This window comes from Diospyros lotus, chromosome 6 (assembly GCF_014633365.1).
Source record: "Diospyros lotus cultivar Yz01 chromosome 6, ASM1463336v1, whole genome shotgun sequence".
Taxonomy (NCBI): domain Eukaryota; kingdom Viridiplantae; phylum Streptophyta; class Magnoliopsida; order Ericales; family Ebenaceae; genus Diospyros; species Diospyros lotus.
In genome coordinates this window covers 21805677-22094034 of record NC_068343.1, presented here as the reverse complement: position 1 = coordinate 22094034, position 288358 = coordinate 21805677, and the positions used below count along the sequence as shown (strand labels likewise).

The window sequence follows — 288358 nt, the reverse complement described above, 5'->3', positions numbered from 1 at the left end:
TAATTCTTAAGAGGCGTACTAAAAGAAGTTTTTGTAAGTCGATTAGTGTGATTATAGTTAAAGTTTGATGGATGTTCAATCCCTTGATTTTTAATCTTGTTTTGAGTGATTTCTCATATTAAATTGTGGTGTTTGGTGTGATGTTGTATTTGGTTGGCAATAATTAAGACCACTTGGTGGAGGTCGCCAACATAGTTAGAAAAGATTTGACAACTCCTAGAGGCTTAGGCTTATGGGAGTCGTTGATTGCCAACACAATTATAAAAGATATTTCAACAACTTCTAGAGACTTGTGGGAGTTAAGCCTATCACCAATACAATTACAAAACATTCAAGAGCTTTCAAACAAATTAAAAATAATATATAATTACCAAATAATATGTTGATTTTTAATTTTTTTTAAAATAAAAACTATTAGTTACTCGAACACAATAATGAATTTATTGATTGAAAATATCGTCGTCGTCAAGCCGCTTATACGCTACAAAAAAAAAAATGATTAGATGATGTTGGACAGTTCCTGCACAAACACTCTAATGTTTAAGTTATACACTAAATTTTATTAAAAATTTGAATATAATATTAAAATTAGTACCAAATCAGCTACGTGTCATTTTTAAAATAAGGGTTCACCTATTTATAAAGAAACATTGAGTTTTATGATAAATATCTTTAATATTATCAAATTTATTAAAATTAATATTCTTATGAATAATATCTACCATTTTCACGGAACTTTCAAAGAGATTTTTTTGACATGGTCTTTGGGAGATTATAATGTCTCCCGAAGACATCTCTAGTTATCATTTTTAAGTCAGAATGATATTTTGGACTTTTGATATTTTTTGTCTTTGGTGGAGTTTTATTTATGATACATCGAAACAAAAAACTAAACATAAAATAAAAAAAATAAACAAATTAAAACTAAAACTAAAAGGGGAAAAAGCTGTAGTTAAATATGATAATTCAGTTGGACATATTTTTTATGATTTTATAAATAAACAGAATAAAAAAGAAATTAATAACTAAGTTGAACACCAATAGCTGTGTCCCAGCGATAGTCACAGTCACAGTCATAGTCATACGGATGGCTACAATTATGAAAATAGCAATGGTTAATAAATAGATTTTATATATTTAATTATTTACTAAAAATAAATTGTAAGTATTTTATTTTAAATTAAATTAAAAATAAAAAATTTATATCTAAAGATTATAAACATAAAATATATTTTAAAATTTTATTAAATAAATAAATAAATAGGCACCGACCAAAAAAAGAAAGGTGGGGAGGGTGAAGGAGGTGGTAACGTAAGCATGGCGTGGGGATCATGAACTGTATAATAATAAGAAATTAGGAGATATAATCATAAGTACTAATAATAATAATCTACTAGACTATTATTATTATTAGTACTTATGATTGTATTAAGTAAATAAATAAATAAATTGAGGGATTTATTTATTTATTTATATTAGGTTGTGGATGTGGGTTGGGTGTGGGTGGGGGAAGCGTCATCATTTCCTTTTGTCCCTGCGTACGTGGCTTTGTCATACGGTCATACTCTTCATCATTCGTGTTTCCTAATTCCACCTGCAGGCCCCCTTCCCTCCCCTTCGTTTTCATTCCATCACTTTCCCTCCCTTTCCTTCATTTTCTTCCCTCCCAAACGCCCCTCCTCCATTCATTCACAGGGCACGCCCCATAGCTGCCCTGTGAGGGGGAGAGGGGTGTGGAATTAGTTGATTTGAGAGTGGAGACTTGATTGACATTCAGCCACCATATCATCATCATCATCGCCTTCGCCTGCTTCATTCTGATTCTGATTCTGAGTCGTCTGAATCTGATTCAGCGTCTCAGTCTCTCAGGCCGGTCAGAGGTCAGATCCACCTGCTCCTTCATCTCCATGGAATATAATACGGATTAATACATGCACGCCCATGCCCATGCACTGCCACCCTGCAACCATGGCGTGGCAGCTATCATGAGATTTAGAATTTAATTAGGGGGGAGATGATCTATACACAAAAATATAATTAAAAAAATGGTGTAATTTTTTTTTAACGCACCGGCAAATATCCTATTATCCGGTTTCACGATATTAATAAAAAATATAAATTAGAAGACTCAACAGTCAATTCGATCCCTAATCTCGTTACAAACGTTAAGATGATAAGCAATTTTCAACTTTCAAAATTACTCTAACTATTGAACTTCTTTTCTGTCCAGGGCTCAAATACTGAACCAGGGGACTTAAAGAGCATCACCTCGAAGTATATTTAGTATATTTTCTTTGCCAATAGAGCTATGCCTCGAGACTAAAAATGATGTATTTTGAATAAGTGTAATGTGAAAAATAAGAAAGTATAGTATAAGAAATATGGTACCAAAAAAATATTGATATATATAAACGAGTGACATTCTCCCTTGATACACCTCACAAATAAATTTGAATGAGAACATACTCTATGCACACTCAAAATTGAATATTCGGTACAGTATATGCAAAATTTGTCTTTTAGCAATAATTCTACCTCTCAAATTGTCACATTAATTTAAACTCCGATATTTCATATAAAACTCTAAATACTTTACCACTGCACTATACCTATTATTGGGGGTAATTATGACCTCTTTTTCTTTTGCACTTACCAACACCAACAAAGTGATATTTTTATTACTTGAAAGTTTTTTCAAGGGCTAGGCCCAAGAAGCTCAGCCCAAGAAGTCATGTGTGGCCCACTTCAAGCAAGGTCAATGGGTTGCTTCACAAATTCATAATAATATTAATTTAAATCTGTTAATTCCCAACCAAAAATAAATAATGATAAATATATTTAATTAATAACTATATCTTTTCTAACTTGATGTTGGTTATTTGTAAGTTCTAATTTAATGATTTTGTTTGATTGTATCATAATGGATTATTTATAATTTTAAATTTAATTATATTCATAAAAAGTAATTACAATGCTCATTGATTGAAAAAGCTTTATTCACGTACATCTGGCTTAATTAAGAAATATAAGTTCATGGGATCAGTCGTCTTTGTCATTATCATCTTTCACCCAAAGTCTTAATCCACTAAGTAGAATGTTTAAATGATTAAATTAAACTTTCTTTTATTATTTTACAATATCTTTATCTATTATAATTTTTGTTAAGTAAAATGTTTTCCCACATAATTTTTGTAAAAAAAAAAATATTACCTATTTAAAAGATTGCCAATTCTCGAGATAACAACAATATAGTAAGAAGTTAAAATAAATATTAAAGGTCTCGAATTTAAGTATCCTACATTATATATATAAGACTTTTGAGTAATAGATTACCATATTTGAGTAAAGTTTAAGTATAAGAGAATTGATGATAATAGTACTATTGGTCTATTAGGTGCTATTCAAAATAGCTTCGATGCTCTCATGTGCAATTTATAACAATAATAAAATATCAAATTGAGTCACAAAATATATTATAATACAAGAGATTCATTCTAAATCACGAATAGTTCAAGTTATGGAAGTCTTCTTGTGACATCTAAATCTTAGTTAAAGAGAGAAAGCAAAAAGAAGTATGGGATGGACAAGACGAACAAGGGTGTTATAGAAGGCGAACAAGAGTGTTAAAAGTTCCAATGCCATGCTTGAGGATCATTCTTGATGTTGTTAGCCTCCCGCATAATTTTATTTGATCACATTATGAGTAAGTTTTTTATTTAGTTTGGTTTTGTGTTTTTCAAATATTTATATATATATATATTTTATAATTGTTCGGGTTATGTCCTAATTAATGTAAACCATAGATGTTTTTTAATTTTTTTTATTAATATACATTTACTTAAAATAATATAGGAAACTTGGTCCCTCAACACTAATTTAATTATTTTACCAACTAAATAAATTATAAATTCAAATTATAGAAATAAAACAATATTTTTCTTTTGTATATATATATATATATATATCCTCTTTTTTTCTTGTTAGGGCAATTGCCCTAGAAAGAAAACAAGAAAGGCCCTCCACCTGAGTCAAACAAATGATTGGAAAGAGCAAAAAAAATCAAACCTCTATGTCAGTCTGGTATAGAGTTAGGGCAAAATGAGGATATTTGGCATAGAAGTCATAGACATAATTGCCCATGTTTGCCACTAGAAGAAAATACACATTTCTAAGATGGTTATTATTGTTAGGCTATCATCAATCTTGACATTTGAAGTTATATCCAGAAGCATATAATTTTGTGGCAAAGTCCCCACCCATCAGAAAATTAATATCAATAATATATCCATTATACTCATGGTCTTTTTATCAATCAATATATTTAAGTTTATTTTAAATTTTTAAATAATTTAATTGGTTGGTTAAATATTTTAAAATATAATGTATTTATTATCAATCAGTTAGATTATTTTTTAAATGTTAAAAATAATGTATAATAAATACACTTTATAAAAATAAAATAAAATAAAATTCTTACTTTAATAATTAATCTTAAGACAATGATTAGCATTGTCCAAATTTTAATAATATGAATTTGGTCTGTGAAGGCAAAAAGTACAACTTATAAACTCTTGTATTAGAAACTCAAATGAGTTGGGCTATTAGTGAACCAAGCACAATTTGTTATTGTATTGAGTTGGGTTCAACTTAACTTGTTATTTATTTTTTCGCTTCGAACCTAGCCCAACTTTACTTGTCGAAGGGCTTGTTTAGGCTTGACCCTATGGACTTGTAGAGTCGACTTGTGGGTTCAACAGTCGATATGGATCAAATTTTAATTTTAAAATTTTGATATTTAATTTAATAATTTTAATACTTTAAAAATTACATACTAATTAAATAAATATATCTTAAAAAATTATTTTAAGACTAACAATGAACCTAGATCGGATTGACCCGTTTGACATCACTACTATTCCTACAAGGCTTATGAATAATTATTGGGCCATTCAACAACCCATATGGTAACTTTCAATTATTGTTTAAATTCTGGCATTTGAGTATGATTTTTCTGTAAGGCGAAAAAGGAAAAGCTCAAGTAATTAGAGGTATAGTAAGTTGTCTTTTAATTTGGTCACATTACCACACTACTCATCTAAGATATTTATTGCTAATTTTAAATAATAAATATATCTATAAATAAGTTTGATAAATAATCTTCATAAATTGACATAACATACACAAATTTATAATGGTTTTATTGAAACTCCCAGTGATTCTATCTAAAATTAGTAATAATTTGTCAGGGCCCGCCTCCGGATATACCCGCTAGCATAGGACATCCGAAAGAAGGTCCTTCCAAAATAGAATACAGAAATTAACATAACCCAAAAATTTAGCCGTCGCGCAAAGATAATGATAGCAATGCATCACACAAGATAAGAGATTTCTGTGGACATGTCAACCAAAAACATTACTTAACAACTTCCCCAAACAAGCTCGTTATGGTTAATATAGATTTAGAAAAGTCTTAATTAACTCAAATTATATCCAAAATATATTATATTATATATCAAATCAAAGCCCTCAAAGTCTAGTTTATGACGTTTCAAACAGATCATAATTCCGAGTTCTACATCAAAAGTTATGACCAAAATAGAGAAACACAAGCAATGTAGTCAAGTCGCGGCCGAGTCGACTCGGGGGAAATCCGAGTCAACTTGAGCCGAGTTGACTCGCCCAAAACCGAGTTGACTCTAGTTAAAATAGGAAAAAAAAACCCAAAGAAATCAGCTTCAGCTGAGTCGACTTAACCCACAAACAAGTCGACTCAGAGTAACCCGAAATGTACAAAATGAATACAAAACACCCAAAACCACCCATGGCTAATCCCCTAACCTCCAAGTTGTCATTCCATGAATGAAAGATAGGAAAGAACAAGCCCCATTGAGACCAAAAGTAAGACTCCATGACCTCTTGAAAGAAACCACATTTTAGAAAGAAAATGGGAACAACCCACTCGTCTTAAGCTTTAAAACACTATTTGAAGATATAAATATATCAACTTGGCTAAACATAAAGATATAATCTTACATTAAAAGATAGGAGCAATGAAAATGGATGCTTGCCTTTTTGATGAAGAAAACCAAGAGAAGAAAAAGCACTCAAAGAGCTTCAAATCTCTCCACTTTGAAAGCTTGCTTCTACCACAACTATTGGAAGATGAAGGGAAGAAGAAGATGGAGAAGATGATGGAAGAAACTGTCGAGAGAAAGAGAGAGCGAAGAAGAAGAAAAATTGAAGAAGAAACAAAAGAGTATAGACAACCCTCTCACTAGCCACCAAATCCACCAACCTTGCCTCCATCTTCCACATTTTGCCCCTTACACTTACACACACAACACTATTTTATTAAGCCCATTTTAGACTTTTGGCTTTATTTGCATTTTCCTTATTCCTTTTTCTTTAATCACCAATTTTACACTCACAATATAATACACACACACATATATATATAATTTATGCCAAGGCCCACTTTAAATTAAGGCCCAAGCCCACTTGAAAGCCCATCCCATGCTAGGCCCATGAAATTATTCAACACATCACTTCCTTTGGGCTACAAACCCTTGGTCCAAGCCCACTTCATAATACAATTTTATGCCTTAAATATCACACACATAATAATTTATTTTTAAGCAAAAATTTTAATCAAAATCTTTATTTTATTTTTTTCTTTAACTGCATCTAACAATTAAGGCCCACGTGAAATGCTCTACACAAAAAAATGTATATTTATCATCTAAGGCCCATTAAACACATCGTTACATAATTTATAGTAGCAAGTAGATTTATTGTTAATTTGAAAACGGGCCCTTAGTTTTTGAATTTTTAACTTTCACATTCTAAATTTTTATCATATAGGTAGAATTTACATTTTAAGAAATATTTTTATTTAAATAAATATAGTCTTAAAAATTTATTTTCGAACTATTTTAAAAATGAATTGGCTTAACAGGCTTTTATTGAGCTCGAGCCATTAAGGCCGATGCCAATCCTTGCTTGCCTTGCCCCATGAACAAGCAGTCTTTTTAAGGCTAGCAATGAACCTAGATCAGATTGACCCGTTTGATATCATTGCTTTTCCTACAAGGCTTTCAAAGACCATTTGCTTGCACAATTCTTATTCATTTTCCTTTTGCTAATGCCAGTTTTGTTTTTGTTTTATTTTGTTACCAATCATAATGTGTGGTGGTTGTAGTAGTGTATCATCTTCCCATCCATGCAATAGTAAAAAATGTTAAGGTAGTTAAGTGTATTGATATTTTATATAACACGAATAATATTGTATATATTATACTGAAATACATTCCGCTTTCACATGTTATTTTGTTATAATAATTTTTAGATTTTAAAAAGAAATCTGAGTTGTAACTTTCACGAGACTTGCAACTCAAAATATTTAGGATTATATAACTATCGCAAGTTCTAACGTGAAAATGGTTACCATAAGGGAAATGAGGCATCCACAAATAAGTTTTATAAACGATCTTCATAAATTGGCATATCATACATAAATTTATAATGATTTTTATTGAGACTCACAATGATTCTATCTAAAAGTAACAATAATTTATAATAGTAAGTAGATTTATTGTTAATTTTAACTATTATAAATTTGAATAGAATTAATATAAATTTATGCGCGTCATATCAATTTATAAAAGTTATTTATCAAACGTATTTATAGGGTAGTATTTCCCTTACTATAATTAGAATAAACAAGCCTTAATTGAGAAACGCATCAAAGAGAATCATGCATGAGTGATTCACTTGCTATATATAATAAGCATGAATGTATTTGTTTGATACTTTTGCTTGATACTTATGTTTTTAAAAAATTAAATTAAAATTCACCCTATGTAATTTGATGATTATTAAAGATAAAATTTAAGGTTATCTTTAGTTATATAGAATGATTTTAAATAAAAAAAGAAATGAAATAGCGACTCCATTTCATCATCACATTTGGTTAGAGCGGAAATGCAATGATGGTTCCATTCTATTGTTATGTTAGATATACCTTAATTTTCATATAACGAAATGGTAAAAGTAATTAATTGATAATAATCCCTTTTGTATTATAAAAATTAATTTTTTTATAAAAATAATATTTAATAATTTCAAAAATATATAATTATGGAATAAAAATTAATTTTATTTTTTATCAAAAATATTAAATAAAAATTGAATAAAAATAAAATTTTATTTAATGGCAAATACATAAATAATAGTCTAGTAACATTTAAAATATAGCAAACATTAATTCAAAATATAGATATATTAATTGAATACAACTTTATGAAATTATTTTTTTTTTTCATAGTTAAAAAATAAATATAGTTTAATATAATTATATGCAACAAATAAGAATTGGTCGGATGTTAAATCTACATTGATAAATTTCGACTAAGAATATATGACCTAAAGTAGCGTTTCTTACGAGAGTGAGTCATTTTTTCTAGGAATATATAAATCCCACCGATTTCCCATATTTGATATGTCACATTCTTATAAAAGTGATTTTACCACATAAAACACTATTCTATATTTTACAAAACTTGAAACCTACCAAGATAAGTGGTAAACTTACCTTCCCAAGTAATAAGAAAATGAACTTAAATTTAACAAAAATACCCTTTTAGATTTACTACAAAAAGAAAAACCCCAATATTATGCTACTTCATTAAAAAATTAAATATGTTACTTTATTTTAGTTTATACTAGATAATATATATTAGAAGTTATCTTATTATAAGATATATAATATTTATAAGTTTATATATTTTCTTATAGCCATATTATATTTATAATAATAGATATATATTTCATGATATATTCTCATAATATATTGTATATTATATATTACAAAAATAAAATATATAATGTATATTATATGTGATCATATTTGGAATTACAAATCCTTAATAAATATCTCTTAAGAATATAAAATTTCATTTTAAGTCATGGGTGTATTTCTAGAATTTTGAAGTATTTTCCACAAAAAGTATCGCAAGCACCAAATACAATAATATTACTTTTTAAGGATATTAATTCATACTATTTCGTACATACTAAACACGAGAATCTTAATAGTTGTTCTCTTCATATTTCAATTTTTAATTTGAGTTTTGAATTCATTTTTATTTTTATGTTTTGAATGTCTGTTTTGAGATTGCTAAAAACGTATTTTTTTTTTTCCATAGCATTTTTGTGTTTTAGAAATTTTGAACGTGTTTGTGATGAAAACAACTAAAATAATTTTTTGTTATTTTGAGTTTATTTACAAAAATTTTCCTGAATTTTAAAAATATGTTTTTAAAAGTATAAAAATAAACACGTTTTCACTATTTTAGAAAATTAAAAACTGAAAATGGTGTAAAAACAACAAAAAGAAGAGTTTTAGGTTACGTTCTCTTTGTTGTTTTCAGGTCATTTTTAATTTTCAATTTTCTAAACCAATGAAAATGCATTACTTTATCATTTTCAAAAACGTATTTTCAAAAATAAAAAAAAAAAAACATTTGTAAAGGAAATGCAAAACAATGTTGATTTGGTTGTTTTCATTCAAAATAAATTTAAAACATAGAAAACACAATTCATTTTTCATGTTTTGACTCTAAAAAAGAAAAATAAAAAAAGAAAAAAAAATTATTCTTCAATTTTTAAAATAAAATGATATATTTATTTAAAATTTAAAAAATATAGTATATCTATATTATAATTAAAAATATAAGATAATATATAGTATATTATTAAGTATATTACACATATTATGTATAATAATATTTAATATAAATTATCACTTAGAAAATGGTCTCAGTAATTTATTAATCAAATTTATTATTTTATTTTAATAGTAAAATTTTATTAAAAAGAATTAATTTTATCATTTAATAATCAAATTCATTGAATAAAATATCATAAAATAAATACGTTTTCTAATTTCCTGTTTTAAAAATAGTTTTTTAAAATGATAAAAAAACACGTTTTTAATTTTTTGAAAACAGATTATCAAAATAAAAAACTAAAAATGAATTTAAAACTTAAAATTAAAAATTGAAAACGCAAAGAGAACGTAATTTTAATTTTCTATAAATGTGATTCCTTGTAATAACACATTCATAAGAACCACATTTCTAAAAAAATAAGAGTTAAAGAAGACACAAAAAATGACTTAAAGAGAGTGGAATGCTTTATTAGTTATTTATAAAATTTGCTCAATTATTAGTTATTTAGGGACACTAATGTAAACCAAGCAGTTCAATGATATTCCAAGGCTACTAATTTAGATGGAATATTATTAGTTGACAAAAGGAAAATTTATATGTAGCTCTTGCAGAGTACACGTACACGTGTCAGTTTTTTAATTTTTTTGGTTCAAATTGTTTTTTGTTATTAAATGTAAATATTAATTAAAATAGCTAAGATAAATTAATAATTTATTATTTTAATTGGAAAAAAATAATTTTTGACTTCTCAAGAAGTAGAAATCCTTAATGGGTCCAACACTACATGCCAATTATATTCAATTTTATATAAACTTAAGATAAATAAATTTAATTTTATACAATAATATTAAAATAAATTTAATTTCAATGAAATTAATAAAATAAACTTAAGATCAAATATTAAAATTATGAATCAAAAATTTTAAAAATACTAATGTAATAAAAAAAATGATAGATAGTATTCAAATAATAGATATGGACTTCTTCTAAATATCTAAAATTATTATTATATTTTTAATATCATAAATAAAATAAAAAATATTTTTAAAAATGAATTTGTCATTTCAAGTAGTTGAATCTGGTCTAACTATAGTTCTAGCAAAAACTGGTCAATTTATTTTTATTTGAACTATACCTATTTTTTAGTCGATTCTCTATTTAACTGGTTTAACCATATGAAGCATAACACTGCTAATTAGTAAAAAAAATAGAAGACTTCTTTACAATATTACAACTACATTGGCGAAGCCTATTAATACAACCTAGCTAATTAGTGAGGCAATTGAAAGAGTTTAGAATCTGGAAGAATTCCAGCCATAGGTAACTATTGAAGAAGACAAAAGGTTTTCTTCTTTATGTAAATTTTCTGCAAAAGGTGTGTAGTTTAATAGTTTTGCATGACTTGTGAGGTAGCCTTGTTTTCTCTTCCTACTCTACATGAATCAAGGTGGTGACATTGGGCACATATTTGTGTACTTTCAATAGGACCATGGAGGAGTCTAAAACATTACCTTCCCTTAAGAGGGAGGATTGGCCAATCCTACATCTCCATCCTCACAATCACTCTTCTCCTAGACCAATTTAATATAAGCCCCCATTGAGACCAACAATCCAGACAACTTTCTAATGTTAACCCTTAATCCCTTACTGCAAAAGATTCAACATTGCTTCCCTCTTGTGCTTGGCATATATGCTCAAACTTGGTTTGAGCATGAGGCATAAGATGAGATAATTGATAGGTTTCCCCATGGTCCAGAGGATGAGATGAAACCTCAAGGGAATCGTCATCTTTCCTCCGAAAGAAGAAAAAGTCCCTTGCAGGTGTTCCCCAGGAGCCCTAGTGCCTACATTACTCCTCCCAATGTCAGCATGTTAATGGAAGGCCAAGAATAGCCACTATGACTGGCTCATGCATGTAGAGGTTCGACTTTAGGAAGGCTGTGTCCTCTCTCTTTAAGGCTAGCTTGAAGGTTTCATTATAGTAGTGAGAAATCCCCAACTTTTAATAGGAGATAGTAACCTTGATACAATTCTTATCTTTTATAAGGAGTTAGCAACCTAACACAATTCTTAACTTTTATGAACAAACTAGCAACCTAATACAACCCCTTAATAATAATTTAAGCTTTTGGCTGAGCAAGAATTTCTCACAATAAAAGTGAGATTCCCTTCACTCTAATGATGAGTAATTACGAACTTAATTAAATGATTTACTAAGCTTTTAGATCAGTTAATGCAAGAAAAGAAGTAAATACTGAGATCCAACACTGTCTTGGCTTCAACACTTCAACGAACAAACTCCTTCTTTGCTTGCTATTTGATCTTGAATGTTGTAAGTTTGCAAGTCTTCAATGCTCCTCATTTTTGTGTATTTAAAGACCCACCAGAGAGTTTCCAACAGCCAGAAGCATTAGAGTTTAGCAATTCAAATTTTGAATTCAAATTATGTCTTTTTCAACCAGAGAGAGTACTTTAGACTTACAGGAAAAACAACCTCTCTCTCTCTCTCTCTCACACACACACACACACACACACACACAAACACACATATTTACCAATTTTTATAAGGTTAGTGTTTAAATCTTTAGAAATTAATACCTTATAACAAAAGAGAAACAATCAGATCTGAAGGTTCTCTAGAAAATGTAGTCTGATAGTTAATGGATAATTTAGTGAAAGGTTTTGGTGATATAGAGAGACATCAATTTTCCTTGCTTAACCATTTTAGGAAATTTTATTTTGACTTCAAATGTTAAAATCAATTAATAGAGGAAACTTGCCCAAAATGTATATAAGTCATGTAATGATAAATATATAGAATGGATATGTATTTTTGACAAATATGGAAGTAACAAACGTAGGTTAAGTAACTCTTTCAATAAACAGTCATAGATTTTAGTAGACTTCATTCAACCAAAGTGATGGCTTTGGTCCACTAACTTGATTTGAAAATAGACATGATACATTTTAAAAGACTTCGATTAACCTAAAGATGAACTTTAGTAAACCAAACTCTGGTGTGAAAATGAGGGGAACGATCTACGTAGGTTTACCATAAAATGAACTTTGGTGGACCAAACATTGTAGTGCAAAATCACTCGAGCATTCTGTCTATCTTTAGTCAACCATGTCTTAACCATTGGTCGACTAGACCTTCCTTAAAACTTGTTTTCCATATCTCTTAAAGTTTCAAGATTTGAAAAAAGGGTTAGTTTTGAAAATGCTCATCTTGGTTAAGGTTCTACAATAATATGTTTGATCAAGAATTATTAATTTCATGAACTTTTGAATGTACCCAAAACCAAAAATTCGATTACTATTTTAATGAGAAATTTTTTGTTTTTATTGTCATCAAAACAATGATTGTACCCTTGAAGTTAGCAGTCATTATCCTCCGCTAAAGAAAGAAAATGTGAGGTAGAAAAGGAAAAAAAATAACCTAAGGGAGAAACTAAATTAGATAATTTAGGACACCTTGTAAAGTTATTTGATTAATTATGGCTCAACGTTTCCATTATGTGCCAGCTCTATTGATTGAACTGTAAAGCGGTAATGGGTGCACGTTTTTTATGGCAAAATGTTGTATAAATTAGAGGTTTGGTCCTTAAACTCTAACATCATTTTCTCTTCATCATACATGTCACGCCCCAAATTTGGAGGCCGTGATCTAAAAATTTAAATAAAGACATTTTCAAATTCTCCTTAAACCTTATATATATATATATATACATACCGCAATAACAAGTTACATATCAAACACATTTTTTACATTCACTAGGGCTTAGTTGTCCAAAATACATAGTAGGTGCACTTTAGGTTTACAAACACCTCAAAAGCAAAACCTCCAAAGATCTTTCCGGTCGAGATTGCCTCTATACACATTATTATCCCAAAAGATCTACACCACTGGAAATAGCCTCAACTTTCCCTTTTTCCCTAACCTGGAATGATGTTAAAGTAAAGTGAGCCACAAGGCTCAGCAAGTATATACATGAAAAGGAATAACTGGGCTAACAACATAACATATGACTCCCCATAACCATTTCCAAACATGCCTTGTGCATCATATCAAACCATGCCATGTACAATAACATGCATCATCATCTCAAAATGCATAATCATAAATGCAACCGTGCACAAATGCACACATATGGTCCTTGGGGCCTACATAAGAAAATATACATAATAGCGCCCAAAACCCTGTATACAAACCTGTTGCACCCATGCACTGGCTAGCATAATACCAACCTGAACCAATCTCCCATGTCACTATCATAAGTCGAAGTTTGGTATCGTAAAGTGAGCACAATTAGAATGTGGTGGGATTCGAACCCCTGTCTTACAATTTTACGCCACACCCTTATTTCACCATAACCTTTGTCATGCAATGCAATATATAGGTAATGCAATGGCTTTTGCAACATAAACGTGATGACGAAGCCCCCATAAGCTAAGCATTAGGCCACGTTACGCTCACGTAGTAATCCACACATGCGAATGCTCTACATGCATATACTAGCCTATCATACACAAGTCAACACTCATAGGCCAACTGTGTCATGTTAATGCTCACCCTCCCAACACATACAAAGCATGACCCCCTAATGAATGTAACCCATGGCCCAACATCATCATGCAATACAATATAACAACAAATCGAAGTACAACACCACCCAAGGACAATCATCTGGATCCTACCTCATTAAAGTTCAACATCATTCCACAAAGAAATGTAGGGAGAAACAAACCCCACTTGGCTATAGAATACAAAATGCGACATGACACTTCCCAAAGATGGTCATTTATTTCACAGGAACTTCTGTTAATGATCTAGAAGCAATTATATAATATTAAAGAAGCAATCGAAACAAGGAGATGAAAGCAGAACAAAGAATGGAATTGATTGATAATCGAAGTTTAAGTAAAGGTAATCCAAACTGATATAGCTCAATTCGAATCCAAATAATTCAAGTAATATTTCAAAACAAATCTTTTCAATTTGAGTTTATAGAGAAAAAGACGGATTTCAATTTGGATATCATCACAGAAAGTTATGTTCCAAAAACCAAAGCATAGTCAGATTAGAAAGAAGTAGAAATCTCATATTCAAGCATGCATTTCAAGAAAAACTTACAAATTCAAAAATTGGTAAAAAGGGCTCAAATCATATATCAAATCAAATCCTATCAAGTCTAGATTACAACGCAAAAAGCAGATCGGATATAACCATAAAAAGTTATAGCCGAAAGAGTACAAATTGTGCAATTTGACCGAAGGCTGATACGACTAAGCGACTTAGGTCTACCGAAGTTCAACTTCGATCGACCAAAGTTGGACAAAATGCAAAATTTTGATCTTTAGTCGACTGAAATCTAACTTAGGTCGACCAAAATTTGTCAAAAGTTGACTATTGAGTTCGATCGACCGAAATTTAACTTAGGTTGACCGAAGATGGGTAGAAAACTAACCTACGATCTTAGGTCTACCGAAGCGACAACTTCAGTCGACCGAAGTTACAATGAAGCTGGAAAAAAAAAACACACCCAAACTCCCAATATAGCTTTCCTAAAGTTTCCTAACCACAATGTGTCATTCCTTGAACGAAAATGGGATGAAATAAACCCCATGGAGACTTGTAATGAGGCTCAATGACATCTTAAGAAAAATCCATAAAAATCCAAGAAGTTGGGTAAATAACCCATTAACAACAAAAGTGCTCTTCAAGAACACAAAGAAACAACCTATGATCATTGATGCAACAAAAGAGCCTTCAAACCACGTTTGGGGGTAGATAGATAATCTAGACTTGCTTAAAAAAAGAAGAATAGAAGAAACTTGCCCAATCCAAATAAAAGTGCAAGAAAGAACTTGCCCTGAAGTTGCTTGCCAATGAGAAGAAAGAGGAGAAGAAGGAACCAACTGCAAGAGACCCACTCCTTTGGGCTTCCAGACCACCAAGAAGAGAAGAAGAATGAAATAAAAGAAAGAGAAAACAGAGAAGAAAAAACAAAAGAGCAGAGAGAGAGCTGGGAAGAAGATGAAAAGAAGAAGGAAGAATGAGACAAGAAATAAGAGGGGCATGGTGTAACACTCAGTGTTTCTGGTATTAGAAGAATGGGAAAGGAAGTGAGTAACTTCAAAAATGTCCTTCAGAATGTATTGGATCCTTGAGAATGAAGATGCACTATGAGAGGGGGATTTTGGCAATTTGGATAGTGAAGTCCAATAAAGGGTAATTTGATAAATTTAAAATAATTTCTAGTTGGAATTAAGCATAGAAGTGAATTAATTTTCCTATTTTGGATTTATGTGGAGATAAATGGGATTAATAATTTGCAAAGGGCATTTTAGTAATTTGGAGTGAAATTTCATAAAGGAATTTAATTATGAAAAATAGGAAAAATGGTGAATATTCAATTATGTGATGAAATAATTGATTTCTCCCCTAATTGGTGAATTAATGTAGTAATGCCACATGGATAGTTGAGATGGAAGTTTAGAAGCCAAGTATGGAGTCTTAGAGTGACACATGGCAATATGTGGTTCAAGTAAAATGGAGAGATTTAAATAAATGCAAAAGAAATGATATTTAGTCTTTTAAGCATTTAATGAGGGACATGATTATGATGAATTAAAGAAATCCAAAAGAAAATGGGAAATTAGTCAACCATTAATGTTTTGAAAATGTGGGATTTATGTAAAGGGAAAAGAAATAAATTATGTCTCTCATGATGGATATGAAAATAGTCTCATTTAAATAAATGAGAAAGAAATGAGAAATTCAAGAAATCCAATGGATGAGATTGATTCTTGAAAAGAAAAGTGATCTAAGGGCCACCAATCTTGGGAGTTGGCATGGATTGCCAAATGGGTGGAGATAATTACAAAGAGATATGAGATGGATGGTGGAGATTTATTCTCCAAAATAAATCCATGGTGGAGATTTAATATTGGCTAGAGCACATGGATTGTGCTTCCTTTGGATGGCTAAGATCTTATTTTATAAAGTGAGATAAAATCCAATGGTGGATATTTAAGAAGACTAAAGCCATGGGTTGTGTTTCCTTCAATGGCCAAGATGTATTCTTTAAAAGAAAAGTGAATGGCCAAGATTTGTTTTTATTAAAGCACATGGATTATGTTTTTGGTGAAAGGCTAGGATTTATTCTCTTAAATCCATAAAAATCCAAGGGTTAGGATCTATTCTTGAAGTGGGGAAATTTAGTATAAAATGCAAAGTTGGGAAGTCAAGTCTCCCTTTGGCCATTTGAAGAAAGAAAGGAAGAAGAAGGAAAGAATGGAGAAGAAAAGAAAAGAGGCAAGCTTTCCTTTTGATTTATGCTATGTAATGGGAAGAAGAAAGGAAAGAAGAGTCTTCCTACTCCTTTATTTCTAGTTTTCAAGAGAGTAAATAATGATCAAAAGATTTATTTTTTTTAAGGGATGGGAAGCATGAAAAGTCTTGAAAGCAAAGTTGGTAAATCTCTTAAAAGAAAAGAGGTAAGGAATAACCCCATGGGATGGTGGCTTTGCAAAGTTGTAAGTATGGTTCATGAGCAAATATGTGTGCATGGCATGTTATTTGTGTTCAAGGACCTATGGCTATGAGGTTGTGTGGGGTAGGATAGGTTTAAGCCTCAAACCAAGGTGGTTGTGAGGATGTGAAAGCCCTAACTTTATTGTATTGCAGACATTGACATCACAATTTATATTCATGTTCATACTTATTGTCATTGCATCCTTATTGAGCTTAATAGCTCATGAGATTTTTATTCTCACATATAGGTTGTAAAGGCATGAGAAAAATCAAGGCAAAGATGGAATGACATGTGGTGTCATGGGAATGAAGATCTAAGACCATTGTATGGCTTATGGAAGCCTATGTTTGTTATTTGTTATTCATGTTGTAATAAGCACCATGAGTGGTGTAAGGACTATTATCATTATTATATATTTTGTGTAAGCTTTGGTGGGAGAAAATGGGTATTTGTGATGTATGGATGATGTGTGTAAAATCTAGAAAATTTGGGCTAGAAAGGCCAAGAAATTTTTTTGAGTCATGTAAGCGAGTTGCGGGCAGCAAGCGTGCAGCAGGCAAGGCGCAGGCACGGGTGAGGGCGACTGTGCACGGCAGGCGCTTGGCCAGAGCACCGCGTGCTAGTAGGCCCCGTCGGCCAAATTTTTTTTAAAAAAATGAAAAAATAGGTATTTGGGGGCAATTCTTAATTGATTTTGGGCCCTAGAGAAAATTTCAAAATAAAGGATTTTTTCGGGCATTTTTGGAGATAAATGCCAATTTTTTTTAAAATGAAAATTATGAGTTTTCCTCGAATATTGGTTAAACCAATGGAATGTTTGGAATTTTAAATTATATGAAACCCGATGGAATTTTTGGAAAGGAAAAGAATTAAAATATTAATCATGATGATTGGGCAATCTTAATAGAAATTAATTAGCTAAGTGTGGTATGGTTAAGGCCATAATCTGCTAGTTGATCTTGGGGTTTGGGGAAAGGAAGGACGAAACCAAATTCCCACTTAGGGCGTTTCGTGTTGAAATATAGTCTACCCTTCACAAATGGCCGAGCATGTGAGCAGTTTGGATGGTTATTCACAGTGGCACCCGTAAGTGAGAGCGGGGCGTCACACATGGCATGCACGTCTGCCCCCTACCCAACTGCTCCAATCACTCTCTTTTTGCCTTACTTTCCACAATTGCCCTCAGTTGCACACACACACATATAACTAAAATATCTTACCCCTTTAGGTAATTTCCCATTTCTCTTATTCTTTCCCATTTTCTTTATTCTCCCTATTTAGGGAATTCCCATTTTTATCCTTACCTTTTTCCTACACCCTATATACAAAGTAAGCCCTCTTTGGACTTTTCCCATTTCCTTTTCTTTTTCCTTTACCTTAATCAACCCCCATGATACATACATATATATATATATATAATCCAATTAACCATTTAATTAATCAAGTATTATGCACCCATATATGCATATATATTATATTCTCATTTATGTGGGCTCATCAAATTTAATTTTCCTTACATTTATTTCTTATAAAAATATTTTCCCTTAATTCGCCTCCTCTTTTACAACACAAAAATTATTTTCAACAAATAATTAATAAAGACAAAAATTTCTAATTCTCAAAATAAAATATGAATAACTCCTAGACCCACTAACAGGTCGTTACAATACACATTCATCTAATGGCTAGGATAATCCACGATCCATTTTTCGCATTAATCTAAATGTTATTAGATGTTTAAAGCATGTTAGATTGGTTTATTTGTTTAATAGTTGGTATTAGAGTCATTATTTGTCTCTGCCTTGACGTTTTTAAAATTTTGGAAACAATTATGCTGAACTTCTGATTTGATCTGCAGTTTTTTGGAGTACTTTGATTATTTGAATTTAGAAATCTTTAGGAAATTATTTTCTGAATATTTTGTAATTTAAATCATCAAATTTAATGGTTGAAAACATGAGATTTAATCGGGTCTATTTAACGGGTTAAAACCGAGTCAAAACGACTCAGCTGGAGGTTGAAGACAACACTATTCTTGGTATTTCAATTTGGTTGGGCTGTTTTTTCATGGGCTGGTGCTGTAATTTGGCTTGGACTAATTTTTCACATGCCATTTGGAAGATAGGCTATATTGTATTTTAATTTATTATTGGGCATGTTTTAATCTATTAGTGGGCTTGGGCCTTACATGTTTTAATTTACTATTGGGCTTGCAAGTTTTAATCTACTATTAGACATGTTTAAATTTAGGCCTGCAAAATTAAGAATAGCTAATGGCCCATTTCTGTTAAAAAAAAAATTGTGATTATTTGCTCCAACTTATTGGCATGAATTAATTTATTCTGTCCATATTAATTTATGTAATATGTTAAATGAGTTCATTTGCATAAAATTAATAATATGTGCATAACATTATTATTTAATTATGCAATATTGTATTTATGTTTATTGCATGATATATGAGAATATTTTTGGTACATAATATAATATATATTGAGCATAGTTAAATTATATAATATGGATTATTGGCATAAAACTTAATTTTATGCATAATACTTAAATGTCTAGTGATCTATATAATTTTAATTAATTAAGAATTAGCCACAACATCCTTAATTAAGTGAAATTATATACTATGTTTAGGATCACATAAAGAATTATAGACACTAATTGTAATTAATTATATTTAATATAATAAATTTTATCCCACATAAACTTTTATTATATTTATATAATTAATTAGGATAAAATATCAAATTATTCTCATAATATTCTCACAGGAATTATGAGTTAGCATATAATTTGATAGTTTTATCATAAAGTTTATTTTTGATAGAATTATTCTTATAATGTATCCATAAATCATGAATTGAGTACATAATTTGATAATTCTATCATAAAGAACACATGAATCTGCTTCAATTAAAAATTTGGCTTACAAACAATTTTTATGTCATTAGATTCATTCATGTATGTTTTACATTGGTAAAACATGCAATTTATTTAATTAGACCTCAAGATTTTGACACAAGCATTTATAATATTTATGTAGCTTCACAACCTGTTAATTTTTCTAATATTCGTTGCGATATTCCTAAATTAATGGGTGATAACTTTAAGATATAGGAGGAGAGAATTCTTTTCTATTTAAGGTGGATGGACATTCACTATGCTATTAGGAAAGATGAGCCACCAGCAATCACTGATACTAGCACTACAATGGACATCACATTTTATGAACACTGGGAGCGATCTAATCGTCTTAATGTGATATTTATTAAGACTAAAATTTCTGCTGGTATACGTGGTTTTGTTGATCAGCATGAAAAGGCCAGAGACTAATTGAAAGCGATTGATGATCAATTCGTCACTTCAGATAAGGCATTGGCAAACACCCTAATTATGAAGTTCTCATCCTTGAGGCTCATCAATGTGAAAGGTGTGCATGAGCACATCATGCGTATGAGAGATATTGTGGCTTAACTTAAACAAATCGAGGTTACAATATCCGATTTATTTTTGGTGCACTATATCCTGAACACTTTCCCACCACAGTACAGGCCATTCAAAATCTCATACAACACATAAATGGATAAATGGTTAATCGATGAATTAATGACCATGTGTGTTCAAGAGGAATGTAGCCTCGTGATGGAGCATGGTGAAAGTGTAATGCTGACTACAACTCAGGGAAAAGGAAAATCTCAGGCCAATCAGAAAGGAAAGGGTAAAATACAACCCAAATTGATATTAAGAAGGAGTCCAAGTGTTTCTTCTGTGAGAAGAAATGACACATGAAGAAGGACCATGGTAATTTCAAGAAATGGTTTGAAGATAAAGGTAATCCAACCTCATTTGTTTGTTATAAACCTAATATGGTTAATGTTAATATTAACATCTAGTAGATTGATTATGGCTCTATAATCTATATTACAAACTCTTTGCAGAGTATGCAAAACCTAAAGAAGTCAGTGGAAAGTGAGCAAAGCATCTTATTCGAAAACAAGATGGGCTTACATGTGGAGGCTATAGGGATGTGTGTTTTGACTTTAAGTAATGATTTTGTTTTAAAATTAGATAAAACCTTATATGTTACAAGTTTTTCAGGAAACTTGATTTCAATTTCCAGATTTGTACCTTTGGGATATTTCTTAAAAGTTTTAAACACATCATTTAGTTTGTTTTATAACTCTGATTGTGTTGGGAATGATATTTTATCTAATGGTCTTTATCATATTAATTTACAAGACAATACCACTTATATTTCAATGCATGTTCATACTGGTACTAAAAGGTATATTATTAACAAGGACTCCACTATATTATGGCACCAGAGATTAAGACATCTCCATAGAGAGAATTAAAAGATTAGTGAATAATGAGATAATTAGTATTCTGGATTTTACTAATTTTGAAACATGTGTGGACTGCATGAAGGAAAATAGACTAACAAGTCCAAAAAATGTGCTAATAAGAGTTCAGACATATTAGAAATCATACATACTGATATATGTAGTCCAACCATGGACTTACATGGTCAGAATATTTCTTCACCTTTATTAATGAATACTCACGATATATGTATCTCTATTTGCTTTATAACAAACGCGAAGCATTAGATGCCTTTAAGATCTTTAAGGCTAAAGTAGAGAGATAATGTGGAAAACAAATAAAAATCGTGAGATCGGACAGAGGTGTAGAATATTACGGTAGATACATTGATGATGGACAAGTATTCGGTCCGCTTGTTAAGTTTCTTAAAAAACATGGAATAGTTGCTCAATACACCATGTCTAGTTCACCAAACCAGAATGGTGTGACAAAAAGAAGAAATCGAACATTATTGGACATGGTGTGGAGTATGCTTAGCAACTCCAATCTTCCTAAATCCTTGTGGATTGAAATACTAAAAATGACTGTGTATATATTAAATCGGGTTCCAACTAAATCTATTCCAAAGACACCATTTGAATTATGGAAGGGTTGGAAATCGAGTTTGCGACATATGAGCGTTTGGGGATGCCCATCTGAAGTGAGAATTTATAATCCACAAGAGAAGAAGTTGACTCGAGGACCATTAGTGTGTTTTTCATTGGATATGTCGAAAGGTCTAAAGGATACATATTTTATTGTCCATCTCACAACACTATAATTGTGGAATCAAGAAATGCTAAGTTTCTTGAAAATGACTTGATCAATGAGAGCGATTATATCAAGAACAAAATTCCTAAACATGATCATTCAAAATTTCAACCTTCTAACTCAAATGATAGATTGGTTATAGTTCACAGCACCTCTCAAGTTCCAACCGGTGTTGAACAACGAATCAATGAAGGTCCACAAGTTGCTGGCAACATTCCAATGGATCAAGTAGTTCAGGAATTAGTAGCACCTCTTGATCAGCCGATTAAATCACAAACTTCTCATGAAGATGTTGATACAACATGAAAGAGATCCACTAGAAATAAGATGTTAGCAATCCCTAGTGATTATATAGTGTACCTACAAGAATCTGACTACAACATTGAAGCTGGAAATGATCATGAGTTCTATAAAGAGTAACGAAGTCTGGGATCTTGTTGAGTTACCTCATGATGCAAAAGCCATTAGCTATAAAAGGCAACATTGAGAGATACAAGGAAAAATTCGTTACTAAGGGATTCACTTAGAATGAAGGAATTGATTACAGGGAGACATTTTCTCTGGTATCTAAGAAAGATTCCCTGTGCATTATTTTGGCATTAATAGCTCATTTTGACCTTGAGTTGCAACAAATGGATGTGAAAATGGTTTTTCTCAATGGAAATCTAGGGGAAAAGGTTGATATGAAACAACCTAAAGGATTCCCCTCTACTGATGGTGAGCATTTGGTTTGCAACCTCAAAAAATCCATATACAACCTAAAACAAATGTCTCATCAATGGTATTTTAAATTTCATGAAGTAATTTCTTCATTCGGATTTGTTGAGAATCCCATGGATCAATGTATATACCAAAACATCAATGGGAATAAGATTTGTTTTCTTGTTTTATACATGGATGGCATTTTACTTGCAACCAATAATAAGGGTTTACTACATGAGGTAAAGCAATTCCTCTCTAAAAATTTTGATATGAAGGATATGACTGAGGCATCTTATGTCAATGGCATTAAAATCCATAGAGAGATTTCGAGGCATCTTGAGTCTAAGTGTTATGCCATGGAAATGTAAGGATAAAAAATCAAAAAAGGGTGGAAAAAAGTGAAGAGGTTAGCGGCAAAAATTGTTGCCAGCTGGCAGCCTTGCGGCTGTCTCGCAACCGCGAGAAATAGGCTTGCCGCTGCTTGCCGCGAGCTGCCTCGCGGCTGCATGCTTCTAGAAGCAGCCTCGCAACTGCTAGTTGCTTGCCGCGAGCTTCCTCGTGAATGCATGCTGCGAGGCTCGCGGCTGCATGACGCGAGTTGCCTCGCAGCAATGTTTTCCGCTAGGCAATAGGAGGCACAGTTACCTCGCGACAGGGTTTGTAGCAAGGCTACCTCACGACAGTCTTTGCCGCGAGGCCCAGCTGCCTCACGGTAGTCTTTGCCGCCAGGCCTAGCTGCCCCGCGGCAGCTTTGTAACAACGTCCCCCTATTTTTTTTGGCTTTGATCCATTCAGTAGCCGCCACGTGTCAACAGCCACCCTTGAGAATCGTGCCCTATAAATACCCAGCTATAGGGCATTAATGAGGACACCCAACTTTGGTAAAATCTAGACACTGTGAATGCACTTTTACTATTTTCGTGAATGGTCATTGGGACCCGAGACTGACTTTGGCATCGGAGGGTGTTCGTGGGGGAAGATTCCCGTGAGCCTTCTGACCCATTTTTTGAGCATCAATAGGGTCAAATCCTTGCGGCGAAGCAAAAAGCCTTGCAGCGAGACCTAGCGGCGAAGGCAAAGAGCTAGCGGCAAGAGCTTATGGCAAGAGCTAGTGGCGAGAGCTAGCGACGAGAGCTTGTGGCAAGAGCTTGTAACAAGAGTTAGTGGCGAGAGCTAGTGGCAAGGGCTAGTGGCAAAACCCTATGCCAAGAGCTAGTGGCAAATCCTTGCGGCGAGCATCCTACCGGCAAACTCCCTTGAGGCGACATCTTTTACGGCAACCTAACCTCACCTGAGGAAACGCTCGAGTGGACCCCACATCATAAATTTTAATTGTTATATTTTGGCAACAACAATTTGGCGCTGTTTGTGGGAAATGCAACAAAAAGCCAATTTTAGCATAAGATGCCGAGAGGGACAAGATCAACCGGTTGGGCGAGCCCGCCTAACCCCACCCGAAGAAGCGCTCGTACCAAGGTAGGAGCCATGAAAGGCCCCTACCTAGTGCACTTTACAGTACCAGAATTTTTGGTAGATCACCCTAGCAACGAAGTGCGTTCTGAGAACTTTCCTGTGCTCGAATGTAACCATACCACCAAAAGTAGGTAATGATGGTGCTAAAGATAACTCCCTCAAAAAGGTTCCCTCTATCGAAGGAACTCCAGAGGCAACCAGTGCAACCATGGTTTGAACTGCCATAACTTTCCGTATACTCAGGAAGGAAGGACCTCGAGAAACACTTACAACATTTTATCGCAGTAGCCGTGTTACATGGATGGAATGAGGTCACTAGGTGCAGGACTTTCCCAGTCTCCCTATTAGGACAAGCTCAACAGTAGTTCACTGAATTACCGACATGACATATACGATCATTCGAACAGTTTGAGAAAGAATTTCTAGGTGCATTCTTCGTCTATCTCCCAAAGAAGAAGAGCGCAATATATCTAATGAGTTTACAGTAGAAGTTGGGTAAATACCTAAAGCAATACATCGAGCAGTTTAGAGCTGCGACCCAGGAAGTATGGGATCTCCCAGTCGAATTGGCAGCGTCAGCCCTACTAAATGGAACTACCTACGCCCCGCTTAGAAGATCCTTAGCCTTCTCCAAACCAAATTCGATGACTGAGTTGTTCGACCGAGCAGAATAGTTTATCATCCAATTAGAAATTTTGGATGCGGGGAAGGTAATAGAAGAGGAAGGGAAACCCAGCCTGAAGTGTGAAGGGCCTTACAAAATTCAGAAGATGTTAGGCCCCCAACATGTGCACACTACTGACACCATAAGGCGTGGCGATGGGAAAGCTTGGAGTACCATGCACCTCGAGAGATACTTCCCAGCTTTAACCCCCAGGGGAAGAGATGAAGCGCGAGACGTAGAGTCAGTCCTGTCAATAGAAGCGTTACTTGACTCGGCTGGAGGCCGAAACTGTCTTTAATTTTTCATTGGAATAACAGCCCCTGATAAATATAAGAATATACACCTTGTATTCCCATGGAGTAGGCAAGACTATAAGCCGAACCACGTAAAATCTCCATGAGCCCGGATTATTTGTATGTGTCATGTAGGTATGGCAGCCCAAGCACAACTTGCTTCCAATGGTCAAGTCGCCTAGCGGCAATCTGGTGCCGATGACCACGGGTTAGCCTGGGATTACTAGAACATCTGATATCTATGCTCGCAGACTCACCCGAATCCCTATCTTGAGTTCGGCGCTGTGCCTTTTTGGCTAGACCCAACTCCTTGGTTGATCTGGCGCCTAAGTCTCCTGGCAAACTCGGATGTGTGGTAGGAATCCCGTGCCGGATCACTGGCCAAGCCTAGATTTTCTAAGGTAGACTTGCCCCAGGAGGACGGAAAAGAAGTGAAGTGACCATTTGATAGCTCTAGCATAAGACCGCTCCCGAAAGCTAAGTCGCTTAGTAGCAATCTGGTGCCGATGACCATGAGCTGGCCCGGAATCACCAGAGCATCTGATGCTTATGCCCACAGACTCACCCAGATCCTTCGTTTGAGTTCGGTGCTGCACCTTTTTGGCTAAACCCAACTCCTTGGTTGATCTGACGCCTAGGTCTCCTGGCAAACTCGGATGCTTGGTAGGAATCCCGCGCCGGACCACCGGCCAAACCCAGATCCCCTAAGGTAGACTGGCCCAAGAAATGCATGAAAAGACAACAACCCTATGACAACTCTACCATGACCCCATTTATCGGAGGTGAGTCATCCAGTTGCAATCTGGTGCCCATGACCGCGAGTTGGCCCGGGATCACCAGAACATCCGATGACTATGCCCGCAGACTCACCCAAATCCCTCGCTTGAGTTGGGTGCTATGCCTTTTTTGCTAGACCCAACTCTTTAGTAGATCTGACGTCTAGGTCTCCCAGCAAACTTGGATGTCTGGCTGGAATCTCGTGCTGAAACCATTAGCCAAGCCCAAATTCCCTGAAGTAGGCTAACCCCGAAAGACGGACATGGAGAACACAATAGCCAAAGTTCTATGATCCATCATAGGATCACCGGATGCTCCGGAGACTGTGCCCGTAGGCTCGTCGGGATCCCTTGACTGAGTCCGATGCTATGCTCCCAAGCTAGACTCGACTCCTTAGCTGATCCGGCGCCTAGACCTCCTGGAAAGCTCGAACACCCAGCAAGAATTCCGCAGTGGAGTCTATCTATCAAGGGCATGGTTGCCCAAAGATAATTTGGTACTCCAACCCCTAGTCGAAGTAAGATCTTTTGGGCATTCTAGAACACTTGGTTGAGTCAAGGTGCTAGACCCGACTCCTTGGCTAATATTTTTACTCTTCAAATCTCGTCTAAAGACAAAATAAAAGAGTAGGGGGCAATTGTTGTGCCATGGAAAAGTAAGGATAAAAAATCAAAAAATGGTGGAAAAAAGTGAAGAGGCTAGTGGCAAAAATTACCGCCAGTTGGTAGCCTTACGACTGTCTCGCAGCCACGAGAAGCAGGCTCACGGCTGCTTGCCGCGAGTTGCCTCGCGAACGCATGCCGCGAGGCTCAAGGCTGCATGCCACGAGGCACAACTACCTCAAGGCTGTTTGACGCTAGTCACAACTGCCTCGCTACAGTTTTTGCCACGAGGCCCAGTTGCCTCATGGCGGCTTCCTAACAACCTCCCCCATTTTTTTTGGCTTTGATCCATTCAGTAGCCGCCACGTGTCAACATCCACCCTTGAGAATCGTGCCCTATAAATACCCAGCTATAGGGCATTAATGAGGACTCCCAACTTCGGTAAAATCTAGACACTGTGAATGCACTTTTACTATTTTCATGAATAGTCATTGGGACCTGCGACTGACTTTGGCATCAGAGGGTCTTCGCGGGGAAAGATTCTTGCGAGTCTTCTAACCTATTTTTGGGCATCAACAGAGTCAAATCATTGCAGCAAACTTAGCGGCGAAGCAAAAAGCCTTGTGGCAAGACCTCGTGACAAAGGAAAAAGCTTGGGGCGAGACCTAGCGACGAAGGCAAAGAGCTAGCGGTGAGAGCTTGTGATAAGAGCTAGTGGAAAGAGCTTGTGGCAAGAGCTTGTGACAAGAGTTAGTGGCGAGAGCTAGTGGCAAGAGCTAGTGTCAAAGCCTTGTGGCAATAGCTATTGGTAAATCCTTGCGGTAAGCATCTTATCCACAAACTCCCTTGAGGCAACATCTTTTACGGCAACCTAATCTCACCCGACAACATGCTTGAGTGGACCCCACATCATAAATTTTAATTGTTGTATTTTAGTAACAACACTAAGGAAACGTATATCAATAAAGTCTTAGGGAGATTTTAGATGAAGGATTGCTCACCAAGTGTAGCTCCCATTGTGAAGGGTGATAGGTTCAATTTGAACCAATGCCTGAAGAACAATTTTAGAAAGGAACAAATGAAGAACATTCCATATGCTTCTGCTGTCGGAAGCCTGATGTATGCTCATGTCTGCACAAAGCTTGACATTGCATTTGTTGTAGGAATGTTAGGATGATTTCAGAGTAATCTAGGTATGGATCACTAGAGAGCTACAAAGAAAATAATGAGGTACCTTCAAAGGGTTAAGAACTACATGCATATTTATAGATAGACAAATAATCTGGAAATAATTGGCTATTCAGATTCTAACTTTGTTGGCTATGTTGATTCATGTAAATCAATATTAGGATACATTTTTATGATGGTTAATGGAGCTATATCATGGAGGAGTGTCAAGCAAACCTTGACTACTACTGCCACTATGGAAGCTGAGTTCAAGCAAACCTTGACTACTACTTCCATTATGGAAGTGGAATTCGTCTCTTGTTTTAAGGCTACTTCACAAGGTGTATGGATCAAGAGTTTCATATATGGGCTTAAAGTTATGGATTCCATTTCTAAGCCATTAAGAATTTTCTATGACAATTCAACTGCTGTCTTTATGGCTAAGAACAACAAAAGTGAAAGTCATAGTAAACACATCGACATTAAGTACTTAGCCATAAGGGAACGTGTTAAAGAAAAGAAAGTGGTCATTGAGCATGTCAGTATTGAGTTCATGATTGTTAATCCTTTGACTAAAGGCATGCCACCATTGAAATTCGAGGATTATGTTGATAAGATGGGACTTAGTTCCATTATGTAAATGTATACATTTGATGTTTGAATGGAACTCTTATTTATTGTGATGTTTTCTCATATTCATGTGCACCTTAATTTATTTGAGAAAACACATCTATATAGGACTAAGAATAAACATAGGGTTTATTCATTAAGTAATGTTGTCATATGAAGTATAATTTTTGAGAAACTGAATGCATTGTAATACATGGAAGGTAATACTCATTGTTAGAAGACTTATCGCCATAATTCATGTATTTATTTCTTGAGAAAAGACAATCAATGAGATTAAGTTAAGGCATCAAGCTAAATGTGTATGGACCAGTGGGATAATGTAAAGTGCTTTGATTAATTATAGCCCAATGTTTCAATTATGTGCTAGCTATGTTGATTGAGCTGTAAATATAGAAATAAATACAACTATGTTAGCTCGTTGATTGAGTTGTAAAATGGTAATGGGTACACGTTCTTGATGGGAAAAATGTTGTATAAATTAGAGGTTTGGTCCTTAAGCTTTAACATCTTTTTCTCTTCATCATACACCATCACTCGAGGTGTTTTCGAGCTTGAAAGTGCCAAAGCCAATAGAAAACGTGAAAGAACAGTAATGGCTAGAGGTAATCCATGATCTATTTTCTGCATTAATCTAAATGTTATTAGATGTTTATAGCGTGTCAAATTGGTTTATTTGTCTAACATACCTCACAAATTTCTCTAAAGACAAATTGTAAGGAGCATATTCCCTAAAAGCCATAAAGTGTCCAAATTAACTAGCTTTGACCCATTTCACAATTACTTTTGCTTTTGAGTTTGCAGGCATTTGGTTACTAAAAGGTTGTGTTAGATGCATCCAATGATTAAACAGATGCCATTGAGCCACATATGAAGAAAGAAACATGTATTTCTCCTTCCAATGGTTTTCTATCTTTAAAGAAGAGAATAACGGGTCTTTCAAAGAAGGCCAAAGTGAAACCCATTGAATATTCTCGCACTTCACAATGAAAGAAAATGCTGAACAAATCAAGGGAGGCTTCAGCCATTGAAGTGTGATGACATACTAGGATGGACAAACCCCATGAGGTATTGCCAAATGAAATGGAACTATCTTCTTGAGCACACTCCATAATATGTACATATACATGCATTGGCCAATTGCCAAACCAAGCCCCTGCCTAGCCTCCAACTTACATGAGAAAGAGACCAAAGAGTCCCTCTCTTGAATGGTTACACCTAAAGAGTTTTGGGTGCCGTTTAAATTCTTTTCCCATATCACTCTTACCTATAAAAATAATTAAATAAAATATGGTCAATTTCACCAAAATAAAAAGTCCCTAATAAAAGTCAAATGTTTTAATTTGAATAACATCCTAATGAAAGGAAATTAAGGTAAATTTAGAAATTTATATATATATATATTGTAAGAATTATCTTGTGCCTCATATGATAATTAATGTAAAATATCTCAACAGATATTATAGTATTTATTTGATAAGATAATCAAGTTCATTATCAGATATAATTGCATTAATCTAATAAGATAAATCAATGAAACTCTAATCATCACCCTTAATCATGATTTTAGAATAATTAGTTGTGATTTTAGAATAATTGGTTGCATTTTTAAATGGAGCAAGGGTGATACTCTTTAGTAATCACTGGGTTAACTAAGTTAACAAAAGGAAAATATGATTAAGGGATTCACTAGAGGAGCAAGGGGTAACTAATTCAATTAATTTAACATGAGAAGTTGAATTATATTTATTTTTAAAAAAAATATCCCAATTTTTTATTTAGTAACATGCTTGGGAGAATGAGGTGTACACATCATGTCATAAGTAACATGAAACTTTGTTTCTATATTCTTTAGCTATGGGAAGTATTATATACGTTTTAATGTGGACAAGGCTTGATCTTGCTTATGTAGTAGGAGGTTTTAATAGTTTTCAGTATAATCTAGGAAAATGTCATTAGAAAATAGTCAAATATGTGTTGTACTATTTGAAGCGAATAATTTCATACAAATGAACTATCAAGAAAATGAGTTACAATTGGTTGGTTTTTCTAACTTTGATTATCACGGGTGTCTAGATACGAAGACATATACTTTTGGGTTTATTTTTCTTTTTGGTTGTGGGTAATAAGAAACAAGATTGTGTAGCCTAATCCATCATGGAAGCTGTGTGATTTAGCCACCAAGGAGGTTGTATATCTCTGAAAGTTCTTGAGAAACCTTATTATTATCCATTGTGTGGACTGACCTATTCTTATTTTTTGTGGTAATAGTTCATCTATTACAATTATAAAAGATCAATCTCAAATGTTACTCCAAGGCAAAACATATTAAGGGTTACTATCATTACATTCGAGACATTCTTAAGAAGCAAGAAGTAGTTGCTGAAAATAATCTCTTATGAGGGTAATTTAGCCAATCTATTTCCTAAGGAATTTTTATGGAATGTGTAATACTCGAGAATTTTTAAAAGACTTAAGAGTAATTTATCTTGGGGCAAAAAGGAAATTTTCAGAAGCTTTAAGGATTTTAGCATAATTTCTCGTAGTTACGAGTGACTGAATCGACTGCGTGGAGTGCCCTGTAGTCGAGATATCTAATGAAAATGATACGACATTGATGAGTATTTAGAGGCAAGATTTATGGCATAGAAAAAAGTCAGTTCAGAGACAGTTTTTGACACAATTGTGTTTCAGGTTGAAAAATTTAATTATCGTAGGAGACTTTCGGGAAGTCAACGGAACCCTGAGAAGGTTCATATTATGCATAAGGAGAAACCCTTAAGTAGTTTTGGGATAAAACAAAAGGGTTTACAGTCAAAACGTATATTTGAGCCTAAGTGTAATTTCTTAATTTTGCCCGAGAGAGGTTAAAAGGATGTTATTCCTAAATTTTCGAGAATGAAGTGAAAGGTTGAGTACTTGAGGGTCTCAATGGAAATTATGGAAAGTTCAGGGGTTCATGGATAGGGTCAAAGTGTAAAAAAATAAATAGAGGGGTAAAAGTGTAATTTTTAAAACCTTGCACTGCCATAGCCGACCACCCGCTAGCCACACCTTTCTCATCGCCGTTTTGATTGTGGGAGACCGAAGGGAGTGGTTGGGGGGCCTCAAAGCTAGGCCGAGACCATAATTAACTAATCCTTGGCAGACAAACAACCACAAGGTGGCCAAAATTTCGGTTGTAAGGTCGCCGAAATTTTGGGCCCCTGAAATTGATTGTGGGGGTTGTTTTCGAGGGTTTTGGATTGATCTCAGGTAGGTAGAAGTGTTAGTGGCCTTGTGTTACACGAGATTGGTTGTTTCAAGGCTCAATTTTGGCTATAAATAGTCAGGTATGGCCAAGGGTTTTCAATAAACTTTCGTTGGCTAGATCTCGTGTTTTTGGGAAAATTGTGAGGAATGAATAAAGGGCTTTTGTTCCCCATGTCCAAAAGGTCATTTTTGAAAAATTTGAGCAAGTGTCATCAATGTTTGAGGGTGATTTGAGGCTTGGCCAGGAAATTGAGTTTCACCGGAATCTAGGTTTGATCAGTCAAAAAATGGCTTTAATCGAGAGGATTGAAGTTATAATCCTGTAGATGATGAAGAAATAAAGGTGTAGGTTTAAACGAGAGGTGAAACGAAGCTCAGATGAAAAAGAAAAGAAAAAAAAACTAGAGCTGGTTCATGATCGTCGAAGAGTTGTGCAAGAAAGATGACCGGCGCGTGTAGAACATGCGCCAGCCAGCCCTGTGAGTGAAGACGTGTGAAGAAGGGATGAGGCGGCGCATAAGGGCCTGCACAAGGAAAAAAAATTCTGAAAAAAAATATAGATAAAAGAGAAAAATAAGATGAAGGTTGTAACACCCCGCATTCCCAGGGCGTTAGGTAACGTAAGATTTCGGGGATATTTTTTTTCCAAACAACGGAAACTCAACACAAAACCATTCCCCAAAGATCCCGTTACTCCTTCTCAGTATATCAACTATGAACTATCGATAAACTAAGACAAGTAAATCACGTCAAATGTGAAAGCTAGATGGAAACCTCAATAAACCATAATCAAGCCCACTTTATTCATAATATAAAGTCAAACGAACGTTTACATGACGTCATCAAAATTAATAACATAATTGAACACGACTGAAGTAAACTATCCACTAATCGCCATCACTCATTGGAGATCTCTTTCCCATTCGCACCGCTGCTTTCACCTTGAACGTTTGAATATTCCAGGGACGAAGTCCATATTAGATGATGAATCATCAAAGTAAGAATTCAAAATCACGTTTTTATAAATGAATGCAAGACATGGAATAAACCAACACAACCCGGTAAACCCTAGCCTAGGAGAATCCCAAAGCGCTTAACCCTACCACGGGGAAAGAGCAATCTCTCAAAAAGTTAGGCCACCATACCGACACACCGACACGACGCAGTTCTAGCTTAAGAGGGGCAAGTCAATGCATCTCCCTAACATCCTGGTAACAATTGTTACCAACTCCCGGCCCATGAGTGTCACATCAAAGCAGGAACCCGGCTCACCACATTTACATTAGAGATTACGTTCCCACTCTAAGCATCCAGGAACCACCACACAAATCCCATATGGACCACCTAATCATCCTAGTGCAACTTCTCTAACCAAACGGACTTGCACGGAAATCAAGGCGGCTATCCTGGCATACACACCAACACAAGATACCCATATTATTCCATCAAACCCTTGGAGAATTATGGCTACACTATCCAGACAACATTTTAGACTGACATTCCATATCCCAACTCAAAATCTCATATGGACCACCTAGTCATCCTAGTGCAACTTCCTTGACCAAACGGTCTGGCACGGAAACCAAGGCGGCTATCTCGGCATACATACCAGCACGAGATACCCCTATTATTCCGTCACGCCCTTGGAGAATTATGGCTATACTATCTAGACAACATTCTAGGTTGACATTCCATATGAATAACATTAAACGCATGACAATGCCACATTTCACAAATCAGTGCATTTTATAAAATGCAACGCATAAGTTCAAAACATCTAGGGACGAACCTCCCTCACAAACCAACTATCATCGATTATCGTTCACATGCAATAAAACCGTTTTGCATAAAACCACAACACATTTAGGTAACACAATTACCAAATTTTATGGTAGAAACACCCATAGTAAACAAGTTTGGGATAGAACCACTCACAACTTAAAACCAAGTTTCAAGGTAGAACACTTATCTCAATTGTACACGGATCGCCTCGATCCTTGTGCGATGCCTTGATTTGCGTGCCAAATCCCAAACACCCAAACTTATACTCAACCTCAAGCCACGATACACCCTAAACATCATATTTAATTAAGGAAGCATTAAAATCAATTTTTCCTCAAATTTCCATAATTTTCTTTATTTTTCTCCTAATTTTCACCTCGATAATTGTAAAATAATTATCTTCTCGAACATTTTCCCAAATCTTTCAACACGATAAATCCTAAAATAATTCAAGAAAAATACTGGAAGAAAATACCAGAAATACCCCTTCTCACACCCCCTCATGCATGGCTGTGCGTGGAGTGTGGCGCTTGCAGCTCACGCGCCACCTTCTTCTCCAATTTCTAACCGTCGGCAACTCCTTCGATGGCAGATCCAATCACACCCCTCTTCAAGCCCTTAATGACTTGATCATAATGGCACCCTTTTCCAGCCTAAAGGACACCAAAAAGTGACCTAAAATAGCAGTTGCAAGCAGGCCTAGGCGATCCACCTTGTTTTTCTGGCTGAGCTTCAAACGGCCACCAAACGTGCTCCAACCTCTCCGAAATGCTCCAGATATGATCCTTGAACCCTCGAGACCCAAAGCCCTTTATCCCTTACCTTCGATTTACTCCCAAACACGACCAATTTTGATGCAAAATCCTTGAAGTTTCGGGTTTCTTTTATAGCCAAAAATCGACCAGATGTCAGCCAATCAACGGCCAAGGCTTGTCCCCCAAGCTTTCTAGCGCCAGATACCACCTCCCCCGAGCTTCCCTCGCCCGTCCCATCACCTTAAATGGCCTCCACGTGCTGTGGATTACAGCGGCCAATTTTGCTTGCTGCGTTCACACCACTAAGTTTTCTTAATTTCACTTCAGCCCCCCATGACTTCTCCAATTGTCACTTCTGCCCTTTCCATAACACCCTTGATCTATCCAATTATACCACTAAATCCCAAAAGCTTTGTAATCCTCGTTTCACCCTTGAACTTTTCAAAAAATTACTTTTTTAACCTCTCTCAGGCAAATTTAAAAAATTGCACTTTGACTCGATTGATCGTTTTGACCCTAAATCTCTTCGTTTCAACCCAAAATCGCTCAAAGGTTGTTTCAAATGTAAAATCTAAGTCCTCAAGACACTCCATTGACTTTTCAGATATTTCTTACATCGATTCGATTTTCTAAGCCCGATTGACAACTGTACTGGGAATTGTTCCTGATCTCATTTCTTTTGATACCTAAAATCATAACTCGTATTACTCGTCAATACCATTACATTTTCCTTAATCATCTTAAGTCTGAGGTACTCCCTTCCATCAATTCGATCTCTTTAGATTATGATAGTGTACCCTAAAGGCTCATTCTTTCAATAATTCCAATTATACCCTTCATAATATGCCATTTATAACCTCGATAATTTTTCAAGTATTACAAAGGTGTTTGTGCAAAAAGATTGGGTGCTTACCTTTCAAGTTTCTCGGGTTTCATAGCAAGCTAGCCTTGATAAGCGTGCAGTCAAAGCACAAGGTGAATGGTTTTCGCTAAAAGCTTATGCATGTTATGTTTTGCCTATGTTGAGCATGATAGTTATGAAGGTGGCTAAGTTATATGTATTCTATGAGCATTCTGTCATATCTGTGCATGTCTTATTGCATCGATGGCTATGATATTTCATTTCGGCATGATATTATTGGCGTAATAATAGTTTTGTCGAGACGAGATGTTGCCTTGATATTGTAGCTGTAACACCCCACTTTTCCCGAGCGTTAGATGACTTAAGATTTTGGGGATATATATTTTTTTTTCCAACATAAACTTAATACATAAATCGTTCCTCGACAATCTCGTTACATCTTAGTATATCAAACTTAATAATGAATAAACTAAGACAAGAAAATCATTACACAGGCGAAAACTAGATCGTAACCTTAAACGATACATAACCGAACTCATCTTATTCATAATATGAAAAGTTATACTTATCGCTTAACATGACATCATCAAAATACACATCATAATTGAAAGACATGCTACAGACCATTTACTAATCGCCGTCAATCCTCAGTAATTCCTTTCCCCTTACAACCGTTGCCTTCACTTGGAACGTTTGAATATTTCAGGGACAAAGTCCAAATAAGATGTTGAATCATCTAAGTGATAATTCAAAACATCTTTTCATGAATATATGCAAGATATGAAACAAACCGACATAACCCAACAAGTCTCAGCCCAAAAGAATCACACACAATGCTTAACCCAACCATAAAGAAAGAGCAATCTCTCTAAAGGCAACATCACCACATTGATAGATTGGCACAACACAGTCATAGCTTTAGAGGGGCAAAGTCAAAGCATCTCCTCGACACCTCAGGAATAATCGTTACCATTTCCAGCCAGGAGGGTCAACATCAACACAAAAACCTAGCTCACCATAATCACGTCAAGGATTACATTCCCAGTCAAAAGCATTCAGGAAACATTACCCATTCTCAACCCATATCTCACATTAACAACCAGTCGCCCTAGTGTAACTTCCCTGGCCACCCAGCCTACCACAAAACACTAGGCAGGCAACTCAGCAAGCACACCCGGCACAGGATACCCCTGTACGTTATTCTGGTAATGCCCTTGGAGAATTACGGCTACACTATCCAGACAACATCCCAGGCTAACATCCCATATGAACAACACAAACACATGTCAATGCCACATACCATAGCTCGATGCATCATTTAAAACAACCATTCATGCACATAATTTAATTTGCAAAGTTCAATGCACATGTATAAACATTTTGGGATGAACCTCCCACATGAAAACAACCTTCACGGGTTAAACTATTTGTATGCAATAAATTCAAGTATAGGGTCAAACCACCCACAATAAACTGAGTTGAAACAGAAGTGCTCAGAATAAACCAAGTTTTGGGGGCAAACACTCATATTCAACGAAACTTAGAACACCTCAAATCTTGTGCTCAACTTCAATTTTCGTGCAACCCCTCAAGTCTTTTAACCAAACCACCTCCTTACACCCCCTCACACATCGCCCAAGTGCTCTGCGCATGTGATTCCTCGCGTTTTCTTTAAAAGCCCTCTATCCACTAAACTCAAAATACTCTCATCTAACACGAATTTATCACAACTTTGAATGAGAAAACCCTTGGCCATGAACACCTTATTTATAAGATTTGAAACTTGGTCACCAAGTAAGTCACATTATATTATAATATTTCTTAATCATTTCAAATCTTCTAAAATCTTCTCTAATTATTCTAAATCATTTCAAATCTTTTAAAATCTTCTCTAATCATTCCAAATGTTCTAAGATTTTCTACAATCATTCTTATTCGAATCAAATCTTATTCAAATCAAATCAAATCTTATTCAAATCAAATCAAATCAAATCTTTATCCAAATCAAATTATATTCAATCAAATCTTATCCTTAAAGTTATCACGAGGCTTCATCTTTATCTCTAAAGTCATCTGAAGCCTTCATCCTTATCTCTAAAGTCATTAGCAGGTTTTATTTTATCTCTAAAATTATCATGAGACTTTATCCCACTACAAAAAAAATAGCATTTTAGCGGCGATTTCAAAAATCACCGCAGAACTAGATATTTTGTGCGCTTTACAAACCGTCGCAAAGTACAGTTTTAGCGGCATTTTTTGTAACATTTTGTGGCAGTTTCCTTGAAACTGCCGTTAAATTTTAAGGATAATCTAATAATTGAAAATAAAATTAAAATAAAATTTTGCGGCATTTAATAACCGCCACAATATTTTTTAATTAAATAATTAAAAACTAAATTTTGAGACGATCTCATAGAAATCGTCGTAAAATTAAAAGAAAAAATTTAAGATTAATTAAAATTTAATTTAAACATATTGCGGCGGTCATTAACCATCGCAATATTTTTTAATTAAATAATTAAAAACTAAATTTTGTGGCGGTTTCAAAGAAACCGCTATAAAATTTAAAGAGAATTTTCAATTTAATAAAAAATAAATTGCGAAAAATAATAGAAATTTAAATTTAATTAATATTTTTATAAATTTTTTAAAATTTAAAAAAATAATAAATTTAAATTAGTAATATTTTTATTTGAATATTTTTAAATTATTAACATTTTTATAATTTCTTTAAAATTTAAATTATTTGCAATAAATCAATTTAAAATAGAATTCTCATGTTAACTTCAATTTTTTCCAAATCACACATAATTTGATTCGATGATTTGTATTTGTAAAAGATCAATTTGAACTTCATTTGAAGTTCAATTTTATCTCCATAATTTTATGAATATTTTACTATTCCAAACATTGGAATTGAATTATTTTAAATGAAATGAATTGGATTTTAGAAATTTTTTGTTTCCAAACATACTAATAAGGTTAAAAATTGATAAAAATTACTTTAATATAGTATTGTAGTAACTGATACTGAAAATTCTTTTAAATATAAAGCAATTTAGTGTTTAGAAAAAAAGTGAACATAGCCGAGCGTGTGTATATCATTTTATTAGTTTACTTAACATTTATCTGTAGTAGAATAATAGTCTCAATGTGTGTTTGATTACATTTAATTTACATGAAAAACAAAAACTACCACCTCTTGGAATCAATTTTTCATAGAAAATAGATTAAAATATGCTTTAAATGATTGTACTCTAAAATTTAATTCTATAAAAAATATAGTGTGTCAAATAACGATAATGGAATTCACTTTTTGAATGTGATATTTTTCATGGAATTTTTATACTATCAAACACACCTTTAATGTTATTGATCACTTGAAAGATATGAATAAAGCGGTACTTCTCTTTTAATAATTTTTTAATCTTTTTTTCAGATAATGTCTAATATGAATTAAGTTTTACACATAATTAAATTTAATATTTTTATATTATTTAAAAATATAAATTATGCAACAATATTAATTTTTTATTATTTTTTGATATTAAATTATGTATATTAAGTATAATTACGTTAAATCTCACAGTTAAATAATTAATTAAAAATAAAATAAAAATTTAAAAAAAATCCCAAATTCCCTCCCCAATTTCCCATTACTCGCCTGAGCGCTGAGGCACCCCCAATTTCCCAAATTCCCTCCCCCAATTTTCCTTTCTCTTTTTGCGAACCCTTCTCTCTGTCTATCATTCTCCCTCGCGTCGCTAGCCCTCGCCCCCTCGCTCGCTCTCGCCCTCCCTTCACTCGAGGTCACCCTCCCCTCGCTCGAGGTCACCCTCAGCCGCTCGCCCGCCGTTGCTAGCCCTCGGCCCCTAGCTCGCTCTTACCCTCCCTTTGCTCGTCGTCGCTCGCGCTCGCCCTCGGCCCCTCGCCTGCCGTCGCTGACTCGCTCTCGCCGTTCCTCAGGTTAGTTCGATTTTCTATTCATTTAAAGCATGTGATGGTCTATTAGTCAATCTTGTGTCACTTAGTTGGGTTATTGATGCTTAAATGGCTTCCTTATGTATGAAATTTTATTTGCTGCTTGGTGAAATTTTCATTTCCTTCGGTTGGTTCATTTTCTTATGTATGAAATTTTCATTTAAAGAATATTAAGGCAAAAGGTGCAAGTGCCGATAAATCATGCTAGATTGTTGTTTGAACAATAACACAAGCAATAAAATCGATCAACCCCTCTTCTTGTTGAGCCCCAACTGCTTGATACTATTTGCACATGTTTCAAATCATAGGAATAGGGGTCTGCCTCTGCCTGAGCCTGAGCTTTGCCTTTTATATATGTAATAGCTGATATTATGAATAGTTGGAATCAAACTATGCCCAATCCTGAAATTCCATCATTTTAATTTTTATGCCTGGCTTAGTGAGTTTAGAGTTGGTTTGGGCCTTTCATCCGTCAGCTACGCTATTAGAAGGCCATTCATCCATTTTGGGTTGGGCCCTCATCATTTTAATTTTCTCTTAAATGTAGAAAATTATATTGCATTTTACTTTTCTTATTATTATATTTCTCCTTCTCCTTTATTTTTTTTTTTTACTTTGCTTTATTTATACATGCATGTTTTTCTCATTTATACAAAATTGCAACCATGATTAGGAAGAACATCTAAGGAAGACAAGCACTACTGATTTAGGTGGAGATGCCTCACTTCCTACACATGCTTCAACATCATTGTTAGCTCCACCACAACCCCCAGCATCATCCCCAGCTCCACCACAACCTCTAGCATCCTCCCCAACTCCATCGCCACCTCCATTATCTGCCCATGCCCCATCAGAACCTCCAGGATCTAGCCAGACTCCATCAGAATCATCCACCCCACATCTATCTCAGGATTTTCCATTGACAAGCTCGTTTACATCACGCCATTACTGGACAGTTAATGTGATAGGTATGCACAAAATATTTAAATTGCATGTAATTATTATATACTTGCATTAATTATTAAATTAGATATATGCATTTTAATTAACAGATGAACAAGGGGTTATAAAACAAGAAAAACTATGGGTTAAGGATGTTTGGCTGCTTGCACATGGAAGGCGTGTCATGTTAGAGTTTAATGACACGCTCCAATCCATAGGAGATGTTGCGGGACTATTTGGAGGGATTTTAGGGGAGCTAGCTTCTGATTTTGTCGTTTTTCTTGTCAATTACGAAAGCTGGCATAAAGTTCCCAACGCATATAAAGATGAAATTTACAAAAATAGAGTCATGGTAATTAACTAATATTTGTTGTTTTGATATATTTTTTTGAATATTTTGTTATAATTAACATTGTTATTTTTTGAAGGAAAAATTTAATGTTGACAAAGGACATATGAAGAATTTCATTTTGAGAAACATTGAAAAAAAATGGAAGGATAATAGATGCAAGTTATACCACGAGTACTATGATCCCATTATTGGTCGAGAGGCAAATCTTGCAAAACATCCAGTAGAAATCTCCCAAGACCAGTGGGCAAGTTTCATTGATTATCGTGCACACGAGAAAATTAAGGTGATGCTACTAATCTTGCTTATAAGAGTACTACTCTTTATACAACTAAATAAGTATAATTCAACCAATGATGTTCTTGTTGGATATCTAGGAGATGTGTCTACAAAATAGTGAAAAATCGATCCAAATTGACAATCCCACACACTGAAGGATCAAAGAGTCTGGCAAGAAAAAAACATGAGATATGGTAATATTACAAAAATATATCCTAAGTATGAATTTTTCATTGTAACATCAACTAACATTTATGTGAAATTGTTCTAAATTATAGGAAATTGAGAGTGGTCAGCTAGTGAGTAGGGGTTTATTATACATCGCGACACATAAGAAGAAAGACGGATCTTTTGTGAATGAAGGAGTACGAACTATAAGCGTAAGTTTTGACACAAGCTTAAACTTTACTTTCAAATTTATTTGTTTTTATAGTGTTTGTTTCTAGACACCTTTTGCTTTTGTTTCCCAGTTATATCATAATTCTTAGACCTTTTGCTTGTTTTTATGTCTTTGTTTATTAGAGTCTGAAACTGGTCCCCTCTTTACATTATTAATTTGCAAACATAAAATAACAAACTATAGAAGCAGAAACTTACCACAGCCCTATTTTGTAGAAGAAACAATCCCGTCGTAATAGATACCTGATGTTTAGAGTGCACATTTAAGAGAAACAAAAATCTATATAAGAAATTTTTTTTCAAGATAAGTATGAATAAGTTGAAATTTGAAATTGGCTCAATGGTTTGTTGAGACTATGGTGCCATCTCAAATCATGCTTCCTAGAGACAAGTATGTGAATGGCAATTATTTTCAATTTTTCCAAAAGAAATACTCCAAAATATTTGCATGGGTTTGAAATTAGGATTTTTCATGCATCTAACATTTCAGTTCCTACCTGTTTAGTGAAATTAGAGAAAAGCAACACTTTCTATATATGTATCATAAGAAGGCCCAGCCAAATTCTTGGTTGGCACAAGAATGTTCACTAGAGCCAGTGTTCTAACACAAAGCACTTAGTAGTAACTGAAATCAGACATGCTAATGCAGACTGCATAATTATCCACTTCATCGAATGGACGAAACTTTAGGAGAAAGCAGTAGTGTCCCTAAAGCTGGAAAATATTTGTGTAAATTTTATAGTTTTTTTTCTTCATTAGATAAGGGAAATCTCAGAGAAGTTGGAACATCTTGAATCTTCAGGTAGATAGTAATGAAAAAGTTCTACAAAACAAACTGTGACCATTTGAGCTCCCCATACGCCTTATGGTTCCTCAGCAAACAGAGGTTGTCATGGTTACATCCATGTAGGATTGCCAGCACCTGGTGCCCCCTCCTACCCTTTTTTAGCACCCCGCAAAAAAAGAGAGTTTCTTATAAATTTGATGTGGAAAGTTGCCTATTACTCGGATTTCATAAACGGTTGCATCTTCTTATCCTTTAGGGTTAGTGGCAACAAGAAAGAATATTTGAGTCTTGTTAGCTCTTACCAAGAATAAGTTCTTTAATACAGATGCACAACTAACAAACAACAAGCAGCAGAGGTCAGAAAACATCATGGTGACAAGAAAGAATTTTGAGGTTTGATTTAGCACTTACCGACAATATGTTCTTTAATACAAATGCACAACTAACTACCAAAAAGAGGTAGGGTCCAAATAGCATAGCTATCCATGAGTAACTGGACAGCAATGGTATGGTTGAAACCTTCATTTAGAGCTAGATATAAACAACATTAACACAAGCAGCAGAAGAAAATTGAAGTAGAAATGGATTGAATAGCAAAGGATCGGTAGTGGCATATTGCTCCAATATGGGACACCATTATTGGCCCAAAATTTCTCTCCACCAAGGGATACAAAACTAGCTGGAAGAGTAGGAGAGCAAAACCTAATAGTTTATACACACACACACACACACACAGAAGGTGTCAGCCATCCAATGTCCTGAAGGAAATATTACATATAGATGCAAACTTTAGCAGAGTAACAAATATATAAATTTTCTCGTTGTTATTTTTTAAAATTCCAACTGATTCATAGTAAAAAAAATTCTTTGCAATTGAATTGATACTCTAGATTTCTAATATAAAAAAGTTACTTCTAGTGCCTGCTATCTTTAAAATTAAATTCAACGATGATTAACCATAATGCTTTAATTGATATAAAGTTCTCAAAGGCACCAGTCCCTCATTTTAGAATTGTAACCTGAAGTACGCCAAAAGCAAACACCATTTCCATAAGGTATAGTTGATGATGATGATTTGTTTCCCTCTCTCAGGTTCAAATTTGTTTGCCAAACAATGTTCTAAATGCTCTATTCAGACCCTACCATGTTGGGCTTGTCTAATTTAGGGCTATGTGTGTGTTTCATGTTTTCAACTCATAGACATGTGTCTGGTATCTTAGACATGTCAGAAAATGGAAATAATAATAAAATTAATGTAGTTATTTGGTTGAGCATGTATTTTGGCCTTGTCAATAGAGTACTCATGGAGAAATAAAAAAGTTAGGGTACTTTTTATCATGTTCAATGCATGTCAGAGATGGGTACAATACCTAAAATAAAGTGTCTGTGCTTCCTGGGTATAGGGGCCTTCTAGTGCCCACAGTGGTGAGCATATGTTGGCTGCTGTCAACAAAGGATACTCTTGAGTTAGTGCATTACAAGAAGAGAAGATGCTAGCTGCAATGGACAGTTTTCCTATGTGGGATACTGATTATCTAGTAACCACATTTTATATTTTACTATCATATTTATTTTACTGCTAATAAACTTGTATTTCTTGTTCATTTCATCTAGAGGTTCTCCTTTTAGTTCAAATGTGTTAATGTGCTCTCAAATAATTTGTTTTTCTGATCATAAAATTTTTAGCTGAGTATCTGTTAATTGGTGTTTGCACAGGAGATTACATACAGCCATGTACTTTGTCATTTATTCCTCTACGGATTAGCAAAAAAAGAAAGTGCGACTGTCTTAGACTATTGTTATTTGTTTCCTCATTGTCAATTTGACTTTCAGGTTCTTAAGATTACTTTCAGAGTATAACTGGGCCTTTTCTGCTTTGGTTGTTGACATAAATGCTAACTTGACAGGGAATGATGATAAGGAAATTAATGTGAGTGCCACTGTTGTGTAATCAGCTTGATGATGGCCATATCTTATCTGTCAATTCATTTCTTTCACTTAACTTTGTTGTAATGTTCAAAATTTATGACATCAGTTGATTTCCAAATTGATAGGGGAATTTTATGTCAAGTAGAAAAACATCCATATTTATATAGAAAAATTTTTGTGAGTTGATTTGCTGGTGTTTTGTTGTTATTGATAATGTTTTTTAATCCATACATATACAGGACAAAATTTTTGACATTGAGAGTCAAGGCACGTCTCCATAGTCATTCTCCTTACACGATTCACTTGCTCAAGTGCTAGGAAAAGAACACTCAAGTCAAGGCCAAGGTTTGGGACTTGGTCCGAGTCCAAATCAAGTTTTTGGGACCAGTAGTCAATTGAATGGGATATCTTCGTATTCCAATAATACCAGTCCATCATGTCAAGAACAAGTGAACTTTTTGACAGAAGAATTACGAACTAATAAACAAAAGGTTCAAAGTTTAGAGTCGCAGCTGCAAAATTTTCAAGGTGTAGTGAGTTTTCTTTTGACAAACGTTGTAATGAATATACCACCTGAGATTGTTGTGATGCTCAATTCAATGGTATGTTAATTCTGAAATTATTAATTTTCATTTTTCATTTGAAGTGATTGTTTATGTTTATGCCTACAAATACTTTTAAGAGTATGTTTTTATATTTTGTATAAATCTAATACAATTTTAATTATTTCAGGCACTAGATGCGAATAGTGGACAAGCTTCACCAGCGGGAAGGCGGTCTTCGATATCTAGTCATAACATTCATGATCCACCACAACCTCCAGACCAACAAAATTGATGTATTGTTAAGATATTTGAACAACTTGACTTCTAAACTTTTTAAATTTCATTTTGATATATAAGTCTATTTTGATTGGACTTTGATATGTTACATGTTTGGATATTTTAGTTGGAATCTTTATAGTTTGTTGATTAAATAGATGGAGATATTGTGTTTGTGAATTTGGTGTATTGTGTTTGTGAATTTGGATATTTATGGGCCATTTAGGTACAGGTAATCAGGTATTTCAAGGCAGATAGGGTAAGTAGGTATTATTGAATTTAGAACCGCCACTATATTTTTAATAAGTTCATTTAGCGACAGTTTACAAACCGCTGCTATAATTTGAAATAAATTAATTTAGCGACGGTTATAAAACCGTCGCTAAGACATTTAACAATAGTGGCGGTTTCAGAAACCGCGGCCAAATGAACACTATAAAAAAAATATAGCGGCAATTTCTGAAACAGCCGCTAAGACATTTAACAATAGCGACGGTTTAAGAAACCGCCGCTAAATTCAAAAGAACCGTCTCCAGTTGCGGCGATTTAGGAATCGCTGCTAAAATTATCACTTAGCGGTGGTTATACCAACGGTTGCTAAAAACTGTCGCTAAATGCCGCACGATGGCTATATTAGCGGTGGTTTTTAAAATCGCCACTAAATCACTTTGCGGCGGTTAGAAACCGCCGCTAAATGCCAAAAAAATCGCAGCTAAAAACCAATTTTTTTTGTAGTGTCCTTAATCTTCCTAGATGTCCATAGAAAAAAGGTTTCAAGAATTACACTTTGGTATGAACTTTTTGGGTAATTGCACTTAGACTTCTTTTAACTTGGTCCCTATGCCATTTTTTAGTTACACTTATGCCCCTGGAGAAAGGATTTATTATGCTAATACCCCAAGTTTTTAGGTAAATTATACTTTTAATTAATTAAGTTTTGATGATTAACAAATGTATTTTTATGATATAAATGTATTTCTTTCTCATATAAAAAAAATATTTTGAATTAAAAGTTAGTACAAAGAGTAAATTTATTTTGAATTAAAGGTGGTTTGTCTTTAAACATATTTCTTTCTTTTGATCATTTATGTCTCAAAATTTTATTTTTGAATTTTCATTTATTGATAAATGTTTTTATTATTTATGTAAAAAGCATATTTATTTTAAATTAAAGAAGAATTACTTTTAGATATGTTTTCTCTTTCTCATATAAAAAATAAATTTATTTTAAATTAAAGAGAATTGATTTTATATATGTTTTATCTTACTTATGCAAAAATTAAATTTATTTTGAGTTAAAGGAGATTGCTTTTAGACATATTTTTTTGTTTTAATCATTTATGTTTCAAAAGCTTATATTTGAATTTTTAAATCTTGATTTCTCATACAAAAAGTAAATTTATTTTGAATTAAAGGTGAGACGTGTTTTCTTATTGTTTGAAAAAGTCTAAACATTGTTTGAATTTCAAACTTTATATTAACTCTTTCTTTAGTGGCTAAAATGTTTATAAATACCCTCCAAACTCATTTTTTGAGTATCCATTGCACATATTGCACATCCAAAACTTTCAAAAGCTCTCAAGCTAATTTCTAAGCATTCCAACACTCCCAAATATTCATTGTTCATCTACCGAAGAGCCACAAGGCAAGAGAAGAAAAAGAGATCGCAAAACCGAATCCGATCTTCTCTATTCAAATTGAGGTCACTGCTTATTTATTTATTTAAATATTATTGTTTTGTATAATTTGTTCTTAATTGCTTATTTGTGTCCAAGTGTGGACAAATTATTTGTAACATTTAAATTATTATTGTGAATTGTATAGCTTTCTTAGAACCGTTAAAATCAAGGTGAATATAGTTTCTAAGGTAAGCTAAGGAGAAAACCCTGGTGTTGGTGGTTTTCCTAGAACCTATTGTAATCTAGGATTGTATCTAGTTTTCAATGTGAACTAGTGTAAAAATCTTAGTGAGATTAGTGAAATCCCAAGGGTAGTTGAGACCTTGGGAGAGTGGAGTAGATGTGTATGGAGACATCGAACCACTATAAATTATCTTGTGCTTCATTTATTTATTCTTGCTATATCTTGTGGCTTGCAATTTATTAATCTCAAACTTCTATATACATAGTTACAAAATCTTAATTTGTTTAAAATTAAATAACAAGAATTTAATTAAAAGAAAATAATTTATATATATTCTTAGAGAAAATAATTAATCAATAATATTTATTAAAAGGGAAAAAAATTTTAAACACTCAATTCACCCCTCATCTTGAGTGGCCATACCTTAAGGGACCAACCGTTATGATTTAATGTAATTTGAGGTATCATTTGCTTATATCTGAGATACCCAGTTGCTATTTTTGAGAGATGGTTCTCCATGTATTTAGTTTTGAATATATACTATGGTGCGATTTCCATGTTATGAATGAAGCAAATTCGATTATGTACCATATCAAGTTTCGATTATTCCTTCTACATTTATAATGATTACATGTCTTAGTTTAATGACTCTTATCTTGGTATGTTGAGAAAGTAGAACAAGATTGTCGGGGAATGATTTATGTTGAGTTTATATGAAAAAAATAATATATTTTCAAAATTCCCTAAATTATTTAACGCTTGGGAAAAGCAGAACGTTATAGAATGTTTCTTAATTGATCTTATGATGGTTGTAATGATGTTAATTCTATGAAATAAAATTTTGAGATGTATTTGGTTATTATTTGAATTGTTATGTCTTGAGGTTCAACTTCCTTATTATGTACACACTTGCAGGTGTATATAAGAGAATTTAATTAAAGAGTAATGGTTGAAACTCTAATTCTTTAGGCCTATGGAATATACGGGGCACATTTTTTAAGTAGCGTTTGTTAAAATGAGTAAAATAAGGTTAAAATATTTTTCGAACCATTATATGAAGTGATCAAGATAAGGCTGAAAAATATTTTAAAATTTTTATCAAATTATCTGTTAAATTTTTTATAATGAATTGGAGGACATATGTGTTTTTTTTTTATCTATAAGGTCCAAAATATGCTTATTTGGAGAGGGGAGAAATAAGTATATCTGAAAAATGTTAAATAAAAAGTCACGTAACTTCTTTTTCAAATGTTGTTAGATAAATTTAACAAATACATTGGAAATAACAAAAATCTAGAATGTTTTTTATATCTTATATTTTTTAATTTATATTTTAGTTAACAAATATTACCATAGTGGTTATACTCAAGTTTGACACCACTTTACTTGAGTTGCTAGACTTAGAATATAACACGAATAGTGAAACAATACAAGCATATTCCCTGATTTCTAATTTGACAGTATATATTTTTATGTAGGCCTGAGTTAACTACATAACAACATATACTAGAGGGTCGTGAGATAATGCCCATTATTATGGATTTTAAAATTATTTTGAAATCAATTGAGAGATTGTTAGAATTTCAATGGTTTCAATTAATAAATTTATTGTTTTTATTAAAAATAGTTTGGAAATGTAAAAATTCATTAATTTTAACGAAGTTATTTTAGAATTTAAAAAGTCTTGTATCAAGTGTGGGGATTTAAATATGGAAAACTATAGTAAATGGTATTCCTACAAAAAAGTAAAGCAACATGCAATCTCTTCTACATGTACCTTCATTGTCCTATGAGTGAGGTTATTAATTACTCGTTTAGCTGAAATGAATAGTCTAATCACTTGTAGAAAATTCTTTGAACAAGAAGACTATATTGTGGATTGGTGTAACATTTAAGATTGTGGCTTTGCAGATAAACCTTATCTAAGTCAACTTTGTTGTAATGTTTTTAGGTTTGTTATAGAGTTAATCTTGCTTTGGAATGGGATGCTATGTAAACATCCCTTTGGGTGTCTTTACCCCCCCCCCCCCCCGATGGTTCAAAAGTAGAAGCAAAATACCGATTGTGGAGCAATCTTGGTCTACTTTTTTGAGCTCGCTTCATCCCTTCTTCCTAAGGCACCAAAGTCTTTATGTTAGTGCAATACCCGACCTTAAAATGTCCAAATGTGCCAACATGGCTATGTAACTCATGTCTTATTCACACCACTTAGCATAACCATTTGACTAGGATAAGAAAGTGAAGGGATGGAGATTGTATTGGGGTTGAATTCGTTACTTATAAACTACTTCTTCGTGATGCAACGTAGCCTCCAATTGGCACCAACAATACCAAAAACACGATCATTTATAGTGGTTTTTTTGTGACAATTTTTATAATCATTGCTAAAATGAGTATTTTGCAATAGTTTTCAAAACCGTTATTAATAAAATGTTTATTGATGGTTTTTTTGTGACAATTATTTTAACCATTGCAAGTTTACGTGTTTTATGATGATTTTGAAACCATCAATAAATAATACACTATTCATTCATTGTTTCATGGCCTTTTTTGTCGTTTAATGATGATTTTTTTGTGGTGATTTTTTTTGATATTGCAATGATTTTGTTAAATTATTTTTCTATACATAATAAAATAATTAAATATATTGAGAATTTTCTCTTTAAAAAAAATTAACTTTTGTAAATGATTTATAAGTAAAACTATACATAAAAAATTAAAAACATTTATTTTTTAACAATAAAAATAATTAATAAAAACCATATGATTTTTTAAAAAATTAATTAACCATATTCAAAAAAATAATTTAAAATAGTGTTAAAATATAAAACACATCTTAACAAAAATTAAATACTTCAGAAATATTTATAGTTAATTAAAGAATTTAACTATATTAACAAAACATTAATCAATAAATATTAATATAAATATTTATAATTAATTAAAAATATTAATAAAATAAAGAATTACCATTCCTCCTCGAGTACACCTTTCTTCTTCCTTCATTTTCTCACACATTTGCCCTTACCTTTTCGTTAGTCTCCTCAATTGTTGATTTTTTTTTCTGTCACCGTTTGGGGCCCATTACAAGCATCACTATTGTCTCTCGACGTCTCTCTTATTGCAAGAACTACCATTGTCGTCATCGCTACTATAACACCCCAATCTTTTAAGAATTTTATCATCTTGGAAAATTAGATTTTTTTTACCAACATATTTCCGTTTTAGTCCTTTAACAATGATTAAGGCGACTAATCAAAATTTTATATGAAATGCAATTTAAATTGAACTTTGTTGAGATGTAACATCGAAAATTAACATTGAATTAATAATTCAAGTCTTTACATCTTGTCTTCCAATCTTTAATTAAATTAATGGAACTAAACTTTACAATCAAAGGATTTTCTAAATACAAAATTAGAAAAAGAAGTTATCTTCTATTGTTCATATTCTCTTCTCCACTTAAAGGTCTTAGATCACCTATTAACAAGTTTGAATATATCTAATTAGGTAATGAATTACCTAGTGACACCTACAAAATTATTTTTCGTAAGTATTATTCAATACATGGAATGCATTAACTACCTACACTTAATTTTGACAAACAAAGTGAAAAACGTCTTTTTTTGTTTATCAAATGAATCCACACCATTTGGTTAAAGACTAAACACCAATCACCCTATTGATAATAATGTATCTACCCATTTATCTACCAAGTTATAATGTACAAATGATATGTCCATATATATATATATATATGTATGTATGCTGAAATTTAGGTTTTATAATTATAAACTTTAGATATGCATAAATTTCATGGATGTAGTGCAGTTTAGGTCAAATAAACAGTCACTTGTAATAAAATGGAAATTGAAGGTCATATACATAGTAAAAAAGAAAATAACAGGTCTATGTGTAATAGCCCAGAATCTTTGGGGTAGAAGTGTAACCTTGAAAAGTTTAAAACTTTTTAAAAATTTCATATCTCTTCATTTTTCTTCTTCATTCATTCTGCTGTTATTAACTAGCCTTCAACTAGTTCCAGTTGTTGTCGTTGCCTCGTAAAGCCCCACCATCAACTGCTTGACTACCTTATTCTTAGAATAAGTTATTGTTGATGCAAAAAATTACCATAAATCACTGTCTATAATTGAAAATCAGTTATTAGATGATTTTTTTTTTTGGCAACTAAAACTATCGATTTTTGCATTTTTTTTCTTCTCAATCTCTTTCTTCTCTACTTGGTCTTCAAGCTGAAAGAAATAAAACCTATTTATATGCGAAAGTTAACGACCCAACCAATGCAACCATCGCATCCCTAGTCATATTCGTCACCTTGATCGCTCCTTGACATCTTGTCATCACCTGGTTATCACTGACATTTGCATGTCCTCTTTCACTTTTGTTACTTTATTGTGTTGCATTTTTTTATTATTTTTTTTTTGTTTTGATATCTCACTCATTTGTGTTTAGAAAATATTGTTGAAGGTACTAATATGTTCTTTTTCACACCATTTATAAATGTCGTAGAATAATTAGATTTGATTTGCAGTCGTTTGCTTGAGATCTAAGCTTAAAGTGGCCTATTGGAGTTGTTATTTTTGTTTTGAACAATTTTTCCACAATTTTTGAAGCTCGATTACTTTTAATTCAAAAGTTTATTGTGAAATTTTGTTATGTCATTGTATTATCGACTATACATATTTTAACATCATCTTTTTGTTTGTTTAAATTCGGATTCGTTGAAAATTTATTCGATTCAAAGTAGGTTATTTAATCAATTTGATTATATTTTACCTAACTTAAGATTTAACTTTTAACCCATTTGATGATTTCTACGAACTTATCTAACATTGTTTACAATGCCTTGCATTGGGCTTGACCTGATATGATTTGGGTTTGGCTTATACATGACTATGCTAAATTGGAGCATATAAATATGTGTATATATATATATATATTTAGATTTTTAACTAATTTCATTTGAGCCCAATTCTTTATGAATTTATGTTTGGCTCTTTAGAATTTCTCCTGAGGTCTAAGTAATTTGCCAAATTATTGTTAAACTTACTAAAAATCAAAACCACTCATTTTTAATCCAATAGATTTGCCCAAACCTATTAGTGGGAATTGAGTATCCAACTTAAAAGAAATTAAGACTTTTGTAACTGTTTTTTACCTTGATTTTTTAAAAAATTATTTATTTTATTCAGAATGAATTTAAAATATATTAAAATTAGAAAACTACTACTATTTGTTTATAACAATAAAAAATAATTAAATCCTATTGTTATTAATTAAGAACTATATTTACAAAAGAATATTTAAAATAAAACTTTATTCAAGAGAATTTAAAAAAGCATTGATTTTTTTAAAATTATTAATTATATTCACAAAGAAATTATAAGGTTATTAAGATTAATTAAAACTACTATTATTTGCTTATAAAAATAAAAAATAATTAATTTCATAATAATATACATAATAAATGTTAATTGAAGCTTAATTCAGTAATTAAAACAACGAATGCACAGAGGGAGAGCGAGAGACACAGAGAGTGTGAAGAATTGGAGGGGGAAGAAGACGAGTCCTGCACCTCCCGGCGCCTACCTCCGTCGCTGCCGCCCACCTCCGTTGTCGGTCTCTTTTCCATCGCCGGCCAACAGCCTAGCATCGCCACCGCCACCGACACCACAACTGCTCTAGCGCCACCGCCGCCAGGAGTGCTGCTGCGCTGCGCTGCACCGCCACCGCCACTGCTGCCGCGCGGTGAAACACCGTCACCGCCTGCCACCACCGCACTTCCGGACCGCCACCGCAACTTCCGGACTGCCGCTGCCGATTGCCCCCGCCCCCGCTCCCGCCCCCACCCCCGTAAACAGTCAAACACAGGTATATATATATATACATATATATAGACATACTTACCCATTTTTTAAAGCTAGATCTACTAAAAATTAGCCGTCGGATGATCTTAATTCTTGAGTATGTTAGTCACCGTAACCGGGGGAGACCGGTTATAGGCTCCGATCACTTGGTTATGGGCTCCGTGCTTCTATTTTATTTTTGAGTTCGTGCCATATGCCATTCTTTTGGGTTTGCTAGAATCATTTACCAGCAATTTTGATCGTGTCATTTGCTATACTTGTAGAGATTTCTCCTGGTAGAAATAACTAATTTCTACAAAATTTGCCTTGTCTAGATGTATGTTTTTTGGCTAAACATCTTGATAGGTTTTTCACTGAAGCAGATTAAGAACATTTTTACATTTTTGAAAAATTTGTGGGTATTCCAATAGCATGGATACGGATATGCACACCTTTGCTCACCAATTTTAAAAATTGAGGATGTGAAAGAGGATCATGTCAAATAATAAATCATATGTTAGATTGATATATGAAATAATTTATATTCTATGTATTAGAACATGAAGGCAAACGATTTAGGACTTCAGATTTTTGGAAATTAAAGACACTAAAGGCGAGAGGCGTAGTAAGTTCTGATATATTGTTTCTATTTCATAATTATTTTCAACTTATTTTTGATATATTGTTCCTATTTTATAATTATTTTCAGCTTATTTTTTGATATATTAGTGTGATTGTGTTTGTTTTAAGTATGGACATGCAAGATGTCGCTATGGACGCAAGTGTTATTTTTTATTTTTTTATTTGTGTGCGCGCACGTGCACACAAGCATTGTCAAATATTCTTTTAACTATTCAGATCTAAAAAAGTGTTTCATATATATTTGGAAATATTCAGCGAATATGATACGTTTTTTATATTCTTAGTGCTTCATAGTGGGCATTGATCTTGTGTTGTTGTGATGGCCAATTGGTAATTGAGGGATGGTCCTCCCATTCTGAATTAGAGCTCTGGATATGCATATATAATTTTTCTTGGTTAAATATTCTTGCTTTGCTCTATAAGGCTTTAAGTAAAATTGCAATGACTACTGTGTCTGCAATCTTTTATCTGCCTTTTATGTATACTGAAACTTGTAGGTAAGTTCTAGAGTTATATATATATATATCCCATTTTCAGTATTTCTATTATCTATAGCATATTTTGGTGCTTTTTTTTGTATTGATGGTTGCTTAAACCCCTCCCAGTTGCCCCCCATCCCCTTCCCAAATAAAAAAGGGAAAAAGAGAAAATCTCTTAATGTAATAATGGTTGATCTTTATGATTGCATGTCAATCAAAATTCTAGTTTTGACTAGACTTTGACTTATTGGCTTAAATTCGTGGATGAGGTTATTTGTTGTGATGAAGTTTTGGAGTATTTTCCTCCCTGCTTCCTTTCTCCTTTCCTTTTTATTAATTTATTTTTGTGTTCTTCTTCTTGTTCTTGAAATTGGCTGAGCATTTAGGGATTTGAGGGGATCTTACCTTCATTTGATTGGTTTAATGGCTTCATGTATGCATGTGGGATTTAATTAGTTTTTTGAAGGTGCCTATAACATGATTTTTGTCCATCCATTTTTCAGTGCATGTATTTTCAAATTGCTTTTTTGTTTTTGATCTTAGGACTGGCATGGATATCAACTCTGGTTGTCAGGGCCCTGCTATGTTACAGTTGCACAAATGGGACACCACCGAAACCCAACTCAACCTATCAGAATTTCGTGAAGCTTTTATTTCCCCCACAAGGCAGCTACTATTATTGCTTTCATACCGTTGTGAAGTTTTGCTGCTTCCTTTAGTTAAAGGTGAAGTTTTTATATATGATCTGCCTCTCCTGTGGTTGCACTCGATCTTTTTAGTTGTTCAAAATGCTTCCCTTCTGCAGGGGAATCGGATTCTAAGGCTCCTGGATGCAGTTCTTATGGAAATCTTCAGGCTCCAAGTTCCTCGGCTTCCTGTTCAACGGGGTTGACAGCACCTATTAGGTCAGATTTAGGGGAGGATATTTCAAGAACTCCTAAGTCAACGAAGATGGTTTCTAATAATGATTTTTCTCTTGAAATTAGTTTTCCAAGATCTAATAATTACCCTTTTGTTTGTGATGTTAACTCACTGGCTTGGGGTGTATGTGGGGACTCCTATAATCAGCATGAGCAAGCTCCTTTTAGAGAACTTCTTTTTATCTGTGGCAACCATGGTGTGACAGTCCATGCCTTCCGTGGACCAAACAGTTTCCATGAAATGGCTACTACCATAGTGGGGGGTGAGATTGGAGAGGGGAGGTGGGTGGAATGGGGACCATCTACTACATTAGCCCACAACATGGAGGCAGTGGGTGACTTTGCCTCATGTAATGAAACCTATAAAGATGTTATTGATGTTAAAAGGACCAATGGAACTGGGGAATGTCAAAGTGGCCTACGAATGGAAGCTGGGGAAGATGAGCTATCCAGAACTGTTGCTCCAAAGAGATGGTTGCAAACATTTTTGGCCAAAGTTGGCACTGTGAAATTGGATGGTAATGTTTGGACTAGATACCCTGAGACAACCTCTGTTCCCTCCTCTGCGATGGTTGTTTCATTCAGTATTTTTGATAGTAGTTTTCCTCTTCTTGACTTCTTGACTGATACTAATTCAGTATCACATAAAAGTGAGGTCTGCAGTAAATCTGTTCCAGATCTAGCAAATAGTGCATTTGCAAAGCAAGGTTTTTCATCCAGTATATCAATCGAACCCAATGTTAAGTCCACTGAGATTGATTCTGGGATGACCAGTTCATACAAATGCTTGAAACTTTTCTCTAGTAATTCTCATCACTTAGTTGGGTTTGCTTTAACATTGGCATCTGTCAATTCCAATGGTATCAATGAAACAAACTGGGGAAAAATTTTACTTCTGGTTGCAAAGGTGGGAAGCTGCGGAATACAGTGGGTTTGCTCAGTGAAGCTAGATCAAAGCGTAAATAGTGCGCTGGATGGTGACTGGACAGACTTTGGGTTTTCTGACAATTTTCTTATTTGCCTGAATGCAGCTGGAAAAGTGTTTTTCTATGGTGCCATAACAGGTGAATATGTAGCCCATGTGGATATTTTACGAATATGTGGGCTTCACCATCAATTAATTTCTGAGGAGCAAGAAAAATTGTTTAAGGAAGGTGATGTGGCTCCCAGAAGTGTTGATATCCTAAATGATCTAGACAGTGTTAATGATAGACCTTCTTGCAGAAATGGTGATTTCTTCAGTAAAAGGATGTTTAGAAGGCTGCTTATTGCTGGACATACTTCAGTATTAGCTGTAATTGATAACTATGGTGTTATCTATGTTATATTAGCTGGTGATCATATTCCAACAGAGTATCATTCATCTGAGAAACAGCTTCCACATTTTCAGCATTTAGGGCTTGGAATATTGGTTGGTTGGGATATTGGTGGTGCGGATATAAGCCATCAAAGGTCTTATTCTAATATATTTGGATCTTATGAGGAAAATATGTCATCCTTAAGGAATACAAGTTCTTCTTACATTCACCACATGAACAGTAATGTGCTTTCTGGAATCAAGAACAGCTCTCTGAAAAAGGAAGGGGCTCACTCTGAGTCATGTCTGAGTGGTTTCTATGGTGCATCCCAGATAACAGATAACAAGTTCTCCAGCCATGAACCATTATCATATTATCTGAGAAAAATCTTTCTTCCCATGCAAAAGTTTAGTGAAGATGATATTGTTTGTTTTTCACTTTTTGGAGTCACGCGGCTAATTAAAAAGGGAAATGGGGTTTCTCAAATTGTTCACTCTAGTTTGCACATGGACTCTGCAGTAAATGATGATAGATACTCTAATGTTGCTGGTTTGGAAGCTTTTGTTGGGGAAGCAATTGGTTGCACTTTCCAGGGATGTTTTTATTTGGTGACCCAAGGAGGTCTTTCAGTGGTTCTCCCCTCATTGTCAATTTCCTCAAATTTCCTTCCTGTTGAAGCAATTCAGTACCCACAATTAATTTTTAGTACGAGATCAGGGCATCAATTTGGAGATCTTCTCACAGCAAAAGGATTGGAACAACCTTGGGCACCTTGGAGAGTAGAAGTTTTAGATAGAGCCCTTCTATATGAAGGCCCTGAAGAGGCAGATCGCTTATGCTTGGAAAATGGTAAGAATCTTTAAAGTTGAAGTGTGCTACTGCTAGCAGTTATTATTTCTGCTATTATATGATAAATGTTGTCCCAATTGAAGTTAAATTTTTCTCCAGTATTATGTGATTGTTGTTCCATTTTCTGCTGCTTAGTTTCCATGGCCTTCAAATCATCTATCCTTTTCTCTCTCCAAGGTTTTTGTTGTGGCAAGATTTTGAACTTTCAAGAATTAGATGATCAATTGTAATAGGGTTGAAATTGGATCGAACTAAGACCTGCTTGTGAGCCGAATATGATTTGGTTTAGATCTTCTAGTGTGATTCATATTGGATCTGAATCAGATTTGAGAAGTCTGATTGCGATTTACTTAATTTATGTTATATTTGATCAGATAAAAGCTGGTAAATAATATAGCACTTCATACTTATATAATCTATTGTGACTTTCTTATGGGGAAAATATCTATTGGGCAAAACAAAGTTATCAATATTGTTTCATACCAGAAATAATCTGGTACACAAAATGGTAAATACCAAATATTGGCTGGTAAGCCATCTGAGGAAGGTCCTTTCTGCGCACTGCTCACACTGAAAAGGTATATCTTCACCATTTCAGTGGAGAAAGTTAAGAGTGAGGTTGTCAGATTGAAAGAGAGACAGCAAAGTGAGGTGGAAAGAGAGGTTAAGGGAGGGAGACTGCGAGTGAGGATGAGGGAGTGATCCATCACGGAGAAATCCACAAAGAGAGAAAGAAACAGCTCAGGTATTCTCTCTCCATGTTCATAGCGTTTCTGTCTCTAGATGGAAAACTTTCTTTAAGAGTGCAGTGCTATAAGGTAGAGTAAGTAAATACTTTATTGGCTTTTGTATGTTGAGATATGTGTAGTTGCCATCGAGTTGTAATTTATTAAGTGTGATTGAAAGCTCTATTAAAAGTTGGAACTCTTCATTCTCTAATACTTTCTTGGTTTCTAGGAATTATTCAAGAGTGAGAAAAAAGTGTACAGGAAAAAAATATGAATACACATATTGTCCCAACCCCCTCTATGGGTTGTGTAACTAGCTATCAACCATATGCCAAGGCTTCATCAACCCTAAACATTCATCCATATTATTATCGAAGAAAATAGCCCAATATTCATAACTGAAGCAACTAAAAGGGTAAATTACAAAAAAAAAAAAAAAAAAAATTGAACTTTTAGGTTTGTTACAATTTTAGAATGAACTTTTATTTTTTGCGATTCAAATCAAACTTTTAGGTTTGTTACAATTTTCTAATGAACTTCTAATTTTTGCAATTCACTAACTGAATTTACAATTTTGTGGCACCCTTTGTTTGTGATATAACATGTTTTTAAGTTTTTTTTGAAGGTAAAACCTGACTTTTTCTAACAACGTTCTATGATTGTAATTTACAAGTTCAGTAAGTGAACTGCAAAAATTAAAATTTCATTATGAAATTGTAACAAAGTTAAAGTTAAGTTAGTGAATTGCAAAAATTAAAATTTCGTTCTAAAATTTTAACAAACATAAAAGTTCAGCATTTTTTTTTGGGTAATTTACCCTAACTAAAGCAATAATTCACTAACATCCTCAAGATTTACGTAACCGAAATAAAAGTAACTGAAAATAAGATATCCTAAACTAAGTTAACTTACATCCCCCATGCTGAGTACACGTCTAGCCCTACTAATCCAAGATAAAGATTTCATACATATACAATAAGATTATATTTCAATTTTCATGAATTCTCAAATATTCCCAATACATTTTGTATATCTACAAAAGATTTAGTTCGTATAACATGCATAGGTACCAAAGTTTACATCCATTAATCATTATCACAACAGAATACCAATAGGCAGTATAGCCCTAGATTTATCAATGCCATGAGAACCACAATTCTTAAGAGTCCCTCAATGTACAAGGTAGTCCAAAATCTCTATGGATCTAGCAAGTACCCATAATCCTAGATTTGCACCGCTGTAGAAAAGTTCTCAACATTGGATTTCCAGAAAGCTAGCACATTCACAAAATTCTTTTCATGCTTTTCAAAACAATTTAAGAATTCCATGTTCTCAATTTATTTTCAGAAATCCTCAATTCACGCATATATTTCAAATAACAAACTAAAGAATTTGACATGATAATTTTCAAAGCATGCATGGGAATAAATTTTCCAAAAATGTAGTATAGCAGAAATAAGCAGAAATAATCACTCACCTGACCCCTTAGTAGAGAAAATCCACAAATATCTAGTGATGTGCTTCTCCTTGATTCCCATAGCTCAAAGTTTGATAATTTAATCCTTCTCTAAGCTTGTATTTATAATTCTTAGGGTTCATCCAATTCCTATCTGGTTTTGGATTCAATTATTCACCTTCGTTTCTAATTTTCCAGTTAATCATAAGCCTTATCAAATCCTAATAGGATAATATATAAGTTTTTCTTCTAATTTATCCTCAAAATTTAATCATCAATCCTAATCCATTTTCAACACAGAATTGGTTTGCCTTCGAACTTTAGATGAATAATTCCCTCTTCTACAAGGAATTGATTGGTTCCCAATTTTGACTTATCCTAAGCCTTGCCAAATTCTTTTTAATTTGTATCTACATCTCTTTCTAATTTATCTTCAAATTAATTTTTGAATCCTAATCCCTCCACAACTATGATTATCCCTTTCATCACAATTTTTGACTTACCCTTAGCCTTGCCAAATTCTCTTTAATTAGTATCTACATCTCTTTCTAATTTATCTTCAAATTAAGTCTTGAATCCTAATCCCTCCACAATTATGATAATCCCTTTCATCACAACTTTTTATTTTTAAAAATCTGGGTGTTACACATATAAATATAGAGAGAAATTTGAGATAAGGGTGGGGATTAAGGATATAAATGAAAAGTCAATAATATTTCAGAATGATAGTTGATAATGTGAAAAGTTGTTTCATCATAAATCTAGAGAGATGGAGACTAAGAAATTATTCATAAAATTGATTAGTGTTCAGGGTTAATTATGTTTAATATCTTAACCTATTACTTATTTTCACTTAACCTTATTTTTTAAAATGTATTACATTTGTTTAACCTCATTATTCTCACATAATTTATTTATTTTTTAAATTTTACATTTACATATTTTAGTCTTGTTTCCATGTTGTATAAGTTGGTCTCACAATATCAATGATGTGATGGAATAGAACTATATCAATTATCTTCAGTCACCGCTATGACATGAAATTTTTCTATATAAAGATAGTGTTGGAATTTTATCTCATTATTTTCTTACTAGAGGGTTGTCGCATTGTTCTTTTGCATGACTTTGTATTCTCTATGTGATTTTTAGAAGTTAGTTGACATTATGAATGTTGTGTCACTAACCCTAACTTGGTTAGGATAAGGTGCAATGATGATGATGATGGCTACATTTATGTATTTGCATCATCAGTTGTATAATTCTTTTTCTTATATTATTAATTTGGAGATATTATTATTGAACAAATAGAAAACCCGAGGTAGGAATATTCTAAGTAAAACTGGAGGTGAACAAAATGAATTATTTTCACACTTGTATTTGATCTCCAACGAGGTATATATACATGAGTAGGCCTTAGTTTGCTCCTAGAATATAGGAATTCAAAATACAAAAGTTAAATATAGTACAACAACAAATATGATAGGATTCAAACTTGAAAGATAATTCTCTTGTATCGCTATGGAACTACTTCATTTGTAACTTCTTATCCTTTCTTTATCTTCTCAACTGTCTTTGATTTAAAATTCTTCTTCTTATCATCTTATCTCTTTTATCACATTCCAATATGAGATGGAGAATAAGGCGGCTGATGGGCTGTCTAGGATCTGCCACGCAACAACTTTGGTGGCTTTAACAGTGCCTAGGGTGGTCCAATTGGAGAGGGTGGCAAGTGAGGTAGACGCTGATGAAGGACTGCAAAGAATTATCCAAGAGTTACAAATTGACCCCTCCTCCCATCCTAATTTCCAATTGGTGGACAAGCATCTTGTCTACAAGGGACAACTTTACTTACCCTAGGGATCCGCACTAATTCCGTTGATACTCCAGGAAGGGCATGATGGAAGCATGGGATGTCATTCAGGGTTCTTAAAAACTTACAAGAGGGTGACGACGAATGTTTATTGGCCGGGTATGAAGAAGGACGTGCATCGGTATGTAAGTGAGTGTTCGACTTGTCAACAAAACAAATATATCACCTTGGCATTGGGGGGACTGTTGCAGCCACTACCGATTCCTAACCAAATTTGGGACGACATCGCCATGGACTTTATTGAAGGACTACCAAAATCTAACAAGGTGGACTCAATCTTGGTCGTGGTGGATCGACTTAGCAAGTATGGACATTATATTGGCCTTAAACATCCATTTATAGCTGGGGATGTGGCTGGAACTTTTATCAGGGAAGTGGTGAGGCTCCATGGAGTTCCTAGGTCTATTGTGTCAGATAAAGACAAAATTTTTATGAGCAAATTTTGAGAGGAGATTTTTCGGCTACAGGGCCCCAAACTCAAAAGAAGTACAACCTATCACCCACAAACGGATGGGCAAACCGAGGTACTCAACTGGACTTTGGAGACCTACTTAAGATGTTTTGCTTCCTCCAAATCGAAGGCATGGTTCACTTGGTTACCTTGGGCTAAATTATGGTACAATACCTCCTATCACATAGCTGCCAAGTTAACCCCCTTTCAAGTGGTGTATGGGAGGGAACCGCCTCCCTTATTGCGGTTTGAGAAGGGAACTACCCCTATCTCGATGGTGGAGCAGCAAATGATTGAAAGGGATGTGATCCTAGATGAATTGAAAGCACAACTATTGAGGGCACAGGCAGTGATGAAGAAGAGAGCAGATCGGGAAAGAAAAGAAGTGAAGTTCCAGGAAGGAGACTTAGTTTATTTGAAATTAAGGCTGTATCGACAAAGGTCTTTGGCTGCTCGTACAAATGAGAAACTAACTGCCCGTTATTATGGCCCATTTTAGATTGAGGAGGAGGTAGGTCCTGTACCTTACAAATTGAAACTGCCACCACATTGCCAAATCCACCCTACATTTCACGTGTCCAACTACGGGAGGCTAAGGGTGCAATGAAGGCCACTATGGAGCTGGCCCAACAGCTTAATGAAGACTTGGAAATGGTGGTGGAACTATCAGTAGTGCTACAAGTGCGGTCGGGGGCTGGCTAGAACATGCGAGGAGTAGAAGTGTTGATTCAATGGAAGGGGCTTCCACCATTGGAAGCCACTTGGGAGCCCTACTCAGTGATCCAACCGCAGTTTTCATTTTTCCACCTTGAGGACAAGGTGAAAGTTGGGGGAGGGAGTGTTGATAGACCCCCGATTCACTGGACGTACCAAAGGCGTCCAAGGAATTGGGGATAGTTTGGGAATTAGGCTGCTGGTTGTAATAGCCAGCCAGGTGGAGGAGGGGTAGAATAGGAATTACGAGGTTGTGTAATAACCTACATGTGCGATTCCAATTCCGTTAGAGAGGGAGTGAATAAACGGGAGGTGGTGGCAGGTGAGGAGGGGGCGAAGAATTTACAGTGGTGTTTGGAGAGATTAAGGCCCTCTCGAATTGCCCTGTTTCCTGTTTCTTTCTTTTCGGCTATAATCGGATTGTAATTTTTTTCTATTGAATCGGATCATCCTACATTTTTTGGGAGTCTACCACTGTTAAGATATTAGTTATGCAAGAATGACAAAACAAATGAGGTGTGTGAGGAAATGAATATGAGATAAATATCATGATATTAATACAGAGTCTGACGATCCGTTTTATTTAAATGCCTTTCGGCCTTTTACGATAGTTAATTTAGGATATGGCAGACTAAAGGTGACATGATTTTTTCAAGTTTTTATGCTCATTTCTGTGAAGTTCTCAATTAGTTTCTGAACAAATGACAAGAAACAGTGAACTGAACTTACTTGAGTAACTAAGGGAGATTACTCGATTAAATGGAAGCTCTGATTTATTTCTATGACAATGGGATGCATTTATACACACCACTACACAAAATATCTCCTAAAAAGTAGGAATAACTATCTCCTAAACCATAGGAACAGATTTACAGATTTGAATTAAGAAATTTGATAAGAGTTGCTGGAGTTATCTTCTTCACACTACTTTATTTCCTTATCCCCTAACAATCTTATTATTTCATCCCATGAATTTCTCTTATCTCTTTTATCTTCTTATTCTTGGCCATAAGAGATAAACCTAATAATTCTATTTTAATCTTTCCAACACTCCTCCTCAAGTTGGTGAATAGATGCTAATCATTCCCAGCTTGCTCACAGATAGATCAAATCCTGGTTTAACCAAAGCCTTTGTAAGAACATTTGCTTCTTGAGACTTAGTAGAGATATATGAAAGAGTGACAACCCCACTTTGTATTTCAAACTTAATAAATTTTTTATCAATTCTCATATGCTTCATCTTGCCATGTTGGACTGGGGTATGGACTATTCTTATCATTAATTTACTATCACTAAACAACTTCATGGACCAGTTAAAGGTAGATTTAATTCAAACATGAGACATCAACATCTGTATCTAGATAAGCTCACATATTCCTTGAGCTATGGCTTTGTATTTAGCTTTTGCATTGCTGTGAGCTACTAAAGATTGCTTTTTACTTCTTTAGGTAACCAGATTTCCCCACACCTTTGTGCAATATTCAGTTGTAGACTTGCTATCTTCAATAGCTCCTGCCCAATCTGCATCTAAGTATCCAAATCTGTATTTGAGTACCAAACTATATTCTTGTCCACAGTTTTCTTTAATAGTAACCCTTTACTTGGACTTTCCTTGAGATATCTCAAAATCTGATTCATTGCATCCAAGTGTTTTTAAGTGGAAACATGCATAAATTAACTAACAATACTTACACTAAAAGCAATTTCAAGTCTAGTTAGAGACAAGTAGATTAGTTTGCCTACTAAATGTTGATATCTATTTCGATCTAGTGGTGGATCTTCCTTTGATACTTTATGCTTCCAATTTTGTTCTAAGAGTGTTCCAATTGGTCTACATCCAAGCTTACCTGTTTCTTTAAGCAAATCTAGGGTGTACTTTCTTTGTGAAATAAAGATTCCTGTTCTACTTCTTGCAATTTCCGTACCTAGGAAATATTTGAGAGCTCCTAGATGTTTCACTTTGAAATTGGCCTATAGCTTCTCTTGTAATTACCATATCATCAACATAAACAATAAGAATTGGTTGTTTTCTAGACTCTTAACCATTTTTTTATAAATAGAGTGTGATCTGCTTGCCTTTGTTTATAGTCAAGCTACTTCATTACAATATTGAATTGAGTGAACCATGCCCTTGGAGATTGTTTTAAGCCATAAAGGGACTTTTTAAGTTTATATACCTTGACAGACCCTTCCTGATCCTCAAATCTTGGTGGAGTCTTCATATACACCTCCTCCTCTAACGTGCCATTCAAGATTGCATTCTTGATATCTAGTTGGTGTAATTTACAATCCAAATTTGCAGTAATAGACAACAGAACCCTAATAGAGTTCAATTTTGCTATTGGTGCAAATGTCTCCTTGTAGTCAATCCCATATGTTTGAGTGAAACCTTGTGCCACCAGTCTTGCTTTGTACCTTTCAACTGTGCCATCCGGTCTATATTTAATTGTGAAAACCCATTTGCTGCCAACTGTATTTTTTCCTTCAAGTAAATCTACCATCTCTAAAGTTTCATTCTCATTTAGTGCCTTTATCTCTTCTAATACAACCTCCTTCCATTTCGGGTCTTGAGAGCCTCATGAATATCTTTTGGCACTCGGATTCCATTAACTTTAATAATAAATGCTTGAAATCACTTGAGAATTTGTTATAGGAGGATTTGCCATCGACTCGGATTTATGACTTTGTATTGGAGCTTGTGGTCTCCTAGAGTATACCAAGACTGGTTTAGAATTTGTGTACAACTCTCCCCCTTAACCTAAGACTCGAGTAGTGGAAGAAGTAGTGGTAGGCTCGGTTTGAGGCAACTCGGGTAAGGCTACAGGTATAGAAATAGTTGGATCCCAATGTTTGTCTCCTTGATTATCATGCTCCCCCTGGAGAGAAACTTTGGGATAGAAGGTTTGATTTTTGTCAAAGGAAATATCACATGAAATAAAAAAATGTTTTGAACACTTGTAGCATTTTTATTTTGGTGAATAACCAAGGAAGACACACTTAAGTGCCTTAGGATCAAATTTACCTCGAGTAGATTGGATAGTATGAACAAAAACTATGCAGCCAAACACCCAAATTGGGAGAGAATTATGAACTCTAGAGGAGGGAAATATAGAAAATAGTTCGCTGATAGGAGTACGATATTGCAGAATTTTCGATGGAAGTCGATTAATGAGATAAGTAGAAGTGACGATTTTTCCTTTGTGCAATGCTATTTTTTTTTGTTTTGTTTTTTTTTTTTTTTTTTGGGGGGGGGGGGGGTAAGCACGAGCTTTGATGGAATATGCCATGCTCTTCAAGATATTGGTTTAGCTTATGAGAAAAATACTCCCTCCCATTATCTATTTGTAGAGTATGAATTGAAGACTGGAAAACATTGGTAATGAATTTATGGAATTGTTTGAAGATGATGTTCACTTTAGACTTTTCTTTCATTAGGTAAACCCAACAAACCCGGGTATGGTCATCTATAAATGTAACAAATCATCATCCACTAGTTAAATTAGGTACTCTATATGGACCCCATACATCACTATGTATAAGATGAAAGGGAGTAGATGGTTTATAGGGATGGGGAGGATGATGTGTTCTAGATTGCTCGCCAAAAACACAATGATCACAATGAAACAAAAAATGATCTTTATTAATGAAGAACTAAGGCTACAAATGTTTCAAATAAGAAAAAGCTTGGATGCCTAGTTTATTGTGCCAAAGTTTAATGTTTGAATTTGAAACAGTACCAAGAATAGTAGGTTGTCTTAGACTATCATGGGACAATGGCTGTAATTGGCGGGTTTGGTAGGTGGGAATTTCGGTTAGGTAGTTAGGCCTAATTCAATTTTTCAAATAATTTGTAACATTTGAACTGGAGGGAGTAGTTGGTGCCTTTCTTGAGTTGGATTAGTTTAAATAACGATTGATGCCGCTCCTAAGGATCATTCAGGAAATAGAATTGATTCATTTCTCCTGCCTAATTCTCTCTCTCAATTCCCTCTTTTATCTTCCCCTCTTTCCATAGTTCTTCCCAAGTTCGAGGAGAATTCTCCTCTGTTAGATTCAATTATAACATTTTGGTATCAAAGCACGGTCTTGGGCGGTGGTTCTGGTACTCTCCCTTTTTCATTATGGCCGACGGCACCCACATGAAACAGATGGAGGTACAGTTGCAACAGGTTACAACGATAGTGGTAGATATGCAGATCAGAATGGGAAATATGGAGTCGTCTATGGAGTCAGTGGTGGAGAGGAGGATTGATGGGGCCATGGAATGGTGGCGTGAAGAAAGCCGAGATCAGCACAATCAATTGAGGGATCAGATGTAACAGTTCATGAGGATGTTTACGAGCAACAACCAGGTAAGACTCTCTCCTGAATTCCCTCCCAGGGAGAGATTTGATCCGATCTTACTGGTGTATATGCTTGCCCAACAGACTGAGGACACCTTAGAATTCGTGGCAGAACAAGGTGTGATAGGGGAGAACACAATGGAAAGAAGGAAAGGAATCCAGGCTATTGCTTATCAGCCTTGTTTTCCAATATCGAAGTTGGAGATCCCGATGTTTGACGGTGTGAACCCAAGGTGGTGGGTACATTGATGTGAGAGGATGTTTAGTATTATACAATATACCTGAATAGTTGTGTGTGACTCTCGCTGCTACTTACCTCAATGATGCTGGGGACCCTTGGTTCCAAGGATGGACATGAGTGAAGGATGGGGGCCGTTGGGCTGAATTTCTGGACAATCTATGCTAATGATTTGGGGACCAAAATATGATGGACGTAGTGGAGGAGTTTAACAAGCTACAATAGGAGGGATTAGTTCAATCATATCAATTACGGTTTGAAGAGCTTAACTCACTTATGCTAATTTTAAATCCACACCTCACGGAGGGATACTTTGTCTCTAGTTTTGTGAGTGGGCTGAGTGAAGAGTTGAGACCCACTATGAAGATGTTATGTTACTTGAGTTTTGCATTTGAGTGGCTAAATAATATAGAAGATTTGGATCATGTTAGATTATTTTTCGACAGTAGCAAATTAGGAATAAAAGTCTAATTTGCATGTATTTAAGTGAGGGGTAAATAGGGTATTTTATTCTGGGTTCTCTCTCTCTCTTGTAACTACTGCCTCTTATGTCTATAAATAGGAGGCGATAGGTAGTCTATTGAATGACTGGAAATCTGATCATTCTCATTGAGTCGAGTGTTGTACTCTTAGAGGAAAGTTTGAGAGAAAGCTTTGTAATCTGCAATGAGGGTTCTCGAGTGTATCAATGAGGGTTGTGGGGATGTGCAAGTGATTGATTGTACTATTCTTCATCAAGATTATAGTGGATTGCTCTCTTTGAAGGCTGAATGTAGGACTGATGTAAATCAGTTTGAACCAGAATAATCCTCGGTGTTCTTGTTTGGTTTGATTGCTCTAACTTTGTCTTTTGTCAATTCCTTTAATTTCTGTTTATTATTTTTTGTTGACTCTTTTAAATCTGTTCCTAAGGTCAACTCTGTGAGTGTGTGAGAGTAAGTGTGGTAGAATTCCTGTCCAAGAAAATAGTTCCAGTGACCCTAGGTATAACATGTTACAACCCAAAACCATAAAACAAGCTGTCGAGTGTGCAAGATTACATGAGTTGTTGGTAGAAGCATTGATGAGAAAATAGAGATGGCAAATGAAGGGTATAAATTCTGGCGTCATTCAATATGGCAATGAGGAAGTAAGTAGAGAAGGGGGAAGAAATAACCAAGGAAGGAAAGGGGTGAGTAGGTCTTTAGTTATTGTTCTCGTTCCCATAACTAGTGGAAAAATTGCAGAACAAAGGAGACAAGTAGGGTTGTGCTTCCATTGTGGGGAACAGTACACTCCGGGGCATCAATGCTGGAGACAACTCCTACTATTGGAAGGAGAAGACGAAGCAAAGGAAGTTGATGATGGGGCTAACATTCAAGTAGATTGGGAAGGGATGAAAGTGTGGAGATCTCTCTCCATTCCCTTAGGGGTCTAACCACTAACAGTAAGATCATAAGGGTGGAAGGAAAAGCTTAGGACAGTACATTGATGGTGCTAATTGATAGTGGAAGCACCCATAGTTTGATGAAGGCATTGCTAAAAAGTTGAAGTGTGAGCTAACAAGGACTCAACCATTATCAGTGACTGTGGCAAATGGCCACAAGGTGATGTGCAAATTGGCCTGTGTGGGATTCTGTTGGACGCAAAAGCACTCAAGTGCATATTTGTTGGATACTCTCTTATTTAGCAAGGATAAAAGTGCTATAACCCCACTACCTGAAAATTTATTGTCCTGTGATGTCTTTTTCATCGAGCATCAGCCTTATTTTGAAGACAACCCTCCGCCAGGAAATACCTCCAAAATAGAAGATTTTTGGAGTACAATTATACCTATACTTGATTCTTCTCCTACTCCACTTATTGCTCCTTTACCAACCCTTGTTTTTAATCCTGAAACATCCCAGATCAATCTTGAATCCAATTCAGATTCTATTCCTCTAGCCTTAAACCATCAATTGGGAGAGAAAGCAAACGCTACAATTCAAGAAGATGATCAAGTCTAGAATAAACCACCATTAATGGTTTATTCCAGAAGGCCTCATGATCCTCAGCCAACCAAATCATCTAATCCAGAGATAAGTCTAGAAAATGTGGCTATAAGAGATGTTGAGGCACAAAACAGACTGGAAAATGGAAAAGAAGATGATCTAGGCATTCCAATTTCCAATTGCCCTAAGAAAAGGGGTGAGATCCTGCATAAAACATCCTATCTCAAATTATCTCGAACACTTAAGATTATCTCCTCAATATCGATCATTTACTGTCAGTCTTCTTGATAGTGTGGCTATTCCTAGAGATATTTATCTGGCACTATAAGATGAAAAGTGGAAGGTAGTAGTTTTGGAAGAAATCAAAGCTTTGGAAAAGAATGATACTTGGGAAATTATGGAGCTACTAGAGGGAAAGAAAGAAGTAGGCACCAAGTGGGTGTTTACTATGAAGTATAAATCTGATGAGAGTATTTGACAGGTACAAGGCAGGACTTTTAGCTCAAGGATTCACTCAAACTCAAGGCTTGGACTACGAGGAAACATTTGCTCCAGTGGTTAAACTAAATTCCATTTGGGTTTTATTATCCTTGGTAGTAAATCTAGACTAGAGACTACATCAATTGGATATGAAAAATGCTTTCTTGAATGGTGAGTTGGAAAAAGAAATCTATATGAGAATACTGTCGGGTTTTGAGGAAAATAACCCAAGAGGGAAAGTATGCAAGCTAAAGAAATCACTATATGGTCTTAAACAATCTCCTAAAGCATGGTTTACGAGGTTTAGTGATACCTTACACAAGCTTGGATACAAGCAAGAGCAGACAAATCACACTCTTTTCACAAGGATAGAAGTTGATGGAAGGAGAACAATTTTGATAGTTTATGTAGATGATATCATCATCACAGGAGACAATAGCCAAGAAATTGAGAAGTTAAAGCATCAACTGAGACAAGCATTTGAGGTAAAAGAGTTATGATAATTAAGATACTTCCTTGGATTGGAAGTGGCAAGAAGCAAGGAGGGTATCTTCATATCTCAAAGAAAATACACCCTAGATTTGCTAAGGGAAACAGGCAAACTAGGGTGTAAACCAACAAGGACTCCCTTAGAGCCCAGTTGGAAGAAAAAAGAAGACAAAGAAGAATATCAAGTTGAGAAAGAAGAATATCAAGTTAACAAAGGAAGGTATCAATGCTTGGTAGGGAAGCTTATCTATCTATCTCACACAAGGCCAGATATTGCCTATGTTGTGAGCACCATCAGCCAATTCATGCGCTTACCAACTAAAAGACATCTTGAAGCAGCTTACCATATCCTCAGGTATCTCAAAGGAACACCTGGAAAAGGCTACTGTTCAAGAAAAATCAAGATAGAGGAATTATTGGCTATGCAGATTCTGATTGGGCAGGTTCTATTGAGGATAGTAGATCCACATTAGGGTATAGTACCAAGCTGTGGGGAAAGTTAGTAACTTGGAGGAGCAAGAAACAATAAGTTGTTGCTTGTAGCAGAGTAGAAGCTGAGGATCGAGCCATTGCACAAAGGATTTGTGAGATAATATGGATAGAAAGACTAATGAAAGATCTTTCTATGCCTATATCATCTCCTAAACTACTCTATAGTGATAACAAATCAACTATCGACATTGTAAATAATCCAGTGCAGTATGACCGGATGAAGCATGTCAGAATTGACAGGCATTTTGTCAAGCAAGAGATGGAAGAAGGAGACATAAGACTCACTTATGTTCCTATTGAAGATCAACAAGCAGATATCTTAACTAAAACAATGCAAAAACAAAGTTTTGAATCACTTAGAGGCAAGTTGGGAATGATTGACATCTATTCCTCAGCTTGAGAGACTGTTGGAAGAAGAAAAGGAATAGAAAAAGGCAATCAGGAAATTCAGTTTAAAAGATAAGAAAGAATGATGATAGTTCAGTCTCAAGTTATCCAAATTCTTGTTGATCTAAATCTGTAAAGTAGATAGATAAAGTGTATTAATCTACTCCTATAAAATAGGAGAATATTTAGGAGGTTTTTTTGCAGATTTTTTAGGACTTTTGCGTATATATACCTTACAGATCAGTGAATTATACATGGAGGTGTGATTCCATAATTTTTCTACCTTGTTTCTTCAGAATAAATATTTTATACTTATATTTAAGAATATAACTATTCCTGTATGTGACAATGAGATGTATTTATACGCATGACTATACAAAATATTTCCTAAAAAATAGGAATGACTCTCTACTAAACTATAGGAACAGATTTACGGATTTGAATTAAGAAATTTGACACAGTTGTTGGAGTTATCTTCTTCACACTGCTTTGTCTCCTTATCCCCTAACAACCTTATCACTTCATCCCTTGAATTTCTCTCCTCTTTTATCTTCTTATTCTTGGCCATAAGAGATAAACCCGATAATTCTATTTTAATCTTTCTAACAGTTTCTATTGACAAATTCAATTGGTGGATTAGAAGCTTGATTTGTGTTCAAGAAGCACATATGCGGACTTGGCATCACACGATAAACTTTGAAAATATTAGGACACCAGTGGGTGGGACATGCCAATAAATGTATAAATATTTTATACTTATATTTAAGAATATAACTGTTCCTGTACTCCTTTCATTACAAGTATATTTATGTTACCAAAATAGTCAGTTTAGATATATTGCATCAATTGTTAAGAAAAGGGATATTGAAGATGTTACCGGTAGAATCAAGTAAAAATGATTGAATTGGGGTTGTGCTTCTAGCAAATTATGAAATTGTAAAATCTCTTTAAAGTTAAAAAAGAGATTTTATTGGACAATTATAAGACCAACTTTGTTGCTTGGCATAAACTATTGGGTAGTAAGAACCAATACGTGCAAAATGTAATGTACCTAGATGAAGATATTACTATGAATGTGTGGTCATGCACGGAAATATAGAATTAGAAATGAGATTATCCATAAAAAGGTTGGAATAATGCCTAATGAAAATAAGATATGCAAGACAAAACTAAGATGGCTTGGAAACATGTGAGATGAATAGAAATGATTGGTGAGTTTAGAATCCATTTAGACAGCCCCCATCTAGTGGGATTAAGGCTTGTGATGATGGTATGTTTCCATTTTACTTTCTTCAAACTTTTTGGTTTTTCATTTGCTTACATGATGTAAATACATATATTCATTTTGAACACATGTTCTTGAGGGGGAAAAATTGGACATGTTTAATCAGTATCATGTGCCCAAAAAAGTATCTTATCAGTTTGTGTGTGATGATATTTTTGATGCAATGAGAAACCTTCTTAGAAATGTTAGATTTGTGCAACCACAAAATTTGAATTGCATCTTTTTTACATGAAAAAGGATAGTGTACATGCTGTCAGACAGCTTTAGAACTTATGATGACGCTTCTTACAATTGACATGTGGTGGATCTAAGTGAGGAAATCTTCCATGTTCCTGGTCTTAAAAAGGTCAAGAAAATTTCAAGGGTTTGTTGAAAATATTTGGCTAAAAAAATTGAGTTTAGTTATGAGAACTATAGATTGCTAATTCTAATATTGATAATTGGTAGATATACTGACGTGCAACTGCTTGTACTGTAGTGTTTAATTGAAAGCTCCAAAGGTATGGTGATGGGACAAGACTGTTTAGTCTTTGATTTTTTAAGGTCTTATGGATGAAATAAGGGTTACTTTATTGTGAATTGTACCATGAGAATAACATTTTGTAGCCTTAAACATGACATAGGATATAATGACATAGGATCTAATGGCTTTCTAGAGGATATGATCATGGATAGAGACGTCTGGGGGTCTAGAATTCTTGCAGCCAGCCCCACTTGTCATTGTCATTGTTGTTGAACATTGAACAAGGAATTGATTTTGCCTTTGCAATGGCAAACAAATAATTCAACTTTTAGTAAAGTGAATATCTGGACCTAATAAAAATGAAGTGTCAAATGCTTAAAAAATGGAGCATGATCCGTAATAAAACCGATGGATGAAAGTCATAGGTGTATCTACAAAATACTCTAATAAATCCAAAAAAATTATATCAACAAGCAAATAACAAGTAAAACTTAAATATATGAACCGAGAATTTGATTAATGATGTCCCAAATTAGCCTTATTAAAGATAACATATATGCTGCTCATTCATTTTAGTTTGCCTTTGAGTGGAAATTTCTATTTATTTTTTGTCTTCCCCACAATATCTTGGGCAGTCTTAGGTTTTATAGAAACCTCCCTTGAGAAGCGATTATCAAAAAAACTTAAGTTCAGGAGCACCTTGAATGAAATTCATTCTTATCAAAATGGTGGCTTTAGTAATAATGAAGGCTTTGTCTACATTTTGGAGCTTGAGAAAAGTAGTAGGTAGTTGCTGTTTATTGAATATGGTTGTTTAGTTGCTTTGTTATTTCGGAGGCCTATCAACATTTGGAAGTTCTGGGAAAACGTACCCGCTTATTTTGACATTATCTTTAATGCTATTAGCTACATGGAAAACTCTCGTGAGATAGACGGTGCACTAAGATGAATTTTATTTCCCTGGATGCATGCATAACATACCTTAGATTTATGTTTGGCATATTTTCTATAGCTGGGTGATATCACATCATCAGCTCTGAAATCATTCTGTATATGTAAATGGCAGGATGGGACTTGAAGATTTCTCGGCTACGTCGCTTGCAGTTGGCTTTGTACTACTTGAAATTTGAGGAGATTGAGAAGTAAGATTCTGTATTATATTTTTGCCTCCTTGATTATACCTTTTCTGTGGTACAAGCTTAAATTGCTGTCATGCTAGAGGATGGTTGATGTTAATGACTATGAGCAGTCAATTTCTAACATATATTGGTACCAATGTTAATATATGTTTGAAAAATGAAGCTAATAGGAAATTGGTATAGTTGTAGGAAGAAGAAGAATGATGTAGAAAGGGTTGTAGGTTTATCTCTTTCTTTTCGACTCTACCCCTCATATTTATGGTATTAATTCAAATAAAGAAAGATTACATCAGGATCAATAATAGAAAAATTGTGGTTATCAATCACCCTAAGTTTATAGCTATGAACACTCTCCCTCAAGGTGGTGGACAGATATTTCTCATGTCCATCTTAGTATATGCAAAATGAAAAATTTACAACTAAGACCCTTAGTAAAAAATTGTCAGCCAACTGATGTTTAGACTTCATTAAAGGTATGTAGACTGTTGTCTAACTTTTCCTTGATGAGGTAGCTATTCATCTTAATGCACTTTGTCCTGTCATGCTAAACTGGGTTTTGTGCAATATTAATCATAGCATTATTTCCACAAAATAGGACAAGAGGTTCGTTATTAATTATTTTTAAGTCTTAACAATTTTCTTGAGCCACAAAAGTTCACAAATACCATGGGCCATTGCTCTATATTCTGCCTCAACACTTGTTCCCGCTCCCCCACCTGGCTGCTTGCCTCTCCATGTGATCAACTTGCCACCAGTGAACGTGCCTGTTGTAGATCTATCATCTGGTGAACCCAACAAATCAGTTTCTGTTGCAATAGCAGGCAATTAGGCTAATTTAAAAGAGTAGAGAAGACACTCTACCTCTGGGCAATCCTCTTATTTATATCATTGGTATTTACAGATTAGGAGTCTAGAAAAGGAAACTATATACAAGGAAATAATCTTCTAATTACAGCCTATATACAAGACATGAATTCCAATCAATAATTGCTGTCTTCCCTGATTTCCTCCATAGAATCAATCTTCCATAATACTGTACCAATAAGTCAATCTTTCCAAAATAAGCATAGGTGTTCATTTACAGCTGTAACAGCTGCAAATGTAACAGCTGTAAGTAGTAATATGAGACTTCCAACAGCTTCAATTTAAGCCTCTCTTCAACTGTCCACGGTTTTCAAATAACAATCCCTTTCCAGGAGCAGATTTTAGATATCTCAAGACTCAATTAACTATGTCTGAGAGGGTTGTACTGGTGTCATGCATAAATTGACTCACCCTAACAACTCATGCTATGTTTAGATCAACCTTCCCACGATTCTCTTGTATCTCCCTAGATTAATCTTATCAGCATTTCCGCATTTAAATAACAGATAAATTGACATGATTTGTTTTAATAGGTGTTTCTACTAGTGTACACCATACCATACCAGTTTCTTTAGGAGATAAACATACTTTCTGTGTGAAGTAAAGATGTCCTTATCAGATTGTGTGACTTCAATTCTAAGAAGTATCAAAGTCTTATTAGATCCTTGATCTCAAATTTTTTTAACTGGATAACTTTTCAATTTTGATAGTTCTTCATGATCATTTTCTATCAAGATGATGCCATCTGCATATACAATAAGGATTGTAATCTTGCCCTGACATTGCTTAATGAATAAAGTATGATCATCATCGCTCTGTTGGTAAGCCCAAGCAATTATAGCCTTGTTGGAATCTTTCAAACCATGCTCTTGGTGATTGTTTAAGACCATATGGAGCTTTCTTTAGTTTGAATTACCTTTCCTTCAATCTATTGACAAGAGAAGCTAGAGGGATCTCCACCTCCTTTCCTATTTCTCCATGTTTTGGAATTCATTATTCACATCTAATAGTTGCAAGTCCCATCCAAGATCAGCTGTGCAAGACAGAAGAACCTGAATGGAGTTCATCTTGCTACATAAACAAATGTTTCTTGGTAGTCCACTTCATCAGTATTGGTTAATCCTCTTGTAACAATCCTTGCTTTCAATCTCTCTATTATGCGATCAAACTTGTGTTTCATAGTAAAAACCCATAACATCCTACCACCAATTTTTTGACTAGAAGATTTGGAAGTTCCCAAGTGTCATTCTTAGCTAAGGCTTTCATCCCTTTCTCCATGGCTTTCTTTCATTTCAAATCACAAATTGTTTCTTTCTGTTAAGAGTTTTGTTTTGTCTCGAGTAAGGATGATGGTGGCTTTGGCAGTAAGTGCGTATTAGTTTCTCAGAGCGTATAGATAGGCAGTGGCCAACTTGTAACTAGAATTTAAGTTGGGGGGTAAATCAGTAATATCTATACCCGGTTATGTAATTGCCTAGGAGTTAACATCCTAATTTTCTATAAATAGGGCAGAGGGCTTGGCATTTAGTAATGCATGATATTCATGAGAAAGCTAAAGAGAAAAGGTTGTGTAATTAGTGATAGCTCTTTGTAATCTTGTATGCTTGTAATTGTGGGCACTAAGGCTGTACTGATCTCGTTCTAATCAATCAAAGAAGGCTGCTCTTGGAGGGTTCTAAGAATGAATGTAGGGTTGTCCTAAGGGGCAATCTGAACCAGGATAAATCTGGTGTTTCTTGTTGGTTTGCGTTTCTGTTTCTATCCCTATTTCAATTCAATATTCTGTTGTTTTGTATTCTGGTTTGTTTCGATAAATCTATGAGTGTGTGCGCATGAGAGAGGCTATAATTTCGTCTAATAAAACAATTTCCAGTGCTCCCAAGATAACACTTGGCACTGAAGAATAGTGACAAGTGTACCAAGTTCTTTCATTCGATGGCCAAGAGAAATGCCAAACGTAATTACATCGCTGCTCTGGTTAGGGAGGATGGGTCCCTTACTTCTTCTCAGGATCAGGTGGCTGAGGAATTCATAGGCTTTTACCAAAAGCTGCTTGGCACTGGGTTTGTCAGTGATGCTATTGATCCAGCTATTCTTGGTTTAGGGCCTTCAATTTCTAGGGATCAAGTTGAGGGGCTGGTTCTTGCGATCAGTGTTCAGGAGATAAAAGAGGCTGTGTTTGATATCGGGGATGAGAAGGCCCCAGGTGGCTATACTGCTCTCTTCTTCAAAAAGGCCTGGAGTATTATGGGCGATCAGCTTTGTCAAGCTGTTTTGGAGTTTTTCTCCTTAGGAATTCTCCTGAAGCAAATTAACCATTCGGCTATTGTCCTGGTGCCCAAGTCTAGATTATCCAATTCCATGGGAGACTTTTGGCCCATAGCTTGCTGCAATGTAACTTACAAGGTTATAGCTAAAATTCTGGACTCTCGTCTGGCTCCTCTGCTCGATTCAGTTATAGACAAAGCCCAGTCAGCTTTCATTCATGGCCGGAGCATGGCGGAAAACGTTCAGCTTGCGCAGGAGCTGATGCTCAAGTATGCTCGGAAAAGAATTTCTCCGAGATGCCTCATTAAGGTGGATCTCCGCAAAGCATATGACTCTGTAAGTTGGCATTTCCTACAGCAGGTCTTGGAGGGTCTTGGCTTCCCATCCTTGTTTATTATGTGGATTATTGAATGTGTGTCTACGGCATCCTATTCTTTGATTATCAATGGTAGCATGCATGGGTTCTTTAAAGGCCAGAGAGGCCTGCGGCAAGGAGACCCCCTGTCTCCCTTTTTGTTTGTGTTATGCCTGGAATACCTATCTTGGCCCCTCAATTTGGCTATAGATGGGTCTAATTTCAATTTCCACCCCAAGTGTAATAAGCTTAAGATACTCATTTGGCTTTTGCTGATGATTTTATGCTATTCGCTAGAGGGGACGAGCCATCTATTCGTATCATTATGGATTGCCTTAAGGATTTTGAAGCTAAATCGGGTTTGCAGGCCAATGCTCTTAAGTCTAGCATCTTCACTGCTAGTATTGAGGGTCAGAATCTCCAACATATTCTTGATGTGACTGGTTTTCCCAAAGGGGTTATGCCTTTTCGGTATCTTGGCATCCCTTTGGCAGTGGTTAAGCTTAGGGTCAATCACTATGATCCGCTTATTTCATAGATTTCGGATAATATTAAAGCTTGGCATGCAACTTCCCTATCATATGCGGGGCGACTGGAGCTTATCCGTGCTGTGATCCAAGGTGTGGTATGTTTTTGGTGCACCATTCTCCTTGTCCTCGAGCAGATTTATATCCTTTGCAGACACTTCCTTTGGAACTCCAAGGCCTCCCTTGTCGCCTGGAAAGATGTTTGTAAGCCTAAATGTGAGGGCGGCTTGGGCCTTAAGGATCTTAAAAGCTGGAATTCTGGGCTGCTTGTCAAGAACCTATGGGACATTCATCGGAAAAAGGACACTTTGTGGGTTCAGTGGATCCATCAGGAATTCTTGCATACGGCTTCCATTTGGCAAAGGCAGGTTCGGAATGACGGCTCCCCTTTGATGAAAAGGATGATGCTTATTAGGGATGCCATGTGTGAGGCGCAAGGGTCAGCGGAGGCTGCCAGGATCCTGCTTGAGAGCTGGGCCAATGGTCCTACTTTTGATGTTCAAGCTGCCTATGAGTTCTTTTAGCCGAAGGGGCATGCCAAGGTTTGGGCAAAGACAATTTGGCATCCCTGCCTTGTTCCTAAGCATGCCTTCATGTTATGGTTATGTGTTAGGTCCATGATGCGGTCACCAATCAAGACTTGGCCTAAGGCCAGCCCAACCAAACCGGAACAGTATCACCAAAATAGTAGTGTCATAATGTTATTTTAATACTTCTTAAGTTTTAGAATCCTAAATGATGCGGTCACCAATCAAGACTCGGCCCAAGGCCGACCCAACCAAACTGGAACAGTATCACCAAAATAGTACTGCCATAATGTTATTTTAATACTTTTTAAGTTTTAGAATTCTATTTGATTTAGGATTCTACTTTATATTTCTACTTGATTTAGGATTCTATTTCATGTTTCTACTTGATTTAGGATTCTACTTCATGTTTGATTAGGGTTTTATTTTTATTAGGATTCCAGTTGACTTTTATTTAGGATTTATTTCTATTAGAATTCTAGTTGGATTTTGTTTACAAATATTAGATGGATTTGGATTTAGCCAAATACTATAAATATGCATAGGATTTAGAGTTTGTAATCAAGTTTTATCAATACAAATTTCAGCAACCTATTTGGGTTTTCTTAGCAAAACAATCTTGTTTTTGCGTCTTCTTGAAAGCCAAGTTTCGGCCATTGAAGTTTGCTTTTTCAAGGATTTATTTTGGTGTGTTTTTTTCACACACGCGTTACACGCTGCGTCAGGTGGTATCAGAGTGGTTTATCAACCAATCAGATGGCCAATCTTGAAGGTAACGGTAGTAACCAGCCTTGTGATGGTGATTGGGGGCTGCCCGCGGTTTGGAGAGCAATCGAAGAACAACGGGAAATAATTCGTACAATGGAGCAGCAATTGAAGCGAATTCGCAACCAATTGAGCGTTTTACAACGAGTTAAGGATAATTGGAATCGGATTAATGGCATGAATCAAGTTGGCTGTGTTAAACCGGGAAGACTAGCCATTAATCCTGTCCTCATTAATCCTAGAAGACCAATGATGGATTATAGCGACGATGAGGATGATCTTGGTCGTATGATAGCCAACCCTAGTGGTAAAGGGGTTAGGAGGAATGCGCAACAACACAACCATTGGGGAAACGATGAGTATAAACTAACGAATGGATTTTCAATGAGTTTGGAGCTTGATTTCGAAGATTATGTTGTCCCAGCAATCTCAACGTCTACAAACTCAGGTCTGATTTATGCTGCTAACATGACAGAAACTCCAAGGTTATTGACTCATACTGGGGTATTTTCCAGTCCCGAGGGGAGCATTGCTTCACAACCCAATAATGGTGGCGTTTCTTCTGATCGACTTGGGACTGTAAAGGAGATGGAGGTCATGGTAGCAAATCCTTCTACAGTTTATTCAAGCTCTAGCATGGTTGAATCTAAGGCAATAAGCACATATTCACCTTTGTAATTGCAAAAGCAAGATGGTCACATGGGTCTCTTTGTGGATAGGGGTGTTGGATCTCCTAGGCTAGTTAACTCAACTGCTACTATAGCTGATCAAGTGCTTAGACTAAAGCAGGATTCAAGCATCAATATTTTAACTGATGGAGAAACTGCTGGTAGTCACGGAATAAGCTTTTATTCGAAACAGTTGCAAAAGAATGCTTCTCTTGGCAAGAAAAATCTACGAATGAATTCAGAAGCCGTTGAGGAGTCAAAATCAAGAAAGCTAATGAGAGGAGAAAGACTTGTGATAAGATCTACCAAATTAGAGAAGCGCTCAAGATGGAATGTTCAACATCCTCAATCTAACAATAATAATACAATGGAGGTAGAGGGAAACAAACATAGCAATGGTTGGACCCATGCCAATGCAGATATGGCTAAGAAAGGGAGGAATGTCTTTGCTCATGTTCCCTTAGCAGAAAAGTTCAAGCAGTTCAGGAAGGTGTCAAGCAAAGGTTGCACAAATAAGAAGTACAAGGCGACAGCTGACAAGTATAGAAAATACAAGATATTTGAGATTGGAGATGAAGGTATGATATTCTTGAAGAAGGAATGGATTCCAGCAGGACAACAGAACAAGGTCAAGCCAAAGAAGTATGATCCTTACAAGATTACAAAGAAGATAAATGATAATGCTTATGTTGTGGATTTGCCTAATCATATGGGTATTTCCAAACATTCAATGTAGCTAATCTCTCTTCGTACTTACCGGATGTGGATTTGTTCAAATAGGATCAAAATTTGACGTTGAATTTTTTCTCAAGTGAAGGTGAATGATGCGGTCACCAATCAAGACTCGGCCCAAGGCCGACCCAACCAAACCGGAATAGTATCACCAAAATAGTAGTGCCATAATGTTATTTTAATACTTTTTAAGTTTTAGAATTCTACTTGATTTAGGATTCTACTTTATATTTCTACTTGATTTATGATTCTATTTCATGTTTCTACTTGATTTAAGATTCTACTTCATATTTGATTAGGGTTTTATTTTTATTAGGATTCTAGTTGACTTTTATTTAGGATTTATTTCTATTAGAATTCTAGTTGGATTTTGTTTACAAATATTAGATGGATTTGGATTAGCCAAATACTATAAATATGCATAGGATCTAGAGTTTGTAATTATGTTTTATCAATATAAATTTCAGCAACCTATTTAGGTTTTCTTAGCAAAACAGTCTTGTTTTTGTGTCTTCTTGAAAGCTAAGTTTCGGCCATTGAAGTTTGCTCTTTCAAGGGTTTATTTTGGTGTGTTTTTTTCACACACGCGCTACATGCTGCGTCAGTCCAGCATCCTAACTTGTGACAAGCTCTTATTTTTGGACATTGACCGCACCTGCCCCTTGTGTAATGGGGTAGAGGAATCTGTCGGCCATCTATTTTTCCTTTGCCCGGTTAGTTCGGCAGTCTGGGAGCATATAAGAACGTGGTTTGGCATTTTCAGAGCCATGACTTCGATCCCTAGTGCCCTCAAATGGCTGAAGAAAGACGCCAGAGGATCCTCTTGGATATGCAATGCTAAGAAAATCGCCCTTGCTTGTTCGGTCCATCAAATATTGGCAGCAAGGAATTGCCTTATTTTTGATAATGTTCAGCCTTCAGTGGAGGGGCTCATTCATAGGATTAAAACCTTTCTATACAAAGTAATGTTTACTATGTATCCTCGTGTTTTGGTCCTTTTTGATAGCCTAGTTATAGGCCTATAGTTTTTGAATGTTATCCATGGTTCCTGGGTATGTCCAGTGATTGTTTGTATATTTGATAATTTATACATATTTACTGATTTGATAAAAAAAAAAAAGATAACACTTGCCAATTCTTAGGAATATAAATGAACAAGGATGGAACAAAAGTTTTATAGGAGGGAGACAAGACAAGAAATCATGCAAGACATAGTTAGAAATGGGATGCTGAGTTGAAGATTGAATTCCTTTTCTGAGAGCAATAGGAATATCCAAATCATTGGTAGGAGATATAGAGGATGGAAAAGAGTACTTAATTACATGATGCAATAGAAGATTGTAGATTATGGTTGAGCAGATCGAGGGTAACAATCAACTAGGTAGAGTATGCTCAATGGTTTGCTCATTTTGAGAATATCTAACCACATCATCTTTCTCTAGTGTGGGGGGAGTAATGTAGTGTGTTCTGTCATAGTCTCCTGCCACAATCTTGTTGCTTCTGCTCCTAATTGCTAACAACACCCTCCTACTGAATCATACCCCAAGACAAGGAATAGGGAAGGTAAAGACTCTGAAGTCATGTCTGTTAAGGAATAAAACCACTTCATGCTGTATGTTTATAAAGGAAAAAGGACAGGAAAGAAAATAATGTGTTTAATATTAGCAGTAGGCCGTTTATTTTCAGTTGCTGGCTAAGTAGTTTTAATTTTGTTTAAAAAAACAACAATGTTTGCTCAACTTGTTACCGACGGCTGTTAGTAATAGTTAGTTCCTTAGAGATTTTGTTGAGTAATATATAAGCTCAAGAGGTCTCATTGTATCTGTGAGAAGTTAGAGGTAAAATTCCAACCTGAAAAGCCAGCTTAATAGGTGGAGGGGTCCTTCTCCTTATATATAGCTCAGGTCTCTCTTGCTGAGGCGATGTGGGATTCTCACACTCCCCCTCACGCCAAAACTTCTTTAGTAACTGATACATGCCTAGGTGATCAGGCAGGCTGTTGGTCCACGACCACGACTGAGGCTAGTCCCCCCAGCCAAGAGTTGGCTCTAATACCATGTGAGAAGTTAAAGATAGAACTCCAATCTGAAAAGCCAGTTTAACAGGTGGAGGGATCCTCTTCTTTATATATAGCCCATGTCTCCCTTGCTGAGGTGATGTGGGATTCTCACAATATCATTTTAAGATTTAGTCTTTTATCCTAAAATTCTCTCTCTATTTTCTCGTCCTTTTTTCCTTCTCCCTCCTGTACATGGTATCAGAGCTAAAGATCAACATCAATGGCGAGAAACAAGGATCAAACCTTGAGTTCAACATCTCAAAATCTTCACTTGAATTCTACTGTTTCGTAGTTGCAATATGAATTTTCCTCAATTGCGAAGGCATTGAACTATAATCCAATAAAATTGGAGACAGATAACTCTCTCTTTTGGAAGGCTCAAATTTGTGCCACTGTTAGAGCTTTTGACCTAATTCAGTTCACCACAAAATTGGAGAAATCTTCTCCAAAGTATGTTCCAGATTCAGATCCTGGTAATCCAGATGGTTAGAATGTTAATAAAGAATATCTCGCATGGCTCAGGTCAGATCAATTACTTTTATGTTGGTGGTTTTCAAAAATCAGCAAAGAAGTGCTAGCTCAGATTATTCATTGTGAGTCTTCATCAGAACTATGGTATGTTCTTGAAAATTTATACTCACGACAGACTATTGCTAAGTCTTTTCAGCTAAAACAACTTTGATCAACAAAGAAAGGTTCTATGACGGTACATGAGTATATATTGATGATTAAAACAATTGGATATGCTCTTATTGCAATTGGTGAGCTTATATCTGATAAAGACCTACTTCTGGCCATTAGTAGTGGTTTAGATCCTGATTATGAGACTGTTGTCTCTCTCATCACATATCAAATGGATGAGATAAATCTTGAAAAAGTTCAATATCTGCTACCATGCATGAACAAAGGTTAAGTATGCAGCATTCGATTAATTCTTTTGACAGAAATATTTCAGTCAATGTTGCCTCTAATTGGTCATGAAATGGAAATAATCATACAAGAGGTGAATTTAATGATAGAGGAGGCAGAGGAAAGGGTAGATCTGGTTGCAGAAAATTTTACTGTCAGCTGTGTGGTAAACCAGGTCATTTTGCTGACAGATGCTTTCATCGGTTTGATAGAATTTTTCAGCATTCAAATTTTACCCGTTCTGATAAATCTGCTATTTGGACCAATTAGAAAGTCTATTTAGCAGCAGCTAGTGAGTCGGAAAAAATAAAAAAAAATACATCTTAAGTTTTCTCTAAATTATTCACCAAGCTGAATTTTAATTTCTAATTGAGTTGGAAATTGAATTTCACATAACTATAGTCAGAGTTTGAAACGAAATTGCATTCATTCTTCAACCTAACCATTATTAAAATTGAGTGAATAAAAGAGTTTATATAAAGATTCAACAATAACAACTTATCAAAGCTTTAATTACCCTAGGTGGGGTTGACCATATGAACTGTTGCTCATAAATCATTTCTATATGTAGTCGTATCTTCTATAAGACCCTTATATAATACTTAAGAGTCTTCTGCCAAGTTTTTGTTGGTCTTCCTCTTCTTCTTTTCTCGAAGACATTCCGTTCCACCCTCCCTTATTACTAGAGCCTCTATTAATCTTTGTTTCATATAACCAAACCATCTTAATTGTGTCCCATGTATCTTATCTTTAATAAGATCTACTTCGACCTCATTGCAGATAACCTTATTTCTAATTTTATCTTTTCTTGTATGGTTGTGCATCCATCATAACATCATTGATGGGAAACAACAAAAGGATTGCAAAAAATCAAAGGGAAAGTGAAGAAGAAGAATGATCTTTCAAATAGCATCGCTTAGGCACCCTTGCCTGAATTTGTTTAGTGAGTTCACCCATTACTGGGGCATAGTGATAAAGGCTCAATGCAAATCCTTGATATAATCAATTGTAATTGGAAAAGCCTTAGTATCTGCTTCATATGTGTCTACTCCGTGATATATGTCTTTATTAACTTGTTTATAAACATTTCGAACTCCTTTCTTTTGTAATACGCTCTATAATGCTTCTTTAGAGACTTTGTTATACACTTTTTCTAAATATACAGATCCCATATCTTTAAATTGGGTGTCTTAGCAAGTGTGTCACTTCCATTGTTGACCTAATAGGTATGTTAAAAATTGGTTTTAGACACCTTGGTTCCTTTTCTTAACCTTCACTACCACTCATGTCTCCTCTATTATTTCCCCAATTTTGAACATCCCCTTTATTCGCATGAATAGGCACCAAAGTGGTCTTACTCCAATAATGTTGTTAACCAAAAAATGCCTCCTTGTCATTCTTTTATCAGTATATTTTCTGGTCCAGTTGCTTTGCCATTCATCTGTTTTAATGTTTGCGCTATTTTGTTTGGACATATACATCTATAGAATGTAATTCCTATCTTATTCAGAGTTACTAAGATGCCCTAACAAAACACTTGTTTCTCCACATTCATTGAATAACTTTTTGAAATACTCCTTCCACTTATCCTTGATTTCCCCCTCATTTACTTAGTTCCATTCATTATCTAATTTATATATAGTTTTGATAAAATTGTAAAACATTGTAGAGATACAGATAAAATTGGAAGTAATTGTTAGTGTTAAATTATAAGAAAAGTTGTTTTGCTTGGAAAAAAAAATCAAATACATGCTCTTTTATCAAGGTTTTAATCTCTTGGGCAGTATAACTCTCTAATAATCATTAAATTGCCACAAGTCTAAAAATATTTCCAACTTCATGTGCATCCATGTGTATTCGAGCTGGTTTTTGGTGGAATGATCAACAAATTGTCTAGAAATTAATAAGAATGAGAGAGAAAACATGGGCAAATTGAAGCTACGAATTGATGTTGAAACAACTGATTGTTTCAAAATGTTTGTTACATATTAGAAAGTTCAAGAATTACGGTAGAGAAGAAATATAAAGAAAATGAAAATTGAGAATCAGTTTCTTTCTTATTATAAAAATAAGTATCTTTTCTCAGATGTTATCTTTAAAATGGTTTTTTTCACCCCCAACTTACTACTACTATTGCAACAATTAAGCATTTTTTTTTATGAATCTTATTCTGCAGTCAGCAGAGTATAACTTTTAACTTCAAGTGGTTAGAGTTAACTGCTTTTTGTTGAACTTTATTCTTAATTTTTGCAAGGAAAAGAAATTAGCCATCCTTGCACAAGTCAGCTCTGCACACTTGAAATGTTGCCACATTAGCATACAATTTATATCATATATTATTTTTGCCTTTGTAATTTTGTAAATTTTATTGGTTGGAACTTCATGCATTTTAAAAAAATATATGCTTGTTGGTTTTGTAATTAATTTATTTGACATTAATTTAATGGGCATTGAATTTACTTTAGAATTGTTTGCTTGTAACCTTTACATAGAAAAATTTGTATATCTCTAAAACATTCGATTATTTAATTATAGAGCTTTTATAAATATATATGGACGTTAGGTTCTATTTCTTAATGTTTTCATTCCGTCTTTGTTTTGTTTTTCCTAATGTTCCCGTAACATTTTGGTTTCCAAGCATATTGAAACAAGACGCTAAAACAAAGATTTGATCCTAGGATGTACGCAATGTAGCCCCTACGTTCAGAGAAGCTGTATAGGCAGTTAGAGTTTGTGATGCCCAAGTTGCAATGGAGCAACCCTTTACTGTTGTGCCTCAAAGCCACCGTTATGCCTAGAAAATCACAAATCATGAGAAGAGCCCTCAACTTCCTAAATCATAGAGAATATATGGAGATCTGACTAGCAACATTGCAAACAAAAGATAAACATAATAAGGGCTCTACGACTCAATGTAAAAGGTCCAAGTTAGGTTCATCCTGACATTGACCAGTTTCTAGTTTTCGTTGCCTGCTTAAACTCACGTTTTGTTGAGTTTATTTATTCTTATGGATTGCATCTTTACTAGGCATGTGATCTGCGAGGGAACTATTGATTCTTTTTGGCAGGAAAATACATGAAAATTGAAGAATTCCTTTTCTGAAGTATCTGTGACTTAAATATTTTTTTTTTATGACCAAAATTCTTCCTGTGAGGAATCAAACAGTCTAAATGGCTACTTTAAGAGGGGTGGCTTCATTTACAGGTATGCTGAGAAAAGGTTCAATACGATATGCAAATTTTCTATTCTGCAAGAATATTGATGAAGTTTATGTTCTGAATCACTTGTACATAAGCGTTTATATGAATATTTAACAATCTTAAGGTTTCATGTTGTATTTGAGGTAACAATGAAAAGGCTTTATCTAGGACTGCAAATTGATCTAGCTGTTTATAAACTGCTCAGGGCTTGGTTTCTTCTTCAGCAGTTTTCTGGATAGATGGGCTAAAACATTATCTAAAAGCTTCAAAGATGCCAACCTAAGTTTGAATAGAATTGAATCAAGAGGTTCATAGTAACTAGTCCTACTCCCCAAGCTTTCATGTTCCAATGCAACATAATAATCCCTGCAAAAAAGTAAAAGCTCAAGAGGAATAAAAACCAGATTTTCTTCCCTGATTTTGAACTGGCATCTCCTTGTGCTTATTCAAAAGGTTTTTCTGTGCTTTTTAGCTATTATCTTGTTTTAAACTATAATATGTTTGAGGTTAGTGCTGTTATGGTCTAAATGGAATATAATTTATATGATGTTATGATGGATGAACAGGTCCCTCAAAATGCTTGTGGGTGTTGATCTTGCTGAAGAAGGTGTTTTGAGATTGCTCTTTGCTGCTGTTCATCTGATTTCTCATAAAGATCGCAATGATAATGAAGTTTCTGCTGCATCAAGGTACATCATTTTCATACTTGTATTATTTACCCTCTTAGATGTTATGGAGAAGAGGAACATCAACAACAATTACAAGCCTTGATACCACTAGGTGGGTTTGCCTTCATGAATTTTAGCTCTCCATGTGTTCTTGTTAAATTCCGAAGAGTTAAGAATTAAGGATATCTTAGACTAGTCTCTCAAAGAGAGTGGGTAGTTAAAGTGTCCTAATTCAGCAGCTGATCAGTTTTTTTGGAAAATTCTAAATTCAGGTTTAGGGAACTTTCCTATTCTTGTTTAGGAAACTTCTTCCTATTTGTGTATAGTCAAATCTTTCCTTTGTTTTTGATCTTTCCTATGTTGTATAATTCTCATCTCTATAAGAGGACTTGTAAAGTTACATACAAGAGCATGAATAAACATTAACATTCTGTTTTAACATGGTATCAGAGCCGTAGCAGTCTATCTTCCTTTCATCCTTTCGATTACTGTGTGCCTTCATTGCCATAGTCTTGTTAGGGCATCCTAGTTTGTCAGCCACTTTTTATCTTCTCTACCATGTTAGAAATTTTAGAAACCACTACTCCAATGACAAAAGGAGATGGTGTCCCATTTGATTCGCCTATGGGGAGCACTCCAACCAGTGAACCACCAAGGATGCGCCATTCCTATCGCCTTAATGGGAAGAACTATCTATAGTGGGCTCAACTTGTGCGGATGTTTTTGAAGAGACGAGGTAAGATAGCTCATTTAACTGAGCAGATTCCAAAGGTTACAGATCCAAGTTTTTTTATGTGTGGGATGTCGAGGACTCTATGATAATGTCTTGGTTTTGGAGTTCAATGCAGTCCGAGGTGAGTGAAAATTGTATGTTCTTATCTATTGCTAAAGAGGTTTGGGACACTGTAAAGCACAGTTACTCTAAGGTGCAAGATGCATCTGTGATTTTTGACATTAAAATAAAGATAAGTAGTACAAGGCAGGGATCTTTGACAGTCACTAAATACTACAATAAAATGAATGGGTATTGGCTTGAGTTGGACCATTACTAAGATATTAAAATGATATGTAGTGAGGATGCAACCACCCTGAATTCAATATTTGAGAGGGACAGAGTTGTGGAGTTTTTGGCTAGTCTTAATGCTGAATATGACCAAGCGAGAGTGCAGGTCCTTGGAAGGGAAAAACTTCCCTCACTAAATGAAGTATTTTCTATTGTTCGTAGTGAGGAGTATAGAAGAATAGCCATGCTAAATGAGGTGAATCGTGAGGGATCTGCAATGGTGGCTAATAAGATGGATGGTACTCTATTCAAATCACAGTAGGGCAGGAATGAGTTTAATTCTAAATCACAAAATCGGGACGATTTGTGGTGTTCTTTTTGCAAAAAACCCAAGCATACCAGGGAAACTTGTTTTAAGTTGCACGTAAGAGAAGTAGTGCTGAACAAGTTGGGAGGCTTGAAAAATATATAGTCTAGAAATCAAGCACAAGTTTATAATGCAACTAAGGAGGAAGAAATCGTTCTAGAAATGGCAGATCCAATTATCATGACTGATCAATTGAATGCTGACGAGATCAGTAAGCTAAAGAGCTTTATGAAAACCATTCAAGATGGCACTTGTTCCATGGCTCAAGCAAGTATTTGTTTTAATTCGAAATCCCTTGCTGCCTCACATACTATTAGGAATAATTTATGGATCCTAGACTTAGGAGCTACCGACCATATGACTTATGATTTAAATGTGTTTGAATCCTATAAACCGATGAGTAGCTCCAAGGTGATAACAGTAGCCAATGGTGATGCAATCCCTATAGCCGGTCATGGTAATGTTATCCTTAATTCCTCATTACCTATTTAACATGTTCTTCATGTTCCTAATCTCTCTAACAATCTAATATTTGTTCACCAACTCACCAAAGACCTAAATTGCCGTGTTGTGTTTTCTCCTTATTAATGTGAGTTTCAGACATTTGACACGAGGAAGATGATTGGTGCTGCTGAGGAATGGAATGGGTTGCACTACTTGAAGACAAGTAGTACTTCCACTTAAAAGGAGCTACACATTCCTGCTTGTTCATCCCTGCCTACATCTATGACTAAAATTTGGCTTCAGCATTGTCATTTAGGACACTCTCCTCTTAGTTTGATGCAGTCAATGTTTCTTACTTTGTTTAGGGATCTAAGTGTTTCTAATCTTCACTGTGATGTGTGTGAATTTTCCAAACATCATAGAGTTTCTTACCCTATAAGTAATCAATTGTCTTCCATTCCATTTACTTTGATTCATTTGGATGTGTGGGGGCCATTTAGAATCCCTAATTGTTCTGGGGCCAGATGGTTCATATTTTTCATTGATGATTGTCCAAGGATGACTTGGGTGTATCTCCTAAAGGATAAGGCAGCCATTAGCACTATCTTGCCTATATTCTATAAGATGATTTCTACTTAATTGGATCCCATATTAAAAAATTCCAAACTGATAATACAAGAGATTACTTCAATCATCACTTGCATAATTTTTTCCAGCAAGAAAGAATTGTCCATGAATCATCATGTGTAGATACCCCACAACAAAATGGAATGACAGAGAGGAAAATGAGGCATTTACTCATTGTCGCTGGGGCTCTTCTCCTTCATCTTTATGTTTCTAAAGGTTTTTGGGGTGAAATAGTTTTAACTACTGTATACCTGATCAATTGAGTTCCTTCTAAGCTCCTAAATCATCGAAGTCCTTTTCAGTGTTTGTTTTCCTACTTTCCAGAGGCTGGTCTCCATACTCTACTTAAAACTTTTAAGGGTCTTTGGGTGTGTGTCTTTTGTCCATGTTTCTAAACATCACATGGATAAGCTTGATCCCCTAGCACTTAAGTGTGTTTTCTTTGATTACTCCTTTACTCAAAAAGGCTACAAATGTTATCACCCTCCTACTTGAAAATTCTATGTATCCAAGGATGTCACATTTGTTGAAATTCAATCATTCTTTGAGTTTCCGAGTATTGATTACGAAGGGAAAAGTGTTCCTAGTAATGATCAAAGTGGTGGTCTTTGGTCTTTCTGTTTTGGACTTGCCTTTTGTGCTGAATCCAAATATCCATGGCTCATCCACTTCTCCCTCGGATTAGTAGAATCAACAAGAATCTCAAGAAGAGTAGTTTCCATCAATGCTGGCATCTTCTCCAGTTAGATTTAAAGGGTCTCCTTATGTTTTCAAGAGAAGGACACAGCCTATTCTAGATCCTTCTCTTGCACTAACATCATCTCCAAGTTCAGGTGCTAAAGTCACTTATCCCTCTCTTCTTCTCCTTCTTCTTCTCCTTCTCCTTCTTCTCCTCCTTCTCCTGCTTCTTCTCCTTCTCCTTCTTCTCCTCCTCCTCCTCCTTCTCCTTCTTCTCCTTCTCCTTCTGCTCCTTCTTCTCCTCCTCCTTCTGCTCCTCCTCCTCCTCCTTCTTCTTCTTCTTCTTTCTAATGACTTGGACCCACCTATTGCTCTTAGAAAAGGCATTAGGAGTTGTACCCAACATCCATTGGCCAATTATCTTTCTTAGCACCGTTTTATCCCCAAAACATAGGGGTTTCTTAACCTCTTTGGATACCATTTCTATTCCTAAGAGAGTTAATGAGGCTTTCAAGGATCAGAATTGGGTTTAAGCAATGCAGGAGAAGATGAGTGTTGAAGAGTAGCTTATGTTTGTTCTGATTGTTATTTTTATTTACTGTTGTGATTGGTTATCAGTTAAGTTATGCTGGTAGGCAGTAGTTTAAGTTCGGTTGTATATAAAGACATTCAAGTCCTTAGTTGTAAAGTGTTACAGATTTTCTATTCTTCAATAACATTTGATCTCAAGGTCTTTTTCATCTCGGCTTTCTTTCTGTTCAACCTTGAAGCTCTTGCTTCATGGTATTAGAGCCAATCTGACTTGTGTTGATGGCTTCTTCTCACACTATTAGCTCCTCTCTGTTGCCTCGCTCCAATTCTGCATTGTTGTCGGCGTCACAGTCAGACTTTACAACGGTGGTGAAGGCCTTTAGTTTTTGTTCCGATCAAATTAGACTCCAACAATTATTTGTTCTGGAAAGCTCAGATTTCAATGACGATTAGGGCGTTTGATTTGCAACAATACATCAACAAGTCTCCAAAACTTGTGCAATACTTTTGCGATCTAAAGAATCTAGATCATGATGCTCAGGTGATCAATCCTGATTATCTTAGTTGGATCAGGTCAGATCAACTTCTCTTAGGTTGACTATTTTTGACTATAGAGAAGGATGTTTTAGCACAAGTTATTCACAGTGAGTCTTCATTTGAAGTTTGGAGTGTGCTTGAAAATATATACTCACAACAAACTGTTGCATAGTCATTTCAGTTAAAACAACAATTAAGGTCTTTGAAGAAGAACGATTTGTCTGTCAATGAGTATATTTTGAAACTTAAAAGTATTGGACATGCCCTAGCTGCTATCAAAGAGCCGTTAAGTGATAGAGAATTATTGATGGCCATTTTACATGGCTTGGATAGTGATTTTGAGACTGTCGTAAGTCTAGTTACATACTAGACGGATGATATCGACATAGACAAAGTCTAATATCTTCTATTAATGCATGAATAGAGGCTTGCTGCTAAGAACACCTCTAGTGTTTCTTTTGTCTATAACATTGGATCTGTTAGTGTTAATTTGACCTCACAATGGACAAAGGATGATTCTAGAGTGTCTAGAGGTGGTGTTGGTTCTAGAGGTGGAAATTATAGAGGACGAGGATGTGGCCGTTCCTTTGGACGTAGAATGTACTGTCAGCTTTGTGGACGACCTGGTCATTTGGCTGACCGCTGTTATCATCGTTTTGATCGGAACTTTTAGAGGAGCTCATCATTTTCTTTGACACCTTCTAATCCTAATTTTGGTCCTCAGTTTGGTAGAGGCAGTGGTTCTTTGGTACATAATCCTCAGTCATTCGTGGCTCATCCCATTGGCTCTAATGAAGCCTACTTAGCTGATAGTTTTGAGGCTTACTATGGCAGCTTGCCTCCACCTCCACCTTAAGACATTTCCTCTTCATTTTCTACCAATCACTTCTCTCTTGTATCATCTTCTCATGGTGACACCTCGTGGATTGGGGACTCTGGTGCCACAAATCATATCACCTCAAACCTAAACAACCTGTCAATTCATTCTCCTTATGGCGGCAGTGATAGAGTTGTAGTTGGTAACGATAAGAAGTTATCCATCTCTCATATTGGCTCTAGTCACCTATGCACACAAACTTCTCCTCAAACTTTCCTGTCTCTACCTAATGTGTTGCATGTTCCTTCTATGCAACAAAATCTTCTCAGTGTTTCTCAACTGACTAAAGACCATAATTTGGTTACTGACTGTCATGCTAACTCTTGTTTTGTTAAGGACAAGGCGTCCGGTCGTGTGCTGCTTCGAGGGATTCTTAGAGATGGACTGTATCGTCTTGCTCCAGCTTTTGATTTTGCTGGTCCTAGATTGGTGCCAAAGTTTGTTTCTCAATCCAGGACATCAACAGCTTCCTTGTCAAAAAGATTTCAAGCTGCTTCTGCTTTGTTAGATAGTTCGTTTTCAAATAAATGTAATGGACCAGTTTTGTCTACCGAGTCCTCTTTTCCTGTTGCTTCCTATGTTTCTAAAATTTTTCAGCAGTGGCATGCCAAATTAGGGCATCCGTCTTTACATGTCCTCCGACTTGTATTGAATAAAATTGGTCTTTCTTGTTTAAGTTCAAATATATTCTTTTGTGATTCCTGCAAGGTTGGCAAAATGCATCAACTTCCTTTTGATGATTGCATAATTACAACCAAAGCTCCTCTAGAACTTGTTTATTCCAATTTATGGGGACCAGCACCAATGCTCTCCATTGAGGGGTTTAGATACTATATTGTTTTTGTTGATGCATGCATTAGGTACACATGGCTATATCCTTTAAAATTAAAATCTGATGCCTTAGCCATTTTTAAAACATTTCACAAGCTTGTTGAACTCCAATATAATGCCAAACTCAAGGCTCTTCAAACTGACAATGGAGGTGAGTTCAAGGCATTCATACCTTATCTTATCGCTTGTGGCATTTGACCAAGATTCACTTATCCTTATACATACCAACAGAATGGTGTGGCTGAGCGTAAACATCGCCACATAGCTGAAATGGGCCTTACCTTATTAGCTTATGCTCAAATGCTCTTAAAATTTTGGGTAGAAGCTTTTACCACTGCTGTTCATATCATTAATCTTTTGCCAGCTTTTACCTTAAACATTCAGTCCCCATTCTCAGTTCTTTATCATAAAGAGCCTGACTATATGCAATTACAACCATTTGATTGTGCATGTTTTCCTTTCCTTCGACCCTATAACAAGCACAAATTTCAGTTTCATTAAACTAAATCTGTATTTCTAGGTTATAGTAATGTGCATGCCGATTTCAAGTGTTGACACCCCTCAGGGAGAGTCTATATTTCTGGTCATGTCAAGTTTAATTCAGAGGAGTTTCCTTATTCTGCATTGTGGAATTCCCCCTGAACTTGTACCTTCGCATCTTCTGTTTCAAATGCTTGTTCTGGTCAATCTACTTCTACTCTTCATTCCATCTCTTCTTTTCCGGTCAATTCTTCCTCTTCAGTATCTCCTCAAGCAGCACCGTCCTCTCCTTTGTCCTTTGTTGTTCCTTCCTAGATCCCAACTAATTCTTCTGCTCAACCCTTATCTAGATCTCCAGAGTGTTTGAGATTTGCTCAACCTGATCGTCCTAAATCTTCTACCTTTAAGCCTGCTCCATCCATTCACCCAATGATCACCTGGTCCAAGGCCAAACATCTCTCAATTTCCTCTCCATTTGCTTTTGTAAGTACCTCAGAGCCTAATTTAGTTCAAGAGGCTTTCTTAGATCCTAAATGGGTTAGAGCTATGAATGATGAATATATTGCTGTTCAACGCAGTCATACATGGGTTTTGGTTCCATTTTCTTCTGATATGAATCTGCTTGATTGCAAATGGGTGTTTCGGGTGAAATATAATTTTGATGGTTCGGTTTTGAAACATAAGGCTCAGCTGGTTGCAAAAGGTTTTCTTCAAAACCCTGGTGTTAATTATAGTGAGACCTTTAGTCCGATAGTTAAGGCTCCTACTATTCAGGTTTTGTTCTCTTTGGCAGTTACATTTGGTTGGGATATTCAGTAGGTTGATGTTAACAATGCCTTTTTGAATGGTGATCTTGATGAGGCTGTTTTTACGAGGCAACCAGAAGGGTTTGTCAGTGCTGAATTTCCTACTCATGTTTGTCAGGTGAAAAATTCTTTGTATGGACTTTGCCAAGCTCCTCGTGCTTGGTATAATAAACTTAAGGGAGCTTTACAGCAGTGGGGTTTTAAGAAGGCAGTTTCTGATGCTTCTCTTTTCATTAAAAAAACCTCTTGTTATGTGCTGTTTGTTCTAGTATATGTTGATGATATTTTGGTGACTGGTTCGAACTCTTTGGCTCCTTGGGAGTGTATTCGTGATTTGGACAAGAATTTTACGCTTAAAACTCTTGGTTCAGTTAACTAGTTTCTTGGGTTTGAAGTGTATAGAAACTCCACTGGTCTCTATCTCACCCAGTCTAAGTACACCATGGATTTGTTAAAGAAAGCAGCAATGGACAACTGTAAACCTTGTCCAACGCCTATGACTTCGGGTTTATCTTTGACTGATGAAGGTGTTCTCTTTTCTGAGCCTTCATTTTATCGAACCATAATCGGTTCTTTACAATATTTGACTTACACTCAGCCAGATATTGCATTCACAGTAAATAAACTGAGTTAATTTCTTTCAGCTCCTAAAGTTCAACACTGGCAGGCCTGTAAAAGATTGTTGAGGTATCTTAAGGGTACTACTCATTTGGGGCTGGTGTTTATGCATTCTCCTTAAGATATGGGTCTAAATGTATTCATAGATGCGGATCATGCCGGGTGTAAGGTGACTCGCAAGTCTGCCAGTGGGTTATGTGTGTTTCTTTGTTGTAATTTGTTGGTCTGAGGTTCCAAAAAGCAATTAGTAGTGGCTTGGTCTGTAGGGGAAGCAGAGTATCGAGTAGTGGCCCAAGGCGTTATAGAGATCTTGTGGCTGAATTCATTGCTGTCAGAGTTAGGGTATCCTTGTGAGAAAACTCCTATCTTGTGGTATGACAACCTGGCAGCTAAGAGTATGGTTGAGAACCCAGTTTTTCATTCTAGGACAAAGCATATTGAGATTGATGTGTATTTTGTCCGTGAGAAGATTGAGAATGGAGATGTTGATGTTCGATATGTACCTACTCTTCATCAGGTGGCTGATATCTTTACAAAGGGTTTAGCAAGAAATCGGTTTGTTTTTGTGTAACAAGCTAAGGCTTCAACAGTCACCTATGAGTCCCTCTCAGCCTGATTCTAAAGTACAGTTGTTATCTTCAACAGCTGCAGTTGGTTCAACTGGCTTGGTGCTGCCAAGGGAGTCTAATTTGAGGGGGAATGTGGAAGAGTATCTTATGTTTGTTTTGATTGTTATTTTTATTTATTGTTGTGATTGGTTATCAGTTAAGTTGTGTTGGTAGGCGGTAGTTTAAGTTCGGTTGTATATAAGGACATTCATGTGCTTAGTTGTAAAGTGTTACAGATTTTCTATTCTTCAATAACATTTGATCTCGAGGTCTTTTTCATCTCGGCTTTCTTTCGGTTCGACCTTGAAGCTCTCGCTTCAATGAGAGCTTTGGAAAAAAATCAGACATGGGACATGGTACCTAGACTGAAGGGAGTCAAGCCTGTGGGGTGTAGGTGGGTTTTAACCTAAAGTATAATGCAGATGGAACCTTGGAGAGGTATAAGGCTAGGTTAGTTGTTAAAGGATACACTCAAACTTATGGTATTGACTACCTAGAGACTTTTGCACCTGTGACAAAGATGACAACAATGAAAATCCTATTAGCTCTAGCAGCACATTGTGGCTGGGAGTTATAATAATTTGATGTAAAAAATGCCTTTTTGCATGGAGATTTAGAGGAAGAAATGTTTATGGAACCCCCACCCGATTTTGATAAAGGAGTTTCAGGAAGGGTATTTGACATGCCCTGCAAACAGCAGACAATTCGGATATGGAGCGAACCCAAGCGACAGATCCGGATCAAAATTTACGAGTTGGCATCTGGTTCAAGTGCATGTTTAGATGGGTCGAAATCCATAAACCAAGAGCAAAAAAACCAAATTAATCAGGAAAACTACAAGGGAAAATTAGAGTTAAAGGCATAACAATTAAATATTCCAATGCTGTTCAATATTGCAAAGCCACAATCGAGTGGCCACTTGGTTGTGTGGCCACTCAGCGAACAACAACTTAAAATATGAAGCATCAATATGAAGCTTGGCAATTGGAAGATTAAATCAATTAAACAATTGGTGGAGCATGAAGCTTGACAATTGAAGTTGAAAACAATTAAACAATTGGTGGAGCTTGAAGATCAATTGGGGATTGAAGTTGTAGGAATCAATTAATTAAATAATTCTAGAAGCTTGGTAATTGAAGAATTGGAGATGGGATTTGGAGGAAGAGAGGACATCCACCGAGAGGTCGCTCGGTTCATCTTCCATCTCCCACCAAGAGGCCACTTGGCAACATCAATTGAAGAATTAGAGAAGCAGGAGGCGCACAATCAAGAGGCCTCTCAGCTCCTAACCATTCGTGGTCAAAAATGTTCTTCAACCCTCGTGAGCCTCCCTCGAAGTCAACGGACCCTCCCGGGGAATTCCTCGATCCGAATATTCCAAGAAAATAGTCCATTGTCTGTAAAGAATTTTGATTCTAAAAGGACATTAGAACAATTGAGATAAACACCCTCCATGAGAAATTTCACGACAAGCGTCATCCATAAAAGAGAGACACCATTCATAATAATCCTAGTCCTAGCCAGACTAGGAATAATCAAGATAAGCGTTATCTACAAAGAATCCTAATCCTAGATTAATTAGGATTACTCCATACTCCTTTGTAAATCTCCTCGTTCAGGTACTCCCACTCTGATACTCAAATCCTATTTTTGCGCTCAAGCACTCGAACACTGACTTAAGCATCGGAGGGTTTGCATAGGAACAACCTCCCGTGCCTCTCATCGTTTGTTTGTTTTGGCAGGCCACTTGGTTTTTGAAGACCACTCGGTTCTCAAAGACCTCTTGGTTCTCAAAAACCTCTTGGTTCTCAAAGGCTACTCGATTCTTTGAGGCCTCTAGATTCTTTGAGGTCTCTCGGTTCTTAGGGGCCTCTCAATTATTTGAGGCTTCTTGGTTATTTTAGGCCTCCCATTTATTAACAAGTAGCCGCTCATAAGCATCAGCAAGCTACCATCTCTCAAGGCCTCTTGATTATTTTGGTCTCCTGATTATTTGCCACGAGGCCTCTTGATCATCCTTGCCGAAGAAAGTCAATATTTTTTCCCACATTACAAATCTATTGTTGTATCTTGGCAAGAACAATTATGCAAACTAAAGAAAGCCCTCTATGGGCTTAAACAGTCGCCGTAGGCATGGTTTGACAAATTCTCTAAAGCTATGAGGCATATGGGCTATCATCAAAGTAGAGGTGATTATACTCTCTTCTTTAAGCATTCAATGGAAGGAAGGATGACAACATTGCTAGTATATGTTGATGACATTATTATAACTGGGAATGATTTTGAAGAACAAAAATAACTTAAAGAGAACCTTTCCAAGGCATTTGAGATCGAGGATCTTGTTGCATTGAAGTATTTTTGGGGAATTGAGGTGGCCTATTCTAAAGCTGGGATTTTCTAATCACAAAGAAAGTATATATTAGATTTGTCAAAGGAAACAGGGTTGTTGGGTGGTAAAGGAGCAAGTACTCCAATAGAATCCAATGTTAAGTTTGAAGAATTGTCAGTCTGTGGACAAAGGAAGATACCAAAGATTGGTGGGAAGATTGATTTGTTTGTCACATACCAGACTAAACATTGCCTTTGTTGTTAGTTTGGTAAGTCAGTTCATGCGTAGTCCTACAAAAGAACATATGTAAGTTGTAAGAAGAATCCTATGCTATCTAAAAACCACACCTGGCAAAGGGATCTTGTTCAGACCAAGGAATGATTTGGATGTTACTGAATATGCTAAAGAGGATTATGGAGGATCTTTGACTGATAGACGCTCCACTATCGGTTGTTGTGTATTTCTTGGGAGGAATTTAGTGTCATGGAGAAGCAAGAAGCAGGGTATAGTAGCTAGATCTAGTGCTGAGGTTGAATTCCGGGCAATGGCACTAGGACTGTGGGTTGTTATGGCTGAGAATCATTTTGGAAGACCTAAGAATTACTAGCAGTGGATCGATCAAATTATGTTGTGATAATAAGTCAGCCATAAGTATTGCATATAACCCTGTGCAACATGATAGAATCAAGCATGTGGAGATAGACAACATTTTATAAAAGAGAAGCTGGAGGCTGGCTTAATTTGCATTCCCTATGTGCCATTAGAAAAGCAGCTAGTTGATCTTTTGACAAAGGGGCTGCCCACTAAGCGATTTGAAAAATTGGTATGCATGCTAGGAATGGTTGATATTCATTCACCAACTTGAGGGGAGTGTTAAATCCTAAAGAGTTAAGGGTCAAGGATATCTTAGACTAGTCTCTCAAAGAGAGTGGTTAGTCAAAGTGTCCTAATTCAGCAGCTGATCAGTTTTTTGGAAAATTCTAAATTCAGGTTTAGGGAACTTTCCTATTCTTGTTTAGGAAACTTCCTATTTGTGTATAGTCAAATCTTTCCTTTGTTTTTGATATTTCCTATGTTGTATAATCCTCATATCTATAAGAGGACTTGTAAAGTTACATACGAGAGCATGAATAAACATTAACATTCTGTTTTATCAGTTCTTTTGTCTAGAATTCTTAATAAACATTAACATTCTGTTTTTACATTGGCTGTTGGCTATCTAATGCAATTCTCCTTTTTTGGGGCTTGGGACTAACTGTGAAAAGGAGGAATACGACTGGCTTTATGGAGAACTTTTTTTCCTCCTGGTGTTGTGAGATGTGGTTTTGTCTCAACTTTAGATTTCTATAGACAAGTTTTGTTCTGTGCAATTTTAGATTTCTATAAACAAGTTTTGTTCCATTACTTGGATCCTTCACTAGGACATTAAATTTTTATCCTTCCATGAAGGCGTTAGAGACAAACCTTTGACGGAGATCAAGAAGGGAAATTCTAAAACTATTATAGAAGAAGGAACAATGAAGTTCTAGAATTTAGGGATTGGTATTGATTTAATATTTTCAGATTTGTAGCATTTTATCTAAGTTCAGTTGTCTTGGTTCTTGATTTGCATAGATTGGTGCTGGGGCACAGATATAGAAGAACAGTGATTTGCATAAATTCTTGTCCTGCATTAGGATGGGATTGATTGATGTTTTCTTTGCATAATGTTTATATTTTGAAGGTTTTATTTCTCTCTGGTAAATTATGCTTGGAATTCTAGCCTAAAAAAAAATGTTTGGAAAAGTGTAAAATTAGGACCCTTTTGTCACTACTGATCTAATTTTCACTTGTTGCAAAGAATCAAAATGCTCTTCATTTATGCATATATTTGTGTGTATTTGGTTGTTTTTTTTATGCAGTGCTTTCAGTTCCATGTTTCTAACGTATAGATTGTGATGATACAGACTTCTAGCACTGGCCACCAGCTTTGCAACCAAAGTTATACGTAAATATGGGCTGATGCAGCACAAGAACGATACATTCATATTACAAATTAATGAGCGAATACAAAATTCCTCCTTTTCAGTATTATCCGATGGTGAACTTAATGAAATGGGAAACTGGAGAAGGCTTAGAGAGATGGCACACTTTTTGGAGATCACACGAAATCTGCAACATCAGCTTAATGCCAAATTCAAAAGGGCAGGTCAAGGATTGGTATGATGTTTGAATACACTTTATTGGTACTTTTACTGACTGGATGTATTTTGAGGATAAATTAATCTACTTATCAAATTTCACAGGTGGGTGGTGTGGGAGCATTAAGTGTGGTAGATTCAAATCTATCACAGGAAATCTCAGAGGTTTCAACTGGTGTGTCATTGTTGGAGACAATGAATCATCACGAACTTTGTAACACTGCACCTGATGTGGACGTCAACAATGATGACAAGCTTGCTTTAATGCCCATAGATTCTTTGAACTCTAAAGCATATCTGAATTCAGCAACTGGAATATATGTTCCTTTATCTGAAGGAAATGCCTCAGTAAAAAAATTATTTCCATTAGAAAATCCGAAGGATATGATAGCTCGTTGGGAAATAGATAATTTGGACCTAAAAACTATTGTCAAAGATGCTTTACTTTCTGGCCGTCTTCCTTTAGCCGTTCTTCAGTTGCATCTTCATCGAATGAGAGATATGGCCATTGACAAAGAGAGGCATGATACTTTCACTGAAGTTCGTGATGTCGGAAGAGCTATTGCTTACGATCTATTTTTGAAGGTTGCGGACTTAGTAGTTATTTGCAATATCAGATTGATTATCATTTTTGTACTAATTAGTTTTTGATCAATAGGGTGAAATTGAACTTGCTGTAGCAACATTGCATAAACTTGGGGAGAACATTGAAATCAGTCTTAAACAGCTGGTTTTTGGTACCATGAGGAGATCTCTTCGCTCACAAATTGCTAAGGAAATGGAAAAATATGGATACCTTGGACCGTATGAGTGGAAAAGTTTGGAGAAGATTTCACTTATTGAGGTATGTGGAATTGTACAGTTACTAATGTAATTCAGAAAAGCCTTTGAGATGGCAATTTTGAGATTATATTGATTTTGTGTATTTCTTGTTTCTGGAGTAGAGTGTGTACTCATGCAGTAGTTTCTGGAGAACATTCCACAGCCGGTGGAATGAGCACATGAGAATCCCGAGTGTACTTTCAGAAGGAGAAATTACATTATGCTTTCCACATTTGCATTCTTTCAAAGATCAAATCATTGAGTGTGGTGAGATTGATGGAGTTGTACTGGGTTCATGGGCAAGTATTGATGAAAATTCTTTTACTCCTATGCCTGATGAGGATGTTAACCATGCTGCTTACTGGGCAGCTGCTGCAATCTGGTCTGATGCTTGGGATCAAATAACGGTTGATCGGGTAAGTTACTTGTATGATTTTCCTGGATTATATTACTGGGAAGTATAAACCTTGTCGCTTGTTATGCTCTAAATGGCTAAATAGCTGGAGTGAGAGTTGAAGGTAGATGGCACTATTAGTAAAGTGGGACCTTTTCAAGCTTGGAGGTCTATTTTTGTCTTTACTTTATATGAGGAGTTTATCCAAAACAATATTTTTTGACAAACTGGGGATTTACTGCATTAATTTTCAATTCCTTAATGAATATGTGAAGGTTTAAGAGATTTGATGGTTTTGACCACTGTTGCCAAGTCTTGACTACAGAGAATGGAAGCATAGTGTTCTGCCAGACTGCATGTACATTTTCACAAAAAAACTGTCCAGGACTAACTTTTGACTGATGCTTGCCTGCTTAATATCCTCTCCATCCTACTCGCTCTGCTCTTAACTTTTAATTTATCGATTTTCCATCCAAATAAGAAGCTTCATAACTTAGGCTATTTATATAAAATGTCTCCATAAAGTAAGGATGTGGTTTACTTTTTCTCTTTCCTTTTATCAATGCAATTTAGGAGCAATCAATGAAAAGAAAATTGCATTTTTCTGATAATATTTTTGAAAAATGAACTAAATCAATTGATTGAGAATGCTAAATCAATTGATTGACGTAGTTACTTGATAGTATCTGTCTGTATTTTCTCCTAAGGCTGGTTTATCAAGAATACACAAGAAAAGCTCTTTGAATTGTTCATTGCCCAATGAAGACTTGCTTTCACCTTCAGTGGTTTCCTTTAATGGAAGTACAACATATGAGTGGCAGGGTCATTGTTTGACCAGCACACATTCAGAGCCCCCAGGGCAGGAGGGCAGGATCACTTATTGTCAACCTCACCTTCCTCTGGCTTGTCATTGGCAATTTGTTCAGGGTACTAAAGTCAACAATGGCAATTAAACATGCGGATTGTGCACATTGTAGGACTTAATCCAACAGCGTGTCCTTGAGTGACAAGAATAATTTGATCATTTGGTTCTTCTTTGTATTGTTAATTTGCCTTTGTCAGTAACTAATTGGTACTATGAATTTTCTCATGTGTTTTTGAACTATATCTATGGAAGAGCTTCCATTTAGCCTGCCTTACATTTATTAGTTCTTGGACTGGAGTAGGAAAAGGAAATCTGAAATAGTAATTCTAATGAGGAATCATGTGACAGAATGCCTTACTGTTCAACATCTTTAAATCATGCTCCTTATCCTTTTCTTTTGGGCTGGGGGTTTGGAGAGGCTATACTGCTTGTTTGGAACCAATTCTTATAGAATCAAAATTATAATTCCATAACTTAGGCCAAAAAAAAAAAAAAATCTAATTCTATTGTTATAATGATTCTAATAGAGTTCTAAGTATTTTGTTCCGAATAAAGCACTAAAATTAGAATTAAATTCTAGTTCTTTGTTTGAATCAAGATGGAAATGGAATTAAGTAAATAGTTTGACCGTGTTATCCTTAACATCTGAATCAAAGTAAAAATCAAACACTAGGATGTAAAAATAAAATAAATAATCTAATAAATTACACAGGTTCAGAACTACAAATTAATCAAAGTTAAATTATTGATAACGTAACAAACTACACATGCAAGATAATTAAAGCTAGAACAGTGATAATAACAAAATTTCAAATTTGAACAGTAGATGGATTTATACTGCACTGCAGATAAGAATATTGTTGTCTTTGTGCATATCTTAGATGTGGCTCTTCATAATCTTAGAGTGAGAAAATTAGTATCCCAAAGATGGAGAAGGAGAAAGGGGAAGGTGACAAAATCCTAAGAAGATGAGAAAACCATAGGAATATAAATAGAATATAGGGAAGGTATTTGTGGAAATAAAATAAATAAATAAATAAGAGGAACGTAAGAATTCTAATTCTTTATTTAACAATTCCAACCAACTTTGATCAATTCTAAGTCCAAAGTTTGAGGGTAAACAGAATTCCAGTTTTTACAAATTTTTTTTCATAATTCCAAATACAATAGTTTGTTAAAACTCTATTGCAAACTTTTAGTTGTTTCCAAAGAGGGTGTTGATTTAATCCCATTCATAGTCTTAAAAGAATACTCTACATCTCGATTGGATATTTGTTCTTTTAAACAAGGCTGGCAGTCTCTGTGTTTTAATTGTAGCAAGCTCTTTACTAAAGCTTCAGAACTCAAATGAATTCAATATAAGGGAGCTGGGACTCCTTAGTGGTATCACCACTCCAGTTATCAATATGCACATTCCTTCTAATGGTGGCCTAGCTGCTCCATTTTCTTTAAAAACTAGTAGTGCAGTTCCTTGAACTTCCCATATCTTGGCAGATGATTGATTCTTCATGTTAATTTGTGTACTGAATCCATTGGATTTAATATTCCGTTCTGTTACTTAGCAAAGGTGTATAAATGTCTATATATATCTTTCTTGTTAAATTTATATGTTGTTACATAGGTAATACTGGATCAACGTTTTCTTGTGGATGTTCATGTATTATGGGAATCACAACTTGAGTACCACATATACCGCAATGATTGGGTTGAAGTGTCCCAGCTTTTAGACATGATTCCATCATCTTCATCATCTGAGGGAATCCTCCAAGTCAGTTTGGATGGTTTAAGATCTGCTTCACCTGATTCAAGTAGTGATTATCCAGACTATCACAATTATATATGTCCTCCTGAAGATCTGGACACTGTCTGCATTAATGTTCCCGATGTCAAAATATTCATGTTTTCGGCTAATAATATGTGCTCCACATGGTTACACACTCTCATGGAGCAGCAGCTTGCTACCAAATATATTTTTCTCAAGGATTTCTGGGGAGGCACATCAGAGATAGTGTCTCTCCTGGCAAGATCAGGTTTTGCATCTAGTTTACATGAGCTTTCATTGGATGAATCTGCTGAGAATACCTACGCAAATATGCCAAATGCTAGTGGAGAACATCACCTTGCCACCGTCCGAGCTTTACATAAACTCTTCATGCATCATTGTGTGCAATATAATTTGCCAAACCTTCTAGACCTTTACCTCGACCACCATAAGTTGGTTCTAGATAAAGATTCAGTTCCTGGATTCCTGGACTCTGCTGTAAGTTCACTCTTTTCCTGTTTATGATTTTTTTATTTTCTTATTTTTGCTCGGACAAAATTTTATTATTATTATTTTTTGTTTTTTTTTTTCATGCCATTTTGTTAATTACACTAGTTTTATCTTTAAACCATTTGGTTTGGTTTTTCCTGTGAATATACACCTATTGGATGTGGGTAAAAAGTTGAGCCAGCTAGTTGAAGATAATCATGCTAAGGCCGGTGAAACTGGTGGGGCTTGCATGTGCCAAGCTTGACAAAATGAACTTTAAATCCTGCAAGTTATCCATGATCAGCAAAATAATGCCTGTGACTGTTGCATCAAGCAATCAACTTAGGTAGCTTGCTAGTGTTCTCCAACTAAGCATGGTTATTATAATTTCTTTTCTATTATAAAAACACCTGAACGGTAATTGTTACTACAATCACAATCTTTAATCCCACTAGTTGGGATTGGTCTACATGAATTCTAGACTTCCATTCATCTATATTAATGGGCATATTCTTTGTAAAGCCATTATATCATATATCATGTTTAAGGGTTCCCCACTAAGTGTTCTTTGGTCTTGATCTCCCTCTTTTGCTTTTGAATATTTCATCCACTCACCTTACAGGTTTGTCTATTAGTCTGCTTCTTGCATATCTAAATCATCTTAATTGCATTTTCTCATCTTATCTTCAATAATTGTCACTCCAATCTTATTACTATAATCTCTCTTTTTTTTTTTTTTTTTTTCTTTTTTTCTTTTTTTCTATTGTATGGTTACACCATAGTTGTCAATTGAGATATACATATTCTGAATCAAAAGGCCTAATTTCCGAATTGTGAATGAATCATATCTTAAGATAAAATAACAATTTGATAAATAGCTTAAAAATATAATCTAAAAGATGTTTATACCTATTACATGAAGAAAATACTCAAAATAGTAATTTCAACACAATAAATGAATATTTCCATTATCCACTTGCTGCTTCTTTCTAAATTGTAGATGGATAGGAAAGAGTAGAAACTTGTAAGCTTTCTTGGAGAGAAAGGACTCAACAATCAGCAGCAAGCTTTCTTGGAGAGAAAGTGAAGGGCTGGGCAGAGAGACTTCGTATGCTGATTGCTACATATATATATATATATATTTTAGTTTTAGACCAAGAAGACTATTATACCTGAACTTTTTAACCCTTATAAAGGACCAGACTGTTTGCATTCCATCAGGTTAAGAAAACAAAAAATAAAAAAATTGATTGCAGCATATTTTTCTGAAGTTTTTGACCCAAATGACCCTCTTTGAACTGACCTTTTGAACCCAACTAAAAGCCCAGACTGTTTGCATTCCATCAGGTTAAGAGAACCAAAAAAAAAAAAATGAAGACCTTCCATATGCTGATTGCTACATATTATCTTTTTTCAGTTTTTGACCCAGAAGACCCTATTTGACCTGAACTTTTTAACCCTAATAAAAGCCCAGACTATTGGTATCCCATCAGGTTAAGAAAACAAAAATCAAAAAGACTGTCCACATTGGGTTGTGCAGATCCGACAGGGTCTGTTGAAACCCAATGACATAAATTCTAGTTGAAACGCTTTTTGTGAATTGTTAGAATAGTGTGATACACTCAGAATGTCTTGTACCGTAAAGTACAAGTGATTCAAAGAAAAATACAATTCACTTTTTGGTTCATATCAGTGGGGATGAGTATCGAGCTGAATCATAAGATATTGACAACACTGGGTTACACATCTGTTGTAACATTCTTAATCTTAGATGTGTTGAATTACATGTGTGATGGTGTAGGTAAATTTAAATTTTAGTACATCAGGTATGCACAACGGAAGACATTAATACACATACTGTACACTATTTGGGTATTTAAGCAACACGTAATTTCATCATATAAAATACAATAAATGACATACTTGTAGCCCGATGTCAGGTAGGTGTACAGAAACTGTTTATGTATTGAGATCGATTTCATCTCAAGTTGTGGTGGGCCTAGTTTGTCCACACCTAGTTAGCTACCTAGTACCATGTTGTGGTCCTCGTCCTGTGCTAACTTGAGGACATTAATTCACTGGCACCTGTGTGTCTCACCGCGCATAATACTTATGCACATGTAAATTGACAGAAGCATAAACGGTGGAAAATAGAGAAATAGAGGAAACAGAAGCCAAGCCATGCAAAATCCTCTCCCTCAGCTAATTTCTATTCTACCTGATTGCCTCCACCAGTCCCTCTAATTTTGTGCCATGCATACATCACTAAAATTAGCAGAGGTGACAAAAATAGTTGACCGACTCCTTAAAAGCAGTTGACTGATTTCCACCAGGTGGAAATCCGGTCGACCGGTCTTCTCCAACCTGTCTACCGCCTGAACCTTTCAGGCTATTGACTAGTTGTGATGAAGCTATCAACTCCCACTGCAATTTCCAGAAAAATTGCTAACCGATTCGCACTTTTGACAAATCGAGTCTTTAACTCTTAATGACATCGGAGACACAATAGGTACACAGTGTTGATATCGGATACTACACTATATGATGTATGACTTTCTAGGTTGATTGCTCGCTAGTAAACAGATTGCACCAAAACATGTTTAGCACTGGCCGAAACACCTCGACCCATCACATGAATCTCTCTATATTCTGGTGATGATTTGAAAGGTCCTGGGAAGCACCTAGTAACGGTTCAGGACAATGTAGAAGGAATGAAGTCTAACTTCAAGTGAGCCTATTACAATTGTCGATTACCATGCACTATAATCCTTTCGTCACCTAAGGTCCTGACTGAGTGAGAGTCATAGAAAGATAAACTCACAAATTCAGTAACTATGTGTCTGATCTTATCAGTGTGACTAGATGACACCTCAGAAAATACTTTTCTGATTAAACATACTGTCTTGGCCAAGGATTTTTCCGTCACACTAACAGTTGACCATATAGGACGTTCACCTCATCAGTGACGACGAGGGTGATAGATCATATCCTTGAACATCTATCTCCATATACCAGTGATATGGAACCACATAGATGAACGCCCCCACTTCATAATTGGATGGTTCGACGCATTAGCAAATCCCGCATACCAATACACAAGACAACTGTGTCAGTTCAAGTCTAAGGACCAATACATAATCGCAACTTGATGACAAGATCATTATCCATAATGCCACGTGATTAGTCATCAGTGTCACATTCAATGCGTTGTTCTCCAACAACCACCCAAAGTTTACTAGAGACTTCCCATGCCATATAGCATGTGACTCACCATCTCTAACCATTAGTATCTCATGCTAATCAAGGTAGTAAATATCGTGCCAGTTCATAATCGACTAATTAGAGTCCCCATCCGATTAATTCAAGGGACATGAATATTTAAGAAATCTCGTTACTAGAGAATCTCGTCACATATTTTTAACACTTTAAGAATAAGACTCTTAAACAAGAAATTCAGGGAGTCATTCATATAACAAACTGGAGAGTTTATAAATGAAGACAAACTTGCTTTTTATTAATTGTATACAAAGATACATCACATGTATATGTATTAAAATTACAAGTCCACTAGATGTCATCTAAATCTAGTATTAGGACACCTCACTAACAAGATACACTCTTATTTTTCACATGTTGATATTATTTGTCTAAAATTTTAAGCCATATAACAAAGACGGCCTTATAGTTGTCTGATAAACCTTTCTTTTTAACTTTAATGGGATTTTATGATCTCGTAAGATGTTGGAAGGATTTCTCCACTTCAACTATCCCCTGCCCTGATTATATGAGTAGCATCCTCCATATTTCTTTTTCTTTTTTTGAACAATTGATCCAATATGTCAGATTGTTTTTTTCTCGGGATAACTTGAACTCCAGGTCTTGCAATGACATCATCTGCACTTTTATTTTTACTGAACTTATATTCCACAAAATTCAGGTTTTCGCCAACTTATAGCTTTGGATTCTAAGGTGTTTCTCCATAATTCAAGTTTATTTAATGGAAGATGGGTAAATAGTTTTATTCAAATGCTAATGCAATAGTTTTATTCATGAGGGATATATGATATATGATATATGATGGCATCACCCCTTGAAAAGTACCAAAGAGGATGAGTTTGTAAAACCTTGTTTTTGTGGCATTATATAGCTGTTATATAGTCCCAATGAGAATCTGATGGTTCATTTTGGAAAAATTGATTAAATCTATGTAGGAAATCCTGAAGAGTCATAATCTTACTTTTTTTGGTTTGATAGGCATGAATAAAATGGTAAGTAAACCCCATTAAAGGGATTTTCATTGTTCAAAGGAAGAAAAGAAAGATAGGAAGAGGACTACATATTAAAAAAATGGATGAAGCAAAACGAAGTCATATGAATTTAACCCCTCTTATACAAAAGATCTTACTAGCAAGAACTGCAACAACACATCAAGCCTTTATCCCATTATGTGGGGTCAGCTAGATGAATTCTCTTTGTCTAATCATTTTTATTTATGGCCTTACCTTCTGCAATGCCCTTCTAACATGTTTAATTCCTAAGAGTGTCCCGTCAAGTTTCTCCCATCAAGTTTTTCTTGATCCTCTACCCCTTTTGCTGAAGATTTGCTCCATTCCGTCAACTCTTTTTGTATAGAAATTTAACATTGCCCTATTGGGGCCTCACAATTGGAGTGTGGTCAATAGTTGTGAACTGGGTTTCAAGAGGGATTGGTGAATTCCCAAACCAATTTAATTGGGGACAAGGCAGCTTATACTTTTTTATGCCTTGTCCTACCTCAATGTGTGCGCGCGCGCGCGTATAATATACCCAATACCTGAACCCAATTGCGCATGTGCCCCATTACCAATAGGCCCAAACCCAGATATAATAGAAATTGTCCCACCCACCTCCAAATAGGGATCTTCTCCTCAACATTTTAACCATATAATAAGCCATTGGTGAAGTTGTGTAGACAAAGAAGATCACTCTTGAAAAACCCTCAATCTCCTTCAAAGCCTTCCAAGGAAAGTTTGTTCTTCCTTGGCTAGAAGGAACTCTATTGAGTGATCAATAAGAAAAGACCCTTTTCCTATCTGGTATACACCATTTGTCCTCCCTTGTCCAACCATGGAGATGATCATGTAACAACCATAAAATTATCATGGATTTAATTTTCTAGTTGAAGTTTATGTTTAAACCATGATCAAAATGTTGCCTTTGAAGAAATGGAGAAACACTACCTCCATAAACATATCCATGTTCCTACGTACTAAAAAATGTTAGGAACACTATGTGCCAATATGTATCAATCAAGAAAGGGGCCTTTTTCTATCAGGTCTACACCATTTATCCTTCCTTGTCCAGCCATAGAGATGATCATGTAGCAACCGTAAAAAGTTATCATAGATCTAATTTTCTAGTCTTGAAGTTTATGTTTAAACCATGGTCCAAAAATTACCTTTGAAGAAATGGAGAAACACCGTCACCATAAGGACATCCACATTCCTTATTGAAAAATGTTGGAACACTTAGTGCAGATATGTATGAATGTTGAGAAAGTAGAAAGAAAAAGAGGAATTGAGAGAAAATTGAAAGTAAGACTGTTCTCTTGATTCTGAAAATCAGATATCAAATGATACAAGGTTTGTTGAGTTTATATACTATTCAACAGAAACTTTTAACAGACCGTCTTTGGCAGCTGGCAGCAACAAACTAAGCAAGTGGATGCTATGTCTTATAACAGAACAGGACAAACTATCTTAGAGCTGAGAACAAAACTGTTGGAAAACATCACTACACTATCTTCTCTTCTTTTCTTCTCCTCTTATTTGCATATCAAGAACTAGGATTATCCTTAAAATTCTCCCTCAAATGACACCTAGTTCCTTGCATAGAAGCATTTTGATCTACTTGCTCGTGACACAGATTTCTTTAAGGGTGCGTTTGATTGCCAACATGGAATTTGTATGGAAAGAAAATATTTTCTAGGCAATTGAATTGCCTAGAATTAAATTCAAGGGAAAATGTCAATTAAATGTGTTTGATTGACTTAATTTTCAACCTAGAAATAGAAATTGTTATACTTTTCCATCTTTTGGTGTTTAATAGCCATTATTTTCCTTGGAAATAATCATTTTTCCTAGTTTTTGTTGTTTGATAGCCATTATTTTCCATGGAAATTATCATTTTTTCCATGGAACTTGTACCTTTTCTCCATGGAACTTGTACCTTTTTAACTTGTACCTTGCTCATATAGTGTATATATTATATTATATATATATATATCGTGTTCGATCCAATCAAATTGAACCCTGTCAATGCGCAAGATCAGAATAAGCCCACATAATTCGATTTCACACTCTTCAATGCTAAGTATTATGTTTCCATTTTTGCTATGGAAAAAAAGAAAAGACAAAAGAACATGATACAATGCACTGTAATATCATGCAGAAGGATCAAAATATTGAATTCGAAATTAATACCGAAAAATAAGCCATAGCCCATAATAGATTTCTGCAAATAAACAGTGTACATAATCATACCTCAGAAACCCACTTCAGTTCTTCTTTTGCTTTCTCCTTTTAACCTCGAAAAAGTGAATCTGAAGAAATTCAATAGGCAGAGCAAATATAATATATATATGTGTGTGTGTGTGTATGTATATATATATATATATATAGTCACAAATTTCATTTCTATTGAAAGGAAACTGCAAGGAAATAGTCATACACATTCCGACTCAGAAATAGCTATACCTTGTTTGAGTGAGTTTTATAGAGAGAAAGAAGATGCGATTTCTATAGCAGAGAGAGGAGGAGAGACGATTTATGTAGAGAGAGGAGAGAGAATTTGGGTTGTTTTCAATGTTTTGTTGGTGGGGAGAGAGAGATGCGGGAATGGGAGAAAACGTGAGAATGGAAATGTCAATTCACTGGAAAATAAAATCTACCCTCCCCCTAAGAAAATGTTTTCCAGCTTTTTGAGAAAAATGAGGTCACATGAGTAAAAGTTGGAAAACATTTTCTATGGAAAATAATGTCAATCAAACACCCCAAAAGTAGGAATTTGGATGGAAAATGGACATTTTCTATGGAAAATAATGCCTTTCTCTGAGAAATGGATATCAATCTCAATATGTTTGGTCTGAGAATGAAAACTTGAATTTTCAGCTATACTCTTAGTAGTTATATTATAGCTCCGAAGAACTAGTGAATGAGAAAAAGAATATCCAAGCTCAATAAAATCACACCAAAGAACTGGTGAACGAGAAAAAGAATATTCAAGCTCAGTAAATAAGGATTTAAGCCACAAAATTTTTAAAACCCCTTGGGCTAAAACTCTTTATTCTACTTCCCTAACTGATCTTGCTACTACAACCTGTTTCTTTGAATTCCAAACAAACAGATTATTACCCAAATAGACACATAACCCATTGGTAGACTTTCTGGTGACTTTACAATCAGCATGGTCTGCATCTGTAAATATCTCAATAGTCAAGGCAGATGAAGGATTGAAAACAAGACCCAAACCAATTGTCCTTTTAGATACCTTAAAAGTCTTTTACAAGCCTGCCAGTGTTGTTTTTTTGGTGACACAAAAAGCTCACTAAGCTTGTGTTATGCCTTGGGGCTAGGGCTTGGATGATTGCTAGAATTATAGAAGATTCGAGAGAAAATAGAAAGGGAGTGAGAATTTGAAAGAAAGGAGGAAGAATTCAGAGAGAGAGAGAGAAAAGAGAGGGAAAGAATTTGTATTAATCTCAACATGATTCCCATCCTCTACACTTAACCTTTTTATAGGCTCTTCCTTCTAGTTGTTATCTCTTATCTGAAAAGGTACAATTGGTTACAACAATAACTAAAAGGTATAACTAGCTTATTCATTGGCAGCCGAATGACGAGATTGCCCCTAGGGTCATGACAATCCTCTCCCCTTGAAAACTTTCTTGTCCCCAAGAAATTATTGCAATTGGGCTGCCTGTGGGAACTACTTCAGCAAGTCTGGCAAGTACTCCTAGGTGGTATGGTCCAGAAGCAAGTGTGTCCACTGCACTAGCACTTGGGTAAGGGATAGTGTGTCTAGGTATATTACTCTTTTGTCTACAATAGCTCAGGGTTCGACTTCCACTTCAATATCTTCATCTACAGGTGGGAGGTTAGGACTGGTGGCTGCATTAGACTCCACCGATTTCTTTAGCAACGACACATGAAATACTAGGTGAGTTTGCACCCCAGGCAGCTTATAAGCTACTTTTTCTACTTTGGCCACTATAGGAAATGTCCCAAAGTACTTAGGGCTCAGCTTGGAGGCAGAGTAGTAGAGAAAGCGTGCTGTAGAAATCTTTTCACCTTCAAATACACCATATCTCTCACATTGAATGTCCTGTCACTCCTCTTGTTAGACATTTGCTTCATTCGGTTTTGGGCTGTAGACAGTTCCTTCTTGAGCAGTGTTAAAATCTCCTGCCTATGCTGCAAATACTACTCTACTGCTGCCATGGAGTTTAGAGAGTTTATCACAGCTGGTAACAAGCGAGGGTTGTATCCAAACAGTGCCTCAAACGGGCCCCTCTTAATAGCACTGTGGTAGCTGGAGTTGTATCGCCATTGTGCCCAGGATAGCCATCTATTCTAGCTTTTTGGTTTGGCAAAGCCCATGCACCTAAGATAAGCCTCTAGAAATTGGTTCACGCTTTCAATTTGCCTGTCGGTTTCAGGGTGGTATGCTATGGACATATGCAACCCAACCCCCAAACTCTTAAAACAGTTCTTGCCAAAAAGTGCTGGTGAAAGCCTTATCCTTGTCCGATACAATGGATTTTGGGACCCCATGGATTTTTACCACTGAGTCTAGCAACAGTTAGACCACCTATTGTGTTGTATAGGGATGAGTCAAGCTTAGGATGTGGGCAAACTTAGTTATTTTGTCCACCACTACTTGGATTACATCTCTCCCTTTAGATTTTGGTAGTCCTACAAAATCCATTGAAATTCCCTCCCAAGCTTGTTTGGGCATAGCTAGTGGCTGTAGTAAACCTGGATAGGCAACTTGCTCATGCTTGCAGTGTTGGCAGGTTGTACATGTTAACACAAAATCAACCACATCTCTTTTTGGGCTGGGCCAAAAGAATCACTGTCTTACTTTGTAATAAGTAGCCCTTACCCCTCAATGGCCTCCTAGGGGTGAACTATGCAGTGTCTGCAAAATCCTGCCCTTCAACAGCTTGTCATCTCCCACTACCAACCTCCCTTTTGAACTTGATTAGCCCATTTGAGAGTGTATAACCTGAATTTCCAACTGGTTGGATGGTTAGTTGAGTTAAAAGATCCCTCAACCAATCGGTCTTCTCATAACTTTTAGATATATCTTTCACCCAATCCGACACCACAGCAGTAATGGCCTGGCAAGACCCCTTTTCTTCCCTTCTTGAGAGAGCATCAGGCACCGTGTTTTCCTTTCCTTCTTTGTACTGTATGTGTAGGAAATCAAAATAATTCTCTTATATCTTTAATGTACATAGTTGCATCCTCTTATAGAGGAAAAAGGATACAACATAAGGAAACTAGCTATGAGGAAACTAATCTAATTACAAAAAGGAAAGATACACAAAGATACATATGAACATACTTAGGAAATTTCCTAAGTCTGAATTAGGAAATATCCTATTTCAGATTTGGACACTTCTAGAAGATCTCTTTCTTGAAATATTTTCATGAACCAATACTACCCCTCAAACTAGTGAATGAATGTCTATCATTCCTAGCTTGCTCATTGGAACTTCAAATCTTTTTGCAGCTTGCCTTTTAATCAACACATCAACCACTTGACTTTCAGATGATATGGGAATCCGAATTAGACCGGCATCGAACTTCTCTTTTATGAAGTGCCGGTCTATTTCTATATGCTTAGTCATGTCATGCTGAACAGGATTATGAGCAATATTAATAGCTGATTGATTGTCACAAAATTGATCGATAGTACCTTGAATCTTGATTTTCAAGTCTTCTAAGATAATTCATAGCCATAATAGTTCACATAAACCCAGGGCCATGGCCCTAAACTCTGCCTCTGCACTAGTTCTTGCAATAACACTTTGCTTTTTACACCTCCAAAACACAAGATTTCCCCCAAAAAACACACAATATCCAGTGGTAGATCTCCGATCAACTATGGAACCACCATAATTTGCATCTGTAAATCTTTGCACATTTATTTTAATCCCAAATTTAAACAAAATGCCTTTATTTGGTGTGGCTTTTAGGTAGGTTAAGATCCTTCTTACAGTTTGCATATGCTCCTCGGTTGGGCTATGCATGAACTGGCTTACTAGGCTAACAACAAACGCTATGTCAGGCCTAGTATGTGAGAGATAGATCAGCCTGTCAACAAACCTTTGGAACCTTCCTTTATCCACTGCCTTCCCCTCCGGATTTTCCTACAATCTAAGTGTTAATAGGGGAGCACTAGAATTCGATTCCTTAGACGGATTAAAACCACTCTTATTCACACCCACTCACGAATGAATCAACAAAACATAAATTATGAGAACAATATCAGAATTGAATGTAATAAGAGCAGAAAATCAAACCACACATGGACACCAATTCTTTATCCTGGTTCAGTTCATTCTTGGAATGAATCTACATCCAGCCTTCAAATCCCACCGAGAGCAACCTTTCTTTATTGGAAATGATCAATACACAACCTTCTCATGAGTACAATATTGAATCACATTGAGATTACAAAGAGCTATCTAGATTTCTAGTCTTTTCTCTCATACATAGAAAGCTCTCATAAAAATGATCCCCAAATGACTGATCCAGCCCTCTTATTTATAGACTAAATAGGTGAACAAAACTATACAACTTAATCAGGTTTGATATTACCGGTTTTACACCCCCCCCGGCCAAACTAACTAATTTACCGTTTGAGAATATAACCGCCTATCTAAACCCTTGTCGCTTGACATATTTGGCTGCTTCACTGATATATATACGACTTACTCGAGGCAAACATTCTGACAAATCTCTGCCATTTGCCCTCAGCACAATCCTTCCTCCAATGCTTACCTTGCTCTCCATAGGTTTTGCATGTTATACCTGATCATTCACATAATAAACATTTAAAAGACTTAAACAATGCTGTAATTTAGATATAAGAACAGCTTTGGTAAACATATCTGCTGCATTTTCTTCACCTACAACTTTAACTAGGTTAATTTCTTCCTTCTCAAGGATTTCTCTAATGAAATGATACCTAACATCAATATGTTTGGTTCTTTCATAATGGGCTTGATTTTTACCCAAGTGATTAGCACTTTGATTGTCACACATCAACTTAGCCTTAACATCTCTTCCTAGGAGTTCACTAACAATTCCTTTCAACCAAAGAGCTTCCGTATTTGCTTCAGTGACAGCTATATACTCAGCCTCAGTTGTGGAAAGGGCCACTACAGGTTGTAGATTTCTTTTCCAGCTTATGGTTGAATCCCATAGCTGAAAAACGTAACCGGTAGAGGATCTTCTCCTATCCAATCTGTTGCATAGTCAGCATTCGTGAACCCTAAAATGCAAGGCTCCTTTTCTAATTTTGCTCCACCATAAACCAAAGACATATCGAATATTCCTTTAACATATCTAAATATCCATATTACAGCATTCCAGTGAGTCATACTCGGATTTGCCATAAACATGCTAGATACACTCATAGCATGGGCTAAATCCGGTCTTGTATAGACCATGCTGTACATTAGGCTTTCAACTGCATTTGAGTAAGGGATTTTACTCATTTCTCTCATGCCCACTTCATCAGTGGGTGACTGCTCATGAGAAAGTTTGAAATGCTGAGCAAAGGGGACTGAAACCTCCTTTGCATCAAGCATATTGAACTTCCTAATCAGCTTACTTAGGTAGGACTTTTGAGACAGTACAAGCTGTCTTTGCTGCTTATTTTTAGTAATTTCTATGCCTAATATCTTTTTAGCTTCTCCTAATTCCTTCATTTCAAAGACTGAATTTAAACTCAACTTTAAGTTTTGAATTTCTATAGCTGATTGGCTAGCAATCAACATATCATCCACATATAGAAGAAGATATATAGATATTTCATTAGGCATGTGCTTGAAATACACACAACTATCAAATGCACTCCTTTTAAAACCTTGGACTATAAAAGAATCAAATTTCTTATACCATTGCCTAGGGGAATGCTTTAATCCATAGAGAGATTTTCTTAGCAAGCATACTTGCTCTCTTTTCCCTCTAACTTTGAACCCCTTTGGCTGTTCCATTAGAATATTTTCTTCTAATTCTCCATGAAGAAAGACAGCAGTGACATCCATTTGATCTAAGTTAAGATTTAAGTGTGCTGTTAAGGCAAGTAAGATTCTAATTGAAGTATGCCTCACCACCGATGAGAATACTTCATTGAAATCTATTCTGGGCACTTGACTGAAGCCCCTTGCCACTAACCTAGCTTCATGCCTAGGTTTACCTTCATTTCCAGCACCTTCTTTAATTTTGTATAGCCATTTGTAGCCTACAACCCTTTTCCCTAAGGGTCTATCTGCCAAAGTCCAAGTCTTATTTTTATTTAGAGACTCCATTTTAGATTGCATGGCTTCCAGCCATTTATTGGAGTTTTTTGAGTGCATTGCCTTTTTATATGAAAGTGGCTCCTCACCAGTCTTTCATTGCACTTGATAGTGCATGGGAGACTAAATCTGAGTATCCATACCTAACCAGTGGCCTTATATTTCTCCTTTGTCTATCCCTAGCAACATTGTATCTTTCATGGCCTAGTTCATTGTCTATGCTAGATGACCCTTCACTCTCTCTTTCATTTTCTGGTTGTTGGTTATTAGGGCTGTCTAAGGCATTTTCAAGGGGTTCATCCTGCTCTTCAACTTCCACAGCTTTTATTTTCCCTTCCTCATCCTTAGTCTCATCTATTTTTGTATCTTTTATAGTGGAATTTTCATCAAATGTAACGTCCCTAGCTATTATAGTCCTAGGCATGCCTAATTCCAAACCCCACAACTTATAGCCCCACAACTTACAGCCCTTCACACCAGTGGGATATCCTATAAATAAGCACTTCTTAGCCCTAGGTTCTAGCTATCCTTGCTTGACATGGGCATAAGCTAAGCATCCAAACGTCCTTAAGTGTTCCAAGCTAGGCTTATGACTTGTCCACATCTCATAGGGGGTTTTAAATCCTATAGCAGCCGAGGGTGACCGATTTATCACATAGGCTGCTATTGTTACAGCTTCTCCCCAAAACAATTTTGGTAATTTTGCATGAAAGATCGTGCACCTTACCCTTTCTAGCAAGGTTCTATTCATCCTTTCAGCAAGCCTATTTTGCTTAGGATTTCTTGGGGCTGTCAAATGTCTTAGGATTCCATTTTCCTTACATAATTGAGAGAATTTCTTATTGCAAAATTCCAAGCCATTATCTATTCTAATTATTTTAATTTTGTTGTCTTTTTGGTTTTCTATCATAGTTTTTCAGCTTTTAAAGGCTTCAAATGTATGGTCTTTAGATTTTAATTCATAGACCCAAACCATTCTAGAAAAGTCATCTATAATAGACAAGAAATACATAGCTCCACCATGAGTTAAAGTTTAGACAGGACCCCACAAATCCGAATGTATATAATCTAAAGGGGCCTTTGAGGAATGTATGGCCTTTTTTTGGAGAATTTCACTTTTGCAGCTTTCCCAAAGCCTTGTCTTGTTTAGATAATTCCCTAAGATCTAACTCACTAATGTGGGCCATCCTAAAATGCCAAAGCCTTGTCTTATCATAGGCTTTCCCTTCAGTGACTGCAGCTTCTCCACACAATGTGGAGGCTTGCAGCACACAAATACCATTATTTGGGATTGCTTTCATGCTTATTAGTGACCCTCTTGATACTCTTAGGACTCCACGATCTCCTCTATAAGAGTAACCATTTCTATCTAACTCTTCAAGGGAAATTAAGTTTCTTTTTAAATCTGGAACATATCTTACAGAATTTAAAGTTTTAATAGTACCATCATGTAATTTGATTCTTATGTCTCCAATACCCTTTATCCTACATTCTTGATTGTTACCTAACAAAACTTTACCACCAGCCATGTCTTTAAAATTTAGAAACCATTGCTTATGTGGTGACATGTGAAATGAACAGCCTAAATCTAATATCCATGATTCTTTATCAGCATTTTCAGAGACAACTAGGGCATCTGCACCTTCATAATCAAACTCACAAATCGATGAAGAAATTTCAGAATTAGTCCTCTCTAAGAAATCTTTCTTTCTCTTAGGGCAATTCTTTTTGATATGCCCTTCCTCGTAGTAGTGATAACACTTTATAGTTTTCCTGCCATTCTTAGATTTTGACCTAGATCTCCTCCTTTGCCTAGGATCTCTCCTATTGGGTCTAGATCTAACCGAGAGAACATCACCAACTGAGTTCTTTCCTTCTACCTTGTGCTGTAATTCTTTTGAATTCAAGGCTCCTATCACATTGTGTCTAGGGTTAGGGTATCCCTACCATGTTTTAAGATATCTGCAAATGTTTCATATGATTTTGGTAAAGAATGTAACAAGACTAAAGCTTTATCCTCATCATCATATTTCACATCAATGTTTTCCATATCTAAACAAAGTTTATTGAAATCATCTATCTGTTCTTGTAATCTTTAACCTTCATTCATTTTAAAGGTGAAAAACTTAGCTTTTAAATACAATCTACTTGACAAAGATTTGGTCATGTAAAGACTCTTTAATCTAAGCCAAATTTTTGCCGCTGTTGTCATTTTAGACACCTCTCGCAGCACTTTATCCCCTAAACTCAAAATCAAAGTATTATAGGCTTTCTTTATAATTTCTTTCTTCTTTTCAACAGAATAGGTGGTAGGCATTTTAGTTTCTCCATCTAACGCTTATTCCAGTCCGAAGTTCCCTAACAAAGCCCTCATTTTCATTTTCCAAGGGCCAAAATCATTTTGACCATCAAATTTTTCAATGTCATATCTAGTGGCCAACATATTCGATGCGATTTCTATGACATAAAGTTAAATCAATCTTGGCTTTTCTTGACTTAGAACTTGTGCTCTGATACCAAGTTGTTAACAAGGGAGCACTAGAATTCAATTCCTAGACGGATTAAAACCACTTTCATTCGCACCCACTCACGAATGAATCAACAAAACATAAATTATGAGAACAATATCATAATTGAAAGTAATAAGAACATAAAATCAAACCACACAAGGACACCAATTCTTTATCCTGGTTCAATTCATTCTTGGAATGAACCTACATCCAGCCTTCAAATCCCACCAAGAGTAGCCTTTCTTTATTGGAAATGATCAGTACACAACCTTCTCACGAGTACAATCTTGAATCACACTGAGATTACAAAGAGCTATCTAGATTTCTAGTCTTTTCTCTCATACACAGAAAGCACTTGTAAAATGATCCCCAAAGGACTGATCCAACCCTCTTATTTATAGACTAATTGGGCGGACAAAACTATACAACTTAATCGGGTTTGATATTACCAATTTTACCCCTCCCAAACTAACTAATTTACCATTTGAGAATATAACTACCTATCTAAACCCCCATCGCTTGACATATTTGGCTGCTTCACTGATATATATTCGACTTACTCGAGGCAAACATTCTGACACTGAGGTTAGGATTCATAGGTATGCTGGACCCTTTTTCTCCTGTCATTCCTATTTCAGCCAACAAATCTAAGACATACTTATGTTGGGATAGGAAAATTCCAGCCTTAGAGTAAGCAACTTCTATCCCTAGAAAGTATTTGAGCACCCCAAAGTCTTTAATCTCAAATTCTTTGGCTAATTTTCCTTTAAGGACCTGTTGTTCTTCATCATCATTTCATGTCACCACTATATCATCAATATATACTAAGAGGGTTGTAACCTTTTCACCTGAATGTTTGAAGAAGAGAGTGTGATTGCCTCTGCTTTGGTAGTATCCTATAGATTTCATTGCCTTAGAAAACTTGCCAAACCATGCCTGAAGAGACTGCTTGAGTCCATATAAGGCCTTTTTAAGCTTACACACTGTATCTGCTTCTCATTCCTAAAAACTGAGGGGTAACTCCATGAATACATCCTCATCCAAATCCTTATGCAAGAAGGCATTCTTTACATCTAGGTGCTGCATTTTCCACCCAAAATGGGCTGCTAGGGATATGAGAATCTGAACAGTGGTTATTTTTTCCAAAAGCGCAAAAGTCTCGAGATAATCTATGCCATAGGACTAAGTGTAGCCCTTAGCCACTAACATAGCTTTATACCTCTCCAAAGTACCATCAACTTTATACTTCAAGTTAAATATCCACCTGCAGTCAACTGGGGTGACTCCCTTAGGTCTAGGCTCCAACTCCCATGCTTGATTTTTTTATGTAAATGATTCATTTCCTCCAACATGGCATGCTTCCAGTTTTGGTCTTTTAGGGCCTTTTTTTACTGACTTAGGAATAACAATGGAATCCAATGAGGTGAGGAAGCTTTTGTGCTTTTGGGAGAGACGATAGTAGGATAGGTAATTGGTCAAATGGTGTAATGTACAACTTCTGACCCATTTCCTTACAGCAACTGACAGGTCCAAGTCATTAGAAACAGGGTTGGAAGGGGTGAATCCAATGGTTGTGCAAATTTTGATTTAGGTATGACACTGATGCAGGATGAGAATCCACAGCGGACTGTCTCCTTTTGAACACATAAGCAGAGCCCTTAAACTTAATTGAGGATGGTAACCTTGGGGCTGCTTGCTCATTACATGCTGCAAGAAAAGGAGTAGCAGCAAAAGGAGTAGGAGGGATAGAAGTGGAGTTAGGTTGCTAAGATTGATTGGTGTGAAGTAGAGATTCAGGTAGGTCACTGAAGCTTCTTAGGGCTGGTGTTAAATCAGGAAATTCATCCATAGAGCCTTGGTCCCCATATTCTCCATTCTCCCCTTGGGGACCAAGCTGAGGAGAACCAAAAAAGGGTTAAGATTCAACAAAGGAGACATCTTTGGAAACATAGAACTTTCTAGAGGTAGGATGATAACACTTGTAGCCATTTTGGGTTGGAGAATAACCAAGAAAGATACACCTAAGAGCTCTTGGATCAAGTTTGTCTCAATGAATTTTGGGGATGTGGACAAAGCACACACAGCCAAACACTCGAAGTGGAAGAGGGGTATGCAAACTTAGGTTTGGAAAGAATGAGGACAGACAGTGGAAAGGGCTGTGATTATTTAGAACTTTAGATGGAACCCTATTGATTACATAGGCTACTGTGAAAACAACCTCTCCCCAGTAACTTTTAGGAACATGTTGATGATGGAGAAGAGCTCTAGCAACATTAAGAAGATGCCCCATCTTCCTTTCAGTTACTCCATTTTGTTGTAGAGTATCTATGCAGGAAGACTCATGGACAATGCCCCTTGTCATGATCCTAGGGTTTAATCTAGGATTAGATCGGAAATCGGAAGGATCCGATAGGTTTAGAACCAAGAATTGCCTGGTTTGGGGGAGGAAATGAGAAGAATGAGGGGGGAAAATCAGAAGAAGAAGGGGGAAGAAACAGAAGAGAGGGGAAAGAAGAACGAGAGGGAGAGACGGGAGAAGGGAAAGAGAATTAAGAGAGAGAGATAGAAATAAGATTTTCATTCATTCAACAACCTCCTTCCCTTCTCCTACCAACAGCCTTTTATAGGCTTCCTCTAATGAAAATAACAGCATCCATGTGCTGTAACAGCATTACAAAATATCTCCTAACAACTTGCTAAGTCTATTACTATAATGCCCTTCTATGGAATCTTGGGTCATGACAATTCCCCTCCCCTTGAGAGAGTTCTTGTCCCCAAGAACTTCAACAATTGGTCACTGCTATTAACCAATTCCAGCTTTCTCAAACCTTGTCATGCCTCTTTCCTTCTTTCTTCTTCTAGGCTTCTTCTTCTTTGTTTGTAGGTTCTCAAGATTAATTCCAAGAATAAGTTGGCGCAAGACTTCAGCAGAAGAAACTTTATTAAGTTCAAATCCGATGCACCCAAGTCCTGCAATGGCTATCCAATTACACTCAATCCCCCCATCTAATACGAGGAAGGATGACATACCTACCTCCATAGCAACCTCTACTCTATTCCCATTCATCCCATGGCCTTGCTCTGTTTTAGCAATATCCATCACACCTTGTGCATACAGCATTGGGAAACTGTAGATTTGCCTTGGATACCCAGTCCCAGGTTGTCTGTGAGCCTTAGAATTAGGATCTGCTACCACTTTAATCCTTGCCAATGATTTCTCAGCGGCTGCCATATGTACTTCATCATTTCCATCTTTTCCCACACGATTTATAGCTTACTTATCAACTAAATCCTCCGCTTCCTCTTCCTTCAATAATCCTTCATTTTTTAACTGCTAGTTCTGACGAGGTATTAGCTCTTTCCATTGTTGCAGAGCTGGTTGCAAAGCAGCTGTGGCTGAATTCATGTCCCAGTCTCCCAATTTCTTGCTGGCTCCCATCAATACTGTTTTCTGATTGACTTCCCTAATCATTTCTTGGTTTGGACCTCCTCGATTATCACCTAGAACATCCTTAATGATGACTACAGTTTCAGTTATGATCTCTTGATTCCCTACAAGTAATTCAGCAACTTCTTTTCCCTTTTGTTGGCTGCAATTCCCCTCTATTTGGACTTCTTTTTTAGCAATATCAGATGATCCCTCTGCGTTGGCTGCCCTATCAATCCGTTCATTACAGGTTTCCCTTGAAGGATGTAATCCATCACCAATATCATCTTTGATGCTGCCAACATCCTTCTTGATATTGCTGCCTAATTCAAAATACCCAAGCGCATACTCGAAAGTCAATGATGAATCAGTTTCCCATCTTCTTGTCTTCTCCTTCGGCTTTTCCATTTTAAGAAACTCCTCATTGTTAAAATTTCTATGATAGTCATCAAAATATTCGGCGATAAAACTGTAATGATACTCCTTAGATAGTATCATTGCAAACTCTTGCAACTTCTTGCGAAACATTCGACCGAATTCCTTGCACTCTTCATGTATTACACTTATTGTTTCCTTGTCAACTTGGCTAATCCCCTTCTTCTGTTCCTTGTTGCTACTAACTGAAAATGCAGGCTTCTTTGCCTGCCATTGAGGTTCCATTCCAACTAAAAGTGAAGCATTCTGCTTCATGTATGCACTATCGCCCCTAGCTTCACGAGTAGGACTCCCCACTAAAAATGCAGCATTGTTCCGCAGCAATTGAGGCTGCTTTCTTGCTTGAAAAATAACCACTGAAAATGCAGCATCATTCGGCTACAATTGAGACCCCATTTCAACTGACAATTAAGAATTTTTCTGCTGCAATTGAGGCTCCCATGGTCTCCTACATGCACTGCTCCCCTTAGCTGATTTTTCACAATTGGCATACTTTGAAGACCAATGAGCTATATACATATTGCTCTTCTTCAAACAAATTATCCCAAAATTCAAAGCCAAAATTAACCTTTGTTTACCTTACTAGCAGCCTAGGATTTGATTGGAATTACCGCAAAAGAGCGCTGGAATTCTCATCCAAGAATCACCCCTTCAAATTCGCCTTCCACAAGCCACTCCCAGCTGCTCCAAATCTCAACGTTTTTGCTGTGTAAATACTTCCGGAACTTGATTGAATCGGTTCGGCCTCTAGATTCACCTCACGAAAATCACTTGCTCGTTTTCAATGTCGAACAAGTGACCAGCATCTTAGCTAGAGGTCACTCCTCCTACATCTCCTTCAAATCCTAGCCGACCTCACCTTCTCATGCATCGGAATCAGTTACTACTTCAAATCCAACATGCGATTCCCTTGATTCAACAATTACTTCCAAACTTGCGTCCTTACTCATCGGAATCTCTACTTGACCGCCAAAGACCCCTCGGGCTTACTCACTTCAAATCGGATCGAACACTATTGAATTCTGAACTCCAGCCGAGGAAGACCGCTCTGAGATGCCTTCCAATTGGGTCCGTGAGGTGATCAGAAATCACCTTCTCCCTCAATCCTTCCTCGGTTGACAAGGGCTATTCACCGAATCCGTATGAACTGGCTGTGACAGCCTTCCTCACCCCTGTCGTCAACTCCGGTGGAGCTCCTGCAACCTGTCTTCCGCTTCAGTTGCACGCGCCTAGGTCGTCAGCTTCACCCTCCGATGGACTCACGCCTTTTCAGGACATTCATTACAATCGCGGATGCTCGGTGGTCCGCTTAACTCTCTGACGGACTGCCGCTTCTCACGAACGACTGTTGTCTGCTTCACCTCCGACGGACTTACGCTCGCTTTGGACAGTCGCAACCCACAACCAATTGCCAATGCTCCTCAGTTCGTGTCCCACCTAATCACCGACTTAGCGACCCAGACCCAGTCGCTCCAATTCGCGAATCCTCCTGGGTTGCTCGTCTTCAAGTCTGGTCCAGATTACTAGAGTCTTGGCCGCGATCCAATCCTCTTACTTCTCCTTCACGTCTTCACTGGAAGTTGTTGCTTCTTGAATCGCCTTCAAGCGACGAACCGGGATTGCCGAAGTTTCGCCAAACCGGCTTTGATCACCATCGCAGTTCGTGCTCGCCTCACCTAGATCGCCTTCAAAGCCTTCTCAATCTAGGCTTGATTAAATCAAGCAAAAGGAGTCGATGGCCCCGGATTTGCTCTCACCAGGTATTTCCGAAAATCTGATAACTGTGATGGGTTCCAAAAGTCACGCAGATTTGCTTCTCACCGTCTGGGTTGGACTTGCAAGTTTCAATCATCTGGAATCAAATCCACAGCCAAGGATTGACTTCTCTTATACCAATTGTCATGATCATAGGGTTTAATCTAGGATTAGATCGGAAATTGGAAGGATCCGATAGGTTTAGAACCAAGAATTGCCTGGTTTGGGGGAGGAAATGAGAAGAATGAGAGGGGGGGGGGGGAAATCAGAAGAAGAAGGGGGAAGAAACAGAAGAGTGGGGAAAGAAGAACGAGAGGGAGAGACAGGAGAAGGGGAGGAGAATTAAGAGAGAGAGATAGAAATAAGATTTTCATTCATTTAATAACCTCCTTACCTTCTCTTACCAACAACCTTTTATAGATTTCCTCTAATGAAAATAACAGCATCCATGTGTTGTAACAACATTACAAAATATCTCCTAACAACTTGCGAAGTCTATTACTATAATGCTCGTCTATGGAATCTTGAGTCATGACACCCCCTTGCTGGAAAAAATGATGCAATTGATTATTGAAATAATCCTTTGCATTATTATGTTATAGTCTACTGTAAGGTATGAGACTTGTCCATGGTGAATTCCCTGATAGTTACCAGGTTTGTAATCAAATCTCAATAGTTTTCGGTAATTTCCAGCAAGAAAAAAAGAACAATCTAGGGCATTCGAGAGGCCCTTACTCTCCAAAATCTTCTACCCAAAAACCAGCTACTCTCTCCCTCTTCTTCTCAGCTATTTATACCTCTCCTCTGCCCCCCTCTAACCGAATTCCCTTGCACATGCAGATTATTCCCTCAGCATGTGGATTACAAATCTACCCCCCATGCGCACATGCTAGTTGTTACACCTGCATGTGTTGATTCCCTATTCTAACCTTCATGCATGTTGTTGTTTGTGGTGTCTATGGTAGGTCCAGTACACCGGTGGCCTATCATTACTCCCCTCCCGCACTTTCACCTTGTCCTCAAGGTGAAAAGTAGGAAATTGTTGTTGAATCATATTGTAGGGCTCCCAGGTTGCCTCTAATGGGGTAAACCCTTCCATTGGACCAGGACATCCAACCCACTCAAATTAATACCTCTCCCAGGCCAAACTCCCAGCACCGCTTCAGGTTCAACACTCATCTCTAAATCTACATTCAACTGGTGTGGAATATCTACTCTTGCTCCCCCTTCTCCCCTTGCCTCCCTTAGCTGACACATGAAAAACAGGGTGAATATAGTAGTGTGCTGGTAGCACTAATTTGTAAGCTACTGGCCCAACCCTCTGCACAATTTCAAATGGTCCATAGAACCTAGGAGCTAGCTTCTCATTAGGATGGACAACCAGGGTCTTCCTTCGATAGGGCCTTAGCTTCAAATAGACAAGGTCACCCACAGCAAACTGAATATCCTTTCTTTTCCGGTCAGCCCCCTTCTTCATGATAGCTTGAGCTCTTGACAGTTGGTTCTTGAGTTCTTCCAGGGCTTGATCTCGCTCCAACAGTAGTTGTTCCACTGCAGACACAACAGTAGTTCCCTTGTCAAATCTGATCAAAGCTAGTGGTTCCCTTCCTTTGAAGTAGTGTGGTATGAGGTGTTATACCACAATCCAGCCCATGACAGCCACATATACCAGCCCTTAGCCCTCGATGATGCAAAACAGCGTATGTACGTCTCTAGGGTCCTAGTGAGGACCTCCGTTTGCCTGTCCGTTTAGGGGTGGTAGGTCGTACTACAATGAAGTCTAGTACCTTGGAGCCGAAACAACTCCTCCCAAAAATGGCTCATGAATACCTTGTCTTTATCCGAAATAATATACCGGGGTATGCCGTGAAGCCTCACTATTTCTTTGATGAAAATCCTTGCTACTACTCTTGCTGTGAATGGATGTTTGAGACCAATGAAATGCCCATATTTACTGAGTCTGTCCACCACCACCAGTATAGAATTCATATGGCCCGACTTTGGTAAACCCTCAATAAAATCTTTGGCTATATCATCCCAAATCTGACCGGGACTAGGAAGAGGCTGTAGAAGACCCCCCGGCATTAAAGATTCATACTTATTTTGCTGGCAAACATCACAATTGCTCACATATTGGCGTATGTCGCGTTTCATACCGGCCCAATACACACTCGCTGCAATTCATTTATATGTTTTCAAGAACCCTGAATGACCTCCTACACTTCCGTCGTGACCCTCATGGAGTAATAATGGAATTAGGGAAGAACCCTTAGGCAAGAACAACCGCCCTTTGTAAAGGAGCTAGTCACCCACCAACTAGAAATTTGATCGGGAAGTCGGATCCTGCTGTAATTCCCTTATAATTCCTTGTAAGTAGGCGTCATTCTCCACCTCTCGGGTCAGCTGGTCTAGTTGAACCACCTTTGGAACCGTTAGAGCTAATAGGGCTGTCAGGTGACTGATTCTTGAAAGACTATCCGCTGCCTTATTTTCTAACCCAGGGTGGTAGTGTATCTCGAAATGAAACCCCATCAACTTCATCATCCATCTTTGATATTCCGGGCTTACCATTCGTTGCTCCAATAAAAACTTCAAGCTTTTCTGATCTATCCTTACAATGAACTTTCTTCCCAAGAGGTAATGCCTCCATTTTTGAACTGCAGACACCATGGCCATCAGCTCCCTTTCTTAAACCGATTTTTTTCTCTCCGACGGCTTAAGAGCGTGGCTGAAGTATGCAACCGGCCTGTGATTCTGCATCAACACTGCCCCCAACCCTTGCCCTGAAGCATCAGACTCAATGCTAAATGGCTGATCGAAATCTAGTAGTGCTAGAACCGGAAGTGACACCATCGCTGTCTTGAGCTGCTGGAAGGCTCACTCTGCTTCCCCATCCCAGAAAAAATTATTCTTCCTTAGTCTCTCCGTGAGGGGCCACGCCATCTTGCCATAATCTCTTACAAATCTCCGATAGTACCCCGTGAGACCGAGGAATCCCCTTAGTTCCTTCAAAGATGTGGGTGTGGGGCAATCCATCATGGCTTGCACCTTGCAGTGATCAGCTGACACGCCTTGCTGGGAGATGATGTGGCCAAGGTACTCAACTTCCAATTGCCCGAAGGAACATTTTTTCTTGTTTGCAAACAACTGATTTTCAGCTAGCACCTTCAGAACACAGCGCAAGTGCTACGCATGCTGTTCAAAATCTTGGCTGTAAATTAATATATCATAAAAAAATACTAACACAAATCATCTCAAATACTCCTTGAATACATCATTCATTAAGGATTGGAAGGTGGCCGGTGCATTCGTCAATCCAAAGGACATGACGAGGAATTCATAGTGGCCCTCGTGTGTTCGAAATGCAGTTTTACGCTCGTCCCCAGCCTTGACTCGAATCTGATGATAACCAGATTTGAGATCCAGCTTTAAAAAACCTTAGCCCCATGTAATTCATCTAGCAGCTCGTCAATGACTGGGATTGGAAACTTTTCGGGGACTGTTACTTTGTTTAGAGCCCGGTAATCTACACAAAACCTCCACCCCCCCGGTCCTTTTTAATGAGCAACACCAGGCTGGAATAAGGGCTGACACTTGACTTTATAATTCCAACTGCCAACATCTCACATACCATCTTCTCGATCTCGTTTTTTTTAAGATAAGGGTAGCGGTAAGGCCAAACACTAATCGGAGGAGTGTCGGGTAGAAGGTTGATGGCATGATCCTTGTTTCTGGTGGGTGGCACCCTTCGAACTCAGCCAATAATTCCTCTAAACTCCAGGGCAGTCCCACTTGCAATTCATTGAACTCAGCAGCCACCTTTCCTATTTCTAGCACTACTCCCACCCCATTTTCTTTAAACGCCTTCATCATAGCCTTTAGGGAGACTAACGTCTTACTTAAACTAGGGTCACCCTGCAAAGTCACGGCCATTCCCCCCCCCCCCCCCGCGCGCGCGCGCGCGCGGAATTTCATAGTTAGATTCCTCCAATCCACACTCATTTTCCCCACCGATGCCAGGCACTTCATGCCAAGAATGACATCGGAACTCCCTAACTCAAGTGGAAGGAAATCTTCCACTATTTGCAAGTTATCAAGGGTCAGTTTCACCCCCTTGAAAATTCTTGTTCCTTGTATAGCCATCGCGGTTCCCATTATCACTCCATATCCAACTGTTTCTGTTCTTGGCAAACTCAAACGTTGCACCAACTCGGACACTATGAAGTTGTGAGTTGCTCCTCCATCCACAAGAACCACTATCGGTTTCCCTTTTATGTGTCCCCTTAGCTTCATCTTTTGTGGTGTAGTCAACCCCACAACCGAATTCATGGATAACTCGATCACTTCCCCCCCATACCCCAACTCTTCATTGCGCCCCTACACTGCTTCTTCCTCTCCTACTGCCTCGCCTATTTCTTCGTCATAGATCGTCAAAACTTGGAGCTCCTTGTTTTTGCACCTATGACCTATCGAATATTTTTCATCACAACAAAAGCAAAGGCCCTTCTCATGCTTGGCCTTCCATTCAGCCTCACTAAGGCATTTAAAAGGGAAGCTCCCAACATTTCCAGAGGCGTGATACCTGGGTCCTGCTTGGGTCACCGGCTTCTAGAAGGAACCCGAACTCTTCCCTGGTATCAGGGACAATCGGGTGGTGACTGATGGTGCCAAAGGGTAGCTACTCTTTGGTGGGTTTGCCACCTTACAACAGTTCCGAAGAGCTGCATTCTTATCCTCAATATTTTGTGCCACCATCATGATCCGATCAAGCCCCCGAGGTTGCAGCACTCTGATCTCCGCTCTTATCTTCGGGTTGAGACCGTTTAGGAATTGGCCTTCCAAAAACGCCTCCAGAACATCTGGCATGGATGCAGCCAACGTCTCAAATTGCAACCTATACTCCTTAACAGTTCCCTCTTGCCGAAGAGCCAAGAAACGCTCCTCCAACGACCCTTCTTGAGTGGAGCGAAACCTGCCTAGAATTCCCTGCTTCAAGCCTTCCCAACTTCGAATTCCTCTTCGCCTAGACTCCCACTGAAATCAAGCCAGAGCCGCAACTTCAAAACACAGTGCGACAGATTTGATCTTCTCCTCAGTTAATTGATTGACCGCAAAATACCTCTCATCTATGAAAATCCACTCGTCAGGATTCTCCCCTTCAAATATGGGCATCTCTAGCCTCTTTCCCCGTAATTCTAACCAATACCCACCTTTGATTCCTCCTTCCAAGTCGCGGCCTCCCAAAATCCCAGGAGTTACTTCGGAATCCATGGTGAATTCCGAGGGTCCCTCTCGCTCCTTGGTCTTGCTCTTCCTCTCTCGCTCCTGCTCATCCCACTTCGTTCACATGAAAGCAAACTGCTCTACCATCATCGCCACATTTCGTTCCATCGCCTGGATGTCGCCTCTCATGGCTTCAACTCCCCTTTGCATGCCCTCCATCTTCGACTCTAATTCACCCACTCTCTCCGTTAAGTTCTCCATGAAGATTGGTCGGGCTCTGATACCAAATTGGTGAGTTCCCTGATAGTTACCAGGTTTGTAACCAAATCTCAATAGTTTTCAGTAATTTCTAGCAAGAAAACAAGAACAATCCAGGGCATTCGAGAGGCCCTTACTCTCCAAAATCTTCTACCCAAAGACCAGCTTCCCTCTCCCTCTTCTTCTCCACTATTTATACCTCTCCTCTGCCCCTCTCTAACCGAATTCCCTTGCACATGTAGATTATTCTCTCAGCATGTGGATTACTAATCTACCCCCATGCGCACATGCTGGTTGTTACACTTGCATGTGTTGATTCCCTATTCTAACCTTTATGCATACTACTGTTTGTGGCGTCTTTGGTAGGTCTGGAACATCGATGGCCTATCAGTCCCACATCGAAAGTTTAGGCTCTTGGTGTGGGGTTATAAACCTCTTGGGCACCCTTCCCTTGATAGCTAGCTTTGGAGGTTGAGTTCTACCTAAAGGTTGTAACAGTGGTCCCCTTGATAGCTAGCTTTTGAGGGTGAGTTCTACCCAAGAGTTGTAACATATTAGTTCTGAATTTTTGTATAGCAGTACCAAATTGAGTGGAAATCATTTTGCAAAAATAGGGCAAGACGATACTAATTGCAACTTTCTCTTTTAATAGAAATACCTAACACATTCTAGTACAATCATCGATAAAATAAATAAACCACCTAGCCCCAGTCCCAAAACAATGGGATTTTGGATGGTCCCCAAATGTTCAAATGGACTAAGAAAAAAGGTTTAGATGAAAGCTTATTGCTGACTAGATGGGACACTTGATGGTGTTTAGAAATCACACACACTGAAACATACTAGGATCTGTGAGGATCCCACATCGCCTCAGCAAGGGAGACCTGAGCTATATATAAGGAGGAAGATCCCTCCACCTATTAAGCTGGTTTTTCAGGTTGGAGTTCTACCTCTGACTTCTCACATGGTATCAGAGCAACCCTTAGCTGGGGGACTACCCTCGGTCGTGGTCATGGACCAGTACCCTACCCAATCACCTGGGCATGTATTAGTTATTAGAGAAGTTTTGGCGTGGGGGAAGTGTGAGAATCCCACATCGCCTCAGCAAGAGAGACTTGTGCTATATATAAGGAGGAGGATCCCTCCACTTGTTAAGATGGCTTTTCAGGTTAGAGTTCTACCTCTGACTTCTCACAGCATCTAGGGTTTTAAATTGGAAACATACTCTTTAACAAAGCAAAAGGAGGTGACCTAGCCTATAATGATGGAACCAAATGTTGGCAGAGTTAGAACTTAATTGAGATGAGCAAGCAACCGTGTGCTGCCTCCCCTTAGGATTACTCTCCTTATAGAAGAAGTACAGTCCATTATGCTCCTCAGCCACACCAATCATCTTGTGTTCATGCCCGAAATTCACACATATGAGGATAGAAAACAACACAATAGTTTAATTCCTTGGTTAGTTGATGAAAAGATATGAGATTGGTAGCTAGGTGAGGAACATGAAGGACTTGGTTGGTAGATAACATAGGGCTTAGATTGACCTTGCCCTAGCTAGTGATGGGAACTGAGGTTCTATTAGCAAGTGGTTTATAAGTCTAAAAAAATTCAAGTTAGGGGTCATATAGTCAGTGACTCCCGAATTAAGGATCCACATGTTACTCCCATCATTTTTAGAAGCAAAAAGACTCAGAATGTAGGCATTTACCTTGTTAGGCAAGAGAGCAGGCCCCATCATGGATTGTCTTGAGGAAATTTTTGAGCTTATTAATCTCCTGTGCATTTAATTGAGTAAGGTCAAATCCAATAAAATCTATCTTCTCTGTGGATCTGGCTTCCTCCTGTTCCTTGCTAGAGATATGGGCCTGTGGCTTGGGAGCAAGGTTCTTAAATCCTCCCATCCTGCTCAAAATTGCTTCTCTCCCGTGGATTTTGAAGCAAGTATCCCTAGTGTGCCTTGGCTTCTTGCAATATGTACATCACAGGCCTTCATGGCCTGAATTCTTCATTGTCCCCTCTGTTTTTCCTACTCTAAATCATGTCGCTTCTTTGTTATTTAACACCATAGCTGAGTTCTTTGCACTATGTTTATTAAGTATAGCTCCCCTTCTGTTTTCTTCACTTCTAACAATGGAAAACACTTCATTAAGAGCAAGTAATTTTTCCCTACCAAGTACTTGGATCCTTATTTGATCATACTTTGGATCTAGACCTACTAAAAACCCTACAATCCTGTCCCTTTCACGAATCCGATTGAGGGTGACAACTTCCTCACTGCACACCATTTTTATGTCTTGATAGTGGTCTAGTTCCAACCATAATCCTTTAATCTTATTGTAATACTCTGTTATGGCGGAGGCTCTTTGTCTAGTACCACTAATCTTAGTTTTAATCTAAAAAATAATCAAGACATCTTGAACCTTTGAATAGGTTTGCCTCATAGTCTGTCAAATATCAAAAACATGAAATTTTTTCTCACCTTTGGCTGCATGGCACTCCACAACCAAGACGTGATCAAAGAGTCTTTTGTATCCCATGCTGTGAAGATGGGATCTAAGTCCTTTGGAGAGGTTCTAGTCAAGTGACAAATCCTCCCTCGGCCCTTGAGTAATGTCCTCACAAGCTGAGCCCACTGGAAGTAATTCCTACTGTATAACCAGTAGGAATGGTGCATCCCAAGCAATTCTGCTCCTATTGGTTGTTGTTCGATTGGATTGGATTGGATTGGATTCCGCAGTGGTCATGGTAGGGAATGCTTTGGATATCTCAGACATGATTTATGGAAAAAACGGCTGAGTAGAGAGAGCACTAAAATCTCAAAAAATGGCTGAACAGAGATGAAGCACCGGGGGCTTTGGAAAAAGGAAGTGCAATGAAGGCACTCTAAGATTTTAGGATGAACAAGAGGGTATTGGTGGCTCTGATACCATGTAGTAAAACAGAATAATTCTCTTATATCTTGAATGTACATGGTTACATCCACCTATAGAGGAAAAAGGATACAACATATGGAAACTAATCTAATTACAAAAGGAAAGATACATATGAACATACTTAGGAAAGTTTCCTAAGTCTGAATTAGGAAATATCCTATTTCAGATTTGGACACTTCTAGAAGATCTCTTTCATGAAATATTTCCGTGAACCAACAGTGTGGTATAATTCAAGCCCAACAGCTTTGAAACTCCCTTTGCATTTTTGCGTGCAGCCTTTGTTGTAACAGAAATCTAAGGCTTTCATGATTAGTCTTGATAATGAATTGGTTCCCCTCTAGGTAATGTCTCCACTTATCAACTACCACCAACACAACAATCAACTCCTTGTCATACACACTTAATCCTGAGTGTTTTGGGGCAAGAGCCTGGCTAATGTAGGCTAGTGGCTTTCCTTTTAATACATGGAAAGAGATTTCTCCACCTTCATCCCCTTGCATTTCTTCCAGAGCATTTTCGATCTCCTCTACATCCACCTCTACTACTACTTTTTCCTCATCTGACCCTTTCATATTAAGAAATTGCCTCTTACAGTGATGGCCAGGGCTGTATCCATCCTCACATTTATAGCATAGTCCCAGCTGTCTCGTTTGCTCCTGTAGGATTCTTAACTGCACTAAGGTTAGTGTAAACCTTAGGAGTGCCTTGATTTGTTCCCACTGCTGCAGCCCGAGAGTTTCCTCCCAATAGTTGACTGGTAGAAGGACTTTGTTCCGATAGGACTTTATGCTTCTTGAATATAGCCTCCAAGGCAAGTTCCTATAACCTCGCCTTTTCAGCAGCCTGCCTCACTGTTGCGGGTTGCATCATTTTGACAATGGGCCTCAGCTCATCCTTAATGCCGCTAATGAAGCTAGACACAAAATAATGCTCCGTTAGTGCTGGTTGTGAACTCCACATCAAAGACCTTAACTCCTCAAATAGAATTTGATATTCAACCACTAATCTTTCCTGTCTCAACTTATTAAATTCTTCAATTGCATCCGTCATGGATCTCTCCCCAAAATGTTCACACAGATCTTCTGCAAATTCAACCCAATTGACCTCAAACCTCCTTGTGTTAAGCCACCCTTGATACCATGAATCAGCCATATCATTCACATAGGTTGCTGCGAAATTAATTTTCTGACCTTCTGCGACATTATAAAACTGGGAAAACCCTTCACGTCGGTGGATCCAACACCAAGGTTTTGATCTTTCAAACACCAGTATCTCAAACCTGGGCATGGGGGTGTAATTAGGGGATTGAGAGGAAGATCCCCTTACCTGTCTTGCTGGTTCCATGGTTGGAAATTTCTCTACCTCCTGCACTCCTGAGGCTCTAGGAAGAATGCCATTGCCAGGCAGAATTGGATTTGTGACCGTTCTAGGGGGAAAATCTGGTGACAACTGGAATTGAAGCGGTGATGACAGTATATTGAACATGCTGTTAAGGTCATATTGATCTATGGTCTCCCTGTTCTTCTCCAATTCCCTCTGCATACTCTCTTGAGTTGCAGTGAAATCCTCTCGGGTTGCAGCGAGATGTCGCTGCACACTCTCTCTTATGGCCAAACCTGCCTCCTGGGTCTGAAGCATCCCAAACTCCAACGCCTCCATCCTTGCTTTTAGCTGCTTCAGCCTAGTACCTTTGGCCATTCCTCAACAATCTGCTTTGAATTCACCTTCAATCTGCAGCTGAATTTCCACCTACAGTCCACAATTGATCACTGATCGGAGTCGCACCCGCTATGGCTCAGCAATCCACAACTCCAACCAGCTTGTTCATTGGCAGTTTAATGAAAAGTATACCCCTAGGGTCGTGACAGCTTGTTCATTGTAAAAGCAATGCCTGGCTAGTATAGGTCAGATATTGAAGTGTACCAATCAGCTTTCTATACAAGGCAGAGTTTGGGAAAAGGTCCTCTATCAGTAAATTGAACACCAACTGTAAAAGGTGTTGAACAAGGTTTACAATCTTCCGTACCAGCTTTGAGCAATAAATCAGTGGTATCCGTTGTTTGAGTGAGATATACACCTGTAGGATCATGATAAGTGTTGGTCCCTTAAGGTATGGCCACTCAAGAGAGGGGGTGAATTGAGTGTTTAAAATTTTTCTCCCTTTTAATAAATATTATTGATTAATTATTTTCTCTAAGAATATATATAAATTATTTTCTTTTAATTAATTTCTTGTTATTTAATTTTAAACAAATTAAGATTTTATAACTATGTATATGGAAGTTTGAGATTAATAAATTGCAAGCCACAAGATATAGCAAGAATAAATAAATGAGGCATAAGACAATTTATAGTGGTTTGGTGTCTCCACACACCCCTACTCCATTCTCCCAAGATCTCAACGACCCTTGGGATTCCACTAATCTCACCAAGGTTTTCACACTAGCTCAACTTGAAAATTAGATACACTCCTAGATTACAATGAGTTCTAGGAAAACCACCAACACCAAGGTTTTTTCCTTAACTTACCTTGGAAACTAGATTCACCTAGATTTTAACGGTTTTAAAAAACCTATACAATCCACAATAGTAATTTAAATGTTATAAATAACTTGTCCACACTGGGACCCAAATAAGCAATTAAGAACAAATTATACAAGACAATAATATTTAAATAAATAAATAAATTTGTAACCTCAAATGGAGAAGTTTGGATTTGTCATAGAAGATTTGAAGAACTTTTCTCCTCTTGCCTTGTGGCTCTTCGGTGGATATGCAATAATATTTCGAGAGTCTCGAATTGTTTGGATGCTTTGCTTGAAAGCGTTTGAGAGCTTTCGGGTGCTATGGATATGTAATGGAAGCATTTGGATACTCAAAAAATGAGTTTAGGGGGGTATTTATAAGCATTTTAGCCACTAAAGAAAGGGTTAATATGAAGTTTGAAATTCAAAAAATGTTTAGGCTTTCTCAAATAATAAGAAAACATGTCTCACCTTTAATTCAAAATAAATTTATTTTTTGCATGAGAAATCAAGATTTGAAAATTCAAATATAAGCTTTTGAGACATAAATGATTAAAACAAGAAAACATGTCTAAAAGTAATCTCCTTTAATTCAAAATAAATTTACTTTTTGTATGAGTAAGAGAAACATGTCTAAAAATAATTCTCCTTTAATTCAAATTTAAAATTTCAAATATAAACTTTTGAGACATAAATGATTAAAATAAGAAAACATGTCTAAAAACAATCTCCTTTAACTCAAAATAAATTTACTTTTTGTATGAGTAAAAAAATATTTATATCATAAAAATATTTTTGTTAATCATCAAAATTTAATTAATATGAGCAAGTTGGTTCAACAATAAGCTTCAAATTCCAAGAAAAAGTTGACTGAACCAAGAGTTTTTAGAGCAAGGGAGGTATCAAGATCATTAATGAGGGATGGAAGAATCTTAGGATTTGGTCCATGTCACTACCCTTGGCAGAAACAATAGAGCTACCCTTGACTCAATGAGATTCAAGGGATCGAAGAAGGAAAATTAGAGAGAGAGAAGAGGAAGAACAGGTAGAGAAGAGAGAAAAGAGTGAGACGAGAGAGTGTAGAAGGAGAGAATAGAATTGTTTTGTATTCTGAATTTTCATAATCTCTCCTACAGAATAGGAAGAGTAAATATAGTCGCTTGGCATGAGTATGCAGCAGATCATCCCCTCTTCCAGCAGTTACAACAACCTTTTTTGTCCTTTTCTATGGCCTTACATGTGGCCCTCCTACTCTAACAGAATTGACAACTGGAAATTGAATACAGCAGTTAAAATAAAGAAAATACAGCATAGCATAACAAGAAAAAAAAAATAAAGACTGAACAGAAAAAATTTAAAAAAGCCATAGCCGTGACAGTCCAGTGACCAGAATATCATCCACATAGACCAAAAGAAATAACATTTCCGACTGCACCCTTTCGATGAACAGAGAAGCATCAGACACTGCATTGTGAAAACCTCAAGACTTGAGAGCTGTATTAAGTTTGGTATACCAGGCTTTGGGGTCTTGTTTGAGACCATAGAGTGACTTTTTAAGTCTATACGCATAAGCAAGATACTTAGAATCTTCAAACCCCTCAGTGACATATAAACCTCTTCCATTAAATCTCCATTAAGAAAAGCATTGTTAACATAAATCTGTTGTATATTCCGACCAAAAGTGACTGCTGAAGAAATAAGAACCCTTATAGTAGGAGCCTTAACCACTAGACTAAATCTCAGAAATATCTATACTATTCAACAGGAACTCTTAACAGACCATCTTTGACGGCTGACAGTAACAAGCTATGCAAGTGAATGTTGTTTCTTATAACAAAACAGAACAAACTAATCTTACAGAGAGCTGAGAACAAACTGTTGAAAAACAACACTACACTATCTTCCCTTTTTTTCTTCTCCTCTTATTTGTACATATCAAGAACTAGGATTATCTTTAACAAACATGCTAGCTATTCTACGAAAATCTCATCCTAGAGCTTGTACCCACCTATAAACAGATAAAATTACAAAAGTTCTGCTAAACTGCCTGATCTTTATTCACATTCCAATTTCACTGGAGCTCTAATTAATTGTGAATGTTACTATCTAGTTCCTCATTGAATGCAACATGTCGACGCTTTTATGTTGCCTTTATCATGCAATGTTTGTTTGCAGATAGATAGTCAATGGGCAAAGTGGTTGCTCTTCTCGAGAGTTAAAGGGCTTGAGTATGAATCATCTTTTTGCAATGCTCGTTCAATCACATCACTCAATTTAATTCCTGGTAATAATCTTGGTCTACTGGAGATTGATGATATGATCCGTACTGTTGATGACATTGCTGAAAGTGGGGAAATGGCAGCATTAGCTACATTAATGTATACCCCCATTCCAATTCAAGATTGCCTGAGCAGTGGCACTGTTAACCGACACTCCAGCTCTTCGGCTCAGTGCACATTGGAGAACCTCAGGCCAGCCCTTCAGCATTTTCCAACACTCTGGCGCACACTTGTAGCAGCATGCTTTGGACAGGACACGTCTTGCAATTTTCCAGGCCCTAGAACCAAAAACTGTGAGCTTTTGCTTCTTTTAGTTTTCCCTCTTTTTAATGCTTCCCTTCATGTGATCATGCATGGAATCATTGTATGTTATCCTCATTCTGATTGAATTTTATTTTTCAGTCTCTAATAGTTGTCTTAAAATACAGCAGTTGGTGATTCTGATCTATCAGACTATCTAAATTGGCGTGAGAACATATTCTTCTCTACTGGACGTGATACTTCACTTTTGCAGATGATCCCATACTGGTTTTCTAAGGCTGTGCGGAGATTAATTCACCTTTATGTGCAGGTTATTTATGTTTTCCTGTATGCGTCACTGAACCGTCTTAATTGTGCTTCTTCTTAGTTGCTTTCACCTGCCCTCTTTTTTCAGACTCTCACTTAACTCTTATAAGAAATTATATGTGATTCAAATGTGAAACAGTTACCTCAATAATCATCAGCATTCTTAATTTTTGTTAGTAGTGCTTGTTTACATTGCAATTGGTTAAGACACATTCCTTTACTGCAGGGTCCGCTGGGTTGGCAGTCGCTAGTTGGTCTACCTGCAGAAGACTTTCCACTTAGGGATGTTGATTTTTTGGTTAATGCTGATGAACAAGTACAGATCAGTGCCATGTCCTGGGAAGCTGCTTTACAGAAACATGTGGAGGAGGAACTGTATGCTTCTTCGCTTGAGGTACTGGGACTTTTTTTCGAAGAATGTCTGTGTTTGTGGACTTCATTTTTGAGACCAGTAAATCAACTCGTGTGGGGATTGCTTTATTCATTGTAAAACTTCCTACATTGTCAATATGATTTCAATGTTGGAATCCTCCGTTTGTTGCTTCAGAACTATATTTGTAAGATCTTATCTCAGTGGTATTTTATGGATGCTAATGTTATTTTCCAGTGTCTTGATATGGATGCTAATGGAATAAAATATTGTTACCCCCGTCATAACTACCTGTTACTGTTCATGGAATTGTGGGGCTGTGGCATACACAGTGGGAGATTTTTGCAGATGGACAATAGATTACATGGAGCAAGAAATTTGACTCATCAGATCTCTCTCTCTCTCTCTCGTGCACAAGCATGCATGCACATAAGAAAAAGGCACCAAAAAAAATTTCAGCAACTACTTAGTTCAAGATATTGCTGTTTGCAGTATACTTGGTGACTTTAAATTTCCACAGCTTGGTGGAGTTGCCAATTATTATCAATATTCCCACTTCTTGGGCAATAATACAATGTTTATGATAGAGATTCTCAAGTGCCACCTTGCTGTCACTTGCATCATCTATCTGACTCTGTTTCCTTTGACCTTCAATTGCTTGATTGTTTTCAGGAACATGGACTTGGATTTGAGCACCATTTGCATCGTGGAAGGGCATTAGCTGCTTTTAACCATCTTCTTACTGTTAGAGTTCAAAAGTTGAAATTGGAAAACAGCCATGGAGGGCAACCTGGCACTTCATTACATGGGCAAACAAATGCTCAAGCAGATGTGCAAACACTTCTCATGCCTATAACACGAAGTGAAGAGTCTCTTCTTTCATCTGTATGCTCACTTTCCATTCTCATTCATACTTGAAAGTATAGAAATTTTCTTTTATGGTAATACATTAATATTGTTGCTTGCTTTGTATTTCCTTTGATAGCATGCCTCTTACATAGACAATGAAAAGATAAACTTGTAGGTAGACTTTGATATATATGGCACCACACACCCAACAGGGGGAGTGAATTGGGTGAATAAAAATTTGGATGATCTTAAAAAAATATTTTTAGAATGATAAACAAGATATGATTTTATGTAAAAGAGTTTTACAATGAAAGTGCTATGCAATGTTTGAGAAAGATTGAAAATGCAAGGGACACAAAAGGTTTTTAGTGATTCGGCACTTTCCAGCCTATGTTCACTACTCTAGCACTCAGGTAGAGATTTTTAAATCCAATAAAAATAATTTTCAAGTGGCAAACCACTATCCAATACAACCACTAGCTTCTAAGTTAGCTCTCTAGCACAACCTGCTAGGAAAAACAATAAATACACGGGAACAAAAATATCTTTGATGTTTTGATAGTACAAGGTGGAAATGAAGTTTACAATAAATGAACAAGCATTGATAGAACTCTGAGAGATAAAATTGTGATAATTTAATGTAATGGTGAAATCAGAAAGTGTATGAGCTCAATCCCCTTAATAGTTGCTTGAACTTTAAAATGGCTTGTACTTATTGCCTCAAGACATTGTACATAGGCGGTTAGGCTTTTGGGGTGGGAAAATACCCATGCGATAAGAGGATCAGTATAAAAAACGTTGATCCAACTATTGGAGGCATCTAGAGAAAGTTTAATCGAATTCATTTCTGAATTTCTCCCTCCCATTCTTTCTCTCTTCTCTCTCTCTCATTCTTTCTCTCTCAATAATTGTCTCGATCTCTCATGATGTCTATCCTATCGGAGGAGATCAATTTCCAGATCCCTTAACATTTGACAATTTTGGTATCAGAGCTCGCCCTTGGCTGAAGAGGTTCCCGCAAATTTTGTCAGTGGTTGAAGGAACTAGAATGAAGAACTTCGAGACTCAGTTGCAACAATTTGGCTCGATGGTGGTTGATCTCCAGGCTCGGGTGGACCAATTGGAGTTAGGATCCAATAGGAAGCACGAGGCCATCATGGTGATCAATAGGAAATTGGATGGGAATGTTGCTCAAATCTGGGAAGAATTAGGAATTCAGATCAGCGAGCCCCCGATGGTGGATTAAAAGGTCTGAACGGGTGCTTGAGTGGTATGGAGTGACGGAGAGACAAAAGGTGGCCTTGGTTGCAGCTTATCTCAATGACGCTGACGATGCTTGCTACCAGGGCTAGTCCAAGGTGCGGGAGGACTGTCAATGGGACGAATTTGTAGAGGAATTATGTGAGAGGTTTGGGGATCAAGGACTAATTGATATAGTGGAGGAGTTTAATAAGGTCAAGCAAGAAGGATCGGTGATAGAATATCAACTCAGATTCAAGGAGCTAAAGGCACTAATGTTGACTCATAACCCATACCTAACAGAAGCCTACTTCGTTTCAAGCTTTATAAGTGGCTTGAACGAAGAATTGAGGCCGATGGTGAAGGTGTTACAGCCTAAGACCCTTAATCATGTGGCAAGCAGTGTGAGGTTGCATGAGTTGACGGTAGAGGCATTGATGAAAAAACAAAGGTTGATAGCTAAAGGAGGAAGCCAGAGTGTCATAACCCAAGGAGGAAGGGGTTATATCAAGGAGATAGGCAGAGGGTCCCAAGGGGCTCGAAGTTTGCGCCATTGCCAGCCTTTACAATTCAAGGAGGGAAAACAATCGAACATAGGAGGCAGGCTGGCCTTTGTTTCCAATGCGGGGATAAGTACTTCTTAGGCCACCAATGTAAGAAACAACTACCCCTATTAGAAGGGGAAGAAGGAGAAGCAATAGAGGAGGAAGAAACACCTAATTCACACGAAGGAGAAGAAGAAGACAATGGTGAGATATCTCTACATGCCCTAGAGGGACTGACTAATAGCAAAATAATCAAAGCAGAAAAGAGGGTGGAGGATTGTAAGCTGATGGTCCTAATTGATAGTGGGAGCACCCACAATTTTATGGATGAAGGTACTGTTGGAGAGTGCTAAGTAAATGAGGAGTGCTATCGAGATTAAAAGAGATAAAGGAGAGAATTTTAAGCTGCTGAAGGACTCGGTTGCAATTCCAAAATTGTTCATGGTATCAGAGCTTGGTTCTATCTAGCCTAAAGATCCAAAACAGATGGATCTGCAAGGCCATGGGAATGCAACTCCAACTGCAATGGAATCATCCGTCAGTTTCGCCCTTCAACAACCCACGATTCTAATTGTTGTGATGTCTAACAACACCCTATTGTTGGATAGCAATACCTTACAGATCACACAACACAGGTTGGACGGAAGAAACTTTAGAGAATGGTTTCAATCCGTGCTTTGGTAATCAAAGGCAAAGGGAAATATGGCTACCTAACTGGGACAATTCCAACACCACCAGAAAATTCAGCAAATTATCAAAGATGGGAGGTAGAGAACTCAATCTTGATGGCTTGGATTATCAATTCAATAGAGCCAAAGATAGGCCGACCCTATCTGTTTTACAAAACAACAAAGAGGTTTGGGAGGCTGTTCAAGAGATTTATTCTAACCTTGAAAATATAGCTCAATGCTTTGAGATTAGAGCTGCAATTCAGATCACCAAGCAAGGCAGTCTTGGTGTAATTGAATACTACAACACTCTAATGGAACTATGGCAAGAGATGGATCTATTTTATGATCCTAGTTGGAAGTGTGTAGAGGACAGCCAAAAGTATAGCAAGATGCTGGAAAATGAGAGAATTTTTTACTTCCTCCAAGGGCTCAATCCATATTTGGATGAGGTAAGAGGAAGACTTTTAGGCACCAAGCCCTTACCATCCCCCCGAGAGGCGTTTGCAGAGGTAAGGTGGGAGGAAAGCAGGAAAAGAGTTATGCCGCCAACTCCAACTAAACCTAATTCAGGATCAACCCTAACTACTGCAAAAAGGGAAGACAACCCTAAGGAGAAGCAATGGTGTGATTATGGAGACTGATATAGGAGAAGACTTGGGCTTGGAAAAACCAATCAAAGTCTACTCAAGGAGAGGTAAAAATCCAACTCCTCAACTCGGCCAACTGTTGGAACTGAGAGAAGGTCCAACAATTGAAGGAGAAAATACTATTGCTGACAGTGAGTTAAACCTTCTTATTGCTATTAGGAAAGGAATAAGATCATGTGTGAAGCATTCAATATCAAATTACTTGACAAATTCCAGGCTATCTCCCAAATTTAGGGCCTTCATTACCACTTTGGATGGACTGGCTATACCTCGAAACATTCAAGAAGCTTTAGCTAATCCTAAATGGAAGGAGGCAATGATGGAAGAAATGAGGGCACTCAAAGGCAATCTCACATGGGAAGTTGTTGACCTTTCGAAAAACAAGAAAATTATTGGTTGCAAATAGGTGTTCACAGTTAAATACAACTTAGATGGGAGTGTGGACAAATATAAGGCTGGGCTGGGTGCCCAAGGTTATTCACAAACCTATGGGATAGATTATGAAGAAACCTTTGCTCCAATGGCTAAATTAAACTCCATTAGAGTGTTATTATCTATTGTAGTGAATTTGGATTGGGAGTTGTTTCAATTTGATATCAAGAATTAGTAGAAGAGGTATATATGAAGATTCCTCTCGGTTTTAAGAAAGAAGAAAAGATTGGCAAGGTATGTAAACTTCATAAATCCTTCTGTGGTTTAAAACATCTCCTAGAGCATGGTTTAAGAAATTCAGCTCTACTTTGACACAATTCGGGTACAAACAAGGGGAGTCAGACCACACTCTATTTATCGAACATACCAATGGAAAAAGATGCATTTTGATTGTGTATATAGATGATATAATTATTACAGGGGATGATATTCATGAAATTGCAGCCCTAAAACAAAAGCTAAAGGCAGAATTTGTGGTAAAGGACTTGGGAACAATGAAGTATTTTTTGGGGATGGAAGTAGCAAGGAGTAAAGAAGGTATGATAATATCTCAAATAAAATATACTCTTGATCTTTTAAAAGATACAAGAATGATTGGATGCAAACCAAGGTATACTCCTCTAGAAAGAAATTGGAAATATGTGAAGATAGATAATGATCCTCAAGTGGATAAAGAAAGGTATCAATGGCTAGTCGGAAGGCTAATTTATTTGTCTTTAACTCGTCCAGACATAGCCTATTCAATGAGCATCATAAGCCAATTTATACATGATCCAACTCAACAACATATGGCAACTATATATCATATTTTGAGGTACTTGAAAGAAACACCAGGTAAGGGGCTATTATTTCAAAAGAGTAATGAAAGGAGGGCTGAAGGGTACTCCGATGCAGATTGGGCAGGATCAGTGGTAGACAATCGATCTACATCTGGTTTTTGCACAAAATTGTGGGGCAACCTAGTTACATGGAGAAGCAAAAAGTAATCTGTAGTAGCAAGAAGCAGTGTTGAAGCTGAATTTAGGGCCATTGCCCAATGTATTTGTAAGCTAATTTGGTTGGTAAGATTAATGGAGGATCTACAATTGCCACTAACAAAGCTAACAAAGCTTCACAGTGATAGTAAATCAGCTATAAGTATTGTCAACAATCTAGTATAGCATGATAGAATGAAACATGTCAAGATCGATCGAAGTTTCATCCAACGGGAGATTGAAGAAGGAGATATAAAGCTAATATATATTCCTATAGCAGAATAGGTGGCTGATGTGCTCACTAGATCTATGACCAGATCAGGTTTTGAGACTCTTATCAACAAGTTAAGAATGAGAGATATCTATTCCTTAGCTTGAGGGGCGGTGTTGGAGAGTCCTAAGTAAATGAGCAGTGCTACCGAGATTAAAAGAGATAAAGGAGAGAATTATAAGCTGCTAAAGAAATCAGTCAAAACTAGATAAAGGCAGCAGAAATAATTGAAGATAAAGCTCTTAGAAATCAGGAGGAATAATAAGAGTAGATGTGATTGCTATCCTTTCTTATTTATAGCTTAAATTCTGTTGTATTTTATCTTCGTATTGTATTTTATCTCCTAAATATTAGGATTAGATAGTATAGAATCCTGTATAAGTAGAATTCTTTTCATGGAATCAATTAACAAGTTTGATTTCCACAAACTCAGTTGTAGTTCTCAGGTTCCATACCTTAGGAACCAAAATTGTTAAGGTACAACTCGTAGGTTGAGATGCCCCTTAGTCAACACTCAACCTTTAATGGTAACGGTGGCCGATGGTAATAAGGTTATGAGTCGATCAGCATGCACGGGGTTCTATTGGGAGATGTAGGGAGAAGAGTTTTGAGGCTGATCTCAGGCTACTTAAATTAGGGGGGGGTGGCTGATGGTAATAAGGTTATGAGTTGATCAGCATGCACGGGGTTCTATTGGGAGATGTAGGGAGAAGAGTTTTGAGGCTGATCTCAGGCTACTTAAATTAGGGGGGGGGGGGGGGGGGGGGGGGGTGATGTGGTGCTAGGAGTAGATTGGACGAAGCATGTAAGTCCAGTCTGCTTCGACTTCAATAAAATGGAGGTAACATTTAAGGAGGGTAGGAAAATGACTAATAGGCAGCAAGGAGATGGGAATATGTAAAATGATCATAGGGAAAAGGCTGCAAAAGATATTCAAGTACAAGATGACTCAAGTGGCTCAATTTTTTTCCATTCAAGCCATAGACCGAAAGGAGGAGGATCTAGGATCAAAAGGGGATGAAGTTGACTATGAGTAGCTTGCCCCAATCTAACATAAAGGTACAACTCAACCTTCTTAATATACTCCTAGCTAAATTTGAGGATCTTTTCGTAGAACCTAATTCCCTACCCCCCACCCGACACCTTAACCACACAATCAACCTAAAACCTAACACAAAACCTGTTAATACCAGAGCCTACCATTATCCTCCTAACCAAAAGACAGAAATAGAAAAGATGGTCAAAGAGATGCTTCAAAAATCTCTCATCAGACCAAGTCATAGCCCATTTGCATCACTCGTGTTATTAGTTAAAAAGAAAGATGGCTCGCGGCGTTTTTGCGTGGATTACGACCAATTAAATGCTATAACAATCAAAGACAAATTCCCTATTCCGCCCATTGAAGACCTATTGGATGAGTTGAAACATGCCATCATTTTTTCTAAACTTGACCTCAGATCAAGCTATCACCAAATCTGAATGAACCCACAGGACATACCAAAGACCGCATTCAGGACCCATTACGGCCACTATGAATTCTTATTATGCCCTTTGGCCTTATCAATGCACCCATTACATTTCAATCTCTGATGAATCAAATTTTTGAGCCCTACCTAAGGAACTTTATCCTTATTCTTTGATGATATATTGATATATAGCCAGACTTTTAACCTTGTTGGACGAGAATGAGGTTCCAAGCGGAAGGAGAAGTCTAAGTTAAAGGGGAGTGTGACTATCTGGTCAGTGGTCAATATATTAATGTCTTTCGTTTGTACTTCGGTGTTTTAGTATACAGGTGTTTGATGAAGTTTCTCCAATCACAACTATATAATGGATAGATAATTTATTCCTGTTAGTTATTATATTACTCTTTCTTTTAGACTCCCCTGTAAATATGATTCAAACAGAATGTTATTGGTGTTATCCTGTCTCCTTTCTTTTTTGTGACATGTCTACCATTTACACTTGCATGGTCATTGAGAACTTCATGTATGTAGCGTAGGTTGCTATGTAACTAGAAGGCCTTCTTGCGAGAGTATTAGGACTAATTTTATTCATAAGGATGCTTCTCTGAGAAAATTTTTTCTTATTATTAGGTTGTGCCACTTGCTATTACCCATTTTGAGGATGCTGTATTAGTGGCTTCATGTGCCTTTCTATTGGAGCTATGTGGTTTATCTGCCAGTATGCTCAGAATTGACATTGCTGCTTTAAAGCGAATATCATCTTTCTACAAGTCAGATGATAATACTGATCATTATAGACAACTTTCACCCAAGGGCTCAGCATTTCATTCTCTATCTCATGGAGGTGATATTACAAATTCTCTTGCTCGAGCGCTGGCGGATGACTATCTGCATTATGACAGTCATGGTGTCATGAAAACAGGTAATTCAAGTGATATTAGTAACAGACAACCCTCTCGTGCTCTTATGCTTGTGCTGCAGCATTTGGAGAAGGTAAGTCTTCCATTGTTACCTGATGGGAAGACATGTGGTTATTGGCTATTGAGTGGAAATGGTGATGGAGCTGAATTAAGATCTCAGCAGAAAATTGCAAGTCGGCACTGGAATTTGGTTACAGTTTTCTGTCAGATGCACCAGATTCCCATGAGCACTAAATACCTCTCCCTCTTAGCAAGAGACAATGATTGGGTATACCCTTGTTGATTTTATTAATTTCTAGTTTAAAATAAAACACTTTGTAGATGCCTTAATTTTCAACTTGCATCACATCTGGTGCCAGGTTGGATTTTTGTCAGAAGCTCAGGTTGGGGGATATCCCTTTGAGACAGTTATCCAAGTTGTAAGCTTTGTCTTTCTTTTACTAAGTTTTCTTCTTTTTTGTTATTTTATCAATATCTGCTAAAATAATGAGCATAATTCTTCTGACTATATTTCATCTGTTTGTGTTTTAGGCATCAAAGGAGTTCAGTGATCCTCGTCTAAGAATTCACATATTGACTGTTCTAAGAAGCATGCAATCAAGGAAAAAAGTTGGGTCTTCCACAAATTCAGATGCTACTGAAAGGAGTGAAACATCCTTTATAGGCGATAAAGATTATTTACCTCTTGAACTATTTGGGATTCTAGCAGACGCTGAAAAACAGAAGAATCCTGGAGAGGCCCTACTGATAAAAGCAAAGGATATGTGCTGGTCTATTTTGGCAATGATTGCATCATGTTTCCCAGATGTATCTCCATTATCCTGCCTAACAGTCTGGCTGGAAATCACTGCAGCAAGGTTGCCATATTCTTTTCCAGATGAAACCATAATTTCAAGTTTCTGATAGTTTCTATGCTTTCCTGAATATGAAATGTTACAGCTTTTCTGCAATTATGCTGGAGTTCTTTGATCCACTTGCTTACCATGTTGATATTACTAACATTTGGTATAATTTTTTTCAGGGAAACTTCGTCAATCAAGGTGAATGACATTGCCTCACAAATTGCAAATAATGTTGCAGCAGCTGTGGAAGCTACTAATTCCCTAACAACAAGTGCTAGAGCTTTTACATTTCATTACAACCGGAGAAATCCAAAACGTAGGAGGCTTATGGAGCCCATGCCAGCAGATCTGTTGGGTTCTACAGTATCCGATGTTTCTGTTACTGATAGTACAAAAATATTTCCTTCACAAGGCATACTTACTGAAGACGAAAGTCAAAAACAAGCTGGGCAGCACATCAAAGTTCCAAATGATTCTGATGAAGTGCTTGATTCTTTGTCAAAGATGGTTGCCGTGCTTTGTGAACAACATCTATTTCTCCCTCTATTAAGGGCTTTTGAGATATTCCTTCCATCATGTTCGCTCTTACCTTTTATTCGTGCTCTTCAGGTTTGTTAACACACGATAAAAGTTTGAGAATCCAATCTGTTATTCTTTGTTTGACCTTTCCATGATTGCTTATAAAGCAGGTTTTTGAATTCTATGAACATACTCTGTTGGAGAGTATTTTTGTCCAAATATTGCTGTTTCTATGAAGTACCCAGGATTTATTGCATCTGGGAATTTTTGGCAAACAAGGATACACCATGGTGATTTTTATGAAATCTAGGGGGCTTTAGCCATGTCTATATCTTTATCATCGTGACCTTGATGTCTTCTCCTAACCAAATTCTCTGTTTTATGGTCTTCATTTACCTTTCGTTTTTATAAATTAACTGAGATGGTCAAGTGGCTGCATTTTAGAAAATTACATACCGAACTAGTGCGAAAAGGAGGAATTGCTTTAGAATGATGGATTTGACTCCTCATTTCCCTCTGTCTTCTATCCTTCTCAGCTTGATGGTTAAAACATTATCCATGTTCACCCTGTTTCTCTTTCTTCTCTGTGGTTATATTAATGCTACATTAAACAATGAGAACCTATGTGATCATGCACATTGCTTTATTTGAAGGCCACCAAACTGTGTTTTTTATTGTAATGAACTTAAAAGGAATCTCAGCAATATCTCAGCAAACTGTGTTTGGGAAATTTGAAATCAGTGATTGAAAACACATTAGTTGCTGTTATCAACAGTTTGAGCATAATCTTATTTAAGTACTTGTCATTATGAAGATGTTTCTGCTTTAATCTTCTTAATCAAATTAGATTTGAATTTTTCTTATTTTCTTTGATCTTGACTTGGATGGGGTCTTCAGGTACTGATCTTGAATATAAAATTGATTTTTTTTCCCCCCCGGACCTTTTCCAGGCATTTTCACAAATGCGCCTATCAGAAGCTTCTGCACATCTGGAGTCCTTTTCTGCCAGAACCAAAGAAGAGTCTATTCATGTACACACAAATCTAACAAAAGGACAAATTGGGACTTCCTGGATAAGTTCAACAGCTATGAAAGCTTCTGATGCAATGCTTTTAACATGTCCATCACCATATGAAAGGAGATGTTTATTGCAACTTCTCTCAGCAATCGACTTCGGTGATGGAGGATCTGCTTCAACATATTTTCGTCGACTTTATTGGAAAATTGATATGGCAGAACCTTCATTGCGCAAAGATGCTGGTCTACGTCTAGGGGATGAGACGTTGGATGATGCTTCACTTCTAACAGCATTAGAGGAAAATGGGTACTGGGAACAGGCACGCAATTGGGCCAGGCAGTTGGAGGCCAGTGGTGGACCTTGGAAGTCTGCTCTCAACCATGTTACAGAAACACAGGTGATATATTTACCATTACACCCATGCTTTAATGCGAAACCTTATTATGGGAAGTGGGACATTAAAAGATCCAGTGTCAGTTTCTTTTTACTTCCATAAGTGATTTCTCTGATCAAAGTTTGTGTAAAGAACTGAATAAATTCTCATTCGTATGTACACATACAAGTCCTCTTATAGAAATGAGGATTATACAACATAGGAAAGATTATAACACATGAAAATAAGGAAAGATTACCTATACATAATTCCAGGAAAGTTTCCTAAGTTGGAATTAAGAAAGTATCCTAATCTAGATTTAGAAATTTCTAAAGATCAGACCAGCATCCAATTTCCCTTCCGTATAATGAGCCAACCTTTCCATCTTCTTCGTTTTGTTAATCCTTCGGGAATCAACACTCTCCCTCAAGCTGGTAAATGAATATCTATCATGCCCGGCTTACCTATCAAGTCTTCAAATTTTCTAGCAGTCAGCCCCTTTGTTAAAATATCAGCCACTTGTTCTTCAGATGGAACATAAGGAATATGAATTAGACCTGCATCCAACTTCTCCTTTATAAAATGCTAGTCTATTTCTATATGATTTGTCATGTCATACTGAACAAGATTATGATCAATACTAATAGCTGATTGATTATCACAAAATGTCAGCTCCCGAGGGTCTGACTTAGAATTCCTTCGTCCAGTGGACTGTTCGAAGGAGAAGGAATGAAGATAGGGGGGGAAGGGAGAAAGAGCAGTCAGAGGAAGAGAGAGAGAATGAGAGAGAGAATGTCAAAATTCTGTTAGAATATTTCATACCCATCCGTGGCAAGGATCAGCTGAATATATAGCTGGATTCCTTGCCCATGTGCGGTAACCGCTTACATCTAAGGGAATGTACAACTTGCCTAAGCAGCAACAAATATGTACCCCCCTTACAGCATACTCTACTGCCTATACTGCTAAATAGCTATTCCTCCCTTCCTATTACATTTAATTACTCTATCTCCCCCTCCTTGCTACGTGGATCATGACAATTACCCCTCTCTTCAAAATTTTCTTGTCCTCAAGAAATGTGGAGGAGGCTAGCTACTCTCGGAAATTGGCGAAGCATGTCTGGAAGGTATTCCCATGTGTTGCTATCCGAGTGGAGATGAGACCACTTGATGAGAACTTGAGGAATAGGGGCCTCGTGCTTGTAGATCACCCTCCTATGTAGCACAGCTACCGGTTCTTTAATACTGTCATTGGCACTAGGAAGGTCGGGTAGGGTAGAACTTGTTGGTTGAGTCCCTACCGATTTCTTAAGGAGTGCCACATGGAATACTGGGTGGATGTTGGAGACTTCTGGTAGTTGCAACCGGTATGCTACATTTCCCACCTTTGCAATGATGGGAAATGGCCCATAGTATCTTGGATTCAACTTGGAGTTGGGGTTTTACAATAATGCCCTTAGGTGACCTGGTTTAAGCTTCAAATACACCCATTCTCCCACCTGAAATTCTCTTTCACTCCTCCTCCTATCTGCAAATTGCTTCATCCAGTTCTGAGAAGTAGCTAATTCCCTTTTTAGCACCTGTAAAGCTTGCTGCCTTTGCTGGAGATAAACATCCAAAGCTGCCACTGTGGAAGAGTCTCCCAAGGTTGGTAGTAGTGGTGGTTTATAGCCATAGAGTGCTTCGAAAGGAGACCTTTTTATAGAGTTGTGGTGGCTAGAGTTGTACCACCATTAGGCCATGGGAAGCCACTTGTGCCAAGTTCTTGGCTGTAGGAAGCAAGAACACCTTAGATACATCTCAAAACATTGATTCACCCTTTCGGTTTGGCCATCGAATTCAGGATGGTAGGTTGTTGACATATGTAGCTTAACTCCCAGCAGTCCCATCAGCTCATTCCATAGCAAACTCATGAAGATCTTGTCACGACCAGATACTATGGCCTTTGGTGCACCATGTAGCTTAATTACCTAATCCAAGAACACCTTTGCTACCTCTTGAGCAATGTAGGGATGAACTAACCCGATGAAATGGCCATATTTGGTGAACCGGTCTACTATCACCATGATGCAGTCTTTTCCCACAGATTTGGGGAGCCCTTTAACAAAATCCCTTGAGATACTCTCCCATGGTCCCTCTGGTATTTTCAAAGGCTGTAGTAGCCTTGGTTTGGCTATATTCTCGGACTTGCATCTCCTGCAAGTATCACAGCTTAGTACAAAATCCTTGACATACCTTTTCATTCCTAGCCACTGGAATAATTGCTTGACCTTGTGATAGGTGTTTTCAATTCCCAAGTGTCCCCCAATGGGGGAGGCATGTAATGCCTCTATTATTTTATTCCTTAACTCTTCATCCTCCCCTATCACCAATTTCCCTTGGTACCTGATTACTCCATTGCTCAGAGTGTAACCTGGCCTTGAGGATGGGCTTACTACCAGCTGCTGAAGAAGTTCCTTGGTTCTTCCAGCCGCTTCGTAACTGTCAGCTACCTCTTGGCACCAATCAAGAACGAGGGTGGTGATTACAGCTAGACTTCCTTCTTCAAAGCACCTAGATAGCGCATCTGCTGCTAGGTTTTCCTTCCCCTTCCTATATTGGATTACATAATCCAATCCCATTAGCTTTGTCATCCCCTACCTTTGCAGCTGGGTGTGCAGCTTTTGTTGTAGCAAAAATTGCAGACTTTCATAGCCTGTTTTAATCACAAATCTCCCTCCCTCCAGGTAATGTCGTCATTTCTCTACTGCCAATAATACTGCCAGTAGCTCCTTCTTGTAGATACATAGCCCAAGATGCCTAGGTGCTAGAGCTTGGCTTAGGAATGCTATCGGCCTCCCTTCCTAAACCAGCACTGCCCCAATTCCCTTAGCGCTCGCATCCGTTTCTAGAACAAATGTCTTGCTAAAATCTGGCAGGCCTAAAGTGGGTACCTGATTCATAGCTTGCTTAAGCTCTCTGAAAGCTTCTTCTGCCTTGGAATCCCACTGAAATCCATCCTTTTTCAACAGATTGGTGAGCGGCTGGTTGATTACACCGTAATCCTTTACAAATCGTCCGTAGTAGTTGGTTAAACTCAAAAATCCCCTCAGCCCCTTGACACTCTGAGGCCTAGGCCAAACAACCATTGCTACCACCTTGCTAGGGTCAGTACTCACGCCTGTTTTTGATGTAAAATGCCCAAGGTATTCCACTTGCTTTTGTGCAAAGGCACACTTCGACTATTTAACATACAATTTATTGAATCTAAGGACCTCAAGGGTAGTTTTAAGGTGGGTTAAGTGGGCAAAAGTGGGACTGTAGATCAAAATGTCATCAAAGAAAACCAATATGAATTTGCGTAAATAAGGTTCAAAAATCTGGTTCATTAAGGCTTGGAAAGTTGCGGGGGCATTGGTGAGGTCAAATGGCATTACTATGAATTCATAATGCCCTTGGTGGGTTTTGAAAGCTGTTTTAGGGATGTCTTCCGGCCTCATTCTAATTTGATGATAGCCAGATCTTAAGTCGAGTTTGGTGAAAACAGAAGCATTTTTTAATTCATTAAGCAAATCTTCCACAATAGGTATGGGAAACTTGTCCTTGATGGTCATGGCGTTGAGCTGGCAGTAATCGATACAAAACCGCCATGAACCATCCTTCTTTTTGACAAGTAATACAGGAGATGCAAATGGGCTACGGCTTGGTTGTATGATGAATCTTTGTAACATATCTTTGATGAGTTTTTCTATTTCAGTCTTCTGTCTAGGTGGGTAGTGGTAAGACCTTAGGTTAACAAGCTCAGCATTTAGGTTTAAGTTAATGGTGTGGTCAAGTGATCTTTTAGGTGGCAAAGCAGTTGGCTCAGAGAAAAGGTCCCTAAATTCAATTAAGAGCATGTTAAGAGAGTCGAGTTCTTGTACCTTCCAGGGTTCATGTGAGCTGCTGTTCACAGCCATTGTCATCTCCCCGTCCTGCACTCCTTGTTCTTGTGTGAATTCTATGGCATGTATAGAGAAAAGCTGGGCCACTTGGAAAAGTTTGTTTTTAAACATCCTTTGCAACCTCTTTCTGGAAATCATTTTACACACCCCTGACTCTTGACTGCCTGTTAGGGTCTTTTTCTTTCCATCCTTCTCAAAAGTTACCTCCATTTTATTGAAATTGAAACTGATAGGGCTAACCCCTTTCATCCAATCTACACCGAGCACCACATCACAACCCCCCAGCTTCAATAGCCTCAAGTCTGCCACAAATTCTTCATCGTTCATTTCCCAGCAAAACCCCACATAGGAGGACTGACTCACAACCTTATTTCCATTAGCTACTATTACTGATAGGGGGTGTGAGCTGGAGATCTCTTTCGGGCCATAGTTTCATCCAAGAAGCTGTGGGTGCTCCCACTGTCTATAAGTACCATGACCGAAGCATTGCAGGCTCTTCCCTCCATCTTAATTATCTTACTGTTGATTGACCCTTTAAGGGCGTGTAGAGAAATCTCCCCCTTGTCTTCTTCATCCGCTTCTGGAGTCCCTTCTACCTCTTCTTCTTCATCCTCCTCTGCTTCTAATATTAACAGCTGCCTTTTACACTTATGCCCAAAAAAATATTTATCTCCGCACTTGTAACAGAGTCCCGCCTGACACCTTTGCTCCATCAATCTTCCCCCGTTAGCAGGATTGGAAACTGTTGAAGGCAAAGCCAAGACTCCTTTGCCTCCTTGCCCCGTATCCCTTCCAATGGCTCTGTTTCCCGCCTACCATCCACCAGTGATTACCCCCTTAACTTGGTTCCTTTGTTTTTTCATCAGCGCTTCAATCGTCATTTCTTGCAGCCTTGCACTGTTAGCAGCTTGTTCCACCGTCCCTGGTTGCATCATTTTAACCATTGGTCTCACCTCATCTCCCAACCCACTGATAAAACTCGACACAAAATACTCTTCCATCAAGTGGAGTTGGTGCATGACCATCAAGGACCTCAGCTCCTCAAATTTGAGCTGATAGGCCTGCACCGTTCCTTCTTGTTTGAGCTTGTTAAATTCCTCAATCACGTCCCTCAAACTCTTGTCTCCAAACCTCGTACAGAGGTCTCTTGCGAACACATTCCACGGACTCTCTTCCTTGGTCGCAAGCCAACCTTGGAACCAGGCGTCCCCCGCCTCATTCAAGTAAGCAGATGCCAGGACGACCTTCTGTTGTTCTTGAACTTGGTATAGTGTGAACATTCTTTCACACCTCCTGGTCCACCATCTCGGGTTCTCTCCATCGAATAGTGGAATGTCTAATTTAGGCACAGGGAAGTTCGGCTAATTCCAATGAGCTTGAACTCCTCGTCCTCTTCCCATCAGGCTTTCTTCCATCATCTGCGGTTCTAATTCAAATTCCGACACCCCAGCATGCGGAGGCTCCATCCCTACCCCAGGGAGGATTGGTTCCGTTCCCTGGGAGGAAACTCCATTGAAAGTCTCACTGGGTGTTGAGATGCGAACATTCTTACAAATTGCTACATCTACTCTATCAGTTGCCCCCTCAATAGAGCACTCTGCTCCCAGTTTTCTTCTTGCCACCTCTCCATTGCTTGGGTAATTCGATTATCCACCCCCGCTCCTACTGAGGATTCGAGTGTACCCATTCTGGTCTACATGTCCGCCATGGACGTCGCCACTTGCTATAGTTGGTTTTCCATTTGTTTCATCCTCGTTCCATCCGCCATGGCGAGGCTAACTCCAACTCCGAGTGTTTCCCAAGTCGTGCTCTGATACCAAAATGTCAACTCCCAAGGGTCTGACTTAGAATTCCTTCGTCCAGTGGACTGTTCGAAGGAGAAGGAATGAAGATAGGGGGAGAAATTAGGGAGAAAGAGCGATCAAAGGAAGAGATAGAGAGAGAGAGAGAATGTCAGAATTCTGTTAGAATATTTCATACCCATCCGTGGCAAGGATCAGCTGAATATATAGCTGGATTCCTTGCCCATGTGCTGTAAACGCTTACAGCTAAGGGAATGTACAACCTGCCTAAGCAGCAACAAACATGTACCCCCTTACAGCATACTCTACTGCCTTTACTGCTAAATAGCTATTCCTCCATTCCTATTACATTTAATTACTCTCTCCCCCTCCTTGCTATGTGGATCATGACACAAAATAACTTAATTGGACCTTTATTACGGATTTTCAAATCCTCTGGAACAATCCTTAGCCATAGTAACCCACATAGACCAAGGGCCATGCTCTCTCTCTTTAGTTTCTAGAATTCTATAACACAGAACATCCAATTTATTTATAAAAAGAAATATGTTTAGTTGCAGTTCAAATTTCTCATATAGAATGAACAATGTGGAAATTGATTTGTTACTCTTTTCATATATGAAGATATACAAAGACATTCCTTCTTGTTATATGTTGGCATAGTTATGAATACTGGAATGTAAATGCTCTACGAATAACATCTTAGGGCCCATTTGATTGCACTTTTGGTCTTAATTTTTTGTCCGTTTTTCAAAATTCTATAAACAAAAATAGAATTATGTTTGATTACCTATTTTTGTTTTCAAAAAATTTCAAAATTTTGATCACGCAAAAAAATTGTGTTTATTTTTTGCTTTTGTTTTCACTTTTCAATTTCACTCAATGTTTCACTGACATTGATGCTCAACCACCACCACCGATTGGTCAGCCCATTCCAACGGCCTGTGGGCCTTGACTGTAAGCTCATTTTATTTTATTATTTCTATACTATGATATATCTTGTAATTTTAAAATAGCTTCCACCTAAAATTAAAATCAAGATATGTTGTATATCTAAATCAATTTCTTCTTTTAGCCATATAATGGCCATAAAACGGTTGTAAACTAGTCATGTTCTAACTTCTAAGGCAGTTGATGTCAGAATTAATGTTGTAAATCCCACAAAATGGTTGTTTCTGGTGATTGGGCTAGGGCGATCACATGTAATTGACCTGTTTGACATCTTTACTCCTCACCCATAGACCAACATTCACCTATTGTCTATTATTTGATTAATTTCTCACCCTCAAACTGATCTTCTTTTATGCCAAACAACATGTTCAGCTTTTATTTTTTAAAATTTTGAAAACTAGCAGTATTGTCAAACAAGATCCTCAGTTTTCATTTTTTTTTTTTTAACAGAAAATGATAACTGACCACAGAAAACTAAAAACAAAAACTAAAACTTGGCAACTCTCTCAAACGGGCCCTTAATTACTAACTTGTGGTTTGTTTCTTAAATTTTAGTTAATTGTTACTTCTTTTATTATGGTTGAATCAAGTCTGATCGTATTTGAGGTGTAAATAGTTTTGCAAGTATGCACCTGCTTCCATTTCTTGTGTCTTGCAGCTTGTGTAAATCACCTTGCTCTCCTGTCACTATCTCTTTACTTCTTACCTGAATGGTGCAGGATTCACTATATTTTTATAAATCCACTTAGTGTTAGCTTTAATAATTAAAGTTAAAACTTTCAACTTTGAGGTCTGTTTCATATGAGTCAAAGAGATAGACATGTGTGGCTGTCAATTATCCAAGAAACTCTAATTTTTAAATGTGTGTATGAAAATTTTTAAAAATACACATTCAGAAGTACGTCTGACACATGTTGGAATAGTTCTACAACTGTGGACTTGCAGCAACAACATGACTCCTTAGAAATGTTCATACTTGCTAGTCCCCTTCCTCTTTTTGGCTTTCCTTTGCGATTGTACCTCCTTCAACCTGAACCAGATCATTCCTACCAGTTTAAGATTTTTCCTTGCCATACATGACTGATTACCACAGTTACAATTTCCCTAATCTTTTACCTTTGCCGAATATTTCTTATCTGAAAGTGCATTCATTTGTCTTTTATCATTCTTAGTTTACCAGTTATTCATCTTTATAATCCTTATTAAGTTGTACACTGTTTGGAACTTTGGAAATAATGTTCCTTGTTTATCAAGCATCTTATTCCAAAATGGAGTCTTGTAGATAGCCTGTTCTAACTTGTTTCAACAAAAAATAATAATAATAATCATTCTACCAATTCATCACCTGTCCATTTCATGGATAAAATCCTTATTATTATTTTATTGTTATAAAATTCAAGATAATGAATGCCTTGTTTTTTGAAACTCTAGCCACCAATCTTCGTTGCCCTTCTCACTTCTATTTCATTAGTTTTAAGTCTTTAAGAGTCTTATATACTCAATATTGGTTTATTAGTCAAGTGTACCCCCAAAATATGAGGGAATCTGTTATGTACATTTTATGTTTGCTAACCTAACTCTCTCCAGGCCGAGTCTATGGTGGCTGAGTGGAAGGAGTTTCTTTGGGATGTCCCAGAAGAGAGGGTTGCTTTATGGGGTCACTGCCAAACATTGTTTGTTAGATATTCCTTCCCTGCATTGCAGGTATGTTTATTTTAAAGTAGTAAAAGTTTTATATGAAAGCTAACTACAATGCCTTCATTTTTTATTGATTCCTTGTGCGCCTCCTGTTTCTTTTTCTACTACTTATTTGTTGGGTTCTGCTGTTGTTTCTGTAGGCAGGGTTGTTTTTCCTAAAACATGCAGGAGCTGTGGAGAAAGACCTTCCAGCAGCAGAACTTCATGAAATGTTGCTTCTTTCTTTACAATGGTTGAGTGGGATGATAACTCTCTCCAACCCGTAAGTAATTTCCAATCATATCTGCAATGTACTTCTCATCCTGATCCTGTAATGTAAATGTATCTCTACTTAACTTGTCTGCTGAATTTATCAGAGTTTATCCATTGCATCTTTTGCGAGAGATTGAGACTAGAGTATGGCTCCTGGCAGTAGAATCAGAAGCTCAGGTGAAAAGTGAAGGGGACATCAACCTGACCAGCTCTAGCAGGGTTCCTGGGACTGGAAAGAGTTCCAACATTATAGATCACACGGCTAGCATTATAACAAAAATGGACAATCATATAAGTAAAATGAGGATTAAAAGTTCAGAGAGAAATGAGCCAAGGGATAGTAACCAGGCACATCAGAAATTTTCACAAGGTGTGGACACTAGCTTTCCAGTGGGGGGGAGTGCAAAAGCAAAACGTAGAGCCAAAGGCATCCCACCATCAAGGAGGACTCTAATGGATACCACTGAAAAAATTAATGATTACGAGGATGGTAACTTTGCCCCCAACTTCAGAAATGATTTGCATTTGCAAGAGGACAACTTCAAAATGGAAATATCCTTTTCAAGGTGGGAAGAAAGGGTGGGACCCGAAGAACTGGAGAGAGCAGTTCTTTCTTTGTTAGAGTTTGGGCAAATAACAGCTGCAAAACAACTCCAGAATAAGCTAGCTCCAGGATACATACCGCCTGAATTTGTACTTGTAGACACTGCTTTAAAGCTTGCTGCTATCTCAACTCCCAGTAATCGAGCATCTATAGCAGTGCTGGACGAGGATGTGCGTTCCGCTATTCAGTCATACAATATATCGATTGAAAGCTATGTGATTGACCCCTTGCAGGTTGCTTTTTTTCTTTTTTCAATCAAACTTCTTTTAAGTCGTGTTGCAGTATTGCACAGGTTGGTTTCATAGTATCAACTATGTGATAAAACATGACCATATCTAATAAAATATATTCTCTATATTCTCCTTATTTATCTTGTATTTTATCTATCTTATACTTTATATTTATCTTATTTTTTTCTTGATTAGATTTATTTGTATTTGTCTTTATTGTAATCTAGTCCTATAAAATAGGAATGTATCTCTAAAATTTAGGAGAATTCTTAGAAAACTCTTGTATAAATATCTTTCATTCGTATCAATAAAATATACGGGAATACCGCTTCCCTTTCTCCTTTTTCTACAATATCAATTATCCTCATTCACTATCATCTTATGAAACTTTTCCGTAGGAAGATAGTGTTGAAACTTTATCTCATGATTCCCTTGCTAGAGGTCATGTTAGGAAGGGCACTGCGCGTAAAGTTTTGCCACGTTGTTCTTTTCCATGGATTTGTATTAATTGACTTTTACAAGTCAATTAACATTATGAATGCTGTGCTACCACTCCTAATTTGGTGAGGATAAGGTATAGGTAATGGTAACGATGATTTTAATCAAATTTCTTTTACGAAAATGATATTATGTTTTAAAAAGCAAAGACAATGCTAGACCAAAGATTCCCTCATACAGTGGAAAGTTAACAGCCTTATTCGCCAATGATGTTTAAACAAAATTAACATTATTGTTTTCTTGGTTCAGACCTGCCTTTACTTTGGTCAGTTTTTAAATCATATCTGTTACAGATAGATAGTTTTTAAAGCTTATTATTCCATTATGAACTGCTAGGACAAAAAAATTGTTTGGCCTGTCCAGTGATATTTATGATTCTTTTACCCTCTCGTATAGGATTTTCTATGTCCTGATGGATGAGGAGAAAAATCAGTTATTACTGTGTCTCTTGAACCAATGCATTTACTTCCTGTGAATTGTAGGTATTGGAGAGTCTAACCTCCATATTTACAGAAGGCAGTGGACGTGGGCTATGTAAGAGAATAATAGCCGTTGTAAAAGCTGCAAATGCATTAGGCATTTCTTTCTCGGAGGCTTTTGATAAGCAACCAATTGAACTGCTACAGCTGCTTTCTCTTAAAGCACAAGATTCCTTTGAGCAAGCAAATCTCTTGGTGCAAACTCATTCTATGCCTGCTGCTAGTATTGCTCAAGTTCTTGCAGAATCCTTTTTAAAGGTGCCTTTTTTTTTCATTTTCAATTCTTGCATTTCCTTTTGAAGTGCATTTTTTCCTCTATAAATTTTGTTTTCCTGGCACATAGATCCTCTAAACGGTATATACTTTGCTTTTGCATTGGGACAGTATTGCTTCCACTTTTAAAGTAGAGAATACGTTGCATCTTGTAAGTTGCCATATCAAGTCCAATTCCAAATTCAAAAATTTGAACCAAAATAAATGAGCTCATAGTGCCTCCTGGTTAGACTATTCTGACACTTAAGCTTTGTTGGATGAGTCAGCATTAGCTTCTTGGGTTGGATCAGTTAAATCTGATAATTGCATTTGTTTGTAACTTGTGTATTTCAAGCTTAGTTTCATAAAAAAAGGAATAAATACAAAGAAAATTATTTTTGTTTTATGGATGTACTTCAGGGCTTATTAGCTGCACATCGTGGGGGATATATGGATTCCCAGAAGGAGGAAGGGCCTGCTCCTCTACTCTGGAGATTCTCAGACTTCTTAAAGTGGGCGGAGCTCTGTCCATCAGAGCCAGAAATTGGCCATGCATTGATGCGTTTAGTGATTACTGGCCAAGAAATACCACATGCCTGTGAGGTATGATCATTGTTGTCTTGTACACTACAATGCTAAAACATTTTACAGAAGGTGGTCTTTATCTCTCTTTTTTTATCTACCTCTAAAAGTGCCTTTCATTGGAATTAGTAAGATGATATGCTTTCTATCTATTGTCACCTCCATTCAGTCATCTTCATATTTTATGTAATTGTATTGATTGATCTTCTTAAACACAAAAGATAATAATGTATAGTTTATGATACAAAACATCACACTGACATTAAAAAAATAGCGGCCTTCCAAGAATGGAACAGACACAGAACACAGGTGCAGCATGATATGGACAAGCCAACATGTTGATGTCAAAAAGATTGGGATGCAATAAGGCAAAGGCCACATCATATTAGAAATTAGAGATATGTAAGACTTGTACATAAAATGACCCCTATATACATATTTGAAAATAAGAATAATAAAAGTCTAAATGCATATTTTAAACCCACTCTGAGCATATACCAAAATGGGGAGCCTCGTGCACTTAGGATGCCCTTTATATATTTTAAAGCCCTGTTCATAAAGAGTTTTGTTATTCAAAATTCTTGAAGTTAGAAAGTTTGAGTGACAAGAGTAAATACAAATCTCTGTTGTTTATTTTTATAATCAATTGTCAACTTATTTTTTGTAAACTTATAATGTGATTTTAGTTTATTATTTGGGAAAAATTGAAATTGACATTGTATCATGATTGGCTTGTAAATATAAAGGAAGTGCGCGCGCGCCGGGGGGGGGGTGTTCAGCTAACAATAGATTTAGTTCTACAAATTTTGTTTCTCAATATTGCCACTTCTTTTAAATGAGCTAATGTCTCTTGAGATATGATTTTTCAGGTTGAGCTTCTTATATTGTCGCACCACTTCTACAAGTCCTCAGCTTGTCTTGATGGAGTTGATGTTCTCGTATCCCTTGCAGCAACTAGAGTAGACGCTTATGTCACAGAGGGCGACTTTCCATGCTTGGCTCGCTTGATAACTGGAGTGGGGAATTTCCATACCCTTAATTTCATTCTTGGAATTCTTATAGAAAATGGTCGGCTGGATCTTCTACTTCAGAAGTTCTCAGCTGCAGCAGACACAAATACAGGCATTGCTGAGGCTATAAGAGGATTCCGCATGGCTGTTCTCACAACATTGAAGCAATTTAACCCACATGATCTTGATGCGTTTGCTATGGTTCGTATGCTCATGATTTTGCATTGATTTTAATTAGTATATCATGGGTTCTATCTTTGGTCATTAGCTGTAGTGTCCACATATGGATCTTGTCAAGGAGGCTTTCACATAATAAACCCATACTAATTTGGAGATTCACTCTAGCCAGGATCATCCAGTAAGCATATTTTGGAGAACTGGCCTCTATGGAAAATTGTTGATCACTAAAGCATACAGAACTGGCCTATATTACAAATTCGCGGCATCTCCTTGCTCTTGGCTACCTGTAACTTTTACCCATTAGAAGAAAAAACATTAGCAAGGATGAGGAGAGTGAGTGTCCTACGGATTTGAAGTTCATTTTCCTCATCTTGATACCCTTAAGAGGAACTAGAAATTCCTTTTGTAATAAATGTATAGCAATGGCACTAATACCTAAAAGGGGGGTGAATTGGGTTGTTTTAAAAATTTGTTTGAAAACTTGAATTCCCTTTTAAAAAATAAGATCTTAGTGCAAGTGAGGGTTGTAGAAATGCTTGAAACAATAAATGAAACAAAAAAAAAAAACAAAGCAAAAGAAGGGACACAATGATATATAGTGGTTTAGCTTAAACCAAGCTTAATCCACTACCTTAGCTCTTCATTAAGAATTTTTCAAGCAATTCACTACAATCCTCCTATCACTTCGGATAGGTCCTTTAGCAACAAGCTAGGAATATACAACCTCTTGCTAAGACAAGCAAGCCCTTTATCATCAAGCTAGGTTTTTTAACCCCTTGCTTGAATAAGCAAGTCCTCTAGCACAAGAAGCTAGGAAATACACAAAGTGATACAAGATAAGAGAGGATCTAAGATTTAATACTCTTACTTACAAATTCTCTCAACAACTAAACAAGGCTTGAAGTTAAAATTACAAAAATAAAAACAAAGCCTTTGGAGAGAAATAAATAAGAATAAAGCACACAAACGGGTGAGCACTTAGAAGATTGCAATGTAATCTCTAGAGCCCTTCAATTCAACCATTTGATCTCTATTTATAGAGCTTGAAAGCCCAATTGAAGAATCTTGCCGTTGGTAGTGGAAGGAGACAATCGGAATAGTGGAGAAACTAACTGTTAGACCTGTCAGAAGAAAGAAACTATTGACAGATGAAGAGGGTTAGTCGACAGATGCAAGGAGAATGCAAAGGTTAGTTGACAGATGCACTACAATTGATCGACAGATGTAAATGGGGATTTTGCAAGCATTCTGTTAGTCGACAGATGCTTTCCCATCTGTCGACAAAAGCATGTTAAATCTAAATCATGCATTCTGTTAGTCGATAGATCCAAGGAGCTTAGTTGACCGATCAAGGCAAATGTTCAAAAGATTAGAGACTACCATTATGTTAGTCGACAGAGTGCTTGAGTTTAGTCGATAGGTCAAAAGAAAAATTTAATGTAGTCGACAAATGATTGGTTTTTCCTTAAGAAAAATCTTTCCTATTTCTTCCAAGAGAGGTTTTTACTTTGTTTTTCCAATCTCCTTATGATATTCATTTAGGCTTTGAATGCTCATTTTATCAATTCGAAATTGATTTTTGTTTGAGAGCTATGAACTTTTAGAAATAGAGAAATATTTTCATCATCAAAACTTTAATCCCAATAGTAAAATATCAATCTCTCCCTTTTTGATGATGACAAAACCTATCTTGTTTTAAAAATCAATTTCACTCATTTTCCCATTTTTCTCCCCCTTTTTGGCATAATCAAAGACTTGCGAATAATATAAGCTTTTGTATAGATGAGTTAATGAGATAAAACTTTTGTCAATGGATAAAAAATCATTTAAGCTAGCAGGTTGAGTTAATGAGATACTTACAAAAACTCCCCCTTAAGAGAACATAACCAAGGAACATATATCCATGCACTCAATCAAAAGATCCTTCCATTTGAGTTTCAAATCTTCTAAGATTATTTTTATCCATAGTAGCTCACAAATCCCAAGGACCATAAATATGAATTATGCCTCTGCACTTGATCTTGACACAACATTCTAATTCTTACTCCTCCAAGTCACAATATTTCCTCCTAGGAAAGTGCAATACCCAAATGCTGACTTCCTGTCAACTATTGATCCTGCATAGTCAGCATCCATATAGGCTTCAAGGGTTAGTTATTGTCCTCTTTTGAATAGAATTCCCTCAACTAGTGTGCCCTTCAAATAATGCAAGATTCTATGCACTACTTTCTGGTGTATCTCCTTAGGATTGTACATAAATTGACTAACCACTCCCACTGCTTATGTCATGTCAGGTCAGGTATGTGATAGATAAATGAGTCTCCCAACTAATCTCTGGTAGAGACCTTTATCTGTTGTTCCATCTTCTGGACTACTACTTAGTCTATGAGTAGGCTCAAAATGAGTTTCAGTTGGTCTGCATCCTAAGCATACCTGTCTCAGTTAATAAATTAACAATATATTTCTACTAAGATATGCAAATACCTTGCTGAGAGTGAGCCACTTCAATACCCAAGAAGTATTTCAGCTTGCCTAACTCGTCAAGTTCAAATTCCTTTGTTAAGCACTTATTTAAAATTTCCATTCCATCCGAATCATCTCCTGTCATTATGATATCATCTACGTAGACCAATAAAACAGTAATCTTTCCAGCAATAGAATGTCTTATGAATAGCGTATGGTCATCTTGGCTTTGTTTGTGTCCCAATTTCAACATAGCTTTGGTAAATCTCCCAAACCAAGCTCTTGGTGATTGCTTCAACCCATATAGGGCTTTGTTTAACCTGCATACCGCATCTTTTTCTTTTGTGGAACTCAATCCCAGTGGGACCTCCATATAAATTTCTTCCTCTAAATCTCCATGTAGAAATGCATTTTTCATATCAAATTGCTGTAATTTCCAACTAAAGTTAGCTATCAGGGATAACAATATCCTTATGGTATCATTTTTGCAACTGGAGCAAAGGTTTCAAGATAATACACACCATAAGTTTGGGTATAGCCCTTCTTGTATCTTTATAAAGACCCATCTAAATTGTATTTTAACTGTAAATATCCACCTACACCCCACTGTACTTTTCCCTTTAGGTAACTTTACTAGATCCCTTGTCTTATTCTTTTCAAGTGCCTGCATCTCTACCCTCATAGCATCCCTCCAATTCTCATTGCTTAATGTCTCAGATACTGTTTTTGGTATGGGAATTGAGCTAATGTTGGTGAGAAATGCTTTGTGATTAGGAGACAAATTTTCATAGGACATGAATAGATGCATGGGGTGTTTTGTACAGATCCTAGTTCCTTTACGGGTAGCAATAGGAAGGTCACAAGAGTTAGATATGTCAGCAACATGTTCAGGTTCATTAGGAGAAATGTAAGTAGAAGTGGTTTCCTCATTAGGTTCAAGTTTATGTTCAGGACCAGTTGCTAATTCAGATGCTTGAATAGATGCTAAATGAGCAGTTGGTCTCTTCCTTCTTGAGTATAGACTGAGTCTTAGATGCAGGTTGTAGGGATGCAACATTAGGTTGGAAGTGCCAAACAAATGAAAGTGATAGGGACAGAAACTCAAGGAGAAATAAATCTCTATCTGTTTCCCCAGGTATTGAGGTCTCCCCCTGAATCTCATCTGAGGCATGGCCTGATTGAAGCTCTGGCCTAGAGGTTGACTGGGCACTCCCATGGAGCCTTGAGGGGCCCAAGTGCCTAGACGAGCAAGGTGGTCACCTTTGACTATACTGTAATAGACAGAAGAGAAGACAAATTGCTGATTTCTTTTCTTTTTTTCTTTTTTTCTGCTAATGGCGACTTTAACTATATGTTAGTATCTTTGTCCTGGTTGAACTTTTCCAAATATGAAATCATGCAACCGTGATAGGATAATAGTACGAGTGAACCTCTCATGGCAATGAATTGATGTTCCTGCTTGTTTCTCTTTATTTCCTTTTCATCGGATATTTAAATAGCATTGAATTTCGGAAATAAGCTACTCTCTCATTTGGACACTGTTAAATGTGTTTTCTACTCTTGCAGATTTATAATCATTTTGACATGAAGCATGAAACAGCTTTTCTTCTAGAGTCACGAGCTGAGCAATCATCTCAGCAGTGGTTCCTTCGTTATGACAAAGACCAGAATGAGGATCTCCTGGATTCAATGCGCTATTATATTGAAGCAGCAGAAGTTCACTCCTCCATTGATGCTGGCAATAAAACACATGCTGCTTGTGCACGTGCCTCCCTTGTCTCCCTTCAAATACGGATGCCAGATTTCCAGTGGCTGAATCTATCTGAAACTAATGCGCGACGAGCACTTGTTGAGCAGTCCCGTTTCCAAGAGGCGCTGATTGTTGCAGAAGCCTATGGTCTTAACCAGCCAAGCGAATGGGCTCTGGTCCTGTGGAATCAGATGCTGAAACCAGAGCTTACGGAACAGTTTGTGGCTGAGTTTGTGGCCGTCCTTCCACTCCAACCTTCAATGCTTGCTGATCTAGCAAGGTTTTACAGGGCTGAGGTGGCAGCCAGAGGGGACCAGTCCCAGTTTTCAGTTTGGTTAACAGGGGGAGGGCTCCCAGCCGACTGGGCTAAGTATCTGGGGAGATCATTTAGATGTTTATTAAAAAGGACAAGGGATTTGAGGTTGCAATTGCAGCTGGCCACGGTTGCCACTGGGTTTAGTGATGTAATTGATGCGTGCACGAAGGCACTAGATAAGGTGCCTGAGAATGCTGGGCCACTTGTGCTGAGGAAAGGCCATGGAGGGGGTTATCTCCCTCTGATGTAATGTTCAACAAAAAAGCCAGATGATTGTAGTAGAGTTGTTGATTTTGCATTGCTGCTGAGGATCATAACATGATCGGAAATGATGCTCATGCTGCTATGCAACTGATTAAATTTGGCACTTCATCCCCCGGTGGAAATATGGGCAACAAAGCTCGAAAACATTGGCAGTATTGGCAAGATTGTTTGATCCTGATACATACATGCATGCATACAGTGGGAAGAAGCAGCACCTTGTAATTTCAGTTGAAGAGCCCCCTCAGATATTTCTCCAATTTTATTTTTTGTGAAAACCAAAGCAGCAATTTTCTGTTAGACCATCTATAGGTAGGTTAGAGCAATGCTGAAACAAAAGAAAACAAAGAAGGGCCTGCATAGATCATAAGGGTAGGTGGTTCTTTCATTTTTTCATCCCTTTTTGAATTCTGTTCATTTGAGTTTGAAAGCATTAATGATGTAGCTTTCTAGTCTCTCTCTCTGTAGATTATTCTTTTGTTACCAATATTGCTCCATGTGCACAAATAATTATTTCTTAACAAAAGGCCTTTATGCGATGATGAGGATAATTGTGTCAAACAGAACATATATACATGTTATTTTCTTGATTGCAACACTAATGCTGTGTAAGTGGCACTCTGTTGGCCCTTTTTTTTCTTTTTTCTTTTTTTGGGTTCTTGCACTGAGTTGATTTGTTCTTTGTTTCTTTAGGCTGTTGGAAAACTAGTTTGACACTTGGGTGCACCGTGTTCAAATTGAAGCTCTGGAGGGTGGGTCTTGATAGCAACAAAAAAGTTTCTCCTTGTAAGGAGGACGCAATGTTGAAACAACGGGCAGCAAATAAAACACTGAAAATAACTCCATTTCAGACCTAAAATAGCATAGTAGCAGTAGCTTCTTTGTAACCTCTCAGGCCAAAGTATGGCAACAATGGAGAGATTAGCAGTAGCTTTATTTTAGCAGTCGCTTCTTTATTGTTTGGATCTTTACGTTTTGGCCTTTTTTCTCTCCCCCTTCTTTCTTCTCTTCATTTTCCTTCTTTGACCCTCGGCAGTGTCGATAAGTGCCTGAAACTCCTCAGATCTCGCCGAGGCTCGATTTTCCAGTGGGCTGTCAATTTTCCGGCGACCTGATTCATCCTCAATTTTCGTTCAGAATTTCCTCTTTTTGGTCTTAATTGAAAGCTCGTGTTGCTCAAATTAGAAATTCTCTCTTAGATTTACCACAAGCTTGCCAAAACACTCGAATTTTCAATGGCGATACCCCTATTTGTAGGTCTTCTCTAGCCACCCAACCTTCCAAAACGGCCAATGGGAGGCGAAGATTTCGCCGGAGGGTTAGAGTACTCAAGTACCTTTGCTATAGGCTATAGCCCACCATCAGGGTGTCAGCGTCACCAGTCGGTGAAGCAGATATTCGTTCGGTTTTCTCAAATCTCATTTCTTTCCAAGTTTTTTCCAACAATTTCACATAGGCCTTTATTCTTTTTTTTGAAATTTCAGTTGGTCCCATCCCTTTCTCTTGATTATTCTTCTAATGTAGTTCCAAAATTGCATCTTGGTCCCTACCAATATTTTTAATTCCTCTACAATCCTCTATATTGGCAAATTCCACCCTTGTTTTTATTTTAACTTATAGTTTCAAATCTTTCGTTTAATTAATTACCAATATATATTATGCATCTATATATATTTTTTATTTTTATTATCTTGTTTATTTTCCAAAAATTGTAAAATTTCTTGAGGTATTGCATCTAATCTCCCTTAAAGAAATTTTTTTCTCAAAATATAAAATATCCTATAATTCTTGCATTAAGCATTTTCATGGTATATTTTATTCTTTCACAACGTTAAAAACATGAAAATGATGATTTTTCATATCTTTTTCTTTTCATATGGCTCCGTATATATGACTCATTCAAAGAACCTTAACGAGAGGTATCACTTTATTCCTTAATATTTGCTCTTTTTAGTCTAGAATTTGTTATTTTACTTTTGATAAAATGTTTTGATGATAAAAAATTTCTTTGAAATTTGAAAATGATTAGTAAGATTAATTTGAAAACGATTAGTAAGATTAATTTATAAAATATCTAAAATAGTTTTGATGATATTAATAAAATATCTAACATTATTTTGATGATATTATTGTTCAAAATCTTTATATAATCCAATAATGCAAAATGATATAAATTCTGTAACGCCTCGTTTTCTCAAAGCAAAATTTCGAGAATTTTTTTTTTTAGAATTTTAGAATTTTGAAGATATATTTTTTTTTCAACAATCACACTGCATAAATTAAAACCCTGACAATCCCGATCTACCATCTCAATATATTAACTTAAAGAAATAAGCTAAGACTAGTAATATCATCACATCAGTGGAAGCAGAATTGAAATCTCGAAAATACATAACCGAATTCACTTTATTCATTATGTAGAAATCGTTTGACAAGACATTTCAAAACAAAATACATCGAGACTCATATCTCAACAACAACTACTAACACTTCGAGCATAGACAAAATATATACTAACGATTACCAACGAAATCAACGACTACATCTCGAGAACCACATTTCCTTTAGCGATGTTGCTTTCACTTGGAACATTTGAATATTCTAAGTACATAGTTAGATGATGAATCATCTCAGCGAGAGTTCAAAAACATTTTCATGAATATATGCAGACCATGAATAAAACCGACAATCCCGACATGTCCTAACCCAAAAGAATCCCATACAGCACTTAACCCTAACTGAGGAAAATGCAATATCTCTAAAGGCAACACAACCACATCGACACATTAGCATAATACAATCCTACTTAAGAGGAACAACCTCAACATATGAACCCGGGTATCACCCCTATATCATGTTAGGCATTATGCTCTCACCCAAAAGCATTTCGATCTCAACACCACCCTAACCACAAGATGATTAACACTATCCTTGGAATCAACGTCCACCTAAGCAATAATGCTATTTCTCAAAGGCACCTGGGGTGGTGTCTACTCTCAGCCCCGCCACTTGAGCCAACAACCAGGGTAGTGTTCACTCTTAGTCTCGTCACTTGAGTTCTGTAAGGTGAAATCCATCCCAGCCCTGTCCCAAGTGGGTCACATAACATTAATCCTTAGCACGCATCCCAAATGCTATCTGTAACACCCCAATTTTCCTAGGGCATTAGATAATGTAAGATTTCGAAAAAACATTTTTTTCCATCAGAAACTCCACACATAAATCGTTTCCCAAAGATCTCGTTACACATTCTTAGTATATCAACTTAGAATCATTAATAAACTAAGACAAGTAAATCACCTCAAATGCAAAAGCTAGATCAAAATCTCGAATGATACACATCAGAAACCATCTTATTCATAACTTTAAAGTCAAACCAATGTTTTACATAACGTCATCAAAATAAACAATATAATTGGAAACAACATTATAAAACTATCCACTTTTCGCTGTTACTCCTCGGCAATCCCTTTTCCTTTCGCACAGCTGCATTCACCTAGAACGTTTGAATATTCCAGGGACATAGTGTTAGGATCTCAAGTCTCTGTCCTTGAGGTTCAGGTCGCACCCGGCTCAGACAGCAACACGGGAGTTGACACAAATAGCGAGAAATCAAGGCAACCCGATAGCAGTAACAATCATGCTGCGCCAAGTGAGGCCCCAGCCTACCAACCAGTGGACCAGCCAAGCCAACATGAGCCATCTGGGGCCCCAGCCCAACATCAGCATGTAGAGTTAACCCACAGTGCAGCCACAAGGGGCCAGCCCAACCCAGCAGGATGAAGCCCACCAGACCTGGCCCATCACAAGCCCAGTCCAACAAGCCCATCAGCCCATTTCGTCCAGCCTATCAGATGGAGACCAAGAGCCAAGTCAGTTCACTTGATCTAGCTCCTTTATTAGATACTTTATGTATTTCTTTAATTGCCTTCTTTATTTCCAGCATTGATGTATTGCTTTATTGCTTGCATTCATGTAACTGCTTAAGTTAGATTCTCTGCATTCATGTACTTAGCATCTAGAGTGTCAGGGACAGCCTATTATAAAAGGCTTTGATCTGCCTTCATTTCAGAACTTTTGATCAATCCAAAAACGAAATTGCCAAAGTGTTCTTCACACTTTAGATTTCTTTCTTCTATCCTGTGATAGTTAGGCAGAAATTACCCTTCCGGGAAGCTCGGTGCTTGGAAGACGTTCTCAGAAGTTGTTTATCCAACGGTCATCCAACAATGGCGGGAGGACAGACACACAAGGACCGTATTGAGAATTTGGAGAACATGGCCAACACCATGGACAAAAAATTCTCACAGTTGGAGTAGACGCTACAGAATCTGACCATCCTGGTGGAGCAACAACAGCAACAAGCGCCAAGGCGTAGCAATAGCCATTCGTCTTCCCACAAGCGGCGATCTGCTGCATCAGCAAGCCAAAGATCTGATTCAGGCTCTGATGGTGAATTGGAGACAAACGGACGAGGCAGCAATTGGAATCCCACAAACACCAACCGGCCAGCCTTTAAACCACGCTTGCAATTTCCCACATTTTCTGGTGAGGATCCGATCTCTTGGCTCAACCGGGCCAATTTATTTTTCAAGTCACATGACATGAGCAGCAAGGAAAAGGTGGAGTATGCCGCCTATTATCTTGAGTGTGAGGCAAACCATTGGTGGCAGTGGATGTCACGCACCTATGACAACCAAGGCAAGAGCATCCGTTGGAAAGATTTCGAACAGGAGGTACGCACCCGTTTTGGCCCTATCGGCTATGTGGATTATGATGAAGTCCTGTCAAAGATGCGCCAGACAGGATGCTTGAGGGACTACCAGCGGGAATTTGAAAGGGTGGCCACACAAGTTGATGATTGGCTAGAGAAGGCCTTGATCGGGGCATTCATTGGGGGCCTATTTCTGGACATCACTGCAGAAGTCAAGCTTCACCGACCCACCAATATGCGCCAGGCAATTGATATTGCTCGGCTGAAAGATGATCAACTGCGCGCCACGCGCAAGGAAATGGCATACAAAGGGCCAACCATGGCCTGATCCAGTTCTGGGGCGCCCAAGCCCAAGCCACCGCTCATGCCACAACCCGCAACCAGCAAACGCATACCACCAGGCGTCAAGCGCCTATCATGGGACGAGATGCAGAAGAGGCGCGAGCAATGTAATACCCCATGTTCGTATGAGGCTGCCACGTAATTTCGATAGGTTTAGAATATCGAAAAATTGATTTTATAGCAATTTCAAGTATCAGATCAACCGCAAGGAATGCCTCAGAGTGAAATTGTCTAAGGAAAATGATATAGTCTCGATATGCGTTCCAAGTTAGGAATTATGGTATCAAAAGAAATCGGATCGGGAACAGTCTTCGATACAGCTAAAATACAACTGCCATTTAGGCTGTAAAACCGAATTGTTGTAGGAGACTCCCAAAAAATTAACGGAACCCTAGGGGGCTTCGGTTTTGCGTAATGAGCAACCCTTCAGTGGTTTCGGGATAAAACGACAGCCCGATAAGGACACTAGGGCGAAATCATCATTTTCAGCTAAGATTTAGATTATTAATCGTGGATTTTCAGTATTATAATACAAATTAAATTGAGGTATAAGGGCATGATTGCAATTAGGAAATTGCACAAGTATAATAGGGATGAAATTTGGAATTTAATGTGTAATTTCTCTTAATTTAATTTATAAAATATAGTATAAAATATATGTAATATATATATATATATAGAATGCGTGTGTGCGTGAATGGCAGAGGCAGCTTCTGTGAAGCTTTAATGGCCGAGATTTTTAGCTGAAAATTGGGAGATTGCAGCAGCGAGATTTGAGGAAGAAGATATGGCAGCCGAATTTGTGAGATTTTGTTATTAATGAGATGTATAATATATATATATATATATATGTGTGTGTGTGTGTGTGTGTGTGTGTGCGCGCGCTCGTTGGAGAGCAAGCATGCTGCCTATAAATAGGCAGGGAGTTTGGGAGATGGAGAAGCACCAAGAGGAGAAGCTGAGGAAGAGAGTTGAGAGAGAGAGGGAGGCCGATTGGCTGCCCCAAAGCAGCAAGCGGCCATAGCCGCAAGCTTCAAGCGGCCATGGCCGCAAGTTCGAGCGAGGCTGGGCGACGCACGAGCAGGGATCGAAGGCTTCCGGCGGTGCGTGCGTTCGTTGAGGCAGTTGCAGAGCCTGGTGGAGGCCCGAGAAGCGACCCGGAGCAGCTGAGCCGCGGCCATGGCAGCCATGGCCGCGAGCTCTAGCAAGCAGCAAACTAGTGGAGGGCGGCCAGCAACCTCGGTGACGGCCCAACAGGGCGGCGGCGGTCCGGCGAGGCCCAGGCGGCCGGGGAAGGGCTGGGTGGAGGCCGACGGAGGGCGAAGCGGCGGCGGCCGCATGTTGCAGGCGCGCGAGAGGCGCAGGTTGAGCGGAGGAAGAAGAAGGGAGGAAGGAGAAGGGAAGAAAAAGAAAAAGAAAAAAAGAAAAAGAAAAAGAAAAGAAAAGAAAAGAAAGGAAGAAAAATAAAAATAAAAAATATATATAGGAAAAATTCTCAAAAAATGTCAAAAAAATAGGAAATAATGGTTTATTAATGTTCCAAAATTTTTGGCGAGAAAAGCGGTCTGGGCACGCGTTTCGGGAATATGGCACGCATACCGAGGAAGCCGGAGATGCTAAGTTAAGGTGAGTAAATTTTCTAAAAAAAGTCTAAACATTCCAAAATATTATTTTATGAATTTTCGTAGTGAAATATTGGAGAAAATATTTTAAAAATATTTAGTTTGGATTTATTAAGGAAAAATAAGAAGAAATAGAGAGAAAATTATAGAAAATGCCAGAAATTATGAAAAAATAGGTTTTAATGTTTATTAAATAAATATGGTGATTAGGATGCTTTGAGGCTTGAATTGAAGTAGCTTGTGCAAATTTTGAGGTTGGCACGCAAATCGAGGCGATGTGCGCAAATCGAGGCGATGCACGAATTTTGAGGTAGTCCGATAAACTTGAGAAGGTAAGTGGTACTCCCCAATTAAAGTTAGTTTTATGGAAAATGCTTGGTTTATGTTCCTCAGAAATGTTTACATCATATTGACATGCCCTGATATGTATCCAACACGTAGACTGCATCCATGACATGACTATGAAATGCATAAATACACGTTGATATCATTGATCACCCGCATTTGAGGCCGTAGGGAGTACGAACTAGCACCGCTACTTTACCAAGGGTGCACCCATACACCTCGGCTTTGAAAGAAGGGGGCCGCTAAAATGGTAGGTAGCATAAGGGGTGCAGTTGACACCTACGAGGTAAGACATTGCATACACACATGACATAGCATTATGTACCCTTACTTAGATGATTCATCATCTAACTTGGGTTTTGTCCCTGGAATATTCAAACGTTCCAGGTGGAGATTGAAGCAGATTCAAGGATAAATGAGGCATGAAACGGCACTTAGCAGAGTGCATGAAGAATGAAATGTATGTAGCTCATGTATTCTGAATGTTTTGAGAAATGTTGAAGATGTAAGATTTGATTTATGATCAACGTTAAGATATTAGGTTTTGATCTTTGCTTCCGCATTTGATGTATATAGTGATTCTCTTACGAGAAAAATGATTGGGAATTCTGGGACGAATTCGAGGTATGATGTGGTTTAGCCTTAGTGTTTGAAAGAAAAAAAAAAATTTATTGTCCCGAAATTGTCCCAATTTATAACGCGCCCGAGAAAACGGGGCGTTACAAGCAAGGCCTCTGTTTCAACTGCAACGAGAAATTTACCCCAGGCCACAAGTGCAAGGTACCCCAATCATTTCTGATCAAAGTTGAAGAGCCACTAGAGGATGAGGTGTAACACCCCGCTCTCCAGGAAGGCGTTACGTAACGTAAGATTCGGGGGATATATATATTTTTTTCCAACAAACAATAGAAACTCAACATAAACCGTTCCTCGAAGATCCCGTTACACCTTCTCAGTATATCAACTATGGACCATCAATAACTAAGACAGGTTCACCAACACAAATGCGGAAGCTAGATCGAAACCTTAACAGAGGTCATAACTGAAATCACTTTATTTATAATATAAAGCTGAGCCAACGTTTACATGATGTTTTCAAAATAAACAACATAATTGAAAACGACATAAAGTAAACTATCCACTAATCACCGTCATTCCTCGACAATCCCCTTTCCTTTCACACCGCTGCCTTCACCTGGAACGTTTGAATATTCTAGGGATATAGTCCAAATTAGATGATGAATCATCTAAGTGAGAGTTCAAAATCACATTTTTCATGAATGAATGCAAGACATGAAATAAACCAATACACCCGGTAAGCCCTAGCCCAAGAGAATCCCACGCGCTTAACCTTACCACGGGAAAAGAGCAATTTCTCTAAAAGTTATGCCACCATACCGACTCGACGACACGACTACGCGACGCGATTCTAGCTTAAATGGGGCTGCCAATGCATCTCACCAGAATACATTCCCACCTTAAGCATCCAGGAACCACCATACAATCCCAACTCCAAAATTTCACATGGACCACCTAGTCATCTTAGTGCAACTTCCTTGGCCAAACGGCCTGACACGAAAATCAAGGCGGCTATCCTGACATGCACACCAGCATCAGATACCCCTATTATTTCGTCACGCCCTTGGAGAATTACGGCTACACTATCCAGACAACATCCTAGGCTGACATCCCACATGAACAACATTGTATGGACCACCTAGTCGTCCTAGTGCAACTTCCCTGACCAAACAGTCTGGCACAGAAATCAAGACAGCTATCCTGACATGCACATCAGCATCAGATACCCCTATTATTCCGTCACGGCCTTGGAGAATTATGGCTACACTATCCAGACAACATCAGAGGCTGACATTCCATACGTACACACAAAACTCAAGACAATGCCACATTTCACAATTCAGTGCATCATATAAACAACATTTTATAAAATACAATGCATAAGTTCAAAACATTTAGGGACGAACCTCCCTCATAAAATAAACCGTCACCGATTTTCGTTTGCATGTAACAAAACCATTTTGCATGAAATCACACACATGTTCAGATAGAACAAGCATAATAAATCAAGTTTTGGGGGCAAACACTCACCTTGAACGAAACTCTGAACACCTTGAATCTTGTGCCCAACCTCAACTTTTGTGTAACTCCTCAAGTCTTTTCACCAAACCATCTCCTTACACGCCCTCACGCGCTGCCCAAGTACTCTGCGCGTGTGATACTTCGCGTATGCTTAAAAAGCCCTTTATCCACTAAACCCGAAGCACTCTTGGCTAGCACGAACTTCTCACAATTTTGAATGAGAAACCTTTGGCTATGAACCCCCTATTTATAGGTTTTGGAAAACTTAGCCACCAAGAAATATATATTCTGCAATCATTTCAAATCTTCCAAAATCTTTTTCAATCATTCCAAATCTTTCTAAGATCTTCTGCAATCATTGTAAATCTTCCAAGATATTATATAATCATTACCAAATCTTCTAAGATATTCTGCAATCATTCTAAATCTTCTAAAGATCTTTTGCAATCATTATAAATCATCCAAGATATTTTATAATTATTACCAAATCTTCTAAGATATTCTGCAATCATTCTAAATCTTCCAAGATATTATATAATCATTACCAAATATTCTAAGATATTCTGCAATCATTCTAAATCTTCCAAGATATTATATAATCATTGATATCCGAATCAAATCTTTATCCAAATCAAATCATATCAAATTAAATCTTATCCAAATCTTATCTTATCAAATCAAATCTTATCCAAATCTTATCCTTAAAGTCATCATGAGCCTTCATCTTATCTCTAATGTCATCATGCGGCTTCATTTTATCTCTAATTCCATCATAAGGCTTCATCTTATCTCTAACATCATCATGAGACTTCATCCTTATCTCTAAAGTCATTTATGAGGCTTTTCCTGAATCTCCCAAATGCCCCTAGTAAAAAGGTTTCAATAATTACACTTTCGCCCGAACTTTTGGATAATTGCGCTTAGACCCTTTTCAACATGGTCCCCGGACTAATTTTTAATTACATTTTAGTCCCTAAAAAATGGATTAATTACGCTAATGCCCCTAATTTTTAGGTAAATTACACTTTTACCTGAACCTCAAAAATTACGATTTTGCCCTTGGCCCAGAAATTAAACTTTTATCTCCAAACATCCATAATCCCTTAAAACATCCTATTTCCTCAAGTATTTGAATCTAAAAATCTCGAGTATTACATCCCTTACGATCATTCAATTTTCCCAACCTAATAGATAATTGTACTGGAAATTATTCCCGATCCAACTTCTTTTGATGCCTAAAATCATAACTCGTATTACTCGTCGATACTATACCATTTTCCTTGGCTATCTAGGGTCCAGGGTACTCCCTTTAACTAATTCGATCATCTAAAGTTGCGTTAGTGTACCTTATAGTCTCATTTTTCCGTAAATTCCATTTATGCCCTTCATCAAATATTATTTATAACCTCAAACTATTCCCAAGTATTACAGGAGGAATATGAAGAGTCAGACCCACATGTGCCTTTTGACATGCTTGTAGCCAACAGCGGGGTGGCGACCGAGGATCTGCTAGAGGTGTCCCTTCATGCGCTGGCAGGATCTGCGGGGCCACAAACCATGCGGGTGACAGCGATGCTCAAGGGCAAAGTTGCCAGCCTGCTGATTGACAACGGCTCGACCCACAACTTCATCAGCACCAAGGTTTCCCACAAGCTACAGATTCCGACTACCATCATTGAGTCATTCGAGGTGCGAGTCGCTAGCGGGGAACGCCTGGCATGCACACAGCAATGCAAGGCAGTAAGTCTTAAAATCCAGCACATCTATGTTACTGTAGATTTATATGTCATACATTTGGCCGGAGTAGACATAGTATTGGGTGTGCAGTGGTTGGCCCAACTGGGCAAAGTTATATTTGATTACAAGCAGATGGCCATGGAGTTCACTTTAGGGGGCCGACAGGTTCGCCTATCCATGCAGCAGGGCACTACTAGGGCAGCGGAGGTGAACGTGGTGCAGAAACTGATTAGGGCTGGCAGTGAGTGCTATGCCATACAGATAGCATCACATCCACGTGCATCCGACAGTTTCCAATCCACTGATGTACCACAGCTACCCACAGATATTCAGGTGGTCTTGGCCAAATTCCCCAAAGTGGTGCAGGAGCCCACAAACCTGCCACTAAGCCGGCCTTTTGATCACCAATCCCACTATTGGATAAGCAACCCATCAACGTTGCTCCCTACCGTTATGCCCACCATCAGAAAGCAGAAATTGAGAAGCAAGTCAAGGAGATGCTTCAGAAAAATTTGATACGGCCTAGTACCAGTTCTTTCTCATCACCAGTTTTGCTAGTCAAGAAGAAGGATGGGACATGGCGTTTCTGTACAGACTACCGAGCCCTTAACAAAGCCACAGTTAAGGACAGATTTTCGATTCCAACCATTGATTACATGCTAGATGAGCTAACAGAATCCACAATTTTTACCAAGTTATACTTGCGGGTAGGCTATCATCAAATCAGGATGCACCCGGGAGACATACACAAGACGACATTTCGTACGCATCATGGGAATTATGAGTACATGGTCATGCCCTTTGGCCTGTGCAACGCACCATCCACTTTTCAGGCGACTATGAATCACATTTTCCAGCACATGCTATGTAGGTTTGTGCTAGTATTTTTCGATGATATCCTGGTTTATTCGAAGACTAGGGACCAGCATTTGCAGCACTTGGAGCAAGTCTTAAGCATACTGGCCCGAGAAAGTTTCTGCATCAAGCTATCTAAGTGTGCTTTTGGGCAGATAGAGTTGGAGTACTTGGGGCACAGGATCTACCCTGAAGGCGTCAAGGTAGAGCCACACAAGATCACAGCTATTCAGTCTTGGCCGAAGCCGAAGAATGTTTCCCAACTGCGAGGATTTTTGGGCCTTACAGGCTACTACAGGAAGTTTGTGCAGCACTATGGGGCCATTGCGAGGCCATTGACGCAGCTATTGAAGAAAGATAAGTTCCAGTGGACAGACGATGCTGACCACGCCTTTGCTGCATTGAAGCAAGCCATGAGATGCACTCCCGCCTTGGCTATGCCGGATTTTGCACAGCAGTTCAAGGTTCACACGGATGCCAGCAACATTGGCATTGGCGCAGTATTAGTGCAGCAAGGTCGACCAGTGGCCTTCCTCAGCAAAGCGCTTGGCCCAGCCAAAGCCGCATGGTCTGCATATGCCAAGGAGATGTTGGCAGTTATTGAGGCAGTGAGGGTATGGAGACCCTACTTGTTGGGGCAATGATTTAAAATTGTGACCGACCAGCAGCCTTTGAGGCACCTATTGGAGCAGCGCATAGTGACCCCAGACCAGCAGAAGTGGGTGGCAAAGCTAATGGGGGTACAACTATGAAATTGTTTATCGACCAGGGGCGCAAAACAAGGTTGTTGATGCCTTGTCCCGACGAGATGACAGCCCTTAGCTACTGCCTATCGCGGGGCCAAATTGGGCAATTTGGCAGCAAATCAGATATGCCTTAGCCACTGACCAGCGCAGTCAGGAATTGATTGGGGCCAATAAGGACAGCGAGACTATCACCGACTATGAGTACCGCAACGGGCTACTGTTATACCGGGGCAAAGCTTACGTGCCAGATGCTAATGATCTGCGCACCACCCTTGTGCGACACTTCCATAATTCAAGGGAAGGAGGACATTCCGAAGTTTACAGCACATGGCAGCGACTCAACTGACTATTCCATTGGGAAGGCATGAAGCAACAGGTTGCTAGGCACGTGGCAAAGTGTGGCACTTGCCAGCGTGCCAAGAGTGACTCGACTCAGCCCAGTGGCCTATTGCAGCCATTGCTCGTGCCAGAGCAGATTTGGGAGGACTTGAGCATGGACTTTGTGGAGGGCCTGCTAAAGTCACAGGGGTACTCTTCTATACTTGTTGTAGTTGATAGACTTAACAAGTATGCCCATTTTATACCCTTTGTGCACCCCTTCACTGCACAGTCTGTTGCAAAAGTATTCATGCAAACAGTGGTCCACTTGCACGACCTACCTCGGACCATTGTGACAGACAAGGACAAAATTTTCACCAGCCATTTCTGGAATGAGCTCTTCAAGACCATGGGGACTGAATTATCAGCAAGCTCTTCCTATCACCCACAAACTGATGGCCAGACTGAGGTAACCAACAGAACATTGGAGCAATACTTGCGGCGCTTCTCACAAAGCAACCCGCACACATGGGCCGACCGAATCACATGGGCAGAATATTGGTATAACACTTCTTACAATCAGTCTTTGGGGCGCAGCCCATTTGAGGCAGTGTATGGGCGAGCACCACCAACATTGGTGTCTTACACGCCGCAATCTGCCAAGATAGACACTATGGACCGAGAGCTAATTGATTGAGATGAGTTGCTAGAGGAGCTCAAAGCCCACTTGTCTAAGGCACAGACCCGAATGAAGAATTATTATGATCAGGGGTGACAAGACCGACAGTTCCAAGAAGGAGACCTGGTCTATGTGAGGCTACAACCACGAAGGCAAAAGAGCATCACACTTGTAGCCAAGATGAAGCTTGGCTATCGTTATTATGGGCCTTACAAGATTTTGAAGAAGATTGGGCAGGTTGCATACAAGCTAGACTTGCTAGCTGATACTCGAGTCCATCCAGTATTCCATGTTTCCCAACTGAAGCGCAAAGTAGGCAACTTAACCGATGTTATGCATGACTTACCTGAGCTCAACGAAGACACTACACTGCTAGTCCAGCCCTTACGGGTCCTAGACTACCGTGTGGTCAAGAAGAACTGGAAGAAGACACCCGAGGCATTAGTTCAGTGGGAGAACATGTCACCGGAGGAAGCAACTTGGGAGTCAACCGAGTACCTGGCCTACCAGTTTCCACATCTACATCTTGAGGACAAGATGCTTCCGAAGGGGCGAGGAATGTTTGGATCTCAAGTCTCTGCCCTTAAGGTTCAGGCCGTACCCGGCTCGGACAGCAGCACGGGAGTTGGCACAAATGGCGAGAGATCAAGGCAACCCGATAGCAGTGACAATCATGCTGCGATAAGTGAGGCCCCAGCCTACCAACCAGCCAAGCCAACATGAGCCATCTGGGGCCCTAGCCCAACATCAGCATGCAGAGTCAACCCATAGTGCAGCCACAAAGGGCCAGCCCAACCCAGCAGGATGAAGCCCACCAGACCTGGCCCATCACAGGCCCAGTCCAGCAGGCCCATCAGCCCATTTCGTCCAGCCCATCAAATGGAGACCAAGAGCCAAGTCAATTCACTTGCTCTGGATCCTTTATTAGATACTTTATGTATTTCTTTAATTGCCTTCTTTATTTCTAGCATTGATGTATTGCTTTATTGCTTGCATTCATGTAGATGTTTAAGTTACATTCTCTGCATTCATGTACTTAGCATCTAGAGGGTTAGGGACAACCTATTATAAAAGGCTTTGATCTGCCTTCATTTCAGAACTTTTGATCAATCCAAAAACGAAATTGCCAAAGTGTTCTTCATACTTTAGATTTCTTTCTTCTATCCTGTGATAGTTAGGTAGAAATCACCCTTTCGAGAACTAGGGCATCCATCACATAGTCCATATTAGATGATGAATCATCTAAGTGGGAGTTCAAAACACGTTTTCATGAATGTATGCAAGACATGAACAAACCGACAAGCCCTAGCCCAAGAGAATCCCTCACAGTGCTTAACCCTACCACGGGAAAAAAGCAATCTCTCTAAAGGCAACGTCGTCACATCGACACATTGACACAACACATTCCTAGCTTAAGAGAGGCAAGGTCAACGCATCTCCCTAATACCTTGGGAACAATCGTTACCACTCCCGGCCCAAGAGGGTCACATCAACGCAGGAACCCGGCTCACCATAATTACGTTAGGGATTACGTTCTCACTCGAAAGCATTCAGGAACCATTACCCAATCCCAACTCATAACCCATATGGGCCACCAATCATCCTAGTGCAACTTTCCTGGCCATATGGCTCGGCACAAAAACCTAGACGACTATCCTGGCATGTACACCAGCATAAGATACCCCTATACATTATTCCGACAACACCCTTGGGGAATTACGGCTACATTATCTAGACAATATTCCAGGTTGGCATCCCATATGAACAACACAAACGCATGACAATGCCACTTATCACAACTTTATGCATCATATAAACAACATTTTATGAACATCATTTATTGCATAAAACACAATGCACGTGCATAAAACTTTTTGGGATGAACCTCCCACATGAAACCAACTATCACCAATTACCGTTCACATGCAACAAAATCGTTTTGCGTGAAATCATAACATATTTAGGTAGTACAAATACCAAGCTTTTACGGTAGAACTACTCACAATAAAACAAGTTTTGTTTCCTGAATTTTGGGGTTCGGGAAAGACCATGTTTCCCAAACCTTGGGATTCAGGGAACATGAATTTCCCTGAGCCCCATGGTTCAGGGAAGTTCCCGAACCCAACTTCTCGACCTCCTACAACAGACACTAATACATACAGATATTACTATAACTCTCAAAACTCATTTTCTCAAAACTCGTTTACTTACTTATCTCTCGAATAATTTGTAGTGTTAGTTATTATCTTCCAAATTATGCCTACGTCATCGTTAACATTTGATTGTAGTAATCCATGGCTAACTCTGACTGGTTGAGAGAAAATAATTGAGTAATGGTAAGCGTGAAACAATAGAAATGAATGACCTTTCTACTATGATAAAGAGAAAATAACTTTGCGATGACGGCATGAAATAATACGAAATGAATTACAGAATTTAGCCAGTGAGAAGAAAATGCGAAGCCAGGTGGTTGCTTAATGTGGGTGATTAAGCATTAAAGAAAATAAAGGGTAAAATTGAATTTTCGTTCAAGACTATTTTAGGTATATTGAAAAGTGACTGCGAAGAGCAAAAAAACATGGTTGTGAATAGAATTTCCCTTTGCCATAAGATCACTAGGAATGTTTAGATTTTCTGGTTTTGGCTTATTTTTTCTCTCTTTTTCTCACTTTCCTTACTTTACCTTCTACAACCTTAATGGCACCGTACTTGAAACTCCTTGGATTTAATTGATATTTCTCAGTTTTCTAGTTGATTGGTCCTTTTTTTTTTATAGCCTTTATTTTTTCCCAATTCCTATTGGAATTTCCTCTTTCTTGTCTTAATCAAAAGCTCATGTTGCTTAAATCAATGACTTTCTCCTAAATTGAGTAAAAACATGCCAAAACACATAGATTTTCCTCCTTCAAACCTCTAAAAATCAATAATGATGATATCCCTATTGATAAGCCTTCTCCAACTACCTAATCAACCAATAGGAGGCCAAGATTTCACCAAAAGGCGTAGGGTACTCAAGGTAACTCACCATCGGGGTGTTAGCATAATTGGTTGGTGGAGCAAGAACCTACCATTTGATTTGCTCAAATTCTCATTTTGACCCACAAGGATTTTTCCTACAATTTCACATAAGCCCCTATTCTTTTTTTGAAATTTTACTTGGTCCCCTCCCTTCCTCTTAATTATTCTTCAAATGCCCTTTTGAAATTGCACATCGATCCCTGCCAATATTTTTAATTTTTTCTCTACAATCCTCTATATTTGCAAATTGCAACCCTTGTTTTTATTTTGAGTTATAGTTTCAAATATTTCTTTTAATTAATTACCAAAATTCCATTCTCTTATATATAGTATATTTATATAGCTATATATATTTCCTATTTTTATTATCTTATTTATTTCCCAAATATTGTAAAATTTCTTGAGTTGTTACATGTGTGTGTACCTAGTCGAATATAGTCAATTGGGTAACTCATCCAACATCACATCTTTGTACTCATCAAAAATTTCTCTTATATATGTCACTTGAAACATCTAATTGCAACTATTGCCCGAAAAAATAACTTATCAAGTAAGATATGACAAGTATCCACAGAAAACACGTCATAATAAACTGATTCTTTGAAAGAACCAAATGAAAAAATGACAAGGTATCTTGATAAGACAAGTACCTTATTTCCTTTATTAAACCAAAGAATCCTATATGGTTATGGATGTTGCTCAGTCTTCGATTTCAATTTCTACACTATTTCTTAAGAACTAAATTCTCACTGCTTCGACTATCAATTATCAAATTACATAGATTTTCGCCAACTATCCATCTAGTTCAAAAAATGTTCCTCCTCAACCAATTATTGTTGCTAACTAGAGGGAAAGTAATGACATTCAGATGACTAAGGTCTTTCCAAGTGTATCACCCTCAACAAGATAACTCTATTATTAGTTCTTTTTAGGCATTCATTAGATTTGTGTCCAAGTTAGGATGTACTTGGGTTGTTTTTCCAATATTATAACTATTAGGTTGGTTGGAACACATTGGTGCAATTATTCTCTTTCCTTTATTACTAATTTCCAACTTACTTGTTAACGCACCACTGGTGCAATCAACTACCAGTTTTCCAAGAATGTTTCATGCAATGTGCCTGAACTTTGAGTAGACATTGATAGGCATCACTCACCTTATAAGGGCGCTACAAGCTTACTTGATCTTGTATGGCCATTTTAAGCCTACTCACAAAGCGACTAACCCTTGCATTTTAGTTTCAACAAGGTTACACCTCAGTGACAGCTTATGAAACTCTTAAGTATACTTCTTCACTAACTTTTCATGCAACCTCAACTTCTGAACCCTTTTATACAATGTTTGCTCATAATCTTGGGGGAGAAAATTGAGCCTTCAACTTCTTTTTCATCCTATTCTATCTTCTAACTTTCTCTTTTCCTCTATCATCATGATCATTTTGATCGATAATGCTTCCACCAAGTAGAAGTTAGTCCCTACAACTTTTCTCCAACAAGTTTCAATTTCTCTTTTCTAGCACATCATTTTTGATGGTGCTGTGACAAGCTTGCTGTCACTGTAGGAAAAATCTTTTTGATTAAACTAGATGTATCTAGATACTTTTGATAAGTTGCGAAGCTTGATTTAAGCTTATTTTTTTTTATAAAAGGAGTGAATGAGCTTAATTTAAGCTGCATGTCTGCAGATAGGAATTGGTAGAGTTGGTAATGTATTTGATGTCTTAGCTGTAATCTCTATAAGTATGGTTTTGAATCAAAAGAAATCAGCTCTTCCAGCCATTGTGTTCTATTTTTTCTCTACATCAAAACCAACATTTGGTATCAGAGCCCTCTAATCTTAGAAGGGCTATGAGAGAAAGAGAGAAAACTAGTAAGGTCCTCCCCCCTTCAGAAAACCAAAACACACAACCTCTTTGCAAAAAAATTCCAGAAGTGAAACCATGGCAGCCAATAGTCTTTCCATTTCACTACCACCACAATTTGTAGGAGAGAACTACCAAATCAGGAGTGTTAAAATGGAAACCTATTTAAAGGCATATGACTTGTGGGAAGTGGTCGAGACAGGTAGGGATCCACCACCATTGCCAGACAATCCAACCATAGCTCAAGTGAAGCATCATAGTGAGCAAGTGGCTAAGAAATTTAAAGCTCTATCATGCATTCATCAAGCAATCTCAGAGAGCATTTTCACAAGAATTATGGCTTGTGAAACAGCTAAAGAAGCCTGGGACAGATTGAAAGAGAAGTTCCAAGGAACTGACAAGAATAAGCAGATGCAGCTGCTAAACTTGAGAAGAGAGTTCGAAACTCTCAAAATGAAGGATTCTGAATCTGTAAAGGAATACATGAATAGAGTAGTGAAAGTAGTGAATCAGATTAAGATGCTTGGAGATGAGTTTCCTGAATCAAGGATAGTGGAGAAGGTTCTTGTCATTCTTCCTGAGAGATTTGAATCAAAAATCTCTTCATTGGAGGATTCCAAAGACCTTTCAAAACTAAGTCTCTGAGAGTTAGCTAATGCTCTTCAAGGAGTTGAACAAAGAAGAGCTCTAAGGAAAGAAGAGGCTTCTGAAAGTGCATTTAGGGTTGCTCATAAAGGAGGAATGCAGTCCAATAAAAGGGGATGGAAGCAAGCCAATGATAGAAAAGAGAAAGAGAAGAAAGAATCAGAAGGAAGCAAAGGAAAAGGAAGAAGAAAATATCCTCCATGCTCACATTGCAAGGGAACTAGTCATGCTGAGAGATATTGCTGGTACAGACCAGGAATTCAGTGTAGATCTTGCAAACAATTTGGTCACATGGAAAGAGTTTGTAAGAACAAAACTCAGCAGCAGCAACAACAAAGCTAACAAGCTCAAGTAGCTGAAAGCCAACAACAACAACAAAAAGAGCAACTTTTTGTTGCCTGTTATAACAACAAATTTAATACAAATGTTTTGTAACGGCCCGCCTCTCGGAGCCCCCGAGCACCAAGAGGATCCGTGAGAGGGTCATTACTAAAATGATACCAAACAACACACAACTACAACTCATGAAAAATCCTTATTAAAATCATATTCTTTTATCATTTCACACCTCATAATAATTTTTACAAAATCATCCATTACTTGGGCCCACTTGGGCTTACATAATATGCCTCCATCTCACAAACATAAAGCATTACTTTCATCCAGACACACGACACCCAGGATCTAGGTTTGGGAGAGCTCTGCACTTGCTACCATGACACGTCGATCTGGACCCAACCCCGATGAACATACCTAGAATGATCTAAAACAACATGAGTCGCGAGACTCAGCAAGCTCTAGAAAAAAAAAGGCTGAGGGCTTAGGATAGGACTCTTCCCATGACACCCCCATGCAACTCATGCCAATGCAACCACACCATGCAATGATCCACATGTACCTTACTTCTACATGCATAACATAAAGTTAACTGCACATAAGGAACCAGGGGCCCACATAAGTCACACATTGGCACCCGAGTCCCGCATACATACCTGTTGGCAGCCTTTTATAAGCTACCTCCATACCATGTCCTTAACCTACCCATTCCTGTTGCTCACATCATAATCTGTTGCCGTGGGTCTCACCCTAAGGTCTTTAGGTTGCCGTGGGTCTCACCCCAAGATCTTATCGTGGACCACGCCGCCGTGGGTCTCACCCCAAGGTCTTACCGTGGCCACATCGTGGATTACGCCGCCGTGGGTCTCACCCCAAGGTCTTACCATGACCACGCCTACCACCCATACTTATCACCTAAAACGCACATTCTCATCATGCAACAAATAAGAAATGCAACGGCTTTTGTAGCATAAACGTGATGACAAGGCCCCCATAAACCAAGCATCAGGCCATGCTAATGCCCACATAAGAATTCACACATGCGAGATGCCTCTAAATGCATATGCTCACCTAGGGTACCCAAATTGGCTCTTAGACCAACCGGGTCATGTAAATGCTCACACATCCCATCACACACAAAGCATGTCCCCACGTGAATGCAACCCAGTCCCTTGTGGCACACACATCATGAAATGCACAAACCAAGGCGGGAATCTGGAGTACCAGCTCTTCTGGCCGTCTAGCGCTTATCGTAACAACCGATGACTGGCGCCCATACATCTAGCCATCAACTGCCACGACCCACGATCAACAGTTAGTGGCTTTGTACCCATACCCTTAGACACACTTACTGACACTATTGACTTTATATCTTCCCAGCTTAACTTTACATAACATTTCTCCATAACTCATAACCCTTCATGTACATATCCACATATCATCACGATACCATTCTCATTCCTTTTAATTCACATAAAGCCATCCCAACATACATAATAAATTATTAATAAAACCCCATTAAACCATAAACAACTTTTCTAAAAACCTAGCCCAACGGGTACGGCATCATTCCCAAGGAAAGCGGAGCGATACGAAGCTCCGTGACGGTTGAAATGAAAGACACCATGACGCCATTGCTTAGCTCATTCCATTAACAATAAACCTATTAATATAATAAAAGTCATTAAGTGGTTACCACACGGATTATTGTTATTGATGCGTGGAACCGAGTCAAGGTGAGGGAGGGTTTAGAGTACAAGAAACCTCAAAGACTTTCACAGAAAATAAATAACGCGAGGAGAGGGTTAGGAGCTTACCTGAAAATAACTGCTTTCAGCCTCTCTTGTGCTCCCGATGCGAATTAAATCATTTCCTAACAAATAACACAACCGGAACTTAAATTAATTATTTCTAATCGCACAAAATTTATAATTTACACATATCACGCTTTTACTAATTTTTACCCACGTACCTGATCACTTTCTATGCCGAAAAATTCCAAAATCCTTTTATTTTTCTTTATTTCCTTTTCTTTCCTCTCTTTCCTTCCTTTTCTTTCTTTCCTTCCTTTTCTTCTTCTTCTTCATTTCTTCTCCTCCTCCCCGCGCCCACTGCTCCCTGCACGCTGCTTCTTCGCCCTTCTTTCCTTCTTCTCCTTCCTTTCTTCTTCTTTTTCTTCTTCTTCTTCTTTTGTTCTTCCCCGCACACTGCTACTCCCAGCTTGCTGCCCAAGCTTCCCTCAATTCTTATCACTTTTGAGTGGCTTTTAAGCCATACAAAGGTAAGGCCAAGAAATGGCCACGCACAGCACACACAAACACGTATATATATATATATGCATATATATTAACTAATTAGTTTGATTTAATTTGATTTGATTAACTCTTTTATTATTATTATTATTTTGTTATTATTTTTATTTTTATTTCTATTATCATTGTTATTATTTTTATCATATTATATTTTATTATTTTTATAAATATATCCAATTAATTTAATTAATCACCTTAATTTCCTATTTCTTCAAAATATCATAAATAAATATTTTCTCAAAAATTTTCAAATATTCTAAAATATCCTCAAACACCCAAATTAATTATTTTTACTTGTCTCCAAATTTTTGGGATGCTACATGTTTGGTTGGTAGACAGTGGATGCACGCATCATATGAGTTCAAATTTAGCAGCATTCAAGGAGTTGGATAGATCTTACGTGTCCTCTGTTAAAATTGGGAATGGTGAGTTGGTGGATGTTAAAGGCAAAGGAACAGTAGCAATGGAGACAAAATCAGGTACTAAATTCATTCCTGATGTTCTTTTTGTACCCGAAATATATCAGAGTTTGCTTAGTGTGGGTCAACTGCTGGAAAAAAATTATACTTTGTTGTTCAAAGATAAATCATGCACTATCATTGATCTTGATGGCTGTGAACTTATCACGATAAAAATGAAAGATAAAAGTTTTCCATTAGATTGGAAAACGACAAAAATGCATGCGCTCACTAGTGTTGTTGATGAGTCTGTCCTATGGCATAAAAGATTTGGTCATTTCAATTATGCTTCACTTAAACACATGCATCAAGAAGGTTTAGCTATAAATATGCCTGCAATTCATGAATGTGTTGGTGTGTGTGAGGTGTGTCAGTTAGGCAAGCAAAGCAAGCTGCCCTTTTCAATTAATAAAGCCTGGAGAGCAACTGAAAAATTGCAATTGATTCATACTGATGTTTGTGGTCCTATGAGGACACCTTCTCTGAGTGGCAGCAGGTACTTCATTCTTTTCATATATGACTTTTCAAGGATGTGCTGGGTTTTCTTTCTAAAGGAAAAGTTAGAAGTTGCTGCTGTGTTTGTGAAATTCAAAGCATTAGTGGAGAATCAAAGTGGCAGCAAGATTAAAGTGTTGAGATCGGATAATGGGACTGAATATACCTCCAACAAATTCAATCAATTTTGCGAGGAAGCTGGCATTCATCATCAACTTACAATTAGCTACTCTCCTCAACAAAATGGTGTGAGTGAGAGAAAGAACAGAACTATTATGAAGATGGCAAAATGCTTGTTGTTTGAAAAAAAAAATGCCCAAGGAGTTTTGGGCAGAGGTAGTCAACACCTCTGTGTACCTCTTAAACAAGCTTCCAACTAAGGCACTTAAAGGAAAAACTCCATTTGAAGTCTGGAATGGAGTTAAACCAAATGTGGAGCATCTCAGAATTTTTGGTTGTCTATGTTATTCTCTTGTTCCAGAGGTAAAGAGGGACAAGTTAGATCAAAAGGAAATTCCTGGTGTCTTCTTGGGATATAGCAGTAATGCCAAGGGTTATAGAATTTATGATGTCCAGATAAGGAAGGTTATCACCAGCAGAAATGTGAAATTCGATGAGTTTGGAGCCTGGAATTGGGACAAAAATGTTGCTAAAACTTCACAACAGATCCTTTTTGAAGGGAGTTCTCCTAACGAACAAGATGCAACTATAATTCAAGAGGAATTAAGTTCTGATGAAGAGTTTTCAGTGAGAGGAGACAGATCACTTGCTGACATTTATGTGAGATGCAATGTTGCAGAAATTGAACCTAATAGCTTTCATGAAGCAATTAATTCAAGTGAATGGAAGAAGGCCATGGAAGAAGAACTAAAGATGATTGAGAAAAATCAAACATGGCAGTTGGTGGAAAGGCCAAAACACAAGAAAGTTATTGGAGTTAAATGGATGTATAGAACCAAACTGAATTCAGATGGCTCTATTAACAAGCTTAAAGCTAGATTGGTGGTGAAGGGCTACTCTCAACAATTTGGAGTGGATTTCTCAAATACTTTTGCACCAGTGGCAATGTATGATACTATTAAACTTTTGCTTACTCTAGCTGCTCAAAGAAACTGGAAAATATTCCAATTAGATGTAAAATCTACTTTTCTAAATGGTTATTTGGAGGAGGAGATCTTTGTTGAACAACCTGAAGGAAGCTTTCTGAGAAGATAAGTATATCTACTCAAGAAAGCTTTATATGGCTTAAAGCAAGCCCCAAGGGCTTGGTATAGCAGAATCAATGATTACCTCTTGAAGTTGGGGTTCAACAAGAGCAATAGTGAAGAAACTTTGTATGTGAAACAGGAAGATAAAGAAACTTTGATAGTTTCCTTATATGTTGATGATCTCTTGGTGATAGGGAGTTGCATCCCTTTAGTACAAAAATTCAAGAAGCAAATGTGTGAGATGTTTGAGATGACTGACTTAAGAGTTATGACTTATTTCCTTGGCATGGAAATTCATCAAAGCCAACCAAGAATTTTCATTTGCCAAAGGAAATATGCTAGAGAAGTTCTTAAGAAATTTGGAATGTTGAATTGTAAACCTATTAGCACTCCTCTGGCAGTAAATAAAAAATTACTTAAAGGAGATGGAGCTAAAAAAGTTGATGAGGGAATCTATAGGAGTATGATAGGTTGTTTGTTGTATTTAACGGCAACAAGGCCAAATATTATGTTTGCAGCAAGCTTATTATCCAGATTCATGTCGGCACCAAGTGAGGTGCATTTAAGAGCTGCAAAAAGGCTGTTGAGGTATGTGAAAGCAACTGAAGATAATGGAGTTTGGTTCAAAAAAGCTTCAGAATTAAAACTGGTTGGATACACTGATAGTGACTGGGCAGGCTCAAATGAAGATATGAATAGCACATTTGGTTTCGTATTCCTAATTGGTTTGGGTGTTTTCAGTTGGAGCTCGAGAAAGCAAGATACTGTGGCGCAATCCACAGTCGAAGCTGAGTATATTGCAACTGCAACAGCAATAAATCAAGCTATTTGGTTAAGAAAGTTATTAGTTGACTTGAAGCAAAAACAGAAGAACTCTACTGAGATTTATTGTGATAACAAGTCAGTAGTTGCAATTGCTAAGAATCCAGTCTTTCATGGAAAAACCAAGCATATAAAAATCAAATATCATTTCATAAGAGAAGCAGAGAAGGAGAAAGAAGTTGATCGATGCATTGCAGCTCTGAAGTTCAAATGGCTGATATACTGACCAAGGCACTACCAAGAACCAGATTTGAACAGCTAAGATTGATGCTTGGAGTTAGCAGCAAACTTGCCAAGGAGGAGTGATGGTGCTGTGACAAGCTTGCTGTCATTGTAGGAAAAATCTTTTTGATTAAACTAGATGTATCTAGATACTTTTGATAAGTTATGAAGTTTAATTTAAGCTTATTTTTTTGTAAAATGAGTGAATGACCTTAATTTAAGCTGCATGTCTGCAAATAGGAGTTGGTAGAGTTGGTAATGTATTTGATGTCTTGGCTGTAATCTCTATAAGTATGGTTTTGAATTAAAAGAAATCAGCTCTTCCAAGTATGGTTTTGAATCAAAAGAAATCATCTCTTCCAGCCATTGTGTTCTGTTTTTTCTCTACGTCAAAACCAACAATTCTACTCAAAAAAACTTTCAAGGTCTACCTAATCTAAGAATTCTTTAGCTTCCATGTTTTTCATCAAATTCTGAATATGCACTTGGACACCACCTTTTTTAAATTTTGTAAGGCACATACAATACTATCTTTTGATCTTTGGAATTTTGTAAGGCGCCAATCTGTTTGGATTTTGGAATTCTAAAATATACACACACCTCTCATTACCAAGGTCTGTCTTTGTCACTCAAACTATCATTTTTAGCTTTAGAAAGCTAATTAATTTTGTTCCCTCCCTTTCCCCTCCCTCTCTACCAACACTATAAAATTCACTATCACCGTCATTGCTTTGATTTTGAAGATTTCATAACTTATGTAACAAGTTAAGGTTGCGTTCTCTTTGTTTTTCAATTTTTAATTTTAAGTTTTGAATTCATTTTCAATTTTTTGTTTTGATAGTCTATTTTTGGAAAATTGAAAACGCGTTCTCTTTGTCATTTTGAAAAACTATTTCTCAAAACAGAAAATTAGAAAATGCGTTCTCTTTGAAATTTTGAAAATAATTTTTTAATAATATTTTATTCAATAAATTTGATTATTCAGTAAATTATAAATATTCAATGTTAATATATTATTAAAAAATATATACATTTTAAAGTTAATAAATTTTGTAATATTTTTCCTATTATAATAATAAAATATAAATAAATAAATGTGTTTTGAGTTTTGAGTTTGTTTTGGATGAAAACACTCAAAACAACTTTTTGTTATTTTGAGTTTTCTTTATAAATATTTTTTTATTTTCAAAAATATATTTTTAAAAACTGTAAAGAGAACGCGGTTTCATTATTTTAGAAAATTGAAAACTAAAAATGATTTGAAAACAATAAAGAGAACGCAGCCTAAGTTTTTAAATTATTTTTCTAATTCTTCAAACATCACAATAGTGAGATACCTATCTTTACGACCTCTATTTCCTCTTTACTTTCTTGCAGTCATTATCTCTCAAATCAATTTTGTCTTATGCCAATTGCAATTTGACACAATAAGGATAGGAAAATAGCTGAAAAAAAAAAAGAATAATGTAGTGTCGAAACAATGGACAACGAATAAACCATTGAAACAATTAAAATCACACATTTTCAAACCTAGAACTAGAATAGCAAAATAACAATAGCTTCTTGCTAGCCTTTCGCCTCTATGTTGGTGATGGAGGGATTAGTAGGCACTACATGGTTGAATCCTCAAAACCCAAACCTCCAAATCTTCAAAATTCTAGTAGGTTTGAAGCTAAAACTCTACAGAATTTTTCTTCCACATGCTGAAAAAGTCTGTAAAATGGCTGAAAAACTCTTTATTTATACCAATCCTCAAGCTTCCAAAAGAAGCCTAACTCCTATTTTTCAAATAACTCTCCTAAAAGTCACTAATCTTTTGAGAATCCCAACAAAACCCTTGTTCTTGCAAAAAGACACCCCAAAATTACAAAAAGGACTCCAAAACTTATCTACACCAAATATACCCCAAAAGCTGAAAATTACCAAACCACTCCTAACACCCAATTAAAAAAAAACATATGAAAAATATAATTTATGTGCAGGTTTGCATCAGTAATTGAAAGGCCACTAAGATTTCTAGTTGCAATAGCTTCCTTGAAAATTAAGAATAAAATTACGTACAAAAGTAATCCTTTCCATACCCTTGCAAAATAAGAACCTCTCATGGTTGAGAAAGAACAATTGCTGAAGCAAATAAAGATTTAAATCCTTCAAAAACATTTTAAATTTGAAAAGGCCTGTGACTTATCTCATATTGATGCTAAAGTGGATATGCCATAATGACTTAAGCAATGGCTTGATGCAATACATGCAAGAATAACATGACCCCATAATCCGTTGGCCCCTAGAGATCAAATGCGACAAGGAATAAATAAATTCAAGTGAAATAAATATCATAGGATAAATAACACTCGATACTCTTACGTTTTGACAAAAAGATATGAACACTTTTTGACATTTCAAAAATAATAGAGATTTACCTTGAAGTTTATTGAGCATGCAACACTTTCCCCCTACCATAAAGAAACGATTGCTAATTTTTTATAGATACCCAAAATATTATTAAGCACAACCGTACATGATTAGAAGTCTTTTGATAAAGTCCAAAATTTGAAGTCAAAAGCAACTCAACATTTGTAGGACTAGTCTTAAGACAGACTAAAAACAATGAGCTTCACAAACTTGCCAACAAAGGTTAGACGTGTGTATGAATTGCAATAGATGTTCGAATGGAGGCAATATACTTGGAAAAGTTTAGCTTGAAACTCTTATGCGTCCATAAGGCAACCTTTAGATGTCCAAACAAGTAAGTTGGGATAAAATTCAAATGATTGAGAGTGTGTCTCAGGCTTCCGAACAAGGATACATCTATGGAAAGGCCTATAGATGTTTTAGAGAAAAGGGAGAGAGCTTTTAATAAGTATCCTCGCAATGCTCAAACAACTGTGCTCAAATATTTTTCAAATATCTGAACTAAGGCAATGAACACTAAGAATGAAGTCAAGCAACGATTTGAACATCTGAAGGTATATATATTCTCAAAAGTTCAAACGACGCATAAGTTGTACTTTATTGTCAAAATGTTTACTTTCACTTATCATATCTAATCTTATTACATAAAATTGCTCGGGGCTTGCCCGATACAGCTCGAAGTCAAGCTTTAATTTATATAAATGGGTGAGTACAAGGGACCTATATAAATATCATAGGTAAGGATGTATATATATGCGTGTATATGTATGTAATAAAGTATAGAAATATATGAATAGTTTGTGTACTAGCTGAATGGAGGGACAAAGTGTAGCTTTCTTGATTGCCTTTTCTGTTGCTTTCTTTCAGCAGGAATTAAGTGGGTGTGCCATCAATTTAGCAAAGAGGTGGCCCACAGATTGGATCAAATGAATTATTATAATCTCTTAAAACTTGATCTTGTGGCACCAATTAATTAAGCGAACAGTTAAGAGTCGACTAAGTTGCATAAATAGAAATTGCATTGTAATTAATAGTGAGTCAATTGCTAAAGGAATTAATGGCAAATTCAAAGTTGCTTGTAGTTAGTGAGTGGATAATCATGATTCTTTCGACTTCTCAAAGACATTACGTGTTAGTTATTTAACAATTTGTGAGACAAGTTGTGTGGATAAAAGGAAGAATGAAATGTAAGTTAGTTGCAACCAAAACAAGAAGCAAGCTAAAACAAGAAAACAGTTAGGACAACCTGATTGTCTTAATGTAGCTATTCGGATCAGTCACTTGAGTGCCCAACAGATTCAAAGAAATAAGTAGTTTCAAACCAAAGAAAGGTTGATAAATTCAACGTGAGACCATGAGAGGTCGAATCGCTTTCGAAAATGTGGGGTTAGGGTGACATAATAGGCTTGAAAAAGAAATTATTTAAAAAAGAAATCATCCTGCTACTTCTCGTATCAGGATCACTGGGTTAAGGGTTCGAAACGTGCATGTCCTTCTATCATCCCATGTTGCCCCATAAGAGCCGCCCCTTACACCAAACACTAACCATACATACAATTGTTCATGTCAAAGATGATTTTGTAATTATTGTTTGGCATGCATTTTCGCCCCACCTATAGACATATACATGTGGAAAAGACTTAGAAATGATCCAGAATGCCTCTTACATTATTTTTGCCAATCTTTATAATGTCACATCATCAAGGACTAGTCTATTGCCGGTCTCCGACAATCTTATGTGTTATTTGACTTGGGTCTCATTGGGGGGAGGGTCTCCGACAATCTTATGTGTTATTTGACTTGGCTCTCATTGGGGGGAGGGTTGCACTGGGTAGGACGACGTCACGGGGGGTGGGGCAACTCTCGCAGCAGGGGGAGTGTTGGGGTGGGGTGGAGCTCACATCGAGCAACATAAGATTGCGCGACATGGCTAATATATCAATTTCAATGTTATATCACCACTAGTTCTCATTAGTGAGGCATAATTGGAGTTATTAAAGTGAATGATCACTATAACAAACCCCTCACTAGTTATATAAATTGCATTAGTTGGTTGGTGTATTGGAATGAAGTTCAAGGAAAAGAAAAGATGGTGCTATTTATTATGACTCTAGTTAAGGGAGTGATTATATATTTTAATAGTTTTAAGTTTTTTTTCTTTATAATCATTATGCAAATGGTATGGGTACATAACTCTAAACTAATACAGATTAGCAAACCAAATCCTAATTCAAGCATTAGAGCAAAAGCACTAACCTAAGGCTGTGATGATGAGAGCTCAATCAACTAGGTGTTTTAATAATAATCTACAAGAAAGAATATTGGACCATACCACCCAAATCCGGCATTTGGCCCAATCTAGCCCTATCTTGGCCCATGGACTAATCAAGCTTCGTCCTGGCCCAATCTTGGCCTTGGCTCAACTCTAACCCTATGTTAGTCTACAACAGCATCATTATAATCACATGCCTGCTCAAAATTTTATTTTCATTAATGGTAGATCTCATCCTTATTAATGGCGGATTCCATCCATATTAATGAAAATCTCATCAGCACCATGCCACCGTCAAAAAGTCCTCCCAACGCTGGATATCTAATCCTATCACTCTGCAAACGCACCACACAAGCATACAGGAGGACTTCTCCTCCTTCTATATAAGTCAGCTCTCCTCAAAATCAAAGTATGTTCTTCTCTGTTCTATTGATACTCTGTCATTTTATTTTTTTATTTATTTGAACGCCGCAGTGCTTGTAGGTACCAACCCCCCCCCCCCCCCCCCTCTTAGAGCCCATCTCTTGCCGTTGCAAGTCTCCATCCAACCATCCCTTTGGGCCGAAAGCAACAAATATTTATAAGTTATTTAAACTATATCATTTCTTTATGAAGTGTTACTATTATTATTATTTTTTTTTCTCTCTTTAAATGCATCATTAGGTGTATTATATATTTTAGGAGATGATTCATAAAAATATGTAAACACATATAAATAGTTAAAACAACTAGTCATATAATTAACTTGTAAGTAAATAATGTAAATGTCTCTATATCTCGCCATGATAACCAGATAGTTAAACCAAAGCCAGGAGGAAGAACAAGACAATCAACCCAAAAAAACTGGCGCTTGCTACAGATAAATGAGCATGGAGTCTAATTCCACCGCTCTGAATCTGAATTGGAAACAGGCAAGAACCAGTGGAGGCATTCACAGTGGTGATGGTGGCCAACCCTTCAAAAACGCAGGCTTCCACGTCTTGATCGTTCATTTGAAAATACATATTGAAAGCATAGGAAATGTTCCCGATCAAATCCAATTTGTTGCAAGAAGATCCATAAACCAGAGCGGTGCAATCGGAGTAGGCGCAAGCATATTCCACGTTCCTCCCCGTGAAGTTCATAATCTTCACGTCCCTATTGAAGACGCACCATTTCTTCTCCTGGTATTGGACGTTCTTAGCGCCGATGGGCATCTTTTCCCGGCCTTGCCCGGTGAAGTCGATCGGGAACTTGGGCTGCCCGTCGTACCGAAAAATGCCCCAGTGGCGCTCGAAGCCTCCCGGAGCAACGCTCTTCTGGTCCTCGTCCATTAGGGCGAAAAGGTAGACCTCCAAGTGCCCCGGTCGGAGCGGCGTCCCCTTGTTGGCGGCCATTTTCTTGAGGAAACCTTGGTAGAACCTCTCAGCCATTGAGACATTGGCGTTGATGTCGCCGTCAGTGGGCCAGCCGGCTTCACCAACCATGATCCCCAAGTTAGGCGCTCCGGCTTTGGCCATGGACCAAGCAAGAGTGTCAAGGTTGGCATCAAACATGTTTTCGTAGGCGTTGCCCTTGTCTACGATGGGCTTGGAGCGGCCGTCAAAGAAGGCGTACTCGATCGGGAAGTGTTTGTTTTGGTAAAGGCTGAGGAAGGGGTAGATGTTGACGAGGAAGAAGGAGTTTTGGTCGTCGAGCCATTTGACGATGTCGACCATCTCAGACTTTACATCGGCGCGAAAGTCGCCGTTGGAGGGGAGGCCGGAGGAAGAGTGGTAGACGTCGGCATTCATGGGCGTGGTGACCTTGATTTGGCTGTGGCCGGCCTCTTTGAGGGCTCTCTGCACGTTCTTCATTGCCGGGAGAGTAGTCTTCACGTATGAGCCATTATAGCTGGTCAAGAATGGCTCGTTCCCGACAGCCACCATCCTGCATGCATGCCAATAATAAATTTCCATGAAAGTTGACATTCTTTCTATTCACAAAAGTTCTACAACAAATCAACAATGAGATCCATTAATTTAATTCATCTTACTTTATATTGACACCTCCATCGTACATGTGCTTGGTGATGTTCCTCTTCACCCAATCCACCGCCTTGTCATAGTCCTTGCTTATTTTGTCGAGGGCTTCATTGGGGATCCCGACCACGACCTCGATGCCGGTGCCAGCGAACGCTCGAACGATCCACGGATCGGCATCGAAGAGCTTCACTTTGTGGACTCCGTTGTCTTTGAGCATCTGGACGACGATATCTGGGGGAAGCGGGTGCGTGCATTGCGAACCCCAATTCACGCCGAGAGCCTCTACTACGTTGGTCGCCGCCGCCAGCAAGAACACCGTCGAGCAGACCCATAATAGGATCGCCGACGCACGGGCCATTGGATATATATATTATATATATATATATGGTTCGAGCGATCGGGGCTGGCTGCGGAGGCCGAAACCAGGAGGAGATTGGGAGGGAATTGTAGGTTTCTTAGAATGGGAGATGAGGAGACTGGGAGGGATTGATGGAATTGCGCAAGTTTAGAGAGGAATGGTGATCCAGAATTTTTGTTGAGGTGCCTTCCCCATCAAATTTAGCCTTCTAATTTTAGTCACATTCAAATTCACCAAAATTTTACTAAAATAATTTCCTTGTGTGTTATTTTTCTGTCTCACATTAGAGATGAATTTAGAGACAAAAATATTTCAAACGAATTTAAAGACAGAAAAAAATCGTCTCTAATATGAGACAGACTTAGAGACGAAAAATAATCCCTCTCTAATTTGAGAAAGATTTAGAGATTGAAGTTAATCCCTCTCAAATTGAGACAGATTTAGAGATGAAAAAAAAACATTGTCTCTAATTTGAGACAAAAAAAATTCTGTCTCTAAAATTCGTCTCAAATTTAAGACGAATTTCAAGACGAAAATTAATCTGCCTCAAATTAGAGACCACAAATTTTTTTCATCTCTAAATCCAACTCAATTTGAGAGGGATTTTCAGACGAAATTTTTTTTATCTCAAATTAGGGACAATTTTTTTATCTCAAAATCCATCTCAATTTGAGATGGATTTTGGAGACAAAAACTAATCTATCTCAATTTGAGACGGATGCAGGAACGGATTTTTTTCCATCTCTAAATCCATCTCAATTTGAGAGAGATTTTAAGATGAAAATTTTTTCGTTTCAAATTAGAGACGGATTTTTTTTGTCTCAAAATCTATCTCAATTTGAGAGAGATTTTGGAAACGGAAATTAATTCATCTCAAATTAAAGAATAATTTTTTTTGTCTCAAAATCTGTCTCAATTTGAGAGGAATTTTGAAAACGAAAATTAATCCGTCTCAATTTGTGACGGATACTTTTCCGTCTCAAAATCCCTCCCAAATTAAGATGGATTTTGAGGAAGAAATTTTTCTCCCTCTCAAATTTATATAGTGTAAAATTAATTTATAAAATGTAAAATATTAATTTATAAAATGTAAAATTTTTATTTATAGATATAAAAATTAAATTCTAAACATATAAATTAATATATTTCATGTGCATAAAATATAAAATAAAGTATATATACATGTAAACTAATATATATAAAAATTTATAAATTAAAAAATATATTAAATGTATAATAATTAACTATTTCTAACGGTTATTAAATATATACAAAATAATCGCACTATTTGTAATAGTTATTAACATTCTTAATTATAGCAAAATTTATTTATTTAATAATAATAAATTAAATTTAGCCACGGCAAAATTTTAAAAAATGTATAAAAAAATTAAAAATATATATTAACTCTTCTTTTTATTTTTTAATCAATTAATTTATTTCAATTAATTTATTCCATTATTTTTTATTTTAATATTAAAATTTAATTTAATTTTTTAAATAATTATCCACACAATTGGTAATAAACAAACACTATAAATGTTATATAATAATTAACTATAAGATCGAGGGTATGATGAAAATATAAAAGATCATCTGGGAATGACCACTAGCTGCTGCTAGTTTTCACTCGGTAAGGTTGCGAACTAGTCTCTTAGAAATAAGGAAATGACATATTTTCTTCTTGGATGACTAGATTTTCAAAATTCTAATTAGGGTTTGGATCATTCACGAGGAAATATCCATTGTCATAATATGTGTTTGAATTGGTTTCTAGGTGAAACCAATTTTGAACATTGAAGGGGTTTGCATAAGAGTTTGCAAATAGTAATTTCTCCGATGAAATTAAAGATTGATGACCTGTTGTTGGAGGGCAAAAATATAGGATACACGGCCGTAAATAGGATCTTGAAGCCTACCTTGAACTTCATACAATAGTGTAGCGGCAGCCCCATAACGGTCACTTACTGAAAGCTAAGTTGGGAGCTTGGAGGCATTATTGGCACCAAAAATCATGTGAATGGCTACAAAATTAGTAGGTCCTTCTTCATGACAAAGGTAAGAGACAAAGACGCACAATTGGGTACATCTTTTTACAGGTATAAAGTATTGAATCGACTATAGGGAATGCCTCAGAGTGTAATTGTCTAAGAAAACAAATATGGTCTCGACGAGCATCCTGAGATAGAATTTATGGTATTAAAAGAAATCAGAATGGAGACAATTTTCGATACAGCTAAAATACAGCTTTGATTCAGGCTGAAAAACTGAATCATCGTAAGGGACTCCCGGAAAATCAATGAAACTCTAATGGGGCTCCGATTTTTCATAAGGATTAACCCTGAAGTAGTTTCGAGACGAAACAAAAGTCTAGTAATGGCACATGGACGAAATTGTCCTTATCAAGTAAACCATGAGTTATTAATTTTGAATTTTTAGTATCATAATGCAAATTAATTTGATGTTTAAAGGTTTAATTTGCAGATAGGGAATTTCACAGGTGAAATGGAGACAAAAATTGAGATTAAAATGTGTAAATTTTTTATTATTGATGTAATACATAGTGTCATATATATATATATATATATAGACGGCTTTGAGCATGAGAGTGAGATTGATATGCATTCAAAGGTAAGATAAGGGAATAAGACGTTAAAGTACTCAAAATATAACATTCATTGCATATATTCAATACATTTACAAGAGACCAACCATGAGGTAGTACAAAAAAAAAAAAAAAAAGTCAAACCATAGAAACTGATAATATTGTCGAAGTGTCGACGATGGTTGTCGTCTCAGAATAGGCTCTGGCTACTGCTAGTATCAATAGGGTAAAGTACGGGAGTAGTCTTTGAGAAACTAAAGAATAGGGTATTTTCTAAAAATGAAATTGGATTGGATTGTGTGCGGAGCTAAATTGGATAAGGTTGAGGATATTATTTACTTGATAAACACACGTCCACGCAACATGCTACTTAAAATGAAATTAAGTGGGCACATGTCATGATGAATAAAAGAAGGTAAGTGGTTGGCATTGATAATTGCCATTTATGTTGATCACATGGCACGCTCCAATGCATGGTCACTGCCTGCTGGATGGCTTTACACCTTAAAAAACACTTCAAATAATGGTAATAAACAAACACTACAAATGTTATTCCATTATTTTTTATTTTATTATTAAAATTTTAATTTATTTTTTAAAAAAATTATCCACATAATTGGTAATAAAAAAACACTATAAATGTTATATAATAATTAACTATAATATCGAGGGTATGATGAAATGTCAGGTGATAATTAAGAGCTGATATTTTTACATCGAATTGATGAATTATTAAATAGTTGCAAGAGACTGAGATATTTTATGATCAATATGCAATCGAGGGTAAGACAAGAGAATGAGACGTTAAAATACTCAAAATATAATATTTATTATATATGTTCAATACAGTTACAGGAGATCAAGCCATATAATTACTCAAAAGAAAAAGTGAAACCATAGAACTGATAATGTTGCCGATGTTTAGTGACAACGATGGTTGCCAAACACAACGGATCCTAGCTTATCGATGTCATCCTGGAGTGGCATCTAGCTACTGCTAGTGTTATCAAGGTAAGGTAGAGAAGTGGTCTCGGGGAAACTAGGGAGCGAGGCACTTTCTGGAATGATAGGAAGATCAGGGCTCCAGTTTGGGTTTATATCAGGTTGTGGAACAGGTTGAGGATGTGCAAAATAATGTGCGAATAGTGAATTCTGCAATAGAGTTTGATAAGTTTGTATATTACTAACCTGTTGTTGAAGGGCAAGAATATGAGATACAGAACCATAGACAGGATCCTGAATCCGGGCTTGAGCTTCAAATAAGAGTGTCATAGCAGCTCTAAGCCAGTCACTTACAAGAAGATGGGCCAGGAGGATGGAGGTATTTCTGGCACCAAAAATGTGGTGGATGGCAGTAAAATAAGTGGATCCTTCCTCATGACAGAAATAAGGAGCAAAGATGCACAGTAGGGTACATTGTATTCTCAAAACTCTACAGGCACCGCATCGAAACGAGTCGAACCTTGGCATGATAGATCTGAGTTCTGGCTAAATCTAAGTAAATCAGGTATGAGTTAGATCTAATTGGATGGATCGAATCAAATATGAGTCAGATCTAATTGGATGGGTCGAATTAGATATGAATCAGATCTAATTGGGTGGGTCAAACCTAAATCGGGTCGGGCCGACCTAGATCTAACTTCAGATCCGGCAACAACAGGCAACGGCGTTGATGGCTGGTGGAGGTGGCGATGGTCGTGGTGCAGATCTGGAAGATGCGCAGTGCAGACCGAGAGCGACCGGTGGATCTAAAAGGTGCGCGGTGCAAACCGAGAAGAGTCAAGTGGTGATTGTTGGTTGTCGGTGCAGATCTAAGAGGTGGCAACAGTGGACCTGGGTGCAAAGCAACAACGGCGGTGTAGATCTGGAAGGTGCGTGGCTACCGGTGGATCTGGAAGGCGGTGCAGAGAAGAAGGAAGGAGGAAGAAGAAGAAAGAATGAGGGGGGAAAAATAAGGAAAAGAAAGTATTAAATAAATATTTTAAATAATTAATATTATTATATAATTAAAGTTATTATTAATTATTATATATTATATTATTTATATATATGTATTATATATTATATAATATATTATATATACGTATAGAGACTAATTTTTGGAAATTACTTTTTATATTATTGGCAATAATGATTGGGTGTAGTCCAAGGTCCTACACTCCCATGCTTTACTGTCTGACTATTATTTTTGTATCTTTTGTTCTAAAATTAAAACTCATCACTCACCTCTTCTACCTCGTTCTCTCTCTCTTTCTCTCTGTAAATTCAAATTTGAGATTGATTTTTTTTCATCTCTAAATTTCATCTCAAATGTGAAATTTTGAAATTAATCTGTCTCTAAATTTCCATCTCAAATGTAAAATTTTTATCTATAAATATATGAGTAATGTTATGTTAATTTATTAAATATATACAAAATGATATATGAGTAATGTTATCTATAATAATAATATATTTAATATGTAAAGTTATATAATATATAACATAAAATATAATATTATTAAATAAAAATAAGAAAGAGGCAGGAATCTCCCCGCCTCTTTGCTCATCATTATGACCAAAATCATCATTACTCTCTTTGCTCATCATTATTCTCTCTCTTTTTTTGTTCTTTTTGCCTTCACATTTTTTCTTCTTATAAACAAATTTGAAGAAATTAATTGATTACACTATAGTATGTGGGTTTCCACTTCATGCTGCTCATCTCATGGGGATAATAACAATACTCAATTGCATTGGGCGGGCGGACAAATTACATTGGGTTGCCTTCTACCTCTCTTTCTCTCTTTCTTTCTCTCTGTGGACTCACCCTCGTTGCTCTCTCTCTCTCTCTCTCTCTCTCTCTCTCTCTCACCCATCCGTCGTCACCTCTGTCTCCAGCTTTGCTGACCGACTTTCAGGTACTCTCTTCCTCATCCATAATTTCATTTGTTCCCTAGATTTTTCTAATCTTATAATAAAAACTAGGCATAACTTAGAGACTATCTTAGGAATTTTTCTAATCTTAATTACAAGTGCTCTTATTCATCAGTTAATTATTTATGTGGTGGCTACACACACACACACATATATATATATATATATATATTAAAATTCATGGATATATACCCAAGCAATTAATCAATTAATTAGCAATTGTAATTTAGTGTAGAGAATGATACTATCATACATTCAAGTGCAACACATTATGTATTGTGATTCCCGGGTTTGTATACAGCTCATTGATAGATGAATATTAATCATCCTAATTAGGTGAAGCTTAATTATTTAGTACAATAAAAAAAAAGTTCTTCCGTTGTTTCTTTCTTTCTATTTTTTTTCTTTTTTTTCTCTCCCTTCTTGCCTTTAAATTAATTGAACTATTTGAGATAACTAGAAGTAACCAATTTGCTCTTGTTAAAATTCGCTTCAAATTTAAGAGAATGATTAATTGAACCATATATCCTTGTTATTTTCCTTATGTTATGTAATCTGTAACTAGAATTGATGAAAGAAAAAAGAAAAAAAAATGCATCCATGAGTAATTAATCATGGATCTGGAAGTTTTTCGGTGTTTGTGCGTGCAGGAAAAGCGCAAAAAATAATGGAGGAGGAAGAAGGAGGAGAAAAAAAATAAGGAAAAAAAAAGAAAATATTAAATAAATATTTTAAATAATTAACATTATTATATAATTAAAGTTATTATTAATTATATTATATTATATTATTTATATATATGTATTATATATTATATATACATATATTATTACATATATGATTATTATTATTATTATTAGAGTGAAGATTATAATTAACTCATCTAGATGATATGGGAGTTATGATGGGGGTGGCTCGATCCAAGAGTGCATTCATATAGATATGATGATGATAGCAGTATATATATATATAGCCACATATAGTTACATCATGATGATGCAGATCATAACCCCAACATTAATTAATCTTAGTATTCTTAATTACATATATATTTATATATTATATGTATAGAAATTATAATTAATCTTAATATTCTTAATTTCATATAATTAAGTGGTCACACTTGTTGGCTCTCACATAACAAATGAATATCTAGTAATATCCACTAACACATGAGAGGTGACACCATAAATTAGTATTATCTACTATGTTTATATAATAATAGAGTAATGCTACATTCCCTCTTTTGGGCTACCCATGTAATTTATTAAGTTACAAAAATTTAATATCACTAATAGAGAACATGTATTATAAATATATTATTATTTAATTTTATAATTTAAATATTTAATTAATTTGATGTGTTTAATTAATGAGATAAAGAGAGAAAAGTTAATTAGATGTGTTTAATTAATGAAATAGATAGAGGGTGCTGGTGAGAGCAAGAAAGGGAAATGTTGGTTGAACTAATAACTAAATCAACCCAAGTAATTATTTTGGGTTCTAAGATAAGTTTGCCACATTAACCATAGGGGTTGAGAGTTTCGATGTGGACTAAGAATTTATGCGAATCTGTTGCCCGTATTCATGTTGGCCCGCGATTGTCACTCCTTATAATCTTCCTCCATGGATGTGCATGCGACAAAAGTATTTGTTTCTTACAATAATCATCCCTGGTCCTCACAATCCGAAATCCAAAATAGATGTGTTCCTATAACCTCTCATAGACGAGTTAAAAATGTTATGGGATATTGGTGTGCCAACATATGATATTTCACTAAAACAAAACTTTCAAATGAAGGCTGCCCTGATGTGGACTGTTAATGACTTCCCCCTATGGCATGTTATTAGGTTGGATGACTGCAAGTAAGTTAGCATACATGTATTGCATGGAGAATTCAAAAGCATTCATGCTTAAGCATGATCAGAAGACATCATTTTTTGATTGTCATCAAATGTTTTTGCCCATGAATCAGTCGTTTCGAAGGAACCGAGATGCTTTTGTTTAAGAATAAGGTTGAGAAATGTAGGCCTCCACCACGTTTGAGTGGTGATGACATATGGGGTCGAGTTTGGGCATTGCTAGAAATAACTCAAACAGGTCCAATTCGAAAGCAAGGCTACGAGACATACCACAATTGGACAAGGAAAAGCATTTTTTTTGGGAGTTGTCATATTGAAAAAAAATCTCATTCGCCACAATTTGGATGTAATGCATATTGAGAAAAACATATTTGATAATATTTTTAACACCGTGATGGATGTCAAGGGCAAGACAAAGGACAATATTAAGGCTATGCTGGACATAAAAGAGTATTATCGACGTAAAGAACTTGAGTTAGTGGCACAAGACAATGGCAAGTACTTAAAGCCAAAGGCCAGATATGCTCTCGACGTTGAACAAATGAGAGCAATGTGAGAATGGGTATATCAATTAAAACTTCTTGATAGGTATGCATCTGATTTGGCTCGTTGTGTAGACATGCAAAAAGCAAAGTTGCATGGCATGAAAAGCCATGATTGTCATGTTTTCATGGAACGCCTCCTCCCAATTGCACTAAGAGCACTCCCAAACCCTATATGGAAGCCTCTAGTAGAGTTGAGTCAATTCTTTAGGGAATTGTGTTCTTTAAGTCTTAGGGTCGATAAGCTATAAATAATGGAGAAAAACATTAAGGGGCGTTTGGTACAAGAGAAATTTTAAGATTCCTGGGAATGTTAGGTTGAGAATCTGTATTCTCATGTTTGGTACAACTTTTTTATAAAAAGAATCCTGGGAAATAGAATTACCGGGAATAATTTTTAAGCAAGTTTCCCACAAAAAGATTTCCATAGGGGGGGTTGGGAATCCAAGTTTCCCATGGACTTGGGAATGTTTTTAACAAATAAAAAGACTAAAACACCCCTTACCCTTTTATAATCCCATACAAATATATTATATATATTATATATATATGTAATATATTTATATTAAATATATTATATATACATATATGTATATATATATTATATATTAAATATAAAAATATATTATAATATATTTATATTATTTATTATAAAATATTATACATATTAAAGTAGATATTCATACAAACATATATATTATGTATATTATATATATATACACATGCATATATATATATATATACATAATGTGTAAAAAAATAATATTTTTTTTATTTTTTAAAAATATTGTGAGTCTCAATATTTTATATAGTAGAAGAAATTTATCATTTTTAAATAAAAAATTAAATTAGGATAATTTTGGAAAAAGAACATGAATTCTCAAGAATGTTAACATTCCTGGGAATGTTAAATTGGAAATCTGTATTCCCATGTTTGGTACAACTTTTTTATAAAAAGAATCATGGGAAATAGGATTCCCGAGAATGATTTTTAAGCAACTTTCCCATAAAAAGATTTTCATGGGGGGGTTGGGAATCCAAGTTTCCTATGAACTTGGGAATGTTTTTAACATATAAAAAGACTAAAGCACCATTTACCCTTTTATAACTTCATACAAACATATTATATATTAAATATATTATAATATATTTATATTATTTATTATAAAATATTATATATATTAAAGTAGATATTCATACAAACATATATATTATGTATATATATTATATATATACACATGCATATATATACATAATATGTAAAAAAATAATTTTTATTTTATTTTCTAAAAATATTGTGGGTCCCAATATTTTATATAGTAGAGAAATTTATTATTTAAAAAAATTAAATAAGGGTAATTTTGAAAAAAGAACATGAATTCCCAAAAATGTTACATTTAAACCAAACATAGGAATGTAAGATTTTTAGAAAAGAATACTCAACATTCCTAAGAATGTTTAAATCTATCCAAACATAGAATTGCATAAATCCTGGGAATCAAAGATTTCCAAGAACATTCCCAAGAATCATGAATCCCAGGAATTTAAAAACTTCTCCCGTACCAAACGCCCCCTAAGATAACCATTTGCAAGTTGGAGCAAATTTTCCCACTTGGGTTCTTTAACTCAATGGAGCACTTACCTATACATCTAGCTTATAAGGCACGTGTTGGCGGCCTAGTGCACTATCATTGGATGTATCCTTTTTTATGTGACTTATAAACTTGAGTTAATATATTTTTATTTACCCAATAGGTTTTTACACACATTGAAGCGTAAAGTTAAAAATAAGGCACGTGTGGAGGGTTCCATTTGCGAGACATACATCACAGAAAAAACCTCCACTTTTTGTTCGCATTATTTTGGACCTGGTGTACAATCAAGGATCAGACGAGGTCTATAAAATGATTATGGTGTTGACTTATAGCCAAATCATTTAATTTTTTCCATCTTCAATCATTTTGGTCAACCCATCAAGTGTATACAAAGATCGATTATTGGATGATCGAGAAATAGACTGTGTCACATTGTATATTCTTCTAAATTGTGATAAGGTCCAGCTATACATTAAGTAAGTAATCACTCATATCCTTGGTATTACCAACTTTAAGTTCCTCATTTGCATGTATGATTAATATGGCCTCTATAAACGCAGTTTATTTTTGGATTCTATTAAAACGGATGCACCACACATGACTGAAATTGATGTAGATAAGAGGATAAAGGTTGATTTCCCGAAATGGTTCAAGGAATATGTAAGCCTATCTTAAATTACTGAACTTATTGTCGTTGCAAATATAAGAATTATGCCATGTATTTCATATGCGCAGGTGCATGATCCAACTAATGAGATTAATGATCAACAAATACATGACATGTCATGGGAGCCTTTGAGAATGGTGCGTACATAGCCTATGTACATCATCAATGGGTACAAGTTTCACACAGATTCATGGAGTCAAAGCAAGTCAACAAGAAACAATGGAGTTTGCACTAGAGGGTCAGTATACGGGCAACCCGAAAATGACTATTATGGTATACTTCAAGAGGTAATCCAATTGGAATACCCAGGATTACCAATCAAACAAGTGGTACTGCTTAATTGCGCATGGTTTGACCCCACTCCTAAATGTGGGACTCGAATACATCATCAATATGGAATAGTTAAGGTTCAAGCTAACATGAGGTAAAATCGGTATGATCCTTTTATACTTGCCTCTCAAGCGCATCAGGTTTATTATGCTCTGTATCCATCCCGACAACGAAATTTGGTAGACTGGTGGGTGGTCATTCGAGTTAAGGTTAGGAGCACAATTTAGGCCCTAACTATCAAGAAACCAAGGGATGCATATTATGAAGATGAGAAAATGCCAGTGTAGCCGACTGCAGTTAGAGACGAACAACTCGACACCCTTAAAGATGAAGTTGGTGAATTCGAATGGGTGGATGAGTACTCCTTCAATCAGAACCTTGCTACGGGTGATGAAGAGCTAAATGATGAAGAAGTCGAAGATGAGGACGAAGTTGAGGATGAAGATGAAGACAAAGAGGAAGAAGAGTATAATGATGAGTAGTTAGAGGACACAGAATAGCTACATAGGTGATAGTGAAAAACTGCAATCTTATCCTTACATTTAATCTGTTAATTCAAAAACACAATTTTAAACACGAGTTCATGGATATAACATAAACCATTGTTCTACATGATAAATCATATTTTATTTCGAAAGTATTTAAAAGTTATTATCACATGCCTACTAACTGTTCTTTACCTTGTATGACAGAATATGACACACAGAGGCCAGTCTATGTGACGTCATCAGTTCAAACAGAGTGATGGCGAGGACCACATTGGTACATCCTACATCCTATCTTTAGCTTATTTATTACTTTGCATGTCGAACCTCTCACAATTATTTTTTTTTGCAAGGGGACATTCATCTCCGTCAACCGATATGAGATTTGATTCCCCTAGCCCACAAACACCCCACCCTAGCTATGACAGGCCTTCTTCCACGCCCACGGCTACCCCTCAAAATCGTCACATGATACGTCCGTTAGGTTCCTGGTAAGTATTCCTTATTTTACTAATTAATTTTTACTTCAACAAAGAAATTTTCATTTTAGCACATGAGTTCACAAACATGTCTTTTAACGGATTTGATAACAATTTGTGCAAATGAGATATTTTTCGAATCATTCAAAGTAAGTTTGAGGGGTCGTACCCAAGTTGGAAAAAGACAAACCCTGCTATCAGAGAAATGTGATTTGGCGAATTTAAGATAATGTGTTGCTTTAGTATATCTATGATTGATGGTTTGCTTTAGTAATGTCTAAATTTAATTTGGTTTGCAATCAAGTGAATGATATGGTTATGACTTGTAAAAAAGTTATTCATATTAACAATAAAACAAGACTCTTGTCATTAGTAGTATAGATTTAATGGCATATTTTCATATTGTTGATAGTATGCAATATTTGAATTTTTTTTATTATATGTATCTATATTTTTTCTAATTCTTGTATCCATTTTTTTATGCTGACTGTGTCAATGCTTAAAAACATATTCTATTCGAGAATTTTTCTTAGCACGTGTATTATATGAGTGAATGGGAATATTAATTTTTTTAGCACATATTCTTGCTTTATTTTTTTTTTTTTTGTAACTTTTATTTTATCTTAACATTTCAGAAGAATTCGTCTTGGGATAGTGAATTGGAATATCAAATCAGAATTAATTTTGAAAAGACTGCCTCCGACCGTATGATAGACATATTGTTTCGTGTCTGTAAAGATTTGACTAAAAAACTAGGTTAGATGTGTCCGTCTGTATTTGAAGCCCTAAAAGTGTATTGGAATTCTGCAGAATTCAAAGACAAGTCTGAAAAGGAAAAGAAAAATCGAGCTTCAGATGTCGGGGGCAGTATGCATACTTGTGGTTCCATTCCTATGTCGGAGCATAAGAAAAAACTAATAATATTTGATATTTTTTATTATTTTTATTTTACTTAATTATTTTTTAAGAAACAACAATTTTTGCATGAACACATTTTTTTTCCTTTGCAATCGAAGCAATTTGGTCGCCCACCTACACAGGCTGAATTGTTTCTCGCAACACACAAAAAGAGAGATAGTTCAAGATTTGTTGATAGGAAGTCCGAGGATACTTATGTAAGTAAACATTATTTGTGTCTTTTTATATTATTCTATTATGGTTAACTGATATTTTGATAATACAACTTATTTCATATATCTATGATGCTTGCAGGCTGACTTCCAAACAAGACAACAAGAGGCATTATCACAGGCATCGACATTTGGCCCATCAGAAGATAATGACGCTATCCAACCCTCGCAGCCAGCTATTGACGAGAGATTAATATGGTTGGAGGTTGCGGGTGGCAAGAAAAAGGGTCATGTCTATAGGATGGGGTCAGAAGCGTACGTCATCCCTAGTTCCTACTACCTACCACTGCTGCCGCCGTCGAGCTCATTGGCAGAGTAGATTCAAGAAGTTATTAAGACAACTATTGAACCCTTTCAGAATCCCCTATTAGCACTTGAAGGTAGGTTGCCTCCCCCGCCGACATCTCCATCATCACTACCCCCGAATCCTTCGGATCATTAAAAAGAACTGTTATTTGTATGGATGATAGAATTTATTATGTATTTTTACTATTTATGGATATGTTATTAGTACGGATGATAGATTTTACGATGTATTTCTAATATTTATGGATAATGTGTATTACTCTATGGATTTATTGTATGGTATGGATGATTTCTTTAAGTTCGTGTATATGTTTATTAGATTGAATTTTGAAAATTTTTAAAGAAAATTAAATTAATTTTTTTAATTATATTTCAATTTGAGACAGATTTAGAGAAGAAAAAATCTATCTCAAAATCTCTCTTAAAAATCAACAGAATGGAAAAATTCGTCTCAAATTTGAGAGAGATTTTTCCGTCTCTAAATTCCAGACATATTTAGAGACGAAAAAATCCCTCTCAAATTTGAGATAGAAAAAATCTATTTTAGAATCCCTCTCAAATTTGAGACGGAAAAATCCATCTTACTCTGAAATTTGAGACGAAAAAAGTCGTCTCAAATTTGCGACAAAAAAAATTCGTCTCAAATTTGAGACGAAAAAAATTCGTCTCTAAATCTTTCTCAAATTTGAGATGAAAAATCCTTCTCAAAATCTCTCTCAAATTTGAGATGGATTTCTAGATGAAAAAATCTGTCTTGAATTTTAGATAGAAAAAATTCGTCTTAAAACCCTCTCAAATTTGAGACAGATTCCGAGACGAAAAAATCAATCTCAAATTTTAGACGAAAAAAATCCATCTCTAAATCCGTCTCAAATTTGAGATGGAAATACTAGTCTTAAAATTTCTCTCAAATTTGAGACAGAAAAGTCCGTCTCAAATCAGTCTCAAATTCCGTCCCAAGTCTTGCGAGGAGAATTTTTGCAACAGACCAAAATCCGTCTCAAACAAAAAATTCGTCTCAAAAATAAGCTAAAGATGGAATTTGAGAGGGATTTTGAGATTGGTATTTCCATCTCAAATTTGAGGCAGATTTAGAGATGAATTTTTTTAGTCTAAAATTTGAGACGAATTTTTTTGTCTCGAAATCCGTCTCAAATTTGAGAAGGATTTTTCATCTCAAATTTGAGACAGATTTAGAGACGAATTTTTTTCGTATAAAATTTTTGAAATCCATCTCAAATTTGAGATGGATTTAGAGACAAATTTTTTTCGTCTTACTTTTGAGAAAGATTTGTTTTGTCTATGTTTTATATTCTCATCTTGAGTGAAAGGGATTCTCACTTGCAAGTGAGGGATTTGTTCTAACTCGTGAGGTACAGGTCTTGGTATGGCAAGGGAATTTTACTAGCACTTATGGAGCTAAAGGTTTGTAGGTTCTATACACTCATGAAATTATAGACATTATATAGTTTTATGCACCCACTAAATTATAGATATTGTATGGCTGAAATTGCTATTTGAGGGAAGAAAATGTAAGCTTGATTGATTACTTAAGCCTTTATAAATTGGTTTGACTCATTCTTTCCTTGCTTTTAACTTATTTGTTTTATATTTGTTATCATATCATGGCTCATATTTCAAAGTATAAAGAAAAAGGATTCGCATATAAATGATTCTTTCACATTGGGTTTTTAGTTTTCAAAAAGGATGTTAAAATCTTAGGGCCGTTCTCTTTCCCGTTTTCGAGCCGTTTTCTGTTTTTAGTTTTTCAAAACACTCAAAACGTGTTCTCTTTGTTATTTTCAAAAATGCATTTTCAAAAACAAGTAAAAATTTTGTACAAAAAATCCAAAACAACAAAAACTCGTTTTGGCTGTTTTCAGCCAAAACACGCGTAAAAGATCAAAACACGAAAAATAGATGCGTTTCTTCTCACGCAGTGCAGACGCTCCCCCCCAGCCCTGGCCCCAACCCCAGCCTCCATTCTCAAATCTCCTCTCTCTCTCCTCTCTCTCTCGCCTCGGCCAAACATCGCGAACGCCATCTCCGTCGTTGCCAGAGCCACCGTCGACCTCGCCCACCACTGCCAAAAGCCGCCATCGACCCACCCCTCTCTCCCCAAATCTGGCATACCCCATCCATTCTCTCTCTCTCCTCTCTTATCTCCAAAACACCGAAAAATCACAAACCCAAAACACACAGCACCGCCTCTGCCACCGCCATCGACCGCATCAGCCACTACCACCGCGACCACCGCCGTCGACCACGCCCGCCACTGGCAGTGCGAGCCGCCGTCTACTGTCCACCGTCACTCCCCTTGCATCGCGTCCACCATCATCGCCTCCCTTCGTGCGAGACCCCATCCATTCTGTCTTTTGAATTCTTTTTTGATTTGATTTTTGTTTTGTTTTGTTTTATTTGAATAGGAATATGTAATATAATTTTTTTGTATTAATTTTTTTAATAATTTATAATTTATTAATAATTGTTTATAATTTATTTTAAATTAAATTTATTGAATAAAATATTATAAAATGATGTTTTTCAAATTTTCAAAGCAAACGCGTTTTCTAGTTTTTTGTTTTAAGAAACAATTTTTCAAAATAACAAAAAGAACACGTTTTCAAAAATTTCAAAATGGACACTCAAAACACAAAACTAAAAATGAATTGAAAACTCAAAACTCAAAACTGAAACACAAAGAGAACACCACCTTAAGAGTTGTTCTTTTCGTGTTTTAGTTTTTAATTTTAAATTTTAAATTTTTTGTTTTGAATGTTTGTTTTGAAATCGCTGAAAATGTATTTTTTTTTTATTTATAGCTTTTCCGTGTTTTGAAAATTTTGAGAATGTTTATGATAAAAACAGTCAAAACGATTTTTTGTTATTTTAAATTTTTTTTATTTTTAAAAATATATTTTTAAAAATATAAAAGTAAATATGTTTTTATTATTTTGAAAAATTAAAAGCGGCCTGAAAACAATAAAGAGAACAAATTCTTAATTTTTGCATTAAAATCCAATTCATCTCCCTTTTGAGTTGTCACCTAGATAATATACCTAAATTTTCCATATCATTAAGAAATCAAAAAGTATTTAAAAAATATTCAAACTCCAATATAATATTGATAATCTTTCAAGAAAAATGTATCAAACTGTTGAGGAGGATCGTGACAAAATAATGAACAATCAACAAATCTAGATTAAAAGTTTAGAAGGTATATGCATTGATTTGAGAATGTTAATGAAAAATCATTTAACATTTGAACCTTTTTTTTTTTTTTTCCTGAAGCAAATTAACTGAGAAAATTTACCAAAAAAACTATGATAAACCTCTTTTTTTATGAGAGTATATGTGATTTTCTACTAAATGATTTTTCAAGGTATGGATTTTGCAAAATTATGAAAAAGAATTAAAATATGATTGATAATAATAATATTCTTAAAATTTAAGGGTAAGTTACCCTAAATGTAACGATTTTTAAAGTCCTAAACCCTGAACTCTTCATCTTCACATTTTTTTAAGATTTTTTTTTATATCAATTGGATTTCGACAACCAGATTTTATTTTACTTGATGGAAAATTCCATGATTTCCCATATAGTTGTTCGATTGCCTGACCAACATTTGAGACAAGTTCAATACTTTTGTTTAGGACAACTCTTGTTAGAATAAGCGGTTAATATAATTTTCATTTTTGTCTTATATCTTGATATCTCGTTACTCATATTTTTCCCAACTATAAATCTTTTGAAATGGCAGCACACTTCATTCTTGGTTGGATTTCATAGGCCAAGGTTATGGTTCGTGTGATTTAAGTGGTCTCGTAGGCTTTTGTACTTCTTTTGGTTGGCTAAAATTCCATTTTAGTTAACTAAAAGCTTGCTGCCACAATTTGGTCAACCACACTTACCAATTTGGTTGATCAAAATCAATCAATATACACTACACCCTCCTTAACAGACTTTGATTAGACCAAAGGTAACTAGTGCGCCCATTTGATGTCCAAATGATGTCAAATTAATTTCCACAAAACTTTAACACGTCACAGCCTTCCCGTGGGCTCTCCCTTAACATAACTTGAACACTTGCTCCCAAATCTCTTATTTTCTTTCAAAAAGCTTGATAGCTATTGTAATACCCAGTATTTAATATCAAATGCATTTTTAGAATTGTAGGGTCAAAAATAGAATTTATTATAGTTTCAGGCCAAAGTGTAATATCCCAAACATGAACCAAATGTGAGAAACTATGTCAAAGCAAGTCAATGAGGTTAAAATTGCCCAAATAAGTGGTATTTGATTAAATCAAGAGATTCACAAAGGTTTGAGGTCGAAAACACGCGATTAGAGGCATCCGGGCAAAAATGCAAATTTTACAAACTGCTCGAGGGAGGTCGAAACTAGAGATGTCAAAATGGCCAGCCTGGTCCGGCTCGTGTCGACCCATGGACTTTTTAAATCGACTGGGTCGGCCCTTTTTGCTGTGGGTAGGGCCCGGCCCACAGCCCCCTTGTAGGGGGGCCAGGCCAGCCCATGGGCCTTGCGGGCCGGGCTCGGTGGGCCTGGCCCACAGGCCCTGGTAAGCCGGGCCCACCAAGCCCGACCCTTTTTTTTTAAAATAATTTTTTTAAAAAATATACATATATAAATATCAAAATAATGCATATATAAAAATCAATTTTTTTCTTTTTAAACAATTTTCTATCTTATGTTTTAAATATTATTTCATCATTTTATATTTCAAAATTCTATATGCCTTGTAAATTTTCTTGTGAATTGATATGAAAAATAATGCACATATAAAAAGGAGAATGTTTATTTATAATTTAAATATATAAAAAATTTAGCTTAAAAATTTTAAGTATATTGATGGTTATTTTTTTTATATATTGCGAAATATAAATTTTTTAACATCCAATATCAATAATTAATAAAAAATAACATAGTTAGACAAATAAATAAGCAAGGAACATTGGGAATAAAATAAGGTCCCAACGGGCCGGGCCCATAAAGGCCCAAAGGGTCGGGCCAGGCTATGGGCCCAAATTCTTTAGCCCGACCCGGCCCATCCCAAGCTAGGTCGGGCGGCCCGCGGCGACTCGGCCTTTTTGACATCTCTAGTTGAAACGACAAGTTTTTTTAAAAATTCTTGAGGGAAATTAATAATTTGGAACTTATGGGCAGTAGAGGAATTAATGAAAAGTTCATGGGTGTTAAGGAAATGGGGGAAATGCATTTGGAAATTAATTGGGGGGGTGAAAATGCAAAAAATAAAAATTGGTGATGTGAAACCGACCGGCCGCTTGTGGTCGCCGGCCAGCTACCCTGAGGCGTCGGGAAGCTCGCCTGGAGGCTCGAGGATAGCCTCCAGGCGATGATGAAGCGAGTGGGGTTTGCCATTGGCCGAAAAAAATTGCGAAGTGACTGGTTTTAATGGCGGAGGTGACCGGCGTTTTGACCAGATTTTTTTAGGCGATTTTCTCATGATTTAGGGCTAGGTGATTGGTTTGGAAGCTAGATTTGGGGTTTAAGGGATAAGATCAACCGAGATATGGTGGGAATTTGCGTCGAAAATAAGTATAAATAGGTGTTGAAGGCCGATGGTTTCAAAAGCAAATCGGGCCAAATTCCCCTCATTTTAGCTTGAATCAAGCCTTAGGAATAAGGGGCTTTTGTTCTTTGAGGGTTGGGGATGAAATCTGGACAATTTGGGAGAGTTTCGTGTACGTTTGATAGGGTTTTAAGAGCTTGGCCGGAAAATCGAGGGTCGCCAAACCGCGACCTATAACTAGGTTTTAAACCCTCTTTCGATGACTGGTTCGGCCGTTTGAAGGTTTCATCGAGGTGGCCTCATCGAGCTTTTCAAGCCCCTGTAGTTGTTTTGGCCATAGAAAGTCGCCAGAAGCCTGCCATCGCCGAAGAAGACAACTGGAATAGGCTGCGTGTGGGCTTCACTAGCCGAGGCTAGGGGTGGCGCGTCAGGTGATGTTTTTTTCTAAAATTAATTTTATAATTTTTTAAAAATTATTGTAGGAACTTTCATGGAAAAATATTTGAAGAAATTAGGTGTTTGGTATTTATTATGAATTTATGAAGGAAATAAATGTTGGAAGAGTAGGAAAAATTGAGGAAATTATGGAAAAAATAGAAATATTGATTTCTAGAGTCATAACGGTAAACAGGAAATGACTAGACTATTTGAGGGAAAGATTGCACGATTTTAATTATGTGGCACATTTTTTAAGGCAAAAATTAGCTTTTTCTGAATTAAGGTGAATGGTTTGATTCCAGTCTTACCTTTGTCTTAAAGTGTGTTGGTGTGTGTGCAGTGGGTTCAGGTGAGTGGTTTTACCCTCCCGAGCTTAGGTTACAAGTGTTTGAACCAGTTCCAGCGAGCAGTTATACCCTCCAGAACTTGGAATGTTTTGCATAGGCGTTTTACTTATGTATTTATGGCATCGTATGCATATTGAACATGTGGTATATTACATCAACTGTTTTTACTTGTAAAAGAGTCGGTGTATGGCGTGTGGTTTTTCATATCATCGGGATATTAATGTTCATGTCGTTGTTATGTCCATGGGAGGTGGGATAGGGTCTTCTTGAGAATGGGCCAAGGTTAATCCCAGTGATCGAGTGACACGGTAGGGCACTCGGGGATTAAGTATGTCGCAACAAGGTCAACTCCAAAGATGTGTGGAATGGATTTTTCACAGGAGGTTGAGTATGCCAGGGAGATTTCTCAAGTTAGACGTGTTGCATGTTATCGTTGTCTGTATATGCCATGCTCGTATGTTTGTCATGCATTTAGTAAACTGGATCATGCCATCACTTAGATGTTTTATCATCTAATCTGGGTTATGCCCCTGAAACATTCAATGTCAGCCAATGACTGCTGCGAAGGCAAAGATGTGGCCAGTTGAGGGTCAATAGTGTTTAGCATGTTCGTTGTTGTATCATTTTGAGGTGATAACACTTATTTTGATATATGTATGAACGGCTGTATGATGTTGTTGTTATCATTTGAGAGCTTTGTACTACGTATTTTGTTGAGGAAATACTATATAAGAACCTCGTGGAAGGCCACAACATTTTGATGTTATTATATTCGCTGCGTAATACTATGTCTCGTTTAGTTAAGACTTATTGATCTTGTTAGTTAAACGGGCAAGGCTGGGGTTTCTAGGATCTTATCTACATGTGAAGATTGTTCTTGAAATCACCGCGGATGCTGGCCTTTGTATGTGTCGAGCATGTCAAAGCATGTGATGATTGTTCTTGAAGCACCGCGCGTGATGAACTTGGAAAAAAAAAAGATTCCCAGGAATTCCCTTATAATGATGCGCCTATGTAAGGCGGGGTGTTACAGCTATTGTAATTATCTAATTAGATCTCTATATTGATTTAAAGCGATTCTTTGTCATTAAGCTCAACATTTCAAATTAAACTCATTTTACCCTCAAAATAAAAATCCTCAACATAGGCATTCTTTTAACCACAATAAAAGTATCATCAAAGTTATAACCGTTAAATAAACTTCATTTGTGCAACATCAAATACAACCCAATAAATAAATGTATATCCTATCGAAACATGTTATAACACATATGATAGCATCCTCTCATAGCCACCTTGAACTAGGAACTACTCTGATGGCCTCTATTAGTAGTGACAGTCCCTGAATTATCTAAAAATGTGAAATTAAAAATACAACTCGTGAGCCTCTATAGCTCAGTAAAAATTTCATGCAAACCATGAATACACCTCTAATCCCATTCTCTCATTTTCTATAGACCCTTGGTTAAGACAATGCCCTCTCTTTAAAAGGGAGTGGCCTCTATAGTCGCCGTTTCCAAAGCAACTTTCATTACTACAGTCGTACTTGATCATGCGAGGCCAAACTTGTCTCTTGGGTGTCGAGCACATAACTCTACAAAAACAAGGCATCTATATAGAAATATACCTATATACACAACCATATATATTGGTAAACCTATAAGAGCATGGAAAATGCCCATGACATATGGCTGACCCTCAGTATTGAGAAGTCACACCTATGACAAAACCCATCATTAGGTTCTAGCAAAGATGTTAAACTATGTAGCCTTCATTGCTAACGTGTGTAGGTGAACAACCTTCATTGTTCATCTTCTTCCTTCTCTACAACTATATATATATATATATAAACATATAGTGCTTTAAAAACCAACCACAGAGTCCTCAAAAAATTCATCAAGAAACGATTATTTCTTAGTTAAATGGATTTAAATAGTAGCCAGGTGCTCCACTATTGTCAAGAGTAGTGACCAACAACTTGTTTTATGTAACACCCTGATGGTGGTAATATTATGGGATTGCATGGAAATTAGATTACTGACTTATATGTTATGTTGTAAGTTGTTAAGGAAGCAAGAAGAGAAGGAATAAGGGAGTTTGGGAACAACAGTTGTCGACTGGCCAAGGGAGTTTATCGACCATTTAGCTCAAAGGCCACTGCCAGTCGATAGGTTGAGAGGCACCTATCGACCGTTTTGGCAAGGTATTCTTTCTTTATATGATATGGATGTAAGCGTGTTGTTTGATACGGGTTCCACTCATTCATTTATTACTCCTCATGTCGTGTGCCATGTTCCTATTCCCAAGACTTTCTTACTGTATCATTTAGCGGTGGTTACTCCAAGAGATATGGTTCTATTGGGCAGTGAAGTCTTTAGGGACTACGAGATTATGGTATGTGACAAGGAATGTCCTGGTGATCTGATAGTGCTGGATATTAGAGATTTTGATCTTATCTTGGGTATAGATCGGTTGTTTTAAGATTATGTTAAGGTTGACTACTGACATAAGATTATTTATTTTGAGTTACCTCAACAACCTACTATTATGTATAGAGGGATTAAGCCAGCTAGTTCTGTTCCTATGATCTCTATAATGAAGGACGAGAAGTTAATGCGACATGGTTGTGAAGCTTACTTAGCATTTGTGATGACGAGTGGGGGACATAAAATAGGGGTGACAAAGATACTAGTGGTATGTGAATTCCCTGATGTTTTCCCAAATGATTTGCCAAGTTTACCACCTCGGTGAGAGATTGATTTTTCAATAGATTTGGTACCCGGCACTTAGCCATTTCTAAAACCCCATACAGGATGGCCCCAAATGAGTTGAAGGAATTAAAGACACAATTACACAAGCTAATTGATAAAGGTTTCATTCGGCCTAGTATTTCACCGTGGGGTGCACCAGTGTTATTTATGCAGAAGAATGATGGGTTCTTGTGGTTGTGTATTGACTATCGACAACTGAATCAGGTGACTTTAAAGAACAAATATCCTCTCCCTCGTGTGGATGATTTATTGGATCAACTACAAGGAGCCTCGGTATTTTCTAAAATTAACTTGAGGTTAGGCTACCATTAGATCCGGGTAAGAGATGAAGATATTTCAAAGACTTCTTGCCGCACTCGTAATGGACATTTTGAGTTTGTGGTGATGTCATTCAGACTAACTAATGCCCCAGCTATTTTCATGGATCTCATGCATTGAGTGTTTCAAGAGTACCTAGATTGTTTTGTAATTGTATTCATCGATGATATATTGGTTTACTCTCCTTGTTTTGAGGGACATGAGTCACCTTAGAACGGTATTATAAAGGCTTCGAGAGAAGCAACTTTATGCGAAATTGAGTAAATGTGACTTTTGGCGATCACATGTTGGGTTTCTGGGACATATAGTTTTCAAGGAAGACATTGCAGTGGATTCGAAAAAGACGAGAGCTATGGTGGAATGGCCGAGACCTAAGACTATGACCAAGGTTCGAAGTTTCCTTGGACTTCTTGGTTACTACCAAAGATTCATTGAGGGATTTGCCTATTTGGCCTTACCGATGACTAAGTTGATTAGGAAAAGGGGAAGATTTTGAATGAAACGAGGCTTGTGAAGAATGTTTCCAAGAATTGAAGTAATGATTGACTACCACACCTGTCTTGACTATTCCTAGGAGCGGAATAGGGTTTACTATATATAATGATGCTTCTTCCTCGAGTTTAGGTTGTGTTTTGATGCAGGAAAGTCACATGAATGCTTATGCCTCTAGACAACTAAAGAAGCATGAAATGAACTACTCTACCCATGACCTAGAGTTAGTAGCGGTGGTATTTGCCTTGATGATTTGGAGACATTATCTCTATGGGGAGAAAGTGGAAATCTACACTAATCACAAGAACTTGAAGTATCTCTTCTCTCAGAAAGAGCTAAATATGAGACAATGGCGTTGGATGGAGTTACTTAAGGACTATGACTGTGAGATTCTGTATCACCCTGGGAAGGCTAATTTTGTAGTAGATGCTCTGAGCTGATGCAGAGTGTTTATGGCTATGATGATTTGCACAAATGGGAACTTTTGGAGTATATGAGTAAGTTGACCATTACCTTTATTGAAAATAAGCTTCTAATATTTTGTGCCTATGTAAAGGTGCGACTGGAGTTGATTGATTGAATTCAAGAAAGACAAGGTGACGACAAAACTACTAGCTAAGATTTTAGGAGACATAGAGAGATTTACTCCTTTGGGATACAACCAGCGGGACAATGGTTTATTGCTATATCGAGACTGGATTTGTGTACCTGATAATGAGGACTTAAGACAAGGACTTCTTACGGAAGCTCATGGAGCACGATATGCTATACACCCAGGGATGACTAAGATGTATCAGACACTACGACATTAATTTTGGTGGGACGGCCTGAAAATAGATGTATCGAAGTTTGTGTCTCATTGTCTTGGATGCCAACAAGTGAAAGAAGAGTACTAGAGACCAGTAGGTACGCTGTAATCTTTACCCATACCAAAGTGAAAATAGGATGAGGTGGCCATAGATTTTGTTATAAGTTTGCCACGGACAGTGAAAGGGCATGACGTCGTATGGGTGATTGTTGATAAACTGACAAATATAGCACACTTTATTCTAGTGAAGATGACATATTCCTTAAGTCGATTAGCTGAGTTATATATTAAAGAGATTGTAAGGTTACACGGAGTACCATCTATGATTATATCAGATCGAGACTCACGATTCACCTCTCATTTTTGAAAAGCACTATAAGAAGTACTAGGGACTCAATTACGGTTTAGCACAACATTTCACCCACAAATAGATGAGCAGACAGAATGGACCATACAGATATTGGAGGACATGTTGAGGGCCTGTGTAATAGATTATTATGGCAGCTAGGATGATCATTTACCTTTGATGGAATTTGCTTATAACAACAGCTACCATTCCAGCATCAAGATGCCACCTTATGAGCCTTTGTATGGTCAACCATGCAAGACACCGTTATGTTGGGAGGAACCAAGAGATAGGGTAACACTGGGACCAGAAAGTAGTGGAGTAGATGATAGAGAAAATTCAAGTGATCCAAGCACATATGAAGACTGTCCAAGATAGATAGAAAAGTTATGCAGATAAATGGCGTCGAGAATTAGAATTTTCTACTGGTGATTATGTGATGTTGAAGGTTATGCCTACTAAGAAGGTACGAAGATTTGAGATAACTAAGAAGCTTGGTCCCTAGTACATCAGATACTTTGAGATACTTGAGCGAGTAGGATCTGTTGCCTACAGCCTAGCTTTACCTCCACAGTTATCGCATGTGCATAATGTATTCCACATGTTGATGCTACGTAAATATGTGCCTGATCTAGAACATATCATCGACTATCAGACCCTCCAAGAGATGGAGGATGTATCATACAAGGGAGCTCCTATGTGTATTCTATATCATAAGGAAAAAGTGTTGAGAACCCAGTCTATTCCCTCTGTAAATGTGCAATGGCAATGCCATAGTCCAGAGAAAGCCACATGGGAATTGGAGGATGAGATGCAGTAATCCTTTTCGCAGTTATTTGAATGACCAGGTACGTATTTGGGGGGACCAAATTCTATTAAGAGGGGGGAGGGAGAACTTGTAACGTCCCAATGGTGGTAATATTATGGGATTGCATGGAAATTAGATTATTGACTTATATGTTATGTTATAGGTTGTTAAGGAAGCAAGATGAGAAGGAATGAGGGGGTCCAGGAGTAACAGTTGTTGACTGGCCAAGGGAGACTGTTGACCATTTGGCTCAAAGGCCACTATCGGTTAACAGGCACTTGTCGACCGATGTGCCTAACTATCAATTGTTTTGGCAAGGTTGTCGACCGTTTTGACTAAGGAAGGCTATTTTTAGTGCGGTAAAGGGCTAGCCACTCCTTAAACCTTCTATGCACATGCAAAACAGTTGATTAGGGTGTTTTAGGAGGGTGATTAGGTGGCTTAAGTGGGTTGGAAAGTAGGGAATTAAACTAAATCAAATGTTATATATAAATACAAGGAGAAAAGCTAGAAGTTTGAAACAACTAAGGCGGTGGAGCTTCAGAAAAGACATCTCCAACTGCTAGGGTTCCCTACTCTTTCTCTTGTGGGTGCTAAGGGTCTCAAGGAAGAGATTGCCAAGTAGGAAACTTACCTGTTAGCTCATTTTAGTAAAGAAATCCAACATTTCCTCTGTTTTGTGGCTAAAATGGATGTATATATCTATGTATGGTAGTTTGTAGGTGGAGTTAAAGGTAAAGAGAGGCTAAGGTTTTATAAGGAAGCTAAGGCAAGTTTCTACTCTTTTCTATGCCTATAAGCTTGATACTTTAGCTTTTAAGATGGTTTTTACAAAACTTCTTGTGTTAAAAGCAAGATGGTTACATGGTTGTAAAATACATCATTTACCTTGTTTAACCTCCTTGTTTATGCTTCCAAAGGGACTTGTTCTCCCTTATTTATTTGGGAATGATACATTCTTGTATAGGAGTAGAAGTTAGGTATGGTTTTGTATCACCTTTCCAGGGTTTGGATGGAAGAAGCAAGGTTCTCGGGTGTTATCGGGATTTGTTGGTCGACATCTTGGGGAGGAACTATTGATCGTTTGCATCCATCAGGGGAACCTATCGACCGCTATCCTAGGGGTTGTCGACCAGTTGTTACTGCAGGCTACCCAAATGTGTTTTTCATGCTAAAATGCCTTTTTTCTTCCTCTTGGCTTGTATTTCCCTCATTTTGTGTGTATTCTATGTATTCCAATCATAATTGTGTGAGTATATTGGCATCGTGCATGCAAGTGAAAGTGCTTTATGCATTGCTTTAGGAAGCATGATGTTTAAAATCCATGCATGGCATGGTTTTGAGAATTATATGTCATACTCAATACGCACTATGGACGGGATCCGCTGGGATATCCCCTATGGTGATAAACTAAAGCTCAGGTGGGCTATAAAGTCGGACTCGTGTCAAGCTTGAGTGGGTCAGAAGGGTCGGACTCGTGTGAGACTTAGATTCCTCTTAAAATGACTGTGAGGTGGTTATATGGGAACATGCATCTTAATCTTTATACATATACATTGTGATTTGATATCAGGTTAGCACGGATGCATGTGCTTTATGTTCACTATACTTGTGGCTGGATTCCACCCCTTTCCATGTGCATGAGTGAGGATACTTGTTATCATCTGTGGTTGGGCTTTATTACTCCATTTGTCTTTATTTCTACATTACTTGCTGGACTTTGTAACTTATTTGTGCTTGCATCATTCCAAGTAAAGGCAAGACTAAAGTTGATGAGGAGCCTAGAAATGTGGGATCCAATGTCTAGTAGTGTACAAAGCTGTCCCAGACAAAATATTTTCGGAGTTTTTGTCATGGTGCTTGAGTTCATGGATGTACAGCTTTTGAGGGCCCTGTTTTGTTTTCTTTATAATGCTTCGGGTATATGGCCCGTTGCAAGTGATAATACTTGATGTTTAATCTTATATATGTAGTCTTGTTGTTGATGACTAAATGTTAGGTTGAATTCTCTTATGACTCCGACAAGTATCATTTCTTCTTGGCACTCATTCTTTGGTGCCTCGGCCAAGATTTCTAAGGGTGGGGTCGTCATATTTTCACTCTTTTATACACATAAGAGAAAAGACTATGACAAGTAAGGGGACTAACATCTCAATCTTGATATACCCTGTAACACCTCAAAATATTTTTAGATTATTTGGAGACTTGAGGAAATAAATTTAGATTTAGTTTTCAAAAAATAATTAATTTAGCCAAATAAGTGGGACAAATGGCCTAAATGTATGTATATATGTGTGCATTATATGTATATATTAATAAAGTATAATATAAATAAATATATATTATATGTATTTTATATATGGGAACTCCACGCAAGGGAGGGGGACGTTTTCCATGAAAGGGACCCTATGTGTTGGGAAGGGGCAGGGAGTTGTTCATTGCTAGCTTGCTCCCTATGCAAAGCTACCTTAGGCAGCCCCCTTACACCATTGGAGCCAAAGCAGCCCTCTTACACCACTAGAGCCATCCCCCATTGACCCATTGATCTCTTTTCTTCCTTTCTCACATGTATATATAGGTATATTTTACAAGAAATGAAGGTTTCAAAAATAAAAATAAAATACAAATTTCTCATATTAATTTATTTCTTTATGGGAAAGATGAGGGGTCCTAAAATTGAGTAAGGGTCTCTTAATTGAGGAATTGAAGCAATGTAAGAGAAGAGAAAAAAAAAAAAGAATAAAGAAAAGATAAAGGAATAGAGAAAACTGCGAAAAAGTTTATCATCAATGCAACCTAGAAGAGGTAGGGAAGCTAAGAGGACCAAGCAAGATATTCTCCAAAAACCCCATGGTGAGGTTCTTCTACCTATAAACTCTTTACTTAGTAATTTTTTCATATTACATGGGAAACTAGTTTTGGAAATATACTTTGTTTTGGCTTCTCATTTGTATTCGTGATCATGCATGACCAGGCTATTTTATCCTATGCTGCTTAGGTTCAAAATAACATGGTTGGGGACCTTCCAAGAGGTACTTCTAATGTTAATTGAAAAAGTTATTGAAAGGATGTCGACACTATTATAAGTGTTATTATGGAGTAGAAACTTACATTTTCTTTGCAACTTAGTTTTAAAGTTACATGGTTAGGACATTTCAAGAGGTGTTTCTGGCATTGATTGATAAAAGTCTTGGAAGGAGGCAAACATAGTCGCAAGTGGCACTGCAAAATAAAAATTTGCATTTTCCTTCATTCACATTTTATATAAATGTTTATTTTTTGTCTTTACTAAGAAGGTTCATCTTCTAACTTAAGTTCATTTTTGAAATATTTAAATATTTCAAACAAGGCAAGCTACTTGAAGGGGAAAAAAGTTCTTGAAGTATAGATTTTGGGAAGTTTAGTTATTTTTGCAACATGTAATGTTTTTAAAATAATGAAAACGCATTCTCTTTGCTGTTTTTAAAAATACATTTTTGAAAAAAAAATTGGAAATAAAACTTAAAACAACAAAAAGTTGTTTTGAGTGTTTTCATAAAAATTAAATTATAAACTCAAAATATATTTATTTATTCATATTTTATTATTGTAATAGGAAAAAAAATTACAAAATTCATTAACTTTAAAATGTATATATTTTTTTAATAATATATTAACATTAAATATTTATAATTTATTGGATAATTAGATTTATTGAATAAAATATTATTAAAAAATTATTTTTAAAATTTCAAAGAAAACGCGCTTTCTAATTTTCTATTTTAAGAAATAATTTTTCAAAATGACAAAGAGAAAACAGACTATCAAAACAAAAAACTGAAAATGAATTCAAAAGTCAAAACTGAAAATTGAAAAGTAAAAATAATACAACCTTATTTTTTGTCAACCTAAGAATGTTCATCTTCTAACTTAAGTTTACTTTTTAAAATATTCAAATATTTCAGACAAAGCAAGCTACTTGAAGGGGAAAAAAGTTCTTGAAGCATAGATTTTGGGAAGTTTAGTTATTTTTGCGACATGTAATGTTTTGTAGATGTTATATGTATTTTTATATTATGCATTAGAAGCATGCATAATTTTACTTAGTGATATTAAATGTATTAAATATACCAAACTCGTTGTACAACCTCAATTTTAATTTAAAATCTATTATTTTATTTTGACAAAAATAGACAATTTTAAATTTGTCAATTTTTTTTCCCTTAAACTCGATATTTTAAAATGATTCAAAATTTAAATTTTTTAATATGAATTATGACTTAAATTAATTATGTTCGATCCATTAAAATATGATTTATAATTTGGTTATAATTTATAATAAAAAAAATCATAAATCAAACTATAAACCATATTACATATATGTATCTACATTTTTTATAATCCAATAGATTCAACTAAATAAATATAAAATGGCTTGAAAAGTGTATAATTTAAAATTTTATTATATTAAACAATCAAAATATAATCCAACAAAGCAGCTATAGCTTATAGCTGCAGGATTAATAATTTGGTAAGATATAAATCAGTAAAATTTAATTTTATAGATCATTTAAAATATTTTTAAATAGTAAAATATAATTTAGTCTCAAAATTCTTTTAAAAGCAAACCAAATGGTATAAAGAGAGGAAAGATGGAATGGTGTCTAGGAAAATTAGAAATACAAACGCCGCAGCCGCAGGACATTCTGGCGGCGCCCTGATTCTGACCGGCGGAGCTTCTGGTGGACCGCCGACAAGCAACGTCCACCTCCGAGTGGCTCGATAGTTCCAGAGGGCACAGTTGCGTGTTGTTGATATGGCAAACAGCAAATACGAGTACGTGAAATCATTCGAAGTTGAAGATGAAGTTATGTTTCCAAACGTGATTGTTGTTCGAATCCAAGGCCGCAATTTTCGCGGGTAACAAGATGAACTCCCTTCCTTACTCGACGCAAACTGGACAAATGCCATCTTTTAACACTGTTTTATGTTTTCTTTCATTAAAATTGAAGCTAATGGTGCTGAGAACTCACTAAATCCTTCGATTGTTTCTCATAGATTTGCGGATGCTCATGAGTTTGAGAAACCAAATGACGAGAGGGCTTTGAATTTGATGAATTCTTGCGCAACTTCTGTTTTAGAGGATTACCATGACATAGTCTTCTCTTACGGGTTCAGTGATGAGTACAGGTAGCCCTTGCTTTCATTTCATCATCTCGCTCAACTTGCATTGTACTTATTATCATCTTGCTATCATTTCCTTTGGTATTTGAGGCTTGTTTACAGTTTGAATGTGGCCTGCAGCTTTGTTTTCAAAAAGGAGTCCAACTTTTACAAGAGGCGTGCAAGGTATTTCTGATTTCTTAGCTTCCTTCTGCAAAGGAGCTGACTTACGTAAAAGAAAAGTGCAAGTAATTAGCTCAGCTTCAAATAAAAATGGCTAGAGTTGCTTTCTCTTTAGTTGAATTTGTTACTAAATGGGCTCTTACTCAATAGCTTCTATTTGCAAAACAAGCATCACTTAACTACCCTGATTTGTTTATATGTTTGTTACGAGAATTCCTTACTATTTTTCAATGTGAATTCTTTTTTGTGGGGTAGATACCCTAGCTCATATACTGTTGGAGGGTGTTTAGCAGTTTCTGAAATGATCATGAAATGTTGAGTTCTTTTCATCGGTTTGTTCTGTAACTGGCTGGAATTGTTTTGAGGGACTTGTGTGTCATATTACTGATGCCAATGCTTTTCTGAAAAATACTGATCATAATAACATTTGTCATCAGCACTTCATTTTGATTTTGTTATGCTTCATTTTGTGGTAATATGCTAATTACTTACAAAATTTCTTTTTACCATGGTGGGTCATTTCATTTCAATTGTTTTGCTATGGGCATTGCATTAATGAGTTAATTTAGCAATCATGTCCTTGCAAGTACCTTGTTGCGTATGTATGCGTTTGTTCTATTTCATTTTTTTAGTCATTCATTAATTTAGTTTGCATTACTCTTGCCCTTTAAGAACCTCCAAATGGTCACATCATTCTGGCATGTGATGCAGTTTACTTATACATCATGTGAAGCTATTCATTTGTTACTTTTCAAACAAAGCTAGGGTCATCATCATACTTATCAAAATGCAACTGGTGCTCAGTTCCTAGAACCACTATGGGCATATTGAATATATGAATCTAACCTTACACAATCATTCTCTTGAATCTCTTTTTTCTCTTGGAAAAAATTAATGTGGATAATGGAGGTGGTGCATGTGCGTGTCTTTTGTCATTAAGATTCTTGATACCCTTGGTTTTGCTTTTGTTGATTGTAAATTAAACTCCATGCATTGTCCTAATGTTCCTTTGGAGTAACCTTTGGAAAAGTATGAACAACCCATCTTGAACTTTAAAGCACTGTCTGGTCCTGACTGACTTAGGCACCTGGTATTTAGTTTAAAAATAGTTTAGGTACCTGGTCTTTGGTTGCTTGGTGGCTAAAGAGTCGTGGTGTTTTCTTGGAGTCAAATTAGAATGGTGTGGGTTCCCTTGGATCTTTGGGGAATCTTATGATTGCTCGGAGGGGGTCATATAGAGAAAGTGGAGGAAAATTGCATCACTTTCAACACATCATTGTATTATGTTAGAAATACCTAAAATAACTCTTCTCTACCTATAGAATCTACATTATTAAGGAAATCTAGTACAATCTTGTATAATCCCTAGTCTTTCTCTTGTTGTTACCTTTCCTATTTCCTAGCATCAGTTTCCTGATTCTTACCTACCAAATATAGTCTCTCCTATGTGTATAAATGCTAGATGTGTATTATCAATGAATATAAGAAACTATTCTTCTTCTTCATGGTATCAGAGTTGCTCTTGGGCCTGCCCTTTACTAGGCTTCATTGCTAAGAATCGACCTTCATTGTCGATGGAAACTGTTGGGATCTTTCATCGAGTAGACCTACCCAAATTGATCGGCTTACATTGTTGATTGAACTCACACTTCCTTTCATCTAATAACCAGCCTTCATCACCAAAACTTTGTTCCAATTCCTCTTCCTAAACAATGTCATAAACTTTCATGACCATGCCATCAGGTTCATTTGGAACCACCTTTGAGTCAGGACATAATGTGTCCAGCGGGGAACTTTAGAGCATTAATCCTACCTACCGATTGAATGGGAGAAACTATCCAATAGTCGCAAATAATGACAACATTCCTAAAGGGGAAGGGAAAGGGAAAGATCAGTCATTTGAATGGAACATGACCGAATCCTAGTGACCCAAAGTTTTATGCTTGGGATGAAGAGGATTTGTTGATTATGTCCTAGCTTTGGAATTCAACTAGAGATCAATAAGAATTGTATGTTTTGTCTATTGCTAAAGAAATCTGGGAATCAGTTTGCCAGACCTATTTGAAGGTCCAAGATGCAGCCCTTATTTATGAGATTAGGACAAGGATATCAACCACCAAGCAAGGTACACTCTCAGCGACTGAATACTATAATCTAATGAAAGGTAATTGGCTTGAAATGGACCATTATCAAGGTATTAAGATGAAAGTGTAGTGATGATGCCAAGACACTCCAAGAATTTGTGGAGAGGGGCAAACTGACTTCCTTGCAGGTCTCAATGCCAAGTTTGATCAGGTTAAGGTACAAGTATTGGGGAAAGAGAAGTTGTTGTCACTTAGTGAAGTTTTCTTTATTATTTGGGTTGGGGAAAGCAGAAAGTCAGTTACACCTGACACCCAAACAGCTGAAGGTTCAACTATGATCTCTATAAGAACCACAAAAGATGGAACTAAGGGTATAACTCAAGACATGGTAATAAAACTGAGAACAAAAGGAAAAATTCACTAAGTCTCCTAACCAAGAGGGATTTGGTGCACTAATTGCAAAAAATCCCATCACATAAGGGATAATTGTTTCAAGCTTCATGAGAAAGCACAAATCCTGAGTCAAAACGAAGGATTTAAGGGACAATAGCAAAGCAGAGTACATTACACAAATGGAGAAAACACTCCCCAAGAAAAGGCTGAAGGTAGAATCTGGAGAACTAAAGAAAGAAGAAATTAATAGGCTAAGAGACCTTTAATTCCCTTACTCCATCCTCTAATAAGTGTTCATCGGCTGAATCAAGTAAATGCCTCGTCTCATATAGCTTTAATGCCTTAGAGGTGTCCTATTCTAACTCTTGGGTTGTAGGCTTAGGAGCCACCAATCACATGAACCATAGTCCAACACAGTTTGATTCCTATAAACCTTGTCCTAATACTAGGAAAATTACAGTTGTTGATGGCTCTTCCATCACAATTGTTAGCCAAGGAATTGTCAATTTGACCCTTACCCTTCTTTTGGAAAATGTGTTGCATGTGCCTAAATTATCCACTAATTTGATCTCTATTCCTCAAATTACCTAGAATCTCAATTGCAAAATAACCTTCTTTTCTACACATTGTGTTTTTTAGGATTTGGTTACGGGGAGAATGATTGGATTCGCTAAGGAAAGGAATGGGCTCTACTATCTTGAAGAGATGAATGACCAATGAAAAAAAAAAAAGGTTTTCCCTTTCATGTTTAGATTTCTCATCCAATACATATGAAATTTGGCTTTATCACTACTGACTTGGACACCCACCTTTCCAATTGCTCAAAAACATATATCCTTCATTCTTTAGTAATGTTAATATTTATAGTTTCCATTGTGATATATATGAAATTGCAAAACATCATCGTGTGTCATCTACATTAAGTAATTCTAGGTCTTTTATGCCTTTCCCCTTGATTCACACTAATATTTGGGGTCCATCTAGAATTCCTAATATTACTAGGGCTAGGTGGTTTTTGTCTTTCATGGATGATTGCTCTAGAATAACTTGGTTATTTCTCATGAAAGAAAAATCAAAAGTTAGCCATATTTTCCCCACTTTTCACAAACTAATTAGCACACAATTTGGGGTGTCTATAAAACGGGTTAGATCTGATAATGCAAGAGATTATTTTAATCAAACTCTTTCTCAAATTTTTTCGAAGGGAGGGAATTATTCACGAGTCCTAGTGTGTCGATACACCTCAACAAAATGACATAGCAAAAAGGAAAAATAGACACATTCTTAATGTTACACAGGCACTCTTGTTTCAAAATGATGTTTTGAAACACTTTTATGGGGAATTTGTTTTAATGGCAGCTTAATCAATCGGATACCATCTAGAGTACTAGGAAATCAAAGTCCTACACATGTGCTCTCAAAATTCTATCATGATTTCCATGCCCATTCAAAATTACAACCTAAAGTGTTTGGCTATGTCACATTTGTGCATGTTCATGCTCACCATAGGGGTAAACTTGATCCAAGGGCTCTAAAATGTGTGTTTTTGGGATACTCTTAACACTAAAAAGGGTTATAAATGCTATCATCCTCCAGCTTGAAAATTCTTTTTCTCTATGGATGTCACTTTTCATTGAAATGCATCATTCTTCCAAGGCCACACCCCGTATCTTCAGGGGGCAGAATTTCAAGGAGGAAGATAAGGGGGAATTCCTTCTTGATGGCATCCCCATATCCAACACACTTGCTTCTAATTCCAAGTCCTTCTCGAGTATAGATTCCTCCCTTGAACCTAAAATTGACACCACAAATTCCCAAAGAGCACTTGGAATCGAACCTAAAAATACCCAGGAAAGGCAGCAACTGGATCTGAATCCTACTAAGCCACTACAAGTCTATTCAAGAAAGAAGAGACCTACTTCTGAACCTCAGCAAATTCATGAAGATGAACCAAAACCAAGTACTACATCTCTTCATCTCCAAGTATTGCATCTTCCTATTCTGCTTCCTTTGATGAGTCATACTCTCTTGATTTGGATTTGTCTATTACTACTAGGAAGGGAACCCGAAATGCACTCAACACCCAAGTTCTGACTTTGTATCTTCCCATATATTGTCTTCATGGTATAAAAATTTCCTTACTACCCTACACTCCATTGACATTCCTCAGACCTTACAAGAGGCATTAAGGGATAGGAATTGGGTGCAAGCTATGAAAGAGGAAATGAATGCCTTTGAGAAGAATAAGACATGGGAAATTGTCACCTTACCTAAGCGGAAAAAACAGTGGGATGGAAATGGGTATTTACCTTGAAGTATAAGGCTGATGGGTCCTTAGAAAGGGACAATGCTAGGTTGGTTGCAAAAGTGAATACTCAAATATATGGGGTAGATTATCAAGAGACTTTTGGCATTATAGGTATACTCAAATGCATGGGGTAGATTATTAAGAGACTTTTGGCATTGTAGCGAAAATGAATACAATATGAATATTGTTGCCCTTAGTTGCTAACTTTGGTTTGTGTTTACAACAGTTTGATATGAAGAATGCATTTTTGCATTGCGACTTGGAAGAAGTGTTCATGGAACCACCACCCAGATTTGATCAAAATTTCAGTAATAATAAAGTTTGTAGATTGAAAAAGGCATTGTATGGTTTAAAGCAATCTCCTCAAGTATGGTTTGGGAGATTTACGAAAGCTATGCTAGCAATGGGGTACAACCAGAGTTAAGGAGACAATACTTTATTTATAAAACACTCAATCACAGGTGGAATAACAACCCAACTTGTGGATGTTAACGACATCATTGTAACCGTAGATGATCTAGCTGAGAGAGAATCTCTTTGAAGATGCTTGGATGAGGATTTTGAGATCAAAGACCTCGGGAAGCTGAAATACTTCCTAGGCATTGAGGTGGCTTACTCAAAGACGGGTATCTTGATTTCTCAGCAGAAGTATGTGTTGGATCTTCTCAAGGAAACTGGGACTCTAGGTAGCACTCTAGGTAGCAAGGCAGCAAGTACTCCCACTGAGCTGAACCATAGACTAGGTAAAGAAGAAGAGGATGGTGCAATTGATAAGGGGAGATAGCAAAGATTTGTTGGGAGATTAATCTACCTCTCCCACAGTAGACTGGATATAGCCTATGAATTGAGCATTGTGATTCAATTCATGCATGACCCAAGGGAAAAGCATTGGCAAGCAATTCATAGAATTTTACATTATCTCAAAGCAACTATAGGACAAGGGATCTTATTCAAAAGAGGTGAGGAACTTGACTTGGAGGCTTACACAGATGCTGTCTATGCTGGCTCTTTAGTGGACAGGAGGTCTACATCCGACTATTGTACCTATCTAGGGGGCAATCTAGTAACTTGGTGGAGCAAGAAACAGAATGTGGTTACATTATCTAGTGCAGAAGCTGAATTTAGAGCTATGGTACATGGGATTTGTGAACTTTTGTGGCTTAAGATAGTTCTTGATGATCTTAAGATCAAGAGAAAAGGACCTGTGAAGCTTTATTGTGACAATAAATCTCCAATCAACATTGCACACAATCTGGCCCAGCATGATCACACTAAACACATTGAGGTGGATTGGAATTTCATAAAGGAAACATTGGATAGTGGGTTGATTAGTATTCCCTACATGCCTTCGAGTAATCAGCGAGCTGATGTCTTAACTAAGGGATTTCATACTTTCAGGAGATCACAAGCAAAAGCTGGGAATGGAAGACATCCATTCATCAGCTTCCATTCCCAGCTTGAGGGGGAGAGTTAGAAATGCCTAAAATAACACTTCTCTGCCTATAGAATCTGTCTTATTCAGGAAATCTTGTACAATCTTGTATAATCCCTAGTCTTTCTCTTGTTATTACCTTTCCTAATTCTTAGGATTAGTTTCCTGATTCATTGGGAGTTGACCTACCAAATATAGTCTCTCCTATGTGTATTAATGACAGATGTGTATTATCAATGAATATAAGAAACTATTTGTCTTCTTCATACTCTGGATTATTTGCTGAGTACAATTGAAGAACTTCTGTTCAGATAGAAGTGTGTCCTTTTAAATTGGAAATAGGTCATATATCCATTGTAAGTTGATTCTTGGTGTTGATCCACCTTGGAACTCATTTTCGGAATTTGCTATTTGGTAATAGCTTTTTGGTGCAATGTATATAGGATAGGCAGTTTTGTTTGTTTTGATCCTTCTTTGTACTTGGGTGGCTACCCTTTAATACATTAAGAAGAGAGAGAGAGAGAGAGAGGTCAAGAATTCCGTTTTAAAAATTGTGCCCAGGGGTAGAGATGATGATGGAGATATTTGCTTGACATGAATATGAAAATATTGCATGGCTTTACGACTTTATATGTTTTGAGTTTATAAGCATGCAACATAGAGGCAGACATACTTATTAGGAAAAGATTCTTGTAAATTATTCCCCTTTTTGGGTAAGAGATTTCATATGGGCTCACTGTTTCAAATGCCTATGCAGCAAAATTCTATCCCTCATTGTCTCCTCCTTCACATCTGTGTATGTCACAAAATGGAAAGAATATTTTCCTGAGATGGAGTTGAGGTTCCCCCCTTCATTTCAAGCCCGGGTCATAGTTTGTGCATCATTGGAGGTGCTTCAAGCATATCTTTCTTGGAGACAAAATGACTGTAAGTGGGAGCTAAGAATAAATAAAGCTCATGAGAAATTACAGCAACAACAACGTACCTAGCCTTTACCCCCGCTATGTGGGAAAAGCTAAATGACAAATTGCTTATTGTTAATTGCATGTTTAAACCTGTACATATTTGAACCCCTTGAGCTGTGTAAGGGGAACATAAATGGTCTGAAACGTAACATCTAAACGTTTGTTTTGCAGGTCATATAAAAAATCAGTATTATACTTGCCTTTGGAAACTGATTAAATCTGGAAAGACTGAAGTGGAAGCACAAGAAATTTTAAAGGTTCGGCAATTGGATTTGTATAATCAAATTAAACATTTGTACTATGTAATGCGCCCTGATGTAGGTGGTTGTTTTTTGTGAGGATAGGATCAGATTGGTGAAATACCATTCTTTTTGGTTCCAAGTGATATCTGTATTTAACTTTCTTTGCAGTGCATTTGAAAGTAAAAGAAGTAAAAGGGTTTTTCATGCTATTGATCTCCTTTTATCTATTAAAGGAGCAGACGAAGACAATGCTTTTTCTAGTTGAAGTGCTTCAAAGGTGTAAAGGATTGCATCTATGTTTTTATCTATTTATACCCACATATGTACAGATCCAATTAGGAATTCCCTAGTGGTTGATGTGAGGCAGCAAAAATATTTCTTTGTATCCTGATATTTGTTTCCTGGTTGATCTAGTAATTTGGGTGCATGTATACATAATTAAGAGACATAGTTTTGTTGTAATCTGAGTTTGGACAATTAATTATCTTGGGAACCCTTTATTTAACTTCTAATCCTCATTTCTTTATGTCAGTATATCATTTTATGCCCAGTGGTTTTATCTACTCGCTCAAAATTCGGATATAGATAAACTAATCTGCAATGTCTTAACTGTGGTTCTGTTATTTCCGACATGACTACATCTATGTCATATCAACATGTGCTTCTTTCTCTGTATGCTCTATTTGTCATTTCTGTAGGGTACCCAGAAACAAGAGAAACATGAGCTGCTTTTCCAACAGTTTGGAATCAACTACAAAACTATCCCCAACATATTCCGTCAAGGATCATGTGTTCTCAAAATAGAGGTTTCTCTCATTCTCTTATATTTCTATTCCTTGATGTTCTCCATTGATTTGCATTTAATTAATTGAACATGTGGAGAAGTTTGAATATTACCGTGTAATAGCTGCACAAATTCTAAACTATGAATGCTTTGGTAGAATACTGAATTTCTACTGTTAAAATACTTAAATGCTGAATATCCAAGGGCCTGTTTGATGGAGCTTTCAGTTTCTTTTTTCAGTCTTCCTTTTTTAGTTTTTTGTGTCCGGTTTTCATTTTCATTTAGGAAATGAAAACTTAACATGCTTGACCACCATGGTTTATTTTCAGTGTTATCTTCAATTTTTTTTGTATTTTCCTTTCTTCCCTACCCTCCTTGCTGCCAAAGACTTCCCAGTGAATTGTTGAGGTGACAGTGATTGCCAGATGGCTTGCCAACAAGCCTTTGGCAAGTTTGGTCACTAATGGTGGAGACGGTAGGCAAGGGGAAGAAATGAAAATTGTTAAAAGACCTTTTTTTCATATTCATTTTCTTTGAGGAAAAGGGTATCCCTAGGCACCCTACTCAAGGGTTGTATTTGGTTGCAGCCTTCCCCTTGCTTGTTTACGAAGAGGCTGCTTTCACAACTTGAGACGTGACTTTTTAATCACAAAGGAGCAACCTTACCATTCTTACTGAGGCTCACCCTTTGTATTCTTTTTTTTTTTTTTGGGGGGGGGGGGGGGAGTTTCCAAATTTCGGAAATGATAATAAACAATCAAACACCATTCTTGTTTTTATTTTAAAAATAATGAAAACGAAGATAGAAAATAGAAAACCAACAGTCTACCAAACGGGCCTCGTATATCCTCAGCGAGAGTAAAATTCAGAACTATGAACACTTTAGCCATATAAGAAACTGTTGGGATATCCACGCCTGAGTTCCATTCATTTTAATTATGAACCATTTTAGCCCATCTTCATATTAACATTATTGTTTTTTTGCTAACCATATTATCATTATATTTTCATATGTATGCCATAAAAATAGTTTCATTTTCATACATACCCAATGCATTTGATATAAATGAACAATCTCATGTCACGTGGTGTAGCAATAACAGTGAAGTAGATATCCACTAACCACAATAATCAATAATTTATTAATAATATAATAATCTCAATGGGTGTTTTTGTGTAGCCCATTGATCCACGTGGATTAGGGTTCCTCAGGATGATACCTAGGTCCCTATCCACAAGTACCTTGTTGAGTCACCAGGAGTGCACCTAGCCTTTTACCCAACTGTTGAGAAACTAGAATCTCATTTGCGTCACATTAGTAGCTAGATTCTAGTTGCTTGAGTCATTTTGGCTCCATTGTGGTCAATGGATTTTCCCTAGACTCCACTGCATGGTCCCATCATATCAAATAACCACATGCTAACATAAAATATGTTTTCCATAATTCTCAAGATATCAATTCCCAACTTATTTTCTCAATTTATTTTCACATTTCAAGATGTCATGTGATGTCACATAAAAATTGAGAACACAACCATGCACTTACCTCACTCAATTTCAGTTTTTTCAAGCTTTCTGCAGAACCTCTTCACTTTCTTAGCTTTTCCTATTCTTAGCCATTCCTTTCCTTTCCTCCAGCACTTTGTCTCTCTAGTTTATAGGAGGGCCTCTCACTCTAACTTCTTGTGCTAGAGAATGAGTTTCGAATGACCTATCTACAAGCAGATTCAAGCAGCTGGACTGGTGTGGCCTCCTCTTCTTGACATTTAGCCCTAGACACTTGCCTAATTCTCATCCATTCACCCCCTCACCCGTTTCAACACAAGCATGTGAGTCACTCCTTCTAGAGAGCTATCTAAGAATGTAGAAGATCATGTATAATCCTTCTTAGACTATTAATCCCTTAGTTAAACTTTCACTAATCTTAACCAAAATTAATAATTTTATATCATTGGAATCCTTTCATTATGCCTAAAAACATATCCAAAATGCACTTAATTATCTTTTCATTTAAACCCCTCAAAATCAGCTTCAAAGTCAGTTGCTTACCTGAGTTTTAACCTGTTTCCAGCATCCAATCCATCAGTTGACTTACTACATCAACTGTTGGTTTTATGCAGTTGCGCCCCACAGGCGAACAGGCAACTGTTTGGTAGACTCCCCAAGCCCTCTACCACTCCTTTCTCTCATACAAACTCACAGGATATCGCTGTGTTACTCATATACCATGCCCAATGCATTTCCAACCGAAATGATTTGGGCAATTCCTGATTCCTATATTGAATCTAGTCAACTAGTGTTGACCCTACCTTCATTTGGATGGGGCAAGTTGGGACTGTGATAGGGTTGCATTGCTATCCTTCTATTATCAACTTGAGTCACCTTTTCAGACTGAATCAGATTCCTCGATTCTTCATTGGAGCTCGCTTAGGCCTCTCTCTGCCATCAAAGATTCCTTGCATACTGCCAAGGAGAATGTAGGAAGGCACTCAATCTTAGTGCAGAATTCCCACACCATCAATGATGGCAAAATTGTACTTGTTGACAGCTCCACAGTGTTAGCCTAACATGATTCATAAATTCTGCCCAGGCCCAAGAACGCCCTCCCAAAGTTTGCAAGCATCAGCCCAGGTGCACATTAGGCACCTCACCCACTCAAGCGAATTCTGATTTTCATGGATATCCTTCACCTATGACATGACTTTAAAATACCACAACATGTATTAAACATGTGCAGTTGTTTCAATCATCTCCACAGAAAATAACATAATGGTCTGCATGCTTGTTCGTCATGCATGGATTAAGGACCTGAACCAATATTCATGGTTCAACAGTACTCCATTGAGCTTTGAGACCTGAAATGCATAATGAAAAATGATGATTTGATTGTAGCCTATTTTTGGTTGTCCTTATATATAAAGAATATGAATTTGGGTTCATTCATGGATGCCTAAATTGCCAAGCTAAAACCTCTATCATCCTTGTTCAGGTAGAAGATATTGTTAAGTATGCTAATAATGGTAATCCTATTAAAAGAGTGAGGAGAAAGGTGATAATGGTTCATTCAGGAAATATAGCCTCAAGAAGTTTCTGGAATAGCCACTCATGTCTCCTGAAGGAGTTGGGTAGTTTTGCAGAGGACATCAACAAAGTTAAACCTGAGTTTGTGAAGTCCTTCCAATTTGAGCAAAAGTTGATGCCTTTTACTTGGATTGTGGTTAGAATTGATGGCTGTCACTTCCACAGGTAATCCACTTCTTTGACTGACTTACCATAATGCCAATCCGAAATAAGTCAGGTTGTTGCTATGGAACTAAACAAGTTTCTTTTTATATGACTCTTGGTAGATTTTCTGAAGTACATGAATTTGAGAAACCAAATGATGGACAGGCTTTGAACCTTATGAATTCATGTGCAGTGGCTGTGTTGGAAGAGTTCCGGGATGTAGTATTCTCATATGGCGTTAGTGATGAGTATAGGTACCAAAAATTGGTTTTTGTTTACTTAGAGTTTGAGGTTGAAATTTTGCAATTTAATATGATTATTCATTTTATTTATTCTTATCATTGTTTTTTTATGTTAAAAAATTTTACTTGCAGCTTTGTCTTGAGGAAGGATTCACAGTTCTGTCAGAGGCTGGCCAGGTGTCTTTTTCTATGACATTGTGCTGAACTTTTCTTTCTCCAATAGTATCCTGTATGGCAGAACCCCAAATTAAGACAGAAAAACAAAGCAACATTTACTCCAAACTATGAGGAAATTTTTGAGGCACTTTATGAGAGTTGATTCTTGATATCTCCCTGGTTGCATATGGTTGGCCGGGTTTTGTTGACATGTTCATGCTCAATTTGAACTTCAATATCTCTGTGGAAAATGGTCTATATATTAAAGATTCAGCTGATTTACTGTGCTAATTGTTCGCATGAGACCTCCTTACTGTAAATTTCGATGGTTCAAATCCAAACTTGGGGGTAAATTCAAACTTAATTGAGCACATTTCACAAGTAAAGATACTCTGTCTAGGATTTCAGTTGGTTAGGCCATCTTTGCTGTTTTTTTTTTTTTGCCCAAGGGGGTCGTTCATGGTCAAGCTTGGAAAATCTTATGCTTGCTGCTGGAAAAGTAGTTGGGAGACTGATTTGTGGTCATTTCACTACTGCAAGGGCAGTTAGTGCAGATGGGTATATTTTGACCTCTATCACTCACTAAATTCAACTATGATAAAAAGTTAAATATTCATCAAACTATTTTTTATAATCAGTGGAAAAATCATTTTCTGGTAGAACACAGCAAGATGAAACCTTCTCATTTTCCTTTCCTTTTTCCCCCTAATTGGGAGGCAATGAATTTTCTAGTTGCTGATCATGATCTGAGGTTTTTTTAAGGATATCATCCTTAAACAAAGATTTCTGGGGTTAGGACTTCTATGAAAGAGGCCTGTCAGCTGACATGCGCGGATCCCCTTGATGGGTGGTAAAAAGTTATGTGCTTAGAAGTGTGTTGAACACTGAGCTTCTGTTCATAGTTAAGTTACAACTGATCAAATGAAACTACTGTATTCATACTGTAATAGCACCTTATTTTGCAGCTGCATCGTGTCTCTCATTGTCTCGTTTTTCTCTTCAATGTATGCAATGAAGTGGAGAGAATTCTTCCCACAGAAAGAGTTGAAGTGCTCTCCATATTTTGATGGACGGGCTGTATGCTATCCATCGAAGGAGATAATTCGAGATTATCTAGCATGGAGACAAGTTGATTGTGAGCGTGTTTTTTCTTGATTTAATTTTTCATATATAGCTTTTTTTAGTATTGTAGCCATAAAAAATAAATCAAGAAGTTTTACAAGAGTCCCTTTCTAAAATAGGTTTTTCATGAGAACTTCCTTGTAAAATCACTGTTTTCATGTTTACTCTAAATTACAGGTCACATTAACAATCAGTACAATACTTGTTTCTGGATGCTTGTTAAATCTGGCAAAACCAAAAGGGAAGCTCAGGAGTATTTAAAGGTGCAAACCTCTGATTGGATTTAGTTATGTTATCTGAGGAGTGTGTCTTTTTGTTCTGTCTTTCTTTAGTAAAGCATGATCTTATAATTAACATAATTACATTTTTTTCATGCATGTAGTGCAGAGACTTTGTTTCTGTCATTATTTTCTTCTTCATGTATTAGATTTTATCGTTTTTATCAAAGTGGGGAGCCTTGTGCACTGGGGACACCATTTATAGTCTGAAGTAAGTGCATCCAGTGTAAAATTTGCCAAATTGTTCTTTTGCATAGAATTGTATTGTTGATTTGATTTTTACAAATCAATTGACATTATAAATGCCAGGCCACTGACCTGACTTGGTTCGGGTAAGGTGCAATTGATCATGATGATGAAGAAGTGCATGGATGAACTGAGTCTTAAGGTTATAAACTGTAAACCTAGAAGTGAAAGTCAACAGGTCAAAACTGGATTGCCTTCATCCTCAACGCAGTGTTTTGAGTCCCAAATAATTGCAATCATGTACCCTGTTTATGTTTGAGTGCATTTCTGCCTTTTCATGGAAGTTACTGAATCTATTCCTTATTAACACTTTGTTGAAGATGTTTACAATTCTATTCTTTGGAGTTGTTTCTACTTTCTTATCACAGAATTAACTACCAAGACTCCTTTTTTTCTCCAACTCAACATGCATGTTGAAGTCTATATATGATATGATAATTAGAGGGATGTGCCCTTGCAAAGAAGCCACCCCCATCACCCCAAGGAGAAACCAAGTTTTGGGAGGCCCAAGCATCTGCTTGTTTTTTGTGCAGCTGAATCCCCATTCTTCCTCTGAATCTCACTAATACCACAAAATTCATAGTTTAACTGTCTTGCATAATCAGACTATCAGTCTTGTCAAAGGGCAACCTGGTCACTTCAACTATTTTTTCCATTATTAGGTCAATAACCAGATTGCCATGCACTTGACTAGCCAATTCTCAACTGCCAAACTATTGTTATCTGCCTTCTTGTGTTGAAGGTGTTATCCTATTTACAGTCCAAAAGATTTGCTTTGAAGATAGTTGAAGCCTCCCACTGTGCAGGGGATCAAGCAACTCTATCTCTGAGATTCAACTTAGTTTGGATTTGATTCCGATCACTTGCAGTTTTTCCCCAACTGATGGAAACCAAATACTTCTCAACCCTAGATCTAGATGCTCTATATATAACAGTTTTTTTTTTTTTGGAGATATTTTCATTATGAATGTTTTAGTTTTTGAAAGCAAATCTTTTGGACTTCCTAGTTTGCAAATGTCTTTTGAAATACCTTCCTAATTTATGTCTCTTGGGCAGCCAAGCTATTTGGTTTCCAGCTCATTAAACTAATGCACTTTATTTAACTGATGTACTCAATTTAAATAATTTTCTAACAAAGATCTTTTAACCAATTTGATTTTTCCCCTTGTAGGTTAACAATAGAAGTTATCTATTTACTAAGGCATCTAATGAAAAGGTCTGAAGATTAATGGAAAATTTGCATATGATATTTATGAATTTGAAAAAAGCCTTTGGCAAAGTCCTCATGAAGTCTTATGTAGGATTTTGGAGAAGGAAGGAATTCAGATTGTTTATATATAAGTTATGAAGTACATTTTGGCTACTGACAGCGGCTGAGGGTGGTTTTAATTTGTTGCACTCTATTCCCTTCAGGATTGGGTAGCTGTTGACCTCTGTTTTGTCCTGAAGTCTTGTTTGGCGGTGTGAGGGTCTTGTATGCAATATTGTTTTGGAAAATGGGACACTAATGAATATTAAACTTGAATAATGGAGGAACACCTTAGAATTCAAAAGTTTAAGTTAAGCAAATTGAAAAAATCGAATATATGGAATGTGAGTTCAGTAAAACTAGATGTGTCGTGAGATTGTGATTTTTGAAGATGAAGTCCTAGAAATGATCAGTTTAGATATCTCAAATCAAGTGTTCAAAAAGAATGAGAGATTATGGAGGATGTTACCATTAGATCAATGCATGATAGTTAAAGTGGAAACATGCACCCAACATCTTATTCATTCATAAAGTTCCCTTAGAGTTAAAAAGAAAGTTATTAGACAACTGTTTTTTGTTATATGGTTTAAAATCTTGGGTAGTTTAAGTAGCAATATATGCAAAATTTGAGCATAATTGAGATGTAGGTGGTACGATGGATGTGCAACTATATAAGAAAAGATAGAATTAGAAATGAGATTATATATAATAAAGTTGGTGTGGTGTTTACTAAAAAGATGTGTGATGTGCAGTTAAGATGGTTTGGATAAGTGGGAAGAGGCCTAGTGAACGTACCTATGAGGTGAGTGAATGAAATGGAAGAAACTTGTAGCAAAAGAGGTAGATGAAGACCAAAGAACTTGGAAGGAATCCCTTAAGCATGAATGCATGATATAGGATTAATGGTCTTTATAGAGGATCTAGTCATGGATAAAGAGTTGGAATTCAAATAACTGACCCCACCTAATGAGATGAAGGCTTTTGATTATTGTTATCTTTGCTGCCTAGCCTTGTAGTGACTTCATTCCTTGCATTAACATCATTTCAAATCCTAACTACCAAAACACTTTGGCTATTTAATATTTGTTAAGACTGTTTAGAACCGAATTAGGTTGCATCTGTCATGCAGCAGCAAGTGACTCAGCAATTGCAAACTGCAAATGGTAGCTTCCCCCCTCTCCCCTTGAGTCTAAGCCACTCTGAAAGTTATGGATAAAAAGCCCAAAGAGAGCTATAGATGCTGAGGATTCCAAGTTTCTAAGATGCCAATATACAATCAGCAACACTCCACACTTGCAAATATGTGGATGTGGCAGGAAATATAGGACGGTCCAAATCCAGCTGACACCTTTTGATTACCGACAAGGTCTGCAAATCTTTGTATGCTTATGCCAAAACCTAGAAAATAAGTGAATATCAATCCCTCTATTTGGCTTTTAGTATTTTAAATGTGAAAGCTTTAAAGATTTGAATTTATTTGAGGCTTTTACTATTATCAGGATAAGGTCCTTGCACCCAATTTATCTGTTTGATTTATCACAATTTCCCTGCCATATGCATGTCCTAATTTTTTGAACCCAAGATTTATCCAAGTGAATTGGTTCATTTTCCTTCCTCTCTGATTCGGAAATTCTGTTACCTTCATGAGATATATTTCCACTTTAGCTTGTACTATTATATCACAAGAATTCATATACATTTAGTTTTGGCGCAAAAATTAATTCTACAAGGAAAAGTGCTGTCACCAAGTGCCATAACCCTGAATTTTGTTTGTAAAATCTGCAGGGTACTCAAGCTCAAGAAAAAAATGAGCTCCTTCTCCAGCATTTTAGTATTGACTACCAAACATTACCTGTCATGTTCCGCCATGGATCTTCTGTTTTCTGGGACAAGGTCTCTCTCTCTCTCTCTCTCTCTCTCTCTGTGTTATTTGTAGTATTTATCAATCTTGCCCATTTACTCACCTGTCATTTACTCTGATTTGGCTTCTTGGCAAATCTTCATCTAGTTTTTTTGGGTAAGCTGCATGTCAGTGCCCTTTTGGCTTTAGAGTTCTACACTTGATTTCTGGCCCTGTGGTATTGGTCATCCTTAATATAAGACTTAAACATAATGGAGTTTTTTTTTTTTGGGGGGGGGGGGGGGGGGGGGGTGGTGGAGGTGTCAAGTAAATATATAGAATTTATTAAAGGTCAAAAGGCACCAAGGGAGCTGGCATGTAGAAAGAATAAAAGGGCATTCTTAGTATATGAGGCTCCCCATTTTGCTAGGATTGGGGGAGAGTAATTAAAAAGACTACATGAACTATAAAGAGGTAATTAAAAGGTCCCAACAAAGTCCGCAAAAATGAATCAAGAAGGGCTCATCATTGTCCAAGACCTAGCTATATGAAATAGGAAAAAAAAATATCTTGCTTCCAGCACGTCTAAGGATTGCAATGCATGTGTGTCAAGTTAAGCACACCAAAGCAAAAGGAGCCAATATCTAGGACTTTCCTCTACACTTCCTGACCTAGGCTCCATGATAAGAATAGATGACCTCCTTGACTATCCCATGAAATACCCAGGAGAAATCAAGCATGCCAAAGATCAGGACCAAGGGCCATAAATCCTTGAAATCCTGCAAGGAATGGGCAAGTGACTCATGGTCATGAGTTCTTCATAATGTTTACACATGCAGCAAAAAATTATTGAGGACTTCCCATCTTCTAATCCAACCATCAACAATCAGAATATTATCAAAAGCTGTCATCCATGCAAAGAAGCAACTATTTTCCTACTAGGTCTTCTAGAATCCAAATGCTCTTCCATGGGAAGTTCAAATAGTGGGGACCTTCTTTGGCCCTATAAATTATTTTAATGTGAAGATTCCAGAACATGCAGTCACCAAACATTTGTATCCTTTCCATCTCCGGCGTTAGTAAATGAGCTCCTCTGACGCCCTATCACTAAATTTTCTAAAATTCAGAATCCAAAAAAGACTTTCATTATGCTGTTGATTATAACCTCACTGATGTTTGTCCTGTTTGCTGCTTACATTACAAATAAAAGGAAATGCATGGTCAACATTCTCCTCTCCACAATACAAATGGCTCCAAAACCAAATTCATCACCATTACCACCAAAAAATAAGGCTGATTCCAGAAAGCAGGACCAAGTCGCCAAATTCCTTTCGGCAGACCAAGGCTTTGAAAAGATGCAACCTTCATGGCTGTGCACTCCCCAATTACTTTAGGAACCATACCCACCTCCAAAGTTCATTTCTCTTAAAACAAATTTATATTAAGTGACTAATCCTCCCAAACTCATCACTGCCTTTCCTTTGTGGGCATGACTTGCAAGAGTGTCAGTTGTTTTTGCTCTTGCTTTCCTTAGTTTATATATGTAATATTCTGTACCTTTATTTAATGTATTGAATGATCAATAAGAAAATTTGAGCATTATTTATTGCTCATTTAAGAGCATTTCTAGGTTTTTTATGAGAAATATGCTTGTAGGTAGGGTGAACAACCTTACTCAAAGTGGTTAGGGCATGATTTGATAGTGTGTGGGACCAACAAGGTCTTGGGAAATTCTAGAGAAGAAATATGGGCTTAAGTAGCTTCAAGGATTTTTAAGAGAATGGGAATGTGCTTAGAAGACTTAAGAAAGGCCCATTGAGATTAAATATTCCCAAAGCGGATTTAATATGATAAATTGGGCTCAAAATAGGATCAACATGATTTAAAATAAATGGGCCTAACAAGGCCCGAGATGTAATCATATCACTAAACTTTGGAAACTCCTAAAAATCTGCAATCAAACTACATAGATCTTATCATATGCGCAACGGAAATTAAAATTTAGTTTGCAGGTATCCCGTTTTTCAGAAATTATGGTTTAACTAATTGGAAACAAAAACGAAAGGTTACCTCTTTTGATGAAATCCGATTTCACTGTTAGATTTCTCGTCGCTTAATCCTCCAAGTGTAGGATGCCGAGTCGGTCCACCCGAAATCACTTCTATCCAAGAATTTCAAAGAGAATGATAAACAAAGAAATTTTTCACAAAAATTTCTAACTTATCTCTTTGGATTCAAGAACACTTCTTCAAAACTCTCTCAACCTTCAAGTGATTCAAGAAGACATCAAGTGAAGTAAATGAAGAGATGGAGAGCTTATATATATACATTAAATGGGTTGGGCTTCTCAAGCCCATTCCATTTAATGTAATTGGGCCAAGCCCAAATCATTTAAGTTAACTTGAATCCAATAGTGCTATTGGGCCAAGCCTAATGTGTTAGCAAAAGGCCCAACCCAATTAATGATTAAACAATTATATTCATAATATAATTATTTAATTATTCTTATTTATCTTATAAATAAATGCACTATTATTTGTAATTATAAAATTACTAATTTATTTATTTACTCTTTGAAAATGATTTTTTTTTTTTGTGGGACTTTCTGGGTTCACAAATAAATTGGCAACAAGAATAATCAACAATTAATTCTTGTAAATCACGAGTAACATCTAGCAATATGTCATGATTACCCAATTTATTGTGAAGCAGGTATTGTGAATATTTTACTACGTTACCATGCAATACGGTCCCTCTATCATCCTATATCCCGACAAAATATGAGATCATGGTCAGTAGGTCGAATCTCTTAATCTCGTCATATGACCAAATCCAAAATCAATCTTGACTAATTATGACACAACCCGTATGGAACAAATTCCATCATCATATTACCTCGGCCAAGGATTTATCGTCAAGTGATTACTGGATCGCATAAGATATCTTCCTCATAAATCTCAAGGTGATAGATTCCATGTCTGATGCACACATACCTCATGTATCACTGAATCAGGCACATAGATACATATGATTATCCTTGATTAGAACAACCACATAATATCGCTGATATCCTAATCCACCAATACACAGATATCCATGTCATCTCAGGTCTAAGGACTAGTTGCAAAAATCGCAGCTAACATTAAATCATTGACCCGTGAGAAATAACCCATGTGATTTAATGTTAACAGTCCCATTCAGTGAACTCGTTCTTGTAACGAGCACCCACTCATCTTCTTTCTATATCTCATACAGAATGGCACGAGACTCGCCAACCTTATCTTTCAGTATCTCATATTGAATAAGGAAAAAGACGATGTGCTGGCCTTTACAAGTTGCTATTATCCAGATTAGGAATTCTCCGGCCAGGAACATGTTTATAGTATAATGAACTGTGGATTATCCGTAACTCGTATGCTTAACACTTAAGAATGGTATCCACTCCTTATTAAACTAATGGATGTATGTTTTTATAATTTAAACCATATTGCAATTTAAATAAAACATAAACTTGCCATTTAAATAATATTTAAAGAATTACAAGATCGAGTCCCTTTGTGTCACTAGAATTGGTCTTTAGGGCTCATATCTAACATGCGCATGGAGGGGTAGAGATGTAATCCACACTGCTGAGGGAATAATCAACATGTGAATGGGAATTCAATTAGAGTGGGGTCAGGGAGAGGTATAAATAGGAGGGGAGGAGGGAGAGTGAGGTAGCTGAATTTTGATAGTGAATTGGGAGAGTTAGGGCCTCTCGAATGCCCTATTTCATTCTTGTTTTGCTGTTGTAAGGAATTGGAACTATTGATAGTGGATTGTTATTGGAATTCAATCGGGTTCCTATCAATTTGGTATTAGAGCCATTCCGAACCTGATGGTGAACTTGACGAAGAGAGTTGGTGAGTTGGAGTCGAAGATGGAAGGCGTACAAAGGGGAGTTGAAGACATTAGAGGGAATGTCCAGACGATGGAGCGCAATGTAGCGGTGATGCTTGAACAGTTTGCCTTCATGCGAACGAAGTGGGATGAGCTGGAGCGGGAGAGGAAGAACAAGTCCAAGGAGCGAGAAGGACCTTCGGAATTCACCATGGATTTCGAAGTAACCCTTGGGGTGGTGGGGGGTTGTGACTCAGAGGGGGGTATCGGGGGCGGGTACCGGTCGGACTTACGTGGGAGACGATTGGAGATGCCCATTGTCGAAGGAGAAAATCCGAATGAGTGGATCTTTCGAGCCGAAAGGTATTTTGCTGTCAACCAACTAACGGACGAGGAGAAGATAGAATCCGTAGCCCTGTGTTTCGAAGCAGCAGCACTGTCTTCGTTCCAATGGGAGACAAGGCGAAGAGGAATTCAGAGCTGGGAAGGCCTGAAGCAAGGAATTCTGGGCCGATTTCGCCCCACTCAGGAGGGGTCGCTAGAGGAGTGTTTCTTGGCTCCTCGGTAGGAGGGATCGGTGAAGGAGTATCGCTTGAAGTTTGAGACCATGGCCGGAAGTGCCTGATGTTCCTGAGGCGTTTTTGGAAGGCCAATTCCTCAACGGCCTCAACCCAGAGATAAGAGCTGAGATCAGGGTGTTACAACCGCGGGGGCTCGATCGAATTATGGTAGTGGCCCAAAACATTGAGGACAAGAACGTAGCTCTTCAGAATTGCCATCGGGCAACCGGACCAACCAGGAGCGGGTATTCCACAACAATCGCGATCGCAAGTCGGATGTCCCCGGTGCTAGCGAAAAGTTTGGGTTCCTCCCAAAAGTCCGTAAATCAGCCAAGCCCTAGGATTCACCCCGCTGGTAATGGTGGCAACTTTCCTTTCAAGAAGCTTAGTAAGGCTGAGTGGAAGGCAAGGCGGGAGAAGGGCCTTTGCTTCCGCTGCGATGAGAAATACTCGATTGGCCATAGGTGCAAGAATAAAGAGCTCCAAGTGTTGATGATCTATGACGAAGAAATGGGCGAGGCTGTGGTAAAGGAAGAAGCAGTGCAAGGGGGCAATGAAGGGTTGGGATATGGGGGAGAGGTGATTGAATTATCCATGAATTCGGTGGTGGGATTAACTACACCTCAAACGATGAAGCTAAGGGGACTCATAGAAGGGCAGCCGGTGGTCGTTCTGGTGGATGGCGGAGCAACTCACAACTTCATCGCATCCGAATTGGTGCAACGTTTGAGTTTGCCGAGGACAAAAACGGCTGGGTATGGGGTGATAATGGGAACTGGGATGGCTGTACAAGGAGCAGGAGTTTGCAAGGGGGTGAAACTGACACTAGATAACCTGCAGATAGTGGAAGATTTCCTTCCCCTTGAGTTAGGAAGTTCTGATGTCATTCTTGGCATGAAGTGGTTGGCTTCAGTGGGGAAGATGAGTGTGGATTGGAGGAATCTGACCATGAAGTTTCTAATGGGGGGAATGGCAGTGACATTGTAGGGTGATCCTAGCTTAAGTAAGACATTAGTCTCCTTAAAAGCTATAATGAAGGCGTTTAAAGAGAATGGGGAGGGAGTGCTGCTGGAAATTGGAGAGGTGGCTGCCGAATACAATGAACTGCAAGTGGGACTACCCCGAAGTTTGGAGGAATTATTGGCTGAGTTTGAAGGAGTTTTTTCCAGCCCGGAGGGACTGCCACCCACTAGAAATAAAGATCATGCCATCAATCTCCTACCCGACACTTCCCCGGTTAGTGTTCGGCCTTACCGCTACCCGTATCTTCAAAAGAATGAGATCGAAAAGATGGTACGTGAGATGTTGGCAACTGGTATTATTAAACCAAGTGTTAGCCCTTTTTCTAGCCCGGTGTTGCTCGTTAAAAAGAAGGATGGGGGATGGAGGTTTTGTGTAGATTATCGGGCTCTCAACAAGGTAACAGTTCCCGACAAGTTTCCTATTCCAGTCATCGATGAATTGCTGGATGAACTACATGGCACGAAGGTTTTTTCAAAATTGGATCTCAAATCTGGTTACCACCAGATTCGAGTCAAGGCTGGAGACGAACCAAAGACTGCATTTCGAACACATGAGGGCCACTATGAATTCCTCGTCATGCCTTTCGGATTGACGAATGCCCCGGCCACCTTCCAATCTTTAATGAATGATGTATTCAGGGAGTATTTGCGTCGGTTTGTGCTAGTATTTTTTGATGATATTTTAATTTATAGCCAAAATTTTGACCAACATTTACAGCACTTGCGTTGTGTGTTGAAGGTGCTGGCTGCAAATCAGTTGTTTGCCAACAAGAAGAAATGTTCCTTTGGGCAGTTGGAGGTTGAATATCTGGGCCATATCATCTCCCAGCAAGGCGTGTCGGTTGATCGTTGCAAGGTGCAAGCCATGTTGGACTGGCCTGCGCCTACTACCTTGAAGGAATTGCGGGGATTCCTTGGTCTTACGGGGTACTATAGAAGGTTCGTAAAGGATTATGGCAAGTTGGCGTGGCCCCTCACCGAGAAACTAAAGAATAACAATTTTCGTAAGGATGGAGAGGCTGAACGAGCATTCCAGCAGCTCAAAAAAGCAATGGTGTCACTGTTAGTTCTCGCACTATCGGACTTCGATCAACCCTTCATAATTGAGTCCGATGCTTCAGGGCAAGGGTTAGGGGCGGTGTTGATGCAGAATCTTAGACCGATTGCGTACTACAGCCATGCTCTGAAACCATCTGAGAGGAAAAAATCGGTTTACGAAAGGGAGCTGATGGCCATGGTGTTTGCAGTCCAGAAATGGAGACATTATCTCTGGGGAAGGAAGTTCATAGTAAGGACAGACCAAAAAAGCTTGAAGTTTTTGTTTGAGCAGTGAATGGTGAGCTCGGATTATCAAAGGTGGATGCTGAAGCTGATGGGCTTTCATTTTGAGATACACTACCTGCCGGGGTTGGAAAACAAGGCTGTAGATAGCCTTTCGAGAATCAATCACCCAGCAGCTCTATTCGCACTAACGATTCCAAAGGTGGTGCAACTCGATTAGCTGGTCCAAGAGGTGGCGAAAGATGCTTGTTTACAGGGCATCATACGGAAGTTACGAGCGGATCCGGCTTATAGCTCAGATTTTCAGCTGGTGGGTGACCAACTCCTTTATAAAGGGTGGTTGTTCCTGCCTAAGGGTTCTTCCCTAATTCCTTTGGTGCTCCATGAGGGTCATGATGGCAGTGTAGGAGGTCATTCCGGATTCCTAAAGACATATAAACGAATTGCAGCGAGTGTTTATTGGGTTGGTATGAAGCAGGACATACGCCAATATGTGGGAAAGTGTGACATTTGCCAGCAAAATAAGTATGAGTCTTTAACGCCAGGGGGTCTTTTACAGCCTCTTCCGGTTCCTGCCCAGATTTGGGATGATATAGCCCTGGATTTTATTGAGGGGTTACCGAGATAGGGCCATATGAATTCTATACTTGTGGTTGTAGATAGACTCAGCAAATATGGCCACTTTATTAGTCTCAAACACCCATTTACAGCAAGAGCAGACTTCAAGGTACTAAGCTTAATCGTAGTACGGCCTACCACCCACAAACGGACGGGCAAACGGAGGTCCTCAACCGGACCCTAGAGACATACTTGCGTTGTTTTGCATCAGCAAGACCTATGGGGTGATATGTGTGGCTGCCATGGGCTGAATTATGATATAACACATCATACCACACTACTTCAAAGGTTACTCCCTTCCAAGCTGTTTATGGGAGGGAACCACCAACCTTGATCAGGTTTGACAAGGGGTCAACCCAGGTATCTGCAGTAGAACAACAACTGTTGGAGCGAGATTTAGCATTGGAAGAGCTCAAAGACCAACTGGTACAAGCTCAAGCGATCATGAAGAGGGGGGCTGACCGGAGAAGAAGGGATGTGCAGTTTGTAGTTGGTGACTTTGTCTACTTAAAACTAAGGCTGCATAGAAGGAAGTCCCTAGCTGCCCGCCCTAATGAGAAGCTGGCTCCTAGGTACTATGGGCCATTTGAAATTGAACAGAGGGTGGGACCGATGGCTTATAAACTTAAACTACCAGCCCACTGCCATGTCCACCCGATTTTCCATGTGTCCCAGTTGAGAGAGGCCAAGTGTGAGGTCGGCGCAAGGGTGCAAATTCCCCTCCAACTGCAAGCTGACTTAGAACTGAAGGTTGAACCAGAGGCGGTGCTGGGAGTTCGGCCTGGGAAGGGTTCTAACTTACGCGGGCTGGATATCTTGATCCAGTGGAAAGGCTTACCACCGTTAGAGGCAACTTGGGAGCCCTACAACATGATTCAGCAGCAGTTTCTAGCTTTTCACCTTGAGGACAAAGTGAAAGTCCGGGAGGGGAGTAATGATAGGCCGCCGATGCACCGAACCTATCAAAAACGCAACAAGCAGCCGAAGGCATGAAGATGGGAGTAGGGGGGGGGGGGGGGTCCGCACATGCAGGTGTAACAACCAGCATGTGCGCATGGAGGGGTAGAGATGTAATCCACGCTGCTGAGGGAATAATCAGCATGTGAATAGGGAATTTAGTTAGAGTGGGGTCAGGGAGAGGTATAAGTAGGAGGGGAGGAGGGAGAGTGAGGTAGCTGAATTTTGATAGTGAATTGGGAGAGTTAGGGCCTCTCGAATGCCCTGTTTCATTCTTGTTTTGCTGCTGTAAGGAATTGGAACTATTGATAGTGGATTGTTATTGGAATTCAATCGGGTTCCTATCATATTTTGACACCATGTAATCTATGACATGGGGCCACATCAGAGACTGATTCAATCAACGAGTCTCAAAAGACAAACTCCCCAACTTCCCCTTCTCCCCTTCCTCAACCGTCAATCACATGGCGCCCCCCACCCTCCAAATCCCCAATATAAATTATTATTATGTAAAAAATTTATAATTTAGTTAGAGTGGGGTCAGGGAGAGGTATAAGTAGGAGGGGAGGAGGGAGAGTGAGGTAGCTGAATTTTGATAGTGAATTGGGAGAGTTAGGGCCTCTCGAATGCCCTGTTTCATTCTTGTTTTGCTGCTGTAAGGAATTGGAACTATTGATAGTGGATTGTTATTGGAATTCAATCGGGTTCCTATCATATTTTGACACCATGTAATCTATGACATGGGGCCACATCAGAGACTGATTCAATCAACGAGTCTCAAAAGACAAACTCCCCAACTTCCCCTTCTCCCCTTCCTCAACCGTCAATCACATGGCGCCCCCCACCCTCCAAATCCCCAATATAAATTATTATTATGTAAAAAATTTATAATTTAGTTAGAGTGGGGTCAGGGAGAGGTATAAGTAGGAGGGGAGGAGGGAGAGTGAGGTAGCTGAATTTTGATAGTGAATTGGGAGAGTTAGGGCCTCTCGAATGCCCTGTTTCATTCTTGTTTTGCTGCTGTAAGGAATTGGAACTATTGATAGTGGATTGTTATTGGAATTCAATCGGGTTCCTATCATATTTTGACACCATGTAATCTATGACATGGGGCCACATCAGAGACTGATTCAATCAACGAGTCTCAAAAGACAAACTCCCCAACTTCCCCTTCTCCCCTTCCTCAACCGTCAATCACATGGCGCCCCCCACCCTCCAAATCCCCAATATAAATTATTATTATGTAAAAAATTTATAATAAGAAATTTTAATAACATAAGATTACTATTTATATTATTATTTATAAAATTTAAAAACATTCTTTATCCATTCAAACATGTGGATAATTTTTTGTTTTGTATATTTATTAATTTGAAAATATATAACTTTGGAAATAATATTAATTTGATTTTTTTTTATAAATTCGTAATTACTTTACAATTCCTGCATATGGGCCTTGTAATAAAATAATTTTGTTGTATGCATAGGATAGCCTATGATATTTTGTTCTCTATCGACCAAATTAATATTATGTACAAAACAAAATATTATCCACATGTTTGAATGCATAAAAAATGGTATTTTATATATCTTTTTCATTTCATGAAATAGGTGCACTATTTTCTCCTACTTGGCCAAATTATGTGTCATGCTAAAGGTGCCATTTCCTTGCTACATGTTTATGTAAAGATGTGTAAGATGCATGTGATGTATGCAAAAAATATGGTGTTTGGGTTGAAAAGTGCATAAGAAAACCCTTAATGGGAAGAGCTCATTGTGCCTTTTCTTATGGCATGTAGGACACCTCTTGTTCAAGGCTTGTAAGCTTTTTGAATTGAGTACAATGTGGCATTGCCAAACAAGCTCAAAGAGCTTGAAAAGGAAAGGCAATCAAGTGATCCATGTAAGGTGTTTGAAAGTGAAACCATGCCATCTTGTGTTACGTATGGAAGGTGCTTCAAAATGGATTTTATTGCATGCATGAATCTTTGTGTAGGGGACCTTATTGGCAATCTTTTGGAATTAAAAAATTTTGGGATGAAGAGGTAAAGAGTTGAAGTAGGGAGAAGGCTCCTTGTAAGCAATGCTGAACCAAGCATCACAAAAAGCATTTTGTGAACTCTCTTGAGGGTAAATTACACCGTTAATCCCTAAACTTTGATTTCCATGACAAATTGGTCACTATACTTTAATTTTGGTCACCACAACCACTAAACTTTGATTTCTATTGAAATTCAGTCCCCCTTGTGATTATTCATCAAATTCTTTTAACGAAAACTGATATGGTATACATTAATATAAACCCCAAAATTACTTGAATGTGGGGCTCGGGTTAGTTTTAACATCAATTAAAGTTTATTGGCTATGGTGATAAAAATTAAGGTATATTGATCAGTTTGTTATGGAGTACAAAGTTTGAAGACTAACAATGTAATTTACCCATTTTCTTAACATGTTTAATGAAAGGACACTGGGTTGCTATCCAAGATCTTATGGAACATTCACTCCAAGAAGGATTCTCTATGGGTTAAATGGATTGGCCTCCAATACTTAGGGACAACATCCATCTGGGAAAGGGAGCATAGAGAGGATGATTCATCCTTATTCAAAAAATTGTTGTATATCAGGGACTCTTTATTACAGGATGGAGGATCCCCCGATGGCGCTGTGGCCATTATATTGGGTTGGATTGAGAATGGGGCCTTCAAGTCTAAGGCAGCGTATGATTACTTCAGGCCTAAAGGGAAGAGAGTCAAATGGTTCTCAGTGGTGTGGAAGTCCAACCTGATCCCCAAGCAGGCTTTCATTTTGTGGCTCTGTGCCAAGGAAAAAATTCTCATGAAGGACAGGCGTTTGTTTCTTAATATCGATGGATCATGCCCTATGTGCGGCACAACTGAGGAGTCTTTGAGACATCTTTTCTTTCAATGCCATGTTAGTTCAGACATTTGGAGCTCGATTAGGGCTTGGCTAGGCCTTTCCCGCATAATGTCAAGGGCATTAAAGTGTATTCAGAGGCAAGCCGAGGGTCTTCTTGGCAGAGCCGTGTTAAAAGGATGGCTTTGGCAGCCATGGTTTACCACATTTGGGGTGCTAGAAATTGGAGCGTTTTTTAGAATGTAAAGCCTTGTAGTGAGAGTATTTCATATAGGATTAAAACCTTTGTATACAAAGCTATGTTTTCTTTGTATCCCATGTTTTGATCCAGTATGAGACTCTTCTTCAGGGGCTTTAGTTTTGTTGCCTCTGTCATCCCGGGTATGCCCGGTGTATACTGTACATTTTGATCTTTATACATATTTATATTTGATAAATAAATATATATATATATATATATATCAAGTTACTTAAAGGTTAATGGATATGTGAGTCAGGCCTCTTATTTGCCATCCTAAGAAATGAACCTAGTTTGGGTTATGCCTTGAATAAAAACCTGTGCCACCCTAAAGATTCTACAAAAAGTGAAGAAGAATGACCTTTAAAGGTTTGGCCAAGGGGCTGAAAGATGGTCCCCAAACTGTTTAAGGAAAGGATGTAAAAATGTGTTGAGAATTCTACTGAAAATCTCAAAAATCCTTGACAAAAGTCCTTATTTAATGCACAGAACAGAATCTCAATGCTCAAGACAACATATGATGTGTTTAGGAAATTGTATTCATGATAGCCTTCCACTCTCCCTGCCCCCCTCTTTTCTTTCCCAGGTAGAACTTGTAACCATTTTGACAAAGTGTTTCAGTTTTTAGTGGGTCAAACTGCACAAATTTTGGGAAGAGAACCCCCACAATGACGAGCTCAGCAGTCTCCATTAATTATTTTTCAAGTCTTATTCTCATCTTGTATATGTTGGCAAGATGTGTGGGGCTGATTTAGACAAATCTGTGGGATAAAGTATTGAAGCATGAAAAAATGTGTGTATGGTAATATGTGTAATGCAGTGGACATTTTTAGATCTTTAGATTGATTCCTTCCTGTTGAGCATCATGGGATCGTGTGTGCATGGCAATGTCTTGGCGGCTTTCCATATGGGTTCTAGAATTGACAGCAGCAGCAAGTCAAGGCACCCACTGCCTTGATAGATTAAGAAGTTTTCTAAGTTACACTTAGGAAACCCTAAACCTTAAACACTTAGGAAACTTCCTTAATCCCTAGCTTTCCTAATTATTTAGCTTTCTTAAAAATTGTATATATGTTCTTTTTGGTAATGTTTGTAGATAGAATGTTTATTAGTCTTTGGTTTCTAAAAGTGTATAGTTTAGGTTTCCTTTTTGAGCCTCTCCTATTCTCTATAAGAGGACAACTCATGTACAATGTTTTTCAATTAAGTAGAAGTATCTTTTTCTACGTGGTATCAAAGCATCAGTCCTAGCCTGATACATTGTAACCCTAGTGCCTTCATTGCACAGCCCCTTCTTCGTTTCATCTAGAATTTACCTTTATTGCTCTGATCAAAGACCATGTCTGAAACCTCTGAAATTGTGGCCCTTACCATAACTTATGGAGATATCAATCCAATTGAGCAACCCAATGGAGGTGGAGAGTTACCTAGTGTTCGTCAATCCTATCGGCTATGTGGTAGAAATTATCTCCAATGGGCCCAACTTATCAAGACTTTCCTTAAGGGTCGTGGGAAAGGCAGCCATCTAATTGGATTACCACCAAAGGAGGCAGATCCATCTTTCACAGCATGGGATGTGGAAGATTCCCGGATCATGTCTTGGTTGTGGAGTACCATGCAACCAAAGATTAGCAAGAACTTCATGTTCTTGAGCACGACAAGAGAAATATGGAAGACTGTCCAACAAACCTACTCTAAGGTCAAGGATGCTTCGGTGAGTTTTGAGGTAAAAACAAAGATATGTACTACAAAACAAGGCCAGTCATCAATCATTGAATATTTCAATAAGATGAAAGGGTTATGGTTAGAACTTGATCACTATCAGGCAATAAAGATGGTGTGCAGTGAGGATGCAGCCACCCTCAATCAGATTTTGGAAAGGGAAGTACTAAGATAAGTACTACAAAACAAGGTTAGTCATCAATCATTGAATATTTCAGTAAGATAAAAGGGTTATGGTTAGAGCTTGATCACTATCAGGCAATAAAGATTGTGTGTAGTGAGGATGCGGCCACCCTCAATCAGATTTTCGAAAGGGAAGTACTAAGATAAGTACTACAAAACAAGGTTAGTCATCAATCATTGAATGTTTCAATAAGATGAAAGGGTTATGGTTAGAGCTTGATCACTATCAGGCAATAAAGATGGTGTGCAGTGAGGATGCGGCCACCCTCAATCAGATTTTCGAAAGGGACCAGATTGTTGAGTTTTTGGCTGGCTTAAACCCTGAGTTTGATCAAGTTAGGGTTCAAGTTTTAGGTAAGGACAAAATTCCTAGCCTAAATGAGGTTTTTGCCATCATTAGGAGTGAGGAGAATAGACGATATGCTATGCTTACAGAACATAGCTCTAAGGGGTCAGCACTTATGACTAGCAACAAAGAAGGAGGAATCAAATCTGGAAAACCAGCTGTTCAAAACCAAGGTTCAAATCATGAGGGGCAATAGTGCACATATTGCAAGAAGCCGCGACATACCAAGGAAACATGCTTCAAATTGCATGGAAAATAAGCTATTTTGGGCCGAATTGGAGGCTTCAAAAACATGAAGCATCAGAGTTATATCTCCAATAAAGATCAGAGGAAGTTGCTGATAAAGGAGACATAACTGAGGCTGATCCTACTCAGCTAAATCCAGAGGAGCTAAGCAAGCTAAAGGCCTTCCTTTGGACATTCCAGGATGGAGCATCTTGCTCACTGGTGCAGTAAGGTAAAAGTCTAACTTATGGGACTTTTTCAGCCTCTAAATCTGATAGGAATAACATGTGGATCCTTAATTCAGAAGCCACTAACCATATGACCCCTCATTTACATGTTTTTGACACCTATGAACCCTTTGAAACCGCCAAACACATTGCCATTGCAAATGGAACATCTGTTCCTATTTCTGGAAAAGGCAAAATTTCCTTTAACTCTTGGTTGCTCCGTAATCAAGTCCTCCATGTTCCAAAATGGACAGCAAGTGTGATTTCTATTCATAAATTAACTAAGACCTGAATTGTTTTGCTGTTTTTTCTCCTCACATGCGCAAGTTTCAGGCCAAGGACATAGGGAGGATGATTAGTGTGGCTAAGAAGCACAATGGGCTCTATATCTTGGAAGGACAAAATATTTGTTCTAAAAGGGAACAGCATAGGAAGGATTATTTCTCTCAATCTGCTTTTGATATCTCTTCTATTTGGTTGCATCATTTTTGGTTAGGTCATTCCCCATTTGTTTTGTTAAAATAAATGTTTCCTACTTTGTTCAATTCTTTAGATCCAAGCAGTTTTCAATGTGATGAATGTATTGTGGCTAAACATCATCCTATAGCATAGACTACCTTGAGACCTTTGCCTTTGTGGCAAAGATGACCATAGTTCGGATCCTTATATCTCTAGCAACTACTTTTGGGTGGAAGCAATAGCAACTAGATGTCAAAAACGCCTTCTTACATGGAGATTTGGAGGAGGTATTCATGGAGTTACTTTTGGGATTTCAGCAAGGAGCAGAAAAAATCTGCAGGCTTAAGAAGGCTTTGTATGGACTCAAGCAATCCCCATGAGCCTGGTTTAGCCGATTCTCTAAGGCTATGAAATCTATAGGGTACCATTAGAGTAGAGGGGATCATACTATCTTCATCAGGTAATGACCTTACTAGCTTATGTTGATGATATTGTGATGACAGGAAATAATAAAGAAGAACAGCAACTGCTCAAGCAAAATTTAGCCAAAGAATTTGAAATTAAGGACCTTGGTGTGCTGAAATATTTTTTGGGAATTGAAGTGGCATACTTGTTAGAGATTTTCTTGTCTCAACATAAGTATGTACTTGATTTGCTAGCTAAAACAGGTCTGATAGGGGGAAAAGGTGCTGGCATACCAATGGATCCTAACACCAAATTGCAGGAGCATCCTACCGGAGAGGCAGTGGATAAGGGAATGCTCCAAGGGTTAGTGGGAAGGTTGATATATCTCTCTCACACTAGGCTTGACATAGCCTTTGTTGTCAACCTAGTGAGTCCATTCATGCATAGTCCCACCGAGGAACACATGCATGCCATGAGGAGGATGTTGAACTATTTAAAGGCTACATTGGGCAATGGCATTCTATTTGCTTCAGGGGCTGATTTACAGATAAAAGGATTTACAAATGAGGATTATGGAGGTCCCTAGTTGACAGAAGATCCACAACTAGCTATTGTGTGTTCTTAGGAGGGAATTTGTTGTCTTGGAGAAGCAAGGAGTTGTGGCACGATCAAGTGCTGAGGCAGAATTCAGGGCTATGGCCCTTGGTTTGTGTGAGCTGTTATGGCTACGAATCATCCTAGAAGATTTAAAGGTCAAGGTGCAAAGATCTATTGAGCTTTTGTGTGATAATCAATCAACTATTAGTATTGATGCAGCAGATATCTTTAGATTGATTCCTTCTTAATCTAGAATAAAAAGTTTCCTAAGTCAGACTTAGGAAACTTTCCTAATAGTGTGAATATGTATCCTTTATGTATCTCTTCTTTTTGCTGTATTTCTTGTAGAAGGTAGGTTTCTATATGTGGTTTCTCTTCTTTTCTATATAAAGGTCCTTATCGTGTACATTGATAGATGAGTGAAAATATTATTATTCAGTTTCACTACATAAAGAGATGTGGGATTGACAATGGCATGATGGAGGGATTGGTTATCAGGATTGAGGGTGGCATGATTAGAGGGATTGGTTATTTTTACCCTTTTATTTTTATCTGCCACTTTATAAGTATAACATGGACCTTAGTGAAATATATCATCAAGAATTCTTTCATAGAATTAATCTTCTTTCTTTACTATTCATCTCTTAGACTTCATCTATATGCAGGATAATGAAACACTGAATGATGTTCCTCGGGGAAAATCTCAAAAGAAAGTTGTTGTGCAGCATTGTAATATAATTGAACAGAACTTTTGGAAAGCCCATCCAAGCCTCCTTGATGAAAAGCATTAGATGCTATGAAGCATGTGGTTTACTATCTCCAATCCAAGATAAAATACAATTTCATTGCTCAAAATCTCAAGTAAGTTTTGCATTATTACAATTAATTGGCTTCTAATTTTCCTTAGTTTTTCTTGCATTAATGTTATTGTGTTGGGAGCAATTGTGTAACTTAGATTATATTATATGGAAATTTAGTATAGTTCACATAATAAAATTGGTTAGTGATGTAGGCTCACCTACAACGTATACGTTTGAGTACGGATTATACTAAGAAAACGAATATCGTTCTTATTTCATAAGAAACCAAAAACCCTACAATGCAAATAAATGTCTTAAATAGGTGAAAATTGAAAACCTATTGGGCAAACAATCTCCTAACGAGTTGGGCTTATCAAAATAAAATAAAGAGACATTTAAAATAATGAACTAAAAACACAAAAATGCATTTTTAACACTGTAACCAACTCAAACGTCCAAAATCCATCATACATCACAGCAAAGCAGTGTGTCTGATCCATCTCGTCGAGACCTTTCCGAAATGGGGTCGTGGGCCCAAAACGGACACCGTATGCGAAAGTCATGCCTATTTCTTTGAACATCGATTGTTGTAACGTTCCAGGAATGCAAGGGCTTGTTCTTCTGCATTAGACACACGAACCTCATCAGTTAGTAGCTTTTGGTCATAACTATGTTGTAACTCATTATGTAGTAATAATAAAGCACAACAATATACCAAGTCTTTATCACACCATCTAGGGTTGGCTACACAAATTCTCCCTTGCCAATCATTCATATCTATGGCCTTATTTTTTAAAAGGCCCTTATAACTAATATCATACCTAAGTGTCCTTTTACCAAGTTTTTCTTGGTCTTCATCTACATTTTCTCCTATATATTTGTTCCATTCCGTCCACTCTCTTCACAAGAGCCTTTTATTTGTCTTCTTCTGACAAGAGCAAACTATCTTTTCATGTCTCATACATATTATCTTCAATAGGAGCCAATTCAATCTTATTACAAATTCCTCATTTCTAATTTTATTTTTTCTTATATGGTTGTACCTCCAATCAGGGGCGGAGCCATGTATAGCCAAGGGCTACCCACCTTGGACTTTTAAAAAAATTCTATTGTATATAATAATTTAATTTTTTTTTTTTTCTAAATGCCCACCTTGGATTTTTAAAAAATTATAAATTTTGGTTATGTTGGTCGATGGGGATAAGGGTGTCGGGTGGTTGTCTCTGATTGTTGGAAGCCATCGGCCACGATGGTTGGTGGCGACTGCTAGTGAGTTTATGCGCTTTGGGTTTAGCTGGAAGTTTAAGCTTAGATCTACGAAATTTGGCCATTAGATTTTATTAGTTTTTGGGTATGCTGGTCGATGGGAATAAGAATGTCAGGTAGTTGCATCTGATAGCTGAAAACCATTGGCCACGGTGGCTAGTGGCGATTGCCAGTGCGATTTTCAATATTGATCAAAAATTAAAAATAAGATATATGGAAATCTAGCCCATTTTTCTTATGTGTATGCTAACCTCCCTTGACCGTTTCTTTAACTGTGTTTTAATTAAAGGGATCAATTTTTTTTATTTTCTATTACTAATTTGTCAATTACATATTTGAAACTATGGCAAAAAATATATTTTTTGTCATGAAACTTGTCAAAATTGGGCTACGCAATTGAATTGGAGATCAATGATTGAATAACAGTCTGTCATGAAGCTTATCAAGACTCGACTGCGCAATCGAATTGGAGATTAATGATTGAACGACAATTTAGTTATGTATATTGAAAAATAGATATTTAATAAAATTAATAATGATGTTATTATGCGACATTATTAAAATATGAAAATGCGTTGATTGTATAATTTATTGATATATTTTTTTAATATTATATTATTTTAAATTTTTTTATACTATTTAATTTTTGCCCACTCTGCCTAAAATTTTTTGCTCTGCCCCTGCCTCCAATATTCCCCTTTTTGTTACACTCGTATTTTGCACATGTTGGTGCTTCACTACCCAACATTCTATACTTTACAACAAAACTCGTCTTATAGCTACCTCATGGTTCCTTTTGCTTTAATGGGTTCTTACTATCACATAAAACATCAAATGCATTTTTTAATTTAACCATTATGCCTTAATGGGTAACATTCTCATAAATCTCCCTATCTTTTTGGATAACTGATCAAAGACACCTAAACTGATATTTTCTTAGCATAACTTGATCTCAATTTTACTAAAACATCATCTGCACTTATAATTTACTAAACTTACATCCTATATATTCGGTTTTCACTCTATTTAGCTTAAAACGTTTAGATTTTAAAGCTTTCCTCCATATATCAAGCTTGGTATTTATACCTTTTTTTGTCTGATCCACCAGCACAATGTCATCTGCAAATAATATACACCATGACATCTTTGCCTGGATATCAAGATATGTTTAATGAGTTCATCCATTACTAGGACTAATAGATAAGGTTTTAATGCAAATCTTTGATGTAATCTCTTTCTAATTGGAAAAGGCTTAGTATTTCCTCGACATGTTCCAACACATGTTTCTGCTCCATAATACGTCTTTAATAGCATTTATTTATATAAGCAATTCAGGCTCCTTTATTCTTTCAAATTCACCATAAGACCTCTAGGAATCTTGTCATAAGCTTTTTCTAGATTTATAAAGACTATACGTAAATCCTTTTGTTTATTTTATACCTTTCCATTAGGTGTCTCAGTAAATATATAGCTTTCATTTTTGACTTCCCAAATATGAAGCCAAATGGAATCCAACACCTTCGGTTTTCTTTCTTAAACTTTGCTCAATCACTCTCTCCCAAAGTTTTATAGTGTTTGTTCATTAGCTTGAACATCTCCTTCATTCTTGTAAATAGGCACTAAAACCGCTCTCCACACTTGCATGGCTTCTTTTTTTTATTTGTGGACCACATTAAATAATTCCGTTGACCATAAAATGCTTTCTTCCATGTATTTCCATGCTTCTAATCAGTATATTATCTGGTTGCCTGCATTACTATTCTTTATATTTTCCAATTCTTGTTTATTTCATTTGGACATACATCTTTAGAAAATGTAGTTTCTATCTTCTTCAAAGTTACTAAGATGCAACACTTGTTTCTCCACATCCATTGAATAACTTAGAGAAATACTCCTTCCATCTCTCTTTGATCACCTGCTCATTTACTAGACATTTTGGTCTTCATCTCTTATTCGTTTCACTGAGCCTAAATCCCTTGTTTCTCTCTCTCTTTCTTTATCTAGTTTATATATATATATATACACGCACGCGCGCCCACACATGCACACATACATATATATTTTTCATTTTTTTTATCAAGTTGGTATAAATTTTCATAAGCTTTTGTCTTTGCATCACTAACTACATTTTTTGCCTCTTTTTTTGCCAAACTATACTTCTTTAGTTTTTCTTCATTACGGCATTTATGTAAAGTCTTATAGCAAGCTCTCTTAGTTTTTATTTTCTCTTTTACCTCTTCATTCCATGCAAAATCCCTCTTAGATTTGGGATCTTCTGTTTTGGACCCCTCTCTCTCTCTCTCTCCCTCTCTCTCTCTCTAGTATTTTCTCATTCGAAGAGTATAAGATTTGAATGTTGTATGCTTACTGTCGACGTTTGGAATTGGTTGATCGTGGTTCGTCAGCCCGCACTAAGAGAATAAATACAAATGCAAAGAGAAGAAACAAATAATAAGTTGTACACAAGAAAATTTTTTACGTGGTTCGGTTATAATGATGCGCAGTCCACGACTATTATTTGATTATTCCGACAGAGTAATAGTGTATTATTTCTCCTGTCCATACAATGGTTTTTGACCCCTGTTTATAGTGTGGGGTGTTTACAATTTCTATAAAATTCAAAAATGGGAGGATAATATTATGGGGATAATATGTCCTTATCAGCTCCATAAAATTAGGAATGGATTCCGCATTATCAGGGATCTAGTTTACTTTAGACTAGGAAGGTTGACTTTTTCTCTAACCACCTCCGATAAATTCGCCATAACCTCGTGACGCGAGCTGAATAGCCTGGCGGCGTGTCTTGCAGCTTAAGACTTCCCGCGATCTGACCCAGTCCAAGAGACCTGCCACCTCGCCATGACGTTCTTCAACATGGGAATTACTGGGTTTCGGAGGGATTGGGTCGACCCACTGGACTGTTTCTAGCCCATAAAAAGTGGTCTAGAAAATACCTGTAACACTTACCAATCCAATTCCAAAATTATCTGGCCTAGTGGCACATCTACCAATCAGTCTCATTTGGCCTGTTTGCAGTTTTGATCAAGTTGTTTTAGGGCAGGCTACATGCTAGAGCCGTTCTGGCTCCTACACTTGATTTTCAGGCCCTTTAATTAGGGGTGCAAATGAGCCAAGCTATTCGGGCTTGGCTCAGTGTTCAATTCGATAAAAACTCTTTCAAGTTCATTCATTAAGGTAAATGAGACAAGATTGAACCTAACTTTGAAGCTCAATTTCTAAACGAGCTGAGTTTGAACTCAGTAAAGTTCAGCTCGTTAGCTCGCGAGTTGGCTCAAATAGAGGCTCATAAACTAGATCAATTATAAGCTCGTGAGTTGTCTCGAATAGAAGTTCGCAAACTAACTCACTTATAGGCTTGTGAGCACTTTGTTAGTTGATATTGGTAAAAATTGTTAATTTTTATGTTTTTATATATAGGATAACATCACTGAGATTCTTCTGCCACATGAAACAAAACAAGGTATGTGATTCTTGGAAGCTTTTGATATGCTAGTATTTTGTAGGTTGATATATGTGATTTAATATATAATTATGATTACTGATTAATATTACAATTTCAAATTACAGGTTGATATTTGGAATAGTTAATTTGAAGTTGAATTGAAAATATATTTGTTGTGCTGTAATTTTGATTATGTTTGTATTTTGAAAATAACTGGTCAAGTAATTTGATTATCTTTTTGTACGATAAATGATATTATGCTTATTGTAATTTGTGAAATTATTATTACTTAATTATTATGTTGATGTTATATTTGTTGATTATCAGGTTGGGTTCATTTAGGTATATTTGTTGATTATCAGATTGATATTTGTTTTTATTGTATATCAGTTTAATTAGTTTTTTAAATAAAACTTTGATATATTTCAGCCCGAGCTCAAGCCTAAGCTGAGGTTGGGGCTTGTTTGAGCTTGAGTTTGAGCTTGAGCTCGACTCATCAATAAAATTAATGAGTCAAGCTTGAGCTCAGGCTATGCTAATCAAGCTTGAGCCAAGCTTCCAGGCTCGACTCAAACTTGACCTCAAGCTTGAGCCTGTGATAAAATTTGTTGAGCTGAGCCCAGTTAAGCGAAACTCGGCTCGGCTCAACTCATTTGCATCCCTACCTCTGATGTGGGCCATCCTTGCAAATGAGACTCGAACTTTGTGAATTTTTTCTTCTCTTTTGCTAGTAAATGCATAGAATATATTGAAGCTCAAAAGGCTCCAAGGGAGCAGGCATGTACGAAGATGGAGAGAGAAGAAAAGAAAATCCTTGTGAAGTATAGGAAGTTACTCAAAGAAGTCCCATCAAAACCCAGCTATACAAAAAGAAATCTCTTAATCTTAAAAATAGCACCGCAATGCCTCCAAAGATTTCAATACACCCCATCCAGATTAGCCACATTAGAGCAGGAGAGAACCTTTATTCCTTTTCTCTACACTTCTTCACCCAAGCCCCACGACAAGAACAGATAATCTCATCCAGATTAGCCACATAAGAGCAAGAGGAGCCAACCTTTATTCCTTTTCTCTACACTTCCTCGCCCAAGCCCCAAGACAAGAATAGATAATCTCCTCAACTATCCTAGGAAATGATATATCAAACAACCCAAGGACCAAGGGTCTAAATTTTGTAATCTTGCATTCATTTTTACATCATGTCTACAGATGTTGCATCAATGATTTCTCCAATAATTTTTTTGCAAGCTGTCATCCACACAAAGAAAGCAACTTTTCAAGGCCTTCTACATTCTGAATCCCTTTGTGTGTAAAGGTTGCAGCCAGGACTCACTTTGGCTATATAGATGATTTCACTTTGAAGATTCTGGAGCTCAGTCACTGAAGTTATGTCTCCTTGCCATCTCCAGAGGTAGTAAAGGAGCTTCTGATTTTGAGGATACTTTCTCACTGAACTTATGTCTCCTTGCCCTGTTAGCTGCTAACCTAGCAAGAAAAGGGAATGCATGCTTAACTCTCCCCACAATACAAAATGGGTCCAATACCGTACTCCACCATCTCCAACCAAAAAGTAAGTTTGGTTACACAAAACAGGACCAAGTCTCCAAAGTCCTTTCCACTGTCCCAGGCTCAGAGACATGAAACCTCCGGACATGCACTCTTCCAATTATTTCAAGAACCACTCCTTCCTCCAATGTTTATTTCTCTCGAATCAAATTCTATCTGATTACCAATGTCAACAAACTCATCACATTCTTTCTTTTGCAGGCATGATTTGCACGAGTTTCTGTTATTTCATGCTTGCTTCCTTCTGTTTATATTGAATGTTATGTTTATTTAATTTCGACATACGCAAACAATAATGCAACATTAGCAGTTAATATTTGACATTCCCTATTTGTCATATGCCATCACTTTTTTTTATGGCTCCATAGTCCAAAGATGCAGAACTTACCAGTAAAATTCTTTCATTGATTTGGTTTTTTTCCCAGGAAAGGGATGAATATTCATGAGCATATGATGCTTTTTCAGTTGGGGAAAATCCTCATACGCAAACATTTGCTATATTTTCTACTTCTGCACCATTATTCAAATGTTATTTCCATATAATACTCTCAGGGTTGAACCATTACAGCATTGGTTTAGGCTTCAATCCTTGACAAAATCCTTAACTAAGATCCCAAATAAAAATAATAATATAAAAAAAATAAAATTAACGTTCTATGCGCCTGCTTAAACTTTTTAGATGAGATGGTAATTTAATTAATAATTCAACGGAGTATCAAAAGCAAATATCCTGAATTGGAACCTCATTACCAACCCAATATTTAAATAGTTGCAAATGTTTGGTAGTTATGCAATGAAGCTTGGCCACATGGAAGAGGGCTTATTGATAGTAAAAATAATAATATAAAAGCTAAAATTAGCATTCTCTCTTACTAGCTTTAAACTTTTAAATGAGATGGTAGTTAACAATTCAATATCCTCACCACCACCTCCTCTAAATAGTGACAAAATGTTTCAGTTTTTAGTGGGTTTAACTGCACAAATCTTGGGAATAGAATCCACTTTACTCATACTGTCATCTTATATGCAGGAAGATGAAACGCTTGTATTCAATGATGATTTGGGGGACATCATGAAAGAAAGTTGTGCAACACTCTAATACAATTGAACCGAGCTTTTCGAAAGCACATCATCTGTCCTTAAGGAAAGCACTAGATGCTACAGAGCAGAGGATTTATTATCTCCAACTAGCATACATCGAATATAATGCCATTGCTCAAAACCTCGGGTAAGTACCTGTATTATGATGAATTGGCTATCAGTTTCTGGTCATAACATGCTGTAACTTAATGTTCAGTGATCATAAAACACTGTAATAGAATCGAACAGTGCTTTACCAATTTTGGATCATAAATTGACTAGAGTATTTTGTATCGAAATTTTGGGATATAAATACATACAGGGAGGAAATTGGTTAGTTGCCTCTACTCATAAATTGAAGCGATTCCCGCAACACTTAAATAGTGTTGGACAGTTGAAGATGTTCCCCATATTAATAGCTAGTTAAAAGCCCAAATGCAGACCTGTTGCGTGAGATAACCAACAATCAGCATCGCATCAGAACATTACAAATTCTAGTTTGCATCTTTTGTAATAATGTCAATATCTTATATAGATAGTCAGTTTAGAATTGTAATAAATGTTGTATTGCTGTCTGTGCATTGTTATGATGCGCATAGCCATTTACAGATTCCCACAAGAAGAAGAAAAAAAATAGTGGGCGCAAGTTGTTTAGAAGAGAATTAATGGCAATGAGATGTTAAAGTGAGAATTCCCTTTATCAAAATAAATCCTGGTGATGGTCAGTCAAAGGACTTGATTAGAATAAATGAAGTTTGAAGGAACTGAAATTAGGTACCTTATCCTTGTTAGCAATCACCCGAATAATTTGTGTATAATACGTGAATTATTTCATATTTTTTAAAAAAGTATTATACTCTCGTCTATCTAAAAGATTCGAATTAATATATGACTTTTAAGGCTAAAAAGTTTAAAACGTGTACTAAACGCATTTTAAAAAATTCGGTTGAAAAAATTGCCTAAAAAACCCAATTGTCCTCCTATTAAAGAAAGCACAAAAACTTTTCAATTGCCTTTTTTGAAGTTTGAACCGTGAGTATCCTTTCATTGAACAGTGCATATAACCTTTTCATTTTCTCTCTCTTTTGTTTATCACATTTTTTCCCCTTCTCCTTTCTCTTCATCTTCTCAATTCTTTGATGTTAATTCTTTGTCCTTAGTTCACTCAACAATCCAAACTCAAATGACAAATAATTGACGGTTTACTCAAAAAATTTTGTAGACCAACGGTACACTCCACTCATTTGATTTGATGTAAGTTATTCAATAACTTGAAATCTAGTAGATATTTATTGGAGATTTTTTTATTCTGATTCTTAGAGTTTATTTTTTCATTTGATTGAGTCGATCAATGTAAAATACTCGATTTTCATAGTTTATTAAACCTATTTCTAGTTATAAAGTTTAGATTTAGTTAAATTTATTTTTCTTAATTATATAATTTTTGATAAATTTGTTTCTGCTTATACATGTTAATTAATAGTTATGCATATTAGTAAATGAAATGAAATGAAATTATATGTAAGAAATGATACTAAAAGACAAATTTTGAGAGTATGCTAACAATCTAGATTGGCAATTTAAATGTAAATTTTGCTAAAAATAGTATTTTAATGGTATATTTCAAGTAAAATCACATTTATTTGGCCAAATAGGGTGTGATGTTGTGGTTTGTCTAAGTGTGCTAGATGAGGTATAAGCTCTAGCTATTATTGTTATGGGGGTGGTCATAAAAAGGTAAAATTATCTATTGAAAATGTCAAACTAAATGGAGTCGGGAATGAAATTAGTCAAGAAACTTTGTCAAGCTTATAACAAACTTCAATACCTACCATATACAACAAAAAGGATAAGGATATGGTGGACATGAAAATAGCTTAGCAATTTTTTTAATTATATTTTTTTAATATTATTCAAACATCTGTTTTTATTGAGATTATTAAGACTGTTTTTAACTTTGGTATCGGATATTCGTTACCAAATTATTCTATTTTAAGAACTAAATTAGTGATAAATAGCAAAACAATAGTTGAAGATTATGTAGCTAAAGTGAAGAAATTGTGGAGTTTATCAGAATGCACATTAATGTCTGATATTTGGACAAACATAAAAGGTCGTTCATTTATCAATGTGGTTGTTTATTTTTCAAAAAAACCTATCTTTTTAAAGTTTTTTGAAAGATCGAGTCATAGAAATAGTGCTCATTTTTGTAGAGATCTACTTGTATCTATCATTGAAGATATTGGACCTAAGAATATAATTCAAATTATGGACTTGTTGGTGATATGACAATGAGAAGTTATCCTCACATATACAAAACAAAGTGTGCAACCCATAGAGTTCAATTACTTTTCAAAAATATTTATAATCAAGTTTAATGGATAAGCAATGTATTTGATGAGGCAAAGGAGATTGTGGATTATATGTACAAGTATACCGTTGTTTTAAGTTTAATGAGGAACATACACATAAAGATTTGAAAAGGTATTCCAAAACTAAGTTTGCTTCTCATTTTTTGATGCTTTAATCTGTTTTAGAAGCTAGAGATGGCTTGAGAAATTTAATTACATCAGTTACTTGGAGAAACTTCTTGTATAGATGAGAAATTTGTCCTTAATGTCTTTTATTATTTAATTCACATTTTTTTAGAATAGTTGGCTCAATATACGAATAACAATCATTTTTAGAAGGAAAATGTTATTGGTACACCCATTTTATGCATCTTGGGCTATATAAGGGGGTATTTTGACAAAAAAAACCCCTCATGAGGCGCATAGAGGCGCGTGAGGCGCATGTGAGGCGCAGGGTATTTTGGTCATATTACCCCCTTATGTAGCCCAAGATGTACAAAATGGGTGTACATCTAGCATAATTCTTTTTAAAATAGAAACGAAGCCTTCGTTTACTTCCCACCACACTCCTACACATAATGATCAACAAATTAGCTTTCTATAAGAAAAATAACTTAATAAAAATATATATTAAAATAAGTTAAACAGAAGTAACATTACTTATAAGGATGAACATTTCTCATTTGTACCATTGAAAGAAAAGTAAACATATTTGGATGTCTTCCATCATAAATCAATAATTGGTTAGCAAACTCATTTATCTTTGTAATGTCAACCAACTTTTCTCCCACAAATAATAAACCATCTCTTACTTCAAGTTGGTCATACCTTATTTTCATGTCATACATTAAAAATAAGTTAATGTAAGTTGCAACTGCATATATCTCATGAAGTATATTCTTTTCATGTCTTGTCTCAAATAAGTCCCGCAGCTGCATGTGTTTGGTAGGATTAGTTTCACATTATTGCTTGATTGCACTTCTTGCTCTCTCAAAAAAGTGCAAACCTAGTTTTGGAATACCTTCTCAAATCCTTATGTGTATTCCTCATCTTAAAACAATGGCTTGCTTGTACATATAATTTTGCCTCATCAAATACCTTACTTATCCATTGAAGTTGATTATAAATATCTTTGAAAGGTAACTGAACTCCATGGACTAGATACTTTGTTTTGTATATGTGAGAATAACTTCTTATTATCATATCACGAGTAAGTCATTAATTTGAAGCATTGTTTGTGATAATTTGAACTATATTTTTATGTCTAATCTCGTCAATGACAGATACAAGTAGATCTTTAAAAAAATGAGAATTCTTTCTATGACCTGAACCTTCAAAAGACTTTAAAAAGACAGGCTATTTCAAAAAATAAGCAACCACATTGATAAATGAATGACCTTTCATGTATGCCCAAATATCATACACTAATATGCATCCTAATAAACTCCACAATTCTTTCACTTTAGCTACATAATCTTCAACCATTGTTTTTTTATTCATCACTAATTTAGTTCTTAGAGTAGAATAACTTGGTAACGAATATTCGATACCAAAGTCAGAAACAGTCTTAATAATTTCAATAAAAACAGGTGTTCGAGTAACATTAAAAGAAATATTAATAAAAAAAAATGTTGAGCTATTTTTATGTCCACCATATCCGTATCTTTTTTGTTGTATATAGTAGATATTGAAGTTTGTTGTAAACTTGACAAAATTTCTTGATTAGTTCCATTCCCGACTCCATTTAATTTGACACTTTCAGTAGATAATTTTGTCTTTTTACTACCTCCCCCAATAGCAATAACAACTAGAGCTTGTACCTCAATAACATCAAACCATGTTTGGCCAGATAAATGCAATTTTACTCGAGACATACCATTAGGATACTATTTTTGGCAAAATTTATATTTGAATCGCCGATCTAGATTATCAACATACTCTCAAAATTTGTCTCATTTCCTACATATAATTTCATTTCATTTACTAATATGTATAACTATTAATTAACAAAAATTAACATGTATAAGTATAAACAAATTTAACCAAATCTAAATTTTATAACCAGAAATAGGTTTAAGAAACTATAAAAATTGAGTATTTTGTGTTTAACGACTCAATTAAATGAAAAAATAAACCCTAAGAATCAGATTAAAAAAATCTCTAAGAAACATCTACTAGATTTCAAGTTATTGAATAACTTACCTCAAATCAAACAAGTGAAGTGTACCATTGGTCGGCATAATTTTTCGAGTACACCATCAATTGTTTGTCATTTGAGTTTGGGTTGTTAAGTAAAGTAAGAACAAAGAACGGACATCAAAGAACTGAGAAGAGGTAAAAGAAATGGGGGAAATATGATAAACAAAAGAGAGAAAATTAAAAGGTTATGTGTATTGTTCAATGAAATGAGACTCACGGTTCAGACTTCAAATAGGGCAGGGCAAATGAAAAGTTTTTGTGATTTTTCAATAGGACAATTGAGTTTTCTAGACGAATATTTCAATCAAATTTTTAAAAAATTAATTTATTTCACATTTTAAACTTTTTAGTCTTAAAAGTCGTGTATTAATCCGAATCTTTCATATAAATGCGAGTATAATATTTTTCTAAAAAATACGAAATAATTTGTGTTAGACATGAATTATTTGACTGATTGCTAACAATAGTATGGATAATGATAATTTAACTTGTACAGAAATAGAAAATGGATATGATGCGAAATAAAAATGAAGAAATAACATTTTTTAAAAAAAATAAGAAACAAAAGTATAGGGAAACCATTCTTAATGGGCCCAAAATATGAATTATAATATTTTTAATATTTTTAAAAAATATTAAAAAAAACGTGAATTATAATATTGGAAACACCCAAAACATGTGGAACAAAAACATGTTTTTAATATTTTTTTAATATTGTAAAATGAGCCTAAAATATTGAAAAATATTATTGATACACATTTGTGTACATCTTGAACTACATAAAGGTGTACTAATGACAAAAAAACCCCCCATGAGGCGTATAGAGACGCGTGAGGCGTATGTAAAGCGTAGGGTATTTTGGTCATAATACCCTTTTATGTAGTTTAAGGTGTATAAAATGATTGTACATCTGGCATGATTCTAAAATATTTTCAAAATACAAAAACGGCTCAAAAATATTTTTTGATATTTCTTAATGTTTTGGGATAGAAAAGTCTTGGAAATACCGAAATAGCGTCATAACATCTTGGAAACATCAAAACGACACATTTTGGTGTTTTCATGCATCAAAGTTGGTATGTCATATTTAAGAATTGTCTTTTTTTCATTTACCAAGTTTAGATTTGATAATTTTTATGCTGTCTACTATCTAGTATAGCTTTATAATGGACTTTTTGGTGTTGATAGTTTACAAATATTGATCAACATAGTCACTGTAATACTCTTTTGACATATTTTTAAAGGAGAAAATACTCAATAAAGTACCAAGCTGGAGAAGCAATGAATATAATGTAAAACTCTAAAAAGAAAAAAAAGAAAAAACCACCCTCATATACAAATTCCAGTTAAAAATTCTTTTCAACTTTAAAGGGAAAATATAAGTTGAAGGTTAAGTAAATAAAACTATGAGAAAAATGGGGTATACAGTGTTTTATAGATAGCTATATTTTTTAAAATAATATTATTTATGCACAAAAAGTAGAAAATCATATACATTAGTTAAGAGTAATATATTTTCACTAAACAAAAACATAGATGCATAACAAAATAGAAGCTACCTTGTCCATGACCACAACACCCTCCTTTGTATCTTCTACTGTGGTGTAGCCTCCAGCATGAAAGTTAATTTTCAAACTCAGCTCTGAGTTTCAATTTTATAAAGAATAATGATAAGACTGTCCAAATTCAATCTCTAAAAGATCATAATAATTCAAGTTATCCTAAGAACTAATATTTCAAAAGTCTCCTTTGTATCTTCCATATATATATATATATATATATATATACCTAGACTGTGTTGATTCATTGGGTCATACCCACGCGACCCAAGACATCAGGCCCACAACTTGACACCTAGCCCAGCTCCCAGGCTAGATTTTACCTAGAGCTCGAATAATGTTCCCTTCTAAAGTCGAGATTCTTACGCAAGTAATAAATTCCATCAACCTCGGACAACTTGCGCATTGATTCTCGTTAGCTCATAATTCTCATTAGATCTAAGATTCTCAAGGGTGATCCCTATCAATACCGTACATCTCAACTCTTTATCCTCCCATGCCAGTCGACAACACACAAGATATCTTCATCTCTATATAAATCAGCCTGATCGCAAGCTAAGATATATTCTTTTCAAACCTTATTAATATTCTGACATTTTAAATACATATTGATTTGAACGTCGGAGTACTTGCAAGTGCCAATCACCCCTCATCGCCTAGATTGCTAAATCACAATGCCCCGTCATTGCAACCAATCCGACCAACCTTGTTGGGTCAGAAGGAACGATACCCTTTGCATAATTGTGTTGTAGCTTTTTTAGACATGAAAGTTAATTTTGAAAGTCAGCTCTGAGTTGCAATTTTTTAACGAAACATGATAAGTTGTTCAAATTCAATCTCTAAACATCACAACACTATCATAATAATTGAAATTATTCTAAAAACGTTATATGAGTTGCAATTTTAGTACCCACTCACTAACACAACTGAAGGTATCATATTAACTCAAGACATCCTAAGAAAGTTTACCAAATTACCAGTAATATATATATATGTTTCACACCACTATCATAATGAATGCCTTATAAAAAAAAATTCAACTTTCTATTCCTGCCTTGTAGACTAATTGACTGGTCAAAACAAAATACAACTCATGCGAACTAAACTATAAAATCATGAAAGATGGACAAATTTCTGGTTACCAAATTTCGATTTGAACTGAAAGTGCTCGATTAGTTGGAAAACCTTGTATTCGCATGAAAACATAGATCAAAAACAATTCACCCAGCCAGTTATTTGGTGTTTTAACAAATTAGATATCATTTATTAATATTAATTGACATGACAAATGAAAACTCTAGTCGATGAAACAAGTAAAAAACCTTAAGAATTGGCCGGGTAGAATGAGGCTAGAATGGTCTTGTTTGTGATCAAGGTTCAAACCTCTCTTTCTCTGAGAGTAAAGCTTATGTATGAATATTTGTGTGTTTATCTGGTACAAGTAGTTTGTGGGCTATTATCTATATCTTTTGAGCTTAGCTGATGCCCATATGAAGAGTAATGATTGAAAATTATCATCCATAAAAACAAAAAATAAATGAAGTAATAGAGCAACAGAGCACAAAACATATTGAAGCCCAACCCATGTTTCTTTTCCAAAATATTCTAAAACTTTTTGAACATATTATGCCAACAGATTTACCATGCTATATCATCCTCAACTATTGCAATTCGTACAAGCAACTCCTACTTAAAACAAGATTGCGCGCATGATGCAAACATAGCACGGCTGTATAAAAAAGAAAGTGTTCAAATATCCCAAGACAATCATGACTATAGAGAAAAAAACAAGAGCTTAAAAGTCCTAGATGGAACCCTTAGTCCTTAGGTTGGATTGGCTAAAAGTCTGGACAAGGAAGCTGCAGTGTAAGCCAGAACCCATTCATTGTTAGTAATGCAGAAATTTGAGTAACTGAGCACCTGGTTGAGGAGGAGACAGCAGACTTTTAACATAATACCCGATCCAAGCATTGCATTTCAGCAGTTGTTGCTTTAAAAGTTCATCTCTGTCACCTTAAGTCGACTACATACAGGTTAAACATTGTGCATGACTAGCACACCAACCACTTAATCTTAGACATGAGAAGATTTTTGATCTTCAACTTCAATCTTACAATGCAAGCGTGACCCTTCAGGCAGCCCCAGCGGAGGATCTTGGCATGAGCAATTATCAACATTAAATAGCTCCCACTCTTTGATACCGCATCTATCCAATGCAGAACCTAACCTCAAGCTCTCCATTGTATCCGGGTAATCCCCATTTGGGCTAACAAGCACTGCCCCCGTGTAGGATTGTCCTGCAGCTCGAGCAGCTCCATGGTAATGAAATAAGCCCCAACTAAGATTGTCAGAGACATCCACAATTGTCCAGAACTCATTTGAAACCACCCCATTGTCCAACACGCTGAAGTAAAATGTCCCTGCAATTTTGCCTCTCTTTACTCGATATCTTCGCCTTCTCCAAACCAAGTTCCCCTCTAGGGTTCTGACCTGAAAAACTGGTTCATACCAAAATGAGCCTTTTGCCTTCCCCCTATAAAATAGCTGGTACTGGCAGGGAAATTGATCATAAGCTGGGTTTTGCCCAGCTACGACACGCCAGCTCCATTCCAAACTCCCCAACCAACCCACAAAAAGGTCCTCAGCAGTTTCGTGACACAAATCCTTCTCCCGAAACTTAACCATTGGAGGCACATTAGGTTTTGCAGGGATTTTTGCATCTAATTCAAGACAATTGTGCTTCTGCAATACACACAGAGAAAACTCTTCTAGCAGTTGACTTTCATATGAAGCAATACAGCGGTAATTGCAAACCTGATCCACTGGACTGCATTGATTCAAACACTGAAGAGCTTTCCTACAGTTAGGATCCAAGAGGCAGTTGAGTATCTGAGAACCACAATTCTTTACCATACAATTCAGGGTAGAAAATCCCTTTGCTCTAAGATTCTTCAGTATTGGAACTGGTCTAACATAGGCATTTACTATAACTAACAAACAGAACCTAATATCATCAGAATTATGCCGTTCCCAAGCGTCAGAAATAGTTCGGATTACTTCTTTTGATTCATTTTCTTTTTTTGTCCAAGAAAATTCAGCAACTTTCCCAAATATGCTTCCTTTAGTTTTTGTTTGAACAAGTGATCCCCCAAGTTTATTTGGCAATGTTGGGGAGGAGTCAAAGCAGATTATGTTTGGTATATTATGTGTGTTGACCTGTACCCACTTGACTGATTCTTGGTTTGTAACAGCAACGGTCACCAAAATACTTGCCTGGCTTAATTCCCTTCTCAAATTTTCACTTGCTGAAGTACTAGATTCAAGGATTTTGTCACTAAACACCACCATTTCAAATCCTTCATCAACCCATTTCAATCTTTCTGCCTGCTTACAAAGAAGTAAGAATGAGGTATAAAAAACTCAAACAGACATTCCATTAGATAAGAGAGAGTAATTTCAGCTATATTACATTAGTAGCTTGATTATCTAGAAAACAGTTGAATTTGATGCCTTCACAGGAAATTCCCCAATTGTACAAAACATAAGGAGGCATAAATGTCAAGCTTCAGTGGGAGGGAGTGGTGAAAGAACATGCTATTACATAAAGTCTAACCTCAGCCTCCCCAATTGGGATTGATGGTGTGCCAAAGTAGATTGAACCTACATTCCCTATAACTTTAAGAAGGGAAGATAGATAGAAAAGTTGTGGTCTCTACTACAAATACTTAAGCTTACCAGATGTCGTAGCTGTGTAGCCAGCAAATTGTAATTTTGAACAGATTTAGTTTGATTGGCATGAATTGACAGTTTTTGTCAGAGTAAGACAAGTTAAGCCAATATTTGATCTTGCTTGGAAAGCAACCCAAAATATCCTCCTCTTTGATTTCTTCATGCAACAAACAAAATGCAAATTACGTAGACTGGTTTTTCCCAATGAATTTTACCACCAAAGAGAACCAATGTATGGCTTATCTCATAAGAACAAATTCTATTGTCGTTTCTGTTTTTTTTTTTTTTTCTTTTTTTTTTCCTTTTTTTTTTTTTGGCTAAGAATTCTATTGCAGTTTTGAACAGCACATATATATTTGGAAAACAGGACATAACGAGGGAATGAAAAGAATAGGAGTACCATTTTGCATAAATAAACCGGGGGAATGTCTAGAAGGCTGGGAAAACATGACATAAAACCAATGGAATGAAAAGTATATGGGTACCATTTTGCATCAATCAAAATAGGGAACCAGAGGAATGAAGAAAGGAAGACAATTAATCCACCTACATACATTCTCGAGTATTCCAGTGAACAATAAATGAAAATTTTACATGATGTTCATGAATGATAGAATTTTTTAAGCATATACACAATTCAAAATTTCAATGCATCATGTGATATAAATTTCACCACGTACAAGGAGACCTTTTTATAGCATTTGATAAAATCCTTTATACAAGGCCACAACATTTTACTGTGGTTCAACCTGCTGGCCTTCCAGAGATGCTTTATCATTGATATGTTACTTGATTATTTCTTAAAGCAGAAACAACAAACTTTTTATTATCCCTTGTGGCTTGTGGCCTAAAAGATATGTGCAATAACTTCTCCATCAAAATCCCAATCACTGTTGATAACTGTAAAACCTGTCACATTCCGTAGTCCACACTAGTCTTGATTCAAGCTGTGTGACTACGGAATGAGTTCATTAATCCAGAATAGGTCCACCTTCCAACTCGCTAATTTAAGTTCCAGGATAGGGACTGACTGCCTCATCAAATTTCGCCAATATAGAGTTCCCATGTATTTTGCATTAGTATAGATTTCACATTACTGCCTTCACTGAATTGCATTATATACCCAAACACCGTATGTACACGTCCAAATTCCTTCTCGTATTTGCTAAATTCATTTTATCAACTTTTTACATGTATGCTTTCCGTCAAGAATCTCCAAAATTTCTATTCTATCTTGAAGCCCAAACCTTACTAAATTGATAAAACAGATAGATTCCACTTAACCACAGCCATACGAATAATCAACAAAATGACTTGAATTTTGTCAGTAATAAGTAGCGCGGCATTCTAATCTCCACATTGCATACAGCTCATCAACAAACAAAAAGCAATTTCCAAGAAAATCCACCAAAAATCCAACTCTCAAAATTCACCAAAATGTATAGTATAGAAAGAGTCGATACACACACAGACGCAAAGTTAATTGGAGGTGCTATGGATGGCACATACAGTGTGGTGCATAACTTGGAGCCATGGCGCAGACCTGAGAGGGCTGATACTACCTTCTCCTACGAGAACCACTATTCTCACCGGAGCAGCTTCCAGGTCCGTGGAAACGCCGTCTTTGCTCCCCTCCAAAACCTCCGACACGGTTGCCGGACGGTCGGAACGCGTTCGCCGCCGAGGAAAACCGGCGGCCTTGTGGCGGTGGAGGTGAAAACCGATGTGGTGGAAGCGGTGGCGGATCGGAGGAAACACGGGTCTAGAATAGAAGCGAATGGATGGTGTTGGGCGCGTCAGTTGCAGTGTCATCATCTTGGCGGCTAATGAGATGGCACTCTCTGCAAAATGATCGAATAGATTTGAATCGAATAATCCCGAACATGGTGGAATACATTACACTCAGAGGGTGATTTGGCTTACTCTTTTTCAAGATAGATAGCCTTTTTACCTAAAAATTATATAAAATTTTAAACTTAATTAATATTTAAATTGATATCGAATTTGAATAAATATGTTTTAAATTCTTATTTATATAATTATATATTTTATTTAAAAAAATTAATAAATTATTAAAATTTAATAAAAAAAAAATTAAAATAAATATATTATTAAAAAATACAAATAAAATTTATAAAATACTAATTTTTAATAAAAATAAATTATTATAAATTAATATATAACTGATAAAATTGTTATAATTACATATTAATAAATTATATATAATTATTAAAAAATATTAAGATAATTATTAAAAATATATAATTATTAAATATATATATAAATTTGCTAGAAACTGGGGCGACGATAAAAGTGCTAAAGGTAATAATTGCCAACTACAATGTAGAAGTTAGAGGCAGTTGACGCGACAACGATAGGGCTAGAGGCAGGAGACAACAACAAACGAGCTAAAGGAAGGCATCGAAAGAAAGAAGGCAGAATGATGAAATAGAAAGATAAAATTGAAAATATGATTGTGTCGACGTTCGGAGTTGGTCGACCGTGGTTCGTCGACCCGCAATGAGAGAATAAACACCAATGCAAAGAAGAGAAACAAATAATAAATCGCACATAAGAAAGTTTTTACGTGATTCGACTAGAATAATATTTAATCTACGACTATTCTCTGATTATTCCGACAGAATAACAATTTGTTATTATTATCCCCATTTATAATGGTTTTTTGACTCTTATTTATAGTGCGAGATATTTACAATTTTCATAAAATTCAAAATAAAAGAATAATATTATATAGACAATATGTCATTATCAGTTCCATAAAATCAGAAATGAATTCCGCATTATCATGGATTTAATTTGCCTCAGATAAGATAGGTGGATATTGCCTCCGATTATTCTGTGATCTTTTTATTATGCGAGCTGAATGGTTCGACCAGTGAGCCGAAAGCATTGTTAGGAGCTTGCTTGATTCTGCAGTCTGAGCTCAGGTTGCGGCGACGTGTGACCTTGCACTGACAACTTTGGCCTTGGGCCTGTTGGGTTTCGGGAGGTTGAGCCGGCCTACTGGGTCGAGTCCAGCCCATAAGAAATGGTCCAAAAAATACTCATAACAAATAGTTATTGAAGTGTAAAATTGTAAAATACTTAATTAACAAAATAAGCTATAAATAACATTTTGGAAAAAATTGAAGAAAATTTTTCTAAAACGCTATCAAATAACATTTAAGCTTAACGTTTAAACTTTACTGATAACTTATAAGCGGTCAAACCGGTAAGCCAAACACCCTCTCAAGTTTCTTAAAAATGATAAAAACATATTTTTGACATATTAAAAGTAATAAAAAAATTATAATTAATTAATTACATAAATTAAATTTTTTACCTTATGTTTAACCTTCACTTTATCTTTTTCTCGTCTTCCACCATGGCAACAGATCTATCATTCTTCTTCATATAAGCCATCAACTTTATATTTAATCTATACTAATACATAAAGAATGTCTATTTAGTGTGACCATACAAATGAGAAGTCCTAATAAATTTCTCATTCCTAGAAATTAATTTATTTAGAGAAAAATTAAATTAATTGAAGGAACTGAGACCAACCTACTACTGGCTACCGGGTCGGGTCGGGTGGTTGCTGTGACGAGGGAACTGGGCTCTAAACTCCTTCTCAAACTGCTGCTGGGAGCTTGTTTTGGCTGCCAACACAACATCGTCCAGGAATACTCTCTGCGGGTATTCATCAGGTACGAGGCTTCTGAATAGCTCAAAATTTTCCTCCGCTTCCTTCTTCCTCTCCATCAGACTGTATATTATTCCCTGCATAAAATCAAAATCACAAATCACTCCAACAGAAAACACTGAATCAAACAGCATCATTGATATATATATATATATATATAGTTCATCATCATCATCATATATTTGACTGTCTTTTTATCTTCTTCATTTTTTGAAACTGGTTTTCCGACTAATTTCTCTGCAGGTTACACCAAGGCTGAAGATTCAGTAGTAACCTGATACAGAGATATGAAATTTAAGACTTTAAGAGAAGCCTCTCATCATAACAAATTCCTTCTAAAAGGCCCACCACCCATAAGAAGTATTCATCTCTCTCTCCAGTCTCCACATCCATCATCCAAATAAGAAAGAGGTCTCGTTGACCACAAAATATCAATTTCAGTAACAAATCTCAACAGCTGTTTCCTGCCTGATTAATCTCAATTGATGCTATCAATTCTTGGAACCCACATCTGAAAGGGGGAGCAGACTACTACTGTGTCAGTCTAATTGGTACATTACATTTCTACGGTGTTCTAAAACCCATAAGAAAGGATATAAGCTATGTAGGAAGACCAGACGGCATGTTCTTAAAATGAATGAATCTACAACCCTTGGTCCCTGTTCCCTGTAGATCTCCTGGAAACCTCTACAATATCACATCTTATCTATGGTAGAGGATTCCAACAAGAGACGTAGTTAATTGGCCAAGACAGGAAGAAAAAGAAGACAAACTCACAAGTCAAAGCTTGCCACCCAACCACACCCGAGAATCCTCCAAGAATCTTTTATAATTCTAGACAATATTCTGCTACAAGTTTCAACACAACAAAAAGTGCAAGAGAATCCCCGGACTTCAGCCTGTCAAGGATCTAACAAACAAGCTGGGCTTCATCCACAAGGACCAAAATATTTACTATGGATACATACAATTTATGGAAAGCACCCTTTAAGCCCCAAAACTCATCCTTTTCACAGTAAGCTCACACAGTCAAAGACTTGTCCAATATTAGGTATAAATCAACAAATGATAAGTATCAGGTTGCGCACACAGTTAAATAGGCTTAATTGACTGGAGTTATATGCCTGAATACAAGTGAACAGGAATATGAATTATATTCTTCATAAATTTACTGCCAAAGGAAATTCAATATTTTGTATGACCTATTGTATCTACACTGAACAACCTTCTCTAAAGTTTTCTACTATTACAAAAATTAAAACAAAAGATTAGCCATCTTTATAATTCCCTCAAATTTTTTGTCATATTTCTCATTGATTGCAATATTGAGAAACATACTATCATATTCTACTTTGACTGCATGACCTGGAACCTTTGACCCCACTCTATAACCAGATAACATAAGCTGGGTTCTAAATATGGGGGGAAACTATGGGAACAAACAGTATTTCCAGGCACAGCATCCATTCTTAGACTTCGGTGAAATTGCCACGGTGAGAACTCCAAATGCTATTCACTTTGCTTCTGTGCATCCAAGTGCTTTCCTTGGAGACCATTTTTTGCAAGTTTGTACCCCAAAAGAAGCTCTCCTTCAATCAAATCACCTCTTATCTCAAATTTTTATTCTAAAATAGAAAGAATCCACCAATAGCCTTATAATGTATTGGATTATATAATACCACCTAGCTTGGGGACCCACTCTTTAGAGGTTCATGTGTAAATAAACCTGTTATCTCTAAAAATGTGGGAAACATGAGATGGGTGAAAGTTTCAGAAACAAGAGTCAAGTGAATGGTAGGGAAGCTGAGATCACTGAAAATCATTGCTTAATATTTTTTTTTTTCTCCTGTTGTTATAAGCAAAACTGTCTTAAAGGAGCAATACCTAGTACATCTATAGTAAAGAATGGAAAAAAAAAAAGAAACACAAACACAAACAAACCCATATACTGGCATATACAGGCATCCAAAAACTACATAAAAGAATCTAGACCAAAAAGAATGTCCATATTTTCTGGTTAAGTTAAATGCGGCATCCTCTTTCAGCCAGAAAAAGATAAGGACAGTGGTTCCTTGAAGCAGTAAACAGATTGCAGAACATTGGAAACTCCAACAACGCATTCAAAGATGGTATCCTTATTTGACATGAAAATGATCTTAGAAAATCAAATTTTCAGTAAGAAAACTTATAACAAGTATTAACAAACAAAAATTACCAGACATCAAAAGCCAGGGACAAGCAATGTTTTAATCACTTACCCGGCAAAGATAAGGCCGAAAATCCCTTGGATTCTCATCAACCAGGGTTTGAAAATTTTTCAAGCCTTCCTCCAACTCCCCCTGCACACATAGAAAGCAGTATAAATATGTACGCATATGTAAATCTTATCATCCTTTGTCCTTATCTCATTTACTTCCAGGTATACGTAGTACCTGCAATTCTTTTAGTCTAAAGTATGAATTTGTGCCTCCAAGTTCTGTGCAATCATATATAATGGAATAGCTGATTTATGTTATCCGTCACATGGACTCTTCTAAATTGCTTAATTACCTGTCTTAAATGCTTGGCATTTCGGATAGAATATGGAATATGCCAACAAGGTTGGTTGGGAGTGGACTCAATAAATAGTTCAGAAAAATATACAGTTCTTCAGATCTGTTTGTAAAACTCTCACTCTATACAAGGAAAAAAACTATATACTAGTTTATGTACTTTACATATATGAGTAGTAAATTTTGAAATCAACCATACATTTGTATCCATGGACCTAACAATTAGATAGGTTTGACACCGCAACACATGCTCAAACCCAATACCATATCTGTGTAACAAAGATTCTTTGACAACCCTACACCCTGCGAAAAATTAAATTAATTGAAGGAACTGAGACCAACCTACTACTGGCTACCGGGTCGGGTCGGGTGGTTGCTGTGACGAGGGAACTGGGCTCTAAACTCCTTCTCAAACTGCTGCTGGGAGCTTGTTTTGGCTGCCAACACAACATCGTCCAGGAATACTCTCTGCGGGTATTCATCAGGTACGAGGCTTCTGAATAGCTCAAAATTTTCCTCCGCTTCCTTCTTCCTCTCCATCAGACTGTATATTATTCCCTGCATAAAATCAAAATCACAAATCACTCCAACAGAAAACACTGAATCAAACAGCATCATTGATATATATATATATATATAGTTCATCATCATCATCATCATATTTGACTATCTTGTTATCTTCTTCATTTTTTGAACTGGTTTTCCGACTAATTTCTCTGCAGGTTACACCAAGGCTGCAGATTCAGTAGTAACCTGATACAGAGATATGAAATTTAAGACTTTAAGAGAAGCCTCTCATCATAACAAATTCCTTCTAAAAGGCCCACCACCCATAAGAAGTATTCATCTCTCTCTCCAGTCTCCACATCCATCATCCAAACAAGAAAGAGGTCTTGTTGACCACAAAATATCAATTTCAGTAACAAATCTCAACAGCTGTTTCCTGCCTGATTAATCTCAATTGATGCTATCAATTCTTGGACCCCACATCTGAAAGGGGGAGCAGACTACTACTGTGTCAGTCTAATTAGTACATTACATTTCTACGGTCTTCTAAAACCCATAAGAAAGGATGTAGGCTATGTAGGAAGACTAGATGGCATGTTCTTAAAATGAATGAATCTACAACCCTTGGTCCCTGTTCCCTTTAGATCTCCTGGAAACCTCTACAATATCCCATCAGGATTCCAACAAGAGACGTAGTTAATTGGCCAAGATAGGAAGAAAAAGAAGACAAACTCACAATTCAAAGCTTGCCACCCAACCACACCCGGGAATACTCCAAGAATCTTTTATAATTCTAGACAATATTCTGCTACAAATTTCATCACAACAAAAAGCCCAGACTTCAGCCTCTCAAGGATCTAACAAACAAGCTGGGCTTCATCCACAAGGACCAAAATATTTACTATGGATACATACAATTTATGGACAGCACCCTTTAAGCCCCAAAACTCATCCTTTTCACGGTAAGCTCACAGTCAAAGACTTGTCCAATATCAGGTATAAATCAACACATGATAAGTATCAGGTTGAACACAGTTAAATAGGCTTAATTGACTGGAGTTATATGCCTGAATACAAGTGAACAGGAATATGAATTATATTCTTCATAAATTTACTGCCAAAGGAAATTCAATATTTTGTATGACCTATTGTATCTACACTGAACAACCTTCTCTAAAGTTTTCTACTGTTACAAAAATTAAAACAAAAGATTAGCCATCTTTATAATTCCCTCAAATATTTTGTCATATTTCTCATTGATTGCAATATTGAGAAACACAGTATCATATTCTACTTTGACTGCATGACCTGGAACCTTTGACCCCACTCTATAACCAGATAAAATAAGCTGGGTTCTAAATATGGGGGGAAACTATGGGAACAAACAGTATTTCCAGGCACATCATCCATTCTTAGACTTCAGTGAAATTGCCACAGCGAGAACTCCAAATGCTATTCACTTTGCTTCTGTGCATCCAAGTGCTTTCCTTGGAGACTATTTTTTGCAAGTTTGTACCCCAAAAGAAGCTCTCCTTCAATCAAATCACCTCTTATCTCAAATTTTTGTTCTAAAATAGAAAGAATCCACCAATAGCCTTATAATGTATTAGATTATATAATACCACCTAGCTTGGGGACCCACTCTTTAGAGATTCATGTGCAAATAAACCTGTTATTTCTAAAAATGTGGGAAACATGAGATGGGTGAAAGTTTCGGAAACAAGAGTCAAGTGAATAGCAGGGAAGCTGAGATCACTGAAAATCATTGCTTAATATTTTTTTTTTTCTCCTGTTGTTATAAGCAAAACTGTCTTAAAGGAGCAATACCTAGTACAGGTACAGTAAAGAATGAAAAAAAAAGAAACACAAACACAAACAAACCCATATACTGGCATATACAGGCATCCAAAAACTACATAAAAGAATCTAGACCAAAAAGAATGTCCATATTTTCTGGTTAAGTTAAGTTAAATGCAGCATCCTCTTTCAGCCGGAAAAAGATAAGGACAGTGGTCCCTTGAAGCAGTAAACAGATTGCAGAACATTGGAAACTCCAACAATGCATTCAAAGATGGTATCCTTATTTGACATGAAAATGATCTTAGAAAATCAAATTTTCAGTAACAAAACTTATAACAAGTATTAACAAACAAAAATTACCAGACATCAAAAGCCAGGGATGACTAATGTTTTAATCACTTACCCGGCAAAGATGAGGCCGAAAATCCCTTGGATTCTCATCAACCAGGGTTTGAAAATTTTTCAAGCCTTCCTCCAATTCCCCCTGCACACATAGAAAGCAGTACAAATATGTAAGCATATGTAAATCTTATCATCCTTTGTCCTTATCTCATTTACTTCCAGGTATAGGTAGTACTTGCAATTCTTTTAGTCTAAAGTATGAATTTGTGCCTCCAAGTTCTGTGCAATCATATATGACGGAATAGCTGATTTCTGTTATCCGTCACATGGACTCTTC

The 288358-nt window shown here is 36.8% G+C and overlaps 8 protein-coding genes across 31 annotated transcripts in view; 5 read left to right on the top strand and 3 right to left on the bottom strand.

Moving 5' to 3' along the window:
* Positions 1 to 39189: 39189 nt before the first annotated feature.
* LOC127804982 (uncharacterized) lies at positions 39190 to 45011 on the top strand. 11 transcript variants are annotated; one of them, XM_052342125.1, is made up of 7 exons: positions 39196 to 39331; positions 40020 to 40314; positions 40717 to 40923; positions 41195 to 41296; positions 44010 to 44032; positions 44271 to 44298; positions 44764 to 45011. In XM_052342125.1, the coding sequence occupies exons 3-7, from the start codon at positions 40744 to 40746 to the stop codon at positions 44866 to 44868; spliced, it is 438 nt and encodes a 145-aa protein (XP_052198085.1). In that variant the 5' UTR covers positions 39196 to 39331; positions 40020 to 40314; positions 40717 to 40743; the 3' UTR covers positions 44869 to 45011. The 11 variants fall into 11 exon arrangements, 3 of the variants coding, with proteins under 3 accessions (XP_052198084.1, XP_052198086.1, XP_052198085.1); XR_008023780.1 differs by lacking the exons at positions 40020 to 40314; positions 44010 to 44032 and adding an exon at positions 41015 to 41110 and having other exon boundaries at positions 39190 to 39331; positions 44271 to 44633; XR_008023784.1 differs by lacking the exon at positions 40020 to 40314 and adding an exon at positions 41015 to 41110 and having other exon boundaries at positions 39190 to 39331; positions 43936 to 44032; positions 44271 to 45011.
* A 7236-nt stretch (positions 45012 to 52247) lies between these two features.
* Positions 52248 to 168500, top strand: LOC127804771 (uncharacterized). 4 transcript variants are annotated; one of them, XR_008023724.1, is made up of 27 exons: positions 52248 to 52607; positions 54247 to 54428; positions 54509 to 56770; positions 73203 to 73278; positions 86717 to 86839; positions 99501 to 99753; positions 99840 to 100319; positions 100393 to 100578; positions 100679 to 100972; positions 103437 to 104075; positions 137879 to 138275; positions 138411 to 138553; positions 138776 to 138943; positions 139592 to 139804; positions 146644 to 147201; positions 147293 to 147352; positions 147465 to 147790; positions 147955 to 148384; positions 149245 to 149709; positions 157948 to 158064; positions 158199 to 158320; positions 158415 to 159147; positions 160125 to 160379; positions 160794 to 160976; positions 161825 to 162166; positions 166175 to 167307; positions 167629 to 168500. XR_008023724.1 is itself a non-coding variant. In XM_052341769.1 (26 exons), exons 2-26 carry the CDS (start codon positions 54254 to 54256, stop codon positions 166922 to 166924), a joined length of 9747 nt encoding a protein of 3248 aa, XP_052197729.1. In that variant the 5' UTR covers positions 52248 to 52607; positions 54247 to 54253; the 3' UTR covers positions 166925 to 167533. The 4 variants fall into 4 exon arrangements, 3 of the variants coding, with proteins under 3 accessions (XP_052197729.1, XP_052197728.1, XP_052197730.1); XM_052341769.1 differs by lacking the exon at positions 167629 to 168500 and having other exon boundaries at positions 138414 to 138553; positions 166175 to 167533; XM_052341768.1 differs by lacking the exon at positions 167629 to 168500 and having other exon boundaries at positions 166175 to 167533.
* Positions 168501 to 185351: 16851 nt separating this feature from the next.
* Positions 185352 to 185918, top strand: LOC127804394 (uncharacterized). Its single transcript, XM_052341255.1, has one exon. The coding sequence runs from the start codon at positions 185352 to 185354 to the stop codon at positions 185916 to 185918; it is 567 nt and encodes a 188-aa protein (XP_052197215.1).
* Positions 185919 to 197243: 11325 nt separating this feature from the next.
* On the bottom strand, positions 197244 to 198816 carry LOC127804393 (glucan endo-1,3-beta-glucosidase 8-like). The gene is made up of 2 exons (XM_052341254.1): positions 198470 to 198816; positions 197244 to 198363 (listed from the first exon to the last, which is right to left on the bottom strand). Exons 1-2 carry the CDS (start codon positions 198814 to 198816, stop codon positions 197253 to 197255), a joined length of 1458 nt encoding a protein of 485 aa, XP_052197214.1. The 3' UTR covers positions 197244 to 197252.
* Positions 198817 to 210078: 11262 nt separating this feature from the next.
* Positions 210079 to 211852, top strand: LOC127804392 (uncharacterized). The gene is made up of 4 exons (XM_052341252.1): positions 210079 to 210096; positions 211109 to 211165; positions 211315 to 211413; positions 211511 to 211852. Exons 1-4 carry the CDS (start codon positions 210079 to 210081, stop codon positions 211745 to 211747), a joined length of 411 nt encoding a protein of 136 aa, XP_052197212.1. The 3' UTR covers positions 211748 to 211852.
* A 16414-nt stretch (positions 211853 to 228266) lies between these two features.
* LOC127804761 (tRNA(His) guanylyltransferase 2-like) lies at positions 228267 to 269946 on the top strand. Of its 9 annotated transcripts, none has more exons than XM_052341742.1 (14): positions 228267 to 228513; positions 228652 to 228783; positions 228898 to 228942; positions 235914 to 236083; positions 236293 to 236378; positions 237062 to 237169; positions 240137 to 240393; positions 240495 to 240626; positions 240747 to 240791; positions 241736 to 241905; positions 242070 to 242155; positions 245451 to 245558; positions 267946 to 268041; positions 269227 to 269946. In XM_052341742.1, exons 1-13 carry the CDS (start codon positions 228410 to 228412, stop codon positions 268012 to 268014), a joined length of 1512 nt encoding a protein of 503 aa, XP_052197702.1. In that variant the 5' UTR covers positions 228267 to 228409; the 3' UTR covers positions 268015 to 268041; positions 269227 to 269946. The 9 variants fall into 9 exon arrangements, with proteins under 9 accessions (XP_052197702.1, XP_052197699.1, XP_052197704.1 ...); XM_052341739.1 differs by lacking the exon at positions 267946 to 268041 and adding an exon at positions 261767 to 261962 and having other exon boundaries at positions 269227 to 269941; XM_052341744.1 differs by lacking the exon at positions 269227 to 269946 and adding an exon at positions 268398 to 268533.
* Positions 269947 to 277329: 7383 nt separating this feature from the next.
* LOC127804729 (violaxanthin de-epoxidase, chloroplastic) lies at positions 277330 to 285844 on the bottom strand. Of its 2 annotated transcripts, none has more exons than XM_052341687.1 (3): positions 285715 to 285844; positions 280624 to 280955; positions 277330 to 278769 (listed from the first exon to the last, which is right to left on the bottom strand). In XM_052341687.1, the coding sequence occupies exons 2-3, from the start codon at positions 280927 to 280929 to the stop codon at positions 277459 to 277461; spliced, it is 1617 nt and encodes a 538-aa protein (XP_052197647.1). In that variant the 5' UTR covers positions 280930 to 280955; positions 285715 to 285844; the 3' UTR covers positions 277330 to 277458. The 2 variants fall into 2 exon arrangements, with proteins under 2 accessions (XP_052197647.1, XP_052197646.1); XM_052341686.1 differs by lacking the exon at positions 285715 to 285844 and adding an exon at positions 282682 to 282818.
* Positions 282524 to 288358, bottom strand: part of LOC127804730 (protein SLOW GREEN 1, chloroplastic) — an 8380-nt gene continuing 2545 nt past the window's right edge. The window contains exons 3-4 of one of the 2 annotated variants that reach the window (XM_052341689.1): positions 288083 to 288163; positions 282524 to 282897 (exon numbers count right to left, since the gene is read on the bottom strand). In XM_052341689.1, the coding sequence (XP_052197649.1) occupies positions 282685 to 282897; positions 288083 to 288163 (294 nt within the window). In that variant the 3' untranslated portion in view covers positions 282524 to 282684. Of the gene's footprint in view, positions 282898 to 285078; positions 285160 to 288082; positions 288164 to 288358 lie in introns of both variants that reach the window. The other variant, XM_052341688.1, reaches the window with a different exon arrangement.

Coding starts and splice junctions, on each gene's coding strand:
- LOC127804982 (XM_052342124.1), top strand. CDS start 40,744: ATGAAGAATTTCATTTTGAGAAACATTGAAAAAAAATGGAAGGATAAT. Junction 44,033..44,270: donor ATGATGATAAGGAAATTAAT/GTGAGTGCCACT, acceptor ATACATATACAG/GACAAAATTTTTGACATTGA. Junction 44,299..44,763: donor TTTTGACATTGAGAGTCAAG/GCACGTCTCCAT, acceptor TAATTATTTCAG/GCACTAGATGCGAATAGTGG.
- LOC127804771 (XM_052341768.1), top strand. CDS start 54,254: ATGGATATCAACTCTGGTTGTCAGGGCCCTGCTATGTTACAGTTGCAC. Junction 104,076..137,878: donor CTGGATTCCTGGACTCTGCT/GTAAGTTCACTC, acceptor GTTTGTTTGCAG/ATAGATAGTCAATGGGCAAA. Junction 138,554..138,775: donor TAATTCACCTTTATGTGCAG/GTTATTTATGTT, acceptor CCTTTACTGCAG/GGTCCGCTGGGTTGGCAGTC.
- LOC127804394 (XM_052341255.1), top strand. CDS start 185,352: ATGGCAGCCAATAGTCTTTCCATTTCACTACCACCACAATTTGTAGGA.
- LOC127804393 (XM_052341254.1), bottom strand. CDS start 198,816: ATGGCCCGTGCGTCGGCGATCCTATTATGGGTCTGCTCGACGGTGTTC. Junction 198,364..198,469: donor GATGGAGGTGTCAATATAAA/GTAAGATGAATT, acceptor GCATGCATGCAG/GATGGTGGCTGTCGGGAACG.
- LOC127804392 (XM_052341252.1), top strand. Junction 211,166..211,314: donor AGCTTCAGATGTCGGGGGCA/GTATGCATACTT, acceptor TTGCAATCGAAG/CAATTTGGTCGCCCACCTAC. Junction 211,414..211,510: donor GGAAGTCCGAGGATACTTAT/GTAAGTAAACAT, acceptor TGATGCTTGCAG/GCTGACTTCCAAACAAGACA.
- LOC127804761 (XM_052341739.1), top strand. CDS start 228,410: ATGGCAAACAGCAAATACGAGTACGTGAAATCATTCGAAGTTGAAGAT. Junction 240,627..240,746: donor GGCGTTAGTGATGAGTATAG/GTACCAAAAATT, acceptor TTTTACTTGCAG/CTTTGTCTTGAGGAAGGATT. Junction 240,792..241,735: donor TTCTGTCAGAGGCTGGCCAG/GTGTCTTTTTCT, acceptor CTTATTTTGCAG/CTGCATCGTGTCTCTCATTG.
- LOC127804729 (XM_052341687.1), bottom strand. CDS start 280,929: ATGATGACACTGCAACTGACGCGCCCAACACCATCCATTCGCTTCTAT. Junction 278,770..280,623: donor TCCAAGTTATGCACCACACT/GTATGTGCCATC, acceptor CTTTGTAAGCAG/GCAGAAAGATTGAAATGGGT.